Below are 266204 nucleotides of genomic sequence, written 5' to 3'. Positions count from 1 at the left end.
CAGCACTGGTTGCCAGGTGGCGCTAGTATCTACTTGTCTACTTTTTAGTATAGGGAGTTTCACAACCTATAGAGCGACGAATGTTTTTCACGCGCATCCTTTATCAATGGTCAAGCCATCAAAACTTTCGGAAAAATTTACTGGTCAACCGTCCGGTGACCCCTTTAGTTTTAAATAAAAATTATGGAACATTTTCAATATTTATTGGACAATGTCCAGTGTCCTGTGCTTATTTACGGCCCTGAGATAGTTTCACCTATCCTGACCTGGGCCGGAAATACAAACAGCACACTAAACTTTGTCCAATAAAATGTTTAAATGACCCATAATTTAGAAAATCGCGTCAGGGATTTTCTATTTACACTCAATCCTAACTCTTAATGTTAATTTCTACGGAGCTTAACATTACCACGTGAAAGGAATTTTCAGAGTTAGACCCAAGGTTTCGCAACCAAGGGTGTGCACTTTTTTCACAACAAAACTTTACAGCAATAGATTAGCAAAGGCACATCTCTCAGTGTAAAGTTTAGTTAACCATTTTGTATAGGTTTCAAAAAACGTTATTTCAAAATCATGCGCCAGCACGCTCACATTTCATTGAAAGTTTGTTATTTAATAATTTTCCCTTCTATATACTAAGAATCTTCATCAAACATTGACAACGAGCATTCCAAGACTCGAACCTGCAATGTTTTGCCTCGAATGCAAACGCGTTATCCATTACGCCACATGCCCGTATTTGTAACAACAAAAACAATTATCCAAACATTGTAAATATAGGATTATTTCTTTTATGATGTCTAAAAGATCTGTAAAAATAAACACCGAGCTTGCCAGGACTCGAACCTGCAATCTTCTGCTCCGTAGGCAGAAGGGTTATCCTATTCGCCACAAACCCGTTGGAGGCAGAACATAATACTATGCAAACAGTGTACTATATGTAACGGTTTTACCATGATTTATAAATTAATTAAAAAAAAAATACTTAGACTTAATTGTTCTTAATCAAACTTCAGAAGTTCAACATTTCATGGTTGCTTGATAATTCAAAAGTGTTCCGAACCTTAACTTCGCAGTAGTTTCTGAGTTATTCGATGGAGTGGAACACCAAAAATCCCATGCTTTTTCTATGGGACGCTAAGCCTAAAATCTGTGAATTATTTCTTTAACATTACGGGAGGGTGTGGGTTCTTATCTAGAAGGGCCTACCGGCCCTCTAGAATACAGCTGCCAATTTAAAACTTTAATTTGACCATTTTTATAGAACAGGTTACAGGTCTGCAAAAGTGATGGAAAAGTAGAAATTCAGCTGCCAATTTAAAACTGTAATTTAGCCACATTTAGAGAGATATTGCAGGTATTTAAAAGTAGGAAATTCAACTTTTGAATACCTGCAATATGTCTATAAATGTGGAATAGTTACAGTATTAAATAGGCAGCTGGATTTCTGCTTTTCCATCACTTTTGTAGACCTGTTACATGTCTATAAATGTGGTCAAATTGCAGTTTTAAATTGGCAGCTGAATATCTACTTTTACATACGTTTTGCAGACCTGTAACATGTCCATAAATAAGGTCAAATTACAGTTTTAAATTGGCATCTGGATTTCTACTTTTCCATCACATTTGCAGGCCTGTAACATGTCTATAAATGTGGTCAAGTTGCAGTTTTAAACTAGCAGCTGGTATTTCTACTTTTTCATCACTTTTGCAAACCTGTAACATGTCAATAAATATAGTCAAATTGCAGTTTTAAATTGGCAGCTGGATTTCTACTTTTCCATCACTTTTCCATCACTTTTGCAGATCTGTAACATGTCTATAACTGTGGTCAAATTACAGTTTTAAACTAGCAGCTGTTATTTCTACTTTTGCATCGCGTTTGCAGAATCGCACTGCATATTTCTGCCAGTACAGACAATTAACAGATAATAAACAGAAAATGTAGAAACGGCAGACAATTTGCAGTTCTGGAATTGCTGTTAAATTTTCGCGTTTTTCGAGCTGCAGAAAATGTAGCCTTAATGTATACCTATTACAGCATGGTAGCGATAAAAAAGCGCGTATGCAGATGAATTACAGCTTAACATTTTTGTACGGGTTACACATATTGGGTTGGGTGAAAATATCTCTTCTATGAAAAAATCGACACGAAACGGGCCTAGATCTTTTCGGAGGCTCCGTTCATAATATATATCAAATATATGGAAATATTTTTCGGAATTTCGATGCGTTTAGTAGTTTTGTAACTTCTGCAATCGTTTATCAATAAAGAGCAATAATTTCTAATTTCTTATCTAGGAAAATAAGTTTCTAAGTATTCCTCCTCTTAACTCGGAGAGGTAACATTTTGGTTTCCCAACTTGTTTTTAAACAAATTTATTTTTTCACTAAAACCATATTCCATTACTTCACCTTCAGTGGTGTTTTTTTTACCTTTTGGTCCATTTTTAAATTCCATGACATGTACAAACCCTGAGGTATAAAAAGGCTGCTTCTACTTTCAAACTCGAAGCAAACCTATTCTTAATTGACTACTTTTAGTGATGTACAAAATAATAAAATGACTAACCCTTATCTTTCCAGGAGTGGTTCAGCGACAGCACAAATTTCACCGAGAATAACGGCCCAAATACAATATTATATAGTTATTTAAATAATCTTATAAAACGTTTAAGCGTTGCTTTCTTTTCCCGTCTAACAAAAATTGATTTCTAGAAAACAATATAGTTGCCTAGAACTAGTAGTATTGATTTTCATTAAAGTAAGAAACTATGTAGCTCTACTAAAGCTGAGTTCACACGGGTGGAACTCTATACTGATGACTATTCATACATTTAATACTAAAAACTAACCTCCAAACCCGCTTCAAGTTGGTTCTCCAAGCAACTTTAAGAGACGGTATTTGTAATTAATTTCTCCATTGTTAGTTGTGTTTGAAAGCCTATTGAATCGCTTTGAAACAGTTTCCCTGTAAGTGTTAACATGGCTTAAGTGACCTTTTTATCGACATTAGTTCAATGAGCCGCGTTGAAAGGGCTGGAGCGCATTTAAACGCACTATATTTATACCACTATACAATATAAGTTCAGATTTCTGAACTGTTCGAAACGCCATCCTTTGACGTTAATGTATTGTACCAATACCACGATCAAATACCTTATACAGCAAGGTATACCTAAATGTGCGTGTTTCCTTATTAAATCAACCGAATAAATTAACAACTTTTCCAAAAAATAATACAATATTTTATATTTTTAACCTCTCATCCACATTTGCTAATACGTAGATTTCACTGCCATTCCACCATCGACATTTTCTTTAGACTCAAATGCTAAAAGCAAAACAATGATTTTTTTCTTGATTTTTGTACTTTTCATTGTTTACTCAAGGCTATCCAATACTAGTAGCAAGTCGTCGTAAGTGTTGAAAATTATATATTTTTTTAAGGGAGCCATATGTGTTCAGGACGGTAACGTGAGTCCGACCAACCTCATTTATACCCTGAAAATTCGAGCAACTACACAATGTAAAACCATCTTACACAAAAGTAGTCCCTGGGTTACGTCTTGTCTGCTACGATTTGAACAGCTAAATTCCGCTTCACGACGCTAACTTCCACAATTATCTCTAAAATATAAACGATAAAGGTTACAACGATGACATAGACTGTTTAGAAAATCTGGGAGGAAAAGGTAATTTAAAATTTGTAAAACTGTCGTTACAGACGTGAAACAGGGATATAGCGAGAGCCATCTTTCTCTTATTATTTCTTTCTGGTAAAGAACGTAGAATCTATTCCCGTGTGCACCCTTTGTCCATGGAATATGTGTTGGCGATACAAGAACTTATGCTTTGTACTAGACTAGAGAATCACTTAACTTTATTATGCGGTCGTTAGTTGGTTTACATCATTTACTGATACAGTATTTCAAGTATATATTTAAAATTAACAGTCTCAGAAAATAATTATAAACACATTTTGTTTCTAAAACTAGATACAATTACTAAATGGCAACTTTATTTAGCCCGAAGGTCAGATTTCAGTGCCCATTACTTCTGAATTCTTATGATATGTGGAAGTGATACACGTGTTGAAAACAATCAGTAAATACCACTGCACACGAAGGAGAACGAGAATCACATTATTTTCAGGTTCATTTTATTTAAAAATTAAGGAAAACCTAACTTTGCTTTATGTTAATATTGCCATGACCAATGGTATATCATAATGGCCACTGATACGAGAAATAACTAAGAACACTTGAAAGTGTGAGAATATGTTACACGTCATATTTATTTGAAGAAGCACTGATGCGACGTAGTGCGTTTAGCACTTACATAGTGCACATAATCTCTCCAATATTAGCTCTACTAAATCTACGTTTTTATGACGTTGTTCATTTGAAAGTGAAAAAAACCAAAATAAACCAGAAGCCTGTTCACCTTTGTTAAAATAAAACCCACCTCTTAATTCTTTCCTTACCCCATCCCGTGGAAGGATATCGTGAACCATGCATGACTCGCGTATGCACATTGAGGTCTTTTAGTCATCCCTACCTAAATACATTCCTAGTGCCATTATCTAGAGAATCGATTGTGCATATTATGATGGCTGTCTTTGCCAAGTGCTTTGATCATATGCTATAAGTTATAACTTAGTATTACAGGCTTGTGCGTATCCTTTGGGACATATTTTTGAATCTTTAGCTACGTTAAAATTCGCATTTCAAATAACGCTGAAATAAGAAAATTCCTATTTCAATTAAAAGTACCGCATTAGAAATGCATAAACCGTAGAAGAAGATTCGAAATGAGACTGCAACTTCTTTGAACGATATCGGTGAAATCTCTTTCACAGGTTCAGACCATTTGATCAAGTCGAGCTTGTACGATGGCTTCCGATATACGTAATGCACTGGCTGGGTCTCGAAAAACATGGTTATTCTGTAATAAATGATGTTTTAAAACGATTTCGCAATTAAGTTCAGTATTTCATTGAAAATGATTCCTGGTAGCGCGAAGATATAGAGAAACAGTTTGAGTTCACGAGGTTGGAGTGTAAAGGGATGGTATACTAGTGGGCTCATCTATCGTCGCTAAGGTGCCAGGTATCCTAAAAGTATATTTTCAGATCGAGAGGTCTATAATTTTAACAAAAAATTTTGAGCCTCTCGATAGATGGCGTCTCGTAATTTTCACACTCTCATGCATGCGATGGAGTCATGGAGATTTCAGTGAAATTAAATCTCGGGTGTTTGTCTACTATCAAGTGTATAATCTCAGATTAATAACCCCTGGATATGAAAGGCAAGCAAAACCGGGCGTTTTCAAATAGTATCGCCATGTGGCGCCCTCAGACGGCAAAACGTAGAACTTTGTCACCCCATGCAGACGACGCAGTATGAATATTTGTACGGTTGTACCGGCAAGGCCTAGTAAACGTAAACGTTTTTTTTTGTCTTCGATATTAAATAAAAGACATAAAATATTTTCAAAAAAAGCATAGCAAACGCTGTTCTTACGAGAGTTGTCATTTGATTTATCAAATTTATAGTTTAATCTAATTTTTACATAAATAAAAAACCAAGCCTACCTAATTTAGTGACCAAAATCTCCGGACCAGGTACCGGGATGAGAAGAGAAAAAGAAACGGGGTCCGCGGATAAAAAGTAGCCGAGGCTTAAAAAGCATGGAGTGGCACGCGCTTACTGAGTCTGTTTGGGGTAACTTTTTTCCAAGTTTTGACTATAGGGACGCTAGAGATGCCGATGCCCTATTCAAGTATGCCTCCCTATTTCCTTTCATATCCAGGGGTTATTAATCTGAGGTATAATACAGTCCCTTATGTCAGGACTAGACACATTGCATCATAACATCGTGCACTTCTCTGAAGGTCAAAGAGAGCTTAAGGTTAAACTGGATTAGAATTAAGCTTTAATACGTGTTTTATTCTTGTGATGCGCCACATTTGATCATACCTAGAGTCTTCATAATATTCCTACCTAAATTCTATGCACAATACAGTTAACTTACTCTGAATTGACCATCTCGATAAACTTTCCCTCTTTTCTGGCTTTGTCGCTGAATGGTAGAACGCCGTTAAGGGATTTTATCATGGATTTACTGAAATAAATTCGATTAGCTAGGCCTATTGTGTCGTCAGATTCCAGAATAGAAAAGCAATTCGATAGGAAGTAAGTATCCAATATCGCAGAAAGGCGTCCTTCAGAAATGTCTTTGTAGAGCTCGATATCAATACCATCAACAGCCTCGCCATTCATGAAACGATTTTTAGTTGGCACATCGGAAACCTAATTGAAATTTCGTTTGTTTAACCCTAATGCGTTGTACATATCTATTTATTTATTTTGTCTTAAGGTTGCAAGGAGCTATTGGAATTTATCTTAGTGCAATAGAGTTATTTATGAAAAACATTATGGGAAAATGTCCATGTAGGGCAAATGCCCGTTTTAAGTCTAGAACCAATGTTCGAGAGATAGTGCCCTTTTAAAAAGGCTACACCAGAGGCTTATAGGCGTGGTATCTTTCCGCCACAAGTCTCTGGTGGCGTCCTTTTAATTGGGAAGATGGACTTACCCATCGATGTAAAAAGGTGTAGATTGGCTGTCCTTTCATCGTCCACAAAGATACATTGGAATTGTCCTTCCACTCATTGAGGCTGTTGATGTATTTGTATCCTTTGCTGTAAGCTTCCGTTTTGAAATTGCAAGAAACCAAAATAGAAAGAATGGAAATGCCTACAATCCACGCTCCAAAAGCCACTCGCCAATAAATGCTGTTTGACTGCCTTAGAAGGGCTAGATATAGGGAAGAATAAGATTAGAACTGGAACGAAAGTGTCGGTGTTCTCTTTACGTTCAAAGAAGAACGTCGACGCAATATCCCAAATTTGCTCAAGAAAGGAAGTTGTCCAGTCTTTCCTGAGATGTTTTCTCCATTCAGTTGTAAGAGCAGAGATAGCAAATATTGATAACAAAACCAACGAATACACCTACAAATATATATACATTTTTTTTCAATTATACAATTCCCTAAAGACCAGAGAACGTCCATTCTAAGTATCTGTGAGGTCATAATTTTGTTGTTGGGCCACAAGGAACAGTAAATTTTTCCCGGAACTCGTTGAAATTCGGTAGGAGTAGGAGTTGTGTCACGTGCCGCTAGTAGCGATATTTGTGGACATATTATTCTGGTTTTATTTGTGTTAGAACTACCATATATTTTGGATATAATAAAGGTTGGGGAATCGTACGACCATACCGTCACGCTGAGGATGATGGTAGGACTTTGTGGTCGTTGATGGGGGTACAGAGGAAACGTATTAGGTAAAGAGATTGCCTTTCAACCTAACTTTCTCCTCTAACCGTCGTTATGTGCCTTGCCCATTTGATCGCCGCTTATGTCTCAAGAATCCCGCTGAGTTTTCCCCGACAAAAATCAGATCACGTGATCGGCCACCACATCCCTCCCACTCCCTCGGTTGGTCAGCCCGTTGGAGCAGAACATAAGGCCTTAATGTGGCAGAGGGAGTCCGACCCCCGTGTGCCGGTTCGGGAGGTCCTTGGGTTCGCCCTTGGTTCAGACCGTTCCTTGCCCTGGGTCGCGAACGTTATGCTTGGCCGTTTCGCCACCACCCAGGTGTTGGCTTGGTTCGCCCACGCTATTGGCAAGCCTCTGAGCGGAGCCTCCGAAATGAACTAGGCCCATGCATGTCAAATTTTATGTGGGAAAATATCCAGTTTGTTAAGGAAAATATTTTCACCATATATGTGTACGAGATAGCGCTCATATTACCGTTGTGACTGGGGTCTTCCTTAAATTATCGTTGATATTTTAGGGGTCAGTCATAAAATTTTATGATAGAGAAAAGTTTCATCTTAAAATTAACGTAAATGTTTTTGGGGATTGTATGAAACCATGATTCTTTAAATAAAATTAGATGTTAAATTATTTCAATTAAAATAATTCAGTAAGAGTTATAAAACCGTATACTTACAATCCGCGACCTTGGCCCAAATACTTAAGCAGTCGACAGGGTCACGGGGTTGAACTTTGTTTATTTTACGGTCGTGTCAGCGCCCCCAAGCGGGAAAACACGGCGAACTAAATTAGTTAAAAAAATATTCTCGCTTCGCCACACGCATGGGCCTAGTTCATTTCGGAGGCTCCGCTCTGAGGGCCGCGGATACATTCCTGGATCGTATGGCACTGCTCTGCTCGTGGCAAAATCCCCCCCCCCTTCTGCAGCCTTAGTCCTTCCCTGTCACCGACCTTCTCCTGGCTTGGCTCACCGCTGACGGTGCCCTGCTTCTATCACCTGCTCAAGGGCGTTTATCGGTCCCGCTGGCCGATCACGTGTGCCTAGACGGTGGTTCTGCAGGGACCATTGGGAACAATAATGAGTGACAACGGGGGGGGGCGTTGATAAGGCTAGGTGCAGCGCCAAATCAAATGTATTCTGAATGATCGGCCACCATGAACGGAGAGCTGATTTTGTTTTGGTATAGCTAACTCACGTCCTATTCAAAGCTCACAGTGCACCATTTTAAAATTGGCAACATCTATGCCGTATTCTCTGACTTTAAATCATTTTCTTAAACGTTTTGTTAAATGGTAGTCTGGCACGAGAGTCTGGTTACTCGGGTAGCGTTGACCCGCTAGTAGCGGTGGCGTTACTCCAATAGAGGCCAAGAGTATTCTATCTTCGAACGTTCTCGGGTCATGTTTTATCCATGAACGGTGAATTATTGAGAACCAGCGGAGTAGGTGTTTTATACCTTTGCTTACCGTTCAGGCGATATCCTCGTACATGGTTATCAAACAAATATAATAATGTTTGGCGTGCATAAGATGCAAAGGGCTGGAGAGAGACATAACGTGGTACCAACGACCTTGGAAGGTTACCGTTTTTCCACCAAAAACCCGTGCCTACCCTCCCTCGAACTGATTGTTGCTCGAGGGAGAAGGTTTTGTACCAGCGAATTCTGGTCCTCTATAATTCACCGTCCATGCTTTGTCGGATTTTAAAAACTAACCCAATTATCGGCTTTAATAAAATCAATAGAATACAAGTCTACTGCTTTTGGAGGTCCGCTTAAAATGAGCGCGGTACTTTCTAACTGCAAAGCCGAAGGGAACCATCCTCGATGTTTAGAAATTTCTTCGAGATCGGTTGGGTAGAGGAACACATCGATATCCTGTTTAAAATTTTTGTGTCAGAGTAAATTTGGATCTTTTAAAATAGAGTAAACGTGTATAGTAACCTCCGATGGTTTTAAATGAGCGTTTTCGTCGAACATGTCATCCAAAATAATGTAAGTTTTCTTGATGCTGTAAAACACAGTCGATTAAATAGTTCGTGTAAATTTTTCACGAAATGGGCATTTTGTTATGTGAACAATATAAACGTTTTGACTAAAGGGACTTTAACCCTTTCCTTACTGTTGGGGAGCCAAGACTCAGCTCAGTTTGAAACGGTACTCGACAAACATGGCCTGACTTAGAGCTCTGCATTATCTATTCATTATCCACGTTATTTTATCTTTATCCATACTCGACAATTATCCACAGAACTTTCATGTTAAATCGTATTATAATCCACAACTTTGTTTATAAATAATTGGTTATCCAACAATTTGTGGATAATGGATAGAAAATGCCGAGTTCTAAGCCTGACTACTGTACATTGAGGTTAGAACTAAGAGATGAGGAGGAATATTCTCTGTCCGCTTTTTTGAAAACTATCTATAAACATCCCGAGATTTCAAAATGGCTGCCGATTCATTTATAGGAAAATTTCTGGGGTTTAGAGCGTTTTCCATTTTCTTTAAAGTAATTTACTTATTCGCTTTAACAAGGCTGAATATTTGAGTAAAACACATTTTTAACAGATTTTCACATATGCCGATATAAGACATGAAATATTGTAAAAGAATCCTAAAGTAGAGCGTTGATTGGTTAACCTGAGAAGCTAGAGGAAGACTGACTTGCGTCGTTAACATGATACTGGGAACTACCTCAGAGCCTCACATGTTTTCCAATATTACTTACGATATATTATAGACTCTTGCAATGTATGAAAATAACAAATTTTGACTGGCCTCTGGGAACTCTACGCTCTGCAATTCCTTTAGGCAAAAATTAGAGTTAAAATTATTTAAAAAGAGACATGTTACACCTTTGGTACATAACAACTTTTGAAAATTTTCAAGTATTGATTTTGCAATCATGTTTTTATTAACCTACCCTGCAAATACCGACATGGAGTTCATTTGTGTTATTGTAACTTGACCTGTAACATTTATAATACATTAAACCCAGACTAAATTCAATTAAAATTATTTTCAACTTACATTTTTTAAATATTAGAGTTGTGCCTTGAGATAATTTCGTCGGTCAGCCATTAAAGCCTTGTTTCATGAATTGGGTTCAATTAAACCACTAATATTTAATTTAATTATATTAGTATCTTATCGAAATTTTTATTTTCTACCAAGAAGTGGTTTTTAGTGAAATGACAAAATTACTGAAAGTTTTTAAAAATATATAAGACAAAACCCTTGAAGAAATTTCTCCCCTTTCGATTCGTACAAGTGACCAGCAACTTCATATAGCGCACGAATGTTCGCACCAAATAATTTAAAAAAGGCAGTTCCCATGCAAGGCTAGCATCTCTAATAGTGTTATATATCATTACCAAAACACATTTAGACAAGTTGGAATAACCAAAATATTACCTCTCCGAGTCAAGAGGACTACTACCACAAACTTATTAACCTTGATGTAGAATTATTTCTATTTATTTGAAGTAAAATTTACGAATGATTAAAGCAGTATTCCAAGCATAGCGAATAGACAGTAGAGCAGACCACATTTTACACCCAATAAAGATGTCTTGGACACATGGAAAATAGTCAATTGGAAAAACAACAGGAAATGAAGTGTATAACTTTAGGAGAGATATAACCTTTATGTGTTTGAAAAGGCCCAATTGTCTACACCTCAACTGTTAACCCAATATTCTCATAGCTACATTCACAACTGATTTGCAGTATAAACACTATTGTCTCGTTTCACCTCAACGATATTCTTCGTTTGCCAACATGAGTGTTAACGTTAAATAACACCAAAGCTGATTTGTGCCTAGACGCACTGTTAGTCAATGCGCATCATAAAAAGAATGAAAACTCCATAGCTACTACCCGCTTTCCATTAGCCCTTTCACTGATCTAATTGAAACCATGGTGCTTACTTCTATTATAAAATCTAAACCTTATTATTTAAACGTGTACTTAACTTTCGGCTCACTCTGAACCGTTAATGTCTCTTCATTACAGCCGATCGCCGCGTATGTCTTAACCTTAACGATAATGATGGAGATAGAAGCCAGTATATACTGACTGGCGTCCATGTGGGATGGACAAAAGACCAGAAGATGGTGGTGTTTAGAAGCCAGTGTGTACAGACTGATGTCCATGTGGGATGGACAAAAGAGCAGAAGATGGTGGTGTTTAGAAGCCAGTGTGTACAGACTGGTGTCCATGTGGGATGGACCAAAAGACCAGATGATGGTGGTGTTTAGAAGCCAGTGTGTACAGACTGGTGACCATGTGGGATGGACAAAAAGACCAGAAGATGGTGGTGTATAGAAGCCAGTGTGTACAGACAGGTGTCCATGTGGGATGGACAAAAGACCAGAAGATGGTGGTGTTTAGAAGCCAGTGTGTACAGACTGGTGTCCATGTGGGATGGACAAAAAGACCAGAAGATGGTGGTGTATAGAAGCCAGTGTGTACAGAATGGTGTCCATGTGGGATGGACAAAATACCAGAAGATGGTGGTGCTTAGAAGCCAGTCTGTACTGACTGGTGTCCATGTGAGATGGGCAAAGAGCAGCAGATGATGGTGATTGGAAGCCAGTGTGTACAGACTGGTGTCCATGTGGGATGGACAAAGACCAGAGGCTGGTGGTGTTAGACAGGCAATGGAGTAATAGCTTGTAAGTGGAATATAATTTCCGGGAACTGTAAATGCGGTCCGGAAATTGAAAACACGTTTGCTCCGATTTGCAAACTGCGAACGCGGTCACGTGGGTGTAACAACAGACAGACACAAAGACACGTCGAATTTAGAACCTCTCCGTGACATACGTCACTAGGAGAGGTAAAAAATAAGGGTAAACACAACCTTACAAGATTAAAACATTAGAATATACAATGGATATGCGTTGTTTCCTGAACAAACAGTAGGCATAAGTTTACCTAACAGACAATACTTTTTATAAACGAGAAAGCCTTTGTTATCGAGGCTTAATGATTTAAAATTTGGTTTCCTGGTTGATTCACCTACATTCCCCTAGTTTAATGCGAAATCATATATTGCATTCTAAGGACAAAAAAACAGACTAAGCTAATGGATGGCTATGTTTAGTTTACTCGAAGCCTTTATGGATTGGCGCAGTTAAGGGGGAAGACCACTGAAGACGAACCAAAATGGCTAGTTTTAGTTCGAGTCCAGTGTTCAAAATAATAGCCCCATATGGATAAAATTTTACTCACTTATAGTTCAAACCTTCTCCTAGCGATTAAAATAGTTGTTATTATTTTTAACTCAATAATTAAGTCAGAATATTTTTTGCCGCGGGTGTAGTTTTGGATGTAGTTATTCGAGACCATCTCTTACAATTCAATACCTAATTTTTTGCCCAATATGTTATTCGAAAGACAATTTTGAGCTGTATCGATTAAAATAATTTTCAATTAAATCCGTCCGTTAATAAAAGAACTGCACCAGAAAGACTTCAAATCTAGACAGCTTCAGTACTTAATTCCTAAAGGGCACCCTATCTGTTGTATATTGTATATTGCGCCGTATATATTTTTTACTTAAATTTTTTTACGAATAAGGCCTAAAGTGCATGTTTTGAAGAGTTATATATATATTCACTAATTTCTAGAATAATAACATCTTTAACGCCCTGCTTGAGGGGCAGTTAGTAATCGCAAAGGTGCATAGATAACCAGAAAGTGGAGAAAAAATCCTTGCGGAGCTACTGATTAACCCCCCAGTACCTCACTATCTTTTATAGACCATTTCGATATAAATAAGAGGGAAAGACACGGGGGGGGAAATTTGCCATCCTCCTCGCTTTTGGCGCTTGCGCTGTAGTCTTTTTGTATCATTAGAGTGCGCAGAAACGGCAAGGTATGTCCCGATACTGAGGATTACCGACCGCCTGTGTTTACATCAAAAAGGTCTATTTATATTTCCCTTTCAACGTATTAATAGATTATTATATATTAACAGTATTTTCAATAACAATTATCCTATCAATTCTCGCGTTAATATTTCATTGTAAAGCTTGTTATATCTGTAATTATAGTTGAGTCTAATAACAATCAAAATGGAAATATCAGAAACTCAATCAACACATATTGAAAACACCACCAACCCATCAAACACACCTCGTACTATTTCTTATCTTCGGAAGTCTATCTCCAAACCACCTTCGCAGTTTGTTACACCTCAAGCTTCGACTCATCGTACCAACAACCGACAACCCCACACTAGTAACAAGTCTAAATGTGGGCTATGTGGAGGTATTTATTATCATTCAAACAATTGCCCTTGACCGGCTAAAGGGAAAAGCTGTAGTAACTTTGAAAAACCAAATCATTTCCAAAAAATGTGCCGATCATGTTATAATTGGCCCTAAAATATCAACGACAATTTATGGAAGATCCCTTCGCAACTATAATAAAAGCGCCATCTAGTACACATATTGGGTTGAGTGAAAATATCTCTTCTATGAAACTGGATATTTCCCCACATAAAAATCAACACGAAACGGGTCTAGATCTTCTCGGAGGCTCCGTTCATAATATATATCGAATTTATGGAAATATTTTTCGGAATTTCGATGCGTTTAGTAGTTTTGTAACTTCTGAAATTGTTTATCAATAAAGAGCAATAATTTCTAATTTCTTATCTAGGAAAATAAGTTTCTAAGTATTCCTCCTCTTGACTCGGAGAGGTAAAATTTAGGTTTTCCCAACTTGTTTTTAAACAAATTTATATTTTCACTAAAACCAGTTTCCATTGCTTCACCTTCAGTGGTGTTTTTTACCTTTTGGTCCATTTTTAAATTTCACGACATGTACAAACCCTGAGGTATAAAAAGGCTGCTTCTACTTTCAAACTCGAAGCAAACCTATTCTTAATTGACTACTTTAAGTGATGTACTAAATAATAAAATGACTAACCCTTATCTTTCCAGGAGTGGTTCAGCGACAGCACAAATTTCACCGAGAATAACGGCTCAAATACAGTATTATATAGTTATTTAAATAATCTAATAAAACGTCTGGGCGTTGCGTTCTTTTCCAGTTGACTTCTAGAGAAAAATGTAGCGGCCTAGAACTAGAATTGATTTTCATTAAGGTAAAGAAACTATTTACTTTTGAAACTATGTAGCTCTACGAAAGCTGAGTTCACACGGGTGCAACTCTATACTGATGACTATTCATACATTTAATACTAAAAACTAACTTCCAAACGCGCTTCAAGTTGGTTCTCCAAGCAACTTTAAGAGACGGTATTTGTAATTAATTTCTCCATTGTTAGTTGTGTTTGAAAGCCTATTGAATCGCTTTGAAACAGTTTCCCTGTAAGTGTTAACATGGCTTAAGTGACCTTTTTATCGATATTAGTTTAATGAGCCGCGTTGAAAGGGCTGGAATGCATTTAAACGCACTCTATTTATACCATTATACAATTTAAGCTTAGATTTCTCAACTGTTCGAAACGCCATCCTTTGACGTTAATGTATTGTACCAATACCACGATCAAATACCTTATACAGCAAGGTATACCTAAATGTGCGTGTTTGCAACGTTTGCCATGGATTCAAGAAACGACTTAGAAAGCTATAGAACGATTGTCAATACGAGAACTAGTTGAAAATCAATTCCAAACACAATATTATTGCAGCTAGAACAATTCCACACGTGTAAACACGAAAGAGAGCTTCGAAGCCTTTGAATGAAATGGCTTTTATCTCTGCCGGTGGTTCAACCCATGTAATTAAATCTAGCACATATTGGTTGACTTCTCGATGCTTGTTCAACCAATGCGTCTCCATTATAGAGTCTTGCCTATAGCAAATAGTAAACTATAAGTATGCGTCTTTCTTACAGTAGAGGCTTACAGCATCTTTTTTCTCTTTTAGCTTTACGATTAGGGTTTCTCCCCCTTTTCAAAGTGTTTACTTTTTGCAATACTCACATCTATCCGTAATGTCGTTAAAGTCACTGTCATTTGACATTTTGAAGGAATTAAGATGCAATATGTAGAACTGGGTAACTGGTTTTGAAACGTATAGTTTCGGAATTGTCATTTTGTCAATTAATCCCAATCCCGATATAATTCCAATAGCGTCGGCGAAAAGACTTTTTAAGAAAAAGTACACTTCGTTTTCAGACATATCCGAGTAGAAGTCGTCACTAGCCATATCGGTTTGCGTAATATATTTAACAGTTTTGTCGATGTATTTAAACGTGTCGCTAGTTGATGCCTTAAAATAAACAGTAAGATAATTAACACTACGGTATAGTAATACCGTACGGTGCTAATAGTGGGGTAAGGACTTAAAACTTTGTTAAACCACCCGCTCCTCCTTCCTCGCATTTCACACACAACGCAAAGAGATCTTTTTTCTTCGCGGATAGTCCGCTAGCTACGTCAATGTCACAAAGCTACTAAGTTTAAATACTTTAGGATGGACGTCAATGGTGACGGTTTCTATTTCTCCTCCCCTTCAATTAAAGCAGAAAGGCCCAGAAAATGGCACGTTAAAGACTCCTAGAAGAAGAAATATTTGTAGACATAGTTTTCAGGCTAGGTGGACTGATACCATTTACACCAGGAGGCCAGATTACTTGGCGAACAAAGTGCAATACCAAGTAGCCTCGCCTCCTGGTGTAAATGGAATCAATCCTCCTTGTCTGAAAATTATGTATTTCTGGTAGAAGTTATCCATGCATTCCTGGTAGAAGAATTCCATGCATTCCTCTTTCAAATACATTAGGTGTGACGTCAGGGGTCACGGTTTCTACATCTCTTCCCCTTTATTCGAATTAGAAAGACTCATAAAATGGCAAGTGAAAGATTCCAAGTAGACGAAATCTATGCGGCCCTGGTGGCAAGTGTTACTGTTACTTGCCTATTTCAGTCTTGTTTGTCTTGCTAAAACCACTAATACATAAATTTCACTGCCATCCCATCATCGACATTTTCTTTGGACTCGAATGCTAAAAGCGAAACGATTATTTTTCTCGATTTTAGTACTTTTCATTGTTTACTCAAGACTTTCCAATACTAGCAGCAAGGCGTCGTAAGTGTCGAAAATTATATATATATATATTTATATATTTAAGGGAGACACATGAGGTTAGGACGGTAACGTGAGTACGACCAACCTCAAAAATACCCTGAAAATTCGCGCAACTACACAACGTAAAACCATCTTGCACAAAACGTAGTCCCTGGGTTACGCCAGTTTAACTTTGCCCTGGCGTTGTCTGCTACGGTGTGAATCGCATATTACTCTTTTCTGGTATAGAACGTAGAATCTTTTCTCGTGTGCACCCTTTATCCATGGAATAAGTGTTGGCGATACAAGAACTATTGTTTTGTACTAGACTAGAGAGTAACTTATCTTTATTACGTGGTCGTTAGTTGGTTTACATCATTTACTCAAAGTATTTCAAGTATGTATTTAATCTCAAAATTACGTGTGAAAACATTTTACTTCAAACACTAGATGCAATTACTAAATGGTAACTTTATTTAGCCCGGAGGTTAGATATCAGTGGCCTTTACTACTGAATCCTAATGATATGTGGAAGTGATATGTGAAGTGTTGATAACAATCAGTAAATATCACTGCACACGAATAAGGAGAACGAGAATCACATCATTTTCAGGTTCATTTTATTTAAAAATTAAAGAAAAAACTTTGCTTTACGTTAATATTGCCGTGACCAATGGTATATCATAATGGCCACTGATACGAGAAATAACTAAGAACACTTGAAGGTGTGAGAATATGTTCATTTGAAAGTGAAAAAAACCAAAATAAACCAGAAGCCTGTTCACCTTTGTTTAAATAAAACCCACCCGTCCCGTGGAAGGATATCGTGAACCTTGCATGATTCTTTTACTCATCCATACCTAAATACATTCCTAGTGCCATTATCTAGAGAATCGATTGTGCATATTATGATGGCTGTCTTTGCCAAGTGCTTTCAACATATGCTATAAGTTATAACTTAATGCTACAGGCTTGCGCGTATCCTTTGGGACACATTTTTGAATCCTTAGCTACGTTAAAATTCGCATTTCAAATAACGCTGAAATAAGAAAATTCCTATTTCAATTGAAAGTACCGCATTAGAAATGAATAATCCGTAGAAGAAGATTCGAAATGAGACTGCAACTTCCTTGAACGATATCGGTGAAATCTCTTTCACGGGTTCAGACCATTTGATCAAGTCGAACTTGTACGATGGCTTCCGAAAAACGTAATGCACTGGCTTGGTCTCGAAGAACATGGTTATTCTGTAATAAATGATGTTTTAAAACGATTTCTTGGAAAAAAATTACTGGTATAGCGTGATGATATAGAGTAACAGTTTGAATTCACGAAGTTGAAGTGTGAAGGGATGGGATACTAGTGGACTCATCTATCCTCGGTAAGTTGCCAGGTATCCTAAAGTAGCTTTTCAGATCGAGAGGTCTATAATTTCGATAGATGGGGTCTCGTAATTTTCACAATCTCATACATGCGATGGAGTCATGAAGATTTCAGTGAAATTAAATCTCGGGTGTTTGTCTACTATCAAGTCCCTAATGTCAGGACTAGTATTAGATGTGACACATTGCATCATAACATCGTGCACTTCTCTGAAGGTCAAAGAGAGCTTTAGTTGAAACTGGATTAGAATTAAGCTTTAATACGTGATTTATTCTTCATCAAGGAAACGTTTACGCACTCTCTGGTCACGTGATGCGCCACATTTGATTATACCTAGAGTCTTCGTAATATTCCTACCTAATTTCTATGCACAATACAGTTAACTTACTCTGAATTGACCATCTCGATAAACTTTCCCTCTTTTCTGGCTTTGTCGCTGAATGGTAGAACGCCGTTAAGGGATTTTATCATGGATTTACTGAAATAAATTCGATTAGCTAGGCCTATTGTGTCGTCAGATTCCAGAAAAGAAAAGCAACACGATAGGAAGTAAATATCCAATATCGCAGAAAGGCGTCCTTTAGAAATGTCTTTGTAGAGCTCGATATCAATACCATCAACAGCCTCGCCATTCATGAAACGATTTTTAGTTGGCACATCGGAAACCTAAATGAAATTTCGTTTGTTTAACCCTAATGCGTTGTACATATCTATTTATTTATTTTGTAGTCTTAAGGTTGCAAGGAGCTACTGGAATTTATCTTAGTGCAATAGAGTTATTTATGAAAAACATTATGGGAAAATGTCCATGTAGGGCAAACACCCATTCTAAGTCTAGAACCAGAAATATATTACCTTACATAAAGTAATATATTTCTGCTAGAAATAATGTTCGAGAAATAGTGCCCTTTTAAAAAGCCTACACCAGAGGCTTATAGGCGAGGAATCTTTCCACCACAAGTCTCTGGTGGCGTCTTTTTAATTGGGAAGATGGACTTACCCATCGATGTATAAAGGTGTAGATTGGCTGTCCTCTCATCGTCCACAAAGATACATTGGAATTGTCCTTCCACTCATTTAGGTTGTTGATGTAGATGTATCCTTTGCTGTAAGCTTCCGTTTTGAAATTGCAAGAAACCAAAATAGAAAGAATGGAAATGCCTAAAATCCACGCTCCAAAAGCCACTCGCCAATAAATGCTGTTTGACTGCCTTAGAAGGGCTAGATATAGGGAAGAATAAGATTAGAACTGGAACGAAAGTGTCGGTGTTCTCTTTACGTTCAAAGAAGAACGTCGACGCAATATCCCAAATTTGCTCAAGAAAGGAAGTTGTCCAGTCTTTCCTGAGATGTTTTCTCCATTCAGTTGTAAGAGCAGAGATAGCAAATATTGATAACAAAACCAACGAATACACCTACAAATATATATACATTTTTTTTCAATTATACAATTCCCTAAAGACCAGAGAACGTCCATTCTAAGTATCTGTGAGGTCATAATTTTGTTGTTGGGCCACAAGGAACAGTAAATTTTTCCCGGAACTCGTTGAAATTCGGTAGGAGTAGGAGTTGTGTCACGTGCCGCTAGTAGCGATATTTGTGGACATATTATTCTGGTTTTATTTGTGTTAGAACTACCATATATTTTGGATATAATAAAGGTTGGGGAATCGTACGACCATACCGTCACGCTGAGGATGATGGTAGGACTTTGTGGTCGTTGATGGGGGTACAGAGGAAACGTATTAGGTAAAGAGATTGCCTTTCAACCTAACTTTCTCCTCTAACCGTCGTTATGTGCCTTGCCCATTTGATCGCCGCTTATGTCTCAAGAATCCCGCTGAGTTTTCCCCGACAAAAATCAGATCACGTGATCGGCCACCACATCCCTCCCACTCCCTCGGTTGGTCAGCCCGTTGGAGCAGAACATAAGGCCTTAATGTGGCAGAGGGAGTCCGACCCCCGTGTGCCGGTTCGGGAGGTCCTTGGGTTCGCCCTTGGTTCAGACCGTTCCTTGCCCTGGGTCGCGAACGTTATGCTTGGCCGTTTCGCCACCACCCAGGTGTTGGCTTGGTTCGCCCACGCTATTGGCAAGCCTCTGAGCGGAGCCTCCGAAATGAACTAGGCCCATGCATGTCAAATTTTATGTGGGAAAATATCCAGTTTGTTAAGGAAAATATTTTCACCATATATGTGTACGAGATAGCGCTCATATTACCGTTGTGACTGGGGTCTTCCTTAAATTATCGTTGATATTTTAGGGGTCAGTCATAAAATTTTATGATAGAGAAAAGTTTCATCTTAAAATTAACGTAAATGTTTTTGGGGATTGTATGAAACCATGATTCTTTAAATAAAATTAGATGTTAAATTATTTCAATTAAAATAATTCAGTAAGAGTTATAAAACCGTATACTTACAATCCGCGACCTTGGCCCAAATACTTAAGCAGTCGACAGGGTCACGGGGTTGAATTTTGTTTATTTTACGGTCGTGTCAGCGCCCCCAAGCGGGAAAACACGGCGAACTAAATTAGTTAAAAAAATATTCTCGCTTCGCCACACGCATGGGCCTAGTTCATTTCGGAGGCTCCGCTCTGAGGGCCGCGGATACATTCCTGGATCGTATGGCACTGCTCTGCTCGTGGCAAAATCCCCCCCCCCTTCTGCAGCCTTAGTCCTTCCCTGTCACCGACCTTCTCCTGGCTTGGCTCACCGCTGACGGTGCCCTGCTTCTATCACCTGCTCAAGGGCGTTTATCGGTCCCGCTGGCCGATCACGTGTGCCTAGACGGTGGTTCTGCAGGGACCATTGGGAACAATAATGAGTGACAACGGGGGGGGGGGGCGTTGATAAGGCTAGGTGCAGCGCCAAATCAAATGTATTCTGAATGATCGGCCACCATGAACGGAGAGCTGATTTTGTTTTGGTATAGCTAACTCACGTCCTATTCAAAGCTCACAGTGCACCATTTTAAAATTGGCAACATCTATGCCGTATTCTCTGACTTTAAATCATTTTCTTAAACGTTTTGTTAAATGGTAGTCTGGCACGAGAGTCTGGTTACTCGGGTAGCATTGACCCGCCCGTGTGGTGGCGTTACTCCAATAGAGGCCAAGACTATTCTATCTTCGAACGTTCTCGGGTCTTGTTTATCCATGAACGGTGAATTATTGAGAACCACTGGAGTAGGTGTTTTATACCTTTGCATACCGTTCAGGCGATATCCTCGTACATGGTTATCAAACAAATATAATAATGTTGGGCGTGCATAAGATGCAAAGGGCTGGAGAGAGACATAACGTGGTACCAACGAGGTTACCGTTTTTCCACCAAAAACCCGTGCCTACCCTCCCTCGAACTGATTGTTGCTCGAGGGAGAAGGTTTTGTACCAGCGAATTCTGGTCCTCTATAATTCACCGTCCATGCTTTGTCGCATTATGAAAACTAACCCAATTATCGGCTTTAATAAAATCAATAGAATACAAGTCTACTGCTTTCGGAGGACCGCTTAAAATGAGCGCGGTACTTTCTAACTGCAAAGACGAAGGGAACCATCCTCGATGTTTAGAAATTTCCTCGAGATCCACTGGGTAGAAGAACACATCGATATCCTGTTTAAAATTTTTGTGTCAGAGTAAACTTGGATCTTTAAAAATAGAGTAAACGTGTATAGTACCTTGGATGGATTTAAATGACCGTTTTCGTCGAGCATATCATCCAAAAAAACGGGAGTTTTCTTGATGCTGTAAAATACAGTCGTTTAAATAGTCCGTGTAAATTTTTCATGAAATGGGCAGTTTATGATATGAAAAATATAAACGTAAACGGACTTTAACCCTTTCCTTACGGTACTTGACAAACATGGCCTGACTACTCTACATTGAAGCAGAAGTCCATTAAATTAGCCTAGGAAGTAACCAAAAGCGGGAGTTGGGGACTCCCCTCTCTTGTGTAACAATAATGAAGGGCGACACATTCGCCACCTCGCGATAATTTTTCTCAGATCTCCAGTTTAGGTGCCAAAATTTGCCCTTTCGAGAGAGAAAAAACTATTGGCTGAAAATGAACACTGTATCTCTAAAGGGACCGGAAAACACCCACTTCCACTCTAAAACATAGCCCTCTTTAGCATAGAATCAGGAGAAGGGATGGGGGTGTGAATTTTGGAACAGTTAAGGTCATTCAGTCTTTTATGACTCTTCACAAACCTATTGTAAAAAAAATATTTAACGACCGTGACCGTTCCTTTTTTATTTTTTATACACCAAACTATCTACCCTTTAGCGATCCAGCGTTCATGGGCTGAAGAAGTCACGCCCCGCTCACTTCAAGAAAGAAAGGACCTCGAGATTTCTCTGTGTTAGGAAAGGGGGAAAAATGTAACCCCCTATCCATGGAGTTAGAAGGAGTTCTACCCAAGCAGAGACGTACGCTATATCAGCTATTGTAATTGTTTACTTCCTTGGCTAATTTAATGGACTTCTGATTGAAGTTAAAACTAAGAGTTGAGGAGGAATGTTCTCTGTCCCCTTTTTTGAAAACTATCTATAAAAATCCCGAGGTTTCAAAATGGCTACCCATTGATTTATGGGAAAATTTCTGGGGTTAAAAGCGTTTTTCATTTTCTTTTAAGAAATTTACTTATTCGCGAGGCTGAATATTTGCGTAAAATGCATTTTTTTAACACATTTAACAGATTTCCAAAGTTGCCGATATTAGACTTGAAATACTCTAAAAGAATCCTAAAGTAGAGCGTTGTTGGTTAACCAGAGAAGCTAGAGGAAGCCTGGCTTTCCATCGATAACATGATACTGGGAACTACCCCAGAGCCTCACTTTATGTTTTCCAATATTACTTACGATATATTATAGACTCTTGCAATGTATGAAAATAACGAATTTTGACCGGCCTCTGTGAACTCTACGTTCTGCAATTCCTGTAGGCAAAATTATAGATAAAAAGATTTAAATAGAGAGATGTTACACCTTTGGTGCGTAACAAATTTCGAAAAATTTTCAAATACTGATTTGGCAATCATGTTTTTATTAACCTACCCCGCAAAGACCAACATGGAGTTCATTTGTGTTATTGTAACTTGACCTGAAACATTTATAATACATTAAACCCAGATTATAATAAATTAAAATTATTTTCAACTTACATTTTTCAAATATTCGAGTTGTGCCTTGAGACAATTTAGGAGGTCAGTCTTTAATATATTTCCAAGTCTTTGTCTTTCTCTCTGCTTCAACGACGTTGATAAGTTGCTACTGTTATAAAACTATTATTAGATTGAGGTTTATTGGGTTTTTAAGTTGGGGTCCTGGGGCCCCGTAAACCTTTCTTTTGATTATTTATTTTATTAATATATTTCCGTAAGGTTTTCTCTTTCTATCAACGACATATTTTTAAACAAATGATTAAAATTCCCAAAAGAGACAAAGACTACTACAATAGATTGACCATAATATGGTTTTTAAAATCATGTTTCATGAATTGGGATCATTTAAACCATTATAATTAAACTTTCTTTCATTTTATTAATTTCCGAACTAAAGTTTTTATCTTCTACGAAAAGGTGGTTTTTACTGAAATGGCAAAATTGCCGAAAGTGTTAAAAAAAATAAGATAAAACCCTTGAGGAAATTTCTCCACTTTCGATTCGTACAAGTCACCAGCTACTTCATATAGCGCCCGAATGTTCGCACCAAATAATTAAAATAAGGCAGTACCATGCAAGGCTTGCATCTCTAATGGTGTTTAATATCATTACCAAAAACACATTTAGAATAATAAAGGCAAACAGAACCATAAAACATTTGAATATACAGTGGATATGCGTTGTTTCCTCATCAAACAGTAGGCATAAGTTTTCCAAAACAGTCAAATATTTTTATTAACAACAAAGCCCATGTTATCGAAGGTTTATAATTTAAAATTTGGTTTCCTGGTTGATTCACCTACATTCGACTAGTTTAATGCGAAAAATCGATGCGGAATCATATATTGCATTCTAAGGACAAAAAAAAAGTCTAAACTAATGGTTAACTATGTTTAGTGTACTTGAAGCCTGTATGGATTGGCGCAGTTAAAAATAGTTTTTAAGACATATTCCCATTAAATAATATATAAATTTTTCAGGAAAAACATGCTTCAAAAACAAATAAACTCGCATAGTCAAATTATACAAAAACGTCTTTGTTTGGACCAAGACCGAAAAAACCAACGATATGAGTGAGGTTTATCAATTGACTGAAGTTCAGATATTGAAATTTTTTTAGTAGTTTAATCCTTAATCACTATTTAATTCAATCAACTGATTTTACTCTTAATCGATCTATTCCCTCTAAATTTATTCAAAAAATTGCATATCTCCGCTTTTTCAAGAACAATTCCATTTTCCGAAAACATTTTATCATGAAATTAATTATTTTGAAGGAAGTACGTTTAGAGGGATCAATAATTAATATTTGAAATATTCTGCTGAATTTCTAAGAAAAGCACCCATACACTGCAAGCACGGATGATTGCAAAATTTTATATCATAACTCGTTTAGAGTGAAGTGATTTATGTATTAATTCCGCTGAAAAGAATATAAAATGACATTGTACAGTACTGAGAAATTTTTCTTTTTATGGAATCTTTACACTAACATTTGGTTATTTTTATGCTTACATAATATTTTTCCAGTCCATGAAAGGAGAGCTACCTACTAAAAGCAACCACATGGGACAAAAGTTGCTCCTTTTCCTTTGGTAAACGACATTATTTTGTTAGTCCGAGCAAAATAAATTACTCTTAATCATATTTAATCGAATATCAGTCTTCTCAACAAATTGTAACCGTTGAAAAAACTTTTTTAGTGCAAACTTGATAATTTTTCAAGCCACTAATATTTAAACCAATGTCCGTCAAGGTGCTTACAAGTTAAGGAACATCAATACGAAATCCCTTCAAAATAATTAATTTCATGATAAAATGTTTTCGGAAAATGGAATTGTTCTTGAAAAAGCGGAGATATGCTTTAAATTTAGAGGGAATTGATCGATTAAGAGTAAAATCAGTTGATTGAATTAAATAGTGATTAAGGATTAAACTACTAAAAAAATTTCAATATCTGAACTTCAGTCAATTGATAAACCTCACTCATATCGTTGGTTTTTTCGGTCTTGGTCCAAACAAAGACGTTTTTGTATAATATCTGTTACTTAAATCTTAAGGCGGTAGTCAACTCTTAACAGGCTGAAAAGGGTGAGACTCATTTCCCTTCCCTATTATCTAAGGAACCAAAAAAAAAATACTGTTAGTTAGCGGGTTTGAATAAAATATAAATCGAAATCATCTTTAGATTGTGATACATTATTGATAATGATGGCACGAGATATTAGTGAGTATTAATTAAAATTAATAGCCCTTTCAAAATCGTAAAATTATTAACTATTTAATTTCGTAGAACTGTTTACTTCTTAAATAAGTGTGTTGAGAAAGTTACGTGTGTTAAACTTTACAAAAAAAGGAATGTGCTATAATCTATTTAAGAAGCTGTCTGTAAAATCATGCTTGCAATTAGCCTATGTAAATTCCCTCTAAGGAGATCATGGGTGCATTGATTATGGCTAAAAGAAAGGCAACCTACGAATGGCTAAAAGTGGGCCTCTTTTTAGGGTAGAAAGAAACTAAAATACCATTTTTTTTAGAAAATTTGTGGCAATAAACAAGATAATTAGCAATAATCAGAGGTAAAAACAAATCGAATTTAGTAAAATTTTGGAAAAGGGGAAATAAAGTCAGTTGATAAAACTTAATAACTCCAAAAACAGATGAACATTTAGCCGCTCATAACAACCTAGCATAACATAAGCTTAACCCTGTATCTAAACCTAACATGATCTATCACATCATAAATCAAATGGGTCTTAGGTTGCCTAGTTATACCCTTGATGATCTATAAATATTCTTGATTATTATAATAATTTGCCCTAAAATGGAAAACTTACAGTTTTGGAGACTTGGGAGACCACAAAAATCCGAAATTGCGTTCTAACATATGAATGCTCACTGAGAATAGCCAAAATAAAATTAATATATAATTAAAAAGTAATGAAACCCTGTATACCTCATATAGAAGTGTTGAATTAACCGCGCTTATGTAAACACCACTGTCTTAACTGCCAAAGCGAAAACACATTAAACTTTTAGTCATCTTTCCAGTAGTATTTTGAAGTGTAAAACCTAGGGTTAGGAACTTTGGATATGTTTCTAGCATGAAACGAAGCAGACTATATCAAAATCCAAAACGGAGCTGGAAATCAGCTTTTTTTATAATCTTAAAGGTCGAAAGACGCTATAAAGAGTATATTACACAGACTTACCAAAATTCAACTTAAGCCTTGACCAAAACGAACGTCGAAAAATTACTTCAAACGATATTAAAACCTCTAATAACTGTAATTATTTACCTGAATTACTTTTTTAGACGAAAATTGGACCTGATAACAAAGTATTGGTTACAAAGGGCGTTATAGTTCATTAGAAAATCCAAATGAAGGTATTCAAGCTCGGGTGAAATATCAAAAAATTAATTAGCGATGCCTTACTGTCGTCTGCTATGAAATAAACTTTCTTACTGTCGTCTGCTATGAAATAGGGAATTCAAGGCATAATTAATTAGTTAAATTACAAAAATTAGACTTCATTTATTTAAAAACTAAACAGGTAAGTTTCTCATTTAGTAAATGCTTGTTAATTTGAAAGTATTCCGAAAACTAACTTCGCTGTAGTTTTTCCGTATCGCCTATGACAATTTCCCTAAAAAACCGGGTAAAATGTAATGCTTTTTCTATGGGACGCTAACCCTAAAAAGGTGATTTTTTCGTTTAGCATTACAAACGGGTATCAAGTCATATCTACAAGGGCCTACCGGCCCTGTAGAATAGGAAGAAAGTTCACTGGAATTAAAATGCGTAACGAAAGAATGATTTGAAGTTCCTTGTGGTGGTGTTACTTGTTTACTCCCCAGACTTGGTTATGAATGCTTGTCGATTAGGCATAAACGTAGGTAAAGATCTCGTAATGGTTTTCCCACAGAGTTGGCCTAGATACGTTTAAAAAATTGGCTACACAATGATTCCTATCAGCTGTATGAATTCCTATTAAAACTAGTAAGAAAAAACTAATTTTGAACTGATCCCTGTGTGTGTGAACATAGCAGTTTAGATTTCTTAAACCACACGATGCATTAAGTTCTGACACAACTAGGCATAGTTACTATTTTATTATTTAGAAGCGCGTCGTCGTTACATGTAAATTCTTCTCGGATAACAGCCGTCTGTGTTTACCATCACCATGCTCTTTCATGTACACAATTCTAGATAGGGACAAAGTTCACTTTACTTAGTACAGTTCATTTCACTTCTATTTACAACAATAGCTAATTAGTGTTTATGCTATAATTTAAAGATTACATACGTAAATATCAAGATAAGAAGATGTAACATTTAAAGTTATAAAAGTTCAGTTGTATGAATAAAATCAAGCTATTTCTCTACTATATTATCTCGTGTTAAATTTTAAGAAGTATAAAAAGATACTTTGACAGTGGGGTCAAGTTCATAAGTCAGGAGTTAAATTTCAGCTAGTCTCTAGTACATTTTGTTTTCATATAAAGTGCATACTTAAATGTTCTAAGTGTTGAGTAGTTAAAATGTTTCTATAGTAATAATAGATACATCCATTAAATATTTACAGAGAAACCAACACACACTAGGAACATCACCCTCTTAGGTTATTTCCCTGGCACCAAAAGGGAACGCCAGACGGAGCCCGAGTTCACTACACGCGGGAAATGGGCCAATTAGCACTGCATCTAGCTGTGCTTCTGGGTGCGATGGAAAAAACCCAAGAAGGCGGCCCCGCCCCTGTGGTGTTTGCTTCTCTTCTGGAATTAATGGGATGGTCTATTGTTACAGTTTTTGTTAAGTCAAGAATCAATGTAAGACCAGAGATGAGATCGTTGAAAGATTGAATAGCATGGCCTTATTTGCACGCGTAGAACGACTCAGTGCTGTAGTATTAGCTCCTGGAAAACAAAGGTGGCATAGGTTTCATATGGACTTCTTACTCAAACTCACAGTTAGATCTCGTAAATAAAGAAACGTCTCTTTGTTCCGCGAAAGGGGATTACGGTACATGACTCGAACCCAATGAGTCCTTTTGTTCATATCGGTCTCATAGGAATAAGTACGTTTAAGGTGCATGCAAACTATTGTAAACAGGATCGATCATGAAAAATTTGATGGGTTCTCGGAATTTAGGTTAGATATTTTTAAGTTGACGTCTTCAAGGCGATTTGAGTATATGTGATATGTTCTTATTAAAGCAAAGCGCAGGTCCAGTGGATCCCCTACAAGTTGACTTTCCCCTGTACTCCAGTTTTGGCTTGGCAAAGGCTAGTGGGCAGGATTTATAAGTGCACTAAATAAATTTCGCCCATAAAAGTCTCCTGCCTTCGTAAGGAAAGTCAACTTGTAGGGGATCCGCTGGACCCGCGCTTTGCTTTAAATGCGACAGCCTGGTGGCCATTATTTGAGACACACATTTAAATCCTTAGTTGTGTTAGAAGTTGCATTTCATATAGCGTTGAAATAAGAAGATTCCTATTTCAATTAAGAGAACTGCTGCAGAAAAGCATAATCCGTTGAATAACATTCGAAAGGAGACTGCAACTTCTTTGAACGCTATCGGTGAGATCTCTTTCACGGGTTCAGTCCATTTGATCAAGTCAATCTTGTAGGATGGCTTCCGGAATTCGTAATGCAGTGGACTGGTCTCGAAGAACATGGTTATTCTGTTAGAAGTTTTAATTCGATTTTAGCAAATTAAGTTATTCATAGAATATTATTTATGGTACTCTGCGCCTAGAGTCTTGTTAATATTCCTTCTAATTTTTATGCTGCTCAAAACTGTAAACTTACTCTGAATTCACCATCTCGATAAACTTTCCTTCTTTTCTGGCTCTGTCGCTGAATGGTAGAATGACTTTCAGGGTTTTAATCATGGAATTACTGAAATAGATTCGATTAGCTATTGCGTCGTCACATTCCATAAAGGAAAAACAACACGCTAGGTAGTAAGTATCCATTATCGCGGAACGGCGTCCTTCAGAAATGTCTTGATAATGTTGCGGATCAGCACCATCAATTGATTCGCCATATATAAAACGTCTTTTAGTTGCCTCATCGGGTGCCTAAATCAAGTTTCGTTTGTTAATTCTCTTATGCCTTCGGATCTATTTATTAAGCAGTTAGAAGGTTGCGAGGAGCTGCTGAAATTTAACTAAGTGCATGTGAGAAATTTGTGAATAAATCGGGAATCCCTCGCTTGAGCAGTTCCCGTATGAGCGGATTTCATAATAGCAGTCCTCATAACAGCAGTTCCCTAAATAGCGGTTTCCCTAAATGGCAGTTTACCCGTTACAGCAATTACCGATACAGCGATTGTCGTAAACGCGGCGCAGCGTTACAGCAGTTCTCTAAAGAGCAGAGAAACAAATATGCGAAAAACGATAGTTTTTTATTATGGTGTAAGGCTGGCCCAGTTGGGTTATATGAACTCAAAGAGAACTAGGTCAGATATGGATAATTTGGTTAGGTTAAAGTTGATTATTTCAACTAAATAGTATTAGGTCAGGTTATGTTAGGCTAGGTTTGGTTTTCAGGTTTTGTCCCTATTGGTTAGACTTAGGTTAGTAATATATTGGAAATGGTGTAACAATTCCAAAATATTGTTGCTTATCTTCATTGACTTCCCAAATAACAATATGCCTTTATCAAAAAGTAAACTGTTTACAATTATCTACTTTCGAAATAAAATAAGCTTTCCCGAATTATTTTTCTATCCTGGTATTAGAATTGTAAACTGATACAGCCTGAAGAATAGTACAATATTTGAGTGTACTTCAAAAAAATTCAAAAACACGATCCGTTAGTAGGTAACATTACTGATTAAATTATCACAGAAAAAGGTAGTTTTTGAAACCAAGTAATATAACTGTTCTGTTAAAAAATGCTCGAAAGTAAGGACAAACACTGATATTTCCCAAAATAGCAACCGCTATTTCAAAAACAGCAGTTTTGAACAACAGCGCTGTTTTTTTTGGAATCGCGGTTGCTATTTCGAGAACTGCTCCACCGGGAACTGCTCATACGAGATACACCCAAAAAATCATGGGAAATTGTCCATGTCGGGAAAATAACCCACTCAATGGTGGCAACCGTTAAAACAGACCGTACATCTTCAAGCCGAAGAGTTATGTTCGAGAAACGGCGCCCTTCTTAAATGGGTAGACGGGAAGCCGGACTAAAGATAACTTATTTACCCATCGATGTATAAAGGTGTACGTTGGCTGTCCTTTCAGAGTCCATAACGAAAAATTGGATTTGTCCTTCCACTCATTGAGGCTGTTGATGTAGACGTATCCTTTGCTGTAAGCTTCCGTTTTGAAATTGCAAGACACCAAAATAGAAAGAACGGAAATGCCTAAAATCCAAGCTCCGAAAGCCATTCGCCAATAAATGCGGCTTGACTGTCTTTGAATGGCTATATAGGAAAAATAAAATTACTACTGGAACCATCGTGTCGGTGTTCTCTTTACGTTCAAAGAAAAACGTCGACGAAATATCCCAGATTTGTTCAAAAAAGGAACTTGTCCAGTCCTTCATGAGATGTTTTCTCCATTCATTTGTCAGAACAGAGATAGCAAATATTGATAAGAAAACCAACGAATACACCTTCAAATAAAAGAAATTAATTATTATAGGGTCAGTATGCATAACTTTGGACACTTTTTGCATAACCTTGAATAACTTCCGTTGCTTATATGTTAGACTCAAAATTAAAAAAGCAATGGAGAGAAGCATTCTTAAGACACATTCTCACAAGTTTTCAACTTTTTAAATGGAACACATTTTTCGCAAAGTAGAGTTCCCCAAAGGCCGAATTCGTGCTCAACTTTGGACACTTCTATGTAACTTTGGACGCCCCCTTCCTAACTTTGGACACCCCTTCCTAACTTTGGACAGCGAAAAAAGGGTGACTTGGGCACGCATTAGGCGAATCACAATTTCAAAAGTTAAAATATAGGCTTAGGCCGACCTAGACGTATGCCTAAAATAGGCCTATAGGCCTATAAAAAATCAGAAATTTCTTTAAAACAAACTTTATTAAATATGGGGCTACTTATGTAGGTTTTTAGGTATATAGGGCCTAGGCCTATTTTGGCGCGCTGTTTGCCGCGTAACAATTTTAACAAACTGAGGACGTGTCCCTTATTGTTTTAAACTCTAAAAAAGGCTAATATCGCGAGTTAATTAGTGTTAACAAACGGAGAAATCGGCCAGCATGAAAGTGTCCAAAGTTGGAAATTTGCCCAGGTGTTTTAAAAGCTGAATATTTCGTCGAATTTCCCGCGTAAGACAGTGTTTAAAATACGGATTATGAAGCCAAAAAGTTGCTCTTTCGAATGGTTTCTAGTTTGTTCAGGTATGATTTCTCTAATTTTCGTCAAACCTTATTTCCCGGGACCAAAGGGTTGACCCCCGTCAAATTTGGCCGTAATTTAAATGGACGAGTTTGGGGAGTGGGCTAATTTGGCTCGTAACGTAGTCGGATGTTATTCTACGACTTTGAAGTATTTTTTTCTAAATTCCTTACATTCTAAGCTTTAAAATGAGCTATTTCATTATCAATTTGATGCATCCAGTAATTAAATATGATTTTTATAATAAAAGTGTCTAAAGTTGCAGCTGTCCAAAGTTAGGCACACTGACCCTAAGTTACTATATCTTCAAACAAGAATGCACACAAAATATGAAAACGTATAAGATTTCAATGAACTAATTGTAAGAGAGAGTACGATGATTGGGGGCCATGAGTGGCAATAAACGTCTCACACCGTATGGATATGAATTAATACTAACGCATTATGGATTCCTTACCTTGAACAAAAGCTCTACTCCACAACTACGGTGCATCAGCTGATGTGAGTTAGCTCTAAATTGAGTCGGAAGTAGCTTTATACCTATCTACTTCCGACTAAAATAAATACTGCTCTGCTGAGAGTTTGAAATTTTGATGATGCTCCGAGAGAAAAATGCGACTTTTCCACTCATTAATAAGGTAGGATAGGGGAATTACAAGTCATATTATTTCCATGCTAAGCGAAATCTTAGTGGAAGGTAAGAGAATGGAATCCATAATACATTAGTATTTATTAAAATCCACCGCAAAAGTATTGTACTTCTATTCGGTAGAGTCGTGGCAATGAGAAGAAGCTATTACATTTTAAGACACAGGAGACGACTGAATCTAACGATCCAACAGAGACGTTGAGGATGCTGGGAGGTCTTCTTTGGCGTTAATGGGGGTACACAGGGCCATTTTTTAGGTATACAGATTGCTATTCTATCTTACATGAGAGGACGAATGAGAAGGAGAAATCAACGCACGTTGAAAAACTGGCGTGTTTTTCTTTGTTCGCTGGTCACGAACAAGAAAAGTCTACCCGTTTCAACGCGGATGCCCGCTGCTTCATGTCGCGTCTTCCAGTCTCCCAATTTTCTCATACTCAGACTAAACCCACGAAAAATATTCATAGTATTCGAAGGAAGAGTTCAAAGTGTTTTGTTCTAAATATAATATTTTTTGCGCATTGTTAAAGGAAATGTCGACATCTGTGGCGCTCCTATCATGCTGGCTAATCTTCTATACACCAATTTTGCCTGCTCAAAGGCAGCAATCAATCAGAACTCATACAGGAGGGAGGAGCTAAAACCAGCCTTTGCTATGCTTAGCGGACCAATCAACTCCACCCCTCCACTAATCGAGCACCTTGTACAGCCGAGACTTGCTTTATATTAGATAAAGTCCCATCATCTAACTCTAGCCACCCTTAGTTCTGAGAATTTATCAGCTCGGAGTTCCTTTTGCCTAACAGGTGTGCGGTGTCAAGTACAGTTGTGACTTTTAACCCCCTCTAAGGCTATGAAGTCAGAGATAGCACAGTTCACGACCACGTTTCGCATTAGGGGTCATTCTAGGTCCTGTTACCTTACGCCCTTAAGTACAGGAAACTGATAATCCCTAGCCTAGTGCTTCTCCTCATTGGTTCCAGCACTCTCCTCAAGCATTGTTTTACGCTTCCCAATGTGGTGGCGATGAATACTGCACCACAGACGCCACCATCTTTGAACGTTCTCAGATCTTGCTGAGTCGGATTAGAGGAACTAACCCAATTATCGGCTTTGATGAAATCAACAGAATACAAGTCTACGGCTTTTGGTGGCGCACTTAAAATGTGCGAGTTACATTCGAGGTGCAAAGCCGATGGAAACCATCCTTCGTAGTTTGCAACTTCCTCGAGATCGGTTGGATAGAAGAACACATCGATTTCCTGGTTTAAAAGTTTCTGTTAGATTCCACTTGGATCTTGGAAAATAGAGTAAACATATTGAATAACCTCGAACGGCTTTAGATGACCGTTTTCATCAATCATCTCATCCATTGCAATTTCCGTTGTCTTAAGGCTGTAAAACGTTTTTGTAAATTAAACTCTTGAAATTTTTCTAAAAACCTCACATTTTTTAGTTTATGACGTGGTAGTTTTCACTAAAAGAGTTTTTGCCAGACCATTGGTGAACAAAAAGAGTCTCAAAAGACTAAAGAGAGAAAGGCTGACCTCAGATTTAGTCGGTAATTGACTAACTTGGCCTGCGACTTCACTGCATTAAAGTTGTATGCAGGTGTGAAGGATGGAGGTACTTTCTTTCCCCCTCTAGTTATACCCATAAAGGTTCCCGAGATTGGAAATTGGCTGTCCATTGGTTTATGGGAAAACTTCTGGGGTTTAGTCAGGCGTTTATTGTATAGGGAATTTCTAAGAACAATTCTTTAAAATGGGCCTGGTGTTGGCGATGAAAACTTTTTTTTAGCACATATGGGCTGAAAATTGTTTATCCTTTTTAGGCCAAAAACGACAAATAAATCCACTAACTGAAAAGGGAGTCGTCATTTTGTAAGAGCCAGTGAGAAAGCAATAAAGGAGGAAGGGGGAATAACACCATTCTGATAAAAAAAATAAAGAAAAGGTTAGTGAACGCAAATTAAGTCGAATTTTGATCCGACACATTTATGGTGACCGTAGCTTTCGGAAAATTTGTATAGCCAATGCCTGTCACCGATAAAGAATACACCACTTTGACATTACCTAGGGCGCCACAGCGGGCTACTGCGAACTAGAACTTATTAAGATGGGCAGGAAAAAAAACCGCGAGGGGTAGCGCTTTTGCTAGTAGGGGTAACAAAGAGCAGTTTCCAGTCTTTCCACTTGCGGCGCTTCGAGCGCGGGGCATCGGGCATGCGCGCAACAGAATGTCGAAGTGGTGTATTATCACAAGTTGGGAAAACCAAAATATTACCTCTCCGAGTCAAGAGGTCTACTACTACAAAGTTATTTACCTAGATATGGAATTATTTCACTTTTTTGAAGTAAAAATTTACGAAATATTGAAGCAGTATTCCAAGCATAGCGAATATACAGTAAAGCAGACGACATTTTACATCCAATAAGGATAAATCTTGGACACATGGAAATCAGTTAATGGCAAAAAGAACAGGAAATGAAGTCTACGCTTCAGCTGTTTACCCTATATTCTGATAGCTACATTCACAACTGGTTAGCAGTGTAAACACTATCGTCTCGTCTCGTCTCACCTCAACAATATTCTTAGTTTGCCAACATGAGTGTTAACGTTAATTAATACCAAAGCTAAATTGTAGCTAGACGCACTGATAGCCAATGCGCACCATAAAGAGAATAAAATCTCTGTAGCTTAGCCCTACTAATCTAACTGCCACCATGATCTTTTCTTCTATTATAAAATCTTAACCTGATTATTTAAGAGTGTATTTAACTTTCGGCTCACTCTGAACCGTTGATGTCTCTTCATTTCAGACACGAAAATCAAAACCCAAAGTTTACTTCACCTCAGGCCTCAATTATTTACTCTATATTTCACTAATATTATTGCAAGTAATACTAGATATACCCGCCGGAGTCTAGATCTTAGCTTTCTTCATGAAATTACTAAACCAAGGATTATTCTATATACAGATGTAGTATAGCTTAAGTAATATATAAACAGCCATTTCAAATAACAATATTAAAAAAAATATTTGGAATATCAAAATGAAACAGAGCTTTAAAGCTACAAAAGCACTAAATGCATCATAATTACGAAAAATATTTCATCATATTCACTTTATATAAAGGATAAAGGGAATATTATGGTTCTGTAGGATTTCTTTACACATCAAAACAAAACGAACTTCTAACGCAGCGCACTGTGGCACTAGTGTAATAACGGACGGACACACACAGACAATAACATAGACTGCTTTTTAACTCTTTCCGTATTAATTTTGAATTGAGAAACAAGATTATCTTAAATATTAAAATAAATATAATAAATATTTAATATTTTCTTCGTTAGTTATACGCCTTATTGAACGTTACATCGTTTTAAAAAAAAACAATTAAACATTCTTGAGAGACTTGACTAATATTGGCGTTTGAAATGAAGCATACGCCGGTTGCTTCGCCTTACTAAAATAGGTAGTATATAAGGGTTTCGAATCGCAGCTATGGATAAGAACAGCGCAATTGCGTGAACCTTTGGTGGAAGCCCCACCTTAGGGAGGCCGGACGTTTCTCGTAACCCTGGCCGATCGCCGCGTATGTCTTAACCTTAAGGATGATGATGGAGTAGAAGCCAGGTGTGCAGACTGGTGTCCATGTGGGATGGACAAAAACAATGACCAGAAGATGGTGGTGTGTAGAAACCAGTGTTTACAGACTGGTGTCCATGTGGGATGGACAAAGACTAGAAGATGGTGGGGATTTGAAGCCAGTGTTTACAGACTGGTGTTCCATGTGGGATGGACAAAGACCAGAAGATGGTGGTGTGTAGAAGCCTGTGTGTACAGAGTGGTGTCCAAGTGGGATGGACAAAGACCAGAAAATGGTGGTGTGTAGAAGCCAGTGTGTACAGACTGGTGTCCATGTGGGATGGACAAAGAGCAGATCAAGATGGACTATAAAAGTCAGTAAGATGGACAAATGGCCTGAGGATAGTGGTGTTAGATAGGCAATGGATAATAGCCATTGTAAGTGGAATTCAATTTTCCAAATTTCCGGGAACTGTAAATGCGGTCCGGAATTTGGGAAAACGTTTGCTCCGATTTGAAAACTGCGAACGCGGTCCCCTGGGGTGTAAGTCAATAACAACAGACTGACACACAGACAGACAGACACACAGACAGACAGAGACGTCGAAATTAGAACCTCTCCGTGACATACGTCACTCGGAGAGGTAATAATCAAATGAAACATTTCGTTTTAGCAAGACGAACAAGACTGTAGAAGGTCAGAAACAGTAAAACTCATCAAAATATTTTGATTTATTATCGATATTTTATTGAGCCTAAAAGATACTAAATGAGTTCTAAAGTAGATAGTTGATTGGTCAACCAGAGAAGGTAGATAGAAAGCCAGAAGGTTTCATCGTAAACCTCATACTAGGAACCTCAGAGCCTCAATTTATGTTTTTTCTGTTTGTCATTGATAATACTTACGATACATTATGGACTCTCGCAATATATGAAAATAACAAAGCTACCATGGTTTCTGCGAACTTTATGTTCTGCATTTCCTGTAGGCAAAAATATAGATAAAACGTTTTAAAAGAGAGACGTTAGCACTTGGCCTAGCGCCTTACACGTTAGGTACATAACAAATTTGAATTTTTTCTAAAACTGATCTGACAATCATGTTTTTAGTAACCTACCGCGCAAATACCGACATGGAGTTCATTCGTGTCATTATAACTAGACCTGTAACATTTAAAATGCATTAAGACCAGATTAAGTTCAATTCGGGTAATTGTTAACTTACATTATTTTAGAGTGCACGAGCCAGTTTGCTTAATATTTCCAAACGTTTGTCTATCTGTCCGCAGCAACGACGCTAAAATGTTTCTGTTATTACATAATTACATTAGGCTAACCAAAATTTGGATTTTGAACTTTGCAGTAAAATGAGGTTTTTCAATTACCAAAACGTTTATTTTATTTTCTTATTAGCTTAACAAGCCCAGGTTTTTACAGATACTACAAAAATGCCGAAAGAGTTGCGAGAAATGTGACGGAATCCTTTAAGAAACTCAACTTCAATTGTTACTAGTGGCTATATTTATCACCTACACTAGCTCGGGCTGTTCACGCGGAGCCTCCGAAATGAACTAGGCCCATGCATGTCAAATTTTATGTGAGGAAATATCCAGTTTGTTAAGGAAAATATTTTTACCATATATGTGTACGAGATGGCCCTTATATTACCGTTGTGACAGGGGTCTTCCTTAAATTATCGTTGATATTTTAGGTGTCAGTCATAAAACTTTTATGATAGAGAAAAGTTTCATCGTAAAATTAACGTTAATGTTTTTGGCGCTATTCACTTTTTATTTAATCTTTCGGTTAGATTGTATTGATGACAACAAAATAAGTTATTTCATTTTAAAATAATTCAGTAAGAGTAATTAAAACGTATACTTCCAATCTGCGACCTTGGCCCAAATACTTAAGCAGTCGACAGGGTCACGGGGTTCAACTTTGTTTATTTTACGGTAATATAAGCGCCCCCAAGCGTAAAACCACGGCGAACTAAATTGGTTAAAAAAATATTCTCGCTTCGCGACACGCATGGGCCTAGTTCATTTCGGAGGCTCCGGTTCACGCTAAAGTAGGGAAACGAAAATCCACTAGTCTTACATATTTCTACTTTTCAGATCAATAACACAAACCGTTTTAGAATAAATATGAGGCAAACAAAACTTACACATTAACTTTAACAGTGGATATGCATTAATTCCTTAGTATGGTCTAGGAACAAAATTTGCCAAACCAGCCGGAATACATAGACTTCTTTCACTTGGAATCCCCCATAATAACATCTGATTGAAGGTAAAATGGAAGGCCTAAAAAACTTTGTTAAGCCGCCCGCTCGTCCTTGCTCACGTTTCATTGGCTACTCTCATATATAGGTCAACCGTCGACTCTAAGATTACCCGCTCAGAACATTCAAAGAGAATTTGTTTACATTCGATTTCGACGCTCACAGGTCGCTAGGTACGTCAATACCACGTGGTTGCTAATTTCAAATACATTATGCATGACGGTTTCTACGCCTCCTAAGAAGGGCCCAGCAAATGACATTAATAATTCCAAGTAGAAGAATGTATGTTTTCCTCGTAACAGTCAAATAGTTTATAAATAAAATAACAAAGCCTTTGTAGCCTAAACTCTGAAAATTAGAAGTATAGTTTTATGGAGGAGGGGGAGTGCTTTAAGTAAATGTCGGGTTTTGTAGCCCCCTTCACATACTGCTTAACCTCCTATACACCAATTTTACCTTACCAAAGGCAGGAGCCAATTTGAACTCGTTCACGAGGACGGAGCTATAACTAGTCTTTGCTAAGCTTAGCCGGCCAGCCAAGACTTGTTTTTAGATTTCCCTTTAAGCTTTAACATGGTTTAAGTGATCTTTTAATCGACATTAGTTGATTGAACCAAGTTGAAAGAGCTGGAGCTCATTTAAATTAATGATTAGATTTTCAACTGTTCCATATGAAATCCTTCGGGGTTAATGTATTTTCAAATGCCGAGATCAAGTACCTTGCTTAAGTACAGCAAGTACTGCCGTGTCGCTTATCATACATATTCCCTTTTTCTATTTAATAAATATCGTTTTGTACATTCAAAATAAAGAAAAAAAATATGATGCTTTGAATAAATTGCGATGTTTAAAAATACCGCTCTAAGATATGTTCTCGAGAATTAATGCAATATTGTTTGATACCTTGATTGAACTACAATTCCTTAAATTACCATAATATAATATTTGGATTCTAACATTTCTAACATTCAATATTCGCACACTTTATTCCTAAAGCCCAAACATAGTACACAGATAAATAAGATGAAAGATTTAATGTTTTAAAAGTTAAATTAATAATAATAATAATCTAAGCTTTGTCTATGAAGGGATTTCCACACTAAGGCTTGTTTACAGGTGGGTCCCTTTACAATGCATAGAGGGGTGGTGGCTAGCCCCTACGAAACAGGTAACCTACAGCGCCCTATACTAACTATTACCGTTAACCTCTGCAAGTTTTGGTGGAAAGGAGAAAACGGGTTAGACCGCGGAGGAAAACTCCTTTTAACAAGCGGGGAGAGAACTTGCAAACTCTACGCAGAAGGATTTGTTCCCAGATTTTCACCCGGTGCCACAGTCCGCGATCGAACCCGGGATCCTCTTGCTGCGAGGCGAAAGCGCTAACCGCTAAGCCACCCCACTCGTATGAATAAAGTTACTTCTCTTATCATATATTGTGCTAATTTTTGAATTGCATAAAAAGATACTTCGATATAGTGGAGTCAACGAGTTGAAATTCAGTGGAGCTCTAGATAGTCTCTAGTACATTGGGTTTTCATATAAAGCGTATAAGTGTTCAATAGTTAAAATGTTTCTATATTAATAATAAACAATTGCATCAAATATTTCCAGTGTAGCCAACACACATTAGGGACGCCACCCTCTTAGGTTATTTCTCTGGCACCAAAAGGCAGCGCCAGACGGAGCCCGAGTTCACCACAAGTGGGAAACTAGCCGACTAGCACTATCTCTAGCTGTGCTTCTGGGTGCGAGGGAAAAAACCCAAGATGGTGACCCCGCCCCTGTGGTGTTTGCTTCTCTTCTGAAACTACGGAATGATGTCCCTTATGTCATAACGATATTGAGGACGTGGCTCACGTATTACAAGTGTGTCCCCAAGTTGAACCCTTTCGTTGCTCATGGTATAAAGAGCTTCCTCTGAGCGAGTTACTCGGGTTTACCCCAAATCCATCGCACGTACCTTCAACAAAGTACCTCTTGGCCCAATGGAGTCGCCTTCGTTTCACGAGTGGTAACGACAGACCAACCTCTTAAAATCCTCGAACTTCTACAGTAAATTTAAATTCCATACCCCCTACGTCTCTCCCTGCGCTGTTTATTCATGTTCATGCTGGACTATTATCATTGTAAATATCATAATGTATCTAGTACTTAACATTTTCACTTCAAATTTTACCTTTTTCTTTTTAAAACATTGTGATGTAATATTTAAAATTCATGTTGTAGTATTAAGCTTGCGAGCTATTTTAAATGGCTCCTCCCTGATCTAAAAGGGATCTTTGTAAAGAGAGCGAATAAAGCATTCATTCATTCATTCATTAAGTGTTTGTGACAATGAAGAATCCATATGAGACCTGAGATGAGAACGTTGAAAGATTGAATTGGGTCTCCTTATTTCCAAGCTTATAACGATCCAGTGCTAAAGTTGTAGCTCACGGAAATCAAAGGTGGCATAGGTCTTATATGGACTTCATGGTCAAACTCACTGTTAGACCTCGTTATTCTACGTTTCCATGACCTTTCTGACAGGGTTATCAAAAACCAAGCATAAACTGTTTACTTTACATTGATTAAAATGAGAAATGTCTCTTTGTATACCGTTACGAGAAAGGGGTTTATGTTTATGACTCGCACCCAAGAGGTCATTTGCCCATATCGGCCTCAAAACAATAAGTACATTCCCGGTGCATGGAAACTATTTTCCAGAGAATCGATCATGAAAAATTTGATGGGTACTCGGAATTTACGTTAGAAATTTTTAGGTTGATACGCCTTGAGTATATGCATAAGTTAATAATATGTTAGCTCCCTATAAGTTACTCAGGCTCCATAGGCGTAATGTATCCAGCGATTTCTTCTCATTTCGCCCGCGCGGGAAAAAATCCGAATGTAGCGCTCTCTCTTGTCCAAAAACAAATCTCGCTCGTACGGCTCCTCGACCTCGAGTCGTCGGCTGCTTTTTCACCAAGGGAGTGTTTTAGTCGTGAATGTTTATTTTTTAACAATTTAACATTAAATCATGGCGTTTCTGTCAGTACTGAGACAAAAAAAAAGCAGGAACTCAATGCAATTTGCCGATATTGATAAAGAATGCTAAAGATAAGAGTTGTTATTGTTACTTGAAACGAGAAAATTCTACAACAGCTAAATCCAATCCTCTGATCTCTTAACTGTTTTCTTAACCGAGGCTACTGAGCGAAATATTCGGCTGCTTAAATAGCTCCGATATCATTTGCTAGTTTCCACTATACGCGCTTCCGGGGAAAAACCGGAAAGAAGAGTAAATAAGATTTTCGTTCACGTGGCGGCCGCAGAGCGTCGCATATAATTGGGAAGCCGGCGGCGCGGGAGAAAACGCTGGAGTATAAAAATGAATTGCCTGAGTAACTTATAGGGAGCTAACATATTATTAACTCTTGGTATATGTGATATGTTATTTATAGAGCTCGGCATTTTCTATCCATTATCCACAAATTGGTGGATAACCGATTATTTATAAACAAATTTGTGGATTATAATAAGATTTAACACGTAAGTTCTGTGGATAATTTTCGAGTATGGATAAAGATAAAGTAACGTGGATAATGGATGGCTATCCTTTAGGACACACTTTTGAATCCTTAGTTGTGTTAGAATTTGCATTTCAAATAGCGTTTAAATAAGAAGATTCCTATTTCAATTGAGAGAACCGCTGCAGAAAGGCCTAATCCGTTGAATAACATTCGAAATGAGACTGCAACTTCTTTGAACGATATCGGTGAAATCTCTTTCACGGGTTTCGTCCACTTGATCAAGTCAATCTTGTAGGATGGCTTCCGGAATTCGTAATGTAGTGGGCTGGTCTCAAAGAACATGGTTATTCTGTAAGAAGTTTTAATTCGACTTTAGCATATTAAGTTGAGTTATTCATAGAATATTATTTATGGTACAGTACTATGCGCCTAGAGTCTTGTTAATATTCCTTTTAATGTCTATGCTGCACAAAACTGTAAACTTACTCTGAATTGACCATCTCGATAAACTTTCCCTCTTTTCTGGCTCTGTCGCTGAATGGTAGAATGACTTTCAGGGTTTTAATCATGGATTTACTGAAATAGATTCGATGAGCTATTTCGTCGTCATATTCCAAGAAAGAAAAGCAACACGTTAGGTAATAAGTATCCAATATCGCGGAACGGCGTCCTTGAGAAATGTCTTGATAATGTTGCGGATCAAGACCATCAATTGATTCGCCATACATAAAACGTCTTTTAGTTGCCTCATTGGGTACCTAAGTAAGTTTCGTTTGTTAATGCTCTTATGCCTTCGGATCTATTTATTAAGCAGTTAGAAGGTTGCGAGGAGCTGCTGAAATTTAACTAAGCGCAGGAGAGAAAATTTGTGTGAAACATCATGAGCAATTGTCCATGTAGGGAAACTAATCACTCAAAGTTGGCAACCGAAGAGACATGCGGTAAACCATGTATAAGGCAAAGTAACCACTCAATGGAGGAAACTGATAACACAGGCTGTACTACTTCAAGCCTCTGAGCTATGCACGAGAAACGAAGCCCTTCCTAAATGAGTAGACGGGATGCCAGACTAAAGATATTTTTTTTACCCATCGATGTATAAAGGTGTACGTTGGCTGTCCTTTCAGCGTCCATAACGAAGAATTTGATTTGTCCTTCCACTCATTGAGGCTGTTTATGTAGACATATCCTTTGCTGTATGCTTCCGTTTTGAAATTGCAAGAAACCAAAATAGAAAGAACGGAAATGCCTAAAATCCAAGCTCCAAAAGCCATTCGCCAATAAATGCTGTTTGACTGCCTTTGAAGGGCTAGAGAGGAAGAATAAGATTACAACTGGAACCAAAGTGTCGGTGTTCTCTTTACGTTCAAAGAAAAACGTGGACGCAATATCCCAAATTTGCTCAAAAAAGGAAGTTGTCCAGTCCTTCTTGAGATGTTTTCTCCATTCATTTGTAAGAGCAGAGACAGCAAATATTGATAAAAAAAACCAGCAAATACACCTTCAAATAATAGATATTAATTTTTATAGGCTACTATATCTTAAAAAGAAAACAAATAGAACCTCAGAACGTAAGAGAAGTTATATTTGGTTTCCGTAAACTGAAACTTAAGATTTATAAGATAATATAATGGCGTAAAAAGGTTTAGGGCTATGATCGGAAATAAATGTACATCAACGGATGTGAAGTGGCTCTAAATTGAGTGAGAAGTGGCTAGGCCCCTTCTTGGGCATCGTTATATGCTTCCCAATTGGGGCGGGGCGATGAATGAAGGAAGGAACCGGGAGTAGCAGGGGAAAAGGTTCAGAGCACTGCACCACATGCCAATTCTATTTTTGAACGTTCTCAGATCTTGTTGTGTCGAATTTTAAAAACTAACCCAATTATCGGCTTTGATGAAATCAACAGAATACAAGTCTACGCCTTTTGGAGGTCCACTTAGAATGTGCGAGTCACATTCGAGGTGCAAAGCCGAAGGAAACCATCCTCGATAGTTTGCAACTTCCTCGAGATCGGTTGGATAGTAGAACACATCGATATCCTGTTTTAAAAATTTCTGTTAGATACAATTTGGATCTTGGAAAATAGAGTAGACCTATTGAATAACCTCGAACGGTTTGAGTTGACCGTTTTCGTCAATCATATCATCCATTAACATCTCCGTAGTCTTAACGCTGTAAAAAATGTCTTGTAAATTACACTCAAGAAAAAAACCTTTAAAAACAGTCAAAATTTGTAGTTTATGACGTGATATTTTTCACCGCAGACCATTGGTGAGCATAAAGAGTAACAAAAGACCAAAGAGTAAAAGGCTCATCTGATTTTGAACCGGAAATTGACTAACTTGGCCTGACTTCACTGCATTAAAGTTGTATGCAGGTGGGAAGGAGGGAGAGAATTCTCTCCCCCTCTAGTGAAATCTACCAACAAAGATTGGAAAATGGCTTCTATGAAAAGGCTAGAGAACTAATCTCATCACACAGCAAGACAACTGGGAGAAAAACATTTGGCGCCATAGTGGGCTAGGGGCGAACTACTAGTTATGAAGTTAAGCAGGGAAGAAAACATTTGGGGGCAGACCGGGCAGTGCGCGCGCAGCGGTTAGAGCTGTGGTTTCCGGTACTGACGAAAAAAAGTTAAAAATGGCGGAGGAAGGAGGTTATTATTGCGTGGTTCCACGGTGCAAAAACAAATCTATTAAAAATAAAGGATTATCGTGGCATTCTTTCCCTACTGATGAGAGTTTATGCCAATTGTGGGTCAATAATATAATATCACATTCTGGTGAAACGGTATTAAATCGCCGTAAATATTCGAAAGTTTGTTCGGCTCACTTCACTAGGATCGATTTTAAGCCTTTGCTCCACTCTAAAAACAAGATTTTAAAACAAGGAGTCTATCCAACTGTTTTCCCATCGCTACTTGATAAAGGGGTAAGCTAAATTAATTATATAAATGATAATGGTTGTTAGTACACAGCCGTTGCGTTAATTGTATTCAACTTAAGGCGCCATCAACGGGAAAAATCTTGACGCCTATCGCTGATGTCACTGAAAATGACGAGGCAGGAAAAGACATTGGCTATGAAGAACTTAAAGAAAATCCAGAAGCATCTGGAGAGATTACTCAAACAACGACGATAAGTAAAGATTCGACAGGTGAATCAGAAGCAATATCAGTCACAAAACTTGTCACTAAACTGGCCAATAAATTAGCAACACCTAATGAATGCAGTTCCGGTAAAATCGATAAAAGTATTTCTTTGGAGCTGAGTGTTAGTGAGGAGGGATGCAACTGTGGTAATGCAAATAAGGTTAAAGAATTAGAAGAAACGGTGTCACAATTAAAATTAAAATTAGCTGAAAAAGATAAAGAATTAGAAGAAACGGTGTCACAATTAAAATTAAAATTAGCTGAAAAAGATAAAGAATTAGAAGAAACGGTGTCACAATTAAAATTAAAATTAGCTGAAAAAGATAAAGAAATAGATGAATTAAGACACGGAAAGCTTGAGATTGATTTAAAGAATTTGAAATCTAAGTCTGAGAAGTTGGAATCTGAACTTAAAGAAAGTAAAACCAAAGTGGATAGTTTGAATGAAAATAAGGAAAAATGGAAATTTTACGCTGAGAAGCTGAGAAAGCAACTGTTAAATATATCATTTATAAAAGGAAATCCGGAGGTCTGTGCTTTCTACACTGGTTTCATAAATTATGGAACTTTGGAGTCATTTCTGACTTACCTAAAGAAGAAAGCCAAAGTCATGCAGTATTGGAATGGAAAGAAAACTAAACAAGATTATGATAGTTCTAGCTGCAAGAGAGGCAATAAACGACATTTGGATTTGGAAGATGAATTTTTCTTGGTAATGGTTCGATTACGGTTGGGCATGCCACTGAAGGAACTGGCAAGAATATCTTCCATGTCAGAAAGCACGGTCTCCACAATACTAACTACTTGGATATCTCTTTTGCACTTTGAGCTTCTAGATTTATTTCCATTCCCTACGAGGGAAGCTATATACGCGACTATGCCTGCATACTTTCACGAATATCCAAATACTCGTATAATAATTGATTGTACAGAGTTCAGAGTAGAGAGACCATCATCTATATCTGCGCAGCGATGTACATTTTCTAACTACAAGAATTACAACACTTTAAAATGCCTTATTGGAATTTCGCCAGGAAATGCCGTTACTTTTGTTTCTAAACTTTATGGTGGTGCGTGTTCAGATAAATTTATCGTTGATGACAGTAAGCTGATGAGCCTATTGTCAGAACCTGATGACATTATGGCTGATAAGGGATTTGAGATAGAGAGCCTTCTCCCGAAAGGGGTAACGTTGAATATACCCCCACTTTTTAGAGCGAGCCGGAATCCTCAAATGCCAACCGGTGATGTTCTTAAAACCAAAAGTATAGCTAAAGTCAGGGTGCACGTTGAGCGAGCAATCCGTCGCATTAAGGCTTACCATATTTTTGACAGCCCCATTCCCCTTTCTATGTCTGATATAGCTGAAAACATTGTTGCAGTATGTGCTTACCTTACAAATTTTTCCCCACCATTAGTAAGAGAAATGAATAATTCCTCGGTAACAGATGACTAGTTTATTGGCAATTTTGTTCTTAACATGATAAATAAATAGATTTTACCTCGCCTAATATGTCTAATTGTACGTTTTTCTTATATGGTATATACTTCTCACCATCACAGAGAAACAAGGGTAATTTTTGTTGTACACGTCTTAGGATTTTTTCAGGAATAAAAGCGTATAAGAAAAAGTAACAAAGGCTTTTCAGTAAATTATCACAGAAATCATAATCACGTTGTATTCTAATACATATTTGCTCGCCAACTTCACACCCATTATAAACATAAAAATCACACCAGCTTAAGCCTGTGACCATCATTTGACCCTGAACTTGGTAAAAGTAGTTGTGAGTCTTTCTTAGCGTTATACTACCATTTTTCTTGACTAGGTAAAAAGTTCCAGATTTCAAGCAATCCTCTATTTTAGCACTTTTCTTTGAATAGGGGCACTTAACCTCCAATAAACCACTCTCTTCTGTTAGAAACTCATAAACTAGGCCATCAGGTGACGCTCCTAAAAAAGGGAATTGCGCGTGGATGAACAATCCACTTTTTGAAACTCTGACTGGAGTTCCTTCGTGGCTTTTGAAGTTGGTGTAACTTAAAATTGCTACAGATTCCATGTTTTTCCCATGTCGAATTGCGGGAATATTGCTTAATGTGTCAGATCCATAAAGTAGACTTTGTAACCTTTTATCTGGGCTGGTCTGGCATTTTGAAAATGAAGCAAAATTTGAAGCGGTCATTAATTTCACCCTCTCCTCCTTCCAATATTTGCTGTCTCCTTGATCTCTCGTTTTAAATTCTATGGCTTGTCTAGCTTCCAAGGAAAGAAGAGGGTAATTGAGTCTCACAAACTTGTTAACATCTTGACGGAATGTTTTCCCATAAATAGCTATTGCTTCAATATTAAGACTGTTTTGAATACGAGTTTGTAAAGGATTACTTTGTTGAGGTGTTGGGTTAGTCTGTGGAGAATTTGAATATCTTGGAAGTGTTGAACATGAGGCAGGTGTTGAAGTAAGGAATGGTACAAATGATTCACGACTTTTGGTTGGTGTTGACTGTACTTGAGACAAATGAAAATTTGTAGAGGGTCGTGTCGCAGAGGAAGATGACGCGGATGTTACTGATAATCCAAGAGCGGTGGATAAATTTGAACGTGATGTTGAATCTAGAGAGGGTGATGTAGAGATAGCCATTCCAGCTCTAATATTGACATCCAGCTCGTAGTGTGTGATTAGTGGGCATAGTGGGTTACATAATTTAACACTTTCAAATAGTTGCTGTCGAGCCTCCTCATCGGGTTTTCTATCTTTTAGACGTCTAGGATCGAAAGTAGTTTTTAAATTGTTCTTCTCTCTTTCGGTTTTCCCAGGAATACGCTTCTTTATTTCAATGTTTTGCCATGAGCGAGCGTGACTTTTCCCACCAGGTTGAATCCATTTGCAAAGTTGTTCTGTGCAAGTTACATCATCAGGAATTTCATTTAATTGTCTTCCTGATATATTTATTAAAGCATAGAGTGTTGCTGCAATGTGGTGACATTTTGCGCCGTTGCTGTTATTATACAGAAATATATATTTTAAAATGCTCAAAGGTTTGTTCCTAAAAAAGATAAAACTCACCCAGCTGGACAGTTACAGTGTGCATACACGATAAGGTTCCCCTCTCGCTTTATGCCCAGTGAAATTTTATAGTTCACGCTTTTCATAGATGCAAGACAGCACGCCTGGATAGCGTAAGCTTGAAATTTGTCTATGTTATTAGGCAAAGGCTTAGGATGCATGAACATTTTTTGTACATATTTCTCTTTAAAAAACCGAAAACCTTTCGTTTTTTTGGTTGGATCACTAAAATATTCGTCGAAAACATCTTGCGTTATTCCAGGAAAGGTTTCAAGTGATTTCGTCCAACCTTTATTAGTTTTAATGGACCAGTCGACATTAGCCCAACTATGCGTGGCAAGCGCCATTTTTATTTATAAATCCTCACCACCGGAAGCGAAATCTTTCCCCCTTTTCACCCCTTAATAAGTACCAGTTTCAATACTTGATGGCTGGTGGCGCTTCGAGCACGGGCATGCGCAAATCGGAATATCGAAGTGGTGTATTGGGACAATTTTAAAATTGTTTGCAATGAAACCGACAGAGAATGGATAGGGTGAATAATAAATTGTCGTAGACCCCTCAAAAAGGTAGCTTAGCCAATGCCTGTCAGAGTGAAATATTTTTCAGTTTTTCCCTTAATCAAATGGATTTCTTCGTTTTTGCAGAACAAACCAGGCTGAAAAACTTCAGAAACAGTAAAACCAAAAGTAAATGGTAAAACGCATTAAAACATTTTGAATAGACTAATGTTATTATCAATTATTATCAATTTTTAAAATTTCCAATATTAGGCCTAAAAGATACTAAATCAATTCTAAAGTAGACCGTTGATTGGTCAACCTGAGAAGGTAGATAGAAAGCTTGCAGTTTGCGTCGTTAACCTCATATTGGGAACCCCAGAATTTCAATTTTTTGTTTTTTTTTTCTCACTGTGAATGATAATACTTACGATATATTATGCACTCTTGCAATATGTGAAAATAACAAAGTTGCCGTGGCCTTTGAGAACTTTATGATCTGCATTTCCTATAGTCAAAAATATAACAGAGACATTAGACATGAATTTATTCATTAACATGAATATATATGTGTATCATTAGCCTTTCTATTATATTATTCAGGAATGGGAGAGACCTTTCTATAATATTATTCAGGGATGGGAGGGACCTTTTCTATTACAAACGCGTTTAACGTCATCGCGGTAGCCAATCAAAATCGAGACACATGGAAGTTCGAACAGCAGACGACCAGTTTAACAAAATGTGAGGGATACAATTTTCGGTTAGGTTTATAAAACTGCGTTAACTGAATATTAAAAATGATTGCCGATACGTGAATATATATCTCAACACGATGTCCGAAGGTGATATTGATCTTTTAAAGAAATTATATTAAGTGCGTACAATGTTTTTCCTAATCTAAAACTGAACACTGTTGGTAAGTTGCTAAGCCTTGGCCATAAAGAAAATGAAACGGTTGAAAATTAACTACCAACATCTGAAATGGTGAGAATTGGTCTTGTTGGTTTTTTTCCCTGCTGTTGGAGGTAAAATTAATGCGATAGTTGATCAGTTTACATGCATAATTAGCCTTTCGCATGACAAGAGCTTTAGGTTTAAAAACAAAAGGCCGGATATTCTCTGACGTCACTCAAACTAAGCCCCTCCCATCCCTGAATATGTAGTTTAACTAGTCAATGCAGATATATATTATAAAAAAACGTCTTGGTTTGGACCAAGGCCGAAAAAACAAACGATATGTCTGAGGTTTATCAGTTGACTGAAGTTTCAGATATTGCAATTTCTTTTTAAATTACTTTTATTCCTTTAATCCTTAATCAATATTTAATTCAATCAACTTATTTTTACTGTTAATCGATCTATTCCCTCTAAATTAATTTCAAAAATTACATATCTACGCTTTTTCAAGAATAATTCCATTTTCCGAAAACATTTTATCATGAAATTAATTATTTTGAAGGGAGTACGTGTTGGGTGACGAATATTGAATATTTGAAATATTATACGAAGTGTCTAAAAAGAGCAAGCGATCTTTGATATAACTCGAAAGGAAAATGTAAATATTTGATAGTGGATGCATATATTGGGGACGCGAATTTATACATTTAACTTCGAATATCGAAATGTTACATTTTTTTGTCGCGACTATGAAGGAAAGGTTGCACTGCAGTTTCCCTCTCCGAACTTCAAAGCTTCTTGGCCATAACTCAATCTAGATTTGGAACGTCATCACCCCTTACTACATTGTTGGCGTTACAGTTGTACACCGGTTACGTATTACGCGGAATGATTTTATCAGGCGTAGAGACCATTTCCGAAAACACACAGGGGCGAGGAGACCATTGGGGTATTCTTCCTTGCACCAAGGGCCATCGTCAGACGGTGCCAAAGTTCACTACAGGCGGGAGGAAAGTCAACTCGCACTGCCTCTAGCGGTGCTTCTAAGCGAGAGGGAGAAGACCCCAATGGCGGCATCGCCCCAGTGTTTTAGTTTCTCCTTATGTAATTTGTGTACGATCGGTCCATGGCAGTTCTGGTAAGGTATGATGTGTTCAACCATTTTATTTCCTCAGGAAATAACAAGTCATCGGAACTGAGAAGTATTTCTTTTTATGTAAACTTTACCCTTTCCTTTGGTTATATTTACACCGATATCATATTTTTCCAGTGCATAAAAGGAGAGCTACCTACTAAAAGAAACAAGACAGGACCGAGGCTGTTGCTTTGTCTTAAGTAGACAACATAAGTTTATAAATTAGTTTGAGCAAAATAAATTCTTTATCATAATTTCTTGACATCAGTCTTCCCAGCAACTTACAACAGATTTAAACTTTTTTGGTGCAAACTTGAAAATTTGTCAAGGCAACAAGAATTAAAACTGTGCTTCCAACTTAGTAATCATCGACACGAAATCCCTTCAAAATAATTAATTTCATGATAAAATGTTTTCGGAAAATGGAATTATTCTTGAAAAAGCGTAGATATGTAATTTTTGAAATTAATTTAGAGGGAATAGATCGATTAACAGTAAAAATAAGTTGATTGAATTAAATATTGATTAAGGATTAAAGGAATAAAAGTAATTTAAAAAGAAATTGCAATATCTGAAACTTCAGTCAACTGATAAACCTCAGACATATCGTTTGTTTTTTCGGCCTTGGTCCAAACCAAGACGTTTTTTTATAATATCTGTCCCTTCAGTCTTAATGTAATTAAAATTTGAATAATTTCATGTTTTTTCTACCGACATACATTTGGGGTTGATCTATTTCTAATAGCTTAAAGAAGTACTTAAGTATAGTTAATTATATGAACTCATATCCAATAACATAGTTTTCGAAAAGCATATAATGTTGTACTTTATATATGAAGTTAGTTCAAAAATGACAGTATTTGAAATGTAGAATAAATTTTTTTATTTGTTGTGTACACTCTAAACATATATCAATGAGAATTTTTGAGGAAATGCATCATGAGTAGAAGAGCTTGAAGACGATGTCTATATAAGCATATTGTGTTGTACTTTATTTATGAAAAGTTTAAAAACGACGGTATTTGAAATATGGAAGAAAAATATTTGTTTCGTACACTGTATACATATACAGTGTTGTCGAGATCAGACCAACAGCTTCCTTTATGTACAACCCCCAATACTGCCAACGGGTGATGTCGTGCTAAATTATACAGGGTGTAAATAAATGTTTAGAATTCATGTTTTATTGTATTTAAGTGACAACGAGTGGCAAGATACACAAAGAATACAGGAGAATATGCGTGAATGCAACAAAATATTTTAAAGCACAGTCCTACGATTAGTCTTAGAACCTGGGCCTCAAATTGCAACCTCTAAACTGTTTAGTAAACAACTCAACGTAAATATTCGAAGTGTCTACCATTGTGGTTGAGGCACTCTTCCAGATGACTGTCCGTGTCTTGCATTACATTTGCAACCACTAAACTCATGACGCATGGCAAGACTAATGGTATTGCCGTCTTAGGTACTTCTCGTCCGTTAAGGCTTGATGTAGGGGGATATGATTATGCCTGTAGTAATGCCCTTGTAAACTGGCACGAACAGTAGAATGGCTTAGTGCAACTTCTTGTTCCACCGCTCTACTACAAGCATGAGATTGGCTTCAAAACTTTCTACGATGTCAAAGTCTGTATCCTCATTACAGACTATACAGTCTCTTCTACGTTCACGATCTTGCACTATCGAAATGACGAAAGTCCTCGCACCCAAATGTCGGTGTGGAGACCGTTCGGCATAAAGCACTACCTTTAGTTGAACCAGAGAGAATTTTACACATGTGTAAAATTCTCTATGGTTGAATGTTACCGCGACCTTCACCCAAAATAAACTTGCTAATCAATTTTTCCTGGTTAGAATAAGTTGGCATTTTGCTAGGAAACGAGACCAACTACTGTAATTCTACTACTTAGCGACACTGAAAGCCCCTTTATATCTAAAAAGACCGGAAGTTCCTCAAAGTTGAGTTTTCAAAGATTGTCAGCTTGAGCAGCAGGTCATAGTATGTATAGTGGTGAAGGTCGCTTTAACATTCGACACGTGACACCACGGTATGTTTGGTCCTCCAATGTCCTGACCCTATAGGTCCAAACAATTACCATCCAGTTTTTCGGCTCAGCGTTGCGGTATTGCCGGTCCCATTTGAAATACAATTTCTGTAGTGTTACAATTTTAACAATACGCCTGTTAAAAAGGCACAAATACCGAAAAAAGAAACCATTGTAATAAAGGTCGGCCCCCTAACCTTAAACTATGAACAAAATAAAGAAAACATAAAGGTTTCTTTGGGAATGACTTTGAAGCAGAAGGTCCGAGTTGTCTGAGGAACCGAGAAAAAAGGCCGTAGTGAAAACTAATCGTCGTTACGTAGCAGTTAGGACCGAATTTAATTAGTTAGTCTCGTCTTTTAGCAAAATGCCAGTGTATTCAAACCAGGGAAAATTGAACATGATGTTTACGAGGATTACCCAAAACGGCAAAACCTTTGCGTGAACTAATTGAAGCCGATCCATTATTTTTAGAAAGGTACTGTTCTCTGACGAGGCTATTTAAGGATGGTACCTTAAACCTTCATAACGTGCATTTTTGGGAGGGCATTCTTGGAAACCAAATTATCGGACCCTTTTTCTTGATAAGAAAATCTCTGAAGGCATTTACTTGGACTTCCTGCGTCATGAGTTCGTTGCTAGTAAAGTAATTGAAAGACATGGACAGATGAAGAGTGCCTGCACCACAATGGTAATCACATTGAACATTTACGTTGACGTTGATGTGTACCAAACGGATTCGATTAGAGGTTGTAATTTGAGGCCCAAATTCCAAGACTTATCGTAAGACTGTGCTTTAAAATTTTCTGTTGCTCCCCCCACTTGACTGGTATGCTAGGTGGTATTTCAGTAGAAGAAAATTTATTGAATTAGGGATAGCGAGAGATGGCTAGTGATATGGCTTAGTTATGGGCTAGACGCCCTTGTTTTATTGGCAACATTATTACATTGAATGTTGCCAGATTAAATTGTTGCTGGTGATTTGGCGAACTATGCTAATGATATATTAAAATTTAAATGGAAAAGTTTCATTTTGACACATTCCTTACCCTAAAATTTTGTGTTTGGAGCCTATTAATGCATTATAGTGATAATGTAATTAATTTTAGTGTTAAATAGGAAAACATTTAGGCTGAAAGAACAACTGGCGTAGTTTAATCTTATTTTGTTATTTCAGTTAAGGGTTATCTATAGTTACCCAAAAAAAACCTGTTGTTTTCGATTAATTTTAATTAAATATGATCATTAAGTTGAAATTAACGGCTTATCTTCTTTTACTAGTGTTATTTCAGTTTATTATACGAGTTTGAACAAGAAATTCTGCAAACTTTAGAGGAGTGACTGTTTGACTCTTGCAGAACAATCACTACTTTGCCCCAAAACTTTTAAATATCACGCCTTTTCAATGGCTCTCTTTTCAAAATGGGGAAAAAAGCTTTTAAATGACAATTTAATTAATCGTAAGAATTAAACAGGAAAATGGAGGCTGGGTGAAAGATTTGTTAGTTTAATTATAAGGTATCCATGAATTTACCCAAAACACGAATCTTTCACATTCTGGGAGCACTGCCGTGCTCCCAGCCAAGTCGAGCACTGACATCCTTTTCTCGAAGCAACTCGTGGCACTTTTAAGCCCACTGTAACTTCGTGATGGGTATAGGTGAAAGTCTGAAATTTTGCTTGCCGCGAGGACTGTCAATCCTAGCTATTGTTTCCAAATTTCAAGTTCCTACCCTATATGCTTTTCGAAATATCGCAGGTGAAATTTACCTTATTTTGTCACTCACTCACTCACTCACCGATCATCAAAATTCTAAGGTACTTCTAGAGGAGATAGAAACTTAAAATTCAGGATTTAGTTTTCATTTATTTTATAAAGCACAGAAAAATTAAAACATCCCGAATTTTTTATAAAATTGTTCTTTAGATCTTTATTTTAAAACTAGATGGCGCTGCCGTCTTTTCAACAGAAATAGTGTGTGTTCTTGATGAAAGGACGTAATGGTCCAAAGTTAACCGAAAGTTAAATATATATTAAAGCTAATAGGAGTAGTAGTTTAATAGAAATGTGTCGTAACTGATGCTACATTCTTTTATTAGGATATCGCGTACAATCTTTATTGCATATTCTCTGCGGGTCGAAAGGGGTAATTCAGCGTAAATATGGACAAACGTTAGCGATTATATTGGCAAACGAAGTACCACGAGAGGGTCTTGTTTTAATATAACTACCGAAGTATAACGAGAGGGTCTACAAAAAGAAGTGAGATCCTAAGAAAAACATTACCATGTACAAAAATGGGCCAAGCCTCGCTTCGTGCCCTCTCCGCCGTAAAAGTTCTGAAATCCCATGTAGAGCCAAGTCTGCCTTTTGGTCTCATTCAATCGCCAATTGAACAATTATGTTATAAATTAAGTACTTTTCCTAATTAATAACCAATATTCTTTGACTCTATCATTATTATACATCTTTGTTCGTATCAAAAATATCGTGACTTGGCAAGCGCAGGTGTACATAAGGTTATGCATAACTCGCCTTATAAACTTGTAAATAGGGTTATGCATAACTCACCATATAATTTGTACATAGGGTTGTGCATGACTCATCTTATAAACTTGTACATATCCCCTCGACCATAAACGATTTAGTGAATATCCCTTCGACTTCCTTTTAATATTACTTACTTGCGATTGCCAAGTCACGATCTTTTTGATACGAACAAAGATGTATAATAATGATAGAGTCAAAGAAGATTGGTTATTAATTAGGAAAAGGACTTAATTTATAACATAATTGTTCAATTGGCGATTGAATGAGAACAAAAGGCAGACTTGGCTCTACATGGGATCTCAGAACTTTTTAGGGCGGAGAGGGCACGAAGCGAGGCTTGGCCCATTTTTGTACATGTTAATGTTTTTCTTAGGTTAATTATACTTGATTGAGTTTAATTTAACGGCTTATCTTGTTTATCTTGTGTGGATTTATTTTATAATAAAAGTTTCAATAAAATATTAACTTAAATTGCAATTACCCTAAAATTTTAATGTATGCGCTTTTGATGTATTTTAATGATCATTTAGATTAATTTGAAAGTGAAATAGGAAACTACTGTGGCTGTACGAAAAACTTGTGATGTTTTAATCTTAATTTGAGCATGGTTCGTGAGAGTGGATTAAGCTTAAAATTTATTTGAATTTTTTACCCTATTTGCAATGTTTAGTGCAGTTTAATATTTTTGCCATATATTCATCATTATGGTACCCTAAACTTTTGGGTAGTTTAAACAGTTTATTTAAAAGTTATTTGAGATTTTATCCAAAAATGTATATTTTGGTTTAATTTCACGTTAATTATATTTAATTGAGTTAAAATTAACGTAGGATTGTGTTTTGGCAGTGTACATTTAGGCTATAAAATGAGTTTAAATGTATACTTCACCTTAATTGCAATTTTTAGTGGAGTTTTCGATTCTCATTTTACGCTAAGTTTTGAATTTCGCGCCTATTAAGGTGCTTTCGAGATAATTTAAATTAGCTTAAGTGTGAAAGAGAAAACATGGGGCTTTACCAACGGCTTGGTTAGATACAATCTTAATCAAGGACATCATTTAAGAGTTATCTGAGTTTTCATCCAAAAAAAATGTACATTCGGGGTTTAATTTCACGTTAATTACACTTAATTACGTTGAAATTAACTTGTCGTCAGTGCTCATTAAGCTTATAAAATGACTTTTAATAAATAATTCACCTTAACTCTAATGTTTAGAGGAGTTTTTTATTATTTCCAACACATTGCGTTAAATTTTTATCATATCCTGTGCTAGGTTTGTGGTAAAGATTATCTATACAATATGTTAATGAATGATGTTATTCTATAGTTTAGCTTGAATACCAGTAATTAAATCAAATACCTATACAATTCATAGCAATTTAAACCAATAAACAAACGGCAACGTGGACTGTGGAAATAGCAAACAACGTAACCCTCCGTTTCTAACGTGGTTACGTTGAGAGAATCTGTGATGTAAACATGAAAATTATTTGACTAATTAAATTATATAACGACACTGTCCTCCTGGATTAACCAGCACCACTGTTACTTATGAATTAAACAATCCACTGTTGGTAACAAATAGTTTATAAAATGATAACGTAACATCACAGTATAACTGATTCAATAGGACCAAAATTGTTTTAACGAATAATCTGGTCCTCTACATTGGTTTAGTTTTAAGGAATTATATCACACACCTTCACAATTAGTAGCATTTTAGTGAGATTAACAAATAATGAAACCGCGTATACCTGTCCTCAAATGAGAATGTTGAGTGAACTGCGCTAACCAGTAACCTATACACCACTCTTTTAACTGCCGTAGGAAAACACATTGAACATTTTGTGATCTTTCCTGTAATATTTTGAAGTTGAATTCTTCACAGGGTGAAAACACTACCGTTGATTTCTAAACCATTAACAAATAATGAAACCCAGTATACCTCATACGTAACTCTCCGTTTCCAACGTGGTTACGTTGAGAGAATCTGTGCTGATGTAAACATGGAAATTCCTCTACATTGGTTTAGTTTAAGGAAATATATCACACACCTTCACAATTAGTAGCATTTTGGTGAGATTAACAAATAATGAAACCCTGTATACCTCAGTCCTCATATATTTGTTTGTAGCAGGAAACGAAGCAGACTGCGTATTTTTGGAATACAGAGCTGGAAATGAGCTTTTTTTATCTTGAAAGGGGAAAGACTATATAAATACTATATTACATAGACAAACTAAAATACAACTTAAGCCTTGGCCGTAAAGAACGTTCAAAAACTTACTTTAAATGATATAAAAACCTCTGTTAACTGTAATTATTTACCTGAATTACTTTTCTAGACGAAAATTCGACCTGATAACGACCTATTTCTTATTAAGGGTGCTACAGTTAATTAGAAAATACATATAAAGGTGCTCAAGCTCGGATGAAATAGTAAAGTAATCTGTCAGCGTCTACTGCTAGATAGTCTGACTCAAAAGTAATTTTGACGTACTTTCAGAATTAACTAAAATTAACATACTTAGAGTTAATTGATTTAAATTAAACTAGCCGATAGCACACCTTGAATACATAATTGTTAAATTAAGAGTATTCCGAAAAGTAACTTCGCTCTAGTTTTTCAGTTAGAGGTGGCTAAATATCACGAAAAACCCCATGTTAATCTCCATAGGAAAAATGGTAAAAGCATGTGAATTTTGCTTTAACGTTACAAAAGAGTATCAAGTCATATCTACAAGGGCCTACCGGCCCTGTAGAATTCATTTTAAATGAATAAATTCATGGTTAGTTCTTCCACAGGTACATAACAATTTTTTAAAATTTTGAACCAAAAAAATTTACAATCTTATTTTTATTAACCTACCAAGCAGATACCGACATTGAGTTCATTTGTGTTATTGTAACTAGACCTGTAACATTTAAAATACATTAAATCCAGATTAAGTTCAATTCAGATAATTCTTAACTTACATTATTTTAAACTACACGAGTCAGTCTTTGAAATATTTCCAAACGTTTGTCTGTCTGTCTTCAGTATCGACGTTTATATGTTTCTGTTATTACATAATTACATTATGTCAACCAAAACGTTTTTTTAATTTGGAGTTAGTTGAGGCATGGAGAAAGGGGGGGAGGAGTCGAATTGAGTAGCCTTTCTCGGTCACTATGCGTAGTAAGTTTCACCCCCAAGTGGGAGAAAACTGTGGGGGATGGAATGGGGAAAGATTCTTGCACACTGTAGTAAAACCACCATGATGCTTAAGTTCTTTGGCTACATTTATCACGCCCTCTCTCGACCATGTCTCGACTTAGCAAATTCAAAATATAGTGGCAGCATGGTTCCAGGCTTCCATCGTTTTAGATAATAACTTTGGCTTTTATACACGCAGTATATGCCCTTATTCAAATAATTAATACGTGAAATATGACCTAATTCACAAAAAGCTTGCCTCCGTTCCTCCGTTGAAATCTACGCGCCACGAAGTACCAGAAGGCAATTAAATTAAACTCGCCACCATGGTGCTACAGACGGCGCCAGCTAACTAGGTCACGTGTGTTTACCACGATGTGGATGATGCGACCCCCACTATTTCAACCCACCCCATCCTCAAGTTTTTGTGGGAAATTATATCATGGGTCGGGAAAGAGTTCTGCTCAAGATTTCGACGCCTACCCCCTTTCTCCGTGGTTGAGATTGTCGAATACTACACACGTTTTTTATTTTATTATTAGCTTAACCAAAATTATTTATCTTTCTACTGACAACAGATTTAAACAGAAATGACATAAATGCCGAAAAAGTTGCGAAAAATGCTATGGAATCCTTCAAGAAAATAAAATTCAGTTCTTACTAATGGCTTTGTTTATGGGATACATTAGCTGAAGGAGGTTCACACGCGAGTAAGGCAACTCCACTAGTCTTACGTATTTCTACTTCGTAGATCAATAACAGAAACCGTTTTAGAAAAAAATATGAGACAAAAAAATTAAAACATTAACATTAGCAGCAGATATGTATTGTTTTTTCGTACATTTTTGTAATAAGTTCACCGAAACTGCAGGAATATATTGATTTATTTTATTTTTAATCTTTTAGACGCCATGGACCCCATCTGATTGAAGTTAAGGGGAAGGCCTTTAAACTTTGTTAAACCGCCCGCTCCTCCTTTCTCATGTCTCACTGGCTAATCACATGTATAGGACAACCATCAACCCCACGTTTATTCGCTCAGAACATTCAAAGAAAACTTATTTACATACGGGTTCGACGCCCGAAGGTCGCGGGAACCACTTGGTTGCTAATTTCAAATACATATGCATGACTATTTCTACATCTCCTTTCTTTAATTCAAACAGAAAGACGCAGAAAATGACCTGATAAAATTACGAGTCGAAGAAAGCCATGTTTTTCTGGAAACAGTCAAATGCCCTTGTAGTCCAAACTTGGAAATTTAGAAGTAGTTTTTGGAGGAGGGGGAGGTGCTTTTAGCTAATGTCATCTCCTGTGGCTCCCCTCAGATGCCGCTTAACATTCTACTAACCAATTTTACCTTATCAAAGGTAGGAGCCAATCAGAATTAGTTCGTGAGGCTCAAAATTTTATCTCTCAGACCAACTAAATTGTTTTCGTATTTGAATCGTTTAGCTTGTAATTCGTGAACTAATGTAATGAATTCTCTCGATTTCAATCATTATGTGGTTCGATACTTTTCTCCTAGCATGTATATGAAGGAATTACTCTGATGTGTCTTCAATTTTCAAGCTATATAATGCTGCAAACATTGAATTTATATGCCAAAAATTGTCAATGTTCACTATGTAATTGAAAGAATTTTTTCTTCTGTATTCCTGTTTTTGAAAATTAGTTCTTCAGGCTATGCTTTAAAACAAATTGATTTTTCACTAAAATCATATTCGATTCCTACATCTTGACTGTGGCAATATTTTAAAAATTCAGTTGGTTTCTTCTACTTTTTTAGCCTTATTTTTAAATTCCCTGTGGTAGACGAAAAGCCAAGCTTCTACCCTCAAACTCGAAGCAAACGTATTCTTAAATGACGACTTCAATTGATGTAATAAATAATAAAATGACAAACCGTTATCTTTCCTGGAGTGGTTCAGCGACAGCACAAGTAGTACCAAAAGATAAAAAAATGAACCAAGTACAATATTATTTAAGCTAATAATAATACGACTGGGCGTGAGGTCCTTCGATGTTTCCTTTACCAGAATAACTAAAAATCACTTCACGGGAAAAATATGGGCAAACCATAAGCAATCTCCAACTACTAATATCGACTTTTCATTAGAAGCACAGAAGCGAAACAAAATGAAATTAAGAAAAAGAGCAATCTAATCTGAAATAAGCCAGCCTTAATAAAGCTAAGTTCACACAGGTGGAAGACTATTCTTACCCTTGATACTTGAAACTAACCTCCAAACCTACTTCACGTTGGTTCGCCAAGCAACTTTGAGAAACCGTATTTGCAATTAATTTCTCTATTTAGTTGTGTTTGAAAGCCTATTGAATCGCTTTGAAATAGTTTCCCTGTAAGTGTTAGCATGGCTTAAGTGACCTTTTTATCGACATTAGTTGCATAAGCCGAGTTGCAAGGGCTGGAGCTCATTTACACGCACTGCATTTATACCAGTACGCCATTAACGCTTAGATTTGTCAACTTTTCGAAACGTCATCCTTAGGCACAAAGCCTGACGGCTATACGCTTTAGTGGGCAGTAGGAAAAAAAATCTCCAACTATTAATATCAACTTTTTATTAAAAGCACAGAGGCGAAACAAAATGAAATTAAGGAAAAAAGCAATCTAATCGGAAGTCAGTGAACCTTAATAAAGCTAAGTTCACACAGGTTGAAGACTACCCTTAATACTTGAAACTGACCTCCAAACGCGCTTCACGTTGATTCGCCAAGCAAGTTCAAGAAATTGCATTTGTAATTAGTTTCTCCATTGTTAGCTATGTGTGAGGACGCCTTTGGAATCACTTCGAAACAGTTTCCCTGTTAGTGTTAACGTGGCTTAAGTGACCTTTTTATCGACATTAGTTTAATTAGGCGAGTTGAAAGGACTGGAGCTCATTTACACGCACTACTTGCTATTAACGGCAACGCTTAGATTTCTCACCTGTTCGAAACGCCATCCTTCGGCGTTAATGTAGTCACTTTTGTAGTGCACCAATGCCAAGATGAAATACCTTGCTTACGTGTCGCTTATCTTATATCCTCTTTCGTTATTTATAATATCAGAAGTTTATGACTTCTTATCCGGGGAAGTATTGGACTCTAACCATATCCGGAACCATCTCTGTTAGACAACTTCTTTTTAGGTCCGATCACCGCGCCACCTACGGCGTTTCCCTCATTTTGAGCTGGCAGGCTGATTTGCGCGTCAGCAGCGGGCAAGTAACGAAACTTTAAGGTGTGTCCTGAGGTTTGAGGTAACGAATCAGAAACGGTGACAAGAACAGCTGTTAATAGAGTTTGCTAGAAATTCCGGTCAAACTAGTGTGGGGTCCTAGGCCCACGGATTGCAATGGATTTTCATAGAGTTCTAGCCAGACGGCTTTTCAACGATTGGCGCTGAAGAGGTTTTGAACACGCCCCACAGTTTGAGTGCCACAGCCTCTCGGTGTGGAATTTTTTTCAGTAGATTAGATAGTTTTCCTAGTGGGGAGGAAACTTTCAACCCTCTTTTACGATTGAAATAGGAAATTTTGACTAGCAGGGATGGATACTATAGAAAGGGTTAGTGTAGAATACTTCCCAGGATAAGAAGTCATTAACTTCTGATAATATTGGGATAAATGGCATATTTTTAACATTCAATATTAGCACACTTTATTCCTAAAGCCTAAACATAGTACATGGATAAGTAAAAGTTAAAATGTATGAATAAAATCAAGTTATTTCTCTCTTATCATTTACCGTGCAAATTTTTGATACATATAAGAAGATACTTTGATAGTGGAGTCAAGTTCATTAGTTAAAAGTTAAATTTCAGTGGAGTATATTTTGTTTTCTTATAAAGCATTGAGTAGTTAAAATGTTTCTATACTAATAATAGACAATACCGTTAAATGTTTGCAGAAAAACCAACGCACATTAGGGACACCGCAATCTCAGGTTATTTCCCTGGCTCCAAAAGGCAAAACCAGACGAAGCCCGAGCTCACTAAACGCGGGAGACTATCCGACTCGCACTACCTCTAGCTTTGTTTCTGGCGCGAGGGAAAAAAACTAAGAAGGCTAAGCCATTGAAAACTTTAGACAATGCATCTTCACGAAGAGGTTGCAACGTTTACCATGGATACAAGAAACGACTTAAAAAGCTATAGAACGATTGTCAATACCAGAACTAGTTGCGATTGGAAAATTGAAAATCAATTCCAAACACAATATTATTGCAGCTAAAACAATTCCACACGTGTAAACACGAAAGAGAGCTTCGACGCCTTTGAATGAAATGGCTTTTATCTCTGCCGGTGGTTCAACCCATGTAATTAAATCTAGCAGATATTGATTGACTTTTCGATGCTTGTCCAACCATTGCGTCTCCATTATAGAGTCTTGCCTATAGCAAATAGTAAACTATAAGTATGCGTTTTTCTTACAGTAGAGGCTTAAACAGTATCTTTTTAGTTTTACGATTAGCGTGTCTCCCCTTGGAAAGTGTTTACTTTTTGCTATACTCACATCTTATCCGTAATGTCGTTAAAGTCACTGTCATTTGACATTTTGAAGGAATTAAGATGCGTTATGCAGAACTGGGTAACTGGTTTTGAAATGAATAGCTTCGGAATTTTCATTTTATCAATTAATCCCATTCCCGATATAATTCCAATAGCGTCGGCAAACATATTTTTTAGGAAAAAATACACTTCGTTTTCAGACATATCCGAATAGAAGTCGTCAAACGCCATATCGGTTTGCGTAATATATTTCACAGTTTTGTCGATGTATTTAAACGTGTCGCTAGTTGATGCCTTAAAATCAACAGTAAGACAATTAAGAGTACGGTATAGTAATACCAGAAGTGGATCATATTACAGCTCCCTAGAAGTACTGGACGATATAACATCGCCGTGCACCAGCATTGTCTCCTAGCACTGAAGAGAAAAGGGTATATGCGAAACGCAGCGGCGAATTTGTGAACTAAACCAGAGGAATGATTTTGGCGCGAAAGTAATTTTCAATAAGCGGGCGAAGCAAACGGAAGTAAGTGGTAGGCTGTTAGCCAATGAGGAAAGGTTTGAGATAGAAGAGCGCGGAAGGAAACAAGTTGTTCCATACAAAGTGTTGGGTTGTGAATATAATAGTAGAAGTCCACTTTATTTTTCCGATTTTAAAAAATAATTGGCGGTCTATAGGTATTTTTTAAACGCTTGTGTTGAAAAGGAAATTAATATGAATTCAAATTATCAAAATAGCCTTCATCATGCTAGAATATTTCTAATGTATCCCTAGTGCTGTACAGCACTGAGCTAAGCTTCCACCGATCGATTTAAAGGTTTTTAGCGGAGATAGTTGGGCCGGTTTATTACTAATTAAAGGTTATGTGCGTCGACATAGAAATTTGTTTTCGTATTTTTAAGTGTGACGAATTTTTTCAATGCTTTGACTTTTTCCGTTTTCGAAAGATGCTGGTCAATATTTTTCAGTTTTACAAAACGTTTTTTTAGTTGCATACGGTTAAGTGCTTTTAATATCACATAGATCGTGTTCAGAGGTCTCTTTAATGTGGGCATGCAACCATTGCAATTAGTTACATTGATCCTAACATAAGTCATTCTAAATCAAAATTATAACGCGATAATAAACTTCACACTAATCTCGACACTGACGGCGGTCAGACAGCCATTATCATCAACCGGAACTTCCGTAGGTTAACCTAACTCAAGATCCGGGTTAATGGGAAAACTATACTTGTAAAACTGAACTATAGATGGCGGGCTCGGATGTCTTGGAAGAAAACGCTGTTTACAAAAGCATAACCTACGTCCAGTACTTATAGGGAGCTGATATATGATTCACTTATGGTAATACCGTACGGTGCTAATAGTGTTTGGTATTTCTCTATCTTTAACATTGCAGGTTTATATTACAAAAGGAAACATTTTATACACTTCTGATATTCGTTAACGGTATTTAAACTTAATTTACAGTAATTTAGACTATTTTTCGTGTTTTCGCTGTCTTTTGGTGTTACCTACTGGCAGCGGTTTGCCATAGTTGTGGAAAGATTGTATTGTTTGTTCCGCGGGACTCATGACGGGGCATTTTCTATAACTGTGTCTCAGACCTCACTAAAGATACCTCCAATTTGCCTCCAGTTTGCTAATTATCTTAAATTTTACGAGTTCTTGGTATTTGACGGTATTTTACTAACTGACGACATTATGCCTGCGGCTAAGGATCCGTGCCTCCTTTGTCAAGGCCAGATTTGGGGTTCGCAGAAACTTATTCGATGTCCTACTCCTGACTGCTCTGGGAGAGCTCATGCCAAATGCTGCACCGGTTCACCCACTGCTTGCCCAACTTGCACATCTGGTTCCTTTATCAAATCTGGTAACATTACTTTTGCCGCTGACTGCTCGTCACTGACAGACCATCGTGAGACTCTTACTTTGGATGACGTTCATGACGCTTTTCACAACCTTCTCAAGCGAGATAGTCTCACACGTGAGCCTGATTCTGTCATAGACCTCATTCTTCGCAAACTAGACGAACACCAGACCATTATTGCGGGTCTTGACGCCAAAGTTATGGCCTTGGAAAAAGAGAATCGAGAGTTACGCGAAGCTAACTTAATGCATCAACGGGCGTCTCGCCCTACCGTTCTTCCACATCACTCGTTGGCTTTTCCGCCTTTGATACCGACAACACGTGATGTTGATCACGCTCAGCCTCCAACTAATAGTACCCTATTCTCGCGAATGCTATCCGGTGCTCCAACGACTAATCACTTGCAACAGTCTTCCGGTCTGTCATTAGTCACCACACAGCCTAAACAGCGTCCTAGGCAAGATATTCAAATTGGCTCAGGCGTTACACACTCCAGGATTAAAACGGTTGCTTCTGCCGCGCGTACATCAGCACCAGCTTTAAAGGCTATCTTTGTTAGTCGCCTAGACAAGAATTTCACATCAGCCGATTTGACTGAGGCTTTAGTTGAGGACTGCGGGATTAAGTCCGCATATTGCATCCGTCTACGGCCCAAGGAACCCAAGGCGAACCACTCGTCTTTCTACGTCACGTGTCGTGACCAAGCGGAATTTGACAAGCTCAGCGATCCAGACACATGGCCTTGTAACCCTTACAAAAATCTTCTTAAGAACTCTTAAGAAAATTCCTTGGGAAATTTCTTTGGAAATCCTTAAGGCGTTCTTTAGAAAATTGGGGAATATTGGCCCCTTTTTCTTTGGAAATTACTTTGGAAATATCTTTGGAATTTTCTTGGGAAATATCTTTGGAATTTTCTTGGGAAATATCTTTGGAATTTTCTTGGGAAATATCTTTGGAATTTTCTTGGGAAATATCTTTGGAGTTTTCTTGGGAAATATCTTTGGAATTTTCTTGGGAAATATCTTTGGAATTTACTTGGGAAATGTCTTTGGAATTTTCGTGGGAAATGTCTATGGAATTTTCTTGAGAAATATATAGGGAAGATTATGGGTTAATTCATTTAGTCACTTGAAACGAGGATAGTTCTCACATGGAAAACCATATCCCAATACAGGGAGTGTAGTTCTTATATGCTGAACTACACCCCTTATAGCGAGGGAAGTTCTCGCATGCAGTGTGAAATGGCTTATAAAGTCAGGCATTTAATCGACTTAAAAACATCCGTAAACGGCAGAAAGTTTTAAACTTGTCCAATTGTATGGGGTACTAAGTGGGTTTTGGAGGCTTTAATGGCCAAGCAGTAGATACAGACGTTGTTGTTAAATTTAATAATGTATATTCACTGAGAGTTTTTCGAGTATCAGAAACGCGTTTAACCTAATTTTCTCTACAATGTTTTTTAAAAAATATTTATTTTGGACTCTAATTACGCTCGAAATAAAGATAAAACATGCCATAAGAGAATTAAGCAAAAATTCCGACTGACAGCTTAGATTCCCTGTAAATCTAAACATAACGATTTTAATTACTCTTATTTTACTTTCAATCTATTTCATCCTTTACATAAACACCTCACGGATTATTAAAGGCAAAAAAAAAAAGATAAAAAAAGAAAACAATGGGTAAATATAACATTTCATTTCAGCGCTTGCTGAGTCTTATAGCCTTCGTGAAAGTTTTTAATTTTTTTAACCATCAAGTTAATATCTATCTAGGAAAACTTTAGCTAAACAATTAGGGTAAAAATATTGTTTAGATAATTATATGTAAAGCATAATTGCAATATATCTGGCCCTTTGAAATTCATCTCTAAAATTCTAAACTAATTTCGTTGAAAAATAAACCCTAGACCTTCTTTAGAAATTTATCTCTTGAATTCCAAACGAATTTCATTGGAAAATAAACACTAGATCTTCTTTGGAAATTTATCTCTAGAATTCTTAAAGAATTTCTTAGGAAAATAAACCCTAGAGCTTCATTGGACATTTATCTCAATAATTCCTAACGAATTTCCTTGGGAAATTAACCCTAGACTTTTTTGGAAATTGATCTCAAGAATTCCTAAAGAATTTCGTTGGAAAATAATCCCTAGACCTTCTTAGGAAATTTATCTCTAGAATTCCTAAAGAATTTCTTTAGAAAATAATCCCAAGAAGTTCTTTGGAAATTTATCTCTAGAATGCCTAAAGAATTTCTTTAGAAAATAATCCCACGACATTCTTTGGAAATTTATCTTTAGAATTCCTAATGAATTTTTTTAGAAAATAATCCCTAGACCTTCTTAAGAAATTTATCTCTAGAATCCCTAAAGAATTTCTTTAGAAAATAATCCCAAGACATTCTTTCGAAATTTGTCTCAAGAATTCTTTAGGAAATTCCAAGGAAGTCTTTGGAAATAGTTTCTTTAGAAAATTATCCCAAGGGCTCCGTAGGGTTCCAAAGAAATTCCTTTAGAACTCTTAAGAACATTTTTGTAAGGGAACTCCATCATTGCCAAGTTTCGTGGTGAACCACGTAAAGAATTCTACCATGAATCCGAATTGACGTCCGCAGAAATTAACGCGGCACCACCATCTACACACTCAACTCCTGCACAATGAAGTCGATATCCATAGCTTATCAAAATGTGCGCGGACTACGGACAAAGGCTTCCGAGTTTATGGACAACGCTATTTCACTCGACTTTGACATTGTATGTATAACAGAAACTTGGTTCAACCAAGAACACTTCAATTCAAACTACTTTCCCAATACGTACACTGTTTATCGCGCTGATAGACCTGATTTAGATTACAAAAACATTCGGGGTGGTGGCGCTCTAATTGCCATTAAAAAGTCTATTGTTAGTACAAGGCGCCATGATCTGGAGGGCGTCGCTGAGTGCGTCTTTGTGGAAGTTAAGCTGCGCTCTGACGAGTCCCTCCTGATAGGCAACGTCTATTTTCCCCCTTCGTCCACTGACGTTCGTTACCGTACGTTTAAACAACGCCTTCTCCAGGACTTACCAGCCCAGGACACCAACATACTGCTCATTGGGGACTTCAATTTACCCGGTGTTCACTGGCTTACTAATGACTCTTTGGGCTGTACCACCCTTACTGTAAATAAGGCTCGTCACATCTTTGAAGTCTGCTTTTATTACAACCTTGTTCAATTTAATGATTTAAAAAATTCCTGTGATAATATTTTGGATTTATGTTTAGCCAATGTTAACACCTTAGACATTTTACATCTCTCTGAGCCTTACGTTAATCCGGATCCTTATCACCCTCCCTTTATCATTAATTATCCCTTACAAAAATGTTCTTAAGAGTTCTAAAGGAATTTCTTTGGAACCCTACGGAGCCCTTGGGATAATTTTCTAAAGAAACTATTTCCAAAGACTTCCTTGGAATTTCCTAAAGAATTCTTGAGACAAATTTCGAAAGAATGTCTTGGGATTATTTTCTAAAGAAATTCTTTAGGGATTCTAGAGATAAATTTCTTAAGAAGGTCTAGGGATTATTTTCTAAAAAAATTCATTAGGAATTCTAAAGATAAATTTCCAAAGAATGTCGTGGGATTATTTTCTAAAGAAATTCTTTAGGCATTCTAGAGATAAATTTCCAAAGAACTTCTTGGGATTATTTTCTAAAGAAATTCTTTAGGAATTCTAGAGATAAATTTCCTAAGAAGGTCTAGGGATTATTTTCCAACGAAATTCTTTAGGAATTCTTGAGATCAATTTCCAAAAAAGTCTAGGGTTAATTTCCCAAGGAAATTCGTTAGGAATTATTGAGATAAATGTCCAATGAAGCTCTAGGGTTTATTTTCCTAAGAAATTCTTTAAGAATTCTAGAGATAAATTTCCAAAGAAGATCTAGTGTTTATTTTCCAATGAAATTCGTTTGGAATTCAAGAGATAAATTTCTAAAGAAGGTCTAGGGTTTATTTTTCAACGAAATTAGTTTAGAATTTTAGAGATGAATTTCAAAGGGCCAGATATATTGCAATTATGCTTTACATATAATTATCTAAACAATATTTTTACCCTAATTGTTTAGCTAAAGTTTTCCTAGATAGATATTAACTTGATGGTTAAAAAAATTAAAAACTTTCACGAAGGCTATAAGACTCAGCAAGCGCTGAAATGAAATGTTATATTTACCCATTGTTTTCTTTTTTTATCTTTTTTTTTTTGCCTTTAATAATCCGTGAGGTGTTTATGTAAAGGATGAAATAGATTGAAAGTAAAATAAGAGTAATTAAAATCGTTATGTTTAGATTTACAGGGAATCTAAGCTGTCAGTCGGAATTTTTGCTTAATTCTCTTATGGCATGTTTTATCTTTATTTCGAGCGTAATTAGAGTCCAAAATAAATATTTTTTAAAAAACATTGTAGAGAAAATTAGGTTAAACGCGTTTCTGATACTCGAAAAACTCTCAGTGAATATACATTATTAAATTTAACAACAACGTCTGTATCTACTGCTTGGCCATTAAAGCCTCCAAAACCCACTTAGTACCCCATACAATTGGACAAGTTTAAAACTTTCTGCCGTTTACGGATGTTTTTAAGTCGATTAAATGCCTGACTTTATAAGCCATTTCACACTGCATGCGAGAACTTCCCTCGCTATAAGGGGTGTAGTTCAGCATATAAGAACTACACTCCCTGTATTGGGATATGGTTTTCCATGTGAGAACTATCCTCGTTTCAAGTGACTAAATGAATTAACCCATAATCTTCCCTATATATTTCTCAAGAAAATTCCATAGACATTTCCCACGAAAATTCCAAAGACATTTCCCAAGTAAATTCCAAAGATATTTCCCAAGAAAATTCCAAAGATATTTCCCAAGAAAACTCCAAAGATATTTCCCAAGAAAATTCCAAAGATATTTCCCAAGAAAATTCCAAAGATATTTCCCAAGAAAATTCCAAAGATATTTCCCAAGAAAATTCCAAAGATATTTCCAAAGTAATTTCCAAAGAAAAAGGGGCCAATATTCCCCAATTTTCTAAAGAACGCCTTAAGGATTTCCAAAGAAATTTCCCAAGGAATTTTCTTAAGAGTTCTTAAGAAGATTTTTGTAAGGGATCCCATTCCTTATTATCCTCCCCCACCTGTTGCAAACCCAACCTTTAAGTTCAAGCAAGGGAATTATCACCTCCTTTATACTACGCTACGCGATTCTGACTGGCAGGCATTACTGAACTCCCGGGATGTTAACTCATGCGCGGAACTACTGACCTTGTATATTCAAGGCGCCATGGAAGCTGCCATTCCTCTCAGGGCTGGCAAAGGTACCGTTGCATTCCCTAATTGGTATTCTTCTGACTTGCGCTATGCGATACGAAGAAAGAAATACTACTTTAACAAACATAAACGTACCAATCTCATGGCAGATTTTATCAACTATAAAAAACAAAGAGCGTTAGTTAGGAAATACACAAAGCGTGATAAAAACATGGAGGGCAAACGCGTCTGTCAGGATGCCTTGACACGTCCTAAGAAATTCTGGAGCTTTGTGAACGGGAACATCAAAGCTGCTTCCCCTCGCATCTCTCTAAAATTTGGCCAAGAAATGGTTACGGATCCTCAGAAACTCGCAGCTCACTTCGGGGACCATTTTTCCCGTATTTCAGTTGATAAGCGCCCTTCCTGTGGCCGTTATGATTACGATTCGTCTTCTACGGAACACCGCCCTTTATCCTCCATGTTTTTCACAGAACAAGAAATCTACCGTGCTATTTTAAAACTACCTAATAAGCAATCTACTGGTACGGATAAGATTCCGGCCTTTATTATTAAGGGTTGCGGTGACCTATTACTGTCCTCAATTGCCCATATTTACAACTTATCTTTAAAAACCCAAACATTCCCTACCATTTGGAAACAAGCTGTGGTAGCCCCCATTTATAAATCGGGTGCAGCATGTGATGTGAAAAATTATCGGCCTATTTCCTTATTATGCACCCTGGCCAAATTATTTGACATGTTGGTGCATGCTAGGTTACAGGCTTGGTTTTCCACCTTCCCATACGATTGTCAACATGGCTTCGTGCCGGGAAGGAGTGTTGACACTAACCTCGCGACATTCATGAACTACGTAGCGCCGGAGGTGGAAAGTCGTGGCCAGGTCGATGTTGTTTACCTCGACTTGGCCAAGGCTTTTGATCGGGTTTCCCATTCATATTTACTAGATAAGATGCGTATTTTGGGTGTGGGGGACCAACTGTTAGGGTGGTTTCGCTCCTATTTGGAAATGAGAACCAACCGGATTAAATGTAATGGCGTACTTAGCTCTAATATTTACCAAATGAACTGCGGTGTTCCCCAGGGTTCATCTCTTGGCCCTTTATTATTCAATTTGTATATATATGATTTGCAATTTTCAATTAAGTACTCGAAATTAATAGCTTTTGCTGATGATCATAAAATCTGTAAAATTATCAACTCACGTGACGACTGCCGCAAGCTCCAAGCTGACTTAACCGCACTGTCCTTGTGGTGTGACAAAAACAATTTACCGATTAATCCCACCAAGTCATTACAAGTGGCCTTCACCAGGCGCATTAGTAGAGAAATTTGTGTCTCTTACACCATAGGGAATTCAATTATTCCTACACGTTTGGACGTAACTGATCTCGGTGTTACCTTCGATCGCGCTCTGCTCTTCCGAGCACACGTAACGCAAGCAGTAAATCGTTGTCGTAGGACACTGGGGGTGGCGTTAAAGCTATGTCGCTCGCTCAGATCTTTCAAACACTTTCGAATGCTATATCTCAGTCTTGTGCGATCGAGACTTCTCTACGGTTCAGTGGCTTGGAGTGGCTGCAGCTCGTACTTAAGAGAGCGTATAGAGGCCGTACAGCGGAAATTCATATCTTACAGTCACACTTTCTTTTTACGTCATGAGAATTACGATTACACACTTTTGTTAGCTCGCTTGGACCTTCCGTCCATTGAATACCAATTAGAATTATTAGATATAAAATTTCTGCATAAATTAATAAATAGTCAAATAACGCTTAGCGACCTATTGGCTAATTTAAACTATCTAGTTCCTCATACTTTTCGAAATAATGTCACCTTTTATGTGCCATGTCAATTTTTAAATCCAATCTACCGCATTCAAAGAACGTATAATAAGTACTCATTAGTTTTTGATATTTTTTCCATTTCTATAAAACAAATTCGTTAGCTTACAAATGTTATTTATTGCACTGGACTAAAGTTATATGTTTATCCTTTACTTGTATTCCTGAAAATTAATGTGTATATTCTCGTGAACTATATGTATAGTTTTTTATATGCACAATAAACATCCTATTCATTCATTCATTATTGATGGACCCTTAGTTTCAATTTCAATGAAAATGAAAATGAAAATGATCGATTAATCTCTAGAAGTACTTTCCTCGGGCTGTGAAACTTTTCAGATAAGAATCTGTCAGCTCCTGTGGCGCCCATAACATACTGGCTAATCTAATACGCACCAATTTATCTCAACAAAGGCAGGAACCAATCAAAATTTGTCCACGAGGGCGGAGCTAAAATTGGCCTTAGCTAAGCTTTACGACTAAGCTCCCTCGACTATGGGAGCATCTAGTGTCATTTGTTTAAACTAAACCACAGGCGTCGGCGATTAGTGAGAGGTACTCTTATTTTTTTCATGAGGCGAGCTTCTGATTGTCCTCCAACGCACACAGCCTTCCATTTACTTTTCGGACCAAATTCTTCCACAGATTTAATGTATTTGTGCGAGACGAAGGAAAACTCAGATTTCATGACGCTCTGTATTTGCATTACCATCAGAAATGTCGTCCACACCCATATGGCGAAAACTATTCGTAAGGTAGGGCTTCTTGGCATTGTTGCGTAAGCTGCAACAAAAGTGTATGGTATCCATAACTTTTCCCGAAATTCCTATCTGTAACGCCTAGTTTTGGCTTCATTGTTCAAACACCTCGGTTTCCGACTGCTTTATTCGAGAAAAATCTCCCCTTTCACGCAGAACTTATATTCTTGATACTTTTTGATAATTAACTTTGAAACAAGGGTCAAGATTCAAGACTTACTGTCGTGTAAAAATGCCATTAGCGCTTTCCAAATTTCTTTGCAGAAGTGTGTAAAGAAGCTTTGTTTCATTTTTGAATCGATTTTTCTAAATTGTTTTCCGTAATATGAGTTGATGGATAACAATAACGCTATTGAAATAATTGACAATATCGTTCCCATAAATACCTGAATATAAAAAACGTTTTATACTTGAAATGAAATACGCAGGCCTGCAATCATGTGAGCAATACTTGAAAGGTAGCAACGTTTAAGTATTATTTAATTATTTATTAAATAATTGTGAAAAATTTTGTTTTGATATTAGTAAACCAAAATTATTTTGAAAACGAAAAAAAAATTTAAAGACGGAGTCCGACTTCATAACAGTGTCGCCTTTCGTTATTACAATTATTCTAGTAAATTACCAATTTGAAATAGAAAATATTTCATATTTTATCTTAATTTGCTCAGCTTGACCATAAGCAAATCAAACTACCCGTAAGCGTGAATTCACAATAAGACCACGGGTAATCACCATTGTACAAGGGCGCCAGAGAGTAATTTGAGGTTCTACGCCACCTAGATGGAAAACAAAGCAATTTTCTCCTTCCCGATTCCCCCTTCCACCTTATAACCCGGAAATCTAAGCAGTCGTCTGCTTCTGCAATAAATGGCAGCGGTAATCGGTTTAGTACGGACTTTTAAGATTTAAGTTGTTACTTTAAGATTAGGAACAGTAAATTATTTCGAATTTTTAAAGAAAATGGGAAAAACTCTTAGTGATAAGAGTACACAGGACAACTGGTTTCTTATGAATTGGATAAGTACAAAGGAGAAAAGTGTAGGTTTCCGCATGCCTTTATTACGCGAACTTCAAAATCCACGTTTTAGCCCCACTAGCAGACGGCAATGTTTGTTGTGATTACAAGTATTAATAGAGGTAGAGCTTATAATAGGTAAGTTTAAGATATATATTAATCCTTGTATTTATTCCCAAGCTTCCGGTAGCATCCCTTGCGCGATTTGAATAAAATTGCCCTTTTGTGCCACCAGGAAGACTTGTGTCGCGAGTTTTACCTAGACAATGCCTGTGGCTAATTTCCCGTCGATTCACGCTTACGGGTAGTTTGATATCCTCATGGCTTGACTTATATAAGATGTTTGATCCGAAATTTAATGATCGATTTACACGGTACATGTTGGTATGTCTTACCCATTTGTCAACAACCACAATCTCTAACTTTGTTACGGAGCTGGGCTTAGGAGTAGTTGATATCATGACGAGAGTCGTATCATGGGAAGGTCGGGGAAAAGCAGCGATGCCATTTCTAATTCGAACTGATAGAAGTTCCATAACCGTTGAGCACCAGATCGCGTCAAGATTCTTTGAAAGGGATTTTTAAACAGGAAAAGATTAATAGGCAACAATGATTTCAAAATATACTGAGGAAATGTGTCTGGCTGCATAGACCATTTCGATGTAATTAAGAAGTAAAGACACGGGGGTTAAACTTCATCTTCCATATTAATTTTTGTATTATGAGAGTGAGCAGAGACGGCAATGGATGAACCCCCTTGCATGTCCCGATACTGAGGGTCGACATCCCTTTTTTTACGTCAAAAAGGTCTATTGCACCTCCACGAATGGTGCTAAGTTTTGCGACGGCGTTAGTCCAATATAGACCATGACTCTAGTAGATTTAAAATAACCTTGTTTATAATACTTACATATGGGAGCTCATCCGTTAAATTTAAATCAGCTAATTCATCTTCTGTTAAGCCTTCATAAGTAACACTAGAAATTAAATTTACATGAAAACGTATTTAGACGGCCGTTCTAGAATATTGACATAAGACTAAATTCCAAAAGGTTATTAAACATTTCTAAAATACTTTCTCGTGAAATAAAATGAATTTCTCTTTACCCTTCATAAAACAATTCAAAGTAATCCTTTATTAAATTCATGACAGGTGCAAAAAAATCTGTGTGTAGCGTTAAAGGCCGGGAAACAGCGAGAAGGGTTCTTGTCAAACTGAAAACCGTGCATCGAACTAACAATGGGCGACCGTGCTTCAAACTTTTTAGGGGTTCTTGTCAAACTGAAAGCCGTGCAAAGCGGTTCTTGTCAAACTGAAGATAAACAATGGACAACCTCTTAAATTTTGTTTCCCTGACTTTTTGCATCCCCATTAAGAGAAAAATATGAAATATAATTAACAAATAAATTCTTGGTTGATAAAGAGTGTTTCCTATTTACATCATGAACTCCAAATTTTAATGTGCTGTTAAACCTGGAAAAATTGTGAAACAATTAATAGATGCGTACAACATAGACTAATGGAGTTTCTTATTTAGATAAAACAACTAAAGATCTTTAGGGGTTAATAATGAAGCTACAATGTTACGGTTATATAATAGGAAATCTTACAAGTTGGGAAAACCAAAATAAACCTCTCCGAGCCGAGACGGATTTACTTTCTAATCTAAACACAGGTCCACCACCCAGTGAGAAAAACCGGAAATACGTAGTTCAAATTGTCGGGATATTGCGAAGGTCATTTGTAAAGGTTTATTCGTTTAACATTTCCCTGTGTATCCTCATAATTCTAATGAGGACCTTATATCTATCACTTAAAGTAACAGGCGGCTCCATTATCCCCTAGCATGCTGGCTAATCTTCTGGACACGAATTTTACCTTACCAAAGACAGGAACCAATCAGACCTAATGCACTAGGTCCCATTGGTTCCTACCTTTGGTTTAACTAGCCTTTGCCAAGCTTAGCCAACGTGTACACTATATATAAATGTAATAAAGCTGCAAAAAGGAAATGTTATCGTTTTGTAAGAGATCTTATCATGCTACTCGCTTTATATTAACTTTGATATCCGTGTAGTGTTTCGATTCGGATGCAATCTTCATTACTCGTTCTATATAAACTCTCAGTTGTGTCATTACATAGAAATAAGTTTATCTTAAATAATTAATTAAATATAACTGATATTAATTATTTTAATCGTCAGTATTTTACGTTAATTATAGCAGGGGTAAATAACGAAAGGAGTTAGAGACGCTAGCTTCCGTAGTGTAGAATACAGTGGGACCTTGAAACGTCATAGAATTTGTAACTAACGTAGTGCCATCTTTGGAACTGTATTGTAAATAAGACCAGAACCTTAAAAGTTTTGCCTTAAAATCTCGCGCCGCAAGGTATTCTGGGTAAAGTAAAATGGTGGGTGTCGATGTTGTGAAGTCGTCTCATAAATCAACCCAACATAATTATAATATTCAATCGCGAGTAAACAGCGATTTAAAGAAGAAAGATAAGTCAACAATTTGCAATTTGAAGCCGGGGAAATCCTCAAAATGTGTTCAAACTTGTTTTGCCATAAGTGCGCGGTTACAGAGTCGGCCCAGTGAGCCAAGGCTTAGTGATTTTTCCGAGTCAGTGCCAGTGGGAACTGTGGGATCAGGATCATCGACTGTATCTGTGACTAAAAAAATTAAAACAACTAAAACTGTATTGAAGGATGCAAAAACGACATTTAATTCCATTTCATTGTCGAATGAGGAATTTACCAACTTTAAAGTTGCATGTTTCTAATTCAAGTGCACCTTAATGAATAAACTTTTTTTTTTTATTAGAGGGAACTGAGCCAGGTGGGAAAGATTCCGCGGGCTCGTCTAAGTATACAAGAGTAGATCTTTAAGACAGAATAAACTATACATATATTTTTATATATATATATATATATTTTTTTTTATTTTTTTTTATTTTTTTTTTATTTCCCGGTTTAAGTTCCAAAGCATTCCCGCAAGAGCTTTCTCTTGGGGGGAGGTATCTGCTGGAGGACGTCCTGGCATTGAAGAGTCGTTTTGAGGACACGGTTGAGAAGCAAGGTGAACAGGGAGATAATTTCTTCAAAGGTGGGCGTGGTAGGTTTGGCAAGAACCAAGGCGGTTTCATATAACATGCTGAGAAGGTCGTCGGTTGATTGTTGAGGCGGTCGGGGTCCGGCGGATGGCCACGGCGCGTGTGGAGTAGCGGCGACGCCTGTCGGAAGAGGGGGGAAGTTGCTGAGTGTCGGTTGCGGGGCGGATGGCGGATGGGATTTTCGGTGGGCTTTGATAGCGTCATGTCGGGAAAGATTGTGTCGGTCTTGGAGACGGAGGATATGGATTTCGGTCTGGCGGTGAGGGCACTTGGCGGCTGTGGCAATATGGTCAAGGGCGCCGCAGTTAGCGCACTGCGTCGGGCCCTTACAATCCTGAGCATCCGCGTGGCTGACCCCACACGTGACACAGCGGAAAGGGCCCGTACAGTACTTGAGAGGATGTCCAAAACGGCGGCAGTTTTTGCATTGGAGCGGTTGGCGTTGATACGGGGAGACTTTGTAGTGGCGGTAGTACATTCGGATTTCGGAAGGAATCTCTGCTGGTCCAAAGTTGATCAAGTAGGTGGTGGTGGTCCCTAAGCGGGACACTTGGGCGCATGGAATGTTCTGGCGGTTTAGTGCATCGCTAATGAGGGCTTCATCGAGATTATCGGGGACCCGATATATAACCCCTTTGTTGCCTGGTTCGTGGTTCGGTCCCGGGGAGGAAATCGAAAAGTCGACACCGTCGAACGTACCCCAGTTGAGGATTTCATCATGTTGCGTTTGCGAAACGGGCACCACCAGTAGAGCGCCTCCTTTCAAGACCCGGAGGTCTTTCACTTCGCCGATGGAGTCTTCGAAATACTTACATAGGTAAATAAAGTCGACATCATGGAAGGTAAGTACATTGCTGCCTTGTGTATCCGTGGCGATCGGCCCTTCGCGGGTAACGGCGGGTTGTAAGATCAACGGTTTGACCCGAGCAGAGGCGACCGAAGGTTCCAAGTCGTCGGTGGTGTGTCCTCGTTCCGTGTCAGAGTGGGAATCATCGTCGGTTTGGGGAGAGGCCGAGGCTTCGCGTTGCTTTTTTTTCCGTTTTCTGGTCATAAGGGGGAAAGGGGAGGTGGGAAGAGAAAGAGCTAGAGGAGCGTGGTTGTGAACGGCAGTTTAGCGGAGCGCAAGAAGAGCGACCGATCGTCTCGCTGTCTAAAAACCGAATGAATGAATAAACTTTACTCTAAGCCTAATTCTCACTCAGTCGTAAGCAGACGAACACTAGCAGACAGGAGAAAATGGATATCCCAGCATGACTTTCGAAACTTTGCTGCCACGCTATTGGTTGGAAAATATCATACTTATTTTGAATTATAGACGGCGCGACCGAGGCGTTATCTCTTTTCTGTGTCTACGTTTGAAAGTCCCACTGTATTCTACACTATGGAAGCTAGCGTCTCTAACTCCTTTCGTTATTTACCCCTGATTATAGTTAAGTCGGTTTAAGAAACTTAATTCCTAAAATAATTTTAAACATAGCTATATTTAACGTTATACCTCTAGGGAACACCTATATCAGAACTTTCGTAAATTTAGGGTATATAAGGCGATTGATTCACATTAAGTGATAAGAAAATACGCAATTGCGTGAACCTTTGGTGGAAGCCCTGCCTTAGGGAGGCTAGACGTTTCTCGTAACCCTAGCCGCTCGCCGCGTACATCTTAAGCCTAACGACGATGATGGAGTAGAAGCCAATGTTAAAGATTGGTGTCTATGTGGTATAGACGAAAGACCAGTAGATGGTGGTGTTAGAAGCCAATGTTGCGGATTGGTGTCTATGTGGTATAGACGGAAGACCAGGAGATGGTGGTGGCTAGAAGCCAGTAAGGATAGATTGGTGTGCATGTGGGATACACGAAAGACTAGCGCATGGTGTTGTTGTTGGTAGCCAATAAATACTGAGGGTGTTGAATGAAAGAATTGGCGGTTAGTCAGCAGGTGAAGGCGTAACAACTAGTCAATGATTGGCGTTAAATAAGATAGATAAAGCTTTTCGGAATTTCTGTGTACTGCGAACGCGGTCCGGAAATTGCGAACACGTTTGCTCCGATTTGCCAACTGCGAACGCGGTGACAGACAGACACACACACAGACACGGTCAGTGTATTACCTCTCCGTGACGTCATCGTCACTCGGAGAGGTAAAAATGCTTAATGGTTAGGGGTTTGCCACTATACCAACCTTGAGAACCAAATCACTTCTTAAACATTTTTCTAGCGTTATTCATATCAACCATGGAGGTTTATGAAATTCGATAAAAAATATTTCTGACAACTAATGCACAAAGAAACCACTTTCTCAAATCAGAGATAATTTATAATAAGAAGTGGAAGCTCTTGCCCTTGACAGTGCTAAATACAATGTAGCTCAAACAAGTAGGCTGCGACGCTAAAACTGGCCAGGTAAATTTCCCGTCACATGACTCTCCTTTAATTTTAAAGTTTGTCCGCATTCACTGTTGGTTGTACAATTACCCAATGAGGGTTCGAGATTTCGAGTGCGACTGGCGCCATTTGGAGTTATTTAAATCAGATGTTTCTCTTTCCCTAAAAAGGTAGTGTCCATCTCTCCTGGAGATCCTCCCACAACATTCTAGACCCACCCTAGAGAGAGGGGCCACAAAAAATAGTACCGGAAATAGACCTGGCCAGTTTTGTTGATCACGTGATTTTTGAGCTACATAATATTCCTCAGTTTTCACTCCCTATTATAAAATCTCTCTGCTCAAATAAAGATAAGATTGTTGAAATGTTTTACAAGCCCAGTAGCCCATCGTAATTGAAAAAATTTTCGAAACATTTAATTAAAAAATTATTACTTGACTCTGTTGTTATTCATTTTTTCTAATTGACCACAAATCTAATTCGTCATCGATGCTCCCTCTAACAGAAAACTGAATCGAGCAAATGATTTCTCTATTTTAAACGTTATCCTTCATTTTCCTAAAAATGAATATCGTTTATAATTTTACCGCGATAATTGTTAATTACTGAAATATTTTCTCTTTATAAAAAAGAACCCTTTTCGTTCGAATGGAAACCGAAATTGTTAGTTGCAACAAACTTGGAAAGTATTTTTTCCAAGTAAATGGTAGAAAGTAAAAGCTTAAGATAATTACTGGTCTTGTTACGACATAAAACAATGTTTACAAAATATCTTGTGTCCATCCATTTTCGACATTTAATACTGTGAGATTCAAAAACTTTGTGTGTGAATCTTATCGGCTTTTGATAAAACCAACCTCTTCTTTCCAACTCCGTCCCATTGGAATTGTATTGTGAACCGTGTGACTTTCAGATATTTATGGAGGTTTGAAAGGGCTACATTCCTGGTACGGTATACCTCTTTAATATAAATTCATGGTTGAGAATTGAGTATTTAGATTTATATGGATGCCCTATTTGCCATGTGCTTTGAACATATGTGATAAGTTATAATTAAATTCTACATTATTTGTGTATCCTTTAGGACAACAACTTTGAATCCTTAAATCTGTTTGAATTCCTAACTAAAACTACGTTGAAATAAAAAGATTCCAATCTCAATTAAAGGAATGGGTCACCCTAGAATTTTTTTATTTTTTATTGGAAAGATCATATAAAAATATGGATATTTAAAATTGGAACCATGTATTTATCCACAATATTAAGGAAGATATGAGCATGTAACGTAATACACTGGCCCCTTTGCGCTAGGCCATACTATGAGTTGCCTTTCTGTATTTTCATAAATTTCGCCAATTTCCTAGTCTAAAACTTATTGGCTTTTGCTCACCCTCTGTTGGCCAATAATATAACTTTAAAAAGAGTGAGACGATCCAGAAAACGAAATTTGAGGGAACGTTTCTAGCAGCAGACAGTACGTGTTAAACGAGCTATCTTACTGGCGGAGTGTATGAGCCAATCATCGTTTGGACTAACACGCCACACAACATACAGAGAAGCTTCATTACAGGGGTTAATGGCGGCGCCCATATAAGTTAATTAATGGTATTTAATTGAATAGCTGGAATCGTAATTAAAAAATAAAAACCCGGATCGTTGCACTTACGCTACTTATAAATATATCAAGGAGAAAAAAAGTAGGCTTGTCTATTCCTTTAAGTAAACTGCCTAGGCCTTCTAATTTTTGGGCCTATTTTTATACTCGTCGAGGTATAAAGCTCCTTTTGCTCTCATCGAAGCCAACCTTTTTTTAATTTACAACTTTAAGGAGTGTAATAAATAATGAAATGACGAACCCTTATATTTCAAGGACTGGTTCAGCGACAGCTCAAATAGTACCAAGAAAAATGAGTCAAATACAATATTATTTCAGCTAATAATACTACGACTGAGGCGTGAGGTTCACAAATGCTTCCTTTTCCCGTAAAACAAAAATGACTTCGCGGGAAAAATATGGGCAATCTCCAACTACTGACATGGACTTTTGATTAAAAGCATAGAAGCGAAACAAAATGAAATTAAGGGACCGCAAACATCAATCTAGTCAGAAATCAGCGAGCCTTAAAAAAGTTAAGTTCACACAGGTGGAACTCCATACTGAAGACTATTCATACCCTTAAAAATTAAAACTAACCTCCAAACCCGCTTCACGTTGGTTCGCCAAGCAACTTCAAGAAACCGTATTTGCAATTAATTTCTCCTTTTAGTTGTGTTTGAAAGCCTATTGAATCGCTTTGAAATAGTTTCTCTGTAAGTGTTAACATGGCTTAAGTGACCTGTTTATCGACAACTTATTTGAAAACTTCAAAAAAAAAAATATGCTGCTTTGAATAAATAGCGATCCCTCTGCAAGTTACGTTTTCAAGAAATAATGCAATATTGTTCGTTTCCTTTAATTGTCTAAAACACCTTTTTAAATTAATTACTTTATCAAGACGTATTATTTAACAATAGAAGTTGAACAACGGAGTGAGGCACTGTTTTGAAAATATATTTGTTTCTAGCAGCAAGAAACTCGGTGTTGCCTGTTATAGGACATTTTTGAATTACTTTTCGAGCTGTTATTTCAAAAAACGTGGCATATTCAACCGAGAAAATAACCCGAATATAACGCCCGAGTGTAATAAATATTATTGTATTAATTTAAAAGCTTGAGACTTTATTACAGCCACGTTTCAAGATCATCTTTCCATACACATTTGAACTCCAATTGCCTATTTTTTATGTTAAAAAATTGTTTTCAATTGCACAAAACTATACAAGCTTTGAGTAACCTAACACAGTTCTCCATTAGTTTAAACCGTGGGGTTTCACAATAATTTCAACCAATCAGCGCTCTTTTAAAATTACCTTATCTTTTAGTTCTAGGCGGTGAATTTATACTTTTGAGGCTTAGGGGAGCTAAAATATTTTTGGTTCTTGGTGATACAAATCTGGAAATTGTAATGCGCTACTAGTGATTCACGAGTTTTACCGTATTAAACCATTAAGTATTTTATTCCTTGACTTACACCCTCACTTCTTGTTTTTAAAATATGCATTTGATGAATCTGTCTTGATCTGGTACTGTGAAATTGGTGCTATTTTCGCCTTAGCAATGTTCAACATGTTTGGCGCAATTCTGGGTTAATGTTTTATTGTTTCAATAACTCTTGCTTTACAGTAACCAGCTGTTGTATCTCACAGCATTATTTATCGAATATGAGTGGACACAGAAATTTCTTACTAATGGTTTTAGGACCTAAACAAGTTGGGAAAACCAAAATATTACCTCTCCGTGTCAAGAGGTCTACTACTACAAACTTATTTACCTAGATATGGAATTATTTCTTTTTTTTTGAAGTAAAAATTTACGAAATATTGAAGCAGTATTCCAAACATAGCGAATGTACAGTAAAGCAGACGACATTTTACATCCAATAAGGATAAATCTTGGACACATGGAAATCAGTCAATGGGGAAAAGAACAGGAAATGAAGTCTGCGCTTCAGCTGTTTAGCCTATATTCTGATAGCTACATTCACAACTGGTTTGCAGTGTAAACACTATCGTCTCGTCTCACCTCAACAATATTCTTAGTTTGCCAACATGAATGTTAACGTTAAATAACACCAAAGCTAAATTGTAGCTAGACACACTAATAGTCAATGCGCACCATAAAGAGAATAATAAGTCTGAAGCTACTACCCGTTCACCATTAGCCCTTTTACTAATTAAATTGCCACCATGATCTTTTCTTCCATTATAAAATCTTTACATGATTATTTAAGAGTGTATTTAACTTTCGGCTCACTCTGAACCGTTGATGTCTCTTCATTACAGACACGAAAATCAAAGCCACAAGTTTACTTCACCTCAGGCCTCAATTATTCACTCTTTATTTCACTAAGCCTATTGCGGATAATACTTGTTATACCCGCCGGAGTCTAGGTCATAGTTTTCTTCATGTAATCACTAAACCAAGGATTATTCTATATACAGATGTAGTATAGCTTAAGCAATATGTAAACAGCCATTTCAAATAACAATATTAAAAAAACTCTTTGGAATATCAAAATGAAACAGAGCTTTAAAGCTACAAAAGTACTTAATGCATCATAATTACGAAAAATATATTCACTTTATATTATGGAAAAAGGGAATATTAAGGTTCTGTATGATTTCTTAACACATCAACACAAGGCTAACTGCTAACGCGACGCACTAGTGTAACAATGGACGGACACACACAGACACAAGGAGTATAAACCCATTAGTGGAAGCAGTATTTTTTTTCCGAAACAATCTCGCTTATGTTTATCCTCTCTAAACTTCGCTAAAAACGTATTACTACTACGTAAAATATTAACAGACAGGCATTAAAGAAGGAGCGCAATATTATCCATATTTTCATTTCATATACAGAGAAAAGAAATTGTTATGTTTCTGAGAGGAGCTTCCCATTTTGGTTGTTGTTTTGAAAAATACATCGCAATGCACGGGCCTTGATAGATATAGGAGGCAATGAATGAAATATATCGCATGCACGGGCCTTGGCAGATATAGGAGGCGATGATAATCTCTCTCTTTGCACGAGAGGTTTATCTTTAATATTTAAATAAATATAATTATTTTTAATTATTTTAATCTTCAATAATTAACATTAATAAAAGTTAAATCGTTTAAAATAAAGTTAAACCTATTATCTTCTCAAACTTTGCTAATATTGACGTTTAAATTGAAGGGTACCCCTCTTGCCCACTTTCTTCAAATTTTGGGGTATATATACGATTCGTTTCCATTATAATAGTAAGGAAAAAGCGCAATTGCGAAAACCTTTGGTGGCGATCCCACCTTAGGGAGGCTAGACGTTTCTCGTAACCCTAGCTGATCGCCGCGTATATCCTAAAACCAAACGATGATAATGGAGTAGAAGCCAATGATACAGATTGGTGTCTATGTGGAATAGACGGAAGACCAGTGGATGGTGGTGTTAGAAGCCAGTGTAAGTGCAGACTGGTGTCAATGTGGGATTGACAAAAAACAGAAGATGGTGGTGATTAGAAGCCAGTATGTACAGACTGGTGTCCAAGTGGAACGGACGAAGACCAGAAGATGGTGGTGATTAGAAGCCATTATGTACAGACTGGTGTCCATGGGGATGGATGAAGAACAAAATATGGTGGTGATTAGAAGCCAGTAAGAACAGACTGGTGTCTGTGTGGGATGGACAAAGACCAGAAGATGGTGGTGTGAGAACTCAAGTAGAGGAGCCATTTCCGTGACTGCGAAAGCAGTTCGGAAATGGCGAACACGTTTGCTCCGATACGCAAACTGCGAACGCGGTCACGTGGGTGTAACAACGGACAGACAGACAGACACACAGACAGACACACACACAGACAGACACACACACAGACACGGCCGTTACAGAACCTCTCCTGGACTACGTCACACGGAGAGGTAAAAAGCCAGTAATTCTCATAAGGGTCTACTTTCTACGATTTATATAGAAAATATACTTTCCGCGTGGCAACTAACAATTACGGTTTCATTCGAACGGAACGGGCTCTTTTCCAACCCGCGTCACGTTACATAATTTCAGTAATTAACATTTATCGCGTTAAAACTGAAAACGATACTAAATTTTTTGGAAATGAAGGATAACGTTTAAATCGGAGAAATTTCCAATCATTTGTTCAATTTAGTTTTCTGTTAGAGCTGACTTCATCGATGACGAATTAGATTTGCAGTCTGATAGAAAAAATGAAAAAGTACGAAGTCGAGTAATCAATTTTTAATTAAAATTTTCGTATAGCTCTAATTATTTTTCAATTCAAAAAGATAATCTTCGGTGGGTAATATAGGGATGCTATCTGGTGACATGTACTCTAAACTATCGGTATCCATGTCAAAACCGAGGTCACCTACCATCTAAATATGTTTTAGTAGATGAAGGCGGGCCATAGTCGTAGTATAGCAAACTATAACGATATTAGAATGTTTATTGGCTATCTCATTCTCTGTGATGTCTGATGACTAAAATGGTGTTTGTCATTTAAAGTCCAGAGACTTTTTATCTCTTTGTCAGGGTTAAGCAGTAATTCATATGAGTTTTAGCGTCCTATATGATATTGGTGGAGGCGTGTTTAGCATTTTGTACAAATTTATTCCAACGTCTTAAACCTTGGTTTTTTCTATTTCATTTATATCTAGAATTCTAGCTCCATTCTCCCAACGACTTTGTAGTTCCTAATGTAATTTTCTTTATCATCTTGTGTTACTAAATGGGCAGGGAAGCCACTAGCAAAGGTTTTATACTCTAAAATGGCATTTAAAAATACTGCCTTGTTTAGTCTTGTCTATAGGACTCTTCATTGGATGTCGAGAACAATTTTGCTGAAAATAATTTTTTTCTATGTTTTTATGGTAATGTATCCTAAAAATACTTTTCAATCGCACCAAACTATACAGCCCTTGAGTAAACTAAACATAGCTCTCCATTAGTTTAAGCTGGGGATTTCATTAGAAAAAGAGGTTTCATGAATTAATGCTAGCTACTCAAATGTAGGTGTATCAACCAGGAAACTGAACTTTTGAACTTTAGCAAGCTAGGATTACATAGGCTTCGTTGTTTAAAAATGATCTGACTTGTAAGGTAATCATATTTCCACAATATGTGAAGAAAATAATGCATTTCCACTGTAAGTGTTAATGTTTTTATCTTGTTTGGGTTTTATGGCCTCATGTTTATCTTAAATCGTTTTTGGTAATGATCTGAAGCGTAGGAATATCTAACACAATCGGAAATGCTAGTCTTGCTTGGGAACTGTTTCATTTGGTGCTTATTTTACGGGGTTATTTGAAGTTACTGGTGAGTGAGCCAGCTCCGCGTTTGAACTGCTTAACCTTGTTCAATATAGAGCCACTAGTACTAAAGGAAACTCAAAAAAATATTTTTCTTTCAAAACAGGATTCCATCTTATTTACTGCTCCTTTTTCGGAAATTTTGTTCTTTCTGTACAAACGAGTCGATAATAGAATCAAGAGCAACCTATTTTTAAAAAAATGTGAGTTCTCAATTATTTATCCACATTTTACATGAATTCACTGAATTGAAAATGTTACAGGTCTAGTTACAATAACTCAAATGAACTCAATGTCGGGTTTTGCGCGGTAGGTTAATTAAACACGATTTGAATTTTTTAAATTTGTTACGAACCAAACGCGTAAGGCGATATACCATCTGGTGGTCAAAAACTTTTTTATCTATTTTTTGTGTACAGGAAATGTTACACGTAAAGTTCATAGAGGTCATGTTAGTTTTGTTATTTCCATATATTGCAAGAGTCTATAATATATCGTAAGTATTATCGGATACCATAAAGTGAATCTATTTCCTATGTTTCCGACACAGATTCTCTGGTGAACCAGTGAATTTCTAGAGTTCAACTTTAATTGTGAGTGACTATTTAAACGACTGTATTTTACAGCATTAAGACTACGCTAATTGCAGTGGATAATATGTTTGACGAAAACGGTCATCTATTACCGTCCGAGGTTACGTAATGCGTATACTATACTTTCCTAGATCCAAACAAAAAAATGTTTTAACAGGAAATCGATGTCTTTTTCTTTCCTACTGATGTTGAAGAAGTTGCAAACCATCGAGGATGGTTCCCCTCTGCTTTGTACATGGAAAGTAACACACACATTTTAAGTGGACCTCCAAAGGCGTTAGACTTGTATTCTATTGATTTTATCAAAGCCGATAGTTGGGTTAGTCTTTTATAATCCGACACGGCAAGACCCGAGAACGTTTGCAGAAGTGAAGTGGGTCTTACCTTTCCCCCGGTTTTATTCCGGGTTTTTCTTAATCCTTCTTGCATCGCCGCCACATTGCCGAGCATTTAACTATCCTTTGCAAAAGTAACAGCATGAATTCATTTACTAACATGAATGTCCATGTTAAGCATTCCCCTGTAGTCCACTCTCAAAAAGCGATAGGAGGAGCCAAATTTTCGCGCCACTCGTGTGACGTAAATTTTATATCCAATAGGAACCATACCGGAAATTCTTCTTCTTTCGGGCGTGTCTTACCATTTATTATTAAGCAGACAGTTCTTTGGGATACTGGTTAATCTACCTGTATCGGGTTGTCGTTTTACTCACGTAATTTAGTTTTTAACATTTAACTCATAACATGATAGTATTTTAAAATGGCAACAAAATGTAATCCTGAACTTGAACTCGTAAAAAGCATTATATCGAGAGGTTGTATCGTATTTGACGACTTGAATGTAAGATCTGTAAAAAAGAACACGTAAGCCTTGGCCAAACTTTGGAGCAAGCCTTGACAACAACAAATCTTTGATAACATCAAAATTAATAAACAAAATACCAAAATATAACACCTAAAACCACGATAAATCTATAACACGCGAGTTTCGTTGCTAAGCCTATGCCTATTGTTAAAACGCGTCGTCTGCTTTAAAGATAACAGCTGATCGCTACTTCCCGTTCGCCACATCTTTTTTTTTAAAATAGGCTCCTCCTACTGCCGAGTAAGAGGCGATGTATGGTAAGCCAGAAAGACATTCATGATAGTAAATGAATTCATGGTAACAGATAATGGAAACCTATTAATGTTAGGGAAGCCTACTGGCCCTGTAGCATTACAACGTTCCCGAATCTTACGTGCATGTGTTTTTGCTTGAAGGGATAGCGTAAAATAGTTCATTTCTATTATTTAAAGGTGTATTCGTTGGTTTTGTTATCAATATTTGCTGTCTCTGCTCTTACAAATGAATGGAGAAAACATCTCATGAAGGACTGGACAAATTCCTTTTTTGAGCAAATTTGGGATATTGCGTCGACGTTTTTCTTTGAACGTAAAAAGAATACTGACAATTTAGTCCCAGTTGTAATCTTGATCTTTTTATTTAGCCCTTCAAAGGCAATCAAACCGCATTTATTGGCGAGTGGCTTTCGGAGCTTGGATTTTAGGCATTTCCGTTCTTTCTATTTTGGTGTCTTGCAATTTCAAAACGGAAGCTTACAGCAAAGGATACGTCTACATCAACAGCCTCAATGAGTGGAAGGACAATTCCAATATTTCTTTGTGGACTCTTAAAGGGCAGCCAATCTACACCTTTTTACATCGATGGGTAAATAAATTATCTTCAGGGGGTCTTCACACTTAGGAACTCGAACTTGGCTCGAACAAAGGTCTGGCTTCTACCACTGGGTGGGTGTTTGGCCCGTTGCTTATAATATTTACACATATTTCTCAAACGCGCTATGTTAAATTTCAGCTGCTCCTTGTAACCTCCTAACAACTTAATGAATTATCCCTATATATCTGTACGGATTAACTAACGACATTTCATTTAGGTCTCCGATGTGTCAACTAAAAAACGTTTTATAAATGGCGAGGCAATTGATGGTGTTGATCAGCAACTTTATGAAGACATTTCTGAAGGACGCATTTCCGCGATATTGGATACTTACTACCTAGCTTGTGCTTACAGTTTACTCGACTTTGACGACACCATAGCTAATCGAATCTACTTCAGTAATTCCATGATAAAATCCATAAAATTCACCCTACCATTCAGCGACAAAGCCAGAAAAGAGGGAACGTTTATTGAGATGGTCAATTCAAAGTAAGTTAACTGTATTGTTCATAACTAGTGGCAGTATTATAAAAGCTCTTAGAGTACTTGATTTTAACTCTAGTGACCGCAGTGCAGAAATTGCCTAATATGGGTTTAAAATCCAACGGGTGCTCGCTCGCCTGAGATAAATTTTCGATTTCTAGAGTCTGTTCCAACCCCCCCTTACGTGACGTCAGCCTTAGACCTCAAGCGCGCGCGGTTTTGATTCTGTACGGTAGACTATATGAGAATTGCCATGAAATTTATTTTTAAAACGCTAATTATAGGGCATAATTTTTATATATTTTTTAAATTAAATAATTAGAAAGGGTTTGGCATAGATAATTGTGCACATTTTAATAAATAGTAAGGCAGAAACCGAAACTTTATGCTTCTATCAAACTTAATAGTTCAGTACCTATTATGATTTTCTTTAAATTCAAGAGGAAAATGATTACAATTACTTAATAACGGTGATAAGTAATCAATGCATTAGACCAAAAAAATTTAAACCAAGTATAATTCCAATGAAATGAATTTTATTTCTATTGATGAGTTTTGAGATCTTAATTTGAAAACTCCAGCCAATTATAACAATTATAGGAACTTTAGTTTACAATTTTCTTAAATTTTTTACCTAATTTTCTCCCACAATCTGTCTTGCTGGGCTTGATTGAATTGTGATATTTCATTCTAATGAAAATTCTTAATTTGACAAATGAATGGATTAAATCCAAAGGATAAGTTTCATGTTCTTGGTGAATTGAATTGGATATGTTTTTAACAATATTTATTTCGTTGGCGAGGACTTTGTTTGGAAGGAAATTACGAAAAATGGTTTCAAATGAATTCATTGCTTTTAAGAAAGTAGAGCTAGGAACAATTAAACCGCCATAAGATAATATTGTAGCCCAAGATGGTAATTGATAACAATGATCACTCTGACTTGAGTCTCTTAAATCCAGATTGGCATATTTTTTATAGAATTTTTTGGCATCAGCGAAGCAATAAATAATTTGATCAGTTGCTATGGGATGTTGAAACCAATTTTTATGGATAGATACACCCATTTCTCTCCATAAACCCATGTTACCTCCCCCCATATCACAGACAGATGAGACTATTAAATACCCTGCCTCATGAACTTTGGATATTATGTCCAACAACAGTTTTTTAGTCATTTTGGTATCAAAGCCAATGTAAACAGGTTGTTTCCAAGGTGAAAATAAGCCCCTAAGCATTGCTACCTGCATTTGACTATGTTTTCCAACTACTTGATCGGCTTTCACATCATATTCATATTGCGATGAAATTTTCATTTCGTCAAACGTTATGACACATATTTTTTCTATATTTGATTTTTTAGATCCAGCTAGTTTCATAATATTTAAAACATCTTGTAAAATTCCTTGTCTTAAATTTAGTTTTGATGCATACCGCCTTAATGTTGACAAACCTGGTAATGGATATCGCAGGTCATTTTTTAAAAACATATAAGCTTTTCTGCTAAGGTATCGCAAAGTAAAAGCCCGTGCGAGATCATCGGCAGACCAGATAACCATTTTTTTCCCCATTAGTTTCTTAATTTGACTAGGTGAGAAAATATCATTTAAAATATTGGTGCATTTCTCCTTAAATTCTTCTTTTTTCCTTTTGTCATTCTTCATTCTCTTGAGTTTCTTTACTTCTTCAGTACTAATTACACTCTTCATTGCTTGTTCAATTTTTAATTCTTTAATTTTCTTCTCATTTTTCATTTCTTTAATTTTCAATTTGCTATAATGAGCTCGTAATGTTCTATTTTGTTTCTCTAATCTCTCGCATTTACAGCATGGTTTGCGTTTAAAAACAACAGTATCACGTTTAGGAATCATATGATCAGGGCTACGATCCATGTTATCACAATTAGTTTGAACATTAGTTGCTTCATTCGTGAGATTATCAATTGCAGAAGGACTAGATTTCTTTATTAAATTGTTAATGATGACTCGCTCCTCTCTTCGTTGCACTCTGGATTTTCTCTCTGTAGATTTACAGTTTTGACTTCCTTTCAGTCCCAAATTTTCAGTTGGAATAGCGTCTTCCAATAATTCCTTTTTATTAGGAATCCCCAGCAACTCAGACCTAAGATCCCTTTTGTAGGCATGTTCGTTAAAGTGCTGCGAGCAAACATGACTAGTCATGGGATTGAATTTATCCTCTCTGCGGCATTTAAATGCCCAAACCTTTCTCCTATGAATGTCATTTGGAAATTTGTGATACACAATATGTTTTGTACTATCATTCTTTTTGGTTAAAACTAGGCTATTATTGCACGTCGCGACCGCGCACCTTGTTCCAGGCATGGCTCATAAATTTTTATTATGTATGAATCTAAAAATATACAATTTATTCACATTAGTATTTTGGTTTTGCACCCAAATAAGTTATAACAACCCGAACCGAGTCCCTAGTCTTATCCCTTAAGTCTTAATACAAATAAACTAAAGAAGCAAGTTCCAAATATCTCTAAAAGCTTCCTAATTTAGCATTAATATTTCATACAAAAAAGTTATCAGAATAAAGTAATTAATTTACCTTTGAGGATGCCAATACAGCACAAGCTGCACAACTCGCGCCTCGAAAGACTATACATAAGCAGACGATGCTTCACTAAGGTCTACGGGAGACGTCATATTCGGCAGCCAATAAAAGTCGCGAATTTTCGAAGGTAAAAGATGGGCGCGTGAGCAAACCTATATTAGCGAAGCGGCAACTCTATAGACCTTGTTTAAAATCGACTTACGGTTTTATTACCTTAACCCCTCTCCGCAGCCACTACAAACCCGTGTTCACATTTCTTAATGGTTGGGTAGGAAATGTTATTGGGGATCTTGAAACCATGCGTGGACTAAAGCTGATTGCACCGCAGTTGATTTTTTTCAACAAAGACATGTTTATTTCACCTCGCCTAGATGGTGCCACTGCGAATTGAAACACTTTCTCTTTGTGTCTTTAGTTTGCTGAGCTCGAGTAAAATCGTTTTTGTTTATGCATTGCAGATTATCAATGTTCTTCGAGACCCAGCCACTGCATTACGAATATCGAAAGCCATCCTACAAGCTTGACTTGATCAAATGGACTGAGCCAGTGAAAGAGATATCACCGATATCGGTCAAAGAGATTGCAGTCTCATTTCGAATCTTCTTCTACGGATTATGCATTTCTAAAGCAGTTTTCTTAATTGAACTTGGAATCTTTTTACTTCAACGTTGTTTCAATTGTGAATTCTAACAGAACTAAGAATTCAAAGTAGTTGTCCCAAAGGTTGTAGAATTTAATTATAGCTAATCATATATGTTCAAAGCACATGGCAAACAAGGCAGCCATATAAATATTCATACTCAATTCTCAACCAGAAATTTATTTTAAAGAGGCATAGCGTACATCGGTCACGAGTCACGCGTTTCACAGTTCCCTTCCAATGGGACGGGGTGGGAAAGAAGAGGTTGGTTTTATCAGAAGCCGATAAGCCTTCACACATGAAGTGGTGTAGGTCTAACGTTTCCATAGCTTTCGCCACGGAAAGACTTTCCCGAAGTATAAACTAAGCAGCGGTTAACCAATCATAAGCCTTTAACTATAGATAACCTCTTTAATGCCAGGCCAATCGGAGAGGGCTCCAAAACTATTTTCTCGCGTCGGAGCCTGAGTCAATCAAACCGGAAAACTCAGGAGAGTTGAAATGAATTACATTATCTTATCAGCTTAGGCACACTTCTACCTATAATGGTACAGTAGTGCTAAATAAAGGCTCATTAACGTTCTTAGATTGGAGCGAGGCTCCGATTGGAGGCTATTGAATTTGTTTAAACAAGATGGGTATATTTATATATCTACTCCTCATGTTTGCCGACTTTCTTGTTTTACGGGAAAATGTTTGGGGCCGTACCTAAAAAACAAAATTTTTTAGACCCAATATTCTTTGAAACTTTTCACTTAGTCTGACCCAAAGGAAATAGCTTTTTATTTATGGCAGACTTATCAGACTCACTCTGTATAACAAAACGTATGTAATACATTTTTAGTTTCTAGGGGTGCACTTACATTGAAATCACTTTATTTATTAAATGGTTGTGAAACTTTAATAATAATAAACTTATGTAGAGGCTTTATTTTTGCCTCAACGACTACAAAGTTTGGTGCAATTAAAAATATTTCTATTTCATATCTATTCTATAGAGTGTAATTATACATTTAAAATAACATATATATTTTTAGAGTGTAATTATACATTTAAAATAACATATATATTTTTAGAGTGTAATTATACATTTAAAATAGCATATCTGTTCTATAGAGTGTAATTATACATTTAAAATAACTTATCTATTTTAGAGTGCAATTATAAAATAGCATATCCACAATTTAGAGTGCAATTAGACATTTAAAATATCAAATCTATATTTAAGAGTGCAATTATACATTTAAAATAGCAAATCTATATTTAGAGTGCAATTATACATTTAGCAAATCTATAATTAAGAGTGCAATTATACATTTAGCAAATCTATATTTAAGAGTGCAATTATACATTTAGCAAATCTATATTTAAGAGTGCAATTATACATTTAAAATAGCCTATCCATATTGCAGCGGTAGAAAATTTGAGCGCCACTGCCGAACTGAGGTAGGCGTCAGATGCGTACTTCGAGGGGATTAAACACTTCTGATTACGGGTACTCCCTTAAGGAAAGTAGTGACGTCTTGGCATTTTGCACTTAGGGGAGGGTTGCAGTCGTATGTATTGTTTCCACAATTAGTCAGGTCGCAGGAAATCTGCACCCTCTCGCAGAATGCAACGCTACACCGTAAGTAGTCACAGCCTTAATGAAACAAAAAGTGGATTTAGCCAAAGCCATTTGTCACCTCGGTTGCCTCTATATAATTTTCGGTTGGTTCTAATATAACAGAAGAACGCACACCCTTACCTACTGAGGGTCCACCTAATTTGGGATCGCAATTATAACTCGATCTGCTAGCGCATTTGGAAGAGTCGCAACTTATATTACCAGCTGTAATATCGCAAACTTGAATAGAACAACCAAGGTAATTGCATGCTATAAAAAGAAGTAAATGAGTTTAGTCTTAGTAAACTGAAATAGAATAATAACATGACCAACCTTCCAAAAATGGTTGCTGGGCATTTGAAGATGTAATATAAAAGTAACAACTGACGATGGTAAGACTGATGTAGAATGTATTTGCAAACATATTTCTGAAACATTTAAAATTATTTAATTTCTTTCAACTCTTTTTGTACAAGTGGAAAATATACTTATGAATAAAATAAAGTATATTTTCAAGTTTGGAAAACAATACAGGGTGTTACAAAAAGATGTGTCACAAATTCAGGGGCGCATTGTACGGGTCAAAACAAGACTAAGTCACCAAAGAATTATGGTCCAAAACTGAACACCCGCGGAGATACGGGCCATCAAAGTATCACGTAAAGTGCGATGAATTTTCCCTTCAAGTGAAACGACGAATATGGCTTGACCATATTGTTTTCAATTAATTGGTCATAATTGAAAAAGACTCGATATTTAAGAAACGATCGATACTGGGGGCAGAGCTATAAGCATTTAGACCAAAAAATTAAACATTTAATTTGGTAAAGTGTTTTAATGTGGCCTAAAGTTACAACGGCGTTTTCAGATAGCTGTAGTTGCTGAGTGGCTTGGTTTTTCATTCATTAAAACGATGGCCCATTCAACTTCTTTGTCAAGCCAACGAGTAAAGCGCTTTGGTGGTTGCCCATTTCCGCACAGTTTTATTTTTCACATCTTATAAACCTATAGCCCGTTTCCGCACACTTTTTCGAATGTAGGACATAATCCCCCCTGGACATAATCCCCCGGACAAAATCCTCCCATTAGAGAAGAAAAGGACATAATCCCCTCAGGTAGGAGACAAAATCAGCCGGACAATTTCCCCCGAATAGATGATGAAGACAAAATACCCCCAGCCCTAGGACAAATTCCCCCCAGCCCCATGACAAATTCCCCCCAGCCCCAGAACAAATTCCCCCCAATAAATGTAAAAAATAACATTTTGGAAAAGGCATACCTTTGTTGGTCGCTAATATATTTTGGAAAAGGTGGCAGCTAATTAATAGGAGAATATTTTGGAAAAGGTGGCAGCTAATTAATAGGAGAATATTTTGGAAAAGGTGGCAGCTAATTAATAGGAAAATATTTTGGAAAAGGTGCAAGCTAATTAATAGGAGAATATTTTGGAAAAGGTGTCAGCTAATTAATAGGAGAATATTTTGGAAAAGATGGCAGCTAATTAATAGGAGAATATTTTGGAAAAGGTGCCAGCTAATTAATAGGAGAATATTTTGGAAAAGGTGGCAGCTAATTAATAGGAGAATATTTTGGAAAAGGTGGCAGCTAATTAATAGGAGAATATTTTGGAAAAGGTGGCAGCTAATTAATAGGAGAATATTTTGGAAAAGGTGCCAGCTAATTAATAGGAGAATATTTTGGAAAAGGTGCCAGCTAATTAATAGGAGAATATTTTGGAAAAGGTGCCAGCTAATTAATAGGAGAATATTTTGGAAAAGGTGCCAGCTAATTAATAGGAGAATATTTTGGAAAAGGTGCCAGCTAATTAATAGGAGAATATTTTGGAAAAGGTGCCAGCTAATTATAAGGAGAATATTTTGGAAAAGGTGCCAGCTAATTAATAGGAGAATATTTTGAAAAAGGTGCCAGCTAATTAATAGGAGAATATTTTGGAAAAGGTGCCAGCTAATTATAAGGAGAATATTTTGGAAAAGGTGCCAGCTAATTAATAGGAGAATATTTTGAAAAAGGTGCCAGCTAATTAATAGGAGAATATTTTGGAAAAGGTGCCAGCTAATTAACTACGCCACCAGATCGCTGAGGCTTCCAGTGTTTTTGATAATATTGATATTGTATTTTTTTTGTCGGGGGATTATGACCGGGGAATTTGTCTAGAGCGTGGGGGATTTTGTCTAGAGGGTGGGGGGATTTTGTCTAGAGGGTGGGGGATTTTGTACTCTTAACTAGGATGGGGGGAAAATGACCGGGGGATTTTGTACTCTTAACTAGGATGGGGGGAAAATGACCGGGGGATTTTGTCTTGAGAGAGGGGGGATTTTGTACGTTTTTAAAAATGGGGGGATTATGACCGGGGGTCTTTTATCTTGGGGGTATTTAGTCCGTATACCCACTTTTTCATAACCCATTTCCGCACAGTTTGCAAAAATAAAAAAATAAATATTTCTAGTTGATTACATTTTAAAAAACTTAAACTTATGCTGCTTGCCCATTGATCCGAAAAGAGCCAAAATGTGAGGTTTTAATTTTTATGACTAAAATTGTCGATGCTATTTAACGACTGATTTATTTTTAATGCTCCTTTTACTTCTATTTTTAACAAAATCACACTTGGTTTAATGCTTACGTCTATCAATATACTTTTCTATATCGATAGTGATATTGCCATGTTCAAATCACAGGTATAATGGCATGCCCTATTGTCGCATAAACTAACCTAGCCTAACCGAGCCTCATCTAACCTAACCAAACCTGACCTAACCCCAACGGAACCAAACCTAACCCTAAACAATATCTATAGTGAAATTGAAATGGTCAAATCACAAGTTTAATAGCATAACCAAACCTAACCTTACCCTAAACTATTTCTATAGTGAAATTGCAATGGTCAAATCAAAAGTTTAAAAGCATGCCCCTATTGTAGCATAACCAAACCTAACCCTAAACGAACCGAACCGAACCTAACCTAACCTAATCAACAAGAAAATAAAAATGTTTTATTTGAAAGCTGTGCGGAAATGGGTTATGCTAAAAAAATGGTGAATTAAAATTTCAATGTGAAAAGAGTGCGGAAATGGGCCATAAAAAGTGTGCGGAATTGGGCTATGATTCTCGAAAAATGTGCGGAAATGGGCATTCTCGAGCGCTTTTACGTGTAAGCAAGAGCGCCGAGTTATTTGAAAGATTACGTGACAACGGCATGAACCTAGTAAAATCGGCGTTTTTAACCAGACCGTGGTATTATTACCCAATCTCGCATGTCTGTTATCGAACCCCTGTGGAAGTTACGTTTGCCATCGAACATTCGTGGATATCTGTGTCGTAGGACATTCTTCTAAGACAGATTCACTATCGGCCACGTATGTAAAAAATGACGCATACGGCGACAAACGACCAATGATATTTCTCACGTGATTGTAATACTGTATGACGCGTAATCCTTCGAAAAGTAGTCGCTTAAGTACATTGCTGCTAGTAATGATTGGTAACTACACCTGCTAGATCAAATGTCAACTAGTACATTACAATGTTTTTTAAAGGGTCTTAAAGTAGACCAATTAAGAAACATTTGTTTTGCTATAAGAAGGGACTGTGCTAGTTTCAAATCACTTCAGAAAAAACTTACAGTCCTAAAAGTTATGGAAAATTATTCATTTATATAATAAATATGCACCTTATGTATGGACGAGCATTCGGGAATGCTCTGGAAGCCAGGCGCCTTTACCAAGAGATGTTTCCTCAACGACGATTGCCGTGTCGTCAAACTTTCGAGGCGGTAGATCGACGTTTGCGAGAGACAGGGCAACTACGGCGAAGGGGTGGAGCTGGAAGACCGCAAGATGTACCCGAAAACTTAGAAAACCAAGTCCTGCAAATCGTACAAAATGATCCCGGAACCAGTACTCGCAAGGTGGCAGATCAAAGGTTTTTAGAATCCTAAACAATGACGGATTTCACCAGTACCACTACCAGAAGGTTCAGGCTTTAAATCCAGATGACTATCCAAGGAGGCTTCAGTTTTCAAACTGGTTTATCCACCAATGTGTTGCGAACCCCCAATTTCCAGGCATGGTCTTAGTGACCGACGAGGCCACGTTTGCCCAGGACGGAATCATCAACTCTCACAACATGCATCAATGGAGCCAAGAGAACCGGCACGCCATCGTGGTAGCAAGTCATCAAGTCAAATTTGGTTTAAATGTTTGGTGCGGTATTGTTGGTAATCTTTTAATCGGACCGCACTTCCTCCCACAAAGACTTAACGGTCAATTCTAACTGAAACGCTACCGGAGCTCTTAGAAGATGTGCCCTTGGCTCAGGCTCGCGACATGTGGTTTATGCACGATGGCGCTCCCGCTCATTTCAGGCGCGACGTTCGGGCACATTTGGACGCCACCTATCCTGGAAGGTGGATCGGTTGTGGAGGACCTGTTGCTTGGCCAGCTCGTTCGCCCGACCTCAACCCTTTGGATTTCTTTCTTTGGGGTCATTTGAAGAACATGGTTTACCAAACGGAAGTTCCAAACATCCAAGAGTTACGTCGAAGGATCATTAAGGCATGCGAAACCATCAGAAATACACCAGGAACGAGTTCGTGGGTCTTCCGTCAAAAGGGCCGAAGCTTGCGTAAGAGCTCAAGGACAACATTTTGAACCAATTTTGTAAAATTTAAATAATAAAATACTATCTCGATGCTAATTGCACCCTTTAAAAAACATTGTAATGTACTAGTTGACATTTGATCTAGCAGGTGTAGTTATCAATCATTACTAGCAGCAATGTACTTAAGCGACTTCTTTTCGAAGGATTACGCGTCATACAGTATTACAATCACGTGAGAAATATCATTGGTCGTTTGTCGCCGTATGCGTCATTTATTGCATACGTGGCCGATAGTGAATCTGTCTTAGAAAAATGTCCCACGACACAGAAATCCACGAATTTTCGATGGCAAACGTAACTTCCACAGGAGTTCGATAACAGACATGCGAGATTGGGTAATAATACCACGGTCTGGTTAAAAACGCCGGTTTTACTAGGTTCATGCCGTTGTCACGACATCTTTCCAATAACTAGGCGCTCTTGCTTACACGTAAAAGCGCTTTACTCGTTGGCTTGACAAAGAAGTTGAATGGGCCATCGTTTTAATCAATGAAAAACCAAGCCACTCAGCAACTACAGCTATCTGAAAACGCCGTTGTAACTTTAGGCCACATTAAAACACTTTACCAAATTAAATGTTTAATTTTTTGGTCTATAATGCTTTAAGCTCTGCCCCCAGAATCGATCGTTTCTTAAATATCGAGTCTTTTTCAATTATGACCAATTAATTGAAAACAATATGGTCAAGCCATATTCGTCGCTTCACTTGAAGGGAAAATTCATCGCATTTTACGTGATACTTTAATGGTCCGTATCTCCGCGGGTGTTCAGTTTTGGACCATAGTTCTTTGGTGACTTATTCTTGTTTTGACCCGTAGAATACGCCCCTGAATTTGTGACACATCTTTTTGTAACACCCTGTATTTTACTGTTATTTTATAGTTACCATATCGCCTCGATCGTTGGTTCCTATCGACTTCGATCCTATGCAGAGTTGGAAAACGATGGCAAGAAGTATATAGTTCAAAACATCAACAACAAAATGATATGTGTCATTGCCATCTACTAAATTCGGTGTCATAAATGGGACATGGAGCCAATTTTTTGGTACAAAACCGCAACGTTCCCATTTTATGTTGTTTATTAAAGTTCTTTATAAGTGTGTCAAAAGCGAAAACAGCGACATTTCGGGATTTTGTTATACAACGTAGAAACCTACGTCAACGACCAGTTGAGATAAAGACAGTTTTCTTGCTTTTTAAACATTTTTCTTAGACATTTATTCAGTTTCATTAAAGATTTCCCGGTTTTTTAAGGGAAGAGTTTCTTGTTCTTGTAGACACTTAACGCGGGATTGTATTATACATTAAAACTCGTTTTTATTATACAATGCAATTCATTTTTATTATGCATTAAAATTATTTTTATTTTACATTAATATTAATTTTTATTGTACATTAATATTATTTTTTATTGCACATTAATATTAATTTTTATTGTACATTAATATTAATTTTTATTGTACATTAATATTAATTTTTATTGAACATTAATATTAATTTTTATTGAACATTAATATTAATTTTTATTGAAAATTAATATTAATTTTTATTGAACATTAATATTAATTTTTATTGAACATTAATATTAATTTTTATTGAACATTAATATTAATTTTTATTGAACATTAATATTAATTTTTATTGAACATTAATATGAATTTTTATTGAACATTAATATTAATTTTTATTATACAATAAAATACATTTTTTTATACAATAAAATACATTTCTGTTATACAATAAAATACATTTCTGTTATACAATAAAATACATTTCTGTTATACAATAAAATACATTTCTGTTATACAATAAAATACATTTCTGTTATACAATAAAATACATTTCTGTTATACAATAAAATACATTTCTGTTATACAATAAAATACATTTCTGTTATACAATAAAATACATTTTTGTGTACAGTAAAATTTTTTTAAATTATACAATAAAATTCCTTTTTGTATACATTAAAGTTCGTTTATGTTATGCAATAATATTAATTTTTTATTATAGAATAAAATTAATTTTTATTATACCTTTAGAACGCAGATATAAGACATTTAAAATAAACATTTTCGTATGCTGCACTTAAAAATTAATAATTGATGAAATTGGAAACAGATCAATTTCTAGTTATTGATATTTTGTTCAATGCCTTGACCATTACTGGGCCCAGTATTACCAGGGTCAGAACCATCACTAGTACCGAGAGCATCGCTGCACTTTTGATTAAGGGCCGGTGAACATTCATAAGTTTCCTCGCAGTTGGTAGTGTCACAATTCAACTCCACATCGCTCTCACAATAGTTAATGCTACACCGTATGTAATCGCAAGGCCCTGAACAAATAAAAAACATTTAAACCATCTATAATAACGACATACTTATTTTTGAACGGTTAGGTACAATTATTGGTGTGAATATTTTCGTCAGGCTGTATGGTAAATACAAATTAATCAATTAATTATGTTCATACCTTGTACTTGTGGTTGACAGGTATAACTTCCCTCGTTGCATTTCGAAGCATCACAACTTAAAGAACCAGAAGCCAGATCACACTGATTAATGGCACACCCGAGGTAATTGCAGGCTATAAAAATTTGTAAACGTAGTTATAGATCGTTCACAGTTTGTACTATAATTAAAATATCTAACAATAATTATCTAGCACAAAACCTCCTCGATGAGAATATTTTCATTTCGGTATAATTTTATAATCATCATTTTACATACCTTCGCGCTGATCTTGTGCATTTGAATAAACAATACAACAAACGATGCTAAGACTGAGGAAGATCATTTTTCCGATCATGGTTCTAAAAGGGTTTATAAGTAAAGAAAATATCAATTTTTTGGGTTTTAATTGATTTTGTCTTATGATTTTACTGATAGATACTCTACTGTAAATTAATCCCAATGTTAATTCAATGGGAATCTATGTTAATTCAATCGGGAATTTATGTTCATTCACTCGGGAATTTATGTTAATTTAATGGGAATTTATGTTAATTCAATGAGAAATAATGTTAATTCAATGAGAAATAGTGTTAATTCAATGGAGAATTATGTTAATTCAATGGGGAATCATGTTAATACATTGAGAAATTATGTTAATACAATGGTAAATTAACCCCTGTGTTCATTTAATGAGAAACTGACCCTATTTAAACTCGGTTTGAAATTAACCCCTATATTAATTCAACGGAAAATTAATCCCCTGGTTAATTCTGTTGGAAATTAACTCCATAGAAAATTAATTCCTATGTTAATACTATGGGAAATTAATCCCTTTGTAAAGTAATATGGGTAAATTAATCCTTATGTTAAATTTATGGTAATTTATTCCCTATGTTAATTTTATGGGAAATTAATCCCCGTTTTAATTTTTTGTGAAATTATTCCTTAAGTTCACTGTATCAAATGTGATTTTTGCGTAGTTAATTTTTAATCTATTTTACCTAGTTATTTCTATAATCTAATTTACCTAGTTAATTCTATGATCTATTTCACCTAGATAATTCTAAGGGGATTTTTCTTAGTATTTATTAAGCAGGTGATATTTTCCAAGTGTTAATTCTACGAGAGATAATTCTTTTAGTGCGTTGGACGGTTTTCACTTACGTATAGTTAGTGCTTATCTCGTCTAAAAATAGTTAACGATTATGGTGAAGTAGTCAACTATAGTAAAGTATCATTGCTAGTATAAAGGTTTATATATTATTAATTTAGGCCGACTAGGTACGTTTGAAATGGATGTCAAAACACCGACTACTGCCTCGAAAATCTATTTACGTGTCAGTGCCATTATATTTGATCTCATTACAAGTAACATAACAACGGTAAGTATGTCCAAAAGTAGATAGATATAAAAATAAAAAGTACACTTCATTAACCATTCCCTGCCTTTGGCTGTAGACGCCATCTAAACTGGGAAGCAATCTACCCTTCTCTCAACCCCCTACACGAACTAACCAATCAGGGAAGAGCTTCTTGACGTCTTAGGGCTTTTGAAAGTAGTACATAATTCTGGCGATCCAAACGTTAATTTTTGGTACTAGAGAAGCATCTGCCACATTATGAGCCTATTCACGACTTGTTCCCTGTGCCACGGTCGGGAAGATAATCATACGCAGAGGGGGGTTGACACTGTTCTGGGATAAAGGAAGGCCTCTCATATTACACGGCGCGCGCAAGTTTCAACGAAATGTACTTTTTGTATGTCTCGGTGTTTTTAGGAGTCAAAAACTATTTCCGCTAACTAGCTTCCTACTTGATAAAACTTTCAAAGAGGTGACTATTGATGAGAAGTTACTTATTGTTATTATTATTACTCATGATGAAATTGATAAAAATGGAACATTAAAGTTTCTCTTTCTGGGTCATGAAAACAACCTTACAAGTAATGAGCGAGGACGCGATCAGTCAACCACCAAATAATTTGACCTGAAAATATAACCAGGGATAAGGGAGGTGAGATGGATTGGAAATGATGAAGGGCGACCTGCGGCACAGTATCTCTCCCAGTGTACCTCGCGCACGCCCCTACCCTTCGGTAGGCGATTGCCAAGTGCTGCCGCGTAGCGCCATTTTATATGTACGAGAACTAGCTTCTATTTTTAAGATAGAGGGAGCGTCCTTTACAATTTCGTCCGGTACGACCCTACCTAACCGCTGAGGATGCTGGGAGAACTACGGTGCCGTAGGTGGGGGCAGGGCCGGAAATAAGAAAAATTTCTTATAGGACATGTGTCCAGTGACCCCCTATTTGGCTGGAAAATTTATAGGACATAGTCCACTGGAGTGTGCAAAATAGTGTCACACCTGCATAGTCAAGCTATCAAAACTTCGGAAAATTTATTGGTCAAACTGTCCAGTTACCCCCTTAGTTTTTAAAAAAATTATGGGACATTTTAAAATTTTATTGGACAATGTCCAGTGTCCTGTGCTTATTTCCGGCCCTGGGTGGGGGTACAGAGGCAACGCTATAGGTATGGGGGTTTCCACTCCATTCCTCTCTCCTTCAAGATATAACTCTGGAGCTTTGGGCTCAGGCCTGTCTAATTCTTTATAAAAATTTATTGAAATAAAATTTTGATTCTCTGGGTTATAAGATCATGGTTCATGAATAACAACCTTACAAGCAATGAGTGAGGGCACGACCACTCGACATCCCAATCGTTTGACCTAAAAATATAGGTCTGGGGAAGGTCACAGGTCTGCCTCATTAATAAAAAAAAATTAAAAATTATAACTCTGATCAATATTTTTCATTAACTTACTTGTGAAATGTTACGATCTCTACCATGTACGTGCCCATAATTTCTAGTTTTATTGAATCAGAGAGGAGTAGTTAAGGAGACGTATTTGAAGTCCTTTTTTGTACAGACAACCGCGCCCTCCTTTTCCTTAGCGGCCCCATTTCTTCCAGTGTTATAGATAAATCTCGAGGCGAAGAATATTGTTTCATGCAACCATGGATATTTGTTAATGCTAACGGACGTATTATTGGTTCCCATCTGATACCTTCCACAAGACATTTCCCCTAGGTGCCCGTTTAGCATAGAAAAACCTACGACTTCCAACTCCTCCCCCATCGCCGAGCCTTGTGATTGAGAGGAAAAAAATATTTTTTTCTCATTCTCTGCGCATGGGCAAAATTTCAAACCCACCAGTCAAGACTCTCCGGAGAGTTATAGTTCCTTCCCCCTCACCGTAACCTAGCTACTTCCGACTCGATTAAGAGGCGAATCACACCCGCGGGTGTAACGCATATTCGGTGACCATATTTTTGACTAGCTCGGAATCCATATTATGATAATATTTTTAGATATCTATCATATGATATATTGATTACTTTATGTTAGTTCGAATAACAAAGGAAACTTCTAGCGTGTACCTTTCAATTAATAAAAGTTACGCGTCACTAATTATAAGCTTTATTATATTCCCAACAGAGTAATTCATTGTTAAGTTGCACAATATTTCGTGAGTTTCAACCGACGTTAGAAAGAAATACATGTTTGGTGCTTTATATTGTTATTAGACTCGGCTCTGTAATTACAGTAATCACAAGCTTTACAATGCAATATTCACGTGAGAATTGCTAGGAGGACGATTAGAGAAAATGCTGCAAATATACTATATTAATCTATTAATACGTTCAAAAAGGAAATATAAATAGACCTTTTTGATGTAAAAACAGTATCGGGACATACAAGGGGTTGATATACTTTGCTGTCTCTGCGCACTCGCATGATACAAAAAGACTATAGTGCATGCGCCAAAAAGCGAAGTGGAAGGCAAAGTGTCTTTCCCTCTAAGTTACATCGAAATGGTCTATAACAGAAAGTAAGGCTTTGTGGAGGTTAATGAAATTTTTCTGTAGTACCATCTATGAGATTTATACGCCAAGTACCGGTTTATCTTTAATTTCTTTGGTCTACCAATCAGCGCTCTTCTTTAATAAAACGTTATGTTTCACTTCTATCCAGCGAAAATAGTTCTACTTTTGAAAGCTTCAGGAAAATACAATATTTTTCGATCTTGGTGATCATAGGCTTCGTAGTTGAAAACATATTAAATATAATGCGGTTTGCCTGCTCACTAGCGTTAGTAGTGATTCGCGAGTTTTCCCATATTAAACTATTAAATATTTTTTCTTACGAACAGAGGTAAAGCTCTTCTTATTCTTGTTCTTTCTTTTTCCTTTTTATTAAGGTACTGTGAAATTGGTGATATTTTTGCCTTAGCAATGTTCAACCTGCTTGACGAAATTCTGAGTTAATATTGTTTCAATAACTCTTGCTTCACAGTAACCAGCTGTTGTATCTCACAGTATTAATTGTCGAAAATGAGTGGACACAAGATATTTCGTAAACATTGTTTTATGGCTTAACAAGACCAGTAATTATCATAAGCTTTTACTTTCTACCATTTATAGAGAAAAAAAAAATTTCAAGTGGCAACTAACAATTTCGGTTTCCACTGGAACGAAAAGGGTTCTTTTTTATAAAGATAAAATATTTCAGTAATTAATTACCGCGGTAAAATTGTAAACGATATTAATTCTGAGGAAAATGAAGGATAACGTTTAAAATAAAGAACTTTCCTATCATTTGTTCAATTCAGTTTTCTGTTAGAGCAGAGTTCATTGATGATGAATTAGATTTGTGGTCTAATAGAAAAAATGAATAACAACAGAGTCAAGTAATCACTTTTTATTAAAATTCTTCGATACTTTTTTCAATTACGATAGGGCTACTGGGTTAGAAAAATATTTCAAAAATCTTATCTATATTTGAAGAAGTGGTTTGTTTGTGTATTAGTTGGCACAATTGTTTTTATAAAATTTCACAAAACTCTATGGTTGATATGAGTAACACTGGAAGAATGTTTTAGAAGTGGTTGGGTTGAGATCTTCTCAAGGTGGCGAACCCCTAACCATTAAGCATTTTAAGATTTCCTACTATAAAAACCGTAACATTGTTTCTTTATTATTAACCCTTAAATAAGCATTGTTTTATTGATGTTGAAGGTTGTCAAACAAATATTTCTAAGAAACAACATCATATAGATTTTTTATATAGTCGTCACTAGTACTATTTAGTGTCTAGATAGACAGGTAACTCTTTTCAGTTTCAAATTCCTAAAAACACCCAGGTAACGCTGGCTAGCTTAGCTAATTTAGTGGTGAATTAACCTTGAAATAAAGAGAAATAGAGTGGTAACCTCCATACCTACAACGTTGTCTCTGTAACCCACCTACGGCACCGAATTGATCCCATCATTCTCAGCGTTTAGGTAGGGTCGTACAGTATGAAGTCTTAAAAGTAGAAGCTAGTTTTCATACAAATACATTGGCGCTATGCCGCAGCACTTAACAATCACCTACCGCAGGGTAGAGGCGTGCAAGAGGTACACTGCGAGAATTTCAGTGCCACAGGTCGGCTATCATCATTTCCTCTCCATCTTACCTCATTACTCCCTGATTTAACGGTGTAATTTCAGGATATGTTTCAAAATGTTGAAACTTGCGTTACGTTCAGAAGCCACGTTTTTTATTAGACATTTAGTTGTTTTAACTAAATATGAAACTCCGTTAGTCTATGTTGTATGTATCTATTAATTGTTTCACAATTTTTCCAGGTTTAACAGGACTTTAAAATTTGGAGTTCTTGATGTAAATAAGAAGCACTCTTTATTAACCAAGAATTTATTTGTTAATTATATTTCAAATTTTTCTAGTTAACGCAACAGTCAGATTTTTTTGCACCGGTCTACAATTTAATAAAAGATTACTTTGAATTGTTTTATGAAGGGTAAAGAGAAATTTAATTTATTTTACGAGAAAGTATTTTAGAAGTTTAATAACCTTTTGAAATTTAGTCTTAAGTTAATATTCTTGAATGGCCGTCTAAATACGTTTTCATGTAAAATTTAAATTCTAGTGTTACTTATGAAGGCGTACCAGAAGATGAATTAGCTGATTTAAATTTAACGGATGAGCTCCCTTATGTAAGTATAACAAAGAAGATTATTTTAAATCTACTGGTTTATATTGGACAACGTGGTTACATCGAAATGGTCCATGCAGCCAGACACATTTCTTCAGTATATTTTGAACTCATTGTTACCTATTAACCTTTTCTTATTTAAAATTCCCTTTCAAAGAATCTTGACGCGATCTGGTACCCAACGGCTATGGACCTTCTATCAGTTCGAATTAGAAATGGCATCGCTGCTTTTGCCAGACCTTCCCATGATACGCCTCTCGTCATGATATCTACTACTCCTAAGTCCAACTCCGTAACAAAGTTAGAGGTTGAGGTTGTTGACAAATGGGTAAGAGATACTGACAATAACATATACCGTGTAAATCGATCACAAAATTTTTGGATCAAACATCTTATATAAGTCAAGCTGGCTCTATGTACAAATTAAGATAAAATTTTAAATATTTTCTATTAAGTCAAACTATATTTATGTACATATTGGAACATTTCAAATTTACTAAAACCTCGTAACTCTTACATTTACTATACGGTCACAACTAGTCTTATGACTTCCTGTCAAAGAAAATAAAAAAAAAATTAATTTATAGTCAGTGTAAAAAGATAGCCTTTAAATAAGTTTTCAAATTGGTATTTTACCAGAGTAATTGAAATAACGAAAGGCGACACTGCTATGAATAATTTTGCTTTACAAATATTAAAACAAACCTATTAGATTCAATTTTCACATTTATTTAATAAGTAATTAAATAATACTTAAACGCTGCTACCTTTTAAGTATTGCACATATTTGGTTGCAGGCCTGTGTATTTCATTTCAAGTATAAAATGTTTTTATATTCAGGTATTTATGGGAACGATATTGTCAATTATTTCAATAGCGTTATTGTTATCCATCAATTCATATTACGGAAAACACTTTAGAAAAATCGATTCAAAAACTAAACAAAGCTTCTTTACACACTTCTGCGAAGAAATTTGGAAAGCGTTAATGGCATTTTTACATGACAGTAAGTCTTGAACCTTTACCCTTGTTTCAAAATTAATTATCAAAACGTATCAAGAATATAAGTTCTGCGTGAAAGGGGAGATTTTTCTCGTAAAAAGCAGTCGGAAACCGAGGTGTTTGAACAATGAAGCCAAAATTAGGCTTTACAGATAGGAATTATGGATACCATACACTTTTCTTGCAGCTTACGCAACAATGCCAAGAAGCCCTATCTTACGAATAGTTTGCGCCATATGGGTGTGGACAACATTTCTGATGGTAATACAAATACAGAGCGTCATGAAATCTGAGTTTTCCTTCGTCTCGCACAAATACATTAAATCTGTGGAAGAATTTGGTCCCAAAAGTAAATGGAAGGCTGTGTGCGTTGGAGGACAATCAGAAGCTCGTCTCATGAAAATCATGGTTCGAATTTCTTTCTTAAATTTGTAAGAGTACCTCTCACTGATCGCCGACGTCTGTGGTTTAGTTTTAATAAATGCCACTAGATGCTCCCATAGTTGAGGGAGCTTAGTCGTAAAGCTTATCAGTTATCAAAGGCCCGTTTTAGCTCCGCCCTCGTGGACAAGTTTTGATTGGTTCCTGCCTTTGGTGAGGTAAATTGGTGGGTAGAAGATAAGCCAACATGCTAGGGGCGCCACAGAAGCCAACAGATTCTTATCTGAAAAGTTTTGCAGCCCGAAGAAAGTACTTCTGGAGATTATTCGATCATTTTTATTGAAATAATAATATCAGAAGTGTGTAAAATGTTTCCCTTTGTAATATACAAGTGAAATGTTAAGTTAGAGAAAGACACTATTAGCACCATACGGTATTACTATACCGTACTCTTAATTGTCTTACTGTTGGTTTTAAGGCATCAACTAGCGACACGTTTAAATACATCGACAAAACTGTCAAGTATATTACGCAAACCGATATGGCTAGTGACGACTTCTATTCGGATATGTCTGAAAACGAAGTGTACTTTTTCCTAAAAAATCTTTTCGCCGACGCCATTGGAATTATATCGGGAATGGGATTAATTGATAAAATGAAAATTCCGAAGCTATACGTTTCAAAACCAGTTACCCAGTTCTACATAACGCATTATAATTCCTTCAAAATGTCAGCTGACAGAGACTTTAACGACATTACGGATAAGATGTGAGTGTTGCAAAAAGTAAACGCTTTCCAAGGGGAGACACGCTAATCGTAAAACTAAAAGAGAAAAAAGATACTGTAAGCCTCTTACATATAGTTTACTATTTGCTATAGGCAAGACTCAATGATGGAGACGCATTGGTTGGACAAGCATCGAAAAGTCAACCAATATCTGCTAGATTTAATTACATGGGTTGAACCACCGGCAGAGATAAAACCCATTTCATTCAAAGGCTTCGAAGCTCTCTTTCGTGTTTACACGTGTGGAAATGTTTTAGCTGCAATAATATTGTTTTTGGAATTGATTTTCAATTTTCTAACCAGAGGTTCTCGTATTGACAATCGTTCTATAGCTTTTTAAGTCGTTTCTTGAATTCATGGTAAACGTTGCAACCTTTTCGTGAAGGTTCATTCTGTAAAGTTTTCAATGGCTTAGCAAATATCATTGAAAACATTATCAGTGTCGTTTTATGTCATTTAAAAACAGTATAAACGTTAATCTAGGAACCATTATAAATAACAAAATACTGAATGCACTCAATGAAATGCGTAAATGGAGGTGTGTTCGCTGGTAAATGTAATTTCCACCAAACCAACCCCTTACGTTTTAAAATAGTGGTGGAAAGGGCCCTGATTCCCCTGAATAGGTAGGGTCAATTGGTATAAACACCAAGGATTAATATCGCCTAACTTACTAACGTTCGTTACCAAGTAAAAACACCAATTTATAGCGTGGGAACAATTATTTATTATGAAATTTTGCATTAGGGAAACGGGGAGTACCGCATTTATTGATATTAAGCTACCACCAATACAATTTCACTTTCATTGTAAATAGACCTAAACATTTTACATTTCTCGAAAAGAAAATTGAACTTCAACTGTTTTTTCATTGCATTAAAAATTTGAAAATATTATTCCATACTTATATGGAAATATTCTTACAATTTGAGGGTAGAAAGAAACTAAAACAGCACTATTGTGGAAAAAGTGAAAAAAAAAGAACCTTAATTAGCAAAAAGGTTCCAATAATTTGCGGTTAAAAATATAATATTTTGTAATTTTTTTGGAAAATTTGTCAATTTATTCGGTTGATTTAATAAGGAAACACGAGCACATTTAGCCTCGCACAAAAAATGTACTTTATGAATTTTGGTCGTTCGATGTTAGTTCTTAAAAATAAGCCCACCTGTTATTTCCCAACGTATTTATTGTCGCCACTGCCATAACGTTATAATTCGTGTAAGTTAAATTTGTACAGTAGCACCTCAAACATAACCTCCTGTTATTGGGTGTTTCTTTTTGAAAAAATAAATAAATTTCAAAAAATCTATTAAAAAATTATCTTGTAATAATTAATTGAAATTATTTTTGTTAACAAGCCCACAAAACGTACGACGTCAAAACGGTTGTTATCGAATGGAAACGAGCTAGACTGACTGTTGGTATATTGTTTTGACTAGAAATAGGATGAGGACTATAACTTAACATTATCAACTTTTGTTGTAGATAACATAACAACATTTGGGTAGGAATACGTTGACGCCTTGTGTTTTTGGGTTCTTATCAATTATTTTACTTTTTACCTCTCCGAGTGACGTATGTCACGGAGAGGTTCTGTAACGATCGTGTGTGTCTGTCTGTGTGTTTGTTTGTGTGTTTGTGTGTGTGTGTGTGTCTGTTGTTACACCCACGTGACCGCGTTCGCAGTTTCCAAATCGGAGCAAACGTGTTCGCCATTTCCGAACTGCTTTCACAGTCACGGAAATGGCTACTTTATGGCGAGTTCTCACACCACCATCTTCTGGTCTTTGTCCATCCCACACGGACACCAGTCTGTACTTACAGGCTTCTAATCACCACCATCTTATGGCCTTCGTCCATCCCACATGGACACCAGTCTGTACACACTGGCTTCTAACACCACCATCTTCTGGTCATTGTCCATCCCACATGGACACCAGTCTGTACACACTGGCTACTAACACCACCATCTTCTGGTCTTCGTTTTTGTCCATCGCACATGGACACCAGTCTGTACTTACTGGCTTCTAACACCACCATCTTCTGGTCATTGTCCATCCCACATGGACACCAGTCTGTACACACTGGCTTCTAACACCACCATCTTCTGGTCTTTGTTTTTGTCCATAACCACATGGACACCAGTCTGTACACCTGGCTTCTACACCACCATCTTCTGGTCTTTGTTTTTGTCCATCCCACATGGACACCAGTCTGCACACCTGGCTTCTACTCCATCGTCATCGTTTGGTTTAAGACATTCGCGGCGATCAGCTAGGGTTACGAGAAACGTCTAGCCTCCCTAGGGTGGGTTGTCCACGATAGGTTTTCGCAATTGCGGTTGTTCTTGCTTTTAACTGTAGTTCGACACCCTTATATACTACCTATTTGAATAAGGCGAAGCAACCGGCGTATGCTTCATTTCAAACGCCAATATTAGTCAAGTCTCTCAAGAATGTTTAATTGTTCTTTTTTAAAACGATGTAACGTTCAATAAGGCGAATAACTAGCGAAGAAAATATTAAATATTAATTATATTCATTTCAATATTTAAGATAATCTTGTTTCTCAATTCAAAATTAATACGGAAAGAGTTAAAAAGCAGTCTATGCTTTTGTCTGTGTGTGTCCGTCCGTTGTTACAGTAGTGCGCTGCGTTAGAAGTTCGTTTTGTTTTGATGTGTAAAGGAATCCTACAGAACCATAATATTCCCTTTATCCTTAATATAAAGTGAATATGTGGAAATACTTTTCGTAATTATGATGCATTTAGTACTTTTGTAGCTTTAAAGCTCTATTTCATTTTGATATTCCAAAATAGTTTTTTAATATTATTATTTAAAATGGATGTTTATATATTACCTAAGCTATACTACATCTGTTTATAGCATAATCCTTTCTAAAGTGAATTCAAGTACAATGCTACTATGTTGGTCAAATGAACTTTGATTTGTCAATAGGCCTAGTGAACCAAAAAGTAAACGCTTGGGTTTGGATTTCGTTTCTGTAATGCAGAGACGTTAACGGTTCAGAGTGAGCCGAAAGTTAAGTACACTTTAGGCTTAGATATTATAATCATGGTGGAAATCTGGGCCGCGTTCAGCAGAGCCCAGCGCTGTTAACAGTGTCCTACATAACGGGATTTTGTTTTTGAATTTTGACGTCACGGTGCTTAGCGCTGAGCTAGCGCGGTAATCAAAGAAAATAGTCGGCTTTTTGGATAACGTGACGTAAAACGTGTAGTTCTCAGCTTGGCGAAAAAACCATGGATGAATTAATATAAATAGCTCTTTGGGACTATAGCTATTTAATTGGCGTGAAACCAGTTGATCACGCGAGAATTTTGAGAGATATGCTAGTTTCTAATTTTAATTATAAAAGTTGTTATCTATCTCTATAAATATGTTATCATACAATTTTTGTTAAGCCTTGGTACCTTGCACGCTTTATTGCGCTAGCGTCATTTATAAAACGCCGATGACCGGAGAGAAGCTATGACGACAGAGCTCACCGGTAAACATTTCCAAAATCCGCTGTCTTTTTTGGTGAGCTCTGCTGAACGCAGCCCAGACCAGTGAAAGGTCTGATCGTAATCGGATAATAGCTTCGTGTTTTCATGCTTTTTATGGTACGCATTTACTTTTAGTGTGTGTAGCCACAAATAAGCTTAACGTTAACAGTCATGTTGACAAACTAAGAAAATCGTTGAGGTGAAACGAGAGGATAGTGTTTATATGGCAACCCTGTTGTGAATATGGCTTTGAACATAGAGGGCATACAGTTGAGGAGTAGAAAATTGGGCCTTTACAAACACGTAAAGGTAGTATCCCTCCAAAGTTTTATCTCTTCATTTCCCGTTTCTCCCCCATCGGATGATTTTAATGTGTACAAGTATATCATTATTGGATGTAAAATGTCGTCTGATTTACAGTATATTTGCTATGCTTTGTATACTGCTTTAATATTTCATACATTTTAACTTACGAAACATTTCCATATCTGGGTAAATAAGTTTGTAAGTAGTCGTCTTGACTCGGAGAGGTAATATTTTGGTTTTCCCAACTTGTTACCTCTCCGTGTGACGTAGTCCAGGAGAGGTTCTGTAACGGCCGTGTCTGTGTGTCTGTCTGTCTGTGTGTCTGTCTGTTGTTACACCCACGTGACCGCGTTCGCAGTTTGCGTATCGGAGCAAACGTGTTCGCCATTTCCGAACTGCTTTCACAGTCACGGAAATGGCTCCTCTACTTGAGTTCTCACACCACCATCTGGTCTTTGTCCATCCCACACGGACACTAGTCTGTTCTTACTGGCGACTAATCACCACCATCTTCTAGTCTTCGTTCATTCCACTTGGACACCAGTCTGTACATACTGGCTTCTAACACCACGATCCACTGGTCTTCCGTCTATTCCACATAGACACCAATCTGTATCATTGGCTTCTAATCCATTATCATCGTTTGGTTTTAGGATATACGCGGCGATCAGCTAGGGTTACGAGAAACGTCTAGCCTCCCTAAGGTGGGATCGAACACCGAAGGTTTTCGCAATTGCGCTTTTTCCTTACTTTTAAAATGGAAACGAATCGTATATATACCCCAAAATTTGAAGAAAGCGGGAAGAGGGGTACCCTTCACTTTAAACGTCAATATTAGCAAAGTTTGAGAAGATAATAGGTATAACTTTATTTTAAACGATTTAACTATTATTAATGTTAATTATTGAAGATTAAAATAATTAAAAATAATTATATTTATTTAAATATTAAAGATAAACCTCTCGTGCAAAGAGAGAGATTATCATTGCCTCCTATATCTACCAAGGCCCGTGCATGCGATATATTTCCTTCATTGCCTCCTATATCTATCAAGGCCCGTGCATTGTGATATATTTCATTCATTGCCTCCTATATCTACCAAGGCCCGTGCATTGCGATATATTTTTCAAAACAACAACAAAAATGGGAAACCCCAACTCAGAAACATAATAACGTTTTCATTGGATACTTAAGTTTATATAATCTTCTTGACACGGAGAGGTAATATTTTGGTTTTCCCAACTTGTGCCGAATAAAATTGACTTTTTGAAGCAAACTTGTTAAAAACACACTCCATATTTCGATTGGGAACCTAAAATTGCTTTAACAGTTGCGTTTCCAAATACAAATATTTATTATAATTGCTAGGAACAGCGCACACATTCGAAATTCACACGACCAGAGGAAAATATCGGTTTCGAAAATAGGAAAACATCACGAAACGTTTGCAATAGACTGAGATAACCAAGGGAAAGAGTGCGGTACCAGAGAATTTTTAGATTCAGACATTCTATGAAACTTAAGAGATCTAGAACGCAATTTGCGTTAATGTTCATTGCAGGCTATTAAATACCTTGACTTTCCCAATTATAAAATTCTTAGAATTTTAATTTTTGTTTCCTAATTTCCTGAGTTCATAAAAATTTGAAATTCCTAATTTTTCCACAACTCTGAAAATTTTAAAATTTTCATTGATATTACATAAATACTACCTTAGCACAGAGCTACTTCTCAAAATTCTGAAGGAATTTTGCACTAATTTAAATTTTAAAGGTGACCTAGTATCAACTATTAAAATTCTAGGGTGACCTCGTAGAATCTTTAAAATTTCACGGGAGACTATGTACTAAAACCGCAATTCCCAAGAGATTTAATACTAATTTTAAAATTGTCTCCTGTCAGTATTAAACTTTCATCAAACGTGAATTTTGCAAAAAAAGAGATGGACCCCAACAACAACGAAAAGTAATCACTTTTTATGTATTTATAAAACAAGCTCTAAAACTAACACACATTTGTGTGTAGTTAAAGCCAGTTGTCGGTTAGATGTAACATACCTATTGTTGAACTTCATTTTATCTTTTTCAGGTTCAACAAAACCCTGAAGTTTGGAGCTCTTGATGTAAATGTGAAAATAGTTTTTAGAAAGAAATATATTTGACAGGCCTCCAAAATTTCTCGTTTTAGCTAACACTTGAAATGGAATTTTATGAGGTGGTCTATAAGCAAATGAAGACGTACTTTGAAAAATATTACAAAAGGTTTGATATTGTCCTAAAACCGTCATAAGAGTTTAGATAAACTAAAATATACGTGAGTTAAAACATATATACAAGTATAATTCTAATTATAGCGTTGAATACGTCGAGGTATCAGAAGAGGAAATCACGGCAATAAATTTAGCGGACGAACTCCCCCGAGTACGTAAAATTTTAGTGTAGCCAAAATTTTCTACTGGAGCGGGGGCAAAATGGCGGCCTAATGTTAAAGTCCAATAGAGTTGAAAATTTGAGCGGGGGCCTTCGCCCCCGCTGCCCCCGTAGTTGGCATCACTCAAAATCGTTACATTTTTCGTATAATATCTTTTCAAGGACCTTGATTCTTTATGGTACCCAACGATTCTGGACCTTCTATCAGTTCGTTTTCGAGACGGTGTTGCTGCATTTGCCAAGCCATCGCACGCTACACCTCTTGTAATGATATCAACTACCCCTAAATCCAATTCCGAAACAAATCTAGATCTTAATGTTCTAGACGAATGGGTAAGACCGCAAGCTAAAAACCCCAAAGCCTAGCGTCCCAATAATCCAGCTTCGGCAATGCAGTTTTCATTGGCTACGACAATAGCGCCTTATGCAGAATTTTCAAGGCCAGTCCGCCGGGAAGTTATTCCAGTGTAGTTAAAGGGGCTGACCGACCCCCTCTCCTTTTTACCCACCCGCTATGCTAAGCTCTATGAGGAAGATCGTCGTTTGTCCCACGGTCCGAACAGCCCCTTTAATCATCTATTGAAAAATGCTTCCCCAATGTCATCATCCTAAGCGAGAATATTTACTCTCATGTGTATTTAAAAGGGATTTTTTTAATATTTTCATCGCTAGCCATGGTTTAAGTAGAAGCATAGCTGATAGTAACTCCCCATACTGGCACAACATACACAGTTTTCATTAAAGGGGAATTTTGCCGTTCCTCAATGTTTGCAGAATGTTGAACAGCCTAGAGACTGCAAAGAGAAGGGTAGCAGTTTAGTTTGAATCGATATTTGAGAAACTAGCTTCAAATAGGGACTAACAACACTGAACTGAGAGAGAGGGGTTAGCTCCATTAGTGAATACGATCTTTATTTGCACGTACATCAAAATGTCAGGATAATTTATACTTTGATACCAATAATCAGGTACTTTTGGGAACACTATCATCAATTTTATCGATATCCTCTTTACTCTCAATATACTATTTGGTCGGATCGAAAAAGAAACAAAGTATCGTTGCACGTTTTTACGAGGAGATTTGGAAAGCGTTGATGGCATTTTTTCATGACAGTAAGTATGTAGGCCTAACATCGCGAATTTTGAAGATGAATTTTCAGTTCTACTATGTAAGAATAGTAGAACCGAAAATTGTTAACAATAAATCTTCGAAAATGCTGTCTGTTTGCTTGCGAAACACAGGGCTCGCATTATTCATTTTAACAAATTAAATACGTGAGGAACAAAATTAGTTTTTAATATTCATCGGTTTAACTTTGCTTGTAGCTTACGAAACTATGCCAAGGAACTTTTTTTTGCGACTTATTTGCGTCATTTGGGTGTGGACTACATTTCTTCTCGTAATTCAAATACAGAGCGTCATGAAATCCGACTTTTCGTTTGTTACGTACAATTATATCAAATCCGTGGAAGAATTTGGTCCTGGAAGTGTATGGAAGCCAAAGTGCATCGAGGGACAATCTGAAGATCGCCTCTTGAGTTTAATGGTTTGTAAATATCCTATAAATTCCAACTGATGACAATGTCAACAAAATAAGTAGTGACAACCTTGAATGAATTTGTGGCCCAAGTTGAGTAAATTTATGATTTTACTCTTTATTTTAAGGCATCAACCAGTGAGAAGTTCAAATACATCGAGAAAACCCTTGATCGTTTTTACCAAAGCACCATGGGATCAGACGCATTTTACTTTGATATGACGACAAACGAGGTCTACCTTTTTTTGAAAGTGCTTTTCGTCGATGCTTTTGGAATTACGGTCGATATGGGAGTCGTCACTAAAGAACTAATTCCCAAGCTCTACATTTCCAAACCAGTTAGCGAAGTCTATTTAACACACTTGAATTCCTTTAATATGTCAACTGACAGAGAATTCAACAGGATTACTGACAAGTTGTGAGTATTTTCTAGTGGACTACATTTTCCAAAATAAAAAACCATAATCTTGCCACCGTAGATAAAGCTACCCATCTTGGTCTGTGGTACATTGTCTAGGCACACTAAGGGTGGGACTTAACGCGTTAAGAGGTAAACCGTACTTTTACAGACAGTGTTCCTTCAAGTATCCAGAAAATTCCTGAATAGAATCCTGAGCTCAAAACCTATTTAATCAAAGGTTTCTAACATAAACGACAATTTAAACATGACCTGCAGATATTAACCATGGATACTCTACAAGCCAGGCTTAACAGAATATTGCTAGTTTAGTTGTATGGACAATGCCCTGCCTATTCTACTCCAAGAGATTATATTTAAAGTTAAAAGTTCTAGTTTTTGGTAAAATTTGAAATTTTTCTGTATTTTGTACTACTTTAGCCAAGACTCGATTATGGAGACACACTGGTTTGACAAGCACAGGGAAGTGAATAATTTCTTATTGGATTTGATTGAATGGGTTCAACCGGAATCAGAAACAAGCCCTGTATCGTTCAAAGGCACGATGGCGGTGTTCCGACTGTACGCTTACGGAAATATGCTGGCGACAATAATACTAATTATCGAAGCGGCTATATTCTTACTAACAAACAAATCTTGCCACTAAGATTGTTTTAAAAGGAAATGGGATAACTGATCTTTGAAGCAAACAAATCTGAGTGATTTAAATTATATCGGTTTCACATAATCAAATTTTAGCAAATTTTTGCTCGGATCAGGTTTAATACATATTAGATATTAGTGGATCAGTCGCGGTTTTCAATTATGTAAAAAGCACAATGTCATTTCACACAAGAAATAGGGTTGAAGTTATTATATGAAAATAACTTGGTCAAGTTGTGAACTGAAAAAAAAAAAAAAATATTAGAAAAAATTATCACCTTCACTATACCCGGACTAGAAAAAATGCTCACTAACAATAAGATTTCATTTCATATCACACCAAAATAAATAACAATAAAGAACTAGCAGATTATAACATATAAAATGTGGCTGAACTTAATGTTGACTTGGTATCTAAATTACCGCTAAAACGGTGTAACCTTTGAAACCTTACTTCTAAATTTTGAATGTACATAAAAAGGTTTAAGCACTTCTAGAAGCGTTCGACTCAGTACAGACTACTTGAATTCAAACCTAATTAATTTTGATTTTTCACCAAAATGTTCCTGTTAATCACTATTGTACATACATGTATATCAAGAACATTATAAGGCGATTGTACACGCTCCTATTTCTCTAAGTAGCCTGAGTTTTTCCCCTAAACCCCTAAAACGTATCTCTTGTACATTCCTCTATACATGCTGCCTATCGTCCCTAAAACACATAATTTCCCATGCATTCCCCATGGATCTAATTCTATACCTAAAAACATATGAACGCTTTGGTTCTAATTCTATACCTAAAACATATGAACCCTTTTGTCCTATCTCTAAAACATGTTATGCCTTTGGACCTGTCCCTAAAACATATGAACCCTTAAAGGGGCTGACCGACCCCTCTCCTTTTCTACCCACCCGCTATGTTAAGCTCTATGAGGAAGATCGTCGTTTTTGTCCCATGGTCCGAAAAGCCCCTTTAAGTTTTGCCCTATCCCTAAAACCATAAGTTCTTAAGATATGTTCCATACCTTACAAACTTATGCTAAAACCATCCGAATCCTTTTGCCCTATTCCTAAAACCCTGGAATCCTTATGTCCCATCCCCTAAAAATGCCCTATTCTAGATTACAGGCGCCGCTAGAGCTGTCTCAAACAAGTGGGAAATAGGAATATTTTTTAAACTAGTCCTTTGGTATAGCGACCACCATAGTGTCCAAAATAATAAACTGGTCTTCTGCATGACTGGTCCCCGCCTTTGTTCTCCTATGGATTTGCAATTAATTTACAATAAACTGGTCCCGAGGACCATTCTTCAATTAAAAAAAACTAGCCTAAACAATTAATAAATTGGTTTTGGACCAGAAGAAGCGCGCTATTTCCCAGACTGGTCTCAAATAACCTTATTGTGGCTTCACACTATGTAATATACTCAAGTTCAAGTATGTGTTCAAATAAACTATTTATCACTTCACACTATATAAATAAACTCAAGTTCAAGTACGTGGTCAAATAAACAATCTTATGATATTAACCTTGCGTATTCATGTGAAACCGCTTTGCTAATAAAGAAGATTAAATTTATTGACGAATTTATAGCAAAAGTGCATGGACATAACAACATAGTAAACCGCTTTAGTTAATCCATGACTCTCTAGTCACTGGAGTAGTCTGGGCCGGAAATAAGAAAAATTTCTTATAGGACATGTGTCCAATGACCCCCGTTTGAATTGAAAATTTACAGGACATTGTCCACTGCATAGTGCTAAAATAGTGTCGAATCTCCATAGTCAAGCTATCAAAACTTCGAAAAATTTCTTGGTCAAACTATCCTGTGACAATGTCCAGTGTCCAGTGTCCTGTGCTTATTTCCGGCCCCGTAAATTGCTCCTGAAGCACAATCGGCATTTCGGCGAATTATGAAACCGGCGCTAAAGATGGTGATTTTAATTACTAGTCGTTAATTAACTATAATGTTACATTCTTCCACAGTCAAATAATTTTTTAAATAATTAACATTAACTTGATTACCGTGTCACGCCTTTCAGCAAACACCAAACTTTTGAAATGTACTCTTAGAAATAGACCATTACGTAGGGACGACACCGCCATTGGGGTATTCTGCCTCTCGCCAAGAATTACCGCCAGAGACAACTGCGAGTTGGCTAGCATCCCTCGTTTATTGATCTCGGGCTCCATCTGGCGTTGCTTCTTGGCACGAGGGGGAATACCCCTATGGCGGCCCCGCCCCTTTGTGTTGGTTTCTCTGCATGTAATTACCGGAATGGTCTTTAGTAGAAAATTTATTTCGAAATTCAACTTTCAAAAATCATCCAAAATAAATGCATATAAAAGTTCACTCCCCTTTTTCAATGTTGCTTTAGATCGACTTGAAGTGGGGAAAGCACCTTCACTCTATGATTACCAAAACTTCAGACATTTACCAGGTCGAAGTCCTTTGCGCGTACAACAGGTGTGCGAGGTCAAGTACAATGGCAACTTTTAACCCCGAGGGGCAGCGCGGTACCTCTATTGTTAAGAAAGATAACCGGTTCTATTGTTCGCTTTGTTCAAGTACTTGAACTTTGATAGTAAATACACTAACTCGGCCTTAGCGATAAAGTGTCGCAACGAAATGATAATTATTTACAAACTATATCGGACCGTCATTTATTCATAGATATATTATCTATGATTTATTTTCTTCGCAAACTTAACTCAAGTCGCACGGTTATTTTTTGCTCCACAGTATTCAGTTTGCGTTTTTGGAAGTAGTTTAAAATACTTTCAAGTTCAACACTAATAAAAGAGTGAAATGGATTCGGTTGTTAATGTTCCATCGCTGCAGAGATTATGCCAGTTTAATATCGCGCAAACATTATGGGCTGCTAATGGCGAAAAGGCAATCAAAACCCCGGAGAGTGAAGACAGCGATTCAAACCACGATTTTGAGCTTCGCCACGACGCTAGTGACTTCTTTGCTAAACTGGTTAACAATTTACCACTTCCGTCCCTGATGAAACCGTCAATCCTCGAGCTTGTCTTTAAAACCAGAATGAGTATTTCCGAATGGTTACGGTTCTATTTGAGCTGCTACTTAATGCGGAATAAAGCTGATAGCGGTTTCAAGATTGAAAAATATTTCGACAAATTCGTCTACAAATTAAATGGTGATGTGGATAAGGAGGCAATGGGAGCTTTAATGACCAAGGATATAAGTCTAGATAAATTTCATCGATTTCGATTGGCCTGCTATTGGAACTTGACTAATGACATCGCTGAACTGTGGAAAGAGTGTCGTCCTTGCCAATTTGGATCTAAAGAACTTGGAAAAATTGAAGTGGATGAATCATTGTTGGTCATTTACTGGATATATCACTTGGAAGGGAAGTTAGAGGAGCTAGAACGAGGGAAGAACCGAAGATCTCTACATCTACGAGTGTTTGCCGAAGTGCGCGAAAACGGAAATTATGTTAATGTCACTTATTTTAAAGATAAGTTAACACCGGAACAATGTGATATGATAGTTAATAGTCGAGTAGCAATTCAAACACTTTCATTCGCGCGGCAATTAATGGCGAGTTTCGGTACGTCTACCGATTTTACAGTGTTAAAAGTAAACCGGTTTCCTAGAAGTAAACTGTACGCGTAATAGAAATAAAGAAAAAAACTGATTTCGCTGATTACATTAAGCAATTTGTGCGCGTTCATTTTATTTAAAACGTGAAATGAAAATTTTCAGCAAATATGTGTAATTTTATAATGATTTTACAGTGTTGAAATAGTCGCGTTTCCTAGATGTAATTGAAATGAAAAAATTTTGATTTTCAACTTTTTACATATTTCAAGTTTTGTATTTATTTTATTTAAAATAACAAATGATATTTTTAAGTAAATTAGAAAGAAAAACCAAATTTATGTAATTTTACCATGCTATTAATAAAGTACGAGATAAAATAAAATTTCGGTTTGAATTTATTTATTATCGATAGGCAAACTAATTTCATATCTAGCTAATGATGTAGTTTTTGAGTTTAAAATTATCACAGATATAAGATTAGATTTCAATGGAAATAAAATCAGTTTAGGCAACTTCAGTGTATGGGAGCCTCATCTTATTCTCCAATAGGGACCATGCATATCCTCCAACTTTATTTCAGATCCATGCTTACATTAACAAAACTTAGGCCCCACACTTTCTGGGGATTAGTAGAGCCTTCTTAGAATCCCTAAAAATGTTTCCTCCATATACATTCTTAGTATATGTGCTTATGTCTATGGTTTCCTCAATAAATAATTTCGAGTTAACAGAAAATTTACACCTCAATTAGTTTTATAGGGTGGTATTGATGGTAGATGGAAGTTCATGGAGCAGCTTCATAATTCCCGCCTTTTGAAACGTAAATAGTATCGGCAGGGTCGGAAATAAGCACAGGAGACTGGACATTATCCAATAAAATTTTAAAAAGTCCCATAAAAGTTTTTGAAACTAAGGGGGTCGTAGGACGGTTGACCAGTAAATTTTTCCGAAGTTTTGATAGCTTAACTATGAAGACGAGACTCAGTTTTTGCGCAGTCCAGTGGACAATGTCCTATAAATTTTCCATTTAAACGGTGGGTCATTGGACATATATCCGATAAGAATTTTTCTTATCTCCTGCCCTGTCCATGAATGGTTGCTGAAAGCATAGCCCACTCGATCCACGCTCGTGGACGCAAGCTGCTCGACGTTGTGTTACGCGTGATCGAGTTGGCTATGTCATTAGGAAACAAGACAGCCCAGGGCCGGAAATAAGCACAGGACACTGGACATTGTCCAATAAAATTTTAAAATGTCCCAAACAAAGGGGGTCATTGGACAGTTTGACCAATAAATTTTCTGAAGTTTTGATAGCTTGACTATTAAGATGTGACACTATTTTTACCCACTCCAGTGGACAATGCCCTGTAAATTTTCCAGTCAAACAGGGGGTCACTGGACACATGTCCTATAAGAAATTTTTCTTATTTCCGGCCCTGAGACTGCCCACGCGAGCAGCTTGCAAAAAAAAATTAAGAAGATGATGTTAATATTTTATAGGTATCTGCTGTGCTCTTATTATGGGAGCCTCCTTTTTCTAAATGGAGTATTTTAGAAATGGCCCTATTAAACCTAAGACGGGTGGCTATAGGCTAGGCACCACCGATATGCTTATTTCTATTCCTGAATTGCTTTTAGTTCATCATGTGCAAAACGATAGCTACCTGGATCCCGCGACTAGCCCTATATTACGACGGGCTTCTATAGCGCGAACAGCCTCCGTCCGCAGAGTCGCATCATCCGGGAGGCTACGGGAAAACGATCATACTTTTTTTTGTATATAAAGAAGTACTAGTTACAGAACAGTCTTGCGCTGCTTCCCTGTGCTCACTGCTCAGTGATTAATTGTCCTGTGATTTACTCCAATTATATTTACCGATAGCTTATTGAATTTATAATTAATTCTAATTTACTAGTGTAATAAGTACTTGATCTTAAAGACCTCAGTTTCATTGTAACGTTCGGGATTACCTAGCGTTATTTACAATGTCCTAGTTGGCCAAGGCTTAAGAACCTGAAGACCTTTTATGAATGATGAGTGATGACTCAACTCTAGTTGCTATTATGAATGAAATTAATTCAAAGACAATGTTATGAAATTTCGGAAAAGCAACGTAAAGTTCATGTCAGTATTTTACCGAACTTTTGTGGACGAAATTTATTAACTATTTATTTTCAAAATTGTACTTCATCAGCAAGGTATGTACACATAAATTAAGTTTTCCAACGTCAGTACCCATTAAAATGGTAGGAAATCCCCACTTCTAGACAGTTTAGTGTATTTTTTGCAGGATCCAGCCACTCTTTAGACTAAATCACTTATTTATTCGTTTAATTGATAATGCTTAATGATTTTGTAAGCTGAGTTTATGTGTAATCCATATGTAAACACCTTTAACACCCCCTCCCCCCCATCATATTCATGGTGTTTTAGATTCAGCTGTAGCTTAGGTTTCGTTTTTGTACAGTGATTGCCAGGTTTCCGTCTTTTAGCCTCCTTTAATCTTAACTGCATTTCAATGAATCTAAGTTTCAGGAGTTCCCCTTGACCATAGACCACTCGATCACGCGCGTCACGACGCAAGAGCAGCGTCGTGACGCGCGTGATCGAGTGGGCTATGCCTTGACAAAGGTGGTCTTATTAGCGTATAATGAATTTTGTTGAACTTAAATGAGCTTTTATTGTAATTAGTGAACCTTTTCATTGCTTAGGCGCTTGAGTTAAGATCTTCAGTTTGTCTGATGTCTTATGCAAAGACCAGTATGGGGTAGGGGTTCAAGCAAGTCTCGCCTATGATTTAGTTGACCTGCTTAGTTTAGTATAAGGCTATTTTTAACTCCACAGTCCTTACACATGAACCTAACATTAGCTGGGACTCCATCAAAACTTGGCCACTTTTTCCCTATACATAGTTTTCAGACTAGGAGGATTGATACCATAGACACCAGTAGTCCAGGCTACTTGGTACAGCACTTTCTCTGCCAAGTAGCCTGGCCTCCTGGTGTAAATGGTATCAAACCTCCTAGTCTGAAACTTATGTATAGCAGGGTGGGAAATAAGGATTTTTTTAAACTGGACATTAGGCCAGCAAACCCCCTGGAATAAATAAACCTTATTCCCTATCCCCGGAAGTTAGGCTTATCTTGGGATTCGTGGAGGAGAGCAGTCTGGGAAATAGCACACTTCCTCTGGTCCAAAACCAGTTTATTAATTGCTTGGACTAGTTTTTTAATTCAAAAAGTGGGGGTTACTGGTCCTCGGGACCAGTTTATTAATTGCAAATTTATAGGAGAACAAAGGCTGGGACCAGTTTATTATTTAGGACCCTAGGGGTTCACTGGTCCCAAGGACTAGTTTAAAAAATATCCTTATTTCCCAGACTGGAGGGGAGTAATGGGAAGAAAGTTGTCTGTCGTCTGCTGCAGTACATATTTTTGGCCTTTGTAGCAGACGACAGACGAGTTACTTCCCATTACTCCCCTCCACGGACCACGACAGTCTGGGAAATAAGCATATTTTTCAAACTAGTCCTGGGGACCAGTGACCCCCTAGTGTCCTAAATTATAAGCTGGTCTCCGGACTGGTCCCCGCCTTTGTTCTCATATATATTTGCAATTAATAAACTGGTCCCGAGGACCAGTAACCCCTACTTTTTGAATTAAAAAACAAGTCCAAGCAATTAATAAACTGGTTTTGGACCAGAGGAAGTGTGCCATTTCCCAGACTGCTCCACGAATCCCGAGATAAGCCTAACTTCCGGCGATAGGGAATAAGGTGGATTAACTGGTCCATGACCATTGACCAGGGCATGTCATCTGCTAAACTAAAGAAGTGGATATTTAAATTATTTGAGTTAATTTCTGGACTCTGGTTACCATTGAATTTTCTTAGTGGCCCTTTGGACCAGTAATCCCCCTCCTATTTAATTTTTAAACTGGTCATTTGCCCTGTGCCATCATCTTGTTTCTCACGCTGATGTATAGTTATTCTGATTGTATAAAAGTTTCCTTTGTTTCTGACTGAGATTTACGTCATTTTCAGGGAGATCTGGTGTTTTTCTAAACTCTGAACTCAATTGGGTGGTTCCTAAACACCAGAAATGAGTCGGCAACCACCAGCTGGAGTCAAAGCTAGAAGTAGTCATCTTACAGCGGGTATGCTTTCTATCCATTTTTGAGTTTTATTATTGTTGTGGTGAGTGGTTGCCACCGAGAATCGGTGTAGTGTAATTACTGTAATAGATAGTTTACACACATGGAGGATTCATACCATTTACACCAGAAAGACAGGCTACCTGGAGGACAAAAATCAGATGGGTTTCTGTCCTCCAAGTAGCCCTGCTGGGTTGCCATGGGTCAGGGAAAACCTGGAAAAGTCAGGGAATTTAGAAATGGGTCGAAAAGGTCAGGGAAAAGTCAGGGAATTTTGAAAGTTCAGCAAAGTCAGGGAATATGATTTTAGTGGGTGAAATTTCTGGGGATTAAGTCTTTATTGAAAGGGTAGTGAAAGTTTCTCCTCATCCTCTCTTAAGACAGAAAACTCTTGAGCAATCCTTAAAAATGCTATCTAGAATTGTTTGCGTAAAGTAAATGCTCTCTTAGACTGTTATTTATAGTTAAAATTTTTCTTATTCATTTTGGTGCAACAAATACATTGGAAAACTTAATGTAGATCGAGTTTATTTAATTATAAGCACTTAAAACGTGCTGTAGACATGTACACTTTCGGCCTAAAAGGTCAGGGAAAATCTCAGAAAAAGGTCGGGGAAAATCTCAGAAAAAGGTCGGGGAAAATCTCAGAAAAAGGTCGGGGAAAATCTCAGAAGAAGGTCGGGGAAAATCTCAGAAAAAGGTCGGGGAAAATCTCAGAAAAAGGTCGGGGAAAATCTCAGAAAAAGGTCGGGGAAAATCTCAGAAAAAGGTCGGGGAAAATCTCAGAAAAAGGTCGGGGAAAATCTCAGAAAAAGGTCGGGGAAAATCTCAGAAAAAGGTCGGGGAAAATCTCAGAAAAAGGTCGGGGAAAATCTCAGAAAAAGGTCGGGGAAAATCTCAGAAAAAGGTCGGGGAAAATCTCGGGAAAAAGGTCGGGGAAAATCTCGGGAAAAAGGTCGGGGGAAAATCTCGGGAAAAAGGTCGGGGGAAAATCTCGGGAAAAAGGTCGGGGGAAAATCTCGGGAAAAAGGTCGGGGGAAAATCTCGGGAAAAAGGTCGGGGGAAAATCTCGGGAAAAAGGTCGGGGGAAAATCTCGGGAAAAAGGTCGGGGGAAAATCTCGGGAAAAAGGTCGGGGGAAAATCTCGGGAAAAAGGTCGGGGGAAAATCTCGGGAAAAAGGTCGGGGGAAAATCTCGGGAAAAAGGTCGGGGGAAAATCTCGGGAAAAAGGTCGGGGGAAAATCTCGGGAAAAAGGTCGGGGGAAAATCTCGGGAAAAAGGTCGGGGGAAAATCTCGGGAAAAAGGTCGGGGGAAAATCTCGGGAAAAAGGTCGGGGGAAAATCTCGGGAAAAAGGTCGGGGGAAAATCTCGGGAAAAAGGTCGGGGGAAAATCTCGGGAAAAAGGTCGGGGGAAAATCTCGGGAAAAAGGTCGGGGGAAAATCTCGGGAAAAAGGTCGGGGGAAAATCTCGGGAAAAAGGTCGGGGGAAAATCTCGGGAAAAAGGTCGGGGGAAAATCTCGGGAAAAAGGTCGGGGGAAAATCTCGGAAAAAGGTCGGGGGAAAATCTCGGGAAAAAGGTCGGGGGAAAATCTCGGAAAAAGGTCGGGGGAAAATCTCGGAAAAAGGTCGGGGGAAAATCTCGGAAAAAGGTCGGGGGAAAATCTCGGAAAAAGGTCGGGGGAAAATCTCGGAAAAAGGTCGGGGGAAAATCTCGGAAAAAGGTCGGGGGAAAATCTCGGAAAAAGGTCGGGGGAAAATCTCGGAAAAAGGTCGGGGGAAAATCTCGGAAAAAGGTCGGGGGAAAATCTCGGAAAAAGGTCGGGGGAAAATCTCGGAAAAAGGTCGGGGGAAAATCTCGGAAAAAGGTCGGGGGAAAATCTCGGAAAAAGGTCGGGGGAAAATCTCGGAAAAAGGTCGGGGGAAAATCTCGGAAAAAGGTCGGGGGAAAATCTCGGAAAAAGGTCGGGGGAAAATCTCGGAAAAAGGTCGGGGGAAAATCTCGGAAAAAGGTCGGGGGAAAATCTCGGAAAAAGGTCGGGGGAAAATCTCGGAAAAAGGTCGGGGGAAAATCTCGGAAAAAGGTCGGGGGAAAATCTCGGAAAAAGGTCGGGGGAAAATCTCGGAAAAAGGTCGGGGGAAAATCTCGGAAAAAGGTCGGGGGAAAATCTCGGAAAAAGGTCGGGGGAAAATCTCGGAAAAAGGTCGGGGAAAATCTCGGAAAAAGGTCGGGGAAAATCTCGGAAAAAGGTCGGGGGAAAATCTCGGAAAAGGTCGGGGGAAAATCTCGGAAAAAGGTCGGGGGAAAATCTCGGAAAAAGGTCGGGGGAAAATCTCGGAAAAAGGTCGGGGGAAAATCTCGGAAAAAGGTCGGGGGAAAATCTCGGAAAAAGGTCGGGGGAAAATCTCGGAAAAAGGTCGGGGGAAAATCTCGGAAAAAGGTCGGGGGAAAATCTCGGAAAAAGGTCGGGGGAAAATCTCGGAAAAAGGTCGGGGGAAAATCTCGGAAAAAGGTCGGGGGAAAATCTCGGAAAAAGGTCGGGGGAAAATCTCGGAAAAAGGTCGGGGGAAATCTCGGAAAAAGGTCGGGGGAAAATCTCGGAAAAAGGTCGGGGGAAAATCTCGGAAAAAGGTCGGGGGGAAATCTCGGAAAAAGGTCGGGGGAAAATCTCGGAAAAAGGTCGGGGGAAAATCTCGGAAAAAGGTCGGGGGAAAATCTCGGAAAAAGGTCGGGGAAAATCTCGGAAAAAGGTCGGGGGAAAATCTCGGAAAAAGGTCGGGGGAAAATCTCGGAAAAAGGTCGGGGGAAAATCTCGGAAAAAGGTCGGGGGAAAATCTCGGAAAAAGGTCGGGGGAAAATCTCGGAAAAAGGTCGGGGGAAAATCTCGGAAAAAGGTCGGGGGAAAATCTCGGAAAAAGGTCGGGGGAAAATCTCGGAAAAAGGTCGGGGGAAAATCTCGGAAAAAGGTCGGGGGAAAATCTCGGAAAAAGGTCGGGGGAAAATCTCGGAAAAAGGTCGGGGGAAAATCTCGGAAAAAGGTCGGGGGAAAATCTCGGAAAAAGGTCGGGGGAAAATCTCGGAAAAAGGTCGGGGGAAAATCTCGGAAAAAGGTCGGGGGAAAATCTCGGAAAAAGGTCGGGGGAAAATCTCGGAAAAAGGTCGGGGGAAAATCTCGGAAAAAGGTCGGGGGAAAATCTCGGAAAAAGGTCGGGGGAAAATCTCGGAAAAAGGTCGGGGGAAAATCTCGGAAAAAGGTCGGGGGAAAATCTCGGAAAAAGGTCGGGGGAAAATCTCGGAAAAAGGTCGGGGGAAAATCTCGGAAAAAGGTCGGGGGAAAATCTCGGAAAAAGGTCGGGGGAAAATCTCGGAAAAAGGTCGGGGGAAAATCTCGGAAAAAGGTCGGGGGAAAATCTCGGAAAAAGGTCGGGGAAAACCTGGAAAAGTCAGGGAATTTTGTTCTGGTGGAAAAATGGTATGAATCCTCCATGTGTGTAAACTATCAATATCAAATTTTCAATTATTTTGACACCAGCAAAATAGTTCGAAAATGAATTAAATTATTTATTATTATTAATAAATAAATGGCGAAAATTAGGAATTAAATGAAACATTTTTCATTTGAGTGTTTTTATGTAAAACTTTAGGGGGGCTTGTGGCCCTGTGAGAATTAAGTTAATTTAATGTGTCGCTTTCTATTTAAAATGGCAATATTTTGTGACTTTAATATGCTAATTTGTTCAGGCGCATCAGTTGTGCCAAGCGGAACAGCCGGTACTACAGATCTGGCCAGTCTCTTTGAATGTCCAGTTTGTTTTGATTTTGTTCTTCCTCCCATCCTACAATGCCAAAATGGACATTTGGTCTGTTCAGCGTGTCGTCAAAAGCTAACTTGCTGCCCATCTTGCCGGGGTCCCATAGGTAAGCATTAAACCTCGAATTGAATATCCCTAGATGGCGCTGTTAACATTAACAAACTGACCGAAACGACGTTAGCTAAGTTCTATTAAGTTTAACGTTAAAGCTTTCTAGATGAGCTTGTAGTCTGCTAGTCTCTGAATAAAAAACTCCGTAAAAGTTTTGTTGTATAAGTTAAGGCCTTTTCAGACGGTACAACTTTTTGACTCATTTAGATGAGTCGAGTTGATTATGCTAGTTGAGAGTCCAGGGCAGGAAATAAGAAAATTTTCTTATAGGACACGCGCGTGTCCAGTGATACCCCCTTCAGCTAGAAAATTTATAGGACATTGTCCACTGGAGTGCGCAAAAATTGTGTCAAGCTATGACCCCCTTAGTTTTTAAAAATATTTATGGGACATTTTAAAATTTTATTGGACAATGTCCAGTGTCCTGTACTTATTTCCGGCCCTGGTTGAGACGTGTTAGCCTATCCAGGGTGGGAAATAAGGATTTTTTTAAAACTGGACATTGGGCCAGCGACCCCCCTGGTTGGGATTAAATAAACTGGTCCATAACCATTGACCAGGACACATTGTGTGCTAAACTAAAGAAATGGGTAATTAAAATAGTTGAGATAATGTCTGGACTCTGGTTACCCATGAATTTTCTTAGTGGTCCTGTGGACCACTGATCCCCCTCCTATTTAATTTTTAAACTGGTTATTTGCCCTGTGCCACCGCCTTATTTCCCACGCTGGTGTGAGCAGAAGTTGGACAAGTTGAATCACCAAATTATAAACTGCATGATCACTGACCAATATTTGCAAACTCAATTTTTTGGCCCATCTAGTTGAGTCTAAAGTTGTATCGTCTGAAAAGACCTTTAGTCGTATTTTTATGATCGTCTTTTGGAAAAAAACGTTTGTTAAATTGGAACTATATTTTATAGGTAACATCAGGAACCTAGCTATGGAAAAAGTCGCGAGTACTGTTATGTTTCCCTGTAAATATTCCTCATCAGGGTGCAGTGCACAGTTATTACACACGGAAAAACCTGAGCACGAAGAGACTTGCGAGTTCAGGTAAGAACCATGGATAAAGAATGAGCGTGAGCCAAATTTGTTTTCACGCTATAGGATAGGCAACTCCCTATCTCGAACGACAGCTTATTCTGTATATACTCTGTTACAACATCGGTTGTCAGCACGCGTAAAGCTAAGTCTCTATGTAACGTAGCTTTGTCCGTGCTGTCAAGAGACTAAAAACTTCAGGATCTTCAGGATTTAAAATATCCGCGAGTTTTTTTAGCTCGAGTGCACGGACCTCTACTCTAGGCCTTAGTTTCAAATACGTGTGGAAATGCCTACAACCTACTACACGTATTTGAAACTAAGGCCTAGAGGTCCGTGCACTAGAGCTAAAAAACTCGCGGATATTTTAAATCCTGAAGATCCTGAAGTTTTTTGTCTCTTGACAGCACGTACAAAGCTACGTTACATAGAGACTTAGCTTTACGCGTGCTGGCAACCGAAGCTGGAACCGAGTATATATCGAATAATAATAATCTGCCATCGGAGATAGGGAGTTGCCTATCCTATAGCATGAAAACAAATTTCCTAACGCGCATTTTTTATGCGCATGTAAAAAGTATTCAATCTGTAGGCCAATGCGCGATTATGGGCTCCTCCTATGGACATGACGTCATGGCTAATTATTATTGCATAGCTCTGAAATTTTCTGTTGGTAAATTGCAGGCCTTATTCTTGCCCATGTCCTGGTGCTTCTTGTAAATGGCAAGGATCTTTAGAACAAGTAATGAATCATCTGATGCATTCCCACAAAACTATTACGACGCTTCAAGGTAAGAAATAGATGTCATAAAATAATTTTAGTCCTGATAATAGTGATTTCGTCAATGCAATTCGTACATTGCTCTAATATGAGAAATTATAACTACTTCTTGTTAAATAGGGGAAGACATAGTCTTTCTCGCAACAGACATAAACTTACCTGGAGCGGTAGATTGGGTAATGATGCAGTCCTGTTTCGGTCAACATTTTATGCTTGTCCTAGAGAAACAGGAGAAATTTGACGGATATCAACAGTTCTTTGCCATAGTACAATTAATCGGTTCAAGAAAACAAGCCGAAAACTTCATATATAGGTATGTCCAAAAAGCAATTTCACCTCGTTACTTCAATTGCAACCGTCTTCATTTAACTCTGATATTTTTATTGAACTCCTGGTATAAGTCATTTAAAATTAGTATATTACTATGCTCATTACAACCCCAGCATTGTCAGTCAGTTAGTAATGCTTTGTTTGAATCCTGAAACCTGCCGGATTTCATTCACTTTGTTAGCGTAAACCATTTAAATAATCTATATCTATATAAATCAAAGTCCTGACTAACTGACAGACTGACTGATAATCAACGTCCAGCGCAAACCGCTTGCCCTAGAAGGCTGAAAATTTGCAGGAACGTTACTCATAAGTAGTAGGCGCGTACTAAGAAAGATTTTTCCAATCCGCCGCCATCTTAATAAATGGCGACCAGAAATGTTAAAACTTTTCTCTAGGCAACAGTCCGCAGGTTTCAAACGATTTCGCAAATATTTAATACACTGGTTTCCTTAGACCTATAGGCGGGTTGAATGGTCTTTCGGGTTCGATTTGTTGCCATCTTTTTAAATGGCGGCCAAAAACTTAAAAACCCTTCTTTATGGAATAATTTCCGCGTGAAAAGTAATAAAAAATGTCCCGACGGGCTGACGGGCAACGCCGAGTGCCTCCGCTCCTAGGGTGCTACAAAAATATTAGTCATCAGTAAAATCTACCCATTCTTTATATCATTTTGATGGAAGTTCTTATTTCACGCGAGCGACGCCGCGGGTAACAGCTAGTAGATGTATATGTCGTAAAGCCTTAAAAATAAGAATGGTTAAGCATGAAGTGGTAATAGCGAGTCTTAAAGTTAGAAAGTGGGAATAATTAAGAATAGGATGGGTCAAAGAATCCGGGAGAATTTAAAGCAAAGCGCGGGTCATGTGGTTCCCCTATAAGTGGACTTTCCTCAAGAACTACAGTTTTGGCTTGGCAAAGGCAGGAGGCATTTGTTACGGGTGAGAATTATAGTGCCTTCGCCAAGCCAAACCTGGAGTTTGTAAGGAAAGTCAACTTGTAGGGGAACCGCGTGACCAGCTCTGTGCTTTAAGGTTTAAACACGAAGATGAGTAATATGAGGGGACTAGCTGCTACCCACGGCGTCGCTCGCATGTAATAAGAACTACCATCAAAATGATATAAAGAATGGGTAGATTCTTCTGATGGCTAATATTTTTGTAGCACCCTAGGAGCGAAGGCACTCAGCGTTGCCCGTCAGCCCGTCGGGATATTTTTTTTTATTTTTCACACGGACATTATTCTATAAAGAAGGGTTTTATGTTTTTGGCCGCCATTTAGAAAGATGGCAACAAATCGAACCCGTAAGACCATTCAATCCGTCTACAGGTTAAAGGAAACCAGTGTACTAAATATTTGCGAAATCATTTGAAACGTGCGGACTCGGTTGCATAGAGAAGATTTTTTACATTTCTGGTCGCCATTTTTTAAAGATGGCGGCGGATTGGAAAAATCTTTCTTAGTACGCGCCGCTTCTACTTATGAGTAACGTTCCTGCAAATTTTCAGCCTTCTAGGGCAAGCGGTTTGGGCTGGGCGTTGATTATCAGTCAGTCTGTCAGTCAGTCAGGACTTTGATTTATATAGATATAGATAATTTACTAAAATGATAGTAGTTATGATTTGCGTAATTTTTCATGCAAAATGAAAGGGTTTTAAAGACTATTCTTCTGCAAAAATAGGCATTAATGCCAATGTACGTTTTGTAAATTAAAAGGTGAAAGTTTGAACGACTCTTTCTCTTTCTTTTTCAGACTCGAATTAAGCTGCCATCGCAGAAGACTGACGTGGGAAGCGACACCTAGGAGTATTCACGAAGGAGTACAATCAGCAATCATGAATAGCGATTGTTTGGTTTTCGACACTAGTATCGCGCAATTGTTCGCTGATAACGGTAATCTCGGTATCAACGTGACGATTTCTTTATGCTGACCCGGGAGATTAAATATGATATAGGGCCTACGTTGATAAACGACGGTTTAAACCCTAGAATCTCTCCGAAGATCGATCCTTATTGTTCCGTAAATCTAAAAGCATTTAGTCACTTGCTCAAAAAGAACCAAATGTCTGTTGATAATTTTAAAATGAACTGAGAAATTTGTTTGTCCTCTTTAATTTTTTTCTCTCTCTCGTCTCCTTTTTGGATAAACCAATCAAATTGTATTACGTAAAAAATCTTGACAAATTTGGTGCGTGCCTATTGGGTTTAACTGATACGTGGATATTGCGCAATGCCAATGTCTTCTAATTCTACTTAAACAAAAACAAAAGTTAGTTTTACTACATATTCATTAATATTTTTAAAGTTATTGATATTTTGAGCGAAGAATATTATTCTAAAATAAAAAAAAAATTAATTTATTGAATTTATCGTCAATTAAATATAAGTGTACCGTAATGATCCTTTTTTCTGTACCGGTTCAGTTCAGTTCGGTGCAGTTACTGGTTTTTTTTTTCAGTTACTGTTCATTTTTTTTTCTTTTTTTTTTTCAGTTATTTTTTTTTTCAGTTACTTTTTTTTTTCTTTTTTTTTTCAGTTACTTTTTTTTTCTTTTTTTTTTTCAGTTACTCTTTTTTTTCTTTCTTTTTTTTTCAGTTACTCTTTTTTTTCAGTTACTTTTTTTTTCAGTTTTTTTTTTTTCAGTTACTTTTTTTTTTTTAGTTTTGATGAATTCGACGAGTTGAAATTTATAAAAAAAAGGTTGTTGCGGCTCCGTCGGAATATCTTCATTAAAATAAAAAGGGCTTTATCGAAATTAAAGTATATTAGATAATAATTAAAGAACTACTAAGGTGGTGACGCGTGTTAAAAAACTGAAATAGAAGAAAATACAAAATACACTGGACTATAAATAGTTAAATGTAGTTAAATGATCTCTCAGACGACGACTCACGCAGCACCTAAATTTATATAGAATAAAAAAAATTATTATTGATTGGGACATTGAAAAGACAACATCTGCGTAAGTTTTTTGTAGATATATTTTCTTTTGTTACATTTTCATTCGTGAGTAGCAATAAACCTTGATCTACTGTCAATAAAATAGTTCCATATTTTAACGCGAGTCAAATTGTAGTGATGAAAACAAACAAAACACCCTTTCATTCTCTCTTTTGCCAGAGGCAAAATGTTTTATACGCGAGCAAAAACGGATTTATGTACTAAGAACGTCGGATCGTAGCTTTAGCCTCTAGTACCATCCTCGCATACTTTATTGAGAAACTTCGTCTGCTTATATTTTGACTCCACCCACAAATTCGATCTCTAGAAGTACAGAATTTGTGTGTGGAGTCAAAATATAAGCAGACGAAGTTTCTCAATAAAGTATGCGAGGATGGGTAGTGAATTTGCTACGTTCAACGTTCTTCTTACATAAATCCGTTTTTGACGCGAGCGACATTGCCATGTAGGCGGATTTTCTGGGAACCTGAAACAAGTTTTGCCATCAGAGAAGGTTGCAAGGCACTGAACAAGTTACCTGAAAGCAAAGCGCGAGTCACGTGGTTCTCCTACAAGTTGACTTTCCTTACGAACTCGTTTTGGGTTGGCGAAGGCATTTGTTTGCGGGACTTAAAGTGTTCTTATAGAGAGCTTTCAGATGGATAGTAGTACGTCACACTCTCCCAAGTCTTACCGCTGTTCTGGTAGCCATATTGGGTGGTCTCAGCTTCATTAGTGCTTAAACCCACCAATATGGCAGCGTAAATTATGTCACGAGACTCAGCTCCTCCAACTGAAAGCTCGTCCACTAGCCTTCGCCAAACCAAAACTGGCGTCAGTCAACTATTTTCTACTCATTTTCAATAAAAATGACACTGGAAACCTTCATAAAAAATATTTTACTTTCTTCTACAAAATTACATTATTCAACTTTTTCCGAGAAATATCTCCCGTAAAAATCTCCCAATTTCTGAATATTTGATTGTAGAATAAATCTCAGCCTATCCGTATACTTTGCGGGAAGCAAATCAAATTCGCGCCAGAATCGTTTTTCTCCATCTTCAGTTGTGAACAAAGCGGGACTCGGAACATGATCCCTCATATACTGCCATACATCGGAAAACAGGCAAAACATCTCGAATGGTGTTAATAACGGAGCTATTTCCGAAATGGCACCCAACGAAGGTGGTAATAACTGTCCTAAGGCCATTAAGTCTAACACTTTCTGAGTAGTGTCCAGTTGTTTGGGAGAGTGAGAGGTAACTTTATCTTGACAACTGCTCCAGTAACTTATACAGACTGCGGCTATAGCGCGTAGTAAAACGCTGCAGTAGCAAAGTGAAGGATGAATTGTGGCAATTAGGTAAAGGACATCCCATAAAATTACGTTCTCGTCAAACAGCTTTTTGATGGCCAAGTCCCTCTCAATGGTCACCTATGAAAAATACAGAATACTAGCTGTTACCCGCGGCGTCGCTCGCGTGTAATAAGAACTTCCATCAAAATGATATAAAGAATGGGCAGATTTTACTGATGACTGATATTTTTGTAGCACCCTAGGAGCGAGGGCACTCGGCGTTGCCCGTCAGCCCGTCGGGACATTTTTTTATTATTTTTCACGCGGACATTATTCTATAAAGAAGGGTTTTAAGTTTTTGGCCGCCATTTAAAAGATGGCAACAAATCGAACCCGAAAGACCATTTAACCCGCCTATAGGTCAAAGGAAACCAGTGTACTAAATATTTGCGAAATCGTTTGAAACGTGCGGACTTTGTTGCATAGAGAAGATTTTTTACATTTATGGGCGCCATTTTTTAAGATGGCGGCGGATTGGAAAAATCTTTCTTAGTACGCGCCTACTACTTATGAGTAACGTTCCTGCAAATTTTCAGCCTTCTAGGGCAAGCGGTTTGGGCTGGGCGTTGATTATCAGTCACTCAGTCTGTCAGTCAGTCAGGACTTCAATTTATATAGATATAGATAATTTCCCTAACTGACTTCTGGTATAACTTGTTGTTTAAAGCAACAGATGGCCAATTCCGTTAGCGTTTTAACTTACTTTCATATATTCTTCATCTGGCCAAGGTAAACCATTGAACATCACATCTGGAGATATCAATTCGACCATTAACAACGCCAACGATTTGGTTCCTTCAACGGGCGAAGCAATTTCATTCGTTCCCGAAACAGGATTGCAGCAAGCTATTAGCATTTCAATAAACGCTTGTCTATTGACTGCGGCTTTTTCTTTGCTGACTAGGGTACCCTTCCATTGCGCTCGGAGTCCATCTCCGATAACGCCAGCGTGAAAAACTGAAGAATGACTTTGGGGTACCGTCACCGATGTCGAGTGTTTCCGATTTTCCAAGAGTAAAGAGGCGCCGGGCTTTTTAGCGCTAGCCGTTAGCTTCTGAAGCTGAACGATACTTCCAAAGTGTATAACATGATCAGGATGTAAGACTCCTTCCAGGAGCATGCGTAATAAAGCGTTTTGTGTGGCGCTATGGCGACATAGAGAGGATAGGAGATCCCTGCATGTTTTCAAAGCGCTCATGGAATCGTCGTCAGGGCGTGTGCAAATGAATCGGAAGATGAAAGCAACTACGGCCGAACTGATGCTTAGTAGGGAAGACACTGACATTGCCTCTGGACAGACGCAGTTTGCTAGTAGCTGCACTACGGCTCCTATTTAAAAAAATCCGAAGATATCAAAGTTGAAAAATTATATTTAAACATTACCAGGCTAATAATACACTAGATTAAATCATATCACATGTTTGAAGTAATTACAACTCATTAAGAACGCGTAACTAAACCACAGCCGAAACTTAATTACTTTTAAGAGTTGACGGGGAATCATATTTGTAGAGAGATATGGGAGGAGCTTGTATCTTATCTTTATTGAGGTCACCATGGGCCAACTGTCGCTAACTTACTAAAGTAGCCACTATAGAGTGCTGTCAAGAGCTTAGGTTTTGAATTACTAATAAGTCACATTATGGCGACGTATTTTTGCCATGGTTTGGGCGCCATCTCTACAACAAAAATTCACAATATTCGCCGCGGCAGCCATTTGATTTTTAACAGAAGCTAAAGCTTAAGCTTCTCATGCTATTCCTCGCGTCTTGGGTAACTATAGAGTGGTACTGAGCGGGGAGGAGCTACGTGGACGTGACGTCAATATTGGTAGTCTAAATTGTATGGCCCGAGCTGCTGACGACTTCCAATATGGTAGCCAAAACCGAAGTAAATGATAGGAGGGTGTGACGTCACGAGAAAGTTCGTAGTAGCAAACTATAATGGCGACTGTTTATTTTGGTATAGGGTTTGTTTCTAAAATATTTGAATAAAAGATGGCGCTACAGTATGACTTAAAAAAATGATTATGGTTGATGGAAGACAGTAAAAACAAAGCGTGGGTCCAGTGGATCCCCTATAAGGTGACTTTCCTCCTAAACACCAGGTTTAGCTTGACGAAGGCTAGTGGGCGGGAATTATAAGCGCACGTATAAAACCCGCCCACAAGTACCTTCTGCCTTCGCCAAACCAAAACTGGAGTTCGCAAGGAAAGTCACCTTATAGGGGATAAACTGGACCTGCCCTTTAATTGCTTTAAACTTATTTTTCTCATTTTAAGACTGAGTAGTAGAACTGTCGCTTATTTGTTAGGTTGATAAACGTACCAGCAAAATTAATATCAGGTTGAGCAACCTGCACAGCTAGAGCATCCAAATTGGGAAGAAAAATCTCCAAGCACTGGTGACTTTCGAGTTGAACTAAAAATGCTAGATTATCAACCAGACAGACAGGTTCGGCAATCCGGCCCAGTTTCATTTCCGCTATCTTTCTGGAGACTGTTTGTAGTAGTATCGTTGGTTGAGATAGTTGAACATAATGCAAGAGGTGCAAAAAATCTGAAAATTCCTGATTTCCTTCAACTATGCACAGAAGTTGACCCAAAACTGTCACGCTGACATTCTCTCCACCTTGCAAACAAATGAACTTCAGAAGGTTTAAGACAAAACTAGCGTCCTTTGTGTCCTTCTTAATGTAATTGCAAAGACGTAACACGTGTTCTTTCAAACACTGAAGAAGAGGTATCTCAAGTTTGCCACTATGAACTTGGTGTTGAATTTCGAGAAGCAGATGGTCCAAAACTAGACCAGCAGCTTCGGAAACCTTCAAATTTGAATAAACAAAACTTAATTCATCAACTAGTAGAAGATTTTAATGTTAATTAGAGCCTTGGCAGTGTTACCTCTGGTTTCAAGCGTACATCTCCATCTACCTCGCAAGCCATAGCAGTATCGAGCAATTGTTGCAAGACACTGATGCCCCATTTTTCACTTCTTAGCAAGAGATGAACGGCCAATTTCACCAATCCCTCAGTTCCGGGGATTTGATTGGCCTTCCATCTAGAGACTTGGTCACAAAGCTGATTTAAGACGGGCGCTGTCACTATAATTATAAACAGTTTATAAAGCTCATATTAATATGAACCGGAATACAAACAGTCATAAGCTTATAAGATATGTTCCATAAGTATGACACTACCTATACCTCGTAATTCTAGAGAATTACTGAGCTAATTCCAGAATGATACGAGAATTGATTGCACTTGGTTTTGCAGTCCCTTTTGGATTAAATACGACGGATTACTGAGAGCCCAGTGAAACGTCATAGATTCTCGTAATGCTTGCAGGGTTCATACAACTTTTGGAAAACAAATTTCCCCGAGATTTCCAGCTAGGTTTCATCCCATATACTTCCCTGAATTTTCCAGGTTTTTCCCGTATATGGAGTATCATATGGAACAAATGTTAACAAAGGAGGGGGGGGCGGGCAAATATGACTATTACGTAATCAAAGGACATCCCCGTATCTCTAGTAGAAACAGAGTTACGAGCCTCCAAAGAATAGTGTAATGTTAATCCTATGGAGGGAATGTTTATGACATTTTGCTTAATTACTCGGCCCCTGTTTGACCAAATTTCCCTGAGATTTCCAGGCTTTTCCCCATATACTTCCCTGAATTTTCCAGGTTTTTCCCGTATATGGAGTATCCTACGGAACTAATGTTAACGAAGGAGGGGGGGTCAATTATGACTATTACTTAATCAAAGGACATCCCCGTATCTCTAATATAACCAGAGTTACGAGCACCCAAAGTATAGTGTAATGTTAATCCTATGGAGGGAACGTTTATGAACATTTTGCTTAATTACTCGGCCCCTGTTTGACGCAAATTTCCCTGAATTTTACTCAAAATTCGAAATTTCCCTGAGGTTTTTGTCAACTATTAATATCCCTGATTTTTCCATGTTTGTATGAACCCTGGCTTGGTGAATCGCTGTCAAAGGCGTAGTACAGACTAAATATGAAGATGGACTACAAAACCGAATGTAGCTCGAAGAAGCTCTCAGTATGTCTCTAGCATTTCTGAGGAGCTAGAGTTAAAAGTTCTGACCCTGAAACGTCACACCCTTCTATCTCTTACTGGAGTTTCATCCCCCCTAATGGTTGGAAACAGTATTCTACGCGCAAAAATGCCAACCAGAGAGGCTGCATGACGTCAGACTATCTCTTCCCCCTAGCCAGTTGTTAGCTCCCTATAGAGTGCTGTCAGTTGTGACGTCAGATCCAAGGTTAAACGTCACGAGTCTGCCTTTAGCAATGGGCGGCCATGACAGTTACCGTTTTTCTTTATGGGAAAATAGCATGGGTGACATCACACCGGCGCTTCTGACAGCACTCTATAGAGCTATCTCAGTTGTGACGTCAGTGCCTAGGTAAAACGTCACGGGCTTCGCTTTGGCAGTGGGAGGCCATGTTTGGTACCACTTTGGTTCTATGGGCAAATAGCATGGGTGACGTCACACAAAAGCTTCTGAGATAGCTCTATAGGAAGTGTCATACTTATGGAACATATCTTATAAACTTATGGCTGCGTATATTCCTGATACTAATATTTTAAAGTCTAGAAAAGTTTTGACTGAAGTTACGCAATAACTAACACAAATGCGAGATTTCAGAGGTGATAACTTGTAGCAACATATCAGACATTGACGCCAGATGTAATAGAAAAGGCACCGTTGCGTACTGTTCCTTGGTTGGATTTTCATTCAAAGAATTTAAAAACAAATTAACTAAAGCTTTTCGGATTTCTTCACTATGTTGGGCCGCTAAATGACCTAGTATACCAACGACAGAGGCCATTTTTGGCACGTTTGAACTACTAGAATCAGATCTAGTAGAAGTAGATGCGAAATTTGTATTTGTCGCTTGTTCCTGATTACAAAAATCCCTCAGCCCACAAAATAAAACTTTAGTAACGATAGTTGTCGGGAAACAAGAACCGATGTGCGCAACGGCCCAATCAAAATGAGGGGAATATTGCGCTGATATTTCTAATAAAACCGTAATGCACATATCAGGGTTAGTATTTATTAGAAATAGGATGCAATGGGTGGTTAAATCCATCAAAGTTCTGGTTGGGCAACAAGCCATCCATAACTGTAAGATTTCGGGTAAGCTCGACGAATGCGGAACGATTCTTCTGTCAGAATATTTGCGACTTAAATAACCAAGAAGATCCAGTGACCATTTAAAAATAATTGGAGCCCATGAATCAGGGTTATTCTTAACGAAATCAATTAAAATTGTTCTTAGTTCTTCTATAGTTATTTCGTCAGCCATGACATTACCCGCTACGTTAGCGTTATCTTCCAGTTCTAACTTAAGGACGTAATTATTAACCGCTTCGTCAAATAAGTTATATAAATATTCTAAAACACCATCCCTGGCTGCGGGTAACGTTTGTAAGAGGTATATCGCCGACTTTGTGATTTCAGAGCTACGGACTTTATTGGAATTTGTGGCTACGCTAAGGAACATTCGCAGTTCTCGAAGTACTCTGGATGGTTGAGAATTTTCATTTGATTGCTCCGTATCTCCGAACGCGCTAGTTTGTGACATTGCTAGCTTTGACGATGCCATGACAAATTATTTACTGAGATTGATATAAACAACCTGGAAAGATATGTCCGTATTAATAGATATGCGGTTTTTTTAGTAGTTAAAAGAATGTAAACATACCGCCATAAATGTGTTACCGTCCTCCTCCCACCCCCGGGCCACTGGGAGTCCGGGACTGGTATTTTTGTACTTTGTAGCCAAGAGGAGCGTCTACTCTTCAAGCCTCCACGGAATCAACAATCACTTTTTATGAGGTAAATTTTAGTGGTTTATAGATATATTTACTGCTCAGACAGATTAAACTAGTCTAGTTGAATATAGTTTTATATTTTCGAACTTTCTCTTAGCGATTATGGTAACTCACTCTCTTGCTCACTACCTTGGCCTCAGCACCAAGTGAATGAATATGTTCAGCACTGAACAGGAATAGCTCAATCTTAGAAATAAGCACCTTAAAATATTTTTTGGAATTAAATTATTGGCACTAATCCTACAACAAGACTTATATCCGAAAAATAAACGAGTATACTTTATATTTTATATTAAAAGTTATCCATATCATACTAAAATTAAAAGAATTTGATACAGACTATAAATATGTTGCTTGTTTCCGTTGTTTCTCAAAATAGTTTATGTACAGCCCTGTACTCGGCGTCTTTCAGTCTCAAACTTCACGATGCGACCATGCGACGCGACGCCGTCGCCATTTTGTCATTTTTAGAAAAGGGTGTAGTAGGGTAGACGTGTCGTTGAATTCATCTTCAATTTTAGTTAATTTTGCTTTAGTATTATATTATAATTAACGAAATGGAACTCGGAGAGAAGTGCGGACTTCTCTGAGAAGCCTTAATGCGCTCTCCGAGGGAAATTCCGAGTTAACAAAGATTATTAAGTAAAAATATACCTAATTTTCTGTTAGGGCGTTTTCCAAAGCCCCAGTCTCCAACCTCGCCTTTACAAAACCTTCTAGAGTTAAGCTCCGCCATTTTAAGCTAAAGATCGTTTGGTTTCTGGAATTGATTTAATGACGGCAAGCTAAATTGGCCATGCATTATACGATTTGGTTCGTACCCGTTTAAATAGGATGATGTACTTTTTAACATGAGTGGTTAGGAACTTTAAATGTATTTCGATGCTTGGCAAATGTTAATATTGCGAAATATTATTAAATTAATATTGGGAATTGATTTAAACGGCACTGTTTGCCATATATTATCATTCTATATGGTTAGTGTTCAGTTAATGCGCATGATGTACATCTTAAGAAGAGTGGTTAGGGACTTGCCGAAATATGTATGGGGCTTAGGAAATATTTCCATAAAATGTATGGAAGGGCTTTATTTTGTGTTATAATATGTGGAGGAAATATGGAGACTTAGAAATTGGGGATATTTGGAGGAAATATGGAGACTGAGAAATTCGGGATATTTGGAGGAAATATAAAGACTGAGAAATTCGGGATATTTGGAGGAAATATGGAGACTGATGAGAGACTTCTTAATGGGGGATATTTGGAGGAAATATGAAGACCGAGAAATGGGGGATATTTTTGGAGAGACAGCGTCTTGGCCGAGGCACGGGGAAATATTTTTGGAGAGACAGCGTCTTGGCCGAGGCACGGGGAAACATTTTTGGAGAGACAGCGTCTTGGCCGAGGCACGGGGAAACATTTTTGGAGAGAGAGCGTCTTGGCCGAGGCACGGGGAAACATTTTTGGAGAGAGAGCGTCTTGGCCGAGGCACGGGGAAACATTTTTGGAGAGAGAGCGTCTTGGCCGAGGCACGGGGAAACATTTTTGGAGAGACCGCGTCTTGGCCGAGGCACGAGGAAACATTTTTGTAGAGACAGCGTCTTGGCCGAGGCACGGGGAAACATTTTTGGAGAGACAGCGTCTTGGCCGAGGCACGGGGAAACATTTTTGGAGAGACCGCGTCTTGGCCGAGGCACGAGGAAACATTTTTGTAGAGACAGCGTCTTGGCCGAGGCACGGGGAAACATTTTTGTAGAGACAGCGTCTTGGCCGAGGCATGGGGAAACATTTTTGTAGAGACAGCGTCTTGGCCGAGGCACGGGGAAACATTTTTGGAGAGACAGCGTCTTGGCCGAGGCACGGGGAAACATTTTTGGAGAGACAGCGTCTTGGCCGAGGCACGGGGAAACATTTTTGGAGAGACAGCGTCTTGGCCGAGGCACGGGGAAACATTTTTGGAGAGACAGCGTCGTGGCCGAGGCACGGGGAAACATTTTTGGAGAGACAGCGTCTTGGCCGAGGCACGGGGAAACATTTTTGGAGAGACAGCGTCTTGGCCGAGGCACGGGGAAACATTTTTGGAGAGACAGCGTCTTGGCCGAGGCACGGGGAAATATTTTTGGAGAGACAGCGTCTTGGCCGAGGCACGGGGAAATATTTTTGGAGAGACAGCGTCTTGGCCGAGGCACGGGGAAACATTTTTGGAGAGACAGCGTCTTGGCCGAGGCACGGGGAAACATTTTTGGAGAGACAGCGTCTTGGCCGAGGCACGGGGAAACATTTTTGGAGAGACAGCGTCTTGGCCGAGGCACGGGGAAACATTTTTGGAGAGACAGCGTCTTGGCCGAGGCACGGGGAAACATTTTTGGAGAGACAGCGTCTTGGCCGAGGCACGGGGAAACATTTTTGGAGAGAGCGTCTTGGCCGAGGCACGGGGAAACATTTTTGGAGAGAGCGTCTTGGCCCAGGCACGGGGAAACATTTTTGGAGAAAGAGCGTCTTGGCCGAGGCACGGGGAAACATTTTTGGAGAGAGAGCGTCTTGGCCGAGGCACGGGGAAACATTTTTGGAGAGACGGCGTCTTGGCCGAGGCACGGCGAAACATTTTTGGAGAGACGGCGTCTTGACCGATGCACGGGGAAACATTTTTGGAGAGACAGCGTCTTGGCCGAGGCACGGGGAAACATTTTTGGAGAGACGGCGTCTTGGCCGAGGCACGGCGAAACATTTTTGGAGAGACGGCGTCTTGACCGATGCACGGGGAAACATTTTTGGAGAGACGGCGTCTTGACCGAGGCACGGGGAAACATTTTTGGAGAGACGGCGTCCTTGCCGAGGCACGGGGAAACATTTTTGGAGAGACGGCGTCCTGGCCGAGGCACGGGGAAACATTTTTGGAGAGACGGCGTCCTGGCCGAGGCACGGGCCTGAGACCGGCCTGTGTATGAAGGCTCTGCCGAGACCGGCCTGTGTATGAAGGCTCTGCCGAGACCGGCCTGGGTATGAAGGCTCTGCCGAGACCGGCCGGGTTATGAAGGCTCTGCCGAGACCGGCCGGGTTATGAAGGCTCTGCCGAGACCGGCCGGGTTATGAAGGCTCTGCCGAGACCGGCCGGGTTATGAAGGCTCTGCCGAGACCGGCCGGGTTATGAAGGCTCTGCCGAGACCGGCCGGGTTATGAAGGCTCTGCCGAGACCGGCCGGGTTATGAAGGCTCTGCCGAGACCGGCCGGGTTATGAAGGCTCTGCCGGGACCGGCCGGGTTATGAAGGCTCTGCCGAGACCGGCCGGGTTATGAAGGCTCTGCCGAGACCGGCGGGGTTATGAAGGCTCTGCCGAGACCGGCCGGGTTATGAAGGCTCTGCCGAGACCGGCCAGGTTATGAAGGCTCTGCCGAGACCGGCCGGGTTATGAAGGCTCTGCCGAGACCGGCCGGGTTATGAAGGCTCTGCCGAGACCGGCGGGGTTATGAAGGCTCTGCCGAGACCGGCCGGGTTATGAAGGCTCTGCCGAGACCGGCCGGGTTATGAAGGCTCTGCCGAGACCGGCCGGGTTATGAAGGCTCTGCCGAGACCGGCGGGGTTATGAAGGCTCTGCCGAGACCGGCGGGGTTATGAAGGCTCTGCCGAGACCGGCCGGGTTATGAAGGCTCTGCCGAGACCGGCCGGGTTATGAAGGCTCTGCCGAGACCGGCCGGGTTATGAAGGCTCTGCCGAGACCGGCCGGGTTATGAAGGCTCTGCCGAGACCGGCGGGGTTATGAAGGCTCTGCCGAGACCGGCGGGGTTATGAAGGCTCTGCCGAGACCGGCGGGGTTATGAAGGCTCTGCCGAGACCGGCGGGGTTATGAAGGCTCTGCCGAGACCGGCGGGGTTATGAAGGCTCTGCCGAGACCGGCCGGGTTATGAAGGCTCTGCCGAGACCGGCGGGGTTATGAAGGCTCTGCCGAGACCGGCGGGGTTATGAAGGCTCTGCCGAGACCGGCCGGGTTATGAAGGCTCTGCCGAGACCGGCCGGTTGGTATAGCTCACTTCTCTCACCATAAGAATTTTCTGCTTTTGAATTTACCTCAATTCATAATAAAACCAAAGAAACGGAAAACGTCGTAAGCTTTTACGAGCTTTGTACCCCAGCTTTACTTCACAAATTAATAACTCTTTTAACTATACTAAGAAAGGGTATCTTTATTTGTACCAACACACAAAATGTATTAACATCACTGGAATCTTGTATTTCTGAAGAAATAATGTTACGCATGTCCTCGTTTAGACGTTACTGGTATTTAGAGAACGATCATGTTTCGTATATTAACCACTATATTTTTGATTCCTCTTTATTTGAGTATCAAATGTTTTAACCAAATCACAACTGAGGAGTCTTACGTAACTTTCTACATTAGAACGAGCGGGTTACGATATTGTTGGTAATTAGTTTTTGCTGTATGGTGATGAGTTTAAAATCCGTGACAGTTTCAGGGAGAAGTAGGCACGGAGTAATGTACAAATGTTAAACTTGCATTTAATATTAATATGAGTAATTAAACCATATCATCGCATATATATCTGATGTTTTAGGCATTGTAGCTCTGTCAGACAAGTGTTCGACTATGCTATGTAAAATGGCGACACAGCTACGCTATAGATATCGTTACTAAGCCGACTTCCTGCTGGTGATTTCAACTTTCTCTAAATTCTAATTCCATCACTTGTCGTTCCACTATTTGGAAATATTGATTCATTCATTCTAAGATGAAGATTTTAGCGACAGCAATGTCAGTCGTTTATTAACCATATTTTCGTCATTAACGTGACAACGTACATGAAGGAGGAATTTTATGAAACTTAATGTTGAAAAAGATAAAGCATTATGACCGCTTTACTTTAAAAAGCATCTTGTTCATAGTGACATTTTGATTTTCGAAACTTGATATTTTAGTTGGAATCTTAATTGGTCGACCATCTTTGTAATCAGCTCGGAGAACACGTACTTTCCGCTGGACATCAATACATCACGCTCTTGCGTGTTTACAAAATTTGTATGAACATGTTTTTACGAATTTCCAAGAAATTTATCTCGGTTTGATAGTGGAAGATTGAAAATGCTGCTTTCGACAATATTTTCAGAATTCTTAAATTTTACAATTGGGATATTTGGTAACGTTTTGCGAATTTGACCAAAATGGGATATTTGGTAACTTTTTGCGACTTTGACCAAAATGGGATTTGGTAACGTTTTGCGACTTTGACATAAATGGGATATTTGGTAACGTTTTGCGACTTTGACCAAAATGGGATATTTGGTAACGTTTTGCGACTTTGACCAAAATGGGATATTTGGTAACGTTTTGCGACTTTGACCAAAATGGGATATTTGGTAACGTTTTGCGACTTTGACCAAAATGGGATATTTGGTAACGTTTTGCGACTTTGACCAAAATGGGATATTTGGTAACGTTTTGCGACTTTGACCAAAATGGGATATTTGGTAACGTTTTGCGACTTTGACCAAAATGGGATATTTGGTAACGTTTTGCGACTTTGACCAAAATGGGATATTTGGTAACGTTTTGCGACTTTGACCAAAATGGGATATTTGGTAACGTTTTGCGACTTTGACCAAAATGGGATATTTGGTAACGTTTTGCGACTTTGACCAAAATGGGATATTTGGTAACGTTTTGCGACTTTGACCAAAATGGGATATTTGGTAACGTTTTGCGACTTTGACCAAAATGGGATATTTAGTAACGTTTTGCGACTTTGACCAAAATGGGATATTTGGTAACGTTTTGCGACTTTGACCAAAATGGGATATTTGGTAACGTTTTGCGACTTTGACCAAAATGGGATATTTGGTAACGTTTTGCGACTTTGACCAAAATGGGATATTTGGTAACGTTTTGCGACTTTGACCAAAATGGGATATTTGGTAACGTTTTGCGACTTTGACCAAAATGAGATATTTGGTAACGTTTTGCGACTTTGACCAAAACTAACATTTCTTCCAATTCTTTGTATAATATATTGTATAACATAGTATATCGATATATTCAGTGCTCGATAAGCCAAAATAGTTAATAAAATAAAGTTTTCCGCGTTTTAGTCGGAATTTTGTAGATAAATAGAGTGAATGATTTTCGCCGTCGAATTTTGAAGTGTCCGACATTTTAACGGGAATTATTGTCTAAGGGAAATAGCAAGTCCAAATCAGCTTGAAGACATCGTATCGTAGGTGTCGATAAGTGTATCACCAAGTACCTTATTTCCAGGAACTAAATCATGATTGTAAAATGAAAGACAGCAATAACACGAAAAATAGTTAAAATAACTGACAATTAAGTTAAATTACCGTAAACGGAGGACGTTAGAAGACGCTCGGTGGAAAAAACCGGAGGCAGAACGATCAACGAACCGAACAGCGAGAGCAAAAACCGAAGCGCATGGATGGGTTAAAAGAAATTCTTTTATGAGTACGAACTTGCTTTTATAGGTACTCCTCTTTGTTGTGCTTCTTCCTTTGCTTTCGATCCCTCCAGAAGTAGTTGGTCCACTAATTTGTCTGCTGTGCTGTTCTCCCCGTAATTCAACGTCAAACTCTGGCAAACATGTTTCCAATGAGCTTTCGGATCCACGTTTTTCAGGTCCTCCGTCTTCCAAACTTGGAGTTTGACCTTGTATGTGTTCCAAGGAGTTACCCAAGATAAGGAGTTTAGTGATTCGCCCATTCGCATTGAAATAATATTCGACGTGCTCCCAGTCGGCAAGTTCGAAGGAATTGATTGGAATGCTTCGGCGAACGATCTTTTTAAGGTCGTGTTTATATTTTTGGAAGGCGGAGCATCTACATGATCGGTTGGAGAAGGAACAGACGTGAATGATGTGGATGTGGTTGTCGTGAAGAGAGATGAGACAGAAGGGTCCTCTATATCCGAGTCTAAAGTGTCTTGAAACTTCTGGGAGATGTCTAATAGCGTCGGCATTATCTGAGTAGGAAAGCGTTTGGCTAAGGTAGTAGCCATTATGGGTTCGCAGAAGTTCAAAAGCTCTTCTGGACCACGGATGTATTTGGACCCTGTCAATGTTGCGTGTATCTTCATTATCCGGGATAAGTAGTTCATGACTGTCGGAAGAATGACTGCTATTTCCTCCGGAAGGTCTTGAAATCCGTCGTCCACTAGCAGTGTCATCGCCGTCAATAGAGTGGAAAACGTGTTCAATGTCATTGATTTCCATTTCGATTGAAGATTCTTATAGAATGACGAAAATACAGGGTGTTTCTGAAAAGTCCATCACAAATTAAGGGGCGTGTTTATGGGACCAAACTGAGCGGAAAGTACCAAAGAACATGGGGTGTACAACATTTTGTTACGGAGATATGGCCTTCCAAACATTCGCCCCTAAAACAAGGAAATATCCAAAAATGAGGAGTAACACTTAAGACCGACTAACCAGCTTGTTTAAAATTACTAGACAATTTCAATAGCCTTTAATCGCACAATTGATTTCTACCTTTACTAATCAGAAGCGTATAAATGAGTAGAAGTATGCCTACGGTGGTAATGTAAAATTAATCCCAAGTGACATGATGTTTCAAGATCTTCCCAGCACCAAGTAAAATGGTTCTGATTGAAGGGACTTTTATTAGCACAGCGTAAACAACGTTATTTTCAGGAATTAGTCCAAATGTCCACGGGCGGCATTACAAAAACGAGGCAGTCTTTCGAATGATACTTGGACATGTTGGAAGATCCCTGGCTTGTTCCTGTTATCTCAAACCGTAAAAAGCTACGCAAATCTTCATCATCACGGACAACACTCTTGTACGTTAGGTATGACCTTGAGAAAACCTAAAAGGACATCTCGAATGTATTTGAAAAACCCATCTCCAATTAAGGGGCGTGTTGTTTGTTTCCAACAGAGTAAACTCGCCCAGAGAACAATTACAATGCAGAGCCACGTTTCGGCGTTAATGGCCCACAAAGGTGGTCCCAAAAACAAGAACAAACTTTAATTTGTTTCGTTCAGTAAGTGTTTCATGTGTCATAGATAAACGCCATGATTAATGCACGAAGAAAATGAATTTATTGACAAGTTTTAACATTTAATTGCAACTAGTTACAAAAATTGTTCAAAGTGTTCACCACCCGCGTTAAGGCACACATTAGCACGTCTTACAAATGATTCCCTTACACGTTGAAAAATGCCTGGAGTTTCGCGAATTGTTTGACAGCCGTGAATTATTCGTCGACGTAGCTCTTCAACATCGGGCACTTCAGTCTGATAAACTAAGTCTTTCAGGTGGCCCCAAAGAAAGAAATCACAAGGGTTCAGATCGGGTGATCGAGCAGGCCACTCCACAGGTCCACCTCGACCTAACCACCGCAAAGGGAAGGTCGCGTTAAGATAATTTCGGACCGCGATGCTGAAATGTGGTGGTGCACCATCGTGCATGAACCACATTCTGTTTACCAAACCTAAGGGTACGTCTTCGAGTAGTTCCGGTAAATCGTCCCGTAAGAACTGCAAGTAAGCCACACCGTTTAACCTGGGCTCTAGGAAATGTGGCCCAATTAAATTGTCACCCACAATACCACACCACACGCCCCTTAATTTGTGATGGACTTTTCAGAAACACCCTGTATATTTGAAATAGGGAGACAACCATCAGTTTCATCCATTCTAAAAATATAGTTTTTATTGATCAGTTGGGTTATTATTTTGGTAACAAGTTAATGCTTGATCATATTTATTTACATAATCATATCGTACTATTTTAGAAACTTTATGCACATTACTTTCATAAGGGAATTCCCTTTTACAACCATGATAAAGAGGATAAAGGTTTCGACATGTACTTTCTGGCATTATTGTATTGTCATTAATGGTGCCATAAAACAATTACTACACCAGTTATATAAATCGCGTATTATATCGTCATGAATGTCATGTATTGGAACAACTGTATGATATTTTACGCGAGTTATTATATCCCATTTTTTATTAGTTAAATCGTGTTGATTATTATAGTAACAGGCGTCACAAACTTTATATATATTTTTTTTCGTGTTCATGTGAATAAATGCAAAATACGTCTCCAAAGGGACATTCACTGAAATTTTCGCATTGATAGTAGTCGAAGACGACATGAGTGCCCTCTATCCAACATGGTATGTAATGGTTTTCCGCCATCATGAAGTTAAATTCATGGTAATCTTTTTTGTATCCAGCTGTTACACTAGCATCGTAATCGTTATCAATACAATCTAACAGGTAGGAATACGATTGTATTCCAGGTGCAAATCGAGCCTTTTCTAATTCAGGTTCCAATTGTGTCGCAATTGACCTCGGCAGTATCGGTGAATGATGCAAGTTATAACGCGATGCCGTTCCGTTTAAAAATGAATCGCGAAATATCGAAGGCATGCTATCTTTACAGATATCAAAAAGAGAACGTGGATTATTCATACCTGAATTATTCTTGCGACTTGTCGTCGTCGTCGGCAGTAAGGAAATGATTCCGAAACGGGGGTTGCATCGCTTTAAATACTATTTGTTGTCATCCCCCACTTAAAGACATGCTGTTTACTTGCCGCTCAACCATTGGTTGAGATGCGACGACGACGACGACGACAAGCGATAACCTCCGTAGCTCCGCCTATTGACCTTGCTTATCATGAACATGACGGAAGCAACCACCGTCAATGTATTTTTCCGGTAGAAGTGTCTCCAAGAAAGATAATTTTTGAAATTCTTCGGACATATTGATTCACATTCGTATAATGCAAGATCGATAAAAAGACGTTAGAAATTTTTCTCTGTATTATCCTTCTTCCTTGATTTTAATCTCGGAAGATCTCAGCTGCTTTCATGAGATAGCAACTTAGGGCGGGATTGCACGTACAATAATTTTCCAAGTTCACCGAACTTACTCCATCTCCAATTGGATTACGTACCAAATAGCATTTGCTAGTCCCTTCGTAGCTAACTCTTGTTTTCAATGCACAATAAAGCAATATCATCGGCATTAGCACTGTCTTTGAGTTTTTAACGGTTTGTAATATTTTTGGATATTTTCCATAAATACGGAATTCAATTATATTATCACTTGGGAAACTATCATATTCTGGGAGGTAAGTCATGCCATTTGAGGTTCCCATTTTGACAATGGGTCCTTGAGATTTTGAGACTTAATTTTTTGTGAAGTGGTTAGATTTTCTACACCATCCAGTCAATTAATTTACAATAATTAACTATTGTAACCCTCTATAGAGTAAAACTAAATAGGGAGATTCTCCCGAGGGCCATAAAAATGAACAAAGCCAACTTACTTTAAAATCCAAAATAGAAGAATATCTTCTAACTTTATTGATATAAATCAATTGACTAAGGGATAAAGATCCCGCTACTGCTACGTTTATACAAAAACTCCGTCTTTGGAGATATTAATCAAAAAGGAGAGAACTGCTCTCAAGCCGAAGTCAACAGTAACTAAATTCTAGTTGTAAATATCGCAGTATGAAAAGGGAGGAGTATGTAGCATGGAGGCATAACACCCTGCCAGATCCAAGGAGTAGAAACTCCAGGAATCTGGCAGCCATGCTACATCCCCCCCTCGTTAGGAACTTTGATTATATATGAAATTCAAACACAAAACAAAAGGTTACCCCGAGGAACCTTGCAACTATTAGCAGGGGTATCACAATATGGTTTTTTTTCTATTCAGGTACTATGTCCTTTTCTTTTTGTTCGGCCTCCTTCCCTTTTTTTTGAAATGGAAACTCGCAAGTCTTTTTTTCTTTAATACAAAATTCAGTTTTGGCAATTAACAAAGAAAAATATCACATATTTTATTTTAAATTTTTTAGACATTAATAACGATATCTTTAAAGGAACTACGCCTTACGACGAACAATATGAAAATAGGAACTTGAAATGAAATTTTCAAATGAAAATTTTAGGACCATTCGGAGAACGCGCTTGGCGTAATGTCTTTTTACGCGTATTTTTGTACTTTTTTGGTTTGAAGGCGTAATTTTTTTGTTGACACGTATTACAAATATTATCGTGCTGTCTGTAAATGAACATGTCGATTACAGCTCTAAGGAAGCGATGTTGTCTGTGCCGGTCTCGGACTTTCTCATGGTTGTCAACCGCTCTCTCCTGGAAATACCTGGTGATAGCGGTTATGAGACTAAAAATAGAAACAAAAGATATTAGGGGTCCATCTTTAAAAAATAATTTCCACGAACTCCATGAGTCGCGAGCCCAGCTCCCGGAAGACAACATCGTCCTCGGGGAGATCAAAACCATGAAGGAGATTCTCCGCGCGAATCCCCACTAAAGACTTATGGACTTCAGCAAGGATCCTATAAAAATGTTTACTGGAAATATAGACATTAAAGTTTTAAAAAATATAGAGACCTTACCTGGAGATACTGCAATCGTTTTGCGCCTGTTCATTTACTCTCGGCGGGTTGTTTTCAACCTGGGGTTGAGGTGGAGGTGATTGGTTTTCAGCCCGATGTTTTTCTTGATATAAACGCCGTACTCTTCCACTTCCAGGGCCGGTGTACTTAGGAAGGACATGTAGTCCACGTCCTTTCGAACCTTGACGTGAATCTTTTCTAACGCGTCCGTGGCACGCATAACGTCGGAGAAATTGCCGAATAGTTCGACGGTTCCCGCTTCGGATGTCAATTGCGCCTGGGCAACGACGCTGAATTTTTTAGCGACGTCATCCAAATACGCCTACCTTGGCCATATACGGAAATAGTCGAGCAAATTTCCGAGATGTACTTCTGTGAAGTCTTTGGTCCAGTTACCTCTACGAGGAACGGATTCGGGCTTGAAGTATTGGTTGATTTGCCCGAATCCGGGTTATCTACAGAAGCTGCGGTACCACGGGCATGAGTGGACGACATGGAGATGGTTGACGTGGTGGCAGATGAGGAGTAAATTTATTTTCGACCTTTTAGCCAAGAGCTCTTGAACCAATCTCCCCACTCGTCCAGCATCTTCGATGACAAGGATTCGGTGCAGCAGTCTTCGCTGATCATTCCAGCCTCGTGATAAAATGTTAAAGAGTGTGCTAAGTTCAACACCCTCGAGCTTTGGCCAGAGAGCCCATCCGTCCGGTCTTGGGAGTTGACAAAACTCGAGGAATTTTAGGGTTAATTGGAGGATCTTCTTCATAGACGGTAGATAAATCCACTGGTTTTCTCTTAAATATTTTATCCATCTCTTCAACATTAATGATTCCACTTCCAGGATACCATTGAGTCAGACGGTTCAAAAGACTCTAAAAATCTAACCGCCTCTTCAGCGGCCGCGAAGGAGCATTCGTCGGTGGAGTCAATGTCGATAGTGGAGGAGACTGTCTCTATCTCCATTATGTGGGAATCGTAATTGGGGGTCATAGACATCATCCCCTCCAGTCATAATACGAATTCAAGGGGCACCCATCCTTCCTTTATCCATAACCCGGAGGTTTTTAACAAAAAAGTTAAATGTTCTTTTTGATCAGGCCCTTTTACGTAAGCGGTAGCGCAACCTTGGGTTAATTGTTGAAGTACGGTTCGGATCTCGTCTTGACGCCCCAAACCGGAATGTCTGAGGTTGTTATAAATAACCGTGTTATCCGTTCTACGGAAACACTCCTCGTCAGGAATTTGAAAATTCCTAACGCTCCGCTCACCGCTATCGCGAATACATCCTATCTAATAAAATGAAAACACACGTATTAGGAAAAATTCTAAAATATTAGTTAAGATGTAATACCTCTTTAAATAGAAACCTACAACGTAGATTCCTTGCACGACTAAAAACGATAGCAAAGCTAGTGGCGATAAAAATGAGGGACTCCCTATGTAAAAATATATCTCTTAATCTAGGGTTTAAATATAATTGAAAAATACGTAAATTATATATATTTTGAATTTTTAAAAATATTGCAATGAAACGAAGAGGTAATTAAATAAAGTTGATGCGTAAGAAGCTAAAAGACAGGAAAATAAGGGTTATTATTGACTAACCATTTGAAAAATACTCTTAAAATACATACATTTTTTAGTTTTAAATTAAGAAGACTTGTACTGGTGCTTGTATTTGTACTTGTACTAAACATTATTGAGCATCGACACAAAATCCCTTCATGGATTATGTGTTTTTGGAAAATGGAATTGTTCTTGAAAAAGCGTAGATATGTAATTTTTTAAATAATTTAGATGGAATAGATCGATTAACAGTAAAATCAGGTGATTGAGTTGAATCGTGATTAACGATTAAATAAATAGAAATAATTAAAGAAAAATTGCAATATCTGTAACGTGCAGTCAATTGGTAAGGTTATTTTCACCAGCATTAGTAAACAACACTAATGCGTGAACCGAGGCTTCTGAAATCGCTTCGAACTATTAATAAAGTCTGTTTCAAAACGAGTTGTCAACCGACTCCTTTGCAAGTGTGAACATAGCATAACCGAATCATTCTCAGAACATAAAAAATCTACTTCTTCGAATAAAGTTTTACTTCCCATATCATATTTGAAATTTAGTTAATCTACCCAGGACCAAATTTAGCTTCGTGAATTTGAACTAATTCTGTCTCTAACTTAGATAGGAGAACAATCGCCATAGAGTAAATCCTACACCGTATATCTTCTAAGAGAAAGATATTTAATAAAACACTAAACATGAACATGTCGAATCTGTGTTTGCTAGTCTGAGGTTTACTGTAACAGTTTTTCTCTAACGCGCTTACACCTTTCATCATGTGACACTTTCCACATTGAATTATAGTAATGTTTAACTCTTCTCCAGTAGCAATGCCACGTAATATTTTCCTAGAAATTTCCTAATATTCACCTAATATCATGTTATTACACACGCGGAGAGCGGAAATGATCAAAACTAAACTTTGGTCGCTAGAGAAAACGGCCGGATAAACTATGTTTGCTCTACGTAACAAAGTTCTCTTAGCGTCAAAACGTTTCTTAAAAAACGCGGTCAATGTGAATAAACTTTTGATTAATAGTTATTAATTCTGCCACTGGCAAGGGAAGACTACTTGAATTTGGATTTCTCATTACTATTACGTAGTACATAAACTTGGAATCTTTATTTCCCACTTTTGCTGCTATTGAACCCGTCCCATCCCAAAATAAATAATCCCGCGTAGCATTCTCTCTGGTGTAACTAACTGATTGTCTGGTATACATAGCGTACAATTATTCTTGGAGATTTTTCTTCATTTTATATTATTCTGTGGTTTCGTATCTTATTTGACGCGTAGTACCTGGTCTTGGTATACCTCCCCTTAAGTTCCCTTTTGATACATCTATGGGTGGAATTTCCCTCACAAGATCCCATATAACTTCCATGGAAGTTAGTCTAGGGTTATATGCCAAACTCTCTGTACACTCGAAAGTAACCTTTAAACCAATTGAATTATTTGATTGGACTGGGAAGGGAGATAACTTTTTTTTCTCCAAACACTGAAATAGATGAATCCTCATTCTATTATTTTCTTTGTCATAAATTATGCAACCAGGTTCTATACGCAAACATGCGTTTAAGGCATTTGCTATGGCATGTGCTCCACGCTCTACTTCTACCTGCACGGTTACCTGTAAAAATTTAATGTTTAATTTTTCCACCAACGTATTTTTAAACTGGGCACTAAGCAATGATACCAGTTTTGGGAGTCTCGAAAGCCTATGTTCTAATGTTTTATAATCTAATGAATCGTAGATAGAGATATTTGCCTCTTCATCTTTATAAAATCCCGACGCGCATTCCAAATGGTGATTGATATTGTATATCTGTACAAAAAACACTGTAGCTAGTGTTTTAATGCCTGACAATTTCGACGCCCGATAAAAAGGAAAATAGTCAGTGCCGAACCATCCTATTTTGGCCTGTTGGAAATGGCAGCCAGGAATTCGAGGTCCTTCCTGAATGACAACAGCCTGGGGTGGATGGGGAATTTTCTCAAGCGAATCTCCGGGAGGAAGGATGTATGGAGGCGGGAGGATTAGCAGGGCATGAGGGAGGAGGGGTTTCGATTCGGGGCCGGTATTCGGTATTACTAACGTTACGTAAAATGGATATGTCTATGTCGCTATAATTACTATCGTCACCTCAATCACTTACCCACGAAAAGGAGATTCAGCGCCGGCCGGAATTATATTTCGATTGGGTGTAACCGAAGCCTCGGCTAAACTCCAATCGACCGAGCCGGCATGGCTCTGATTTGCCGTTTCTTGAGCGTTGAAAAATGCCTTAATCTTTCTAGCTCTTACCAGAGCGCATCTATCTCCATTATGTGGGAATCCTAAATGGAGGTCATAGACATCATCCCCTCCAGGCATAATACGAATTGAAGGGGCACCCATCCTTCCTATATCTATCTAAAAAAATAATTCTTTTTGATCGGGCCCTTTTACGTTAGCTGTAGCGCAACCTTGAGTTAATTGTGAAGTACGGTTCGGATCTCGTCTTGACCGTATTCACCATCACGTCCCAAACCGGAATATCTAAGGTTGTTATAAATAATTGTTTTATCCCTTCTATGGAAACACTCCTCGTCAGAAATTTGAAAATTCCTAGCGCTACGGTCTCCGTTATCGCGTATACATCCTATCTAATAAAGTGAAAACACACGTAGAAGGAAAAATTCTAAAATGTTAGTCAAGATTTATTACCTCTAACTGAAAACCCACAACGTAGATTTTTACTACGACTAAAGACAATGGCGAAGCTTGTAGCTATAAAGATGAGGAACTCCCTATTTAAAAAATTATCTCGTAACCAAGGGTTTAAATGTAATAGAAAAATACTAGTAGTAGGAACCACCTAGATAGACAGGATCCAAGATGGTGGCCATGACATCATCAACCAAACTCAAACCAATTATTTGGCACCACATTTAAAAACTTTGCTTCGACCCCTGTTTTGCAATGTACTATTTTCAGCGTTGGTGACCATGACGTCATCCCCTAAGCTTAGACTCAAACTGAAACTAAATTATTGGCGCCATATTTAAAAAATTACCTCGATCCCTGCCTTCTAGTGGGCTCTTTTTGTAACTACTAATGGACGTCACCCCTTTAATGGACCCGAACCAGTATAGTAGCGAATGTCGCCCGCTTGCACAAGATCCATGATTAAATTTTCCCGTCAATTTTATGCTTGTAATTATTCACCGCTAAGGACTTGTTTTCGGAGAAGATTTTTTTTGGCATCGCCAATCTTCTTCAAAAGACATGGTGAGTGTTGTGCATTCTAAAAACCAAACTTCTTAATTACTTTTAACGTTTGTCTAAGCGTTTTTTGGAACACAATAGACTAGATTACAATATACATAGAGCCTCAATGTATCCTTCTCCGAAATAACTGAAGAAATCGGGAAAATGTTCAGCTTCAGTAACGTTTCTTCTCAGAGATATGATCGCGAATAGATATCCGCGATCCGGGAACGAGAGACCAAGAAGTCACTGTAGTTTTCTCCAAACTATGATATAATGTGGATTACCTGTAAACCCACCCCCTCGCATGTTAATTCTTCTCCGAACATTTTATTCAAATGTAGTGATTAAAATAATACATGCCGGGCGGTGGGCTTACATAAAAAATTGCACCAAGAAATATGGCCAGAAACATCTTGTTCGCAGCGACAATTATAGGGATGAGATTGAAACTTATCTCGGGAAACTTTCAGCGAGGAATGAGTGACTTAACTCTGATTTTTTTGGGGTATTTATACTAAATCCCTCCAACGAAAAGAATATTCGGTTAAATACATTTTTAACATAAGTATCCCCAACATTGCCGATGACGATTTTGAGCGGCCCCCTGTAGTCCGCGTCTATTAAAGATAAAAAACATGTTCAGAAAGGTTTTTTTTAGAAATATATAAAAAATACATACCGAAAGTGCCCGTGTTGGGATAAAAGCGCAAGCATGTATTCTGATAAAACCCAAAGCTGGCAAGCGATCATTGTTTAAAAGTGGCATTATGGAGCAATACCAATAGTAAATGATATTCCTCTATCCGAAACACCGAGCTTTTATAGTAAGCTTAATTTAAATATTAAAAGCTTTGTCTGTAGGCGTTCTATGCGGTATCCGCATGCAAAAAAGAAGCGCGTACAAACACACTCTAAAATTAAACAAGCCGCCGCTTAATTTTGCACTGTCAAAGCTTAAAAGATAAATTTGTAAAAATTAATATCTTGAATAAATAGGCCAAAGTAATAGAGACAATTAAGAAATAAATTAGCATACATTTTCGGCGCCGCCGACTATTGGGAAAACCGCGAAAATCTCGGCGTATTTTGAAAACTGCGCGCGTGAATCTGGCGGCATGCTCGTCTCTTCGACCGCTGTTTCTGTGACGTCATTCGACGAATTGTTATTTCAGTGACCTGTGTGACATATATTAATGGGTCGCAGGAGAGTTTCTTCATATCATTGTTAAATGAAGATGTGCCAAGTCCATAGTGTTGCGGATAAAGTAGAGGTTTGGATCGGTAATGTGTTGTCCCCAGAGGTTTAGTGGAAAAGAACTGATACGGGTGTAGAGTTATGCTTACAAAAGGAACCATGGTGTAATATTTTTGAGTATGCCAGCGAGAGTGATACGTTCTTCAAGGGTAATTCGCCGCGTTTTTCCGTTTGGTTATATCCTACTACTTCAAATTTGAAATTGGAAGGTTTTACCCGTGGGAAGAAACGTATATTCGACATAAGAAAATACACTAGAGGAAAATGTGAAAAATATAACGTTATGTATGCTACTGGCGAGGGAATTTCCCTTAATCATACTGCTTGGGAACACTTAAAAAAAATAAGAGGACTGCTTGACAATGAGTTGGTAGAGAAAACGAGAGCTGTGTAATCCATGAGAGAAGCTGTTCTTAAGAATCTGACTGAAATATTATTGGAAATAACCAAATATTTTCAAAACGATGCCTGTCAAAACCAAATTGCTCACGACGTACAATGTGAATTAGAAGAAAGTGATTGGAATGAAAGAGTGAAAAAAAACCTCATTAAAGCCTTGAAAAAAATTGATTATAGAAATGATTTTGGTTCTAACTAGCCAATTGATGAGCCATTTCTTTTTAATTGTATCATAAACGATATTGACTTCTTCATAAAAAAAGTACAAACAACAGACCTACAATCGTAAATTCATACACAAAGATAAATTACATATGACTATGCAGACAAAGGTAGAAAAAATAACTAGTTGAAGAGGTTTATTGAACTAACATTGGGAGAAAAACGTTCAAAAATGATTAATTCATACACCTACTGTTTTCGTTTTATCGTGACAGATGCTCGTAGAAATGTTATGGTAAGGTGATTCAAACGAAAATATCATAATAATATTGAATTGATATTGGGAATGTAGGTAAGGAAATTTATTTCGTTTTACTTTAATGTTATAAATAAACTAATAATAAACTAAATAAAAAACTGTGTTTCACGTGTTATTATGATCGATATGATACTGAGTCTTACAGAAACTTTGTGAAAATACATATGTACACTATGTATTACATGATATAGGGAATATAATACAAATGTAACAGAAATTAAACAATATGAAATATTTTATAAGGATTTTGAAATACACGGGAAATTGGGGTAAAGTTTAAATTTATACATTAAAAGTAATATTACAAGCGAGGGTATTTTAAGATTTTGAATTCGGCGTCTGTTTCATCGAATATTAGGGGACGTTTAATGGCATGGTAAATATTTTTAAATGTTTCTTTACAAATGGTTTCCGTAAAAATAGTGAATAAGGGGGTAGTGTAACAATTGTTGCACCAATTGTTACCCTTATCCAGAACGATATTGTCGTAAATATCGTTCCTGTCTATAATTGAATGGTATTTCACACGGACCACTTGATCAAAGTCTTTCTCAATATTCATATCGATATCATAATAACACGTGGAACAAAGTTTTAATATACGTTTTGAATCGTTTTCGTGACACCGTAAACAATAAGGGTTTTTATTGGGGCACGCAAAAACATTTTCTAATTTAAAATAGTCTTTTACAACGTGATTTCCGTTATATATTTACCGGAATATTGTGCGGTAATTGTGAGGAGCGCGTCATAACATAATTGTACTATAGAAATGAAAGCTAATTAATTAGAACTATACTTAATAATTTAAAGTGTTTAGCATGAAATTGATATTTTTGACACAAAACATTAAAGGAAAAAAATAATACAAGACTGTGAAAAAACAAACTCTTAATGAAATATCTCTTGTCAATTAATTGTAAAGAAAAACAGAAAATAAATGTTATCATTAAACATTGTGGTGAAATTTTTTATTATTATTAATCTTAATTTTCTTAACCGATCAAATCTTTTTGTAATTTTTCGTTTGGTGCTAACGAAGGATAATATGTTATGTTTATGGTCTACAAAGGTATTGCTCTGACGGTTGAATATAAAATAAATAAAAAACTATCATAGGACTAAGAGTTACGGTTACGGTTGGGGCTTGAGGTTCGATTAGGATTAGGATTAGAGTTAGGAGTAGTGTACGATGTGGAAGTAGAGGCCGCTTCAGATGGCAAGGGCAACCCTTCACGATTTCGATGATTTAATATGATGTTCATTAACCGATCACGATTTCGACGTTGTTGCTCTTCCAAAAGTGGAGTCAGTGCTGAACTCGGGTTATTTACTTCTTCACGCATCATCGATTTTACTCGCCTTATTGGTAAATCTCTCCATGATGGGTGTTTTTCGTACAATTCCGCATCTTCGGCTTTTATTTTCATATTATATAATTTTGCTAAAATTTCCGAAAGTAATATTTAATTATTAAATTCTAAGACACAATTGGAATTAAATCATAATATCTTTATTTCATGCAATTTAGGAAACTATCGAAAATTGGTTTTAAAAGTTTTTCAGTTTCTTTAACACGATGTTTAAACCTCATGTTATTATATAGGTCGATGTTATATCGATCTTCCAACGGTAATATATGTACAGTTATTATATGTGAAAAGCTAACCAGCATTTTTTTATTATTTTTATTTTTTTTACACAAATATGAATTTCTCTCATCAGGTAAAGTTTGTCGCATTTGAAACAACGGTTTTTCGTGTCACATTCGGTAGTTTTTAAATGCCAAAAATAAAACAAATTTCACATTGTACGGTCGTGGTGCCTCTCGCTTTTATAACGGATTTATCCGTAAACCGGCAAGTTACACCTTCTTCGGAGCATTCGGCGTTACTAGCGTCCTTCGCTGACGAATACATACCGCATACTAAACACACTCTATCCGGACTCAAAGGTCGAAAATTTTCTTCTATTGGGTGTATCCAATTATTTTTAGTTACAAAAACAGTGTGATGTCTTAAAGGACAATCGGGTTCTCCATCGCAATAAAACGTTTGCCCGGCGTGATCCGGAAACGCAATGAGGCTTCCGTCGCATTGATAGCATCCAGTCGGATAAGGTTTCATTTTATCGGTAGACATATTATCAGGAACTAGAACTAAACGAGTTATCGACTAACGCGTTAACAAAAACTAGAAACTGTCTTATATAAAGTTCAGAGATTTTCCGTCGTAACTTGAAATAAAACTCTTAACGTATACCTAGGAAACAAACTAAAATATCTAAAATAATATACACTATAAAGTTCTAAAATACTTTTCATGGGTCCGTTTTAAACCCAAAAGGCAAAGTGTTACAACCTTTAATTACACGTTTGTTAAACGTAAATCCAAAGCTTTTTTCTAGTTTTCGACTTAAAAGAGTGGCCGACGTTTTATTTCGAATTACGTTGAAAGGAACGTCCACTTTTATACGTTTGGATTTATTTTTTATAGAGTCCACTATAGCTTGAAAGTTTATAATTTTCTCGTTAACTCGATTACTTGACTTACTTGACTAATGGCAGTCCTTAATCTTTCCGCCGTTAACTCATTTAGGGCCATAAAAGTTTTATTTATAGCATTTTCCAGTAAGTCAGACCTAACACAAAGTCTAACGCTATTGTAACCTTGAGATGATTCTAAAATTTTTATCTATAATGGATTGAAAGATTTTTATCAATTGTTCATATACTTCTGTCAATTTGATCTATGAAGGTCTTTAAAAATAATTTTATATTCAGAGGCTAAACAGTTGAACTTTCGAGAGACAGTTTGGTTAACTTTTGATAATTCGTAAAACCTTTTAGGATTGAAATAGGAAAGATCCAAAGGCTCTTCTTCGTCTGATGACATGTTTTCTCTTTGATCTTAGGCGTAACTTGAAATAAAACTCTTGACGCGCATACCTAGGAAACAAATAATAATATACACAATAAAGTTCTAAAATACTTAAGTATTAATTTTTCTAACAATACGTTTTAAAATTCCTTATTGTTTACATTTGCAAATTTCTTACACAATTACAGGTAGTTTCTTTAAAACTTGGCCTATGCGGCTCAAAACCTCTGGTACTTCATCAAACTTTAAATTCAATTGTTTTTCGCGGATTTCACCCCTATATTTTGTTAATAAATAACCCGTATCTTTAAAATTTTCCAGTTCAAGCATTCCCGGGAAGCATACGGTATGCTTTAGGTTACCATATGGCTTGCTGAATTTTTTTAACTTCATCAATCAGGTCTTCCGAAATACATATTCCATATATAAGCGGTTTTTTAAAGGCATATCTTCTAATATCTATATATAATTTATTGTTCAATTTAACTAATTTCGCACCGATATTTTCACTCTGGTTAAATTTAATTTCGATAGTTTCCAATGTATTATGATTTGCCGTCTAAATACAATAATGATACAATTGGACATGCAGTTTTAACAACATGGAAAATTAAAAAAATTATTACCATTTTTGAAGTTGTCGAGAGATTTTGGATCAACTGATTGTATGCTGTAAATGGTTGGGTTATACACCGTATCTAGTTTTCTTCTACAAACTGCCACCCTGATGTGGCTCATTACATGTCACTCATTTGCTAACTCGTAACAAGGGCATATCTTTTACTCCATATTTATATTCACCGCAAAGAGTACAAAAGTTACGTGCGTTAATTAAATACCGACGTTCCCTAGGGATGGAAAATCCTAGAGTGTTTTTTAAATTGTACTAAAACGCACCTCCTAGATCGTTTGCAGTCGCGTGTAGTGCAAAAATAATTTAATTGGCCGTAGTCAGGCACGTCTTTTAGCGTACCGTCACGGTGTGGCAATAGAGATGACCCTACGTGGCATAACTTAGTTGCTCTAGGCTCTCCGAAAATCTCTCGATACAGGCCCTAAGTTTGTACCATTAAAGATTTAAAAAGAAATACATACGAATATAATTATATCAAAAGAAATATTACTTACATTTTGAATAAATTATTCTAAAGAAGCAAAATTCCTAATAAAATATTTCACCATTTCTGTATTAAGAAACTACTATCTGCACTATTTAAACTGGAACTTGTATTTGAGGCAAAATGTAGCGGCAAATATATGATGTCATTGACGCCATTTTGGATTTAGGGATATCTGGGTGGTATCTACTACATATGTAAAAAGAATATAAGTTAATACATAAGTGAATTGACTTAGTAGGGTTAATAGGAATATTATTATTTTTAAACAACAAGTGGAGACTGTGTCTATGTCGCTGTATAAGTGTGGTGAGAAACGTGATTGTAAAGTAGCCACAAGAGTTTCAGTTGAGTCAACTTTACGCAATATATAATCCAAAATTGAATTAGGATCACCAGTAAGGCTATCGGTTGTCAAAAGTTCCTGTAAAGCCTCGTGCACAGCGGTCGTGGTCACAGACTCATTTTTTCCTGTAATGTGTTTTGCCGAAGTCGCACCGCCAATCTTTTTTCTAGGAGTAGGGCTAGGAGAAGACCTATTAGTCCTGGCAGGCCGTTTTCATTCATGGCAAGTAAAAGAATCAGTGTCTGTACACTTTTTGTGCAATAGCTTCTTACATTCACCAGTACACCAATGAACAGATTGCTGTCCAAATAACGGAGCATCACATCTCTGACAAAGATCTTTATATGGAACCATCTTCAGATATAGATCAGTAAAAAATCAGTAGGGGTGCTACGTGAACATTCGGAAGACGATGAGCAAAACGTTAATAGCGACCGAAACCAGTTTATTCTAACAACACCATAGGCGCTACGGCTTCACTTTCAGCAGATAAGGCAGAACACTATATATAAAACAATAATAAAAAATATTTAAATACAAACCCACCACCATTGAAAAAAATTATCGCGGCTAAGACACCGGTGGATCCGAACCCACCGGCACCTCGAGACGTGGGTATTAAAGTCTTAAAAAACATAAAAGACGTAAAAAAATTGAATCCGAAATTAAAAATCTAAATTATTTACCGCTATTTCCACCGGTCCTATTACCGAGACATTGAGAGCCATGTGAGTAGTGATAGCTATACAGATAGACATGGATCCAAGATGGCCGCCATGACATCATCCACCCCAGATATGTTGACACCCAATATAAAATATCCAGCCTTCCAGCAGGCTATGAAGGGGCAATGACCCATTTTTAATACCCGCGGACAAGTCCGAACCTGTTCTACTAGTAATTCCATGACATCATTCCAAAACTCAAAGCCAAACTTCAAACTGTAACCTAAACTAAAACCCAAACTATTAACGCCAAGTTTAAAAACTTACCTCGAACCTTGACTACCAGTTACCCCTTTGACTGTACCAATAACGGGGAGTAAGCCATTTAATTGGCCCAAACCGGCCCAAACAAGCCCGAGCCAGCCTAGGCTCGCCAGTCTACAGAATGTTGTTGTTTAAAGTGTCCCGTCAATTTTGTTTGCGCTTTGCCGCTAGAAATAAGTAGTATAACCCCACATTTCGTACCTCCGTAGGTGTAGAATGTAGTTGTAGAATGTAGGTCAAGGTCACTATGTCAATGACCTATGACGTAATTATGCCACGCCCCCAACAGCACCCCCTCGCGGGAAACCCCCGCGCGCCCCCTCGCGGGGAAACCCGCGCGCCGCCTAGCAGGAAACTCGCGAAACACTGCGCGGGAAAACACCTGTCAGTCTCTTCTACAACTGTATCTGTGACGTCATTGATAAGAGATGAACGGATAGCTTTAAACGTACATTGACAAGGGTTAAATCTTCTACAACTGTATCTGTGACGTCATTGATAAGAGACGAGGATGGATAGCTTTAAACGTACATTGACAAGGGTTAAATCTTCTACAATTGTGACGTCATTCGAAGAATTGTTGTATTGCGTAACGTATATTAAGGGGTTGCGGTAAAGTTTTATCATTGTTAAATGAAGATGTGGCAAGTTCATAGCGTATCGGATAAATTTGTGGTTTGGGTCGGTAATGTCTTACTGGAAAAGGACTGATACGGGTGTAGAGTTATACTTACAAAAGGAACAAAGATTTGTTAGCCCAAACGGAATCAAATACCAGTACTTAGTTTCAAAATACAATCACAGAAAAGTAAGCGTGTGTAAATACTCTCCTTTCAAATCTGTCGTATTCAAAACAATTCACATCTAATTTTCTATTAGTATCGTACTAAAGCCAACGGTAGAGGCAGAGGCTACCCCGTTTACAGGCCAACACCAAACGCAAGGACTCGTCCTAACGTGTCTAAACCTACCTACCTCCAAGTTATAACGTTATTACGTTAGGTGGCGAGAAGAAATTCCACCACAGAATTTGTATTAGTCTTAGACGTCGATATGATGCCCAACGATAACCTCCACGAAATGTTCCTGGAGTATGCCTGAGAAAATAGGCTCTTTCTCGAATCTCGAAAAGATGATAAAACTGTTTACGTTGTACCCGCATTCGAAATGAAAGAAATAGCCCAAATACCCGAGGATAAAACGGCTCTCTTACAACGTTTGGAAATGATGGACGCCCCCCTCTTTTACATCGAGCTTTGTTGGAAATGTCAGAAACATATTGACTACGAAGCCTGGTATAGAGAACCAATGACTAATAAGTTAGCTGTCATTTTTGAAGTCTTGTGAAGAGATCCTTGGGAACCTTTCTTCTTCAGCAGAAATTCAGCACCTTATCATGATGAAAGGTTTAGATAATATGGCTTTAATCGTAAAAGTCAAGTAAGACCAAGATACCACCGTGTGTAGAAAGAAGAAACCATCGATAATTAACCCATTGATTGATATCTTTGCAAGTTTGCGAATTACACGTTGTAGGATAAAAATTTTCAGTTTTAAATAACGCTTTTGTCATCCATAAGGGCCTGAAAACGGCCAACTCATTCCATAAAGAAAAGGATACCGCACAAGAAAAGAACCGTATCTTATTTCGACAGTTCAAAACTGAACTAAAGGAAAAATATCCAGACTCCTCCAGGAGGTGCTACTGATCTCGAAGCTTCCATTTACATGAAAAATATAAAACTTACAAAAAAGAAGTAATTTATCAGGTTAGTTTTAAAGAGTAAGTAAAAAGAAAATCAAATCTACCTTACATTGTGTATAAAAACAATGGTCCCGGAAGCTTTGGAACAGATTTTGGCTGTTATGAAAAAACTGTCTCCATTGAGGAACTCTATTTAGGTAATATAGGAGTTAAATGGTGTATATTCCTACAAGTTATTCTTATAATTACGTTATTTAATGTAAAGATTTGTATTTTAAAATGGGGATTTTGCTCATAAACATGCATTGGTTTTGAAAAGTAATCCAAATGTATATTTTCATGCTTTGGACCTATCAAATAACCTAATATAAGATAAAGGTAATATATTTTCTAATTAATTACAACTATACTTAATAATTTAAAGTGTTTAGCACGAAATTGACATTTTTGACGCAAAACATTAAAGGAAAAAAAATAATACAAGACTTATGAAAGAACAAACTCTTAATGACATATCTCTTGTCAATTAATTGTAAAGAAAAACAGAAAATAAATGTTATCGTTTGGTGCTAAAGAAGGATAATATGTTATGTGTATGACAAAAGTTTTGTTCTGATGGTTGAATATAAAATAAATAAAAAAGAGTTAGGGTTACGGTTGGGGTTTGAGATTCGATCAGGACTAGTATTAGAGTTAGGAGTCGTGTCCGATGTGTAAAGGCCGCTTCAGACGGTAAGGGCAACCCACGTTGTTGTTCTTCGATTCGATTAGGAGCCGCTTCTGATGGCAAGGGCAACCCATGATTTCGATGCTGTAACATTATCCATTCACGATATTGACGTTGTTGCTCTTCCAAAAGGGGGGGGCATTTCTGAACTCGGGTCCTGTACTCCTTCACGCATCATCGGTCTGACCCGCCCTATTGGTAAATTTCTCCATGATGGGTGTTTTTCGTACAATTCCGCATCTTCGGCTTTTATTTTCATATTATATAATTTTGCTAAAATTTCCTAAAGTAATATTTAATTGTTAAATTCTAAGACAAAATTCGAATTAAATCATAATATCAGCGTATTTAAGATTAACTACTTCCAATACCGTTTTAAATTGCGGATTATTAGATCTGATATAGCGAGTTTGTAAATTGTACCTGTTTGCGTCGTTCAACCAGGCAGAAGTCTTTACTATGTCCGTGATGGGAGTGGTGGGGATTGATAGAACTACTTTTTCAAGGAGGTCAGCGGATAACTTCGAGTGCTTACCGCTCCCTCCTTGTTGTTGAGCAGCTCCTCGTCGAGGTACTCTCTTATAGCCAGAAAATGCTGTAAGATCTTCTGGTCCCGTGGCGAGTGGCCAAAAACGACTGTCGCATTCCAACTCCTCGCCTTCCACATTACCTCCTTCAATTGAAGGTTCTCCATTGTGGCATAATCGATCCGGAATATGTGATTTCCAGATTTGGCCCCCTGTTTGTAAATAGTACACGTATCTGTAGGAGTAAAAAGACTGTGTTAGTTGATGTACGTTTCAACACAATCTGGTTACGCCTACCTTGGCCATAGACTGAAATACTGGAGGAGATTTCGGAAATGTTCCTCGGTGAAGTCTTTAATCCAATTGGGGCGACGAGGAACGGATTCGGGCTTGAAGAGCTCGCTAATTTGCCCGAATCCGGGGCATCGACAGAAGCTGCGATTCCAGGGACAGCTGTGGACGACATGGAGGTGGTCGACGTGGTGGCTAATGAGTAATAAATTGATTTTGCTGCTTTTTGCCAACAACTCTTGCACCAGTCGGCCCACTCTCCTTCCATCTTCGAGGATAATGATTCTATGCATGAGTCTTCGTTGGTCATGCCAGCGTCCCTGTAAAAGTTTAAAGATGTCTCCAGGTTCAACACCTTGTATGTCTCTCCAGAATCTCCATCCGTCTGGTCTTGGTAATTTGATTGTACTAGACAAAACTCTAGAAATTTTTCGGGTTTGTCGGAGTATCAATTGCATAAATTGAGGAAAGGTCACAAGATCTTCCCGGAGGTACTTGATCCATTTCTTCAGCATCAGAACTTCCACTTCCGGATAAAAGCGCGCTAGCCGGGTCAAGAGAGTTGAAAAAATCAACCGCCTTATATATATAGCCATCTCGCTTGCATTTAATATTAATATGAGTACTTAAACCATATCATCGCATATATATCTGATATCAATACATGATGTGGATAAGCTCGGAGAACACGTACTTTCCGCTGGATATCAATACATCACGCTCTTGCGTTTTGACAAAATCTGTATGAGCACATTTTTACGAATTTCCAAGAAATTTATCTTGAGGGGTTCTAATTGGTTAAATTTATAAAAACAGTTTATTTTATAAAAAAAGTTTATTTTAACTCAGATTGAGTATTCGCGTTTAAAATGTACCGGTTCAATATATTTTTAAATGTTAAATAACAAAACTATATATATTAAACATTTCTTTTATTTAAATTTTTTTTCAATCAATGGGCTTTATACAACACACCGCGCCTGATTTTGTAAATTATACGACCGTATCTTGTACATACATGGTTGAAACAAATACGGTAGTTTTTCTTCTACAAACTGCCACCCTGATGTGGCTCATTAAATGGGACCCATTTGCCTACTCGTAACAATGGCTTGTCTTTTACACGACATTTATATTCACCGCAAAGAGTTCAAACGTTACGTGCGCTAATCAAATACCGACGTTCCCTAGGGATGGACAATCCGAGTGTTTTTTAAATTGTACTAAAACGCACCTCCTAAATTGGTCGCAGTCGCGTGTAGTGCAAAAATAATTTAATCGCCCGTAGTCAGGCACGTCCTATCCTTCTTATATCTATCAAAAAAAAACTCGTTTACGGGGTCTTATAAGAGTAAAAACTTCAGGTGTTATTGTCACCGGAACGCTTTCGTCATAGGTATACGCAAGACCATAACTCGTAATAGAAATATAGATGGTCTTATAACAATAAAATTTAATAGATGATTCCAGCATACAGGTAGTGAATTCAGATATAAGATTGTTGAAAAGTTTCCATATTTTATAAGGTATTACAATAAAGTTTTCACTTTCTACCATAACTGTTGATTCTACATCTCTACCTCGCGGACAAACAGTTATCGTTACACCACTTTTTGTTAGGTGTAAGTAAATCTCGTAACATAGCCATATTTTATAAAAAGTAGTACTCACAACACTTAACGGTTTTTTTTCAGAAACAAACAGTTTAAAGCTCTAAAAAGTTGCGTTAGAAACAATATTTTGTAGACGGTATAATCTGTGGGGGTTGTTGGTTCTGGTTTTTTCGTTGGCGGATCAATTGGTTTTGGAAACAAAGGTTTTTCGTCAACTGCGGGTGGTGGTGGTGGGGGGGATCGGGCTTAGCCAGTGGCAGGACTAGTTTAGGTGGTGGTGGGGGATTGACCGAGCCGGCGCGGCTCTGAGGTGCCGTTTCTTGATCATTGAAAAAGACCTCAAATTTTTCTAGCTCTCACCAGAGCCCATCTATTTCCATTATGTGGGAATCTTAAATGGGGGTCATAGACATCATCCACTCCAGGCATAATGCCAATTCCTTCCTATATCCACAACCCAGAGGTTTCTAACCAAAAAATTCTTTTTGATCGGGCCCTTTTACGCAAGCTGTAGCGCCACCTTGGGTTAATTGTTGAAATACGGTTCGGATCTCGTCTTGATCGTATTCACCATCACGCCCCAGACCGGAATGTCTGAGGTTGTTATAAATAATTGTGTTATCCCTTCTATGGAAACACTCATCGTCAGGAATTTGAAAATTCCTAGCGCTAGGTTCTCCGTTATCGCGAACACACCCTATCTAACAAAATGAAAACACACGTATAAGGAAAAATTCTAAAATATTAGTTAAGATTTAATGCCTCTTTAACTAGAAACCTACAACGTATATTCCTTGTACAACTAAAATTGATAGCAAAGCTAGTGGCGGTAAAAATGAGGGACTCCCTATTTAAAAATTTATCTCTTAATCAAGGGTTTAAATACAATAGAAAAATACGTACATTATATATATTTTAAATTTTTTAAAAAATTGCAATGAAATGAAGAGGTAATTAAATAAAGTTGAGGCGTTAGAAACTAAAAGACAGGAAAATAAGGGTTACTATTGACTAACCATTTTAAAAATACTGGAAAAATACATATATTTTATAGTTTTAAATTAAAAAGGCTTGTAATGAGTAAAGAAGAGGTGATGATTAGAGATATATAGTGAGGCGTTACTGTTGCCTAACCATTTTAAAATACTAGAAAAATACATTTTTTTGCGAGACTAGTAGAATAAGCGATAGAGCTTATGAAACCTTATTGCGTTGTAGAGAATACAAAGGCTTTAACGTTGTATTTATACATATTTCTCACCCATAAGTATACTAGGACTCCGATAGTAACACGAAACCGTTCATCGGTGATGGTATAAGTTAGTTATAAAATTTTCGATAGTTAAGCTTAACCTTATGATTACACGTGAAAGAGTTGGATAAAAAGTGAAGAAAAACAGATGTGTTTGGAGACTTTGAAAAAGTAAAAGATACGGATGAATTTCATATAATAACGCAAATGAAGACGTTCGCTGGCGATGAGAAAGAGTTAGTTATAAAGGGTCACACGCCCATAACTAAGTTTAATCTTGACCCTAAGGTTTACAATTGAACGATTTCGATAGAAATAAAAAGAAGCAGATGTCAAAGAAGGTTTAGAAAATAAAAGATACGGTTGAAATTTAATATTATTGAAACCCTTAACCTGCTTCGTTATAGATACTTTGGTACAGATGCTTTAAACAACTATAAAACATGTCATATTTATATTACCCAATTAGTTTTTCCTAGTATAGGTTAAGTAGGTAACACCATTTTACCCTGACCAAGTGACTTATGGATGTGGAACCCTATAAATATAGTCCTTGCTTTGAAGAATTGGCAACCCCGTCGCCTTGGATTGGAATTTTGACGATCTTCGTAAGATTTATTAGTGGCATTCTTTGAAAAAAATCACGTCAGACACGTAATTAAGTTCTTCATCGTCATGCCAGTGATCGGTTTGAAAAAAAGAGTATCGAACCTTAAAAAATTTATTCCTAAATCTAGACAATTTATTTGATAAGGATGATTTAGAGTAATTTCTGAACCGTAAAGAATCGTTTACAACACTTATTATATAACAGCTTCAGCACGTTGCGTAATTCTTGCGAAATTGGTTTTTATACGTCAGCGTAGAGTTGCATTCGTAAATGATTTTAACAATCGCCGTGTTAATCACTGCTTGAACAGCGTCACTGTCGTGACAAACATATCCCAGAACGTAGGCCGCCTCTTTCCGATGCTGATAACGCCGTTTTTGTTTGTTAAATTACTTGTGAATCCGACCTAATTTACACTCCGTTGTAGGGATGTAAATACCACAATCAACCGTATCGATTGACGTAATGAGTCAGTTGTACAGAAATTGAACCAAGATAGTTCTACAACATAGCACTCCCACCTGTTTTCTAAAAATTTCCTGGCAAACGAGTTTTCTAATTACGGTATGGGTTATTTTATGCTTTCGCGCAAATTTCTGACGATTGTCTTCAATTTCGATTAGACATAACGTCCCTAAACGCGGTACGTTATTTTTACAATCATGTTGAATAGTATTTTTTTCTTGAAAATTGTAGTAATAAATTTCTCTCATTTTTTTCGGAAGATGCACAAATAATAGTTTGGTTCTTCCTCACTTTCAAAATAAATACTCTTTTTCTTTCTGTTGATTTTCGCAGCAAAACTGGTTACAATTGACGCAAATAAAAGTATAATCTAAAATCGCGTAACAGTTTTCAATATTGGTGATTAACACTTGCCCGTATTGCTTGTATATAGCGCGTTTAAATTTAGCGCACTCGGTATTCACGCAGTAATGGATCTGGCATCCGATAGAAGAAAAAGTGGCGATATCATCTTTTTCACAAAACTGGCAGTTTATTTCTTGACCACTCTTTATATTAGTCTTTCCTCTTGTTTTCAATTCGGATAATTGAGATTCGTTCAAGGTTAAAAGTAATAATACCTTATAAGAAACTTGAAATAAAACTCTTAACGCATACCTAGGAAACAAACTAAAATATCTAAAATAATATACACAATAAAGTTCTAAAATTTTTAAGTATTAATTTTTTAAAAAATATGTTTTAAAATTCTTTATTGTTTACATTTTCAAATTTCTTACACAGTTACAGGTAGTTTCTTTAAAACTTGATCTATGAGGCTCAAAACCTCTTTAAATTCAATTGTTTTTGCGGATTTCACCCCTATATTTTGTTAATAAAAAACCCATATCTTTAAAATTTTCCAGTTCAAGCATTCCCGGGAAGCATACGGTATGCTTTAGGTTACCACATGGCTTGCTAAATTTTTTTAACTTCTTCTGTCAGGTCTTCCGAAATATACGTTCCATATATAAGCGGTTTTTCAAAGGCATATCTTCTAATATGTTGTTCAATTTAACTAATTTAACACCGATATTTTCACTCTGGTTAAATTTAATTTCGATAGTTTTAATGTATTTTGATTTGCCGTCTAAATACAATAAAGATACAATTGGACATGCAGTTTTAACAACATGGAAAATTAAAAAAATTCTTACCATTTTTGAGGTTGTCGAGAGAATTTATGAAGTTAAGTTGTCAAGAGATTTTGGATCAACTGATTGTATGCTGTGAATTGTTGGGTTATATACCGTATCTATTTTTCTTCTACAAACTGCCACCCTGATGTGGCTCATTACATGTCACTCATATGCTCACTCGCAACAAGGGCATGTCTTTTACACGATATTTATATTCACCGCAAAGAGTACAAAAGTTACGTGCGTCAATCAAATACCAACGTTCCCTAGGGATGGACAATACTAGATTGTTTTTTAAATTGTACTAATATGGACCTCCTAAATCGGTCGCAGTCGCGTGTAGTGCAAAAATAATTTAATTGGCCGTAGTCAGGCACGTCTTTTAGCGTACCATCACAGTGTGGCAATAGAGATGACCCTACGTGGCATAACTCAGTTGCTCTAGGCTCTCCAAAAATCTCTCGATACAGGCCCTAAGTTTGTACCATTAAAGTTTTAAAAAGAAATACATACGAATATAATTATATCAGAAGAAATATTACTTACATTTTGAATAAAGTATTCTAAAGAAGAAGCAAAATTCCTAAAAAAATATTTCACCATTTCTGTATTAAGAAACTACTATCTGCACTATTTAAACTGGAACTTATATGAGGCAAAATAAATCGGCAAATATATGAGGTCATTGTCGCCATTTTGGATTTAGGGATATCTGGGTGGTATCTACTACTTATGTAAAAAGAATATAAGTTAATACATAAGTGAATTGGAATATTATTATTTTTAATCAACAAGTGGTGACTGTCTATGTCGCTGTATAAGTGTGGTGAGAAACGTGATTGTAAAGTAGCCACAAGAGTTTCAGTTGAGTCAAAATTGAATTAGGATCACGAGTAAGGCTATCGGTTGTCAGAAGTTCCTGCAAAGCCTCGTGTACAGCGGTCGTGGGCACAGACTCATTTTTTCCTGTAATGTGTTTTTCCGAAATGGAAAATATTGATTCGTCCATTCTATGATGGTAAAAAATGTAGTTGCTAGTGTTGTAGTAATTTCAGTGACAGCAATGCCATTCGTTTAAGAACCACATTTTCGTCATTAAGGTGAAACTGTACATGAAGGAGGAAATTTATGAAACTTAATGTTGAAAAAGATAAAGCGTGTCGCATTATGACCGCCTTACTTTAAAGTGACATTTTGATTTTCGAAACTTAATATTCCAATTGGAATGTTAAATGGGGGAACCATCTTTTTAATCACCTGGGAAAACAGTTACTTTCCGCTGGACATCAATACATCACACTTTTGTGTTTTTACAAAATTTGCATTAGTACTGTTGATTTCATACTTTTTCTCGTATATCCAAGAAATTTATTTCGGATTGAAAATGCTGCTTTCGAAAATAGGAGCTCTTGTCGGGAGCAGCTAAAAAGTGTCCTATTGATACCTGGCCTCTCCTTTTATAGACACAGGGTCCTGAGTTGGGTCTAAGTGTTCCTACCCACTTAATGGTCAAGGTGTTATAATTTATGATAAATGAATAAAAAATACAAGAACATTTATTTATATAAAAAATTATGCAAACGGCATCGTCGAAATAGACGAGATCGTCCTTATCGACGACCAGTCGCCACGGGTGCCACACAATTAGTATTGGATATGGTTCCATGCCCTTATCCGACTTAGATCACGCGGGGTTCCAATGGCGTAATGAAACTCAAACTGTATAGATAATGATCGCTAATATTGGTTCCAATGGGGCCACAGTACACGTCGAAACCCTGGGCTTCGACTTCGATCAGGAGAGTCAACTTGGATGGATTACGGTGGGGTTAGTCTGATTGGTTGTCTGTTTCAGGAGAGAGGATTCAATAGATGACGCTACCTAATATGGGTTGGTAGTGATATTTTTACCTTTTTAAAATTTCCAACAATTACAGCTTTCTTCAATTTAGAGTTTTCAATGGTCACTAGCCTAGCCATAAACGCGGCCCATTAGCGCGTTCTCCAAGGAAGGTTTCTGTAATCCCAAAGGACTATTTAGATCGATATAGTGATATTTTAATAATAAGCAAATTATGTATATCTATATCTGATTTTCTGGTAATTGTGTCGTGCAGTGGTTATATTTTTCATCCATGTGATAAATCCATCTACGTCCCTAAATTGATGTAATAAAAATATGCGAGTACGTACCCACCACAATCTCGTCTATTATTTTGAAGCGGTAGGTTCTCATGAATGTAATGTTTTGAGTAACTCATTCATATCAGGGTTTTCGTTACCAATTTGTCTCATTTTTCCAAGTGCTTTTACAGTGTTTCAACGTCAATAGCTCTGTTATCATTTCCATTTGGTGATATAGATTCAAAAATTGACAAACATTTGCGTGTAATTGGTCCTCTCATCAAATGGTCATTACGTCCTGTAGATATTGGCAACAAAATGGCAATATCGCGTTTGTGAAGCTGAGGTCCATTGTTTGTTTTACGAAAATTAAAAACCAAATTGTTGACCTCTTCACTTTGAGGAGAAAACATATTGATAAATGATGGATGTTAGAAGAATGTAATCATTTTTCCTTCTTGAGATAAGATACTAGTCAGACAGTCTAGTTGGTCGCTGCACATTTAAGTGCTGGTAGCTAAGGCAACCACCGTCATGTATTTTTCCGGTGGAAGTGTCTCCAAGAATGAAAATTTTTGAAGTTCTTCGGACATATTGATTCACATTCGTATAATGCAAGATCGATAGTTTTTTCACGACGTTAGAAATTTTCCTCTGTATTTTCCTTCCTTCGTGATTTTTATCTCGGAAGATCTCAGCTGCTTTCATGAGATAGCAGCTTAGGGCGAGATTGCACGTACAATAATTTTCCAAGTTCACTGAACTTGTTTAATCTCCAATTGGATTACGTACCAAATAGCATTTGCTAGTCATTTTGTAGCTAATTATATTGTTTTCAATGCACAATAAAGCAATATCATCGGCACATCTGTCTTTTTAGTTTTTAACGGTTTGTAATGTTTTTGGATATTTTCCATAAATAAGGAATTCAATTATATAATCACTTGCGAAAAAGACATATTCTGGGAGGTAAAATCATGACGTTTAAGGTTCCCATGTTGACAATGGGTCCTTGAGATTTTGAGACTTAAGATTTTGTGGAGTGGTTAGATTTTCTACACCTTACATGGTTTTATTGATACCCAGCTTGTCACTGAGTTTTTTTTCTGTACTGGAGTTGTTAGCTTTGCTAGACCATCCATGGTGTTATTGGTACCGAGCTTCTCCCTGGGTCCAATTTTTGGGACTGCAGTGGTTAGTTTTACTAGACCATCCAAGGCTTTCTTGCCATTTTGACAATGGGTCTTTGAGATTTTTAGACTTAATGTTTTGTGGAGTGGTTAGATTTTCTTTACCATCCTTGGTTTTTTTATCGTATCTTTTTAAAACCAGCCCTCCAACAATGTAAGCCAAAGTTAAATAAAACAAAATTTTTATAATATAATGTTTAGCTTGTGTAAGAAAAACTTTAGATGATTTGTATTTGGTCTTTTAAGGCAGCTTTATGCATATTGTAGGTTTGAATAAAACAAACTGAATATGAATAAAATAAAAACATTTTTTTTAATATTAAAACATAAATAGGAAGAATACATACAAGAAAACATATAACATAAAAATATATAAATTGATAAATAAAATTAAAAATATACTAAAATTAAAATATACTAAAATTAAAATATACTAAAATTAAAATATACTAAAATTAAAATATACTAAAATTAAAATATACTAAAATTAAAATATACTAAAATTAAAATATACTAAAATTAAAATATACTAAAATTAAAATATACTAAAATTAAAATATACTAAAATTAAAATATACTAAAATTAAAATATACTAAAATTAAAATATACTAAAATTAAAATATACTAAAAACTAAAAATATAATAAAAAAATTGTTGAAACTAAAATATAATCAAAAATAAAAAACAAAAATATATCACAATATTAACAATAAAATACCGGTTGATCCAAAACCACCGGTATTGCGGACCGTCGGGTTGAGGGCCTAAAAAACAAATTAGAAAATGTATTACATGCATCAAAAATATGAAAATTAGAAAAAATAAATTAATTACCGCCACTACCACCGGTCTCATTAAGAGAACCGGTGTGACGATTAATTGGACGACCCTATCGCCTCTCACCACAATGTGGGGGGTATCCCCTAAATTGCCAATGACTATTTTAATTGGACCCCGGTAGTCCGCGTCTATTAATGATAAACCTAACATGCTTAGAAAGGTTTTTTAGAAATATAAAAAAAAAATACATACCGATGGTATCTTCGGCGACAAGGACTCCTTGTGCCGTAAGGCTGCTACGGCCGACAACTCGGTCGTGATTGTCGTCCGTAGCTTGAAGAAGGTAGAGACAGCGACTCCTGTAGAAAGGACTTTTATAGAGTGTGGACGCATGATTACGTCGACGGGTGAGTTGAGATCGGGACTCGCCGATTCGGGAGTTGCTCGTGTTGGTATAAAGGCGCATCGATGTATTTTAATAAAGGGGATGGGTGGCAATATAGGTTCCTGATTTAGAAATGGCATTTTGAATAATCCAAAAGAGTAAATGATACTCCTTTACCCTAAACACCGAGCTTTTATACTAAGCTTAATTTAAAGTATTATAAGCTTTGTTTGTGGTTGCGCTATACGGTCTCCGGATGCATAACGCGTACAAACACACTCTAAAATTAAAAAAGCCACCACTTAATTTTGCACTGTCAAAGCTTAAAAGATAACTTTGTAAAAATTAATATCTTGAATAAAGAGGCCAAAGTAATAGAGACAATTAAGAAATAAATTAGAAAATTCAAGAAATTAATATCTTGAATAAAGAGGCCATAGTAATAGAGACAATTAAGAAATGAAATAGCATACATTTTCGACGCTAGTTAAATCTAGACAGATTAAAAGAAACCTATTTTAAGGCATGCGTTAGATAGACCGATACGCTAATGTCTCGGGTAGGCTTAAGTATCACCTCCTACTGATAAAATCTTCGAAGCTCATTGAAGGAGCCTATTACGAGCCGAGTTAGTCTAATTGAATAAATTAAATTAAATTGCACTGTCAAAGTTTAAACAAGAAATTTGTAGGAATTAATATCGTTAATAAAGAGGACAAAATAATTGAGACAATTAAGAATGTAATTAACACCCAATTTCGGCGCTAGTCAAAGCTACATAAAGTAAAATAAACCTATTTCCACAAGATGTTTTTATATATGCCTATCCGCTAATATGTTTGACAAACTGTAATATCACTTCCCACTGAAGAGAATAGTAAGCCTCTATACCCGTGTGCAAGGGAAGACAAATTGAATTTCTCATTACTATTACGTCGTACATAAACTTGGAATCTTAATTTTCCACTTTTGCCGCTATTGAACCCGTACCATCCCAAAATAAATAATCCCGCCTAGCATTCTCTCTGGTGTAATTGGGAAGAAACGAATATTTGATATAAGAAAATACACCAGAGGAACATGCGAAAAATATAACGTTATGTATGATACCGGCGAGGGTATTTCCCTAAATCACACGGCTTGGGAACACTTAAAGAAAATAAGAGGCCTGGTTGACAATGAAAAACTTACCTCAAGCGCCTGGATGAATTTTTATAAAAGCCAAAGATGGCAAGCGATTTTCGTTGTTTAGGAGAGGCATTGTAAAAGTATCCACTATAGCAGAAGTAATAGTAAATGATATTGCTCTTTCCGAAACTCCGAGCTTTTATACTAAGCTTAGTTTAAATATTAAAACCTTTGTTTGTAGGCGTGCTATACGGTCTCCGGATGCAAAAAAAAGAAACGCGTACAAACACACTCTAAAAATAAAGCGAAACAAAATAAACACACTATAAAAAATTTATAGAAAAAATAAACAGAAAAATATAAGCAAAAATATTAAAACAAAATCCTTATTCCTTTTTTTAAACCGTTATGGTTTTTTTTGTTCAAAAAAATCTTTTCAAAATCCATAATTCGTTGGCGAAACAGTTGGCATTTAGCAGATCGACGTTAACGCGTGACTCGGAAGTTAGAAGGTAAACACGCACTGCAGAACAAAATCCGACGCATGGATTTTTACCCACACTTCCTCCCTTCCCAACCGCTTTTCGGTGTTTAGCGGGTATGACTGAAATAGATGACTATTGTCGCAAACATCAATACCCGCCTCGGTTGTGAAGTTGACGGCAAACTGTTTCAGTGGCTTGTTGTTACACGGCTTTTTTGTCACCATCGGACACTTAGGACTATGTCGACGATGCTCTTTTAATGGAATGTCCGTGCAACGCCACTGATAAAGAGTAATGCCGCAGAAAGTGCAGGGCGTCGTTTGTGATTCTACATCTGCAAGATAAAAACCTCTTTGGCCAAGGCTTCTCGGGAATGTTAAATAACTTTGCAATCGCTATGCGAGAACCTGGCTCTATTTCGAGATGAACATAGTGTCATATATAATTGTTTCTTGTTTTTATGCGTTTGCCGTTCTTCGTCGCTGCTAGAAGAGCTGAAATAATAGAAAAGGGTGTTGGACAAAAATTTAAAATATCCTCCGGAGACAGTGACTCTTATATGTATTTTCGCGTACCTCGAGTTTGGGTTAGCCTTTGATTCGGGTTCATTAATATCTTCATCTTCGTCGGAAAGAACCAAAGCCCTTTTTTTCGGACGGTTAGAAGCTTCGCCAAGACGAGAGGACGACGAGCTACTCATTTCGGAAGATTCTTCTTCTAGTTCGTCGAAAATTCCCAAGTCTCCTTCTTAAGTTTCTTCGGGTTCGATCAATTTACGAAAGTCTTCCATAGACATTCCTATATGCCTCGCCGCTCTTTCTTCATTATCGTCAAAAATAAATAGCGCCTCCATTGCTCCCTCACGTTGACTATCCATTTTATATTTTGCAATCTGAATTGAATAATTCTGTAAATGAAGATTTTGAAATGTTGTCGGACGGCCCTGTGGGCCCTTAGTAACTCGTTAATAATTTTTAAATGTAAAGAGAAGGGGACTACCCCGTTAGGACCATAATCACAGGTATATTCGCCAGCGGCTATTTCGATTTTATGTATTTTAGTCTTAGTATTCAGATACATTAACGGACGCGATAAGTTCCGTATGTATCGTCAGTTGCTTTAAAATACCTGAAGTCCCACTTTAGAGAATTATTGGATATAAACGTCCCCCAACGTATTCATCTAATAGATTTAAGCGTTGTTCCGATTAAAGTCACCAATAAAACCGATATAAAGAAAAAAAACCCGATACACAATCGAAAAAAATTTTCCCTCTAGATGGAGGGCTTGTAACACTTATACAGTTCAACTTGGGAACCTTTTTATCCAAAACATCGTATAGCACATTCACGAATTCTCTCACATCTGTACACTGAAACGACAGAAATTTATCTAAAATTTTCAAGGATTTACTTAAACCATAATAGTAAAAGGGGTTGTTTGTTGTATTACTAAACAAGCAAGTACATGTAGAAAAATAGATAATAAAATCTTCTATCGTCATTTCAGCGTACTTTAAATTTACAACCTCTAACACGGTTTTAAATTGGGGGTTATTATTAGATCGTATGTAACGCGTTTGTAAATTGTACCTGTTGTTGTCATTCAGCCACGCCGACGTTTTTACGATGTCACTTATTGGAGTTGTTGGGATAGAAAGGACTACTTTTTCAAGCAAGTCAGCGGATAGCTTCGAAGGCTTACTGTTCCCTCCTTGTTGTTTAGCAACTCCTCGTCTAGATACTCGTGAATGGCCAGAAAATGATGCATAATCTTCTTGTTTCTCGGGGATTCCCCAAGAACGACTGTCGCATTCCAACTCCGAGCTTTCCACATCTCTTTGCTCTCCTCCGAGCGATCCCTCGTCGCATAATCGATCCGGAATACGTGACTGCCACACTTGCCCTCCTATTTGTATATAGTACACGTATCTGTAAGAGTAAAAAGACTGTGTTAAATAAAATTTTCAACACAATCTGGTTACGCTTACCTGGGCCATACACTGAAATACTCGAGCAAATTTCCGAGGTGAACTTCGGTGAAATCTTTTGTCCAGTTGCCTCGACGAGGAACTGATTCTGGTTTGAAGTACTGGCTAATTTGGCCGAATCCGGGACATCTGTACCACGGACAAGAGTGGACGACATGCAAGTGGTCGACGTGGTGGCAGATGAGCAAAAGATTGATTTTTGAGCTTTTAGCCAAGAGGTCTTGCACCAGTCCGCCCACTCGGTTTGCATCATCGATGATAAGGATTCGATGCAAGAGTCGTCGCTGGTCATTCCAGCCTCTCTGATCAATTACCGCCACTTCTACCGGTCTCAAATAGGACCGGTGTGATGATTAGTTGGGCGACCTTATCGCCTCTCGTCACAATGTGGGGGGTATCCCCCACATTGCCGATGACGATTTTGAGCGGCCCCTTGTAGTCCGCGTCTATTTAAGATAAAAACAACATGCTCAGAAAGGTTTTTATTAGAAATATACAAAAAATACATACCGATAGTAGTAGGGACTATACAGATATGCAGACATCCAAGATGGCCGCCACCCCAAGATGGCCGCCCTCTCCCCATCCACCAGACTCAAACCAAACTTTTCAGACAAGTCTGGACTAGCCCGAGCTGCTAGTTTCATCCCCCATGACATCATCTTCTTAACTTAAACTAAAACTAAAACTATAGTCAACCTTGACGTCATCCCTGGCTTGCTAACATTGGGTGTTACCCTTTTTTTCTCTGTAAGCCTAAAGTTAATAAAAGCACAGATTTTAAGACATCAAATATTTACTTTTTATAAGATGTACAGATATGGGTGATAAATAAATACAGAATATATATTACAAAATAATCAACAACCAACAAGGATAAACAAACATGTTTTAAAGAGTTCATTTTTCACGTTGACCCTGTATCGTTATTTGGCTCGGAAGTGCAATCGGCGGAGGGACGTTTGGGTTTATTTTCTAATTGTTTTCTGCTTCGCCGTTCAATTTCGTAAAGAGTTAACAAAACGTTGACTATTAACCCGTAAACAAAAAAGAAAATGAGGCACAACATATTGCGAGGGCTATGATAACAAATGATATTTAAATTGCTAGTACGTGCTATATGTAACATACTAGAGAGTTAAGCGGCAGTTTTAATTGGATCCTATTTGTCACATTAGGCGGAGCGTAAGTAAAGAGATAATATCATTGGATAGGCTAATTAAGGTGGAGTTAGAAAATAAGCCTATAATTATAAGTCTGACAAGAATAACAAATATAGAAATAAAAATTTTTAATAACAAACAATATAATATATACAATAACAAATATTTATATGAAAAAAACCCACCATCATTTAAAAAGATTAAACACCGGTCGACCCAAACCCCCCACTGCCGCGTGCCGTCGGGGTCAAAGTCTAGAAACAACATAAAAACATGTTACAAGTTGAATTCTAAATTAAAAAACTTGAAAATATTTACCGCCGTTTCCACCGGTCTTAGCAATATAACCGGGGTCACTATCAATTGGGCGAAACGATCACCCCGCTTGACAACGTAGGGGGTTTCCCCGACATTTGCGACGACGACTTTTAGGGGTCCCCGATAGTCGGCGTCTATTATTGTTAAGAATTATTATACTTTTACACACTATAAAATAACTAATAAACATACCTATCGTCCCCTCGGCGACAAACAGCCCTTGGGCTGTTAAGCTGCTACGGCCAACAAGGCGGCCGTAGCTGTTCTCGGGCAGCATCACGCCTAGCCCAGTCGACACGATTTTGATACCGTGAGGGTCGATTACGGTATCCACTGGACAATATAAGTCCAGCCCGGCCGACTGGGGGGTGGCACGACGGGGAGTAAGCGCTGCCGGATGGATTTTGATCACGGGCAGGCAGGGCAAACGAGGAGCGGTCGAAAAAGACATCTTAAAGTTTTTGGGATAGTGTTTCAGAAACAGAAGTTAAACAACTGATAACTTTCATTTTGAAACACGGGGCTTATATACAAAATTAGCGAGGTCAAATCTAATAGTGTCTAGCCAATACTTTCAAGATTTTTAAAATTCAATAAATAGCCAAAAAGTTAATTAGATATATAGGTATAAAATTACAAAATCTCTCCGAGGTCTAAGTTTTTTTCGTATGCAAAAAAGTTGTCTAGGTGTGTTTTAAATAATTCAAACGAGATCGTGTTATATAAAAAACCCTTTAGCGAAGGTTAAAAAGAAGTTACTTTGATAAATGCCTAAGGGGACAAATATTATTCGTATGCAAAAGCTTGTTTAGGCGTGTTTCGAATAATTTGAATAATTCTCACGAGATCGCTTTATATAAGAAAAACAATTTATTAGTGAAGGTTAAAACTAATTACTTTGGGAGGGACGGAAATTGTTTTTTTGACATGATTTAAATCTAAATAAATGTATATTAATATTAAACTATAGAGGTATTTTTTATATAGATAGATATCCTAATGTCTTCTATAATCTTTAGTACCAACTCCACAATAAAAAATGTTTTTTAGGTCAAATTAAAAATAGCGTATCAGACATAATTATATTTTTTAAACTCTTAATAAAAAACCATGTCTAAGCCTGTATTCTAAAAAAAAATGGCCCTGAGATTTTGGGTATAAAAGCTTGAGCATTGGTATTGGATTCTCACAGTCGATCCAGCCATGAACAAGTACCAAGAGTCTCAATCTATGTTTGAATCTCCACCGTCTTCTCCTAATAATCGACAAGGATCCAGCAACGGTCAACGAACGCTGAGTCAATTTGTAAAACCCGACCCCGTTGAGATCCTCCTCGATTCTGACGACGAGGAGTTTGTCCAGGACGTGTTGCAGAAACACGTTGTCGGCGTCAACGGGGTTGAGGGGTCCTATCGCTTGAGAAGCGACGGGCAATATTTCGAAACTAAAATCCCCCCGCGAAAAGGGGATTTCTACATAGACATCAGTATCTATAAATTTAAAGACATAAAAGACGCCCAGGCGGACAAACTGTGGGAGTGTAGACATAAACGGCTAAAAAGAGTCGTTGACGCTAAAAACAAAGACGCCATCAAACTTCTTAACGCTTTCCATCGCTTGGTGGACGACGTGAAGAACGACGCAGAAGCCGCTCAGCAGCCGCCTAGCAAAGTACGTATCTATTTAACAATAAATTTACAAACCAAAATGTTTTCTATATTGTTTTTATTTGTGATAGAAATTCAAAAAATGAGCAGTGAGAGCAGCGGCAGCGGTAGCGACTCGGAGGGTAGTGGAGGAGAGGAACACGCACAGGTAAACCGGTACTACACAATTGAGCGGCAGATTGACAAAACGAGTCGCAAGTGGCATTGTAAACAAATCGATTTGCGTATAGCTTTCAAAAATCTGGAAGACATTCCAACGCGAAATTTTTTTCGAATTTTTCGAAAAATTCTCGACGACGTTATACGTAAATTAGTAACCGAGAATCCCGGGTATAATCGGGTTCGATTTGTTTTAAGCTCCCCCGGATTGACGACCCCTGTTAATATTAAATTTATAAAAATTGACAAATTCACCAGTAAGCGAATTATGCGCACCATCTATAGAGTAACGCAATCTAGTCGGGACTTTGTCTTTAATGGGGAAGATTTTCAGTTTGACATTATTTTTCTAAACCTCGATGCTAATATAGGGACTTATTATAAATCCATAAAAAATAGAACTTTGGTTAATTTGGATTATTTCGTTAAGCAAAATAACCAATTTATTTTTATGGAAAATAATGATAATCTCTGTTTTGCTCGGAGTTTAGTTCTGGGTAAAGAGATGGCCGATCGCAATTTTTATCAACAAAATAAGCAAGGTCCGCCCTTTAACCAGGACAATTTTAACAAACTGAGACGCAATAGCACTCTTCAAGGTAATATTGCAAAAATCTTGCACAGGAAAGCCGGAGTCCCCGAAGGTTTTGTTACTCTAGAAGATATTCAAAAATTTCAAAATTATTTAGTTCCCCATTATCGAATCGTAATCGTTGATGCTGCGAATAATTTTACCATATTTTTCAAAGGCCCCCAAGCTCCTAAATTTATCTATCTATTAAAAATTGGCGACCATATCCACCCCGCAAAAACTTGGCACGGCATGATGGGCGGTTGTGTCTCTTGCGATTTATGCTTAAAATCCTTTTACAAATACGAATTGTTAAAAGAGCATAAATGCCCCGAGGATACAAAACCTTATATATGTTTTCGGTGTCAAGGAGAAGCTTTTCATTTAACTAACGAGGATGCTTTAAAACGTTGCGACGAATGCCACCGCTATTTTTTCCCGGGCCCCTGCTACGAAACTCATTTACTTAATGGCACCTGCGCGAGCCAAAAACGATGTTTAGAATGTGGGCGACTGATGGGTGACGACCACGACTGCAATCCCGAATGCTCTCAGTGTAAAATAGTCCATCCGCCAGGTGAACATTTTGTTATGCCTTTGGAAACCAAAATGAAAGCCTCGCGGTTTATTTATTACGACATTGAGACTATTCTTAGAAATAATATCCACGTCCCCATTTTACTAGTTTGCGACGTAGAGACTGAAGCTGGCTTTGAAACCAAAATTTTTTACGGCGCCAATTGCGTCGAGCAATTTTTAAATTATTTATTTAGCGTAGAGCAGGTAGTTTTGACTGGACAGAAACGTAAAACGTACCAACCGCGCTTTACTAACACTCAAGTCGTAGCTCATTACGCGAAAGCTTTTGATAACTTCTTAATTCTTAACGCTTTAGTCCATAGACACGTCACCCCTGCCGTTATTTTTGACGGCAGTAAAATTCTCATGATTCATCTCGAGGGACCGCAAATTAGATTCCTCGATAGCTTTAATTACATTAGTCAACCTCTGCGTAATTTCACCAGCATGTTTAGCCTCGGCGATGTGGCGAAAGGATTCTTTCCATTTGATTTTCATACCGAAGAAAATCTTAATTACATTGGCGTCATCCCTGAAGCTTCGTACTTTAACGTAGCTCAAATGAAAGCCAATGATTATCGAGATTTTCAAACTTGGTACGCGTCAATGGAAGGATCTATTTACAACATCAAAGAGGAGCTTATTAAATATTGCATTCAAGACGTCAAAGTCCTGAGACAAGGCGTCGAAGCTTTTAGAAAAATTTACGTAGATCTAACCAAATTAGACCCTTTCTGCTTAAAAAATATTACTTTGGCGGGTGCTCTAACCACTATTTATCTTAACAATTACTATAAACCTTACAGCATGGGTATTGTTCCTTCTAACGGCTATAACGCAAAATTTAATCACAGTCAAATTAGCTTAAAATATCTCGCTTGGGTGGAGAAAACTGAAAATATAAAATTGCGCACTGCTTTAAGCTACGGGGGCGAGTACCGCGTGGGTCGCTATTTAGTCGACGGCTATAGCGAAACTCCTCCCAAAATCTACGATTTCCACGGTTGCTACTTTCACGGTTGTCCATGCCAAAAACTTTATGCCTACAATACCCAACTCAAAGCCAGCAACAGATTTCTGTACGAGCGGACCCTAGATAGAGAGCTGTTTATTAAAGAGAAGATGGTCGGGTATGAATATACCTCGATCTTTGAGTGTCAATTTGCTAAGCTTTTAAAAGAAAACGCCGAAGCAAAGGCTTTCTGCAAAAGTTTAACTTTTCGACCTCAAATATCAGCCCGTAGCGCTCTCTATGGGGGACGGACGGAAAATTTTGTTCTTAACTGCCACGTGCAAGGTGAGGAGAAAATTTTCTACAAGGATATTATTTCTTTGTACCCGAAAGTTTGTCGCGATTGTCCGTACCCTAGCGGCCACCCCATAATCTATAGCAGAGATTTTGACAAATCGCCAGGGTGGTATTTTGGCGTTATGAGTTGTCGTCTGCTTCCCCCTCAAGATCTCCACATCCCCTTAATTCCCTTCCGCAGCGGTGGTAAATTAGCCTACGCCCTCTGTCGCACGTGTCTAGAATTGCGAGCGGAAATCTGCGATCACACTGTCAACGAAAGGGCTTTCGAATCAGTCTGGCCAACGGTTGAAGTCTATGCCGCTATGGAACATGGTTATAAACTCCTCGATATATTCGAAGTGTACCATTATCCAAAAACGGAATATTTCTTTGCCCAGTACATGACTGATTTTATCGCCCTAAAAGTGAAGAATTCCGGATTTCCCGCTCACGCTCAAACGCCTCTGCAAAAAGAGGCGTATATCGCTGATATAAACAAGAATGAAAAGCTTTCTCTGACCGTGGCGGATATTCAATCAAATCCTTCCCTGCGTAATATCGCTAAAATTAATTTAAATTCTCTTTGGGGTCGCATGGCTCTGAATACGGGAAAGATTCGCAGCATCTTTATCAACAATTATTACGAATTGATACGATACGCGAGCGATTACACTCTGGAATTAGTCGACTTACGGCCAGTTACGGAGTCGATCGCTCTCTTATCGTACAAAGCCAAAAGCGATTACGTTTCGGACTACAAACTGGGGTCGGCCATTGTGGGGAGCTTCGTCTCGTGCTACGGGCGACTCGAATTGAACAAGATGTTGCTTCAATTAGACCGCGCAGCCTTGTATTGTGACACCGACTCAATAATCTACCGCCATCTACCGGGAAAGTTTGACATTCCAACTGGCAATCATATTGGTTGCTGGGCGGACGAACTCGGCGGTGATTATATAACTTCCTTTTGTAGTACCGGTGCCAAAAGTTACTCGTTTCGCACTAGCAAAGGAAAAGAAGTCAAGAAAATTAAAGGGTTGACGTTAAATCGAGAAAATCTTGAAAAACTTGACTTTGAAACCTTTGAAAGTGTAGCGATGAATCCGGAAAAGGAAGTTACAGTCAATGTCCCTTTTAATTTTAAACGGGATAAATACAAGCTGCAGCTAGAGGCCGTTAAAATCACCAAAAGATTTCGCCAAACCTCGAATAAGAGATTGTTGAACGCCGATTTGACAACCAGTCGACCCTACGGTTTCAAAGAGGCAACACCCGCTTCAACATCTCTCTCGCATGAATTACGAGGCTAGGCGAAGGCATACTTTTGAGGGCTTGTGGGAATCTTGCGTTCCCATCGAAGCCCTGGCCAAAGACGGTTTCTATCTTGCAGATGTAGAAACACAGACGACGCGCTGCGCCTTTTGCGGCATTGCCCTGTACCAGTGGCGTTGCACGGACCATCCATCGAGGGAACATCGGAAACACAGCCCATCGTGTCCGATGGTTTCCAAAAAACCGTGCAACAACAAACCACTGCGTCAGGGGTTTCCCGACTTCCCGACCAGCGAGGGCGAGGATGTTTGCGAGCCTCTAATCCAAACATGCCCAGCCACCAACAAAGAGCGGTCGGGAACCGAAAAAGTGCGCGTGCGCATAAATCCGTCGTGTTTTCTTCTGTAGTGCGTGTGTACCAACTACCCTCCGAGTCTCGCGTCAACTTTAACCTCCTCAACGTTCAACGCTTCCGCCAGCGTTGTCTGGAATTAGAAGAGAAACTTTTTAAAAAAACAATTACTTCATAGGGGATTTTTTTTTTTTGGGTAAAAGGGTTTCGTTTATATTGTTTAAATATTTTTTAATTTGTGTTTATTAAGGGTCTTTGGGTTTTGGGTTAATTGTATTTTTGATTATATATATATATAAACTGTTAATTAAAATAAAAATGTTTATTAATCAAGATGAATCCAACCGAGTCAGTCTCGCATTCTTTAAAGTTCCAAACACCCGCCCAGTTTCTAATCGTGGGGCCAACGCAAGCGGGGAAGAGTTTTCTTTTAAGTAACTTATTGCAAAATCATCAGCTTATGTTTGACCCACCGCATAAAAAGGTTATTTATTGCTACGCCGCCTGGCAGCCAAACTATGAAAAATTGAAACAATTGATTCCGGGAATTCAATTTATTCAAGGCTTGCCAACGGCGGATCCGGACTTTTGGGAAATGAATCGCGACTCCTACTTGATACTAGACGATTTAGCTAGCCAATTATTTAAACAAGCTCATATTGCCGATTTAGTGTGCGTGACGTCGCATCATTTAGGGTATACGGTTATTATTATTACTCAACAACTGTTTCCCAAGGGTAGCCAATCGCGGATAATTTCTCAAAACTCTTCCTATTTTATAATAATGAAAAATCCTCGAGATGTCGCCTCTATTAGATATTTGGCGCAACAAATAAGTCCAGATAACCCGAAGCGTATTACGGAGGCGTACAGACTAGCCACTAGAGAACCCTATAGCTATTTGTTAATTGATTTAAAACAAGAAACTCCGGAAAATTTACGATTAAGGTCGCGAGTTCTACCTCACGAATCACCTATGTATGTCTATGTCGATTAAATTTAATTGTCATTTGAATAATGGCCCCACGCGTTAAACGTCGATCAGCAAAACGCTCCCGGCTCGTCGTAGCGCGTCCCTCGACCAAGTTTGCCAAATTTGTCCCTTATTTACAGAGTTTGCGTCAAACTAGCTGTAAACAACGGCGAACCCTCTTAAACAATAGTAGCGCGCCTCAATTAAAGAGCATTCAGACAATTTGTAAGAATTTAAAGGGCGGGGGCATTTATTTGAGTAAAGATCGCAAGAAAAAGCTAGCAAAGTACAAGAAAATTATTAGACAACTCGGATCAAGTACCTTGTCGCAGAAAAGCAAAAAAAAGCTGTTGTTGCAGCAATCAGGTGGTTTTCTTACGACGTTGCTTGCCGCAATCTTGCCTTCAATTGTCCAAGCCATAGCTGCTAAACTATGAAACAAATGGTTCTCGTGCCCGCTAGCGCAGTAACTTCAACAGCTGCCCAAGAGCACTCTGCTTTGGACCGAGAGATTGAGGATATTTTAAAATCGCCATTGAATGCCTACGATAAATTATATAAATATTTAGACGCTTTTAAGAAATATTTAAGTATTGAGAAACAAATTCCTTTACCTAAATTTGAGGTCGTAACACAGGCAATGTCTAATGTCCCCACGCCACCATTACCGGTCACCCCTAAAATGCCCCCGCGAAAAAAACAATTGTCATGGCCGAGCTATGCCACGTCATCACCGACAACAAGCGCTTCGGGCAGTTCTTTTACTACGCCTAAACGAGCCGAGCCTCGGCAAAAGGTTTTCAAAAGCGAAACGGCTGCGGGGACACCAACACCAGAAGATTTTTACCAACAATTTGGGCCGACCTATGTTGGAGATATGGTGAAACGGCAAGCCGAAGTTCTTGCGAATCATTTGCAAAACACATTTTTCACGCCAAAAAGAGAGCTAGAAGAAGGAGCTGTCGGTTATGCAAATCGTGACGACGATTTACAAGAGGAAATTGCCGATGAGCAAGAGAATTTAGCGGAGGAAAACGGGGACAATTTAACGGACTTGGAAAACCTGTTTGAGACGGCCTCCGCTAAACAGAAGAACAAGAAAAAAAAGAAAAAACCTCGGAAAAAGAAAGACGAGCTTCAAAACTTAGGACCGCTGGTTCCATCTAACGAGAGGAGAAAGAGGCATAATAAATGGCGCGATATTGATTAATAAAAAAAAAATGTAATATTTAGACAAATAAAAAATTGTTTTATTGCGAACAATATCTGTGTACATGTTTTTTTAAATGTAAAGATAAATATAATAAAGCGACATAGTCGTTAAGTTTAAGATTCTGGTCATAGATGGCGTCTAATATCGTCTTTCTAGCTACGCCCTTACAGCGGAGTGCTAGGTACAGACTACAATGCAGACCGCACAGTTGAAAAAATGGATGTTGAATTTGTTGTTTATTGTAAACAACTCGTTTCCCGTATCGTTTTAAATTAACTTTATAGTATCGCGGCGAATTTCCGTAAGTGCAAAACATTTCCACCGTGTCATTGTTAGAAAAGCACGCTATCCAATGTTCTCCAGCCTCTCCAGCTGCTTCATTATTGAATATAAAGCAAAATTTGGACCTTTTTGGCCGTTCTGGGAGTCTGTTTACTGGGAAGCATCCTAAATAGTAGGGTCGCGTTCTTTTGTCGCAAGTTAAGAGAGCGTTTATTTGCGAAGTGTTCATAATTTATTCTTGACAAGACCCGTCTCGGGTAACGAGACTTTTTGTAGTTCGGCGCCGTAGAAAACACCCAAAATTTGCTCCCCCCTTTAAATCCGCTACGCGATAGACGGGTGGTGACCTGGGTATGACGTCAACAACGCGAAATATTTCGTCAGTAAAGGTGCCTCCCGAGCTGGTTTTTCTAAATACTCTACTAGCTATAGAAAGACGCACGTGATCGCCAACTTTAAGCCTCGGTGCGTATCGATTAATTCCGTTTGATTTCCCGTACAGTTTATTCCAAATGATTGATTCGTTATCTATATTAACATGAACCGGTGCAATTCCAGTAGTTGAATGAACCCGTTCATTATAGGCTTGAGTAATTAAAGGTAAATATTTAACGTAATTTTTATTCCCCGTGGCCGTAATAACCCGGGCAATTTGTTCCTTAATTGTTCTAATAAAGCGTTCCGCTAAACTAGCCTTATGCTGACTCCTGGCAAAATGTATTTGCACATTGTTTCGTTTCAAGAAGGAGGCAAAGTTGCGCGAACTAAATTCCCCCCCGTAGTCCGTGTATATTTTTAAAGGGATCCTCTCTCGAAATATTTTTTTAAAAGCTTCGATAACCTCGCCAGATGTTTTGTTTCTAAGAGGTACTGTCCATCCGTAGCGGCTTAAGACGTCAATGACGCACAAAACATAGCGAACATTTTTATTAAAACGTTTTAATTTCGGTAGATCCAACAAATCAGCTTGAAAAACGTCATCGATAGTCGAGGCGTACACTTGGTTGGTTTTGAATCGGAATTTTCGAAATCGATGTTTCGTATAGGCGGGCTGTTTCTCGAGAAAGGCGACTAATTGGGCTTTTGGCACGTCCGGTAAGGCCTTTTGTAACCTGGCTAGCGACCCATAAGCGGCCGGATTTGCCACGTCGTAATAAATTTTTCTAATTTTAGCGTCCATGTCTTGACAAGTATAAATAACGACTAAATGGTTTCCCAATAAACAACTTTATTTAATACACACAAAGGTATTTTATAAAAACAATATCAGTTTAACAAATACGCTATATTAGTACATTTATTTTAATAGCCATAAATCAAGGCATTCTTTAAATCGGCAAAACTGTTGACAAAATAAGCGTAAATATCCTCTTGATCCTCGATCCATCCATGGTCGGTCTCAAATTGATGCAAAATTTTCTCACGATCCAGTTGAGGCAGCGCTTCGTGCAAATTACGCTCGACTCGATCGCTGAAATTTGTGTCAAATTCTGAGCAGCTTTGAGAGTGGCATATTTGTTTTCGACACTCGACGTTGGCGCAAGTGGAAGTGACGTCAAACAAAGTGGTAGTGAGCTCGTTTAAAATTAATTCGCGCATGCGACAGACAGCTATCCCTTTAGCCTTGAGATCCTCGTCAATCAACGGCTTTAAGTCGATCAATGTCTGCCATCCTGTTTTGTTCAGGCTGAATCCTTCGCTGGTGCTAAAGTTGAGGAAATAACGACTGCCGCTGCCTCGTTCATAGTATCGAAGATCGATTAGACGTTCATCTTTCGAGTTGACGAAGCATTCCAGCTTGATGCGCTCTTTGACGGGCAACCAAATATGATAGCGAGGTATTTTTCCGTCAAAAAAGGACGTGAGTTCATTTTGAAACCGAAACAAAGCGTACCAGGCGTTAGGTTTTAATATAGTTTTTGTACGCGTATCCGATCTTTGAATTAATATTTTAGGTTCAATCGATTCAATGACGCAAATGTCGAGCTTTGGCGTAACGGTGTGTACTTGGTGCATCTTGGCTCGCGACTGATATTGTATTTATAAAGTTTTAGTCTTTTATACGTTGGGATGATTATAAATAATTTCTCTGTTTTTAGATATTATTAATTGGTTGTTTGGAAATTCGGCCATGACAATGCACGTGACGTTTTCGGTTAGCGGAGAGCTAAATCTTAACGATAATCGCAAGTTACCAGTCTGGGGCATGGAATTTAGACCTAACGAAGCGAGATGTTCTCTACTCAAATCAAAAACAACGACAAAAAAGCCCTTCTTATATAAATCGTAAGAAATTATATTTCCTCGGTCAAGACCTAATATCTCGAGACCCTCGAATAAAGAATTGTAACATCTAACGTACTGGTCGTCGGCAAAATTAGGCGTAAAGGGGATATCGGGATAATTTTGCGAATTTAAAGAGAATTGCATGAAATCGAGTTTGAAGTGTTGGAGATCCAGGGGGTTAGAAGTTGCTTCCCCTACAAATTTTTTATTAGTAACGAAAGCCACGACAGTTCGCGAGGGTAATTGCCCCGTAAACAAGCTGTCCCTAATAAAATCTTGCGTTCCGGTGGTTATTAAGAAATTTTTCATAACAATAGAGTTTATTTCGTAGCGAGCGTTTATTCCCGAGTTTAACATCTGAGCGTGCGCTAGTTGCAGTTCGGGATTAACCTCAATTTCGCGCGTAAACAAGGTGCATTCCGTTAAATCAATCTTATACTTTTTGCCCTGCTCATTGTGAATAATAGCGAAATCCGCGGAGCTTCGATGAAGTCTAATTCGCACCTCGATATTATCTAGTAAGAATTTGGGCGTTTTGAACATATCCAAAAATAATTCGCCAATTACATCGCACGTCTTTGATTGGGCCACGCGTTTAGCGCGACGACCAATACCATTATCTTCTTTGTTGATATCGGCGTCCGCTAAAGCCGTCGCCGGATCAATAATGGTATCCAAATAATATAACATAGAAGTTAACCAGGAATTGGCCGCCGTTTGTCCATAATTTAAAAGTATTTTAAAATAGGCCATGTATGGGTACATATTATTTGGTTGCTGGACAGCGACGCCATTAAGAAATAATTCTACTTGACAAAATAGCGAGGCAATTATTAAATTTGTCACCGAGACTTTCTTTTCCGCATCTGGAACGACCGTGCCGTCCTCGTGCAAAACGCGAAATTTTAATCTCAAAAGAGTTTTAGTCAAATCATGATAATTGTTAGAGGGAGGAATGATAAATTCTACATATTTAGCATTAGTTAGGGGAGCAATGGGATAATGAGCAGTCGTTTTAGTCCCCACAATATTATTATTCACCACTGGCTTTTCAAATACTTCAAAGTCGGAAAGAACACTTTCGTAGGTCGACATGATTAGTCTAGAAAATCGCGTTTAGTGCGTTGCTTAACACGTTTGCTCCGGCTTGTTTTAGCAGTCCTCTTTCGTTTTCGGCCCGTCCCGCTTTGAGTGTTGACGAACCGGTCCACGCCTTTATGTAGTAGGGAATTTATTGATTGTTTGACATTTCGTTTAATCGATTCTCGAGGTGATATTCCGGGGTTTTGTGCATCGCTAATTACTCTACTCGTTAACCCAACAGCTTCGGACGCTAAAGTACTAATGGCCGGCCTAATAAAGGGCGTAATTTTGCGCAATAAAGAATTAAAGATACCGCCCACACTGAAGCGACCTCCGGATTGGAAAACGTTCGCGTGTAAAGATGGCAGAGACGATCCTCTTTGGAAATACAGAGTATATCTATTAGGCACCATTGCTCCTGTTCTATTGACGTCGACGCCTAAAAAACAGTTTAATATATACTTTGCCTAAATTAAACGGGATATTTTCCCCGTAATCGGATTTCAATTCAATTTCAATTTCCTGTATATCGCTAGTTGAAATTGGATAAAAGTCGATATTATTAAATATTTCCTGGTTCTCTTCGTCTAGCAGCGAAAAAGCCGGCATTTTTATGAAACGTAGCAGAGGGGCTTGACCACCACCTACTACCTGTTGCCGAATAATATTGGTATAGACAAACATGGCATCGACGCCTCTCATGATATCCGCGGGATACTCCGAAGTCTCGTTATTAAGATACCGATCTAATTGATTGGCACTAAAGCCTAGCAATCGTCCCAGTCCCCTCCCGGGTGTTGTTTTGGGAAACAAAATTGAGACCGTATCGTTTAATTTTGAAACCGTCACGGTTCCGTCTACATTCTGCGTAAATTTTAGACTTTTCCTATGCGTCGGGGACATGGCTTCGCTCATAGCACTTAAAACATCGCTAATATGATAATAAACCCCGGGAGGAATCTCGCACGCGTAATTGTCGACTCGTTTGCCTTGAGGGTTATCCTGTTGATATCCGGGTAGGGACGGCTGGTCAGCCATATTTGGATCTTCTGGAAATCTATCAACATCGTATTCGCTAGTCCAAAAATTATTAGTCTCTGTCAGTGTCATTGATCTCAATCGGGGGTTCACCAACGATACACCCGAGTGGCTATGTTGCAAAACTTCTCCCTCTTCGGGAATGTTAAATAACTTGGCCATCGGTCCCGCTACCGATACGCGAACACCTGGCTCTATTTCGAGACGCGTGTAGTATCTATTTTCTGACGCCGTTTTGAGAATAAAGATTTTAAAATGACGGCGAGTCATAAATTGCTGAACTTCCAATAATTTGTTAATCACTTTCAAATGTAGCGAAAAGGGGATTACCGCACCGGTCGGGGTAAGATCACAGGTATATTCACCCGCCGGTATTTTGATTTTCGTTGTCTCCGTCTTTGTAAAAAGATACATTAATGAAAAGTGGACGCGATATGATACGCCTGTACTGTTAGTAGTTTTAAAATGCGTAAAATTACGCTCTAGAGGCCTCTTGGATAGAAACGTCCCCCCAACGTATTCATTTTCTAAATTTAATATATCCTGCAAATCCGGCGAAAATTTCATTTCAATTTTTGCCGGACAATGGACTCTAAAATAATGCTCCGCTCCTTGCTTAATAACGCTAAATTCAGCATTGTGCAATCTTAAAGGATCGTGGTTGTTCGAGCTTATTTTGAGCCCTTCAGCGATTTCATAATAAATTTTAAAATCATCCTCCAAAGATTGTTTCGCTTTAAACTCGCCTGACACCGAGAACAATAAATAAATCCATGGTTCCTCCCAGGCGGTATAATGCTTAATGGTTCTATTGACTCGATATTCTAGATAGGCATTGTTTTCATTTATGGTATATTCTTGTATCGTGAGGCTTAAGGGACCGCATTGCTGCTTTCCGGTATAATATTTATCGGGGTCGAGGTTGAGCAATTTAGCTAATTGGGGAGAAAATTTAATTTCCACCCATTTCGGTGTTTTGAAATTATACACGATAGCATAGCCCCAATTATCTACTGCGTGATATGTGAATTGAATTTTATTTATTACTAATTTTTCTAAAGTGTTGGCTACGGCTCGATAAAGCCCTTCGGCGTTTTTCTCTGGCGTTTTACTGGCTCTAAAAGTTTGCGGTAAGAACAATATCTTATAGTTATCATAATCTTCGGGGTTAATTTGTTTAGGCTTTTCAGAGATAATTGGTTCGGGCTTTTTTTTCGGCGGATCAACTGGCTGCGGAAACAAGGGTTTTTCATTAACCGGTGGTGGGGAGGGGGTTGGTAATACGGGTAGCTCAAAAGTAGAGGATGTTGTAGAGTCTGGAGATTTTGAGAGATCAGGCTTGGATAGGTCGGGTTTTGATAGGTCGGGGTTCGGTAAGTCGGGGTTCGGTAAGTCGGGTTTCGGTAAGTCGGGGTTCGATAAGTCAGGGTTCGGTAAGTCAGGTTTTGAGGGGTCTGGAAATATATATATTTCCTCAACCTCCGTTGGCGAGGGGGTCGGCGTCAGTGGTTCGAAGGTAGAGGGTTTCGGGACCTCTTGTTTTGTTAGATCAGGCTTATATGGGTCCGGAGCTGGAATTTTGGGGGGATCCGGAAGTTTCAGGGGATCTGGCTCCGGCTTTGGCTTCGGTAATTCAGCCTTTGGTTTTGGTAGTTCGGACTTCGGTGGCTCCGGCCTTGGCTTCGGTAATTCAGCCTTTGGTGGCTCTGTAGTCAGAATCTTTAAGGGATCTGAAGTAGACGGGGTTGGCCTAGTTGTTGTTGTTGTAGTAGATGTTGGTTTAGTTGTTGTGGTAGATGTTGAACTAATCGTTGTAGTAGCGGCTGAATTAGTTGAGCTCGGAGGTATTAGTTTATCCGAACTTGGAGGTATCGGTTTATTTGAACTTGGAGGTATCGGTTTAGTCGAATTTGGAGGTGACTGTTTACCTGAAGCTAGCGTTTTAGAGGGGTTAGGCCCTGAATATGTTGGATAATAAGGCTTTGGATAGGTTTGTTTCGGAAGCGTTATTTTGGGTGGTGGTGGCGGGGGAGGGGTTACTTTGGATGACTGTGGTTGTACAAATACTACGGGTTCAGTCGTAGCAATAGGTATCGGAAGAAAAGGCGTAGTTCGCGGTAAAATAGGTATAGATGGCGGTACAGGTCTATATTCTGGCTGGGGCTTTTTTCTTATCGACGGAACCTCGTGGCTTGTTTTACGTTTAATGGCAGCTTTAGGAATGTACTTGTAGTCAAATTTTTTTTTAAAACTATCTCCAACATTATCAATTTCGATTTCCACGTAATTATTAGTGTAATTTAAACTTATATTTTTAGCATGCTTTGATACAGGATATTTGGATATATATGGAACATCTTCGTAATTATTCTCTTTAAATTCAAATAGCGTGGTCAAGGGGGAATCAGCTGGTATTTTGAACCGTATGTTCTCCTCTCCTAAAACTTGCAGGTAAACGGGAAAGTTTGTATCTAACTGTTTTCCCAGGGCCCCGTCCTTATATTTATTGACTAATTTAAAAGATAATTTGCCTTTTAAATACGGATGACTGTTTACATCATCATTTAACAGCTCGACAAAATTTTGGGGTAGTTCGTACTCTTTGGTCTTGGTATAACGATTGACAGGTATCTCTATTTTTTGATATTCAACAGGCTCTCTAACAGCTGCATCGTTGCCATGGTTTGGGTCACTTACAACCTGAATTTCAAACTTGTTAAACTCTTCGCTTATATTCACCCAATGATTTGGAAATATGATTTCTGCCAACCCAACTTCATAATCGCTACTCAAGTTAAGAGGTTGATGCAAATAATTTTTAAAACTTGATTGGGTATTGTTTGGGTATATATCTAAACACGTATTAGACGCTAAAGTTAAAAAGAAGTCGTCATTCATGACTAACGCCTGTTTATCAACTAACCCCAACTTCTTAAACAAACCTTATTTTATACATAAATTTCATAAAAAGATCGGCCATAGCTCGGTAGACTGGCCGGGATTTGAACTCGCCACCTTTTTAGGTATTACATTAGTAGACCCTGCCTTTAACCACTGAGCTATGGACGATCTTAAAATACACGCCGTTTATCTTCATCAAAAAAACTTTAAAAAATTCTTAAACTTTTAAAGTCGTTACCCTTGAAAAATCTACGTAGCTAGGTAATTGACCTTACCCGATTCCGATAAAAAAGACAACGCCCTGACTAGTTCGAGCCGGTTTTCAACTTGTTTGATGCAGTTATTATATAAGACGTTGGGCTTTAATAGTACGTTTCAGGGTGTGGTCGACAGGGTGTGGTCCTTAAAAAATAAATTTTTTTATCTAGAGAACTTGTTTAATATTAAATCTGCTCTCGGTCATTTAGTATATAAGCTCTGTGTTTCGCGGAGAAAGTTATCAGTTGCTCAGCTATGCTCTTAAAAGTCCAACTAAAGATGTCTTGCTTTAACTCGTGCCGCTTTTGTTGGGTGAGTAAAGACCAAACTCAATTTTCCAACGGAAAAGGGACCAATTTCGATTATGCCAACTGTCTCTTCTCGGGCATTGCCTGAAAAGGGACCAATTTCGATTCATGGGCTAGATTTACGTAGCTTTTCCGTACAATCTCGGCTTTGCTACATGTGGCTGCACAAAAAGTTGCGTAAATTTGTCAGAAGTCGCAATTTCTATCGCGACTTCTCCTGACAGAGTGACCAAGCCATCAGTAAGCTATTTTCGTGCATCCTGATGGCTAATGTCGAGGAGGTTTATGAATCGACCTTCATTGCAGTGTGATATGCGTCCATACAACGGACTATTGCAATGAAGGAAAATCGAGTTTAAGTTAAGTCCTGCTACTTCTTCCGCGGCAAGACTTAATTTGACGTGTTTTCCATTGGTCTCTTGAAAGTTGCGTAAAATTTGTGTGAAGTCGGCTCAGCCATAAGAATGCACGAGCAAAGCCTTTTGGTTGTGGTTCGATTTCATTCGCAAGGTCGGGCTGACGCTGCAATGAAGGAGAAGTTCTGGCTCAAACAACCAGACCAGAACAAGAAGACCAAGCCTCGCAGTGGCTCGGATGTAACTTCCTTCGGGAGGTAAAGGGCCAACGAAGAATTTTATCGGTCCGTACAAGCCCACAAGCCCTACTACCGCATAAGGTTCTGCGTACCCTGCACCAAATGGAGCACGTTCTCTTCAGTGAGGCCTTGACTTCGATGTCCTTCTCAAACTTAACAGCTGTTCGCTCGATCAACGTGGATAGGATTCGGAGCCGAAATGCCCAAGATCATCATGAATCAATGGAGGCATGTACCACCAGAGTGCCTGAAAAAAGCTAGTGGCCGACGCCCCACTAGAGTGAATGCCGCGTTGATGTCGTGAAATTGTTAATAAAACGCGGCGCTAATTACGATTTAAAGAGCGGCTTTCAGTTAAGCTTTCGACTAAAATATCAAGTTTTGAAAATCAAAATGTCACTTTGAGCAAGATGCTTTTTACGCCAGAGATAAAAACAATTACCTTCAAAATTTCGATTTAAAGACTGGTTTTCATTAGCGGTAAAAGTAGCGGTAAATATTTCTGGTTTTAATTTAATCTTTGTTTATATTTATATTCTTGTTATTCTCTATTTATATTCTTGTTATTCTCTATTTTATTGTATATATTATTTGGTATTTGTTATTAAAAAATCTTTATTTATATATTTGTCTTTGTTTCTCAGACATACTTTAAAGGTTTATGGTGGGAAATTCAAACGAGAATCTTACAAAATAACTAGACTGGTTTATTAAAAGAACTACAGCCTCCGAGGGTTAAGCCGAGCTTGTTTTGGGGGAAAAATGGGTAAAACCCCTCTAAAGAGTCATAGCATGCTGGAAGGTAGGGTTGGTCAGGTAGGAGTTTAGCTTAATCTTTGGGTGGAAGTTTGGTGGATGGGGAGAGGGCGGCCATTTTAGGGTGGCGGCCATCTTGGATGTCTGCATATCTGTATAGTCCCTACTACTACCGATAGTGCAATTCGGCCGTAGCTTGACGGAGGTAGCATTGCGGCGACCCCGTTAGAAAGTATTTTCATACTTCGTGGCGGGATTAGCACATCGACGGGCGAATATAAATCCAACCCCACCGAGTCTGGGGTCGCCCGTGTCGGAATAAAAGCGCATGGATGAATTTTAATAAATGCCAAAGACGGCAAGCGATTTTCGTTGTTTAGGAGAGGCATTGTAAAAGTATCCAATATAGCAGAAGTAATAGTAAATGATGTTACTCTATCCGAAACACCGAGCTTTTATACTAAGCTTAATTTAAATATTAAAAGCTTTGTTTGTAGGCGTGCTATACGGTCTCCGGATCCAAAAAAAAAGAAACGCGTACGAACACACTCTATAATTAAACAAGCCACCGCTTAATTTTGCGCTTTCAAAGGTTAAAAGATAAATTGCACGGGTGTTTGAAGACTGACACATTTTCATTAATGATATTTTTATTACTTTTACGCTAGTTATATATATTTATAGATAACACTTGGTAAATATATAAACAAAAACTAAAAAACATATAAGCAAAATATTAAAGTAAAAAAAAACACAAATTTCAAAAAAAAACAAAAAATATAAGCAAAAATAATAAAACAAACTCCTTATTGAATTTTTAAACCGTTTTGGTAACATAGACTGGCGGTCGGGGCTTAACACTCTAGTCAAGGTTGAAAAAAATCCTTCGCTAACAGCAGAAGACAATCCAAATGCCAAAGCAGCACTGCATATTTTGTATAGAATTGGACCCGGGAAGATTAAAATCACCCAGGAGAATAATGTCAGCAGAGGTGCCATCCAAACCCTGTATTAAGCTATCAAAATACATCCCGTAATCAACGTCAGTGAGTGTAGGGCGAAAGTAAGTAGTGCCCAAGACTAAAGATTGAGAGGACGAACAGCGAATTTCAATAAAAACATTATTCGAAGTACCTTCAAGGTCGCAACACCTACAGCAGTGGACGGATTTCCGCACGGCAATCAAGGAGCAGTAGTAATGACTACCTAGATATGCCAGGATCCAAGATGGCCACGGGTGGTCATCCACCCAAAATATGCTGGCACTCTATTTAAAATATCTTGGATTATTCTACCCTCCAGCAGGCTATTAAGAGGTAATGACCCATTTTTAATACCCCCGGACCAGCCCTCATGATATCATTCCATAACTCAAAGCCAAACTTCAAACTGGGCCCTAAACTAAAACCCAAACTAGGTTATTGGCGCCAAGTTTAAAAACTTACCTCGAACCTTGACTACCAGCTCCCCCCTTTGACTGTACCAATAACGGGGAGTAAACCATTTAATTGGCTCAAAAAGGCCCAAACAAGCCCGAGCCAACCTAGGCTCGCCCGTCAACAGGATGTTGTTGTTTTAAAGTGTCCCGCCTATTTTGTTTGCGCTTCACCGCTGGAAATATGTTTTCGGAGAAGAAGGTTTCTTACCCCATTGCTAAGATGGGGAAAAAACCTTCTTCGTAGTAAGTCAAACCAGCCCTCCAGCAATGTAACGGTAGGGGTGAGGACCTAAAAACAAATTAAAAAATGTATTACATGCATCAAAATTACGAAAATTAGGAAAAATAAATTATTTACCGCCACTTCCACCGGTCTCATTAAGAGGACCGGTGTAACGATTAATTGGGCGACCCTATCGCCCCTTGTAACAATGTGGGGGTGTCCCCCACATTTCCGATGACTATTTTAAGCGGGCCCCGATAGTCCGCGTCTATTAAAGATAAACCCAACATGCTTATAAAGGTTTTTTAGAAATATAAAAAAATACATACCGACGGTGCCCTCGGCGACAAGGATTCCTTGCGCCGTCAGGCTTCTACGGCCGACAATGCGGCCGTAGCTAGAGGGAGGTAGCATGACGGCAACCCCGGTCGAGAGTATTTTCATACTGCGCGGCGGGATTAGGACGTCTACAGGGGAATAGAGGTCTAACCCCGCCGACTCCGGGGTACCCCGTGTTGGAATAAAAGCACACGGGTGAATTTTAGTAAAGGAGAGTGATGGTAAACGGTTATTATTTAAAAGAGGCATTATGATGCGTTAGTAATAGCGAATGATATTCCTCTATCCGAAACACCGAGCTTTTATAGTAAGCTTAATTGAAATATTAAAAGCTTTGTCTGTAGGCGTTCTATGCGGTCTCCGCATGCAAAAAAGAAGCGCGTACAAACACATTCTTAAATTAAGCAAGCCACTACTTAATTTTGCACTATCAAAGTTTAAAAGATAAAGATGTGAAAATTAATATCTTGAATAAAGAGGCCAAAGTAATAGAGACAATTAAGAAATAAATTACCATACATTTTTGACACTAAACAAATCTAGGCAAATTAACATAAACTTACTTCCACAAAGTCTTTTTTATAGGTCTATATAATAATGTGTCTGACAAATTGTAGTATCACCTCTCACTGATAAAATTCTTGTGAGTCCGCTTAGTCTAATTGAATAAATTAAGTTTATAACTAAAAATGCATTGCCAAAGCTTAAACAAGATCTTTGTGGGAAATAACCCAGTGATCAAATCCTCGGAAGTTCGTTTAATTGAATAAATTTGTCTAATTGAATAAATTAAATTAAAATTGCACTGTCAAAGCTTAAACAAGAATATTGTAGGAATTAATAAAGAGGACAAAATAACTGAGACAATTAAGAAAGTAATTAACACTTATTTTCGTCACTAAACAAATCTAGGCAAATTAACATAAACTTATCACTCCTCATTGGCCAAACCTGCCAACACCTCAAAGCGACGTCAATAATTCTTGAAAAGCGGGCTGCAAAAATTTAAGATCAGAAAGACACTCAGGATAAAAACCTTGGTACGCACCAAGTAGTCACTTAGCTTCGAAGCCATTAGTCTGTCTCTGATCTTTTTGAACAATCTTTAATAAAAAAAAACATCGGCTTGAATAAATTTTTTGCGGCCTGACTGTAATCGAAATAGATTAATTTTACGTTACGCTAACTAGTATAGGCAACCCTAATTTATATCCCAAAAAATAATTCGAATTCCTTTTAAAAATAAAAATACACTTACCTTTTAACCTCGACAGCAATGGGGCTTGAGGGCTAGCCGAAATTGGATTCCGCGATAAAGGTCCAACCCGGCTAGCTTCTAACTTGCTGGTTTAACAAATGATAACGTTCTTTGGAAAAAACACGTGGCTTTCACCACAATGCATACAATGTGGGGGTTTAAAGGACCGGTGTAACAATTAACTGGGCGACCCGATCGTCCCTTGTAACAATGTGGGGGGTGTCCCCCACATTGCCGATGACTATTTTTAGAGAGCCGCGATAGTCCGCGTCTATGAAAGATAAACCCAGCATGCTTATTAAGGTTTTTTTTAGAAATATAAAAAAAATGCATACCGACGGTACCCTCGGCGACGAGGATTCCCTGCGCCGTCAAACTGCTACGGCCGACAATTCGGCCGTAGCTAGAAGGAGGTAACATAACTGCAACCCCGGTTGACAGTATTTTAATACTGCGCGGCGGGATCAAGACATCTACAGGCGAATAAACATCTAATCCCGCCGATTCCGGGGTTCCTCGTGTTGGTAGAAAGGCACACGGGTGGATTTTAGTGAAGGAGAGTGCTGGTAAGAGGTTGTTATTTGAAAGAGGCATTATTTAACGTTAGTAATAGCAAATGATATTCCTCTATCCAAAACACTGAGCTTTTATAGTAAGCTTAATTGAAATATTAAAAGCTTTGTCTGTAGGCGTTCTATGCGGTCTCAGCGTGCAAAAAAAGAAGCGCGTACAAACACACTCTAAAATTAAACAAGCCACCATTTAATTTTGCACTATCAAAGCTTAAGAGATAAATATGTAGAAATTAATATCTTGAATAAAGAGGCCAAAGTCATAGAGACAATTAAGAAATAAATTACCATACATTTTCGGCGCTAAACAAATGTAGGCAAATTAACATAAACTTACTTTCACAAGATGTTTTTTATATAAGCCTAACCGCTAATATGTGTGGCAAACTGTAGTATCACCTCCCGCTGATAAAATTCTCGTGAGCCCGTTTAGTCTAATTGAATAAATTAAGGTTATAATTAAAAATGCATTGCCAAAGCTCACTATAGATCTTTATGAGAAATAACCCACTGATCAAATTTTCGGAAGTTCGTTTAATTGAATTAAATTTGTCTAATTGAATAAATTAAATTAGAAATGCACTGTCAAAGCTTAAATAATAAATTTGTAGGAATTAATAGAGAGGTCAAAGCACTTGAGACAATTAAGAAACTAATTAACACCTTTTTCGGCGCTAAACAAATCTAGCTAAATTAACATAAGCGTACTTCCGCAAGGTGGTTTTTTATATAGGCCTATTCACTAATGTGTCTGGCAAAACTGTAGTATCACCTCCCGCTGATAAAATTCTCGTGAGCCTGTTTAGTCTAATTCAATAATTTAAGGTTATAATTAAAAGTGCATTGTCAAAGCTTACACAAGATCTTTGTGGGAAATAACCCATTGATCAAATATTCGGAAGTTCGTTTAATTGAATTAAATTAAAATTGCACTGACAAAGCTTAAATAACAAATTTATGGGAATTAATATTGTAAGGCCAAAGTAATTGAGTCAATTAAGAAATTAATTAGTAGCTTTATTAAGACGTGGAGGTAAAAAACACAGTTTAAAGTAGGCAACACGTTCAAACCTGTTGTCAAAAAAGCCCGCCAAGATATTGTATAAAAGCCCGAAGACTAGCAGCAGATTATCACAACGAAAATTTATTTTTATAATGAGCCGCACGCAAGAAACCCAGGCTTTATTCGATTCGCAACCCTTCTCTCCGGAGATTATATCTAGTCGTCTTAAACGGAAGACTCCCCAGGTCGCAAAACCCGAGCCGACGGAAGAACTCATAAACTCCGACGATGAATCTTTCGTTCAGGCGGTACTTCAGAAACATATAGTAGGCGCAAACGGCATTGAAGGTTCCTTCCGCATCCGGAAAGACGGGCAGTATTTCGAAACGAAAGTCCCTCCGCGCTTCGGTGAATTTTACGTAGACGTCGCCGTGTATAAGTTCACGGATTTCAAGCACGCGCAGGCCGACAACATTTGGGATTGCACCCACAAGCGCCTTAAAACGGTCTTGGGGGCAAAAAATAAAGAGGGTATCAAGCTACTCAACGCTTTCCTTACTACTAATCTCGTCATCCTCATCCTCATCTGATATCGGAGTGTCCTCCATAAATCCCTCGTCTACATTCCAATCACGAGTACGAACTGTGGCGGTCTAAAATAATTATTAAATACTCATAAACTTATCCTGAACTCAAGTTGTAATGTTGATCTGAAATTTTTTACTCTAAAAATATCAACTCTTTAAATTTTAAATTAACTCATATTGCACGAAAGTATTACCTATTATATTTTAAATTAAATTAACTTAACCCTAATTTATATCCCAAAAAATAATTCGAATTCCTTTTAAAAATAAAAATACACTTACCTTTTAAACTCGACAGCAATGGGGCTTGAGGGCTAGCCGAAATTGGAATCCGCATTAAAGGTCCAACCCGGCTAGCTTCTAACTTGCTGGTTTAACAAATGATAACGTCCTTTTCAAAAAACACGTGGCTTTCGCCACAATGCAAACAATGTGGGGGGTTTAAACGCCTCCGGAAGCTGGGCATACCCGTCCATCCAAGTAGTGTACCCCCACATTTCGTACCTTCGTAGATGTAGAATGTAGGTCAAGGTTAGTAGGTCAGTGTAAAAGTAGGTCAATGTCACAAAAAATTTCAATGTAGATGTATAGGATGACGTAATGATTGATGTAAGCAACGCCCCTAGCGCCGCCGCCGTCTAGCGGGAAACCCGCTCAACCGCGCGCCGCCTATTGGGAAACCCGCGAAAACCGCGCGCAAACTCGCGAAACACTGCGCGTGAATCTGGCAGTTTCTTCGACAACTGTATAAGTGACGTTATTGATATAAGAGATGAGGATGAATGGATAAAGGTTGAACTTATAGCTTGAAACATGCATTGACAAGGGTTAAATACAAAATCTTTCATCGAGAAAGTGTAATTATGGAAAATAAGTTAAGCCTAGTGTATTATAACAGCGAAAGTCCTCTCAGTTACGGTAGCGTAAAGAAATTGAAACAAGGAGTGAAAAATGTTTCGAAGAAAAAAATTAAGACGTGGCTTCAGTCTTAGCCAACATATACCATTCACAAATCAAGGAGGATATACTTTCCAAGAAATCGTACTTACAATACAATAAAGTATTTCAGTGCGACTTGGTTGATTTACGAAATCTTAAAAAATATAATAAAGGGTTTCAATATATTCTAACTGTTATTGATATTCTCTCAAAATATGCTTGGAGTCTTCCTTTGAAAAATAAAACTAGTAAAGAGGTTTTGAAAGCTTTGCGGAAAGTTATTAAAGAAAGAAAGCCGTTACGAATTAATGTTGATCAAGGTAGTGAATTTTTATCAAAATTGTTTAAAGATTATTATACTAGTGTAGGTGCGATTAAATGCGGGGTAATTGAAAGGTTTAATAGAACGAAGAAACTAAATTACATTGATGCCTTACCAAAAATAATGAAAGCCTACAATTCAACTGTACATTCAAATAATGGTTTTGCTCCTGTTGATGTCAATTTACAAAATGAGCATTTAGTGTGGAACCGTCTGTGTGGTAAACAATCTAGGGCAAAACCACCAATGTGATCTTGTTAGGCTATCAAAAAGCAAACCTTTGTTCGAAAAGGGTTAAAAAGGGTACTGGACCAAGGAAATATTTATCATTTCAAAAATTCTGTACAGAAACCCCGTTTGTTATATTGTGAAGGACTTTGATGATGAAGAAATAAGGGGAGCCTTTTACGAATGCGAACTTCTTGTAAAATATAAAGAATTGTAATTGAAAAATAAAAACATTTAAAGTTAACGAGTCATGTCGAACGATTCGTTTTACATAACTCTCGTGAGTACGGCTTCTACGAACGTGTTTCCGGGAAACAGGCAATCTCATTTTAAAGTTCAGTTACCAGCTCCATGGAATTTGAATGGAAACTGGTATGTGGGTTTAGCCGAAGCATTTTTACCTAAAGCTTGGGATAATGTGTCTGCAGACTATCTATATTTTAGGGCCGGAGCGTATGATTATACAGACAATATTTGGGATCAATCTAAGGTGGAATTTACTGGCGGAACTTTACGTGGAGATGGTTACGACGCGTAAAAAAATTTATTAAAATCTATGAACAATGTCATACTATCGGAAATACGATCTTCGGCATAGATGTTTGAAACATATAGTGACGATAATGAAAAAGCTTTTTGCGCCGTAACGGCATTTACAACCTCATATTGCCTAATAACGCCACCGAACAATCCGCTTCTTGTACGGCGCTTTTTGACCATTCCAGGAGTGGATAACTCAAAACGAAAATAAGGGGACTGGATAATGGGGAGTGAAAGAAACCTTCGACCTTCTAGGGTTCATCCCAATTAGAGCCTTAGAGGCTTTATAATACCAAAAGACTCGCAATATGATTGCGTTTTGTAGACATTTCGGCTTGAAATGGAGTATAAGTAGTAAGGTATCGCGCAGGGGATACTAATTGGAGTGGCCAGTGGCTAGCGTAGTACGTGCACCATGGTGGGAGTGTTCTTATTGGCTCGCTGACATTCGCCTTCGAAGCCACCATTAATTCTCATCAAGGCGAAAGCTTTTTGGCCCCCTTTTGGAAGAGCAATGCGGGTAAGACCGATGATGCGTGAAGGAGTACAGGACCCGAGTTCAGAACTGCCCCCCCCTTTTGGAAGAGCAACAACGTCAATATCGTGAATGGATAGTGTTACAGCATCGAAATCATGCGTTGCCCTTGCCATCTGAAGCGGCTCCTAATCGAATCGAAGAACAACAACGTGGGTTGCCCTTACTGTCTGAAGCGGCCTCTACTTCCACATCGGACACGACTCCTAACTCTAATACTAGTCCTGATCGAATCTCAAACCCCAACCGTAACCCTAACTCTTAGTCTTTTTTATTTATTTTAAATTCAACCATCAGAACAAAACTTTTGTCATACACATTATTATTTTCAATTTTTTTACTCAACAAAGGTCGAAAATTTTCTTCTAATTGGGTGTATCCAATTATTTTTAGTTACAAAAACAGTGTGATGTCTTAAAGGAAAATCGAGATCTCCATCGCAATAAAACGTTTGTCCGGCGTGATCCGGAAACGCAAAGAGGCTTCCGTCGCATTGATAGCATCCAGTCGGATAAGGTTTCATTTTATCGGTAGACATATTATCAGGAACTAGAACTAAACGAGTTATCGACTAACGCGTTAACAAAAACTAGAAGCTGTCTTATATAAAGTTCAGAGATTTTCCGTCGTAACTTGAAATAAAACTCTTAACGTATACCTAGGAAACAAACTAAAATATCTAAAATAATATACACTATAAAGTTCTAAAATACTTTTCATGGGTCCGTTTTAAACCCAAAAGGCAAAGTGTTACAACCTTTAATTACACGTTTGTTAAACGTAAATCCAAAGTTTTTTTCTAGTTTTCGACTTAAAAGAGTGGCCGACGTTTTACTTCGATTGTATGCTGTGAATTGTTGGGTTATATACCGTATCTTTTTTCTTCTACAAACTGCCACCCTGTTGTGGCTCATTACATGTCACTCACTTGCTCACTCGTAACAAGGGCATGTCTTTTACACGATATTTATATTCACCGCAAGGAGTACAAAAGTTACGTGCGTCAATCAAATACCGACGTACCCTAGGGATGGACAATCCTAGTTGTTTTTTAAATTGTACTAATATGCACCTCCTAAATCGGTCGCAGTCGCGTGTAGTGCAAAAATAATTTGATTGGCCGTAGTCAGGCACGTCTTTTAGCGTACCGTCACAGTGTGGCAATAGAGATGACCCTACGTGGCATAACTTAGTTGCTCTAGGCTCTCCGAAAATCTCTCGATACAGGCCCTAAGTTTGTACCATTAAAGTTATAAAAAGAAATACATACGAATATAATAATATCAAAAGAAATATTACTTACATTTTGAATAAAGTATTCTAAAGAAGAAGCCAAATTCCGAATAAAATATTTCACCATTTCTGTATTAAGAAACTACTATCTGCACTATTTAAACTGGAACTTATATTTGAGGCAAAATGTAGCGGCAAATATATGATGTCATTATCGCCATTTTGGATTTAGGGATATCTGGGTGGTATCTTCTACTTATGTAAAAAGAATACAAGTTAATACATAAGTGAATTGACTTAGTAGGGTTAATAAGAATATTATTATTTTTAAACACCAAGTGAAGACTGTGTCTATGTCGCTGTATAAGTGTGGTGAGAAACGTGATTGTAAAGTAGCCACAAGATTTTCAGTTGAGTCAACTTTACGCAATATATGATCCAAAATTGAATTAGGATCACGAGTAAGGCTACGGGTTGTCAAAAGTTCCTGTAAAGCCTCGTGTACAGCGGTCGTGGGCACAGACTCTTTTTTCCTGTAATGTGTTTTGCCGAAGTCGCATCGCCAATCTTTTTTCTAGGAGTAGGGCTAGGAGAAGACCTATTAGTCCTGGCAGGCCGTTTTCATTCATGGCAAGTAAAAGAATCAGCGTCTGCACACTTTTTGTGCAATCGCTTCTTACATTCACCAGTACACCAATGAACAGATTGCTGTCCAAATAACGGAGCATCACATCTCTGACAAAGATCTTTATATGGAGCCATCTTCAGATATAGATCAGCTAAAGATCAGTAGGGGTGCTACGTGAACATTCGGAAGACGATGAGCAAAACGTTAATAGCAACCGAAACCAGTTTATACTAATAACACCATAGGCGCTACGGCTTCACTTTCGGCAGATAAGGCAGAACAGTTTATATAAAACAATAATAAAAAATATTTAAATAAAAACCCACCACCTTTGAAAAAAATTGTCGCGGCTTAGACACCGGTGGATCCGAACCCACCGGCACCCCGAGACGTGGGTATTAAAGTCTTAAAAAACATAAAAGACGTATTAAAATTGAATCCGAAATTTAAACTCTAAATTATTTACCGCCACTTCCATCGGTCCTAGTAATAGGACCGGTGTGACTATTAAATGGGCGACCCGATCGCATCGCCGGACAATGTAGGGGGCATCGCCTACATTCGCAACGCCGACTAGGGATAAACGCTGCCGGATGGATTTTAATGAAAAAGATGCAGGGTAGATGTTAAGAGTGGATTTATTAAACGCTGCTAAAAGGCTGTGGTTTGTAACCGATTGGCTTAAAAAGACCAAATTAGGTGGCATATAAATTTCATCTCTCGGGTGTTGAACTGAACTCCTTACCGACTAGCAACTTGACCAAGTTTACTCTACTTGCACTGAGCTCCACGCTGGTCAGGCCTTATATACCTCGGCCCTATCTGTAGTTCGGCCCATCTAAACAAAGGGGCGCTCAAGTAGTGAAATAGAGCACCCTCTAGCTAGAGACTCCATGTTTGTAGTTTCATTGTTAAGGAGATACTTACTTTACTGGGAGGCTGTTGCGTGGCCTCCGTGTCGGTCTTTATATCTTCCACCAAACGGTGGAAGGCGTTTAGCAGCTTGACGCCGTCCCAGTTCTTTGCGTCGATTACTCTTTTGAGTCTTTTGTGCGTACACTCCCAAAGCTTATCCGCCTGGGCGTCTTTGATATCTTTGAATTTATAAACGCAGACGTCTATATAGTAGTCGCCCTTTCTCGGGGGCACTTTGGTCTCAAAATATTGACCCTCGCTTCTAAGACGGTACGACCCCTCGATGCCGTTTACCCCGACGACGTGTTTTTGTAAAACCTCCTGCACGAAGGTCTCGTCGTCGGAGTCAATGAGGACTCAGGTCTTAGAAACTGATTTAACGTGCGGCGACCGTCACTAGGTCCCGGTCGACACCCGGGAGAAGACGGTGGAGAATCGATCAGCGACTGGGATTCGGGAAACTGACTCATGGTTAGTTCGATTGTGAAAATCCAATGCCGATGTTCGAGCTTTTGTACGAAATCTCAGGGTCTAGAGACGATTTTCTTTACGGCTACATGTTATCAGTTACCGAGTTAGAAAAGATATCGTCGGTTGTAAAGCATATATTGAATAATTTTTCGCGAGTACTTTTAATGTTATTGAGTGACAACGTAATCTTAAATTTAGTTTAATAATTGTATGATTAAAAATGTACATAAGATATATAAAATAAGATATAAATGAAAAATACACAAAATAAGATATAAATGAAAAAATACACAAAATATATACATGAATAGAAAATACAGAAATTAAAAGACATAAAAAATATATTTAATAAGTAATTTTTAAAACAATTGGCCCCTCTGCAACGAATCTATAGAGTATTATACTCTAAGAATATTTTAAACCTTATCAAATGCTAATGTATACTTACCACCCGGCATAATGATTTCAATTGGGGTGCCTCGCGGTACTGCAAAAGATTAGTTTATAATTAATAAATGATTCATTATTTTAAAAAGTTTTCTATTTACCGTCAGATAGGTTTAACGTTATCTCACGATGATCAGCGTCAGGAAGTGGAGGCCCTTCCTGAATGACAACAGCCTGGGGTGGATGTTGAATGCGCTCAAGCGGATCATCGGGAGGAAGGATTTTTGGAGGAGGGGAAGGAGTACCAGGGTATGGGGGAGGAAGGGTTTCGATACAGGGCCGGTATTCAGTATTGACAACGTGACGTAAAATAGGGATGTCTATGTCGTTATCATCACCCCAATTACTCTCCCACGAATAAGGAGATTCAGCGCCGGCCGGAATTATATTACGATTGGGTACCAGCGAAACCGGAGATTCGGCTAAACCCCAATCAACCGAAACGGCGCGGCTCTGAGGTGTCGTTTCTTGAGCGTTGAAAAAGACCTCAATTTTTTTAGCTCTTACCAGAGCGCATCTATCTCCATTATGAGGGAATCGTAAATGGGGGTCATAGACATCATCCCCTCCAGGCATAATACGAATTGAAGGGGCACCTATCCTTCCTATATACACAACCCGGAGGTTTCCAAGAATAAAATTTAAAAATTCTTTTGGATCAGGCCCTTTTACGTATCGCAACCTCGGGTTAATTGTTGAAGTACGGTTCGGATCTCGTCTTGACCGTATTCACCATCACGCCCTAAACCTGAATGTCTGAGGTTGTTAAAAATAACCGTGTTATCCATTCAACGGAAACATTCCTCATCAGGAATTTGAAAATTCCTAACGCTACGCTCTCCGCTATCGCGTATGCACCCTATCTAATAAAATCAGAGACACATATAGTACATTATCTTATATTCCCTTAGTTTGTAGTTTATTTTATGCTTTCCTATACGGAGATTTCGAAAATACCGATATTTGTTACATTTAAATTACTTTTACCTTGAAATTACAATTTAAAAGTGACTCCAATTGTCCACGTGGCCCAGCCTACGTTTGAATATTAGCTTAAAACTTTGTTTAAATTTATTCTGATAAGGGGATTGTAATTTCATTAATTTTACTTACATCTTAAATTGTTTTGAAATTTATAATTTACATTATAAGTTTCGGTTAGGGGAATATCTCCAGCGATTCTTTCTGCTATCTTATTGAAAAATATTTAATTTTAGAAAACAAAACCCGAATTTAAAACATACATAACCAAAAAAAACTTTAACCGTTTAACCTCCAACATTTAATTTCATAAAGGGATCATTAAGGGTTTCGTAGGGGGATTAAAATAAAAACACCAGAAATAATAATTCTTATATTTTTCCAATTATCATTTCTACCCGAAATTAAAGTTAAATTTGTTTCTTACTGTTCTTTGTCCTCGACTCGATGAATGGATGAAGAAAAAAAACAATAAAAAACTTCGACGCGCACTTTCGCACACGTAAAATTTTTATTCGTCCCGAATTTCACTTGGATAAAGGAAAAATTATCGGTAATCTTGGTAGGGGTGATTCGAACGTTCGTCGTGCAGAGCTTCGCCGTAACCTTCAGTTTTCGAATGACGTGGAGAGCCCTCAGAATGGGCTTTTATCCTTTTTGACAAGGGGTTCTGAGGCAGTAGATTCTGGACGAATCACGACGCATCTTGATGACGTTATAAGTTTAAAACTAGAACTTTCTGGAAAAACCATGCACGTAGTGCACGTAGGCCAATGCTTGTTTTGAAAAATATTGATCTGCTTTTGCACGTGTTAATGCTGTAGCCTGGTACGGGGATTCTATTTTGAATTTTTCGGGAAAGTTTACTGTCAATCGTGATATATGGCTTCTATTCTATTTAGTTTGAAAACTTGGAATTTCAAGGGTTAGTGTCATCTTTCAAGGGATAGTACTAGATATGTTATATAAATCGGCGAAATATAATGTCCAGAATAGTTAATTTTAATGTAAATATTATAGTTAATTTTAATGTAAATATTATAGAATCTTATAAGATAAAATCGATTCATGTAATATTAATTAAGAATTATTAAATCAACGTTGATTTAAGAAATCGATATTAAGTTTATTTAGTTCTTTAATTTGTTATGTGAAAAACTTTTTTTTTTGAAAAACGTAAATGAGAGAAAACAAAAATATAAAGAAACATTAAACATTTAAATCGTAATTTATAATCAAATGAAATAGAGATCTCATCTCAAACGGTTACAGGTTCCGTTGGTAATAAACTCTTCTAGTTCAGGTTTTTCCCTGCAACAAATGCTCTCCTCAGAAGTTGGCATAATAACACAGTATCCGCAGATGCACCTAAAAATAACCTTTAGATACGGGCACAAATAATAAGGCTATGTAAAACTCAAGAGTTATATCTTACCAATCTGAGTTCCCTAATCTAGGGTTTTCAGGTTCATGTCCTGGGTTTTCATCTTCAGAACTTGAAGAAGCCAAGGGTTCAAATTGATAAGGCAATACTCCGTGGACAGGATTTTTGCACAGCGCCAAGGCCTAAACTATTATCACTATCACTAACTTCGGAATTTTCAATCTCGTAATTACTTGACTCGAGAGATTCTTCAATATTACTATCATTACTTGATAAAGCGGAGTAAAACACATCACCTGAAGAGGAGTCAGATTCCATTTTTCAGTATAGACTTTTGGTAGCATAGAAAAGTTACTAGCTTTGATCTATCCAATAATGATAACTCAACTCACCTACGTCATACCTTAGCCACTCCCCCTGGACGATTTCAAATTGGTAATAGTGCCCAGTTAAGATTGGAATTAAGTTTCTAATTACTAAATCAATTTTTAATGGGGAAAATTTATACGGATCATTTCTTAGAGGCCCAAACTTTATTTTCAACATGAAATTTTACCTCATTCAAATTATGTGTCAGTAACGCTTTAATACCTCTTTAACTAGAAACCTACAACGTAGGTTCCTAGCTCGACTAAATACAATAGCAAAGCTAGTGGCGATAAAAATGAGGGACTCCCTATTTAAAAAATATATCTCTTAATCGAGGGTTAAAATCTAATAGAAAATACATATATTTTTATTTTTTAAAAAATTGCGATGAAATGAAGAGGTTATTAAGTAAAGTTGAGGCGTTAGAAACTAAAACAAAGGAAAATAAGTGTTACTATTGACTAATCATTTCAAAAATACTGGAAAAATACATACACTTTATAGCTTTAAATTTTGAAGAGTTGTAACGGAATGAGTAAAGAGGTTATGGTTAGAGATATATAGTGATCGTTAGAAACTAAATGACACTAAGATAAGGGTTTCTGTTGCCAAACCATTTTGAAATACTAGAATAATGCATTTTTTGCGAGACTAGAAGAACAAGCGATTGAGTTTATGAAAGTTTATAGCGTTGTAGAGAATACAAAAACTTTAACGTTGTATTTATACATATTTCCCACCCATGAGTATACGAGGACTCCGATAGTTACACGAAACCGTTCAACGGTGATAGTATAAGTTAGTTATAAAATTTTCGATAGTTAAATGTAACCATAAAATTACACGTGAAAGAGTGGGATAAATAAGTAAAGGAAAACAGATGTGTTTGGAGACTATGAAAATAAAAGATACAAATGAAATTTAATATATATTATTGAATCTATACACATATAATAACGTAAATAAAGGCGGTCATCGACGATTTGGAAAGAGATATAAAATATCGATAACTAAGGTTATTCCTAAGATTACAATTGAACGAGTTATATAAAAAGAAAACCAGATGTGTTTGGAGACTTAAAAATAAAAAATACGGATGAGATTTATTATAACGCGAATAAATACGTTCATCGGCGATGGGAAAGAGTTAGTTATGAATTATCACACGCCTATAACTAAGTTTAATCATGCCCCTAAGGTTGCAATTGAACGATTTCGATAAAAAGAAGCAGCTATCGTTGAAGCTTTAGAATATAAAAGATGAAATTTAATATTATTGTATTTATACAGATATAATGATGAAAAATTAAGGCGTTCATCGGTGATGGGAAAGAGTTAGTTATAAATTGTCACACGCCGATAACTAATTTAATTATAACGTTAAGGTTATAATTAAACAATTTCGATTAAAAAGTAAAGAGAAGCAGATGTCGTTGAAGGATTAAAAATAAAAGATACGAATTAACTTTAATATTACTGAATTTGTATGCATATAATGACGTAGTTAAGTAATATGAAACCGTGTATTATGAGAAAGAGGTATTCATACATCTTACATTAAAGAATAGAACTCTTGGACATATAGCTAGAAAAGATAACACCCGTTTAGTGTAAAAGCTCAGACTCAACGTTCGAGATTCATTCGTGCCGAAATTACTGCATTAATATCTCGCAGCAAGAAATTTCTATTCCTGAGAATGGTGAGTACTTAACACTTTTCAATGAGTTTAGAATATTTAGTTTATAGGAAATAGGTATTTCAATAGGCCGAATCAAAGGATGAGACGCAATCCTGTGACAAAGAAGTAGAGACCTTGTTATCTCAGTCGGGATATAAAAAGGAATATTGGAAAGATCATATAATAGAATATGGTTGGGATAGATTATTAGATTTTAAAATATCCTCGTTCAATGGTACTTTATTCATCGATATTAGGAGGTACGCGAAATCGAAGAACGAGCCGAGGATCCTGGGCTTCATTGGGTCGGTATTTACGTTGAAAATGATGAAGGTAATTTTTCTGCAGCTACGGGCAGAGCCCGGATACGTATAAAATTAACCTGGTTAAATACGCATCCAGATGGATCTATAACGATAAATTAATTCAAGATATGTTCTCCCTTTGTTGCGGACCTCATTGTATATTCTTTCTAATTCAAAGCGTTATGAACATAAAACGGAAATTAACTACGCCTTATCTTTATGGAATATCTGCCTGCACTTGTTAAGACATAGATATGAAAAATGTAATCAATAAAATATTTTCAAAAAAGTTGTAATGTTTAATAATCAGATACATTTGTATTGAATGCGAGAATAAAAATATTTATTATTCGGATATATTCTTTTTTATATAATTGTAATAATTATACTTTTATATATAAAACGTAATAATCATGTAAGGACAAGGTTATTTTTTCTTTTGCTTTCTAAAAGTTACCCACTCGATATTAGCTTCGGGCTTTTGAAGCTCTTTCAAACTAGCTTCGCGATTTCTTTTTATTTTGGCTTGTGTAGGGTACGGTTTTAATTTCGTAGTTGGATTTTTCACGAGTCTTTTTTTCGGCGAAGTCTCATCGTTAAGGTTATGTTTCCGGAACTTTGAACCAGAAGCGCCCTGCGTTGATAAGACCTGTTGAATTCGAGACGCCACGGGTTGATTCGGTACCATGGGTGTTAAAACTGACATACTAGGCGTTTGAGACGTCCCGGACTGTTTCGGTACCACGGGTACCATGGGTACTTCCTTTTGATTGTCCGTCAGTAAAGCCGCTGGTACTAAAACGCACTTTTTCATTATCTAATAAAGGCCGAAGCTATTGTTGGTATTAACATTGAAAGCAACGCCGGCCAGAATCGTCCTACCTGTTTAATTAACACCTGTCGCCTCTTTATCACTTAAACCTCTCTTGGATAAATACCTTATAACGTTTTTGTAACGTTGAAGCCTTTTCCTTTTATGTCGATTCAATGGAATACCGCCTGTCTTCAAATTATAACAAATACCGCTTGTACAATCCAATTGGGGTCGCGTCCACTTTGATATTAAAAGTTTTCTTTGTTTCACACCGCTTTTACGCAAGAGATTTAAAAAGGGTAATTGGTTCCTAACCGACACGGGTAAAGGCATGTCTCGAAATGAGGTTAAATAAATTGAGATTTATATTTTATGGATTATTATTTTCTAACGTAGATTACCATCGGTCCTTCATTTGGGAATATATTGGACCTAAGTCGTAAACTATCAGTACTTTGTTTTAGATTTATTAATATATAAGAATACGCTTTTTCGGTACACTCTTCGTACGCTTCTGTTAGGCGTTTGGTGTCTATAGGAAAAAGCTGACGACTTAAATACCGAACCTGATTTTTATCCCTAGGATTTTTAAACATAACGCGATATAAGAACAGTTCAATGATATATTTCTAGAATATTTACCTGAGTTAAAGACATTTTGAGACAGCAGTACGATGCTTAAAGATAAATGATGACTCCCGACACAGAAAAGATTACATATAAACTCCTGTTTGGTACAGGTGTTAGCTAGATCGTCTAGAATTAAAAGATTATTTATTCTCTTACCAATAAAATCAGGATCGTTAGGAATTAGTCCTTCGTGGAATTCAATAGGTAAAAAGAGTTTCAGTTCATCAAAAATGTCCTGATAAACACTATAGCAATAGACTATTCTATCAGGAGGTTTGTCCATGATGATGTCCTTATATTTGAGTAAATTTATTACCCACGTTGTTTTCCCCGAGCTGCTTGGGCCAGCCAGTAAAATGGTCATCGGTGTTTCTAAGCGGAGGCGATATTCTAAACCGTTCTCCATTTTTAAAACGTTCTCTAATATCGTCTATGAACTCGTAGTTGACTCGATCTTCGTATGGTATCACTCTATCTTTAACAAGGTGTGAAAACGTGACCCGATGTTTAGTGGTCCGTTTTTTCATTTGACGCAGCGCACGACGGGACGAGTCTTGATTGCTTTAATATATTTAACAAATAAGCCCAAAAACTAGATAAGCAAGGTACCTGCCATTGGAAGATTACACTTTAGAAGAGTAACATCCATTTTTAGAGTACCCTCAAGTATAAGATTACGCTTAGACTGCGCCACCTTTTCAATACTAGCTAATAACCGATCAGAATTTAGTTCGTTTATAGCCATGAATCTTAAATTGATGGGGTTCTCTAAACCGTCAGAGCTCAAGGCGAATCTTATTAAATTATTTAAATTATGAGAGAATTCAAAATTTGGGAAAGTTGATCGTGAATATTTATTAATTTAAGTTCTTCTAAGTTGCGGAATTAACGTTATATTCGGTTGTAAAGCATTTATATTTCCTAGATACACGGTTTGATGTTTTATCTATCGTATAATATAGCTCTGGTCGAAATTTAGTAGATAAATCGACTGGTTTAACCTCGTCGTCCGACGATGAAGTGTCCGACATTTTTTAACGGGAAAGCACTTCAAATCTAATTATATTTCTTTCGGAAAGCAAATTAATACCAATTTTTCCAGAAATTTAATGATCCATTGAAAAATATTTAGTGCTCACCAATCTTAAAAACCAGTTGATAGTATCGTTATTTCGACAAGAATGAATTTCATCCGTTAATACCGCGCTTTTATATATTTTAACCGTTAGATCTCACCTTCTATTTAGATCTTGGAACACTGTTACGATTAATATCTTCCCAAATAAAACGGTTTTCGAAGGGATGATTATAGAATCGTATGAGAAAAAGAAAAAGCATGGGCGTTACTAACCAATAATAAAACCCAGGCTTTTTCCTTTTCCTCAATGGAACCTTTTCTGGTTACGAGGCTCGAACCGTAAAAATGAATCCATTGTTAAGATATTTAACTAGCACCAAGTTGGAGCGGCGCCTGTATGTGATTAACTGTTAGAACGTATCTTCTATTGTAGGTCTTGGAACAGTGTTACGGTTAATGTCTTCCCCTATAAAACCGTGATCGAAGGGATAATTATTTGACGGACTATGCCAATCAGTAGTTTCTTCGCAATCGTCAGCATCTTTTAATGAGAATAATGGTTGTAAAATGCAGTTGGAACACCAGCTTTAGTTATAGTTCCAGATATAATAGTGTAGCACGTCTTTACTATTAACCTTATGGTGATCAGTTAATTGTTCATATTTAGCGTTTAAAAAATCGTTTAAACTATGATGAAAATAGCAAGCGGGACATATTCGTCTATAAGTTTGCGGGCAACCACAATAGCAAATTTTTACATAATATTGGTAATGTAAATGATTTTGTTCATTTGTTAAGATAAATGGTGGCGTTTCTATCCGGTTGCGATGCACTAGTTCAAATTCTTCGAACGTTAAGGGACTGAATTCGTCGAATTCTCTCTCTATGGGCGATTTTGATATACTTATATATCCAAATCTTCGAAAGTTCCAGGTGGTCGATGTTTCTCTACTTCGGAGGCTTTAAAAAAGACTGATTCTATTTGTCCCCAAAAAGTTTTCGGTGTGAAATTTTTTACATCGTTAAAATTAAAATATCTTTCATTATGAAACTTATATTTAAAAACATGCATCAAATTTTTAATAGCGGTATCTTGTAAAGAAGTTACTTTCACGTCTTCTATTTTTTGTTTTTTTCTCGGATTTTCTTCTTCCATTTCGGTCACAAGAGAGTGTCTCTTACTTTGATTCGCTGTATAAAATAACTATTTCCCCTTTACTAAATTTTCTAGTCCACCTTTTTATAGAAATATGTTATCGCAAGTTGTTAGTAAAGTAATTTTTCGGTACGAATGAGTCTCGTCCTTTAAGTTTGATCTTTTATACTAAATGGGTGTGGTCTTTTCTAGCTTTAAGTTAGGGCTGTGCGAATACTCGCATTTTCGAATAGTATTCGTTTAATTCGAATCGATTATTCGATTCGACGAATCGAATTTGCCATTTGGAGAAAAACGAGTATTCGAATCACGAAACGATTATTCGAAAAGAAATTCGAATAACCGATTTAAATACGAATACAGCTTCCTAAACCGAGTAATCGCTTCCAAGGGGCTAAATTCGAATAGAAAACGAGTATTCGATTGGAAATGGGAGGGACTGTGGTCACATGACATATATGAAGCTGTTTTGTTTATGGAATTTCAACGCGATTGCGCAATTCGCGATGTTTTTTTTTCTCTCACGAATTACACAGTCTAACGAAAATTCTATTCTATGGGGAAGTACAATATTTTTAGACTGCTACGTGTATTTAGGAAACGATTAATCGTTTTGAAAAGAATATTCGTCTGATAAAACCGAGAATTAAAATTTTCTAGTACTCTTTTTAAAAACTAGTACTGCTAGGTGTATTTTGAAAACGACTAATCGCTTTGAAACGAATATTCGTTCGGTAAAACCGATTAATCGGAAAAGAACGAGTACTCGAACCTGATTTTTTGATAAACGAGTAATATTCTTTTGAACGAGTACTCGATTCGGATTTCGAATAGCAGATTTACTATTCGATTCGGTTTGAAAAACCACTATTCGCACAGCCCTGCTTTAAGTCAAAGAGATCTATTCTTTAATGTAAGGGGAGTGAATAGCTCTTTCTCATTACACTTAAGCGGAGTCATATTACTTATTATCGTTACTGTGTGTGTGTATGGATTCAAAAATATTAATTTTCATTCGTATATCTATTATTTTATAAACCTTCAACCATATCTGCTTCTTTTTAGTTTTATCCAACTAGTTTTGGTAGTCATATTGAATGTGGGGATTTTTGCAACAAAATTGGAGAAAATTCGGGGAAATTGCAAGAAATACCATCGCCTTTAAAATCAGCTATAACGGCCACTGCCGTCAAGGTTGCTGATAAAGCAGAGAAGCTAATTAGTGGTCTCACAAGCAACATGGCCGAATCTACCATGAAGCTAGCACTCTCTTATCTAAGTCTGGCGATTACGTCACGACTAAAGAGAGACAAGTTCACGCCCTTAACCCTTTAACCAATTAACAAAGACCTAATCAATTGGCGACCCTCACTATCGACCAATAAACGAAGTCAGAGAAACCTACCCGGATAAAAGACCCGTTTCCCCCCGCGCTAGACTCACGCGTGAATTCTCGCGCGAGTCTAGCGCGCTAGAAGACTTGCGGCACATTTAAATGACCTAATTACCACTCCATATATCGGGTGGCTAACTACTCATGTTTGCGCCTACTCAAACAGATCCTGTAGATGCTCCGTCTTCCAAAAATATAAACCACAACTTAAAAAGATCGTTCGCCGAAGCATTCACGTCAGTTCCTTCGAACTTGCCGACTGGGAGCACATCCAATACTATTTCTCTCCGAATGGGAGAATACTTAAACTCCTTATCGTGGGTAACGCCGTAGAATACCAACAAGCTTAAACTCCAAATTTGGAAGACGGAGGACCTGAAAAACCTAGACCCGAAACAACACTGGAAACATGTCTCGCAGAATTTGACGTCACAAGGTCAAAATCTAAGTCCTCGTCGCCAACGAAAATTTCTTCCACGTCCGTAGCTTTTTTTCCCGCAGAAGTGCTGGACAGAGGCTGAGAAGAACTGTTGATGCGGTTGTACGGAGTTACTCTATGCTTGGATTTGTTTTTAGAACAATCAGCTACAAAGTGCCCTAAATTCCCGCAGCCGAAACATTTTGATCGTTTAGAGAATATTCTAGGTGGAATTGGTGGAATTCGTACGTCATCTGGTTCACCGTACTTCGCCTTAAATATATTTTTTAATTGCATTTCATTCAGGGGTGACGCCTTGTTTAATGTAAACATTCTAGTTCTAAAGTCTATGTTTGCACCAAAACCTCAGAGAGTTATGGCGCCTAATTCCACAAAGTTTTCTTTAGTAGAAATTAACATTTTATGTCCTTCCAATTGCTTATTTTCTAGTTTGAGATTTACTAATGTCATTCCAATGCAGTCTGTTACATCTTTGACTGCTTTAATGTTTTCTGTTAATCTATCAAAAGGGAAATTGCCAAGCCTTTCCCAAAGCTTTGCTGACAGTCTTGAAAAATATCTATTACAGTAGTGATAGCTATACAGATAGCCACGGATCCAAGATGGCCGCCATCAACCAAACTCAAACCAAACTTCCCAGACAAGTCCGGACTAGCCCGAGCTCCTGCATGTTAGTTTCAACCCTCATGACGTTATCTTTATAACTCAAACTAAAACTATAGTCAACCTTGACGTCATCCCTAGTAGTAGGGACTATACAAATACGCATGAATCCAAGATGGCCGCCACCCCAAGATGACTGCCAGATCTTTATCCACCAAAATTCCAACCAAAGATTAAGCTAAATTCCTACCTGATCAACCCTACCTTCTAGCATGCTATGACTCTTTAGAGGGGTTTTACCCATTTTTTCCCCCAAACAAGCCCGGCTTAACCCTCGGAGGGTGTAGTTCTTTTTGCAAGATCCCCGTTTAAATTTAAGACCAAAGATTACGTTATTGTATGAGAAAATCTTACCTGACATACCCTGCCTTCCACCGTGCTATGTCGCCGTCTATGAATATTAACGGGGGTGGGTTTAACCCATTTTTCCCCAAACAAGCCCGGATTAACCCTCCAACCAAAGATTGGGCCATAAAAAAACCTACCTGACTTACCCTGCCTTCCACCATGCTATTAAGGGGGGTTTAACCCACTTTTAATAGCCCCAGACTACCACGAGTTCCTACCTTGTGTTATTTTCAACACCCATGACGTCATCTTCTTAATCAAAACCAAAACAAGCTATATTCAACCTTAACGTCATCCCCCAATCTTACTCTGCCTGCTAGGGTGCTAGTAATGGGCGGTACCCCTTTAATAAACCCAAACCAGCCCGGACTTTGAAAAAGCTTACCTTCAGTCCTACCTTCCAGCGTGCTATTAAGGGGAAATAACCTATTTAATAACCCCCCAAACAAGCTCGGACTACCAGCCCTACTGGTAAAGCTGCTTTTAACCTGGGCGTCTATGACATCATCCTTCCAACTCAAACTAATATGAAATTATTGGCGCCATATTTAAAAAACTTCTCTCCAGCCCCTCCTTCTAGCGGACTATTTTAGTAACCATTAATAGCTGTGACCCGTTCAATGGTCATGAACAAGTTCGAACCAGCCCTACTAGTAAAGGGTACCAAATTTAAAAAACTTACAACCAGCCCCTCCTTCTAGCGGATTATTTTAGTAACTAATAAGGTAATTTACCCATAGAATCAATTAAAAACAAGTCAGGACCAGCCCTAGTCGTAGAGGGTGCTTTCAACCTGGGTGACTATGACGTCATCCTCCAGACTCAGACTCAAACCAAAACTAAAATATATTAATTATATAATTATACGAGCCATGCCTTCTAGCGGGCTATTTTAGTAACTATTAGGGGCATTTACCCATTGAACAAGTCAAAAACTAGCCCGGATCAGTCTAGGCTTATTGATGTAGAGGTTGTAGCCCAAGAAAAAAAACCGAAACAAGTTCAATCCCTGCCTTTCAGCCTGCTATTTTATGCTTTAAACTGTACTATAAATAGATGTCACCCATTGAAGGGTTTCCGAACTAGTCAAAACAAGCCCAAACATGTCTGGGCCAACCAAGTTTCGTCCAAGTATAGATTTACCCCCTTACTAATAATGGGTGGATTACTTATGTACCTGCTACCGTTTGATTACTTACCCATGTGAATGTTCCAAGGATGATGTTTTAACTAGGATGTCCCCGTTGGCTTAGCGAAAATAAACGTTGTCAGTGATTAGTTGACGAACAGTAAGGTTTTCTCATGCGGTAAACGAAGAGGTAGCGGGTTCAAATCCCGGTGTACAAATAAACAAGCTCGGATTAACCTGGATTCGTATACAGGGTGTTACTGTTTAATTAATTGTACGTAGATCGGACCATTTACCGTAAACAAAAAAGAAAATGAGGCACAGCATATTGGGAGGGCTATGATAGCGAATGATATTTAAATTGCTAGTAAGTGCTATATGTAACATACTAGCGAGTTAAGCGGCAGTTTTAATTGGATGCTACTTGTCTTATTAGGCGGAGCGTAAGTAAAGACATAATATCATTGGATAGGTTAATTAAGGTGGGACTAGAAAATAAGCCTATAATTATAAGTCTGAAAAAGAATAACAAATATACGAATAAAGATTTTTAATAACATATGATATTATAATATACAAAAAAAATTAATACAAAATAACAAAAATATATAAAACAAAAATAGTTACATAAAAAAATACCATTTAAAAAAAAACTAAACACCGGTCGAGCCGAACCCCCCACTGCCACGTGATGTAGGGGTCAGACTCTAGAAACAACATAAAAATGTGTTACATGTTGAAACCTAAATTAAAAACTTGAAAATATTTACCGCCGCTTCCACCGGTCTTAGCAATATAACAGGCGTAACTATCAATTGGGCGACTCTATCGCCACGCCGAACAGTGTAGGCGGTGTCCCCGACGTTGGCAATGACCACTTTTAGGGGTCCCCGATAGTCGGCGTCTATTATTGTAAAGAAATATTATACTTTTGGGCATTATAAAATAACTAATAAACATACCTATCGTCCCCTCGGCGACAAACAGCCCTTGGGCCGTCAAGCTGCTACGGCCAACAATGCGGCCGTAGCTGTCCGCCGGCAGCATAACGCCTAACCCAGTCGACAAAATTTTGATACCGTGAGGGTCAATTACGGTATCGACTGGACAACATTTTGACACCGTGAGGGTCAATTACGGTATCGACTGGACAATATAAGTCCAGTCCGGCCGACTGGGGAGTGGCACGACGGGGAGTAAGCGCTGCCGGATGGATTTTGATGACAGGCAGGCAGGGAAACTGCCTTTACGTCTTCCACCAAACGGTGGAATGCGTTCAGCAGCTTAATGCCGTCCCGGCTTTTAGCGTCAATGACTCGCTTGAGTCGTTTATGGGAACACTCCCAGAGCTTGTCAGCCTGGGCGTCCTTAATGTCTTTGAATTTGTAGACGCTAACGTCTACAAAATAATCCCCCTTTCGCGCCGGTACTTTTGTTTCAAAGTACTGGCCTTCGCTCCTCAGCCGGTACGACCCCTCGATCCCGTGGATTCCGACGACGTGCTTTTGCAGGACTTCCTGAACAAATGACTCGTCGTCTGACTCGATCAATATCTCCGGGGCAGCCGGTCTTAGAAAATGGTCTAAGGAATGACGACCGCTACTCGGTCCTGGTCGAGCACCGGGAGACGTTGGCGGTGAATCGATAAGTGACTGGGAGAGGGACTGTGATTCCTGATACTTGTTCATTGTTGATAGTTCGATTGTGAAAATCCAATGCCCATGCTCGAGCTTTTATACCAAAATCTCAGGGCCATTTTTTTTTAGAATACAGGCCCAGACATGGTTTTTTTATAACACAACCTTATTCTATTCTTATTAAGAGTTTAAAAAAAATATAATTATGTCTGATACGCTATTTTTTAATTTAACCTAAAATACATTTTTAATAATAGAACCGGCGTGACTATCAATTGGGCAACCCTATCGCCCCGCCGGACAGAGTAGGGGGTCTACCCTACATTGGCGATGACCACTTTTAGGGGCCACGATAGTCGCCGTCTATTATTGTAAAGAAATATTATACTTTTGGCATTATAAAATAACCAATAAACATACCTATAGTCCCCTCGGCAACAAACAGCCCTTGGGCCGTCAAGCTGCTACGGCCAACAATGCGTCCGTAGCTGTCCGCCGGCAGCATAACGCCTACCCCAGTCGACAAAATTTTAATACCGTGAGGTTCAATCACGGTATCAACTGGACAATATAAGTCCAGTCCGGCGGACTGGGGAGTGGCACGACGGGGAATAAACGCTGCCGGATGGATTTTGATGAAAGACAGGCAGGGCAATCGAGGAGCGGTAGAGAAAGACATAATCGTGCTGGGATTAGTGTTTAATAAAATAACGTTGTTAAACAACTGATAACTTTCATTTCGAAACACGAGGCTTAAATACTAAATTATCGAGGTCAAATCATGGACGGTGAATTATAGAGGACCAGTATACGCTAGGCTTAAACAGTACAAACATTTTTACCTCGAGCAAGAATCAGCTCGAGGGGGGTAGACATGGAGGAGAGGGGGAAATTGTCATCGTTCAAGGACGTTGGTACCACGTGATATCAGAAAATTCAAAATAAAAACGGAGTTTGACGGAAATGCTTTTACACTCGAATCGGCGCGAATATTCTTTATTTTAATGTTCAGTTAAGTTTAAAAAAAATTTTATGAAATTTTTCTTAGTTCTGGGCGTTAAATACTTTTAAAAATGCCACCAAATAAGCGGTGTATGTATTCATTATGTCAAAACAACACTAATCACGTTAAGCCTCGGACCATTTATCCAAGTTTTATACCGTTTCCTCGGCCAAGAAAGGAATTTTCAAAATGTAAAAAATGGATTTTGGCATGTGGAAGGTTTGATAATCAGTTAACCATTGAAAAAGTATGGAAAAAACCATATTATATTTGCGAGGAACATTTTGTGGGAGGCAAGCGCCCTACTATTGAACACCCAGACCCGATACCATATGAAGAAACTCCAGAAAGTTTAAACCTATTAGTATGTTTGATATTTTAATATAAATGTGTTATCCTTATCATTAACCATGATTTTAATTAAACTATAGAACCAGTCTCAGTCATTATCTCACTCGATTAGCGATGAAAATTGTGTATCATGCACTGTGCCAAAAGATGCATCTAACGCTCACATGTTAGTTGAAGATGAAGCAACCAAGAATTTGGAATATGAACAAGTCATATGGCTATCTGATGACGATAAATGTATTTCTGAAGACATAACACAAGATTCCAACACATCAGTCATCAATGACAGTGGGAAATATGTCGAGAATAACAGTCAAAGTGTCTTAAATTCAACCATGATACAAGATAGTGCAAATGTGTGTATTACTTTCACTTTCTACAATTAAAAATTAATATGAAACTAATTTTCATATTTAGACTGACTGTCAATTTCTCGTATTGGATGTTAACAATGAGAACTTTCTAATTTCATCCAAGAGTGTGGACAGTTCCAATGTTTGTATTAATTTGTGTTAATAGTTTTAGTTTTTAGTTATAATTTATTTTCTAAATTAAAGGTAATCGGTTGTAATAATTTACTCCATTTCCTCAAATTTTTCATAATTTCAGACCCGATTTAGTAAACAATGCAATCTTCAAACTATCTCTGGAAAATGCATCCCTAAAAATTGGCTTTAAATGACTACTGAAAATGGTGTTGTATTTACAATTCAAAATGTTTGCAAAGGGCTCATTACCAAATCGTTCATTTTAAACGATCTTGAAACGCGTGGCACACTAAGGGTTAATGGAAAGGTTATCACTGAAAATCATCCATTAGTTAGATCACTACCAGATATCACAAATGTAGAAGCCCTATTCCAAGTTCTTCAAACACTAAATTCATTACCACCCTGCACGGGAATAACTCGAATGGAACTTATAAAACATTTTGAAAGTAAGGAAAAAACTCCAGGATGCGTTAATGTATTCGACGATGCACTTCATTCAATATCTTGCGAAACTGTTCTAAGTCGACGGAAAAACCAGAATGTAATTAACACTGAAACTAAAAACTTGTGTGATTCCTGCACAAAGTATCGCAGGATTTTGATAAACAGCATAATTCGACAAAGGAAACGTACTTCAAAACCGGGTGAAAAACGAATCTCATATTTACCACGAGGAGATTTAATCAGGAAGTTAAAATCTCAAACTCGAAGAGGCATAGATCAAAGAAAGAAAATTTTGAAAATCAAGAAAAAAATTAAGAAAGATACCAAAGAGTGTGGCCAGTTTTTTCAAGACAAAGATGAAGAGTTTATTATGCATCAGTTGCAACGTCAAAAACAGCTATTGCCAAAAAAATTCCATAAAAAGAATTTTTGTTGAACAACAATTGGCAATAATGAAAACAAAAAATAAAAGGCAACGGCGGTGGCATCCCAAAATCATAAAATTTGCTATCCATCTTTATAAGAAATCAGCATCAGCTTACAATGCTATGGCTGCGAGTGGAATGTTTGAGTTGCCATCAACAAGAACCTTGTATAATCATAGCTCACATGTTGGCCTTAACTCTGGATTTACTAATGAAAGTTTAGTTCAGGCAGCTGCAATGCTTTTCAAAGCTTGCCCTGAAGAACATCAGCAATATGTTTCTGTCATATTAGACGAAATGAAAATTAAGGAAGATATAATTTATCGAGCAAATACAGGTGAACTGGTTGGCTTTAGCAACTTGGATGATACCGGAAATGAAATTTTAAAAATAAGAAATCTGAACAACGATTTACCAGAAGTAGCAACACACGTGCTTCAAATAATGATAAGAAGTATTACCGGCAATTTTAAGTTCCCACTTGCATATTTCCCCTGCAAAGACATGAACACCGATAATCTTCACAGAATAATTTCTGAAGCCATATCAAAGCTAGAATTTTATGGTATTAAAGTATTAAGTGTTATAGCAGATGGGGCCAGTACCAACAGGAAAATGTTTCGTAATTTTGTTGAAGATGGATTTTCTTGGAAACATTTGTACGCCTGTGATGAAGAAAGGGCGGTATTTTTTATATGTGATCCCCCCACATTTTGAAGACCGCTAGAAATGGGATGAGCAACAGCAACTTCCACACTAAAACTAAAAATCTGATCAAAAATGGAAAACCAATTCAGTGGACCCACATACTAACCTTATATGACTCCGACCGTCAACGCACTGTAAAACTGGTTCCAAAACTCACGCGGGACCACGTTTTTTTAGATTCACACTCTAGGATGCGAGTAGGTCTCGCCGCTCAAGTTTTTAGTGACGCAGTGGCTAATGGTTTAGAATTAGAATTAGGAGATACATGCTTTGAAACCGTGAAATTAATCAGAATTATGAACAAATTTTTCGACTGCATGAATACAAGAAATTTAAAAGAGGGAATATTCAAGCGAAATCCAAACTTGCTTCCCTTTTGTAGCGCAAATGATGAGAGATTAGAGGTAGTAATAATTTAGTTTTCACATCACTACGAATTTTATTAATAACATTTTTTTAGTGGCTTGAAGGACCACTTGCCTAAGTCTGTTACTGCAGCGGAAAGGAAAAAAATGACCCTAAGTCGTGAGACTGTTGAGGGTTTCCAAATGACAGGTAAAAAATATATTAACCTAAAAGTCACACTACAATCATTTAAATTTGTTAATTTCTTTCAGCCAAATCAGTTCCAGCAATAGTACGATTTTTATTAGGGAAAAATGCCAAGTTTGTGCTTACTAACCATCTAAATCAGGATTGTTTGGAGCAGGAATTTGGTAAACAGCGTGGTTCGTGTGGAGGTAACAACAACCCTGATGTTTTACATTTTGCGCAAAATGTTGATCGTTTCAAAGATTTGGATGGAATTATAATAGCCCCGCAAACTGGAAATACTCTAGTTGATAAATAAGGGTTACTAAATATTTTAACACAAAACTTTATTAATTGCCTCATCATATAATAAAAATATTACAATTTTAGGAATAAAACCAGTATTGAATATTGACTTATTTTGTTGAGATCTTTTTTCCTAAGCTTAATTACTTATTATCACAGACATTCTTTAAACTAAGTAAACATCACAACCATCATGTACAATTCCCTTCACTTTGAGAGGCAGTGTTAAGTCTTTTTTAACAACAGTGAAATGTTCACCTTTGGATTTACCAGTCGCAGTCGTTTTCCCTTTAATTTGCTCCAAACCTTTTCGCAAGCTTGCCTGCGATCTTTGTTTTTGATTTTTTTTTCCCGAAATATTTGGCACGCAAATAAAGTTGTAAGCCATTTCCCCTTAATTTAAGGTAGCTTTCAACTAATATTTTTAAAATGACACCTTCCTTGTCATGTGGCACTTTAGAAAGTTCTAACAAATTATGCCAACTTTTTTTCATAAAATCATTTTGAATGATCTTATCTCTGGCATTTTCTCTCCTCCTCGGATTATTCTCAATTAGAGCGGTGCCATTGTAGTACACATCTACCATACTATCTATCTTTGTAAAGAAAAGGAATGTGTCTTTTGTAACGTAAAGTAGTCCACCACGATTATTTGATGAAACCGAATCGGTTACTTCCAAACTTGGTAATTCATTGGTTATGTACTTTCTTATTTCATCTCGTGATCCCTTTATAGATAGATTTTCTCTAAGATTATAATCTAAAACTATCCTGTTCTTGCAAACTGCATTCACAGTAGAACCAGCGACGTAATATAATATTTGAAGTTTCCTAAGAGTTTCTTTTGGGTCAGTTTTGCCAGGATTATCTGTGGTCACCTTAGTATCCAACTCTCTTTTGCCTTCGGCTTCTCCTCTTTCAACATGTAATTCTAAATTATTTAGCAATAAGCGAAGTAGCTCCGCAGCACAATATTTTCGAAGATTATAATTTAGGCACATAAAAATCTAGTAGAATTAATATAAAAATTGTCAATTTTTAAATAATAAAAGGTTAACTAAAACATCTTACCGGTGGAGCTAACAAAGATAAATAAGATATGGTTTCCTTAAGGAAATGTTCATTAGATTGCAAACGCTGAGCTACGCTCCAAAATCCTTTGGATTCCCTGATTGTTATTTCACTGAGAACTTCATAGCCTTCTTCCCGAAATGCATTTTTTCCGTCGACAGCCACCCCGCCTAGCTCTTTCATAATGAGACCAAGTTCTGCGTAATTTTTGGCAGATTTTTCCAAATTAGACAGCTTTTTAAAGCTTTCAACAACTGCATTTTGAAACCCTTCTTTTGAAACCCTTCTTTTGAAATTCCTGTTAATTATTGCATTTAAACTTAGGCTGCAATCTGAATTAGACTGTCTCATAAACTAAGACATACTTTGCTTGGGGGCTCCGTATGTTTTGATTTTTTTCTTCGTCGGGGATTTTACTACTGTTGAAATTTCTTCTACCAACAGGTATGGTTGCTGGAATTTTGCTGCGACACTTGTAATGTACTTAGTTTCTGGCTGGGGAACACTTAGCTCAAATTCTATGTTTTCATTGATTTCTAAGTCTTCTAATTTATTTTCGGGTCTGCAAATTTTAATGTAGTACAACAACAGTGAAGAGAGCAAGAGAGAGATTATGAAAATATTAAGAAATATAAACAACCAAGGCTTAGCGCAATTGATTGTAAATAATGTAGTTTAGTCCCTTATAAACGGTTTAAAATGTACTAAATTTGATTTGAAATTATAAAGTAGTACAATATTTTTGTAATACATACCTTTTACAATAGGTATGTTCCTGGTGAGGAACGTTTTTCGGCTTTTTTGTTCGCGTTTCAACCCTCAGCGACTTAAACACGCGCGCCATTTTGATTTTGCTTTGGTGGCCTTGAACGACGATATCGCCTGATTGATGTACGGGAGCAAAAAAACCCTCCCATTACTGGTCCTCTATAATTCACCGTCCATGGTCAAATCTAAGTGTCTAGCCAATACTTTCAAGATTCTTAAAAAAACTTTTTTCGATAAATAGCAAAAAGTTAATTAGGTATATATTTATAAAATTAGAAATCTCGATAAATAGCAAAAAGTTAAATAGGTATATATTTATAAAATTAGAAATCTCTCCGAGGTCTAAGTTTTTTTCGTGTGCAAAACCTGTCTAGGCATGTTTTGAATAAATCAAATGAGATCGTCTTATATAAAAAACCCATTGGCGAAGGTTAAAAAGGAGTTACTTTGATAGAAGCCCGAGGGGCAAGTTTTATCCGTATGCAAAGCTTGTTTGGGTGTGTTTTGAATATTTTTTGGAATAATTCACATAAGATCGCCTTATATAAAGAATTTTTTTTTATTAAGGTTAAAAGTAATTATTTTGGGAGGGAGGGAAATTGTTTTTTAACATGATTTAAATCTAAATAAATGTATATTAATATAAAAATATAGAGGTATTTTTATATAGATAGGCATGCTAATGTCCTCTATAATCTTTAGTATCAACTCCGCGATAATAAAATGTATTTTAGGTTAAATTAAAAAAAATCGCTTATCGGTACATAATTATATTTTTTAAACTCTTAATAAAAGTAAAACGAGGTTGTGTTATAAAAACCATGTCTGGGCCTGTATTCTAAAAAAAATGGCCCTGAGATTTTTGTATAAAAGCCCGGACAGCGTCATTGGATTGTCACAATCGAACTAGCAACCTTGAGTTATCTTCCTGAAAGTCAATCTTTATCGCAATCCCTCCTCGATTCGCCACCATCGTCTCCCGGTGCTCGACCAGGACCGAGTAGCGGTCGACGGTCATTAGACCAGTTTCTAAGACCGGCTGCCCCGGAAATACTTATCGAGTCAGACGACGAGACATTTGTTCAAGAAGTCCTGCAAAAAAATATAGTCGGGGCCAGCGGAATTGAAGGCTCCTTTCGCATTCGGAAAGAGGGCAAATACTTCGAAACTAAAGTCCCCCCACGTCAGGGGGATTTTTACGTAGACGTGAGCGTTTACAAATTCCCGGACATCAAAAACTCCCAGCCCGACAAGATCTGGGAGTGCGACCAGAAGAGACTGAAGACAGTCCTCAAAAAAAGCAATAAAGAAGGCGTTAAGTTTCTTAACGCCTTCCATAAACTGGTGGAGGCTGTAAAGCAGGACGACGAAGCTAAACAGCAGCCTCCCAGTAAAGTACGTATCTATTTAACAATGGATCTGTAAACCAAACTTTTTTCTAATTTTTTTATTTCTGATAGAAATTTAAAAAATGAGTTTGAGTAGCGGCAGCAGCAGCGAGTCGGAGGATAGCGATAGGGACGAACACGCGCAGGTAAACCGGTTCTATACAATTGAGCGGCAGTTAGACAAAACGAGTCGCAAGTGGCAGTGTAAACAAATCGATTTGCGTATAGCTTTCAAAAATTTGGAAGACATTCCAACGTGAGATTTTTTTCGAATTTTTCGAAAAATTCTCGATGAAGTTATACGCAAATTAGTAACCGAGAATCCCAAGTATAATCGAGTTCGATTTGTTTTAAGCTCCCCCGGATTGACGACCCCCGTAAATATTAAATTTATAAAAATTTATAAATTTACCAGTAAACGAATTATGCGCACCATCTATAGAGTAACGCAATCTAGTCGGGACTTTGTCTTTAAAGGCGAAGATTTTCAGTTTGACATAATTTTTCCAAACCTCGATGCCAATATAGGGACTTATTATAAATCCATTAAAAATAGAACTTTGGTTAATTTGGATTATTTCGTAAAACAAAATAGCCAATTTATTTTTATGGAGAACAATGATAACCTCTGTTTTGCACGGAGTTTAGTTCTGGGTAAAGAGCTAGCCGATCGCAATTTTTATCAACAAAATAAGCAAGGTCCGCCCTTTAACCAGAACAATTCTGACAAACTGAAACGCAATAGCACCCTTGTGAGTAATATTGCGAAAATCTTACACAGAAAAGCCGACGTCCGCGAAGGTTTCGTTACTTTAGAAGATATTCAAAAATTTCAAAATTATTTAGCTCCCCATTATCGTTCTAGCGCGCTAGAAGGCTTGCGGCACATTTAAATGACCTAATTAACGCTCCATAATTCGGGTGGTTGACTACTGATGCTAATAAGGCGAAACCGAATACAAGTAGTATTCTCACTACGTCTACGCCAAGAATAATTCATAATTTGGAATTACACCGAAGTGACCAAGCTATGGATAAAGTTGCACCAAGGCGAATTGATTTCGGTGTTGAAACGGCAAATCTTGATATCGTTAGTGAAAATCCTTTATTTGACGAAAATACTGAATCGGAAGAACATGGTTTTATTGAAACTTTTCATAAAAATGTTGTTGAGGGTAAACGAATAGTTGATACAGTGTATTTTAATGAACAAATTCGGAGTATGGATTCTCACTTTCAAAAATGAAAAAAAGTGAAACAAAATGGAACCAACCAACAGAGTAATTTCCTATTTCAAATGGAATAAAAGATAGGGCTATATAGTTGCCCAAATTGCGATGAGAATTTAGCGATTTGCTCTGACAAAGTTTCGGGAAATATAAAAGGAAATTAGAAAGACAATGAACTAGGCCTATCTGTGAACGATATGGCTGTATGGGGATTTATGACCATCGGTTCAGGTGTCGCCAACTTGGAAGAAGTTTTCTCAGTGATGGGTGTTCCTATTATGTCAGAGGGTTCCTGGAACCATTTAGAAAAGCTTTTGGGAAAGCTTTGGGAAGACATTCTAACTGAAAATATTTTGGAAAACGGAGCCGAAAAATACCGACTAGCGGCTGAAGCCGGAGATTTTTGCGAAGTCCCGTATGAAAAGACTTGTTTTATCTCTGTTGTGGGGGATGGGTCGTGGCTCACACGCAGTCACGGACATAATTACAATGCGAGGTCAGGCATGGCTGTTATAATAGGACTAAGAACAGGAAAGATAATTTTTGCTGGTGTTAGGAACAAATACTGTTACAAATGTTCGTACAGAGCTAAAAGAAATTTAAATCCTGTGGCTCACGATTGTTATAAAAACTGGACTGGATCGTTGAGAGCGATGGAATCTGATGTAATTGTCAGCGGCTTCAATCAAAGCATGTCCATGCATAATTTGCAATATAGGGAATTCGTTGGTGACGGGGACGCATCGGTTTTCTTCGATTTGAGAAATAAGGTTCAAGAGTACGGGCACAAAATCACAAAGGTTGAATGCGCCAACCCTGTCGTAAAAAATCTAACCAAGGCGCTTTATAAATTGAAAGGGGACAAAGATAAAGGAGGAAGGCTTTTAAAAAATAAGTTCATAAATGAACTAACGAAGGGTACCAGAGCAGCCATCGCCCACCATGCTTCCACTGACAAATCCGTTCTTGCCCTAAAGAAAGATATACTGTACGCTCCTAAATACTGTTTTGGTAGTCATATTGAATGTGGGGATTTTTGCAACAAAATTGGAGAAAATTCAGGGAAATGGCAAGAAATACCACAGCCTATAAAATCAGCTATAACGGCCACTGCCGTCAAGGTTGCTGATAAAGCAGAGAAGCTAATTAGCGGCCTCACAACCAACATGGCCAAACATGTGGGAGGGAAACAGATAGACAGGTCGAAAAGATGGAGTTATAAATTCCGAACAACGGCGGCGTGTTTGAACAAAAATGAAGGAAAAGGTTGGGTCTACAAAGCTATTACGGGGAAGAGCCCGAACTCTATACTGAAAAATACGTAGCGAGAACCAAGAGGATGAGATGGATAGCGAGAACTTCGAGAGACACAGCCTACCTTAGAAACAAAAAATTGATACCTGAAAGTCCAAAGGCGAAAGACAATGGTATGGCCCAATATGGCGATAACGCGGTGCAAGATGACTGCTCGGATGAAGCTCTAGAAGAATTGGTAAAATTAAAACTAGCAGACCTTAGGGTTGATTCAAAAAAACAGAAGCAAATCGAGGAGCAAACGCGTGATCAAAGTCACTCCGATGCGTGGTTTGAAGAGCGACGTCATAGGCTTACCGCGTCAAATTTCGGAAAAGTATGCAAGCTAAAACCCTATACATCGACCATTAAAACAGTCCAAAGCCTACTTTATAGTAGAAATGTATCAGCAGCTATGCAGAAAGATTTTGAGCATGGACATGCCGGGGAAGATAAGGGCAAACAAATCTTGCGAGAGAAGATTAATATTCATGTTCGTGGATTTAGATCATGGGTTTTTAAGCGCATCTCCTGATGGTTAAGTGGGGGAAAATGCCATTTTAGAAGTAAAATCGCCTGTAGCATATAAAAACATTTGTCAACTTGATATTCCCGCTCATTTTAAAAATATTAATCTTACACAGAAATGCAAAAAGACATTTTACTGTAAACTAGATTCATCAACTAATAAATTGGCACTAAATCGAAATGATAATTATTATTATCAAGTGCAAGGACAGCTTCATACAGTGTGGAAGAGATCAGAACAACACCTAACTTTGTGGAAAACCCCCAAAACCCCTGACGGACTACTTCACTGCAGTACATTTTCGAGCTCGTATACAGGGTGTGACATGTGTCATTGTATACAAATGAGAACGTGCAACAAGTATCATAGTGAATATCGTTTAATGATACGCACTTTGAAACGTTAAAGACCTACGATTAAGCTTAGGAACTAAGGCATCACACTACAAATTAAAGGGCTGTTTGGTAAACCCATCAGCGTAAATGTTCGATGTGCCTACCGTCGTGGTGTAGGCACTCTTCAAGACGATTGTCCATGCCTTGTATTACGTTTTCTAGCATTTGAGGAGTGATTCGTTCAATTGCGCTTCGAATTCTGGCCGTCAAGTCGTCTACATTTAAAGGTTCTGTTGCAAACACCTTCCCCTTAACATATCCCCATAAGAAGAAATTAAGTGGGGTTAGGTCAGGGGATCTTGCTGGCCACGGAATTGGTCCACCTCTACCGATCCAACGGTTTGGAAAGTGCTCAGTTAGCCATTGGCGAACATTGACCGCCCAATGTGGTGGCGCACCATCCTGCTAGAACCACAGGTCCCGCATCACTGCTAATGGTAATGCGTCTATCGCATCACTAAACTCGTGGCTTTAGCCTACTTAGATAAGGAATCCATACGAGGTTACGAAGGTCAGAATTTTCCGCGGCACTGAGAATTCGGCACATTATTCAATCAAACGTACGCGTCGTTACTAGCAGCTTAGTTCGTATAAACGTTGTAAGTCCTGTGTCGTAGACGAATGGCAGCCTACTCCAACCGAGAAAAATTGGACATGACGTTTATTTTGGGTGAATGTCGCGGTAACGTTCAACAAGCGGCATTGCTTTATGCCGAACGCTTCCCAAACCGACGAAGGCCGGTTCGAAGAACCTTCACGAACATCAGAGACAACCTACGAGATTTCGGGAGTTTCGTCGTGCAAGACCGTCAACGTAGAAGAGACCGTATAATTGGTAATCATGATAGGGAAGTCGACATTCTAGCACGTTTTGAAGCCAATCCTCATACTAGTAGTAGAGCGGTCGGAGAAGAGGTTGGCCTAAGCCATTCAACCGTTCTTGCCATTTTACAGCGGCATCACTACCGGCCCTATCATATCCACCTTAGAGCTCGGCATTTTCGATCAATTATCCACTTTATTTTATCTTTATCCATATCCGAAAATTATCCACAGAACTTACATGTTAAATCGTATTATAATCCACAAATTTATTTATAAATAATCGGTTATCCACCAACTTGTGGATAATTGATCGAAAATGCCGAGCTCTAATCCACCTCCATCAAGCCCTAACGGACGATGACTACCTAAGACGTCAAGACTTCTGTCTTACCATGCGCGAGAAAATTGAAGCCGATCCATTGTTCTTAAGAAAGGTTCTTTTTTCTGATGAGGCGACATTTCACAGGGATGGTACGGTAAACCGACATAACTTACATTACTGGACCCAACGAAATCCATACTGGTTACGGCAACATTACCATCAAATTCGATGGAAGATAAATGTTTGGTGTGGCATTCTGGGGAACAGAATCATCGGACCTTTCTTCTTCGAGGACAACATTACTGGTGACAGGTATTTGCACTTCCTGCGCCACGAGTTTAGTGATGCGATAGACGCATTACCATTGGCAGTGATGCGGGACCTGTTGTTCCAGCAGGATGGTGCGCCACCACATTGGGCGGTCAATGTTCGCCAATGGCTAACTGAGCATTTTCCAAACCGTTGGATCGGTAGAGGTGGACCAATTCCGTGGCCAGCAAGATCCCTTGACCTAACCCCACTTGATTTCTTCTTATGGAGAAGGTGTTTGCAACAGAACCTTTAAATGTAGACGACTTGAAGGCCAGAATTCAAAGCGCAATTGAACGAATCACTCCTCAAATGCTAAAAAACGTAATACAAGGCATGGAAATCGTCTTGAAGAGTGCCTACACCACGACGGTAGGCACATCGAACATTTACGCTGATGGGTTTACCAAACAGCCCTTTAATTTGTAGTGTGATGCCTTAGTTACTAAGCTTAATCGTAGGTCTTTAACGTTTCAAAGTGCGTATCATTAAACGATATTCACTATGATACTTGTTGCACTAGAGCTCGGCATTTTCGATCAATTATCCACTTTATTTTATCTTTATCCATATCCGAAAATTATCCACAGAACTTACATGTTAAATCGTATTATAATCCACAAATTTATTTATAAATAATCGGTTATCCACCAACTTGTGGATAATTGATCGAAAATGCCGAGCTCTATGTTGCACGTTCTCATTTGCATACAATGACACATGTCACACCCTGTATACGAGCTCGAAAATGTACTGCAGTGAAGTAGTCCGTCAGGGGTTTTGGGGGTTTTCCACAAAGGTAGGTGTTGCTCTGATCTCTTCCACACTGTATAACGAGAAGACAAATATGTCACTTTATTTATACTGAAGGGGGATTCACGTTGAAGACATTGAACGCGATTATGAGTTTTGGAAATCAAAAATGGAGCCCCGTCTCATAAAATTCTACCGTAACGCGTTACTGCCAGAAATAGTGGACTCAAGATTTCAGAGATCTAGATCGCTTAGAGAACCGTCTTACGTAGAAGCGGCTATTTCCAAGAGAAAAGCGGAAAAAGAACTCAAAACTATATCGGCTTGATTTTTTTTACTAAAAAATGTCTTTTTACGTTTCCATATTATATGCCATATTGAATTTTCGTTTACTTGTATTTGTAATTATTTAAGATTCCATGACATTTTTAGTCTAAGAAAAATTACTTATTCAACAAATTTTAAAAGTTTGTTACAGCGCTGCTTTATAACGAAAATGGGCTTTTTGGAAATTTATTTTCTGTGGGGATATTGAATTTTTTTCGTCAATTATAAAAAGAAGGTATTTACTTTTGTTTTGATTAATGACAACACTTTCAACCTCCAGCAACCTTAGAGTGTGTCTCTTTTGCCAGAGGAAAGATCAGTTCCCTGCGTGGAGACTACCTGTTTTTTAGGTTATAATCTTGTTAAAACTCCTTTAGAACATTTGATAATTAAGCCTATGTTTTTTAATTAGTTTAATTTTAATTTTGTAATTTTCTGTATATTTGTAAAATTTAATTAATGCGCGCATATTTTATTCTTTGTTATTTTTACCAATTTTAGTGTATTTTTGCCTCTATTATTATTTTGTTGTTATTGAAAATTTAAAGAAAAATAAGATGTTTTTAAAAAATTTAAATAGAAAAAGTGAAGTGTACCTCCGAAAAGGTCACACAAGCTTGTAAAAATAAATAAGAAAAAGTTTTGAAAAAGTAGTAGAATAACAGTTGAGCTCGAGATATAGAACAGAAAAGATGACTTAGATCCCAAGATAAGTTTGAGTAAAGTAGTTTTTAAGTCCCCGTTGAAACCATATGGTGTCAGTAAAGTTAAGTAAACTTAGTGAAGAATTAATAAAGTATAACTTTTGTTTTGTCAAATCACGTTTCCTCAATTACACTTCAATAGGCTACCTAACCCCACGTATCGGGTCAAGTGGTTTTAGTAATAAAAGGATTGGAATGTTTCAGTCCGCTCCTATCTGAACAATTGAGACTCTCCCAGAGCCGTTTTGGATAAAAGTCATCAAATGTGGGGTATAGGGTTTGTCTCAAAATTGGATCCACATGTTATAAGGATGCTTCGAACTAAGGTCAGTCATAATAGAGTCGTGCCTATTTCAGAGGTTATTTTTATGAAAGGAGAGGGCAGATACGTTAGTCGTAAACTCAGCAGGGATAGCGGTTACATTCTTTCATGTTGTAGGGGGGGGGGTCGAAAGGGCCCAACAAAAACTTTCACTACCGAGAATTTTTGAAAAGGCTTAATACTCCTATTGGATAGAATCCCATTGGATCGAATTCAGATTTCTACAATTGTAGAGAAATTTAAAACAATTTATAGCCCAAAGAGCGATTTTCTGCTGAATGGGAATATTTATATGGAAGAGCTTTCGACTGAATGGGATGGGTTTACACATATAAAATCATAGCGTTTTCCTTGCGTTGCCGAGCTCCAGTAGCGCAATGGATAAAGTGATTAGGATGATCGAAGAAGTCAAGCAGCATCGAGCGCCGTCAGTACTTGGGAGGGAGACCTCTTAAAGGTAAGGTTTGGTTACGTTAGGTATAGTTAGGTTAGGGTTAGACAATTATTTACTGAAATTTATTGAAGAATCGTACAATATACCGTAAATAAGGGGTTTTATTTGGTATTAGGGTTTTTATTTTTTGGTTCAAAAAGTTTTGGTTTTTGTTTTATTTTTATTTCACATAACTTGTGAAAAAGTAATAAAAACTTGTTAATTGAAATAGATTCGAAATGACAGTCTCACATTCTTTAAAATTTCAAACAACCGAGCAATTTCTAATTGTAGCACCAACACAAGCAGGAAAAAGTTGTCTTTTGAGCAATTTATTGCAACATTGGTTTCTTTATGTCATGTCTTTATGTTGAAATAATAACGATTGCAATTATTCTTATAAAAATATAGTTTAATGTGACGGGAAGATTTTACATTCATTCTGCTCTGTGCATGTTTTGGCGCGAACTGAGGGGCTACGCCCCAGACTATTTCTTTCGGGGGTTTCTAGAATTTACAAGTATTTATATAGTGGTTTTACTTGTTCCAAGTATATATTTAGTGAGTGAGAGAATGGAACATTTTTATACTAACATTTGAGTATTATTTCTATTTTGTACATTTTGTATATGCGATTGATTAGATATAACACTTTATATTCATAAATCAAAGCATTCTTTAAATCGGCGAAATTACTGACAAAATAAGAATAAATCTCATCCTGATCATAAGTTCATCCATTTTCAGCTTCAAATTGTCTGGTCCAAATGGGGTAAGGCTTCTCGCAGATTACGCTCAATTCTATCTACGAAATTTGTGTCAAATTCCGAACCGCTTTGAGAGTGACATATTTGTTTCCGGCCTGCTTTTGTGCCTCTAGTAACATGTTAAATGTAAAGAGAAAGAAACCACACCGTTAGGGCCATAATCGCACTTATATTCGCCAGCTTTTCCGCTTTTTGGTATTTAAGTAAACAAATCCATCAACGAATCGTGTACGCGATAACAAATTTTTCCCTTATTAGGGGTTTTGAAATACATAAATTCCCAGTCTAGAGGCTTAGTAAAATTAAACATCCCCCCTAAGTAATGGACCAAACTGATTTTGTCGCGTATAGTAAGTATCGAGTTATGAGATTTATTTAGATAACTACAGGGAAAACTTTACTTTCACCCACGATGATGTATCGAAGTAATAAAGGATATGGTCTTCCCAATTAGATACTGGGTGATCTGTCACTTCAACTTTATTAATTACTAAATTGTTTAAGTTGTTGGACACTTTCTGATAGACCCACCCGGCGTTTTTGTACGCGTATCACTGGATCTGAAGGTTTGCGGTAAGAACAAAATTTCGCATAGGGTAAAAGCTGTTGGGGGAGGTGGCTTGGGATTTCTTGGCGGATTAACGGGTTTCTGAAACAAAGGTCTTAAAAGAACCACAATAGGAGGTGGTTGAACGAGGAATTGACTGGTACGTTGACAGGCTTTGGCGGTACGGTTGCGACGGGTTTCAGCTGTTCGGGTGCAACAGGCTTTACCGGTCGGGGGTTGGTGGGACGGGCTTTGGTGGGACGGGCTTTGGTGGTTCGGGGGTTGGTGCGACGGGCTTTGGTGGTTCGGGGGCTGGTGCGACGGGCTATGGTGGTTCGGGGGCTGGTGCGACGGGCTTTGGTGGTTCGGGGGTTGCTGCGACGGGCTTTGGTGGTTCGGGGGTTGGTGCGACGGGCTTTGGTGGTTCGGGGGTTGGTGCGAAGGACTTTGGAGGTAATGGTTTTGGAGGTGTTTGTGGAACGGGCTTTGCCGGTACGTATTTTGGACCAACGGGCTATGGTGATGTTGGTGGTTCGGTGGCGACAGATTTTGATGGGACAGGTGAAATGTGTTTTGGTGGTGATGAAACGGGCTTTTGGCGCTTCGGGGGCGACGGTTTTAGTTGGGAGAGGTGAAACGGGCTTTGACGCTTCGGGGGGCGACGGTTTTAGTTGGGAGAGGTGAAACGGGCTTTGGCGCTTCGGGGGCGACGGTTTTAGTTGGGAGAGGTGAAACGGGCTTTTGGCGCTTCGGGGGCGACGGTTTCAGTTGGGAGAGGTGAAACGGGCTTTTGGCGCTTCGGGGGCGACGGTTTTAGTTGGGAGAGGTGAAACGGGCTTTTGGCGCTTCGGGGGCGATGGTTTTAGTTGGGAGAGGTGAAACGGGCTTTGGCACTTCGGGGGCGACGGTTTTAGTTGGGAGAGGTGAAACAGGCTTTGGCGCTTCGGGGGCGACGGTTTTAGTTGGGAGAGGTGAAACGGGCTTTGGCGCTTCGGGGCGACGGTTTTAGTTGGGAGAGGTGAAACGGGCTTTTGGCGCTTCGGGGGCGACGGTTTTAGTTGGGAGAGGTGAAACGGGCTTTGGCGCTTCGGGGGCGACGGTTTTTGTTGGGAGAGGTGAAACGGGCTTTGGCGCTTCGGGGGCGACGGTTTTTGTTGGGAGAGGTGAAACGGGCTTTGGCGCTTCGGGGGCGACGGTTTTTGTTGGGAGAGGTGAAACGGGCTTTGGCGCTTCGGGGGCGACGGTTTTTGTTCGGAGTGGTAAAACGGATTTTGGTGGTGTTACACTGGCCAAACAGGCATTGGTGGTGGTGAAACGGGCTTTGGTAGTAATGTGACTGGCAAAACGGAATTTAGTGTGTTGTGGCTGCCAAAACAGAATTTGGTGGTGTTGTGGCTGCCAAAACAGAATTTGGTGGTGTTGTGGCTGCCAAAACAGAATTTGGTGGTGTTGTGGCTGCCAAAACAGACTGGCGGTGTTGGGGTTGGCAAGTATAATAGAGGTAGGATGCGAAATTTGAGAGAAATAGGCTCGCTAACTGCGGAACTGTTCAGGTCCGGTGGATGCTAGAAATAGGGGAGGAATACTCGAGAAAATGGCGGACATTCTACTTCAGACTAATCACGTAGACCGCCCGCCATTTTTTGTGTATTCCTCCCTCATTTCTAGCGTCCCACCGGACATAAGCCGTTCCAAAGTTAGCGCCCCTATTTCTCTCAGATTTCGCATCCTCCCAACATCATCCTTGGGGTTGGTGAAACGAGTTTTAGTGGTTCATGAACTGGGACGAGAGGCTTTGATCGCTCCAATGGTCGTTCTGGGGCTGGCGCAATAGACTTTGGCCGCTCAGTAGTTCGAGTGAGATGTTTTGGTTTCTCACGTGCATTCTTTATCCATGGCTTAACAATAAATCACGAGACTCACGTCACGCAAAAAAAAACGCGGCGCACATGCCTGAAAGTCCGGTAGTAGCGTCATAACGTGATGACGATTTCTTATTTTTCAACAAGTTCGGCAAGACCAAATACTTCATATATCCACCTATTCAATTCCTGGAAATATCTTAACAGAAAAGTTCATGTAGCTCGTTAAATATTGGAATAAAACACATGCATTGAAAATTCGGTGACCAATTGTATGGTTTCTTTTGTTTTTTCAATTAACGGTATTGAGACAACTAGTTAATTTTTTTTTAAATCCTGACACATTTTATTTCTATAATATGTACGTAATTTTTTCAAAATCTGACCCGATGAGGGTGACTATGTAACTAATACAAGAAAACGAAACTGGTACAAAAAACTAATGGCCATCGTATATACGATGTGGCTAAAAAGACAAAAGGTTTTTGGAAAAGAGCTCAAGTTTTTTGTTCTTTTAGTTAAATTATTCACTATATTTCACTACTCTTTTCGCCTTTGTCGAACACGAAACAACAAAAAAAGACGTAAATATTTCTAACTACCTCTATATGCCCATCGAAGATTATTCGAACTGGCTTCGTCGCGTGCCAGTTGCCTGGCAGCGTTTCAAAATACTACGAATTCGGCTATTAAAAGTTAAATTCGTATTTCTAGCGTTTGTTTATCATTTAGCGTTCGACATTTATTAATGACATAATTTAGGGCTGTAGTACCAAAGGTGTGCGTAATTACACATACTGGCTTAAAAATGTATACGACGCGACTTTTTACTGGATCCCTGGAAATAGGGTCTAAAGTTCAAAAAATAGTCATAAAATAGTTCGGAAAAACTTCCACTTCTTCTTTAATAGAAATATTAACAAGAATTACGTGTGTCTACAACCATCTCGCGCTGATAATAAGATTAAATCAGTTAAAAAGTATTCTCCGAAGTACGCAGTCTTTCAACAACGTTGAAAAGAAGTAAGATTTTAACTAAACCTTTCGAACAAATTTAAATTAATATAGTTTAAACAACAGCTTATCAATGGATTCAGAGTCATCAGCGTTTGACGACGTTTTTCGTGAAATTTCTACAACTATCAGGAAAGAATTAGAATCTAAAAATCAGAAAGAAGTGGCGGATTGGATTGAAAAGGCTTTACTTTATAACCTAACTCATCACAAAAAAAATCGCGGAGTAGCTTTGGTTAAAACGTATCAATTAGTGGCGTCAGACTCGCAATTAACACCTGAGAATTTATTTTTAGCTCGGCTTCTTGGCTGGTGTATTGAACTGGTGATTAATTTAATTTAATACCTAATTGGCAAATATTTTTAATTAAGGAATTCAATTAATTAATAAATTTAACAAGTTAAAGGATTACGGTAGTTAGCAATACTAACTAATATTGGATTTTGTTATTTAGCTTCAAGGATGTTTTATCATTTTCGATGATGGCATGGATAATTCATTATCAAGGAGAGGTCAGGATTGTTGGTACAGAGTTGTACGTTTCACTTTCATTATGATTTTTTCGTCCTATGGGATCGAAAAAAGCTGTGATAACATTTTTACGACTAGAAAGGAGTTGGCCTTATTGCTATTAGCGACGCTGTTTTGATGGAACAAGCGATTTACATTATTCTAAAAAGGCATTTCAATCATCTTCCTTGTTATTTGGATTTAATGGAGACGTTTCACGATGTTAGTAATCTAAAATTAAAGTTAAGCTCGATTTAATGTAATTTTAATCTTAAACAGGTAATATTTTGGACTTCAAGCGGTGAATGTTTGGACATGTTATCGACTCCAAACGGTTCCAAACCAAATTTAAGCACTTTTACGCAAGCTAGATTTGACTCTATCGCGCTACATAAGACTGGTTACCATACTTTTTATTTGCCAGCTAAATTAAGTGTAATTCTGGTACAAACATCCACACATATAGTGTATATAGAAGCAGGAATAGATTTAATTTTTGAAGTAGGAATGGAGAACAGAGTAATGTGGGGCGCGTCAAAGTCCACAGGACGTAGAGGTATAAAAGAAAAGGCGGGTCATAGCGACAGAGGTACTTTTCGCCGTTCCCGTCAGCAACAGTCATGAAAACGTAGTTTAAAATAGCCAGCAATATAATTTAAACTTTACGATACGTGTTGGAGGGCGGGGGTTCTTTTCTGGGCTATGAGTCGGACTGAAGTAAATACCTACTTCTAAAATTAAATCTATCCCTAATAGAAGTCATCTTAAAAGAGTTATTAAACCGTAAGAAATTAAACATTCAACAGGCTGGTAAAAAGGAGTTGTTTACGAAAGAAGTAGAAGATATTCTTCTAAGTATTGGACATTATTTTCAAGTCCAGGTGTGGTAATTATTTAAAATTTAGGAGAATATAATTGAATTAAAATTAATGTTATTATCAACAGGACGATATCTTTGATTGTTACGGTGATCCAAAAATAACTGGGAAAATTGGAACGGACATTGAAAACGCAAAATGTACCTGGCCAATCGTAACTGCTTTCAATCAAGCCACTCTCCAGGATAAAATAATATTAGAGGTTAATTAAGGGAAGGGAATTATAACTAGTGGTTAAGTTTTATTAAAATATAATCGTTAGGCCAACTACGGAGTCAGTTCGGAGGAAGCTGTTTCCAAAGTGAAGGAAATTTACCACAAACTGAGAATTCTGTCGCAATTCGAGAGGTACGAACTCGAAACCTACACTAAAATCGCGGAACGTTGTCGAGAAGCCGCGGAAAAATGCGATTTTCCAGCTAAAGTCTTTTTTGGATATCTTGATAAAATTTATAAAAGAAAGAAGTGATATGGGTTGATAAAAAATTTAAGAAAATAATAATAATTTAATATGTTCAGTATTTTATATAATCTCCAAATAATAAATTGATGATAATGAAACGGTCATTCATTTATTAAAACTTTTTTCTCACTTGACCTAGCTACTTTCGGCTCGATTTACAGCCGTCTCCCATATGCGGTTGTAACACATATTTCGTAGTCAGCTTTTTGGCCTAGTTGGGATTCCAAAATATGTCAGTATTTTTACTTATCTATGATCGTATCGAGTGTACACAGATTGCGAAGCGTAACTGTTAGAAAAGTCGAAAGAACTTTCGGTGAAGCTTAACTACCCACCTTTGAATCAAGGTATGTATGAGCTTTGCAAGATATCGTAGTTAGGCAATATACTCGATTTCATTTCCAGTTAAATGTTTCTATTTTTTAATCGTGAATTGGGCTTATTTTAGTAGCGTAGAAGCTTTTAAAAATAACTGGTTCTGAAGTATCATTCTTTCAAGGATGATAGGGAGGGTGCGTAGTGTGAGAGAAATAGGCCCGCCAACTGTGGAACGGCTCAGGTCCGGTGGGATGCTAGAAAATGGGGGAGGAATACCCTGGAAATGGTCGGGTATTCTTTTTGAATCGTCTGACGTAGACCACACGCCCGCCATTTTTCCTTAGTATTTCGACCCTTTTCTACCCCTAGCATGCCACTAGACCTGAGTCGTTCCACAGTGTTTTTTATTGCTATCACGTAATAAAAGTGTAAAAAGAAAGCTTTTAAGGGCGGTCTGGTTATTTTTTAGACGCGGCGTTCTGTCTTTTTACGAAATAAGTAAAGAGGGTTCTACCTCTAAAGGGAAAACCAGTTCTTCCTGTGTAAATGTGTTCGCAGCATTCTGGTACGTCATGCAGGTTTTGAGCAATTGAATTAGGTAGCGCTATGGTTGATTTTCTATTACATTTTACACGGGCCACTGTCAAATCATCGAAAAATTAGCCACAGGAACGGTAACATTACTTAAGCCTATAAATTTTCGTCTACATACTGTCGCGCATAAATATCTGTTGGCGCCAATCGCCTAAAAAACCGTACAAGCTTGGCAGCCTCCGTGCAAAAGGAGATTGAACTGTCACATGGTAAGAAAATTGTAAATTAAACCATTGGTAAATTATAAAATATAAATTTACACATTGTGTAATCTTGCGTTGCTCTAACATTCGTCCTAATAGCACTTTTTTGGTGCCATCGAGAAATGTTTATTTTTTTAACTTGTTAATCAGGAATAAAGCCTTGGTGAAAAGGAAAAGCAAGTGATTTTTTTTAAGATTCTCCTACTAATTATAAGACCAATCTGCATAGGGAAAGATCCAGAAAATATCTTTGAAAGATTTTATAATTCAAATTTTATTCTGAGATTAAAAATATGTGACTTGGATGTTCGGGCTGCTATAGACAAACTGAAACCTAAAACAACGACAGGTTACGATGGCATTCCCAATTTTGTTGTAAAAGGTTGTAGAGAGATTCTATGTGCTCCTCTAGTGCACCTATTCAACTTATCACTCGATCATGGTTCTTTTCCTGAAATTTGGAAAGTAGCCCTAGTCTCACCCATTTTCAAAAAGGGATATAGAGGGGATGCCAGCAATTACCGTCCAGTATCTATTCTTAGCTCCTTGGCACTGGTATTCGACTACATAATTCATGGGTACCTCTATAAATGGTTCACCCCAAATCTCCCTGCAACTCAACACGGGTTCGTAAAGGGACGCTCAGTGGACACCAATCATTTATCATTCCTTAGCTTCGTAGAACCTTTGACAAAAAATTCTGGGCAGGTTGATGTGGTCTACTTAGACCTCTCTAAAGCCTTTGATAGAGTGTCACACCAACTAACACTTAAGAAATTATCCGCTATGGGTTTATCTGGCCCTTTACTACTATGGATTCAAAGCTACTTGAAAGGCCGCAAAAACTTCATAAAATGCAACAACCATTTTTCTGACATCTTTTTCGATGTTACCTGTGGAGTACCTCAGGGCTCCGCACTGGGTCCGCTATTGTTTAACATATACATCGCTGATATTCCAAGCTACGTATCTAACTCTAAACTATATCAATTCGCCGACGACATAAAGTGCGCATTATCAATATCAGATATCAAAAATTGCGAAACTCTCCAGAATGACCTACTAAATATTCAAAGATGGTGTAATTCCAATAACATTCCAATAAACGAAACCAAAACCAAAATAATCACCTACACACGAAAGTACAGTCCCATTTTGTTTGACTATAAGCTCAATGATAAACTACTTGATCGCGAAACGAGTATTTCCGATCTGGGGGTAATCTTTGACCACAAACTCTTATTCACGGATCACGTGGACTATACCTCTACACGGGCACGCAGAACGCTAGGAGGGGCCTTGAGCATATCACGACAGATCCGCTCACACTCCTGTTTTTTACTACTATTCAAAACTATTGTTCGTCCTATTTTAACATTCGGTTCCTTAAGCTATAGCCAGACTTGTAAAACTAATCTAGAAAAATTGGAGTCGGTACAAAGAAAATTTATCTTTTACTATAAGACGTATTTCACGAATCTGAAAACTTACCATTACGACGAAGTGCTACTGTCATTACAACTAGAAAGACTGCAGTTGGTTTTATTAAAACTTGACATAATATTTTTGTCTAAAATCATAAATTATAAAGTTACCTGTACGGATATTTTGGATCAGATAAGCTTTAATGTATCGAACTGTAACACTAGAAGTCGTTTACTATTTTACAAGAACTTGAAAGTCAACCCACTAAATAGGATGATGACTAATTATAACGACTTTGGTAACTCTTTAGACTTGTTTAATGGTGTTCTCAACTTAAAGAAAACTAAAATCGATGGTACTAGAACGTAATATCTTAAGATAATGTTAGTTTTTTAGAGTTATCTTAACGTATACTTAATTTTAACATATATAATTTATTGTATCCCCTACGGACGAATTCCATATTGGAAAGTTTTGTTTCTTTTTCTGGTTTTAACTTAATTTAATTTTATACTGTGCACAACCTTGTAGGTACTCTTGTATTGTTGCTGTGTACATTAAAGAATTATTATTATTATTATTATTATTTCATAGACAATTTGAAATTTGCACTTCTAACCACCGCGTTACGCCCTGTCTTGTTAACAAAGAGAGAGATGTCACTTAAATTTTGTTAACAAGAAGGCAGGGCGCTACGTGATTCGTCGGAGGTGCAAATTTCAAATTTCGTATGAAATCTCAAACTAATTTGAATTTGAAAAATCATTCGAAGATATTTCCTGGATGTTTCACAATGCAGGTTGGTCTTATAATTAGTAAAAGAATCGCTATAAAATGATCACTAGATTTTCCATTTCACCCCCTCTTTAAGTAGTAGCCATTTGTTCTGGATTTTTATTACCGAGGTCGTTAATCTTTATTCTTGTTTTAGATGGAAATTCTACACCAACAGTTCAGTGGGATGTAGGGGACAGAAGCACAGAATACAGGACAGTCTCCGATACATTTCTAAAATGTCGAATAACGTTCTAGAAAACTAGGCAATAGATAGTATTCAGACGTTGAGGATTCATACCATTTACACGAAGAGGCCAGGCTACGTGGTGGACAGAGTAGTCTGCAAAAAGTGCCCGACCTCCTCCTGTAAATGGTATGAATACTCCATGTCTGAAAACTATGCATTTTAAACAAGGTTCTTTTCCTTGTACATGGAGGGGGGGGGGCACTAGACATTTCCTACAACAGTTTTTGCTTATTTGTGTCCCCATTGTTTCTAGTTCTAAGAGTAATCCACAGTTGGTATACATAAAATGATAAAGCGGCGTGAGTCGTGACGCGGATTTTGACAAAATTGAATGAGTAAAGGCTAAGTTTAAAGCAATGAATTTTATTTTCTTATTAAAATGTAGATATTACAACGTGAAAGTTTATTTTAAAATAATTTTTTTCATTTTCCTAGCACATTTTTAGTTGAAAATATTCTATTTTAGTGTTCAACAAACCATAACTTGTCAGACACGTTAACAAATTAAAATTTACAGTCACGTAATTTTATTAGCAACGTGTGAAACGAAACCTCACAGATATTTTGAAGAAATTTCGGTTTGAATATAAAAATTATATCGCTATTTCGACTATGCATACAGGGTGGAAACCTTCGCCAGTGAATTCAACTAATCCCATATGAATTAGAGGTATCATAAGTTTATAAGATATGTTCCATAAGTATGACACTACCTATACTCCGTAATGCTAGGAACTTACAGCTTGAGCTAGTTCGAGAACGACGCAAGGATTAAATACACTCTGTTTTGCAGTCCATCTTCCTATTTAGTCTGTACTAAGCCTTTGTCAGCACCTCACAGGGGTCGCTTTACGAGAATCTATGACGTTTCTCCTACGTCACTTCATGACAAGTTCTCAGTAATCAGTGACTAGCTTATGGAACATATCTTATGAACCAATGGAGGCATTGCAACTACTCATTTAAATAGTTTTACTAGCATATTATTCCACCATAACACCTATGTGTTAGAGAAGAGTACCTAAACTGGTCGGTGGGTCATTGTTAAAGGTTTCATCCGGTAGATATTCGTCGTTCTTAAAGTTTACTCCAATGTACCTCTTTCCCTTCGATTTATTAGAGTTATACTTCTTGAACTATAGAAGCATGAGCCCTCTTTCTATTTTCAAGGTGGAGGTGTAGGACGCACTGTATTACCTCAAAATTTACCCATGCCAAATCGTAAATTACCGAATTGTATCTTACCGTAACTTTACAATGGTAATTTACCGTGGTAAAACCAAAAATTTTAAACAAAATTCCTGAAAGTCCAAACCTCTGGTAGTAAAACCAAGTGTACTAGCCTGCCAGAGACTATAACAGTGTACCTTTTTTCCTCAATTTCCCGTTTTGTTCACGCGGCAGTTATGAGGGAAATATTTACTGACAAAATTACTAGCTAGGCTCCAGTCGACACTTACAAAGGTGCGTTTGAAACTTTTGTCTTTTAATAATTCTTTAGTTAGAGATCAAATCAGAAAGACCACGACTGTCGTCTTGTTAGCAAAATCGGAAAAACGTCTACAACAGTTAAGCTGAGTATAAAGATCTCACGATTCAACGTGGTTTAAATTTAATGGACGTGAAAATATAAATTACCGACTGAACTGTAATTTTTGTTCTCCCAAAATTTTAATAATTTACACGGTAAATTACCGATTTTAAATGTTATGTAATTTAACATCTCTATTGACAAACATTAAATATTTTAAACCCAGCATGACCCAAATAGCATTAAAACAATTGTCAGCTGCTATGACGTCCCTAACATGCTGGCCAATCTTTTGCCCATCAATTTTACCTTGCCAAAGGCAGAAACCAATCAGAACTAGTCCTCGAGGGCGAAGATAAAACTAGCCTTTGTTAAGCTTAGCAGGCCAGTCAACTCCATATACATCGACTAAGGGAGCCTTTAATGGAATTTGCTTAAACTAAATCAGTGTTGACTTAGTTTAATCAAACTAAACACGTAATCATTGAAAAAAATGTTTTTATTGTTTGCACGAATATAGAATTAATTCAAAAATGTGCTCGGTAAAATGAACACACCTAATTGTCTTAGTTAAATATGTTCGGTAAAACAAACATACCGAATTGTCTTAGTAAAATGAATTAGTTGAAATCAACATACATAATTTTCCTAGTAAAATGTGTTCGGTAAAATTAACATAATTTTCCGAGTAAAATGTGTTCGGCAAAATTAACATACATAATTTTCTTAGTAAAATGTGTTCGGTAAAAAAATATTCCGAAAATGAACACACCGAATTTTCTTAGTAAAATGTGTTCGGTAAAATTAACATAATTTTCTTAGTAAAATGTGGTCGGTAAAATTAACATAATTTTCTTAGTAAAATGTGGTCGGTAAAATTAACATAATTTTCCGAGTAAAATGTGTTCGGCAAAATTAACATACATAATTTTCTTAGTAAAATCATGAATCTATATAACTATGAATATACAGCTGCGTTACGCTGTCTAACCTCTCGATAAGGTTTGGGCGGGGCTTAGCGAAAGGAGACATCAGTCACGTGTCTGCTAGTGTTAGGAGCGGGAGAAGGAAGGGGGAGTCCGGGGTTGTGTAAATTCGAAACGTCACTTCCTCTTGTCTCGTGATTGGCTATTAGAGCTAAGCAAAACGCGTCAAAGCTAGGAAGGTAACACCCAAACCAAATCGACATGATAGAAGGGGCATATGACAGAGCTGTATATTCATAGTTATATAGATTCATGGTAAAATGTGTTCGGAAAAAAAATATTCCAAAAATGAACATACCGAATTTTCTTAGTAAAATGTGTTCGGCAAAATTAACATACATAATTTTCCTAGTAAAATGGGTTCGGTAAAAAAAAAATATACTGAAAACAGTAAATTATTTTATGGTTTTAACATCAGGATCGTGATGTTTCATTATGTGCTTGCTAACATAAATTCTAGCCTCATTAACGTAAGGGCAATAACCACATTTGAAAATAACGGCCATTGCGGAACTAGATTTTTCAATTTTCTTCACTGGCAAATTAGAACTGATAGTTTGAGAATTGAGAGTTTGATTTGACGCAGGAAGTACTCTTGAAAATCTTCCGTGCCTTCGGTGATGCCAAACATATTGGACGCATATGTCCGTTTCAAAGTCACATTTATCACATTTGAAGAACTTGGAGCTTGTAGCACCAACGTTTTGAAGGTAACTTGTATCTGGCTGCGCGATATTGTCATCCTTGGCGTGCTGATTCCCGTGTTCGTCAAACGCTTCTTTGTTGAAAGTGGAATAGTTGCAACGAAGGCAGGTAAATATTTCCGACGTTGTTGTATCTACATTCGCTGGGTAAGAGCAAACAAAAACCAAAAAGTGATGCTTAATTAATTTTTGATAGAGATTGCAAGTTTAACAACGTGTTTATTAATACTATTATGGGGTTATACATAGAAACTACTAGTGTCTCTCAGAATATTTTTGTACTATTTGAGGCAGCGCTTGGACTGCTTTTGTACAACGCTTTTTGTAAGATATAATCTCATTTTCAGGAACTTTAATTGGCACTTAAAAGGAAGGTTTACGCTTAAAGCAAAGCGTGGGTCAAGTGGATCACCTACAAGTTGACTTTCCTTACGAACTCCAGTTTTGGATGGCTTGGCGAAGGCAGTAGGCATTTGTGCACTTATAAATCGCGCCCACTAACCTTCGCCAAGCCAAAACTGGAGTTCGTATGGCAAGCCAACTTGTAGGGGAACAACGTGACCCCGCTCTTTGCTCTAATTTACTATCTTCTTATTCAAAACAGCTTATTTTTAATAATATTTGAAATCGGAACCACGTATCCATGTACCATGGATGAAGGATGCGCGTGAGGAAATTTGTTTTCACTCTACAGGATCGGCAACTTCCTATCTCGAACGACAGAATATTCTGTATACACTCTGTTACAACGTCGGTTGTCAGCACGCGCAAAGCTATTTCTCTATGTAACGTAGCTTTGTACGTGCTGTCAAGAGACCAAAAACTTCAGGATCTTCAGGATTTAAAATATCCGCGAGTTTTTTTAGCTCGAGTGCACGAACCTCTAGGCCTTAGTTTCAAATACGTATAGTAGGCTGTAGGTAATTTCACACGTATTTGAAACTAAGGCCTAGAGGTCCGTGCATGCACTCGAGCTAAAAAACTCGCGGATATTTTAAATCCTGAAGATCCTGAAGTTTTTTGTCTCTTGACAGCACGTACAAAGCTACGTTCCATAGAGAAATAGCTTTGCGCGTGCTGACAACCGATGTTGTAACAGAGTATATACTGAATATTCTGTCGCTCGAGATAGGGAGTTGCCTATCCTGTAGAGTGAAAACAAATTTCCTCACGCGCATCCTTCATCCATGCATGTACTATATTAACTAAGATACGAGAAATTGACATACCCTAAGGTGTAGGTTTCGACTTTAATTACTCGTATCCTCTTTAATATCGTGGATGGATACATGGTTAAATTTTGAATAAGCTCTTTGGAATGAAAATATAAAAACCGCAAGCGGGGACCTTCCTTTTAATCCTTAACATTTTTATCACAATAAGCATTGATAATCCTTTATCATGCGAAACAACTAACCATTGTTAATATCAGTGTTACAGGTTACTGTAACATTTTCTGTGTTTAATGCATATTTTTCAGGAGTGACCGCGTCCCTCAAGCCTTGATTGGCAGATGCTTTAGTTATAGTGACCACATCGATATAGCCTTGATCGGATGGCACACTAGTGACCGCGTCGATGAGACCTTGATCAGAACGCACACTAGTGACCGCGTTCCTCAAGCCTTGATCGATAGATGCACTAGTTATAGTGACCACATCGATATAGCCTTGATTGGAAGGCACACTAGTGACTTTGTCGATGAAACCTTGATCGGAAGGCACACTAGTGACCTTGTCGATGAACCCTTGATCGGAAGGCACACTAGTGACCTTGTCGATGAAACCTTGATCGGAAGGCACACTAGTGACCTTGTCGATGAAACCTTGATCGGAAGGCACACTAGTGACCTTGTCGATGAAACCTTGATTGGAAGGCACACTAGTGACCGCGTCATCAAATCCTTGACCGGAAATCGCACTAGTGACCGCGTCATCAAATCCTTCAACGGATGGTACACTAGTGACCGCGTCATCAAATCCTTCAACGGATGGTACACTAGTGACCGCGTCATCAAATCCTTGATCGGATGGTACACTAGTGACCGCGTCATCAAATCCTTGATCGGATGGTACACTAGTGACCGCGTCATCAAATCCTTGATCGGATGATACACTAGCGACCGCGTCATCAAATCCTTGATTGGATGATACACTAGTAACCGCGTCATTGAATGCTTGATCCGATGATACACTAGTGACCACGTCATTAAATCCTTGACCGGAAGACACACTAGTGACCAGGTCATTGAAGCCTAGGTTGGAAGACACTTCAGTCCGGTTCAGATCTTCGACATCCAGTTCCAATTTAATGACAAACGGGTTAATCACTGTTGCAGGAACATCAAGATCGAGATTTTCATCTTCAAAAATGTTTATAACTGTTGCAGGAATATCAACTTCGATTTTCTCATCTTGAAAAAGAGATTGAGAAAAGTTATCAAAACCAAATTAAATTTATATATCTGTAAAAACTCACTAGATTCATTTGGCCCTGCATTTCCAGCTAAATTTGATGTGCTCACGGCATTTGAGACTTCACATCTGTCACAGTGATAACAAAATTTTCTAGTTTCAAAAAACTTTAAATTGTTAAAGAGGTTAGAATTACCTGTTGGCATCTGGTTCAACAATGTCAACCTCGTCATCTTGTTGTAAATCCATTTCAGGGTCACGATCTTGTTGTACATCAATTTCAGGCTCACGATCTTGTTGTACATTGATTTCTGGCTCATGATCTTGTTGTACATCGATTTCAGGGTCACGATCTTGTTGTACATTGATTTCAGGGTCACGATCTTGTTGTACATTGATTTCCGGCTCACGATCTTGTTGTACATTGATTTCCGGCTCACGATCTTGTTGTACATTGATTTCCGGCTCATGATCTTGTTGTACATTGATTTCCGGCTCATGATCTTGTTGTACATCAATTTCAGGGTCACGATCTTGTTGTACATTGATTTCCGGCTCACGATCTTGATGCACATCAATTTCAGGCTCGCGATCTTGATGCACAGCAATTTCAGGCTCACGATCTTGATGCACAGCAATTTCAGGCTCACGATCTTGTTGTACATTGATTTCTTTCTCATGTTCTTGTTGTACATTGATTTCTTTCTCATGAACTTGTTGTACATTGACTTGAACCTTGTCATCTTCTTGCACGTCCATTTCAACATTGTCATCTTTTGGTACGTTAATTTCAATCTCCTCTTGTTCTTGCATGTCACTTTCAACCTTGGAATCTTCTTGTACATTGTTATCAACCTTGTCAGTTTTTTGTACATTGATATCAATCTCGTGATTCTCTTGTACGAAGATTTCAGCCTCGTGCTCTTGTTGCACGTCGATTTCCATATTCTCATCTTCTTGCACTTGCACTTGAAGCTCTTGGTCTACTTTCACTTCTATTTCAATCTTGTTGATATGCAAGTCAATTTCAATCTCCCCTTGTTCTTGCAAGTCAATTGCAATCTCCTCTTGTTCTTGCATGTCGCTTTCAATCTTGTTGATATGCAAGTCAATTTCAATCATGTTGTCCTCTTTATCCTTTTCAGATTTGGTTTCCAAGGAAGCTTCTAACGCGTTATTTTGCTCCTAGTAAGAAAATAGCTCCGTTACAAAAACTGTGAAAATGAAAATTTGGTGTGACATTAATATTCTAAAATTTTTAATTACTGTCAGGGTTCTGACTAAATCTGCCAATTGCTCATTTTCTTGCATGAGTTTTTCAATCTCTCCTTTTTGTTGAAGAATCTGCGCTTCTGATTTCATCAAGAGCTCCGTTTCGGTTGTGAGAATTTCCTCATACTAAGAAAACGTTCCAAAATTATTTTAGCATTTTGCAGATAATTTTAGCATTACCTTCGCTGATTCTTTGTCTATCTCAAGTTGCAGTTCCTTAATTTGATGTTCTTTATCCAATAAATCTTCTCTCAAGTCACAATTAAGGAACATTTCCTACAAATATTTGAAGTAAGGGATCAAAAGGGGTTTGCAGCTTCCCACTGGGCCTAACCAACACATTTATAAAAATGATGGACCAGCTAAGGTTCCGAAATATGGTGGTAGGACCCAAATTACAGGGGGTTTTATGGGAGAATTTGAATCGAAAATGTTATATGACATTTTGCCCTGACGGCCACTAATAGAGCTATCTCAGTTGTGACGTCAGTGCCTAGGTAACACGTCACGGGCTTAGCTTTGGCAGTGGGTGGCCATGTTTGGTACCACTTTGGTTCTATGGGCAAATAGAGTGCTGTCAGAAGCGCCGGTGTGACGTCACCCATGCTGTTTTCCCATAAAGAAAAAACGGTAACTGTCAAGGCCGCCCATTGCTAAAGGCAGACTCGTGACGTTTAACCTTGGATCTGACGTCACAACTGACAGCACTCTATGGGCAATAGCATGGGTGACGTCACACGAAGGCTTCCGAGATAGCTCTATTACAGTGTTTTAAAGATAACCCCTTAATTAGCGTTGTCTTTCAGTTTCTTATTTAAATGTAAGGGGTCATCTTTAAAACACTAATAAGTGGCCATTAGTCAAAATGTCATAGATCATTTTTGATCCAGTTAATTTTGAATATAAACTAAATTAAGTCTCTTTGATAACATGACTGTGACACATCCACCCACTAGTACCACTACCCCTTATCCAAGTTGTGTCAAAGGTAATAATAACCCAAAATCTGTTCACCAAATAGTTGCCCATAATGTCATTGTCGCCTATGACTTTTCATATTTCATCAGAAAAGTAATGATTTGTTGTAGGTCTACTGTTATCCCATAAGTGAAAAAACTATACACTCACCGGAGTTTCAAGCATTTCATTATCATTATTCTCAGAATCAGAATCACTTTTCTGCTTTACAGTATTTGATTTTCTGAAAATGACAACTCATTTAACTAATGACTTATTATATAAAAAAAGTCACTGCCTAAGACAAAATATAGTGATAATCGAGTACTTCAATTTAAATTCAATAATCCGCCAGGCTAGGATAGGTAAACAAATACTAAAGAAACTTACTTTAGCACCTTTCTCCGTTTGTAAGGGGGCTCATATTTTTGGTTTTTGCCAGATTTACTGGCTCTAGTCGCATCACGCATTTCTCTAATTGAGTATTTAATATGTTGTTTAAATAGAAAAGTAAATATTCTATATCACCAAGTCACCAACTATCTTGCCTTTGCCAAAGGTTTGGCACTTAGCACTTAGCTCTTTAGCAGACAACTGTACGGTGCTGCTCACTCAATCACGCATTGACACGCAAAACTCTTCAAATGGAGAGGCCAAGGCACCATCCTTTCCCAAGTTATGTTCGTCTGATAGTAATTCTGCTGTAATGTCATTGTTAAGTAACTAGATTCTTTTCTTTTTCGGTTTTGTTTAAGGAGCTAGGGCTTTCAAGCCATAACTGCTCCGGTCACCCGGTGGATAGGGAAATAATTTTTTTTAAAGGGGTATTTTAATTTACAAAGTTATTATATGAGTTTTTAACTTGAATTTAAAAACGTTTATATTAGGAAGAATCAATGATCTCGGCGGGCAAGGAGTTCCATAGGGAACTGCCCGAAGTAACCTGATTAAAAAATTAGGGTTTTACTAATTACTAAATTAAGTCGGGGGCTCCTAATAAACAACTTGCGAGAGTGGCCGCGCCTGGAGAAATGGTTTTATGCAAAATAAGTTTGGGTAGGATCTGATAGGAGATTATAAGGAAGGTGTAGGGCCACTGTTTCCCAACTTAATTTTTCCATAGGCAAGAAACCCCCCCCCCTTCAAGGAAAGTAGAATATTGGTAGCGCGGTATTTGTGGGCTTTACCCTTTACCAGAGCCTTTACTTAGTCCATTGAGTGCTGTGTTCTTGGCAAGTGTATAAGCAACGTCTTTGCTTTGTGAATAATCCTTGACAATGGCACTGAAATCCATCTACATTTTGATTTTTTTTACAAAACTAACATTATATGGAGTAATTATAATTTGAACGACTCAATCTAGATGGCGCCACGTATCCATTAAAAATCCGAATCGTGGCGCTATTCCCATGATGTTCCTGTAGCCTTCTTATTGTGCTCCATTCCCTACGTATTGATTTTTATCTATACTAACATTATATCGATTATTTTACATTTGAACTAGATGGCGCCACGTATCCATTAAAAATCTTGGTGCTATTCTTTTATAATTTTCCTGCGTCCTTATTACTGTGGCACAATCTCTCATTTTTAAAAAAAAATGATTTAATCTTATTTTAATATTCAGCACCAGCCATGAAAATGAAATCTGAATCAAATGATACTGAGAAAAATTTAAGATTTTTCCAAAAAAAAATATTTGGAATATTTTCTAAAAACCGACGCGCCTGATGAAGGATCAATCCAAATCAGATTCGGATGACCACACGGTTTTCTCATCAATTCAAAATTCTGATTGAACAGGCAACTTTCAAAATCAGGTATTATAAATATCCATAGAGAATCTCGTCAAGGTGAACGACAGAAGCATTAAGCGCTTTGAATATTATACCTGCGAGTACATGACTGCGTCGCAGCTCTTTCTGATGAAACAGTTTAAAAGTTACATTTACGAGCCATCTCTTAAATATGAAAAGTTTGATAGAACTTATAAGCGCAACGCCACATGTAAAAACCATTTACGTACTCATATGAGAAAATGGCAATTCAAGTTTGATCGCTGCAATTATGAAACTTTATAAAAACCTTTTACGACAGTCACAGAATTAAGCATTCGTATGAACGCAAGCATTGCGATTACGCTTGCAGGCGGACTCTCATTGGGGAACGCCCCTACAAATGTGATTTCTGATATTTTTCAACTTCCCTTAACAAGAGTTTAAAGCTTCATAGGCATACGGGTTAACGCTTTATATATTCAATATAGTTTTCAACTCGCACAGAACTTAGTTTTTTGAAATAAGAAACTTTATTACTATTACAACATGCAATGAAGTTAACACACACGAAATAATTGGAAGGATTTTTTATTTAATAACAAAACATCGAGCTATAAACAGGTTGATTCAATGTAGTTTTTACTTCGCGCAATCATAATGTACAAAACATGATTCAATTTTCCAAGTTCAATTCTTTCATGTTGCTTGTACATATGAGTAGTTCGAGTGACCGTGTCTCCTAGCGATATATTGCTATTACAAGTTACAACATGCAATGAAGTTAAAACACAAAATATCAGCTCAATAACTACGATAATTTGTATTATATGAACGCTTCTGAAAACAGGTAGGGATGGAAATAATTTGTATAAACATATGACTGCATCATACTACAATTATATTCTATCAATCATCTTTTTTCAATCTGGCAATGAACTATTTTCAAAAGTTAATGACAGTATTGATTGCTAACTATCCGATAAATGTGATGGTTAAAATCGCATATCCCATTCTGCTTGTGCTCATGAAGAACAAGGTTTTTAACCATTTTTATTACACGTACAATCCTTATTGCATCTCCATGTTGATGTCGACTTCATCCCTTTCCAACAATACACAAAAGAAACTGTCCTTTAATTTGTCTTCACAATTATAGCAAGTCCTTTTAAAATTGTAAGTGATATGGCAAACTAGTCTGACCATGTAATATCTCTACTTACATTTCCAACGGCACAAAACGTTTGCGATTATAACCAGTCCTATAACTAATCACTACAGCGAAAGATTCTTCCCTTTTCCATGATACCTAATTCTTAGGACTAAAATAATTAGGGTTCTAGTAATTAAGCAAATTATCAAAGTAATCCTTCCATCACCTACATGTTATGTGAGTCATGTAGACCCAACCAGAATTTCGGCTTCATACTTGAAGTCCACCGTATTCATAACGATATGAATGGCATGCAAATTACATTCCATGTGTGTCTAATACAAGGTTTTCCAAAAAGGGTGGTAGTATCGAAATACAGTGCGTTCTGTGATATTTTCCCCTCAGGGCACCCTAAACAAGTTATGTTTGGAGTGTTTTGCGGACAGGGTCCGAAAAAAACCAGCTTTTTAACATTTAGCAGTTGCATACATTGTAGAAATTGTCATTCAAAAGTCACTGCTTGGTAAAAAAGTATTAATATGTTTCATAAAATAAACAATTATGAATCCTATTATTAAATAACACTTTTGAAGTTGAAACAAGAATTATCTTAAAATGAAATTACTCTTGCATTCAAATTAATGAATTTGAAGATTTTAGTGAAGGGTCTTATCAGGAATTTATACCACTAGTTGTAGTAGTGGTATAAATTCCTGGTTTTATTAAGCGGGTTTTTTATGGTGGGTAAAATCCAATAAAACCCGTGGGTTTTTGAATTTGAACCCTGTTTACAGATGACCCTTTAATTAGCATTATTTTCCTTAAGGAGTCATATGTTAAACACTCCAATGTTAACTTGTAAAAATTGGCAGCCCATAGGGCAAAAGTCATAGAACATTTTTGATTTAATATCGCAGATAAAACCTTCTGTACTTCGGTCCTACCACCCGTTTTGAAAACCCCTTTATATTCCAGTTATTTATAGTTATTTTCTTTGGATAAATCTTTTCACCGCAGTGAAATCTCCATAGGCCATGTTAATATTCTACTCCACGTTGTCTAATTAAGACGAACTCTAAATTTCCGCGGGACTGAAATAATAACAGAGACGTCAATTTCTTTTTGGACAAATTGAAGGTTGCAATTTTAATAGTCAAAGCCATACGAAACCGTGAAAGAAGACGTCAATGAAGGTATAATCACAGGAACATGGTCCGTGAAATTTGATCCACAGCATATATAACATTACACTCATTACTACAATTAAAAATAATACCCAGCTGTCAAAAAAGGGATAGTTTTTTTTTCACTTTCGCCTTTAATTGACGCTTTTCCAAATGAAATGTTTCACGCTTCATTAACATCTTGGTGCTTCACTACTACAACACTTGAGTGATATAACCAGAATTTCCTTAAGCAGATTTTCCACTTCACATTCCCGTAACTTGAATAACGTTCTATCGCTAACAGCAAAGATTCATGGAAGTACAAACTGCAAGAGCATTTAACATCTATTAGGCCTACAAGACTTTGCGCTGTTGTTCTAGTTGTAAACAAGACAAATCTTAGTGTTAACGAGTGTAAATGTGCGGTTTGTAAAAATCGTTTACTTGCCGAGTTTCGGTGCGCTTCAAGAAACGGAACGTATTATAGTAGGGCAACGAATCTCGGGCACGCCAGCCATAGAGGTGTTAATAGGGACTTGGCAATTCGGGCTTAACTCCGCCCCCAGCGCCATTATGGTATGTTTTTTTAACAGAATCAAAGCTATATAAGCCCCTCCTCCTGGTATGTTTTTTAGCACTAGTGGAAGGTAGCCTGACGTTGCATGACGTAGTACTGCCAAGTCCTTATAGGAATGACAGAAGATAACTCTAGATGGAGCCAGAGAGGAGACTTAATCCCTCAACTTCCCTGCACTTATGGACCTCGAATTCCATCTCATGGCATTTCTATTGTTACGTTCGAATGCACGTCCTCTAAACAGATTTCCAGGTACTGAGTATCTGTGAACTGAATAACAAATTTGAGAAAATAGGAAACACTATAAAATAGCTGTTCGAAACTTAGGAGAAAATCAACTAATGATAATATGCAATGAAATACAACGGAGTGAAAAAGGTGCGCAATAAAAACATTTTGTTTTCAGGCACCTTCAAAAGGAGATATTGGTTTTTTGACCGTTTTGGTCATTATTTTAAAAAGTAGGCTCTTGGTTATATATTGTATGCAAGAGAACATGCTCGGTGTTGCCCGGATGTTTCGGGGGATAGGGGTTTGCGGACTCAGCTTTGAGGAACACTAGAAACCCCTTCTGCAAGATTCCCCATTTGTTACTGATGTTTACCACGTTGTTTGTTCAAACACGGTTAGAAGTTGAGACTGCGTAAAAACAAACAAACAGACAAACAATCCCCTTTCTCAAATACATATAAGATACACCAATGTTGATTATATAATGTTATTTTCTTAATTTTATCCTTCTTTAGTCTAAATCAGTTAAAAACTTTTTTATGACCATTTTATTTCTCCCTTGAAAGGACTGCAACTTTACCGAGCTAAATATTAGATCTGCATCGCACCACGCTATAATTTATTCCCAAAATGCTTTTCTTATAGAACGCAATCGCGCATTTAAATAGCACTCCCCGGTCGGTCGCCAGTAAGCTAGGTGCAATTTTTTTTAACGAGAGACTTAGAGAAGTTTTAATAGACACTGAATTTTTTCGAAGGGTAATTAGATAGATGACGGGGATCGTCGTTCAAATCGATCCGGGCTTTTTTTTGGCCCGGTATAAAAAAATCTTTGCGGTGATTGTACTAGCTCCAAGGTTTTTTCTTACATTTTCCACCTTTATAGATGGGAGTTGATTAATGATGGAACTCAGATCTGCGACCGTCGCGTGTCTTTCGCGTGCAACTTTTTCTTTTTAATAGCAGAAAGAAAAACTTATTCAGCCGTCTTGTAATATATATTTAATGACGACGTCTACATTTAATGAAACTATTTTCAAATCTCCAAGTATTTTTTTATTTAATTTAATTTCATCAGCTCTAGAAGAAATTAAAAATGTACAGTGCATTTTTAACAATATACTGAACGTTGAGGAGAATTAATACCTCATGTTTAAGCTCGTAGCGGAAAAGTAGTGTTTTTTCAAGTTCGGCTGAACTCAGTAAGCTTTTCTTTAACATTCGATATTGCGTGTCTTTAAATGTTGAAGTGTTTTTATTTAATTTCATCGGTTCTTGTGTTTTGCGACAGTATGCTCAAGGTTGAGGCGAATTAATACATAATGTAAAAGCACGTTGCAAAGAAAGTAGTGTTTTTCAATATTATTAATAAGATTTCCTTTAACATTCGAATTCGATATCTCATTAGGAATTAGTGTGAAAATTTTCAATATCTGGGACTTCAATGAAGTGATTTGACTCACTCTTTTCATTAATTTATTTATTTTTATTTTATGTCTTAATTATATGTTCAACATTTTTTTAATTATTTCGTTTCTGAAATTTGACAAGCTGTTAACAGTATTTGATTAATTGGTTTCGAACAAATTGTCCGATTCTATTGACACACACATTTTGAATCTTCGTTTAGGATACGTTCAATACGGAATTATGTTGAAGACTTAACATTTAAGCCTTCTTTTTCATTTATTTGCAGTTGAAAGAGCTAGGCTATAGTCATGATCAAGAGATTTAACATTGCTTTCCCCATTTTAACGAGCGCGCTCGTGCATAACTAAAGTTGCTAGATACTTTCAGCAATCTTTTTCAAACGACCATGAACTAAGATTAAGGTCTTTTTTATTTCTTTAGTCGCGAGTCTATACGTTCCACAAGGACTAATTTGCTGTCTTAATTTCAAACATGCATGTACAAGCTCATGTTTGAAATGGTTTCATCTTTATTTTGAGCGTCAACAATTCGGGCTGAGTATTTTGGTGTAAGAAGAAACCCAGGAAATTAAAGTCGTCACCCCGGGGTTTTATTTAAACATTTGTCCTTCTGTGGTATTTATTATCTATTTCATTGTTCATTGTTTTCCCAGAAGCAAATCTTTTTCTACCACACCTTGCATTTCCCAGAATTAATTCAGACAAGAATGCCGCAAGGACGTTAAATTGAAAGTTCGTGACATTGGTCTTCGCATGCGCTATGTCTAACCTTTTTTTGAAGCGAGATATAACCACTGGTAGCGAAGAGATAACCATGGCGCGTGCCATGGATATATTGAACGCTTGAAGGCAGGGCTTTATGCGAATGTTATTATGCTCAACATTTAGTGTATCGATGCAACCTGAACCTATTTTGATTCATTTTGAATAATTCAGAGATACTTTCGGAAGGTTTCCTTATAATTATTAGAAAAATCCACAACAAATAATTTTTCTGCTTACCTTCTTTTTAAAGAAAATTCGTACGATATCTATTTGTTCAATGCGTAATAATATACCCTTTTCAAAGGGGAGGGGCGCTGTATCGTCTGGTTGATATATGGATGAGACAAAACATCTGGTATGTGGATAATTATCATCTTGTTTAA

At 37.7% G+C, this 266204-nt stretch overlaps 21 protein-coding genes and 6 long non-coding RNA genes across 49 annotated transcripts; 13 read left to right on the top strand and 14 right to left on the bottom strand.

Moving 5' to 3' along the window:
• Positions 1-42545: 42545 nt before the first annotated feature.
• Positions 42546-58366, bottom strand: LOC149709099 (uncharacterized). The gene is made up of 7 exons (XM_089863234.1): positions 57687-58366; positions 57580-57625; positions 48511-48587; positions 43466-43532; positions 43238-43399; positions 42722-42858; positions 42546-42666 (listed from the first exon to the last, which is right to left on the bottom strand). Coding segments are annotated over exons 1-6 (408 nt in total). The 5' UTR covers positions 57689-58366; the 3' UTR covers positions 42546-42666; positions 42722-42804.
• LOC149709102 (uncharacterized) lies at positions 43893-46020 on the top strand. The gene is made up of 2 exons (XM_089864537.1): positions 43893-44291; positions 44366-46020. The coding sequence occupies exons 1-2, from the start codon at positions 44001-44003 to the stop codon at positions 45965-45967; spliced, it is 1893 nt and encodes a 630-aa protein (XP_089720663.1). The 5' UTR covers positions 43893-44000; the 3' UTR covers positions 45968-46020.
• On the bottom strand, positions 45987-48059 carry LOC149709101 (uncharacterized). 2 transcript variants are annotated; one of them, XM_089864539.1, is made up of 3 exons: positions 47869-47901; positions 47580-47804; positions 45987-47511 (listed from the first exon to the last, which is right to left on the bottom strand). In XM_089864539.1, exons 2-3 carry the CDS (start codon positions 47744-47746, stop codon positions 45987-45989), a joined length of 1692 nt encoding a protein of 563 aa, XP_089720665.1. In that variant the 5' UTR covers positions 47747-47804; positions 47869-47901. The 2 variants fall into 2 exon arrangements, with proteins under 2 accessions (XP_089720665.1, XP_089720664.1); XM_089864538.1 differs by having other exon boundaries at positions 47580-48059.
• LOC149709100 (uncharacterized) lies at positions 50974-57173 on the bottom strand. Of its 8 annotated transcripts, none has more exons than XR_016381296.1 (4): positions 56819-56954; positions 56656-56764; positions 53694-56567; positions 50974-51255 (listed from the first exon to the last, which is right to left on the bottom strand). It is a non-coding gene; the product is annotated as an uncharacterized LOC149709100 (long non-coding RNA). The 8 variants fall into 8 exon arrangements; XR_016381294.1 differs by lacking the exon at positions 50974-51255 and adding an exon at positions 57039-57173 and having other exon boundaries at positions 55914-56567; positions 56819-56904; XR_016381295.1 differs by lacking the exon at positions 50974-51255 and adding an exon at positions 57039-57173 and having other exon boundaries at positions 55914-56567; positions 56656-56728; positions 56819-56904.
• Positions 58367-62051: 3685 nt separating the features above from the next.
• Positions 62052-63997, bottom strand: LOC149709098 (uncharacterized). The gene is made up of 3 exons (XM_089865004.1): positions 63941-63997; positions 62424-62713; positions 62052-62301 (listed from the first exon to the last, which is right to left on the bottom strand). The coding sequence occupies exons 1-3, from the start codon at positions 63995-63997 to the stop codon at positions 62052-62054; spliced, it is 597 nt and encodes a 198-aa protein (XP_089721130.1).
• Positions 63998-86262: 22265 nt separating this feature from the next.
• On the top strand, positions 86263-91903 carry LOC149709096 (uncharacterized). The gene is made up of 6 exons (XM_089863910.1): positions 86263-86314; positions 86372-86533; positions 87510-87645; positions 87701-87921; positions 88148-88419; positions 91452-91903. Exons 1-6 carry the CDS (start codon positions 86279-86281, stop codon positions 91681-91683), a joined length of 1059 nt encoding a protein of 352 aa, XP_089720036.1. The 5' UTR covers positions 86263-86278; the 3' UTR covers positions 91684-91903.
• Positions 88928-91174, bottom strand: LOC149709097 (uncharacterized). Of its 3 annotated transcripts, none has more exons than XM_089864536.1 (3): positions 90988-91174; positions 89867-90783; positions 88928-89782 (listed from the first exon to the last, which is right to left on the bottom strand). In XM_089864536.1, the coding sequence occupies exons 2-3, from the start codon at positions 90753-90755 to the stop codon at positions 89019-89021; spliced, it is 1653 nt and encodes a 550-aa protein (XP_089720662.1). In that variant the 5' UTR covers positions 90756-90783; positions 90988-91174; the 3' UTR covers positions 88928-89018. The 3 variants fall into 3 exon arrangements, with proteins under 3 accessions (XP_089720662.1, XP_089720661.1, XP_089720660.1); XM_089864535.1 differs by having other exon boundaries at positions 88928-90569; positions 90636-90783; XM_089864534.1 differs by having other exon boundaries at positions 88928-90783.
• An 8114-nt stretch (positions 91904-100017) lies between the features above and the next one.
• On the bottom strand, positions 100018-102876 carry LOC149709095 (uncharacterized). Of its 2 annotated transcripts, XM_089863233.1 has the most exons (4): positions 102313-102876; positions 100654-100736; positions 100397-100510; positions 100018-100259 (listed from the first exon to the last, which is right to left on the bottom strand). In XM_089863233.1, exons 2-4 carry the CDS (start codon positions 100730-100732, stop codon positions 100051-100053), a joined length of 402 nt encoding a protein of 133 aa, XP_089719359.1. In that variant the 5' UTR covers positions 100733-100736; positions 102313-102876; the 3' UTR covers positions 100018-100050. The 2 variants fall into 2 exon arrangements, with proteins under 2 accessions (XP_089719359.1, XP_089719358.1); XM_089863232.1 differs by having other exon boundaries at positions 100654-102876.
• A 3393-nt stretch (positions 102877-106269) lies between these two features.
• Positions 106270-107450, top strand: LOC149709094 (uncharacterized). Its single transcript, XM_089863909.1, has 3 exons — positions 106270-106434; positions 106591-106761; positions 107274-107450. Exons 2-3 carry the CDS (start codon positions 106621-106623, stop codon positions 107448-107450), a joined length of 318 nt encoding a protein of 105 aa, XP_089720035.1. The 5' UTR covers positions 106270-106434; positions 106591-106620.
• A 15-nt stretch (positions 107451-107465) lies between these two features.
• On the top strand, positions 107466-110120 carry LOC149709093 (uncharacterized). Its single transcript, XM_089863231.1, has 3 exons — positions 107466-107843; positions 108295-108584; positions 108696-110120. Exons 1-3 carry the CDS (start codon positions 107634-107636, stop codon positions 108940-108942), a joined length of 747 nt encoding a protein of 248 aa, XP_089719357.1. The 5' UTR covers positions 107466-107633; the 3' UTR covers positions 108943-110120.
• A 4243-nt stretch (positions 110121-114363) lies between these two features.
• On the top strand, positions 114364-117974 carry LOC149709092 (uncharacterized). Its single transcript, XM_089863908.1, has 9 exons — positions 114364-114386; positions 114510-114543; positions 114609-114682; positions 114775-114841; positions 115013-115183; positions 115819-115963; positions 116177-116397; positions 116517-116806; positions 117227-117974. The coding sequence occupies exons 1-9, from the start codon at positions 114364-114366 to the stop codon at positions 117450-117452; spliced, it is 1251 nt and encodes a 416-aa protein (XP_089720034.1). The 3' UTR covers positions 117453-117974.
• A 4820-nt stretch (positions 117975-122794) lies between these two features.
• On the top strand, positions 122795-134317 carry sina (E3 ubiquitin-protein ligase sina). Its single transcript, XM_089864533.1, has 7 exons — positions 122795-123223; positions 125067-125179; positions 128918-129094; positions 130022-130154; positions 130827-130933; positions 131044-131236; positions 133007-134317. Exons 2-7 carry the CDS (start codon positions 125125-125127, stop codon positions 133182-133184), a joined length of 843 nt encoding a protein of 280 aa, XP_089720659.1. The 5' UTR covers positions 122795-123223; positions 125067-125124; the 3' UTR covers positions 133185-134317.
• Positions 134318-135073: 756 nt separating this feature from the next.
• Positions 135074-141422, bottom strand: omd (integrator complex subunit 5 omd). The gene is made up of 6 exons (XM_089864532.1): positions 141290-141422; positions 140209-141223; positions 138453-138652; positions 137878-138373; positions 136254-136879; positions 135074-135628 (listed from the first exon to the last, which is right to left on the bottom strand). Exons 2-6 carry the CDS (start codon positions 141188-141190, stop codon positions 135116-135118), a joined length of 2817 nt encoding a protein of 938 aa, XP_089720658.1. The 5' UTR covers positions 141191-141223; positions 141290-141422; the 3' UTR covers positions 135074-135115.
• An 8052-nt stretch (positions 141423-149474) lies between these two features.
• LOC149709089 (uncharacterized) lies at positions 149475-150213 on the bottom strand. The gene is made up of 2 exons (XR_016381292.1): positions 149890-150213; positions 149475-149837 (listed from the first exon to the last, which is right to left on the bottom strand). It is a non-coding gene; the product is annotated as an uncharacterized LOC149709089 (long non-coding RNA).
• Positions 150214-162749: 12536 nt separating this feature from the next.
• On the top strand, positions 162750-180718 carry LOC149709088 (uncharacterized). The gene is made up of 2 exons (XR_016381291.1): positions 162750-165936; positions 166008-180718. It is a non-coding gene; the product is annotated as an uncharacterized LOC149709088 (long non-coding RNA).
• Positions 180719-184263: 3545 nt separating this feature from the next.
• LOC149709087 (uncharacterized) lies at positions 184264-189135 on the top strand. 3 transcript variants are annotated; one of them, XR_016381290.1, is made up of 3 exons: positions 184264-184731; positions 184799-184875; positions 188718-189135. XR_016381290.1 is itself a non-coding variant. In XM_089864530.1 (2 exons), the coding sequence occupies exons 1-2, from the start codon at positions 184264-184266 to the stop codon at positions 188721-188723; spliced, it is 618 nt and encodes a 205-aa protein (XP_089720656.1). In that variant the 3' UTR covers positions 188724-189135. The 3 variants fall into 3 exon arrangements, 2 of the variants coding, with proteins under 2 accessions (XP_089720656.1, XP_089720657.1); XM_089864530.1 differs by having other exon boundaries at positions 184264-184875; XM_089864531.1 differs by lacking the exon at positions 188718-189135 and having other exon boundaries at positions 184799-184895.
• A 13346-nt stretch (positions 189136-202481) lies between these two features.
• On the bottom strand, positions 202482-202893 carry LOC149709086 (uncharacterized). Its single transcript, XM_089863907.1, has 2 exons — positions 202635-202893; positions 202482-202573 (listed from the first exon to the last, which is right to left on the bottom strand). The coding sequence occupies exons 1-2, from the start codon at positions 202891-202893 to the stop codon at positions 202482-202484; spliced, it is 351 nt and encodes a 116-aa protein (XP_089720033.1).
• Positions 202894-203606: 713 nt separating this feature from the next.
• On the bottom strand, positions 203607-204496 carry LOC149709085 (uncharacterized). Its single transcript, XM_089863906.1, has 6 exons — positions 204238-204496; positions 204086-204173; positions 203903-203988; positions 203821-203845; positions 203693-203747; positions 203607-203639 (listed from the first exon to the last, which is right to left on the bottom strand). Exons 1-6 carry the CDS (start codon positions 204494-204496, stop codon positions 203607-203609), a joined length of 546 nt encoding a protein of 181 aa, XP_089720032.1.
• Positions 204497-212128: 7632 nt separating this feature from the next.
• Positions 212129-215005, bottom strand: LOC149709084 (uncharacterized). Its single transcript, XM_089863905.1, has 4 exons — positions 214921-215005; positions 212424-212927; positions 212324-212362; positions 212129-212263 (listed from the first exon to the last, which is right to left on the bottom strand). The coding sequence occupies exons 1-4, from the start codon at positions 215003-215005 to the stop codon at positions 212235-212237; spliced, it is 657 nt and encodes a 218-aa protein (XP_089720031.1). The 3' UTR covers positions 212129-212234.
• Positions 215006-216619: 1614 nt separating this feature from the next.
• LOC149709083 (uncharacterized) lies at positions 216620-217218 on the top strand. The gene is made up of 3 exons (XR_016381289.1): positions 216620-216756; positions 216823-217068; positions 217138-217218. It is a non-coding gene; the product is annotated as an uncharacterized LOC149709083 (long non-coding RNA).
• A 9447-nt stretch (positions 217219-226665) lies between these two features.
• LOC149709081 (uncharacterized) lies at positions 226666-230695 on the top strand. Of its 2 annotated transcripts, XM_089864529.1 has the most exons (5): positions 226666-227573; positions 227607-227694; positions 227762-228037; positions 228099-228176; positions 228291-230695. In XM_089864529.1, exons 1-5 carry the CDS (start codon positions 227401-227403, stop codon positions 228357-228359), a joined length of 684 nt encoding a protein of 227 aa, XP_089720655.1. In that variant the 5' UTR covers positions 226666-227400; the 3' UTR covers positions 228360-230695. The 2 variants fall into 2 exon arrangements, with proteins under 2 accessions (XP_089720655.1, XP_089720654.1); XM_089864528.1 differs by having other exon boundaries at positions 226666-227694.
• LOC149709082 (uncharacterized) lies at positions 230217-230695 on the top strand. Its single transcript, XR_016381288.1, has 2 exons — positions 230217-230304; positions 230367-230695. It is a non-coding gene; the product is annotated as an uncharacterized LOC149709082 (long non-coding RNA).
• Positions 230696-230876: 181 nt separating this feature from the next.
• Positions 230877-232533, bottom strand: LOC149709080 (uncharacterized). Its single transcript, XM_089863904.1, has 4 exons — positions 232413-232533; positions 232019-232219; positions 231658-231955; positions 230877-231593 (listed from the first exon to the last, which is right to left on the bottom strand). Exons 1-4 carry the CDS (start codon positions 232499-232501, stop codon positions 230877-230879), a joined length of 1305 nt encoding a protein of 434 aa, XP_089720030.1. The 5' UTR covers positions 232502-232533.
• Positions 232534-232572: 39 nt separating this feature from the next.
• On the top strand, positions 232573-236367 carry LOC149709079 (uncharacterized). 4 transcript variants are annotated; one of them, XM_089864527.1, is made up of 4 exons: positions 232573-232681; positions 232733-233820; positions 233886-233959; positions 234780-236367. In XM_089864527.1, the coding sequence occupies exon 4, from the start codon at positions 235240-235242 to the stop codon at positions 236365-236367; it is 1128 nt and encodes a 375-aa protein (XP_089720653.1). In that variant the 5' UTR covers positions 232573-232681; positions 232733-233820; positions 233886-233959; positions 234780-235239. The 4 variants fall into 4 exon arrangements, with proteins under 4 accessions (XP_089720653.1, XP_089720651.1, XP_089720652.1 ...); XM_089864525.1 differs by having other exon boundaries at positions 234679-236367; XM_089864526.1 differs by having other exon boundaries at positions 232733-233959; positions 234777-236367.
• A 3102-nt stretch (positions 236368-239469) lies between these two features.
• On the top strand, positions 239470-247394 carry LOC149709078 (uncharacterized). Of its 5 annotated transcripts, none has more exons than XM_089864522.1 (8): positions 239473-241278; positions 242002-245769; positions 245900-245980; positions 246055-246177; positions 246235-246399; positions 246762-246836; positions 246901-247035; positions 247096-247394. In XM_089864522.1, exons 2-8 carry the CDS (start codon positions 245518-245520, stop codon positions 247300-247302), a joined length of 1038 nt encoding a protein of 345 aa, XP_089720648.1. In that variant the 5' UTR covers positions 239473-241278; positions 242002-245517; the 3' UTR covers positions 247303-247394. The 5 variants fall into 5 exon arrangements, with proteins under 5 accessions (XP_089720649.1, XP_089720648.1, XP_089720646.1 ...); XM_089864520.1 differs by having other exon boundaries at positions 239473-242216; positions 242280-245769; XM_089864521.1 differs by having other exon boundaries at positions 239473-245453; positions 245511-245769.
• Positions 247395-251203: 3809 nt separating this feature from the next.
• Positions 251204-259246, bottom strand: LOC149709077 (uncharacterized). Of its 2 annotated transcripts, XM_089864518.1 has the most exons (10): positions 259115-259246; positions 258896-258968; positions 257948-258043; positions 257762-257893; positions 257562-257680; positions 256981-257531; positions 256692-256770; positions 256560-256624; positions 255499-256494; positions 251204-254224 (listed from the first exon to the last, which is right to left on the bottom strand). In XM_089864518.1, the coding sequence occupies exons 1-10, from the start codon at positions 259192-259194 to the stop codon at positions 253773-253775; spliced, it is 2643 nt and encodes an 880-aa protein (XP_089720644.1). In that variant the 5' UTR covers positions 259195-259246; the 3' UTR covers positions 251204-253772. The 2 variants fall into 2 exon arrangements, with proteins under 2 accessions (XP_089720644.1, XP_089720643.1); XM_089864517.1 differs by having other exon boundaries at positions 256981-257680.
• LOC149709076 (uncharacterized) lies at positions 259150-260286 on the bottom strand. Its single transcript, XR_016381287.1, has 2 exons — positions 259912-260286; positions 259150-259667 (listed from the first exon to the last, which is right to left on the bottom strand). It is a non-coding gene; the product is annotated as an uncharacterized LOC149709076 (long non-coding RNA).
• Between the last annotated feature and the right edge of the window lie 5918 nt (positions 260287-266204).

Source organism: Phalangium opilio, unplaced genomic scaffold (genome assembly GCF_054372755.1).
Source record: "Phalangium opilio isolate 3A_F unplaced genomic scaffold, DU_Popi_V2 ptg000013l_1, whole genome shotgun sequence".
Taxonomy (NCBI): Eukaryota; Metazoa; Arthropoda; class Arachnida; order Opiliones; family Phalangiidae; genus Phalangium; species Phalangium opilio.
This window is presented reverse-complemented; position numbering and strand designations above follow the sequence as displayed.

Coding starts and splice junctions, on each gene's coding strand:
- LOC149709101 (XM_089864538.1), bottom strand. CDS start 47,926: ATGGCGCTTGCCACGCATAGTTGGGCTAATGTCGACTGGTCCATTAAA. Junction 47,512..47,579: donor CACTGTAACTGTCCAGCTGG/GTGAGTTTTATC, acceptor GTATAATAACAG/CAACGGCGCAAAATGTCACC.
- LOC149709084 (XM_089863905.1), bottom strand. CDS start 215,005: ATGGAATCTGACTCCTCTTCAGGTGATGTGTTTTACTCCGCTTTATCA. Junction 212,928..214,920: donor TGAAGAATCTCTCGAGTCAA/GTAATTACGAGA, acceptor TTGTGTATATAG/GAAGGATAGGTGCCCCTTCA. Junction 212,363..212,423: donor AACGTTAAACCTATCTGACG/GTAAATAGAAAA, acceptor AATCTTTTGCAG/TACCGCGAGGCACCCCAATT.
- sina (XM_089864533.1), top strand. CDS start 125,125: ATGAGTCGGCAACCACCAGCTGGAGTCAAAGCTAGAAGTAGTCATCTT. Junction 125,180..128,917: donor AAGTAGTCATCTTACAGCGG/GTATGCTTTCTA, acceptor TAATTTGTTCAG/GCGCATCAGTTGTGCCAAGC. Junction 131,237..133,006: donor GCCGAAAACTTCATATATAG/GTATGTCCAAAA, acceptor TTTCTTTTTCAG/ACTCGAATTAAGCTGCCATC.
- LOC149709085 (XM_089863906.1), bottom strand. CDS start 204,496: ATGCCTCTTTCAAATAACAACCTCTTACCAGCACTCTCCTTCACTAAA. Junction 203,989..204,085: donor AGGGACGATCGGGTCGCCCA/GTTAATTGTTAC, acceptor TTGTTAAACCAG/CAAGTTAGAAGCTAGCCGGG. Junction 203,640..203,692: donor CGAAGCTAAGTGACTACTTG/GTGCGTACCAAG, acceptor AAATTTTTGCAG/CCCGCTTTTCAAGAATTATT.
- LOC149709087 (XM_089864530.1), top strand. CDS start 184,264: ATGAACAAGTACCAAGAGTCTCAATCTATGTTTGAATCTCCACCGTCT.
- LOC149709080 (XM_089863904.1), bottom strand. CDS start 232,501: ATGGCGCGCGTGTTTAAGTCGCTGAGGGTTGAAACGCGAACAAAAAAG. Junction 232,220..232,412: donor GAACATACCTATTGTAAAAG/GTATGTATTACA, acceptor TAAAATTTGCAG/ACCCGAAAATAAATTAGAAG. Junction 231,594..231,657: donor TATCTTTGTTAGCTCCACCG/GTAAGATGTTTT, acceptor TAATTCTACTAG/ATTTTTATGTGCCTAAATTA.
- LOC149709095 (XM_089863232.1), bottom strand. CDS start 100,732: ATGATCGGAAAAATGATCTTCCTCAGTCTTAGCATCGTTTGTTGTATT. Junction 100,511..100,653: donor TGCACAAGATCAGCGCGAAG/GTATGTAAAATG, acceptor AAATTTTTATAG/CCTGCAATTACCTCGGGTGT. Junction 100,260..100,396: donor CTGTCAACCACAAGTACAAG/GTATGAACATAA, acceptor TTATTTGTTCAG/GGCCTTGCGATTACATACGG.
- LOC149709097 (XM_089864534.1), bottom strand. CDS start 90,755: ATGCCTGGAACAAGGTGCGCGGTCGCGACGTGCAATAATAGCCTAGTT.
- omd (XM_089864532.1), bottom strand. CDS start 141,190: ATGGCATCGTCAAAGCTAGCAATGTCACAAACTAGCGCGTTCGGAGAT. Junction 138,374..138,452: donor ATGTACGCTTGAAACCAGAG/GTAACACTGCCA, acceptor TCAAATTTGAAG/GTTTCCGAAGCTGCTGGTCT. Junction 135,629..136,253: donor CAGATGAAGAATATATGAAA/GTAAGTTAAAAC, acceptor TATTTTTCATAG/GTGACCATTGAGAGGGACTT.
- LOC149709093 (XM_089863231.1), top strand. CDS start 107,634: ATGCCAAGAAGCCCTATCTTACGAATAGTTTGCGCCATATGGGTGTGG. Junction 107,844..108,294: donor CTCGTCTCATGAAAATCATG/GTTCGAATTTCT, acceptor GTTGGTTTTAAG/GCATCAACTAGCGACACGTT. Junction 108,585..108,695: donor AACGACATTACGGATAAGAT/GTGAGTGTTGCA, acceptor TATTTGCTATAG/GCAAGACTCAATGATGGAGA.
- LOC149709086 (XM_089863907.1), bottom strand. CDS start 202,893: ATGCCTCTTTTAAATAATAACCGTTTACCATCACTCTCCTTTACTAAA. Junction 202,574..202,634: donor TGTCGCCGAGGGCACCGTCG/GTATGTATTTTT, acceptor TATCTTTAATAG/ACGCGGACTATCGGGGCCCG.
- LOC149709096 (XM_089863910.1), top strand. CDS start 86,279: ATGTTTGACGAAAACGGTCATCTATTACCGTCCGAG. Junction 86,534..87,509: donor TTATCAAAGCCGATAGTTGG/GTTAGTCTTTTA, acceptor TATTATTTAAAG/GTGTATTCGTTGGTTTTGTT. Junction 88,420..91,451: donor ATTGAGATGGTCAATTCAAA/GTAAGTTAACTG, acceptor TATGCATTGCAG/ATTATCAATGTTCTTCGAGA.
- LOC149709081 (XM_089864528.1), top strand. CDS start 227,401: ATGCCACCAAATAAGCGGTGTATGTATTCATTATGTCAAAACAACACT. Junction 227,695..227,761: donor CAGAAAGTTTAAACCTATTA/GTATGTTTGATA, acceptor ATTAAACTATAG/AACCAGTCTCAGTCATTATC. Junction 228,038..228,098: donor TGATACAAGATAGTGCAAAT/GTGTGTATTACT, acceptor TTTCATATTTAG/ACTGACTGTCAATTTCTCGT.
- LOC149709092 (XM_089863908.1), top strand. CDS start 114,364: ATGGACCCCAACAACAACGAAAA. Junction 115,184..115,818: donor TTAATGTTCTAGACGAATGG/GTAAGACCGCAA, acceptor ACCAATAATCAG/GTACTTTTGGGAACACTATC. Junction 116,398..116,516: donor ATCGCCTCTTGAGTTTAATG/GTTTGTAAATAT, acceptor CTTTATTTTAAG/GCATCAACCAGTGAGAAGTT.
- LOC149709098 (XM_089865004.1), bottom strand. CDS start 63,997: ATGAGTCCCGCGGAACAAACAATACAATCTTTCCACAACTATGGCAAA. Junction 62,714..63,940: donor ACTATGGCAAACCGCTGCCA/GTAGGTAACACC, acceptor GTTGATTTTAAG/GCATCAACTAGCGACACGTT. Junction 62,302..62,423: donor AACGACATTACGGATAAGAT/GTGAGTATAGCA, acceptor TATTTGCTATAG/GCAAGACTCTATAATGGAGA.
- LOC149709099 (XM_089863234.1), bottom strand. Junction 48,588..57,579: donor TCAATGTCGGTATCTGCTTG/GTAGGTTAATAA, acceptor TTTTGACTATAG/GAAATGCAGATCATAAAGTT. Junction 43,533..48,510: donor GCAAGAGTGCATAATATATC/GTAAGTATTATC, acceptor CATTTTTTACAG/CGTTAAGACTACGGAGATGT.
- LOC149709078 (XM_089864522.1), top strand. CDS start 245,518: ATGGATTCAGAGTCATCAGCGTTTGACGACGTTTTTCGTGAAATTTCT. Junction 245,770..245,899: donor TTGGCTGGTGTATTGAACTG/GTGATTAATTTA, acceptor TTTGTTATTTAG/CTTCAAGGATGTTTTATCAT. Junction 246,400..246,761: donor CTAAATTAAGTGTAATTCTG/GTACAAACATCC, acceptor AACATTCAACAG/GCTGGTAAAAAGGAGTTGTT.
- LOC149709102 (XM_089864537.1), top strand. CDS start 44,001: ATGGCGGAGGAAGGAGGTTATTATTGCGTGGTTCCACGGTGCAAAAAC. Junction 44,292..44,365: donor CATCGCTACTTGATAAAGGG/GTAAGCTAAATT, acceptor ATTCAACTTAAG/GCGCCATCAACGGGAAAAAT.
- LOC149709079 (XM_089864527.1), top strand. CDS start 235,240: ATGGCTGTATGGGGATTTATGACCATCGGTTCAGGTGTCGCCAACTTG.
- LOC149709094 (XM_089863909.1), top strand. CDS start 106,621: ATGGACCTTCTATCAGTTCGAATTAGAAATGGCATCGCTGCTTTTGCC. Junction 106,762..107,273: donor TTGAGGTTGTTGACAAATGG/GTAAGAGATACT, acceptor TTTTATATTCAG/GTATTTATGGGAACGATATT.
- LOC149709077 (XM_089864517.1), bottom strand. CDS start 259,194: ATGCGTGATGCGACTAGAGCCAGTAAATCTGGCAAAAACCAAAAATAT. Junction 258,969..259,114: donor AAACGGAGAAAGGTGCTAAA/GTAAGTTTCTTT, acceptor TGTCATTTTCAG/AAAATCAAATACTGTAAAGC. Junction 256,495..256,559: donor TGCAGGGCCAAATGAATCTA/GTGAGTTTTTAC, acceptor CTCTTTTTCAAG/ATGAGAAAATCGAAGTTGAT.